This window comes from Caenorhabditis remanei, chromosome V, assembly GCF_010183535.1.
Source record: "Caenorhabditis remanei strain PX506 chromosome V, whole genome shotgun sequence".
NCBI classification, from domain to species: Eukaryota; Metazoa; Nematoda; class Chromadorea; order Rhabditida; family Rhabditidae; genus Caenorhabditis; species Caenorhabditis remanei.
Genome location: NC_071332.1, coordinates 57,219 through 304,498, shown reverse-complemented (window position 1 = coordinate 304,498; position 247,280 = coordinate 57,219). Strand labels below are relative to the sequence as shown.

At 39.4% G+C, this 247,280-nt stretch overlaps 63 protein-coding genes across 63 annotated transcripts; 34 read left to right on the top strand and 29 right to left on the bottom strand.

The window, feature by feature from the left end:
- Positions 1-10,697: 10,697 nt before the first annotated feature.
- GCK72_016435 (uncharacterized protein) lies at positions 10,698-11,804 on the bottom strand (the record flags this gene model as incomplete). Its single annotated transcript, XM_003101413.2, has 3 exons — positions 10,698-10,912; positions 11,081-11,374; positions 11,639-11,804. 3 exons carry the CDS (start codon positions 11,802-11,804, stop codon positions 10,698-10,700), a joined length of 675 nt encoding a protein of 224 aa, XP_003101461.2.
- A 10,460-nt stretch (positions 11,805-22,264) lies between these two features.
- GCK72_016434 (uncharacterized protein) lies at positions 22,265-23,300 on the bottom strand (the record flags this gene model as incomplete). Its single annotated transcript, XM_003101467.2, has 2 exons — positions 22,265-22,999; positions 23,160-23,300. 2 exons carry the CDS (start codon positions 23,298-23,300, stop codon positions 22,265-22,267), a joined length of 876 nt encoding a protein of 291 aa, XP_003101515.2.
- Positions 23,301-23,586: 286 nt separating this feature from the next.
- On the bottom strand, positions 23,587-25,796 carry GCK72_016433 (uncharacterized protein; the record flags this gene model as incomplete). The annotated part of the gene is made up of 6 exons (XM_003101418.2): positions 23,587-23,626; positions 23,714-24,008; positions 24,055-24,328; positions 24,762-25,113; positions 25,157-25,284; positions 25,671-25,796. The coding sequence occupies 6 exons, from the start codon at positions 25,794-25,796 to the stop codon at positions 23,587-23,589; spliced, it is 1,215 nt and encodes a 404-aa protein (XP_003101466.1).
- A 3,119-nt stretch (positions 25,797-28,915) lies between these two features.
- GCK72_016432 (uncharacterized protein) lies at positions 28,916-29,583 on the top strand (the record flags this gene model as incomplete). Its single annotated transcript, XM_003101470.2, has 3 exons — positions 28,916-28,981; positions 29,035-29,169; positions 29,413-29,583. The coding sequence occupies 3 exons, from the start codon at positions 28,916-28,918 to the stop codon at positions 29,581-29,583; spliced, it is 372 nt and encodes a 123-aa protein (XP_003101518.2).
- Positions 29,584-29,701: 118 nt separating this feature from the next.
- Positions 29,702-33,595, bottom strand: GCK72_016431 (uncharacterized protein; the record flags this gene model as incomplete). Its single annotated transcript, XM_003101402.2, has 14 exons — positions 29,702-29,717; positions 29,761-29,873; positions 30,316-30,376; positions 30,421-30,560; positions 30,618-30,879; positions 30,923-31,003; positions 31,062-31,189; positions 31,462-31,677; positions 31,727-31,858; positions 32,458-32,571; positions 32,624-32,684; positions 32,747-32,860; positions 33,446-33,533; positions 33,589-33,595. The coding sequence occupies 14 exons, from the start codon at positions 33,593-33,595 to the stop codon at positions 29,702-29,704; spliced, it is 1,533 nt and encodes a 510-aa protein (XP_003101450.2).
- A 2,411-nt stretch (positions 33,596-36,006) lies between these two features.
- On the top strand, positions 36,007-37,331 carry GCK72_016430 (uncharacterized protein; the record flags this gene model as incomplete). The annotated part of the gene is made up of 6 exons (XM_053731497.1): positions 36,007-36,048; positions 36,092-36,285; positions 36,331-36,574; positions 36,623-36,822; positions 36,920-37,077; positions 37,126-37,331. 6 exons carry the CDS (start codon positions 36,007-36,009, stop codon positions 37,329-37,331), a joined length of 1,044 nt encoding a protein of 347 aa, XP_053580410.1.
- Positions 37,332-37,904: 573 nt separating this feature from the next.
- Positions 37,905-38,836, top strand: GCK72_016429 (uncharacterized protein; the record flags this gene model as incomplete). The annotated part of the gene is made up of 3 exons (XM_053731496.1): positions 37,905-38,174; positions 38,224-38,412; positions 38,462-38,836. 3 exons carry the CDS (start codon positions 37,905-37,907, stop codon positions 38,834-38,836), a joined length of 834 nt encoding a protein of 277 aa, XP_053580409.1.
- A 273-nt stretch (positions 38,837-39,109) lies between these two features.
- On the bottom strand, positions 39,110-43,076 carry GCK72_016428 (uncharacterized protein; the record flags this gene model as incomplete). Its single annotated transcript, XM_053731495.1, has 13 exons — positions 39,110-39,206; positions 39,258-39,784; positions 39,831-39,922; positions 39,977-40,209; positions 40,531-40,649; positions 40,694-40,867; positions 40,915-41,001; positions 41,053-41,465; positions 41,626-41,789; positions 41,837-42,007; positions 42,054-42,224; positions 42,517-42,647; positions 43,014-43,076. 13 exons carry the CDS (start codon positions 43,074-43,076, stop codon positions 39,110-39,112), a joined length of 2,442 nt encoding a protein of 813 aa, XP_053580408.1.
- A 4,978-nt stretch (positions 43,077-48,054) lies between these two features.
- GCK72_016427 (uncharacterized protein) lies at positions 48,055-51,338 on the top strand (the record flags this gene model as incomplete). Its single annotated transcript, XM_003101463.2, has 6 exons — positions 48,055-48,208; positions 49,175-49,335; positions 49,627-49,695; positions 49,952-50,212; positions 50,264-50,692; positions 51,000-51,338. The coding sequence occupies 6 exons, from the start codon at positions 48,055-48,057 to the stop codon at positions 51,336-51,338; spliced, it is 1,413 nt and encodes a 470-aa protein (XP_003101511.2).
- Positions 51,339-51,855: 517 nt separating this feature from the next.
- Positions 51,856-54,148, top strand: GCK72_016426 (uncharacterized protein; the record flags this gene model as incomplete). The annotated part of the gene is made up of 6 exons (XM_003101478.2): positions 51,856-52,091; positions 52,135-52,370; positions 52,843-52,985; positions 53,041-53,189; positions 53,234-53,485; positions 54,010-54,148. The coding sequence occupies 6 exons, from the start codon at positions 51,856-51,858 to the stop codon at positions 54,146-54,148; spliced, it is 1,155 nt and encodes a 384-aa protein (XP_003101526.2).
- A 124-nt stretch (positions 54,149-54,272) lies between these two features.
- Positions 54,273-55,809, bottom strand: GCK72_016425 (uncharacterized protein; the record flags this gene model as incomplete). Its single annotated transcript, XM_003101479.2, has 3 exons — positions 54,273-54,543; positions 54,615-54,784; positions 55,690-55,809. 3 exons carry the CDS (start codon positions 55,807-55,809, stop codon positions 54,273-54,275), a joined length of 561 nt encoding a protein of 186 aa, XP_003101527.1.
- A 228-nt stretch (positions 55,810-56,037) lies between these two features.
- Positions 56,038-57,384, bottom strand: GCK72_016424 (uncharacterized protein; the record flags this gene model as incomplete). The annotated part of the gene is made up of 7 exons (XM_053731494.1): positions 56,038-56,341; positions 56,392-56,546; positions 56,646-56,758; positions 56,805-56,896; positions 56,942-57,052; positions 57,117-57,317; positions 57,374-57,384. 7 exons carry the CDS (start codon positions 57,382-57,384, stop codon positions 56,038-56,040), a joined length of 987 nt encoding a protein of 328 aa, XP_053580407.1.
- A 1,864-nt stretch (positions 57,385-59,248) lies between these two features.
- GCK72_016423 (uncharacterized protein) lies at positions 59,249-64,205 on the top strand (the record flags this gene model as incomplete). Its single annotated transcript, XM_003101466.2, has 7 exons — positions 59,249-59,263; positions 59,310-59,447; positions 59,870-60,709; positions 61,414-61,875; positions 62,161-63,378; positions 63,425-63,727; positions 63,879-64,205. 7 exons carry the CDS (start codon positions 59,249-59,251, stop codon positions 64,203-64,205), a joined length of 3,303 nt encoding a protein of 1,100 aa, XP_003101514.1.
- Positions 64,206-71,056: 6,851 nt separating this feature from the next.
- Positions 71,057-76,249, top strand: GCK72_016422 (uncharacterized protein; the record flags this gene model as incomplete). The annotated part of the gene is made up of 10 exons (XM_003101454.2): positions 71,057-71,110; positions 72,609-72,732; positions 73,422-73,578; positions 73,966-74,062; positions 74,107-74,256; positions 74,595-74,705; positions 74,752-75,164; positions 75,217-75,395; positions 75,967-76,076; positions 76,127-76,249. 10 exons carry the CDS (start codon positions 71,057-71,059, stop codon positions 76,247-76,249), a joined length of 1,518 nt encoding a protein of 505 aa, XP_003101502.2.
- Positions 76,250-76,432: 183 nt separating this feature from the next.
- On the bottom strand, positions 76,433-77,817 carry GCK72_016421 (uncharacterized protein; the record flags this gene model as incomplete). The annotated part of the gene is made up of 6 exons (XM_003101426.2): positions 76,433-76,587; positions 76,635-76,808; positions 77,268-77,345; positions 77,396-77,469; positions 77,519-77,652; positions 77,722-77,817. The coding sequence occupies 6 exons, from the start codon at positions 77,815-77,817 to the stop codon at positions 76,433-76,435; spliced, it is 711 nt and encodes a 236-aa protein (XP_003101474.2).
- A 494-nt stretch (positions 77,818-78,311) lies between these two features.
- On the bottom strand, positions 78,312-79,354 carry GCK72_016420 (uncharacterized protein; the record flags this gene model as incomplete). The annotated part of the gene is made up of 5 exons (XM_053731493.1): positions 78,312-78,616; positions 78,668-78,755; positions 78,801-78,960; positions 79,009-79,171; positions 79,222-79,354. 5 exons carry the CDS (start codon positions 79,352-79,354, stop codon positions 78,312-78,314), a joined length of 849 nt encoding a protein of 282 aa, XP_053580406.1.
- Positions 79,355-80,689: 1,335 nt separating this feature from the next.
- On the top strand, positions 80,690-81,502 carry GCK72_016419 (uncharacterized protein; the record flags this gene model as incomplete). Its single annotated transcript, XM_003101443.2, has 4 exons — positions 80,690-80,759; positions 80,999-81,129; positions 81,180-81,346; positions 81,394-81,502. 4 exons carry the CDS (start codon positions 80,690-80,692, stop codon positions 81,500-81,502), a joined length of 477 nt encoding a protein of 158 aa, XP_003101491.1.
- A 1,475-nt stretch (positions 81,503-82,977) lies between these two features.
- Positions 82,978-84,704, top strand: GCK72_016418 (uncharacterized protein; the record flags this gene model as incomplete). The annotated part of the gene is made up of 8 exons (XM_003101474.2): positions 82,978-83,124; positions 83,169-83,396; positions 83,468-83,809; positions 83,862-84,070; positions 84,118-84,198; positions 84,245-84,355; positions 84,400-84,553; positions 84,600-84,704. 8 exons carry the CDS (start codon positions 82,978-82,980, stop codon positions 84,702-84,704), a joined length of 1,377 nt encoding a protein of 458 aa, XP_003101522.2.
- Positions 84,705-84,894: 190 nt separating this feature from the next.
- On the bottom strand, positions 84,895-86,729 carry GCK72_016417 (uncharacterized protein; the record flags this gene model as incomplete). The annotated part of the gene is made up of 6 exons (XM_053731492.1): positions 84,895-85,168; positions 85,215-85,437; positions 85,485-85,854; positions 85,933-86,072; positions 86,123-86,233; positions 86,279-86,729. The coding sequence occupies 6 exons, from the start codon at positions 86,727-86,729 to the stop codon at positions 84,895-84,897; spliced, it is 1,569 nt and encodes a 522-aa protein (XP_053580405.1).
- A 229-nt stretch (positions 86,730-86,958) lies between these two features.
- GCK72_016416 (uncharacterized protein) lies at positions 86,959-88,823 on the bottom strand (the record flags this gene model as incomplete). Its single annotated transcript, XM_003101435.2, has 5 exons — positions 86,959-87,163; positions 87,846-87,901; positions 87,945-88,459; positions 88,592-88,733; positions 88,785-88,823. The coding sequence occupies 5 exons, from the start codon at positions 88,821-88,823 to the stop codon at positions 86,959-86,961; spliced, it is 957 nt and encodes a 318-aa protein (XP_003101483.2).
- A 2,110-nt stretch (positions 88,824-90,933) lies between these two features.
- GCK72_016415 (uncharacterized protein) lies at positions 90,934-93,694 on the top strand (the record flags this gene model as incomplete). Its single annotated transcript, XM_053731491.1, has 9 exons — positions 90,934-91,051; positions 91,611-91,771; positions 91,818-91,944; positions 91,998-92,164; positions 92,213-92,630; positions 92,685-92,884; positions 92,928-93,065; positions 93,114-93,435; positions 93,489-93,694. The coding sequence occupies 9 exons, from the start codon at positions 90,934-90,936 to the stop codon at positions 93,692-93,694; spliced, it is 1,857 nt and encodes a 618-aa protein (XP_053580404.1).
- Positions 93,695-100,604: 6,910 nt separating this feature from the next.
- GCK72_016414 (uncharacterized protein) lies at positions 100,605-102,628 on the bottom strand (the record flags this gene model as incomplete). The annotated part of the gene is made up of 4 exons (XM_003101472.2): positions 100,605-100,742; positions 100,788-101,027; positions 101,577-101,706; positions 102,573-102,628. 4 exons carry the CDS (start codon positions 102,626-102,628, stop codon positions 100,605-100,607), a joined length of 564 nt encoding a protein of 187 aa, XP_003101520.2.
- Positions 102,629-104,962: 2,334 nt separating this feature from the next.
- GCK72_016413 (uncharacterized protein) lies at positions 104,963-112,621 on the bottom strand (the record flags this gene model as incomplete). Its single annotated transcript, XM_053731490.1, has 10 exons — positions 104,963-105,150; positions 105,504-105,560; positions 105,644-106,383; positions 106,634-106,728; positions 106,780-106,863; positions 107,042-107,164; positions 110,239-110,369; positions 110,421-110,892; positions 112,173-112,304; positions 112,529-112,621. 10 exons carry the CDS (start codon positions 112,619-112,621, stop codon positions 104,963-104,965), a joined length of 2,115 nt encoding a protein of 704 aa, XP_053580403.1.
- A 4,413-nt stretch (positions 112,622-117,034) lies between these two features.
- On the bottom strand, positions 117,035-119,221 carry GCK72_016411 (uncharacterized protein; the record flags this gene model as incomplete). Its single annotated transcript, XM_003101425.1, has 4 exons — positions 117,035-117,169; positions 117,220-117,362; positions 117,418-117,562; positions 119,021-119,221. 4 exons carry the CDS (start codon positions 119,219-119,221, stop codon positions 117,035-117,037), a joined length of 624 nt encoding a protein of 207 aa, XP_003101473.1.
- Positions 118,334-119,039, top strand: GCK72_016412 (uncharacterized protein; the record flags this gene model as incomplete). The annotated part of the gene is made up of 3 exons (XM_053731489.1): positions 118,334-118,365; positions 118,420-118,556; positions 118,915-119,039. 3 exons carry the CDS (start codon positions 118,334-118,336, stop codon positions 119,037-119,039), a joined length of 294 nt encoding a protein of 97 aa, XP_053580402.1.
- A 5,439-nt stretch (positions 119,222-124,660) lies between the features above and the next one.
- Positions 124,661-127,744, top strand: GCK72_016410 (uncharacterized protein; the record flags this gene model as incomplete). The annotated part of the gene is made up of 4 exons (XM_053731488.1): positions 124,661-124,745; positions 126,594-126,684; positions 127,332-127,399; positions 127,446-127,744. 4 exons carry the CDS (start codon positions 124,661-124,663, stop codon positions 127,742-127,744), a joined length of 543 nt encoding a protein of 180 aa, XP_053580401.1.
- Positions 127,745-129,415: 1,671 nt separating this feature from the next.
- Positions 129,416-132,553, top strand: GCK72_016409 (uncharacterized protein; the record flags this gene model as incomplete). Its single annotated transcript, XM_003101423.2, has 6 exons — positions 129,416-129,635; positions 129,876-130,132; positions 130,177-130,377; positions 130,430-130,775; positions 131,194-132,372; positions 132,468-132,553. The coding sequence occupies 6 exons, from the start codon at positions 129,416-129,418 to the stop codon at positions 132,551-132,553; spliced, it is 2,289 nt and encodes a 762-aa protein (XP_003101471.2).
- A 967-nt stretch (positions 132,554-133,520) lies between these two features.
- GCK72_016408 (uncharacterized protein) lies at positions 133,521-135,753 on the top strand (the record flags this gene model as incomplete). The annotated part of the gene is made up of 5 exons (XM_053731487.1): positions 133,521-133,808; positions 134,393-134,623; positions 134,674-134,784; positions 134,886-135,524; positions 135,685-135,753. 5 exons carry the CDS (start codon positions 133,521-133,523, stop codon positions 135,751-135,753), a joined length of 1,338 nt encoding a protein of 445 aa, XP_053580400.1.
- A 1,531-nt stretch (positions 135,754-137,284) lies between these two features.
- Positions 137,285-137,599, top strand: GCK72_016407 (uncharacterized protein; the record flags this gene model as incomplete). The annotated part of the gene is made up of 1 exon (XM_053731486.1): positions 137,285-137,599. One exon carries the CDS (start codon positions 137,285-137,287, stop codon positions 137,597-137,599), a length of 315 nt encoding a protein of 104 aa, XP_053580399.1.
- Positions 137,373-140,949, bottom strand: GCK72_016406 (uncharacterized protein; the record flags this gene model as incomplete). Its single annotated transcript, XM_003101424.2, has 4 exons — positions 137,373-137,858; positions 138,373-138,698; positions 139,054-139,942; positions 140,884-140,949. 4 exons carry the CDS (start codon positions 140,947-140,949, stop codon positions 137,373-137,375), a joined length of 1,767 nt encoding a protein of 588 aa, XP_003101472.2.
- Positions 140,950-142,934: 1,985 nt separating this feature from the next.
- Positions 142,935-143,805, bottom strand: GCK72_016405 (uncharacterized protein; the record flags this gene model as incomplete). The annotated part of the gene is made up of 3 exons (XM_053731485.1): positions 142,935-142,964; positions 143,017-143,064; positions 143,665-143,805. 3 exons carry the CDS (start codon positions 143,803-143,805, stop codon positions 142,935-142,937), a joined length of 219 nt encoding a protein of 72 aa, XP_053580398.1.
- On the top strand, positions 143,184-145,735 carry GCK72_016404 (uncharacterized protein; the record flags this gene model as incomplete). Its single annotated transcript, XM_003101405.2, has 6 exons — positions 143,184-143,303; positions 143,660-144,304; positions 144,351-144,652; positions 144,700-145,027; positions 145,078-145,337; positions 145,381-145,735. 6 exons carry the CDS (start codon positions 143,184-143,186, stop codon positions 145,733-145,735), a joined length of 2,010 nt encoding a protein of 669 aa, XP_003101453.2.
- Positions 145,736-145,774: 39 nt separating this feature from the next.
- On the bottom strand, positions 145,775-147,350 carry GCK72_016403 (uncharacterized protein; the record flags this gene model as incomplete). Its single annotated transcript, XM_053731484.1, has 8 exons — positions 145,775-145,894; positions 145,942-146,155; positions 146,448-146,547; positions 146,617-146,784; positions 146,897-146,924; positions 146,972-147,061; positions 147,111-147,202; positions 147,248-147,350. 8 exons carry the CDS (start codon positions 147,348-147,350, stop codon positions 145,775-145,777), a joined length of 915 nt encoding a protein of 304 aa, XP_053580397.1.
- Positions 147,351-150,388: 3,038 nt separating this feature from the next.
- GCK72_016402 (uncharacterized protein) lies at positions 150,389-154,855 on the top strand (the record flags this gene model as incomplete). The annotated part of the gene is made up of 10 exons (XM_003101422.2): positions 150,389-150,441; positions 150,492-150,604; positions 151,243-151,332; positions 152,443-152,614; positions 152,664-152,757; positions 152,815-152,912; positions 153,767-154,011; positions 154,061-154,546; positions 154,598-154,698; positions 154,748-154,855. 10 exons carry the CDS (start codon positions 150,389-150,391, stop codon positions 154,853-154,855), a joined length of 1,560 nt encoding a protein of 519 aa, XP_003101470.2.
- A 297-nt stretch (positions 154,856-155,152) lies between these two features.
- GCK72_016401 (uncharacterized protein) lies at positions 155,153-157,227 on the top strand (the record flags this gene model as incomplete). The annotated part of the gene is made up of 8 exons (XM_003101434.2): positions 155,153-155,167; positions 155,213-155,332; positions 155,857-155,922; positions 155,974-156,319; positions 156,366-156,739; positions 156,788-156,846; positions 156,894-156,994; positions 157,046-157,227. The coding sequence occupies 8 exons, from the start codon at positions 155,153-155,155 to the stop codon at positions 157,225-157,227; spliced, it is 1,263 nt and encodes a 420-aa protein (XP_003101482.2).
- A 698-nt stretch (positions 157,228-157,925) lies between these two features.
- On the top strand, positions 157,926-159,521 carry GCK72_016400 (uncharacterized protein; the record flags this gene model as incomplete). Its single annotated transcript, XM_003101441.2, has 5 exons — positions 157,926-158,055; positions 158,135-158,297; positions 158,348-158,429; positions 158,484-158,584; positions 159,377-159,521. The coding sequence occupies 5 exons, from the start codon at positions 157,926-157,928 to the stop codon at positions 159,519-159,521; spliced, it is 621 nt and encodes a 206-aa protein (XP_003101489.1).
- Positions 159,522-159,953: 432 nt separating this feature from the next.
- On the top strand, positions 159,954-160,955 carry GCK72_016399 (uncharacterized protein; the record flags this gene model as incomplete). Its single annotated transcript, XM_053731483.1, has 2 exons — positions 159,954-160,166; positions 160,218-160,955. 2 exons carry the CDS (start codon positions 159,954-159,956, stop codon positions 160,953-160,955), a joined length of 951 nt encoding a protein of 316 aa, XP_053580396.1.
- GCK72_016398 (uncharacterized protein) lies at positions 160,316-163,057 on the bottom strand (the record flags this gene model as incomplete). Its single annotated transcript, XM_053731482.1, has 2 exons — positions 160,316-160,798; positions 162,914-163,057. The coding sequence occupies 2 exons, from the start codon at positions 163,055-163,057 to the stop codon at positions 160,316-160,318; spliced, it is 627 nt and encodes a 208-aa protein (XP_053580395.1).
- GCK72_016397 (uncharacterized protein) lies at positions 162,954-163,955 on the top strand (the record flags this gene model as incomplete). Its single annotated transcript, XM_053731481.1, has 2 exons — positions 162,954-163,166; positions 163,218-163,955. The coding sequence occupies 2 exons, from the start codon at positions 162,954-162,956 to the stop codon at positions 163,953-163,955; spliced, it is 951 nt and encodes a 316-aa protein (XP_053580394.1).
- Positions 163,956-164,404: 449 nt separating this feature from the next.
- On the top strand, positions 164,405-166,017 carry GCK72_016396 (uncharacterized protein; the record flags this gene model as incomplete). Its single annotated transcript, XM_003101398.2, has 6 exons — positions 164,405-164,508; positions 164,561-164,685; positions 164,928-165,445; positions 165,499-165,615; positions 165,660-165,803; positions 165,853-166,017. 6 exons carry the CDS (start codon positions 164,405-164,407, stop codon positions 166,015-166,017), a joined length of 1,173 nt encoding a protein of 390 aa, XP_003101446.2.
- A 547-nt stretch (positions 166,018-166,564) lies between these two features.
- Positions 166,565-171,889, bottom strand: GCK72_016393 (uncharacterized protein; the record flags this gene model as incomplete). Its single annotated transcript, XM_053731480.1, has 3 exons — positions 166,565-166,927; positions 171,614-171,723; positions 171,772-171,889. 3 exons carry the CDS (start codon positions 171,887-171,889, stop codon positions 166,565-166,567), a joined length of 591 nt encoding a protein of 196 aa, XP_053580393.1.
- On the top strand, positions 167,490-169,237 carry GCK72_016395 (uncharacterized protein; the record flags this gene model as incomplete). Its single annotated transcript, XM_003101396.2, has 6 exons — positions 167,490-167,596; positions 167,646-167,737; positions 167,780-168,020; positions 168,417-168,585; positions 168,630-168,905; positions 168,959-169,237. The coding sequence occupies 6 exons, from the start codon at positions 167,490-167,492 to the stop codon at positions 169,235-169,237; spliced, it is 1,164 nt and encodes a 387-aa protein (XP_003101444.2).
- On the top strand, positions 170,136-171,316 carry GCK72_016394 (uncharacterized protein; the record flags this gene model as incomplete). Its single annotated transcript, XM_003101442.2, has 7 exons — positions 170,136-170,239; positions 170,290-170,390; positions 170,434-170,491; positions 170,534-170,621; positions 170,666-170,926; positions 171,006-171,176; positions 171,221-171,316. The coding sequence occupies 7 exons, from the start codon at positions 170,136-170,138 to the stop codon at positions 171,314-171,316; spliced, it is 879 nt and encodes a 292-aa protein (XP_003101490.2).
- Positions 171,890-171,986: 97 nt separating the features above from the next.
- On the top strand, positions 171,987-173,277 carry GCK72_016392 (uncharacterized protein; the record flags this gene model as incomplete). The annotated part of the gene is made up of 7 exons (XM_053731479.1): positions 171,987-172,084; positions 172,133-172,218; positions 172,276-172,369; positions 172,412-172,505; positions 172,550-172,810; positions 172,854-173,024; positions 173,131-173,277. 7 exons carry the CDS (start codon positions 171,987-171,989, stop codon positions 173,275-173,277), a joined length of 951 nt encoding a protein of 316 aa, XP_053580392.1.
- A 930-nt stretch (positions 173,278-174,207) lies between these two features.
- Positions 174,208-174,939, top strand: GCK72_016391 (uncharacterized protein; the record flags this gene model as incomplete). Its single annotated transcript, XM_053731478.1, has 4 exons — positions 174,208-174,300; positions 174,351-174,620; positions 174,666-174,810; positions 174,908-174,939. 4 exons carry the CDS (start codon positions 174,208-174,210, stop codon positions 174,937-174,939), a joined length of 540 nt encoding a protein of 179 aa, XP_053580391.1.
- Positions 174,940-177,710: 2,771 nt separating this feature from the next.
- GCK72_016390 (uncharacterized protein) lies at positions 177,711-181,917 on the top strand (the record flags this gene model as incomplete). The annotated part of the gene is made up of 9 exons (XM_053731477.1): positions 177,711-177,863; positions 177,908-178,063; positions 178,266-178,724; positions 179,060-179,349; positions 179,433-179,709; positions 180,189-180,365; positions 180,449-180,723; positions 180,865-180,981; positions 181,488-181,917. The coding sequence occupies 9 exons, from the start codon at positions 177,711-177,713 to the stop codon at positions 181,915-181,917; spliced, it is 2,334 nt and encodes a 777-aa protein (XP_053580390.1).
- Positions 181,918-182,433: 516 nt separating this feature from the next.
- On the top strand, positions 182,434-184,126 carry GCK72_016389 (uncharacterized protein; the record flags this gene model as incomplete). The annotated part of the gene is made up of 5 exons (XM_003101410.2): positions 182,434-182,491; positions 182,537-182,739; positions 183,181-183,453; positions 183,535-183,801; positions 183,845-184,126. 5 exons carry the CDS (start codon positions 182,434-182,436, stop codon positions 184,124-184,126), a joined length of 1,083 nt encoding a protein of 360 aa, XP_003101458.2.
- A 1,299-nt stretch (positions 184,127-185,425) lies between these two features.
- On the top strand, positions 185,426-186,869 carry GCK72_016388 (uncharacterized protein; the record flags this gene model as incomplete). The annotated part of the gene is made up of 6 exons (XM_003101414.2): positions 185,426-185,444; positions 185,490-185,647; positions 185,709-185,972; positions 186,025-186,220; positions 186,269-186,336; positions 186,591-186,869. 6 exons carry the CDS (start codon positions 185,426-185,428, stop codon positions 186,867-186,869), a joined length of 984 nt encoding a protein of 327 aa, XP_003101462.2.
- A 49-nt stretch (positions 186,870-186,918) lies between these two features.
- GCK72_016387 (uncharacterized protein) lies at positions 186,919-189,413 on the bottom strand (the record flags this gene model as incomplete). The annotated part of the gene is made up of 11 exons (XM_003101475.2): positions 186,919-187,096; positions 187,171-187,403; positions 187,456-187,541; positions 187,588-187,727; positions 187,774-188,155; positions 188,201-188,308; positions 188,539-188,628; positions 188,826-188,868; positions 188,922-189,032; positions 189,138-189,206; positions 189,261-189,413. 11 exons carry the CDS (start codon positions 189,411-189,413, stop codon positions 186,919-186,921), a joined length of 1,593 nt encoding a protein of 530 aa, XP_003101523.2.
- Positions 189,414-189,862: 449 nt separating this feature from the next.
- GCK72_016386 (uncharacterized protein) lies at positions 189,863-192,188 on the bottom strand (the record flags this gene model as incomplete). The annotated part of the gene is made up of 9 exons (XM_053731476.1): positions 189,863-189,898; positions 190,113-190,579; positions 190,626-190,765; positions 190,905-191,286; positions 191,370-191,477; positions 191,543-191,632; positions 191,678-191,720; positions 191,771-191,884; positions 192,045-192,188. 9 exons carry the CDS (start codon positions 192,186-192,188, stop codon positions 189,863-189,865), a joined length of 1,524 nt encoding a protein of 507 aa, XP_053580389.1.
- A 642-nt stretch (positions 192,189-192,830) lies between these two features.
- On the top strand, positions 192,831-193,962 carry GCK72_016385 (uncharacterized protein; the record flags this gene model as incomplete). Its single annotated transcript, XM_053731475.1, has 4 exons — positions 192,831-192,971; positions 193,019-193,178; positions 193,224-193,732; positions 193,783-193,962. 4 exons carry the CDS (start codon positions 192,831-192,833, stop codon positions 193,960-193,962), a joined length of 990 nt encoding a protein of 329 aa, XP_053580388.1.
- Positions 193,963-194,024: 62 nt separating this feature from the next.
- GCK72_016384 (uncharacterized protein) lies at positions 194,025-194,504 on the bottom strand (the record flags this gene model as incomplete). The annotated part of the gene is made up of 2 exons (XM_003101438.2): positions 194,025-194,450; positions 194,499-194,504. 2 exons carry the CDS (start codon positions 194,502-194,504, stop codon positions 194,025-194,027), a joined length of 432 nt encoding a protein of 143 aa, XP_003101486.2.
- GCK72_016383 (uncharacterized protein) lies at positions 194,305-195,991 on the top strand (the record flags this gene model as incomplete). The annotated part of the gene is made up of 2 exons (XM_053731474.1): positions 194,305-194,418; positions 195,854-195,991. 2 exons carry the CDS (start codon positions 194,305-194,307, stop codon positions 195,989-195,991), a joined length of 252 nt encoding a protein of 83 aa, XP_053580387.1.
- A 1,040-nt stretch (positions 195,992-197,031) lies between these two features.
- On the bottom strand, positions 197,032-202,129 carry GCK72_016382 (uncharacterized protein; the record flags this gene model as incomplete). The annotated part of the gene is made up of 10 exons (XM_053731473.1): positions 197,032-197,602; positions 197,653-197,873; positions 198,055-198,723; positions 199,120-199,320; positions 199,373-199,638; positions 199,683-199,900; positions 199,958-200,644; positions 201,044-201,166; positions 201,216-201,526; positions 202,073-202,129. The coding sequence occupies 10 exons, from the start codon at positions 202,127-202,129 to the stop codon at positions 197,032-197,034; spliced, it is 3,324 nt and encodes a 1,107-aa protein (XP_053580386.1).
- A 2,397-nt stretch (positions 202,130-204,526) lies between these two features.
- Positions 204,527-206,069, bottom strand: GCK72_016381 (uncharacterized protein; the record flags this gene model as incomplete). The annotated part of the gene is made up of 4 exons (XM_003101429.2): positions 204,527-204,617; positions 204,827-205,419; positions 205,623-205,869; positions 205,942-206,069. 4 exons carry the CDS (start codon positions 206,067-206,069, stop codon positions 204,527-204,529), a joined length of 1,059 nt encoding a protein of 352 aa, XP_003101477.2.
- Positions 206,070-206,584: 515 nt separating this feature from the next.
- GCK72_016380 (uncharacterized protein) lies at positions 206,585-207,926 on the bottom strand (the record flags this gene model as incomplete). The annotated part of the gene is made up of 2 exons (XM_053731472.1): positions 206,585-207,829; positions 207,873-207,926. 2 exons carry the CDS (start codon positions 207,924-207,926, stop codon positions 206,585-206,587), a joined length of 1,299 nt encoding a protein of 432 aa, XP_053580385.1.
- Positions 207,927-208,836: 910 nt separating this feature from the next.
- On the bottom strand, positions 208,837-210,766 carry GCK72_016379 (uncharacterized protein; the record flags this gene model as incomplete). Its single annotated transcript, XM_003101420.2, has 6 exons — positions 208,837-209,429; positions 209,476-209,635; positions 209,791-209,961; positions 210,006-210,322; positions 210,374-210,487; positions 210,541-210,766. 6 exons carry the CDS (start codon positions 210,764-210,766, stop codon positions 208,837-208,839), a joined length of 1,581 nt encoding a protein of 526 aa, XP_003101468.2.
- Positions 210,767-213,495: 2,729 nt separating this feature from the next.
- On the bottom strand, positions 213,496-214,935 carry GCK72_016378 (uncharacterized protein; the record flags this gene model as incomplete). The annotated part of the gene is made up of 6 exons (XM_003101412.2): positions 213,496-213,586; positions 213,641-213,755; positions 213,802-214,114; positions 214,171-214,389; positions 214,691-214,819; positions 214,870-214,935. 6 exons carry the CDS (start codon positions 214,933-214,935, stop codon positions 213,496-213,498), a joined length of 933 nt encoding a protein of 310 aa, XP_003101460.2.
- A 3,197-nt stretch (positions 214,936-218,132) lies between these two features.
- Positions 218,133-220,929, bottom strand: GCK72_016377 (uncharacterized protein; the record flags this gene model as incomplete). The annotated part of the gene is made up of 9 exons (XM_003101477.2): positions 218,133-218,261; positions 218,304-218,851; positions 219,257-219,605; positions 219,658-220,090; positions 220,142-220,194; positions 220,248-220,426; positions 220,481-220,667; positions 220,717-220,824; positions 220,873-220,929. 9 exons carry the CDS (start codon positions 220,927-220,929, stop codon positions 218,133-218,135), a joined length of 2,043 nt encoding a protein of 680 aa, XP_003101525.2.
- A 1,013-nt stretch (positions 220,930-221,942) lies between these two features.
- Positions 221,943-223,832, bottom strand: GCK72_016376 (uncharacterized protein; the record flags this gene model as incomplete). The annotated part of the gene is made up of 8 exons (XM_053731471.1): positions 221,943-222,243; positions 222,301-222,774; positions 222,828-222,911; positions 222,969-223,064; positions 223,113-223,246; positions 223,307-223,522; positions 223,565-223,685; positions 223,729-223,832. 8 exons carry the CDS (start codon positions 223,830-223,832, stop codon positions 221,943-221,945), a joined length of 1,530 nt encoding a protein of 509 aa, XP_053580384.1.
- Positions 223,833-224,669: 837 nt separating this feature from the next.
- On the top strand, positions 224,670-226,334 carry GCK72_016375 (uncharacterized protein; the record flags this gene model as incomplete). Its single annotated transcript, XM_003101481.2, has 3 exons — positions 224,670-224,980; positions 225,532-226,132; positions 226,179-226,334. 3 exons carry the CDS (start codon positions 224,670-224,672, stop codon positions 226,332-226,334), a joined length of 1,068 nt encoding a protein of 355 aa, XP_003101529.2.
- A 3,233-nt stretch (positions 226,335-229,567) lies between these two features.
- GCK72_016374 (uncharacterized protein) lies at positions 229,568-231,862 on the top strand (the record flags this gene model as incomplete). Its single annotated transcript, XM_003101464.2, has 8 exons — positions 229,568-229,666; positions 229,897-230,011; positions 230,065-230,219; positions 230,303-230,410; positions 230,457-230,691; positions 230,892-231,224; positions 231,398-231,672; positions 231,719-231,862. 8 exons carry the CDS (start codon positions 229,568-229,570, stop codon positions 231,860-231,862), a joined length of 1,464 nt encoding a protein of 487 aa, XP_003101512.2.
- A 2,865-nt stretch (positions 231,863-234,727) lies between these two features.
- GCK72_016373 (uncharacterized protein) lies at positions 234,728-235,286 on the top strand (the record flags this gene model as incomplete). The annotated part of the gene is made up of 3 exons (XM_003101439.2): positions 234,728-234,820; positions 235,021-235,110; positions 235,200-235,286. 3 exons carry the CDS (start codon positions 234,728-234,730, stop codon positions 235,284-235,286), a joined length of 270 nt encoding a protein of 89 aa, XP_003101487.2.
- Between the last annotated feature and the right edge of the window lie 11,994 nt (positions 235,287-247,280).

Sequence of the window (247,280 nt, the reverse complement as noted above, 5' to 3'; positions counted from 1 at the left end):
CAAATATCTGTGGGAAAGACAAAGCACGTCCACTTCCGTTTGTTATAGCGGACGGACCCGCATTGAAAGATTGAGCTTCTGCATCACGAAAAACATCCTTTGTCGAATTGACCGACATGGAACGACGTGGTGACTTTGAGTTGTTTTCATCTCCGCGGTAGCTCATTTCCGTGGAGACAGACGAATGCCGCGAACGGCTGGTGACAGAAGACATTGTTAGCAAGCTCGATATCTGAAAAAATGTCATGATTAAATGTGATTAAACCTGGGGACCCGGGGAAAATTTGAGCGTAGCTATGAGGTTTGAGCCGAAGCCCTTTGAGACTAAAACTTCTCCCGGAACGAGATTGATCTTGAATTCCTTCCACGACTTGTACAAAATCGCGGTCGAAACACAAGCGCAAAGACTGATTGATCTTGATTCCACTTGTTCTCCACGGAATGATTCCTCCAGCTTGATGACGGCGTTGTTTATCGAGAAAACGCTTCCGAAGTCGTCGCAAAAGTTACCACACACTTCCTTCTCGGTTCTTGATCAGGGAAACGATGGGAGTAGAGCCAGGGATAACGAACCAGAAAATGTCTGAAAAATGTCCTAATTCTCCGAAATTTCGGACACCAGAGCCTCGTAACTCTGAGCCACTCAGCTGTGAGAGCTGACGTGTTTTCGAAATATTCAGGTACCAACTGAAAATCCCGAGGTTTTTTGTTCTCTCCATAAGTTTCCGTATCCACAACTACTATCTACAAGAACCCAGAATCGGTAATTCGAGACAGTATTTGAGTACACAGAAACATTCAACTTTCGCGGTCACCGTTGGATTGGTTACCATTTGGCTCCGCTTTTGTCAGAAAGCTGTACTTCGAGAGGTCGCACTCAACGAATACCCGTTGGACTGGTTACCATTTGGGCTCGTGGGAATAGAGCACTACGGATTGCTGTACTTTTCCTCCCGATCTGCTGATGATCGATTCATAGGAACTTTCAGCGCCCACCGGTCGGGCACTATAACTTGCATGGATTGATGAACATTACACGACTCCACACTAAGTGAAATCGAGCTCACTAATGCTCACAATCGATCGAGGTCGCAATAGATTTGAAAACGTTCCGTACCCTCTTTACGAAAAAGACTGCTAAGCTAAGCTGCTCAGCTGGTACACATTCTCACCTCAATCAGACGATTTCTTCAACACAAGAAAACGCCCTTTTCAGCTACACAAACACTCTTTCGCAACGAAATCGAAGTCGCTGCTCAGAATGTACTAGAGACGTGGTGTGAATCACAGGTCGAATACGAGGTATACGATGAAGTATGATTCAACACCAATACCTTCTCAAGAGCCTCGCGCTCATAGAAAAGATATTTCCTACACTTATTTTCTCGGAAAATCGTGGTACAATATCCCAGATTACGGAGCTAACAAGGTTCGGAAGTACTCGTTTATAACGAGATGAACACGTGGGAAATTCAGATAAGGTGACAAAGATGATAAGCAAGAGAGAAATGTTTAAGAGATACATGACTTGCGACGTTCCGATGCACTGCGAGGTATATCTCACACCATACGGGACCATGAACTACATTACCCTGTTAATCAGGTTCAGGATCTTTAGAGAGAACTCATTAGATCCGAAGCGTCTGACACAAAGAATTATGTAGTAACATCAGCACTAAATGTGCACATCAAGTCATTCTCCGACATTCCATTGCTCAACTCTTTGCCACGTTCCCGAAGCATCCTCGCGGGTCGATTGGAACTTCTATATACTCATAGTATGCGCTATTTTGTATTGTTTGCTTTTGTTTCACTGTTCTGGGTACTCGGAAAAATTTTCTTTCCTCTCGATCGAGAAGGAATCGAATCAGAATCTCGGTCTCACACTCATCAGATAAATGCGAACATTTATCGAAAAAAGAGCGAGGGCACGAGAAAAAGACTCGACGAAACGCATCCCAATGAATCAAAAAGCTGGCAACACTGAAAAATAGCAGCACGACAATGAGAAAGAGAAGTAAAAATGCCAAGATTAGTGCGACCGAAATCGCTCTAACTTTAGACTTTCTAGAGACTTCAAGATCATGACGGATCTTGCGATGAACAATAAAGAAACAATTGCACCGCGTAGTTTATGCTCTTTCTCTAAACGGAGATGCAGTAAACGAGTCGGAATTCCAGCTTCGCGGTAAATTCACGATGACTAATGCCATCTTCACAATTTCTCTCGAAATTCTCGCCACTAATGTGTATAAAATAACACAAAAGCCACGCGACGTGACGGAATAACAAGTAGAAATCGCGGTGAGAAAAACTGCGCTGATAGAAACGAATTTCTACGGAGTATCATCTCCCAAGAATTCACAAAATAAGGCGACCACGAGCTTCTGAACGTCTCGTAAGACGAGACTTCTCATAGACCCGCTATCTCCTCAACTCAAATGCTCTATTTCGTTATTAGATACTCAGAGTTCTACGTTTGTCTCAGATTATAAATTTCGTATGGAAAGTTTCGCGGTATCAAATGATAACACTGAAGTAATGTAAGACTTCGTCGGGTTTCGGCCATTCCAGTTACTGTATTGGCCCTTTGGAGCAACGGGATTCTAAAGAATGCCATTGCTCCGAGGGGCCAGAGGATGCGAGTGCATCCCCCACCCGAAAATCCTCCTTCACGAGTGAAGAAGAATCTTTCGAGCGAAGCTACTGAAATACCAAACCTCTCGGAACTCGAACCGTCTACTCCAATGCTAGAATCCTCCCTTCACGCAGTTACCTACGCTCCGGGGGGCCAGAGGATGCCTGAAAGGCGTCCTCCTCACACGATACTCTGAAACCTGTATTCAAAAAGAATAGATAAGAAGAAATACAAAAAAATTACAATCTGAAACAACGTAGCCGACTACTCCGATTAATTCGGGAATTAATCGCCAAAGGTAAGACAGCAGTAGCCATACCTCCAGGGATATTACCGGAATGTCGGAATAACCGGATAGACTCTTCCAGCTCGCGGTATAACCGCTACTGAAAATGTCCTGTCGCCCGAACGCTAGAGAAAAACTCTCCAGCTCTCGAACTGAGTCTTCTGCTCCGAAAGGTGCAACTCCAGATGGACTGCTCCCACTCGATGCTTCGTTTCTCACTTTCTCCGAGAAATACGCGATTATTTCTAATCGCGGTATCAAATACTATTTCGAAAAATCGATTAAATATTAGAATACCGGAGAAATTACCAAAATCACGAAATTTAGAGGAACTAACACCAAATGTGCTCGCGGTAAAAACTCCTCGTTCCTCCTCCTATCACGTTATGCAACGGTAAAGGAGATTGAACGATTAGCTCAGAACGCAAGGAATTTCGTAGCAAAAGACAGTGCAAAATTACAACGTGTTTTTGCGAACGCGGTGAGTTTTTGAGTTCAAGAGCTCGAAATGATCAGACAACCCCAAAAACTTCGAATTCCCAGAAACGTGTTTTCCGACTGCTCGATCGCCGAAGAATTCTAATCGCAGTGTGACTGACAAATTGCAGACTGCTTTCGAAATCAGGGCATCAGCCGGAAATCAACCTGTTCCAGAGGAAAAAAAAATTACGAAATCTTCAGAACTGTCGACCGCTAACGATCAATATTCCTCAAAAGACTCTAAAAACGCGGTAAATTCTCAATAAGCAACATTAGGAGAAATACTTCGATAGATTAGTAAATCCGCGAACATCCAGCACCGTCGTCTAACGAGGGAGCGGAATTTCAGGGATTCAGCACCTCCACCAATCATTTCCCCACACTGCGCTCGCAGAAGCGAAAAATCGATATTCGACTTTTACTAACCCCAGCATTGATCGCAAATGCTACCGGCGAGAACTTCCGCGGTAACCACTAGCGTGAAACACGAAGCCCTCAAGCATGCCTTGTAAAAATGGTAAAGTTTTGCTCTCAATCCTCAAAACAACTACCGATTGTTCTCAAGCAATTCTCAGAGAGAATCGCGAAAATCAAAAGGCGAGGAGACAGCAACAACTTCTAAAGTTTCTCACGAATACTTGCTAAAACTGTTCTGAGCACATGGTCCCAGCTATGCAGCTTGGGACGGCTTACCCCTACCTGAACAGTCAGTCTCGCGAAGATAAGACATTCCCCGTTTCCTGGCTGACCGTTAGCGCCCGAAGGTGCGGGTGGTCACAAAGGGAAACTAAGGGACTATCTCAGAGCCTCGCGAGCCCCAGCTACTCCGAAGAGCAACTACTAGCTCGTACTCGTGAGAAACACCCACAATTACGCGAAATGCGAGGCTTCACACAAATTTTTAGGAATATCCCCGCGGTATCGCAACAAAAAGTTTCGAAACGACGTGGTATTTCCACTAGAGACACTTCAGACTCGAAGCATTGCTCATTGGAAATAGTTCGCATCGATTTTTCCCGGTTCCGATCACATTGGGCATTTTCGAAAATTTTCGAAATATTTCGAAAATCCGAAAATATCCAAAAAGGGACCAAAACAAGGAAAAATGCGAGCAGAACACATCCAGAAGCAACGCTGAATCCGAATAACTACACCGCGGTTCATATTTCTCACAAAAAATTATTAAAATCTCAAAAAATTTCGAAATTTTCGAAAAAATTTCAAAATTCGAGTTTTTCCAATTTTTGCTGAAAGAATTAGCGAGTTTCTATATGAAAATCATTCTATTTCGCCGAAAACCTCCAAAAATCGGCGAGAAAATATTATGTTTTTCGTTGAAGAACGGAGAAAAAGGAGGCGCGATGTTTAAAGGCGCACGCCTTTTGCGGTCGTTAGGGTCCCGCAACGCTCACGTTCGACGGGCGTGAAATTTGAATATGAAAGTCATTCTACGTTGTTTAACGAGGTCGTTTTTGTTGTTTTACAAGATTTTTTGAGTTTTTTGTTCGAAATTCGTGTCGAAAACGGATTGTAAATTAAATTATTGCTTTTTGAGCGTGTTTTTCTTCTAATTGTTAGTTCAGGATTCGTAAATTCGTGATTATGGCGGACGTGTTGGGAGGTGTGAGCAACGAAGTCCTCGAAAAATTTGGAGAGACCATTCTTGGGAAGGTGGCAGATTTGATTCGAGACGTTGGAGTCGACAGGAAAAAGAAGGAGAAGGATGTGGAAGAGGAAAAGCCGCCGAAAGTCAACTCGAAAGGGATTCAGAAGAATCTCGATTTCAATGTCAAGCTGAGAAATATTCTGACGAAAGCGGTGGCGCTCGGAGAGTTGGATGAAGCGGTTAAGGAGGTTCTGGATCTGTTGAAGGCGAGAAATGGAGAATTGCTGTTATTGGATTCGGATCCAAGTCTGCTCCAGACCAAGGAGAAATTGGATGCGTTGAAGGCGATAACCGGAGGGACGTCGGAGGGCTTGACAAATCAGTCCGACATGACGTCGCTTCTGTTGTTGTCGAATATGGCAGGAGGTTCGAACAGGGATGGTGGTCTCCATATGGAAAGTAAGAGGAGAAGACTAGAGCCATATCCAGGACGACATCAGTGGTTTCGATCCGAGAGCGCTTACAGAGGCCATGGAAGTGCTCGTCAAAACGGAGGCCAAGGATACGGGAACTCAAGGGACGTCAAGAGAAGCGTCAAGTGCTTCAAGTGCTCACAGTTTGGACATTATGCCACAGATTGTGAGCAAAGGAGGTATGATTTTTCCAGAACGTTTGTCAGAAGCGATTGAGTTCTGGGAGAACATATGTTCCTCGGAGTGGGTGCTGAGTGTCATAGAAGACGGTTATAAAATTCAATTAGATTCCAGAATTACGTTGCCGGAGCCGCAAGGCCTAAGACCGTCCGTGTTACGGCACAAAGAGTTTTTGTTTGCAGAAATTGAGAGGCTGGAGAAGGAAGGTGTGCTCGATCGGTCGGATGGACTTCCGAGGGTAGTCTCACCCTTGCACGTAGTTGAACAAGGTAAGAAAAAGAGAATGATTCTGGACCTTAGTGAATTGAACAAGAGTCTCGTTCCTCCTCGGTTCAAGTTAGAAAATATGAAAACAGCGTGGCCGTTTTTAGAAAATGCCAATTTCGCGGCGACTTTCGACTTCAAATCGGGCTATCATCATATCAAGATTCATAGAGATTCACGAGATCTCTTGAGTTTCTCCCTTTCGAATCCTCCCGCTGCTCCATATTTTTCCTTCAAAGGTTTACCTTTTGGTTTAGCAACAGCCCCATGGCTGTTTACAAAAATTTTCAAAGTTCTGGTAAGGAAATGGAGAGCGGAGGGTATAAAAATGTTTTTGTATTTGGATGATGGCCTGATTGTGGGCGAGACGGAGTACGAAGTCGCGAGAGCCTCGAGAAGAGTGAGAGGAGATCTTGCAGAAGCCGGCGTGTGTGTTGCCGAGGAGAAGTCGTTCTGGGTGCCAGACGCGAAGTTTACATGGCTTGGCTATGAATGCGACCTGGTCGCGAGAGAAGTCCGTGGGACTGAGAAAAGAATGGCCACGTGGCAGAGTGTTCTTGATGAGCTGAGGAGGAGCGTGGCTCCGTCGGTCCTGGACCGAATGAAGTTTTTGGGATGCCTGGCATCATTTGAACTCGTTGCAGGTGACGTCGGAGTTGGCCGAGCGAGATGGTTGATGCAAACTGTTGGGGAGAGTCAAAAGAAGATGGAGTCAAAGAACACGAGAAAGGAGAAGTCTCCAGGTGAGATAAGGGAGATCGAGTTTTGGAAAGTTCACGGTGAAGAGTTACTGAAGAGAAGTTTGTTGGAAATCGACCCCTTTTTCGACTTTTTACTGTTCACCGATGCGTCGGCTCTTGGAGTTGGAGGCTTACTTAAGGATAAGAAAGGTTGCGTGCTGTGGAAAATGTCAGAAATAGGCGATAGTAACTTCGAGGAACATTCGAGTGCGTGGAGAGAGTTGACGGCGGTAGATGTAGCGTCGGCGAGGTTGATAGGACAAGTGAGAGGAAGCATACAAGTGTTGGTAGATAGTCAGGCGGCGGTCAGTGTGTTGAGAAGAGGCTCGATGAAGCCAGAGTTGCATGCTTTAGCGGAGAGAGTGTGGAAGAATTTTGAAAGCATCGGCGGGTGTTCTTTTCTGTGGATTCCAAGAGAACAGAATGTAGAAGCCGATGAAGCGAGTAGAAACTTTGATTTTGATGACTGGGGAATAGCGGATAGAGTTTTCAAACAGGCACAAAGATTGTGGGGCGAAATTAAAGTGGATTGGTTCGCAGATGCACAGAACAAGAAAACGGAACGTTTCTTTTCCAGATATCCTGAGTTTGGATCGTCCGGCGTCAACGTATTCGAGCACATTCCGAGAGCCGAAAGGATGGGACTTGCTTGGTGGGTACCCCCTCCTGTAATGATACCACAGTTGTTGAAAATCGCGAAAAGTAGAGGGTTGAAAGGCGTGTTAGTGGCACCACTGTGGAAAAGTCATCCGTCTTACCAAGCCCTCGTTGATAGCTCAGGCAGATTTGTTAGATACGTAAGGGATTATATGATTTATGAGAAAAACGACAACATCTTTATACCGGGAGAAGGGTCGAAGTACTGCGAGGCTACAGATTCCAAATTCTGTAGATCCGAGTTCATTTTGGCATTTTTAGATTTCTCACAATAGGCCCCAGGCTTTGCATTGTTTCTACCTACTTACACGACGTTAAAGCTATTTTTTGAATAAAAGCTGTAATATAAACCCCTTTTTCGAAGTGATGAAACAGAAAAACTTATTCTCTTGGAGCGTAGAGGAAAGAGAATATTATGTTTTTCGTTGAAGAACGGAGAAAAAGGAGGCGCGATGTTTAAAGGCGCACGCCTTTTGCGGTCGTTAGGGTCCCGCAACGCTCACGTTCGACGGGCGTGAAATTTGAATATGAAAGTCATTCTACGTTGTTTAACGAGTGTCCCAGCCCACCCACCCAGTGAAAGAGAGACAAAGAACGAGGAAATGATATAACTAACGTGTATTTTCAGAAGGAGTCAAGAGATCGTTCATCGAGGAGCTCCAGACGAAAGTGGGTAGCGAGTTTTTACCACACATAGAAACTCTGAAAGCTGTGCCATTCGATTCGAAAGCGATGTCGACCGCCAAAGCCTACAAGGAAGAGAACGAGAAGAGGAATCTGTGGATTGCGCAGAGGAATCTTCCAGTGGACGAGTCGTCTCTGCTGCTGTATCTTGTCGATAAAGCGAAGAGAATCGGAAGTAGTGCATTGACAAGGATTTCAGCCGCTTATCAGACAGCAAACGAGAGTTTGTCCACCATTGGATCGTCCTTCGTGTCAGATCTCATCAGGTCAAAGAGAAGAGAGGAAATCCAGTCAAGAAAGAAGACGGTCGAAGTGACGGTTGAAGACGTTTCGAAGATAGTAGAGTTGGCGATGAAAGAGGACAGTCCGGCGAAAGATCGGGACGCTCTCTTGGCGGTTTTATCCTTCAACGTGATGCTGAGGGCATCGGAAGCGGCTGAAATTAAGTGGAGCGGAGTAAAGCAGAAAGATGGAATGATGGAAGTGTTCGTCGAAAAGGCTAAAAACGATCAATTGGGGTTAGGGAGACATTCCTACTTCAATTACGAACCAGGAAGCGACACGGACATTTTGATGTGTAGATGGAGACTCCGGACGAAGGGAAAGTGTCCGTACGTTTTCTCGAATCTTGATGGATCGGTCAAACTGTCAGCTCAATCGATTTCTGCTCTCTCGACGAAGATGCTGAGAGCGATAGGGAAACCAGGAGCGACGCATCACTGCTTCAGAAGAGGAGGAGCAAATCACATGAGGGCGAGCGGGCACTCAATGGAGGAGATTCAAACTAGAGGAAGGTGGAGGTCGCTGGTCGGACTGCAGAGGTATATAAAGGATGTGCCGCGGGCACAAGGATGTTCACATCCACAAGAGATGCTCGAAGATCAAGTCGAGGACGACGAAGAATTCGAGTATAATAAATAATTGTTTAATTCTTACTTGTTTGTTTTTGTTGAGTTAGACTAACGCACCTGTATCATTTCTATCATTTTTCTACGTCTGTATCATTTCTCTCCGTTTTCTCCCCGAATTCCTCCCATATCATGTTACATTCTAGTTTTTTGTTATGTACGGGTGTACAATGCAGGTTAACAAACGACCTACTTACACGACGTTAAAGCTATTTTTTGAATAAAAGCTGTAATATAAACCCCTTTTTCGAAGTGATGAAACAGAAAAACTTATTCTCTTGGAGCGTAGAGGAAAGAGAACAAGAAATTTTCGAAAAAATTTCGAATTCTCAAACCAGAGGAATTTTTCGGTTAAATCGATTGATTTTCCGCGGTATACTCCGATAAATCGGAGATTCGCGGTCGAAAAACGCCTTTTCGTGCGGGTTCCATCGGATTTTTCGCGAAAAATCACGAAAAATCGGACGAAATCGCTCCGAAAGGTGAACAGAATGTTGTTTTTCGCCGCGCGCAATAATTCGTCGGGCCTAAAAACGGCTCGTCGTATTAGAGCGCGCTTTCTCCCCTTTAAAGGACGCTGCCAAATTGGCGCGAAATTCAAATCGGAGGAGCGACGAAAAGAACGAAACAAGAGCGGAGAACCCAATTCTCGACCAATTCACACCATTTTTTCGAGAAAAAACACGCGAATTGTACATAAAATCGAGTTAACGATTTTTTGGGCCCAAAAAATTCAAGAATTTTTCGAGAACCGATGAGCAACCGACTAGTTCGCTCGCGCCGGTGAAAAATCAATAATTTGATTTTTCGCCTTCGCAAGATTTTAAACCAGGTCTGATGCACCAAATGTGGCCGCCCCTTCTAGAGATAGAAGGCCGTCGGTTATTAGCCGACTAGGGAGGCTACACGTCTCGGTGGTTTCCTGCTTATTTAGGTGGTTCAGAGGTACGCAGGACCCAATGTACAGTTACGCGGTTTAGTCTACAATCAGTTTATTCAAGGATAAAAGCTTGACACGAGGTCGGCATTAAAAACCTTTAACTGATCGTGCCTTTACATCAAAGCAACAGAGAAAATGGGGGGAAACGAGGTAAACTGCATAGAAAGCTTCTGCGGTGGAATTCTCTATAGAGAATTCTCGCGGTTGCTTTCTAAGAGCTCTCAGCGAGTTATTACCAGCGCCTCCTAGAAGGATTCGCGGTAAAAACACACTTTCTCTCGTGGTTAAGAACAACAACTATAAAAAAGGGAAAAACTCTCTTTTTTAAAAGGGAAATTAATTATAGGCCAGCGTGGGTGTCGGTCAGCTACTGTAGCAGTCGTTTGCTGTGTGTCGCGGCGGGAGTTCCTCATGGTGGAAAAGACGTGCGCCTTTGAACTGTAGTGGAGACGCAGACATCGTTGTTGGCGGCGATTTGAATTGTAAAAGGAATTACTTCCTATTACAATGAAAGAGAAAACAGGGAAAAAAGAAGATAATTAACAGAAAGTAAAATACATAAAAGTAATTGAATAAATTATAGTAATTTATACAATCAATTAATGCATTTTAGTTTGGAGTGTGACAGAGGCCTGATCGGGGACCTGGCAACTGTCAACAGAGCTTTATAATTTATATTGTTGTTCATCCTGGTAATTTATAATTGCATGTGTACAAAAATGATTATGGTAAACATTTTTTATTTCGGAGTATGTAGAAAAAAAAGGATGCGGAAGCGGTTAGTAGTGTCACATGAAAAGTTAGTAGGGAAGCATAAGCGAAATTCAAAAAAAGTAAGAATTTATCGCTTGTTGATGAGGTTAAGGAACTCCTCGCGGGTCTTTGGATCGTCACGGAAGACGCCGAGCATGCATGAAGTGGTTGTGGATGCGTTGATCTTCTGAACTCCGCGCATCACCATACACATGTGACTGGCCTCGATGACGACGGCGACTCCGGATGGCTGGACGGCTTGCACCATGGCGGTGGCAATTTGTTTGGTTAGACGTTCTTGGACTGAAAGAATTCAAGTGACTTTTTTTTAATTGTGACTATGAAAGCGCGATGATCAGTTTCCCCCAAGCTATCTAGCCCCTTTCCTTGTAATTTGCGAAACGAAGTCGGGGGCCGAGAGGGTTCGAGATTACGCCCTTACCCTTCTTTTTGTAATTCTTTTTTGCTCACCTTGAAGTCTTCTGCTGAACATTTCGACAATTCTGGCAAGCTTGGAAAGTCCCAAGACCTTCTTATTTGGAATGTATCCGATATGGACCTTTCCCATGAATGGAACCAAATGATGCTCACAAAGTGAGAACATCTCGATATCCTTCACAATGACCATCTCATCGTGATCCTCGTCGAAAACGGCCTCGTTGAGGAGCTCATCGAGTTGCTCGTCGTATCCCTTGGTGAATGCCATCATCGCCTTCGCAGCACGCTCTGGGGTCTTGAGAAGTCCCTGGCGGTTGATGTCTTCGCCTGGAAGGATTGGGAAATTCGAGGAATTCAGAATGATTGGCTACGTGGGAATTTTCATTTCAATTGTTTTTCTCTCTTTGGTAGATCACACTTTTTTATCATAAGTTTTTTCTATGATCATTGCGTCAGAGACCAACAACGGAGGTTATCAGTTTTCTAGTAAGCGCCTAGATTGTACTGACAATTAAGCGGCTTAATTGAACAATTGTCATTGGTCGATTAATCCTTTCATGTGAATTCCTTTCGAAAAGCACGTAAACTCACCAACGTGTTGAATGATGCTCTCATAAGCGTTGCGCATGGATTTCAGATGATCCTCTTTTGGAATGACACCGTTTCTCTTCTGGGCATCAACCTTGATGTCGTCTTCGGAGCCAACGCTCGCGGCGTCAGATGACAAGAATCCACTCTCGTTCTCGATGCGCGACATGTTTTGGGAGGAAGTTGGAGGAGGAGGGAGAAAGTTTCTGGAATTATGAGAAGATGAGTTGGCGGACAAGGATGAGAAACACATAAAATTGAAGATTCTACAGATTGGTATGAGTTTTACTAGTTGGTTGACAAAACCCGAAAATTTGAGAGTTTCGAGTTGGTGTAACTTTTTTTTAGAGAGGGAGTTATAAAATGAAAGTTATATCAAATGAAAGGTCTTTAAACAACATACGATGATATAAATTAATTACGGTATAAGAATTTGAATTTTTGAAACTTAAAATTGAGAAATTCCGAAGTAAGCGCACATTTTAAGTCGTAACCTCCCACAGAAACAAAATTTCGCCTTGATTTTTATATCAAATTAAAGCTCTTGACTTTTTCTACAATTCTATCAAAATTTTGCTAAACTTTAAAATAAAATTAAAGGTGTAGGCGAACTGCAATTCTACACCTTACTGTACTCTTTTTATACTCGATTTCCTTCCTTCCGATTTACTAAATGATAACGAGACATTTAATTTTAACAAAACATTTCCTCTCCTTATCTATCACCCAACCGGAAGGTGGGGAATTTTCGCGAAAAATAAGAAAAGGTGAGGTGAGATTCTGAAGACGTGGGAACTTCGAGAAGCGTAGGCGATAGGAGACGGAGCAAAATAATTGCCGGATGAAACCGAATATGTCCTATTATAGGTGAGTAACAACATTTTTGGGGGATGGAGGAAAGGGAGAAGAATAAGAGAAAAGAGAAATGACGAGGGAGAGGCACGTCACCCGAAAAAAATAATGGAAATCAATCAGAAAATGGATAGACTTCTTCTTCATCTTTTCCCACTTATGAGAAAAAAGAAGAAAAAAGAAAAAGAGAATAGCAAAAAATGGAATGGATATCTGTCTGGAGGGGAGACGGAAGCCGTCAATCGTTTTTCTCCATGGTATCCATCCGTCTGAAGACGTTAGACGAAGGAAGGGAATAATTTATTTATGCAAACAAAAGGAACACATATAAAAAGAGAAAAAGAGACATTGATTAGGTAGAATGGATATGGATAGGCGAAAGGGACTGGTCTCTAAATGATACTAAAGGATAGAAGAGAATATTTGCTGACGACGTCGTAAATCACCACCCCGTCTCACGTGGAGGAGACTTCTGATGATGATGAAGACGTCGACTATTATATACCGTGAAAAAATAAACTAGTTGATAAAATGGGTACGTTAAGTTATATCATATGGTTAAGATTGAGTAATAATGTTTATTTTTTGTGGAATTCGTCAAAAGTTTCACTCAAAATATGGTGAGTCACTCAAAATGAGTCAAAACAAATTGGTCCCTGATTCCTCCCCTAGATAGCACCGCCCATTTTGAGTCTTTAGCTCAACTGGTAACGAATCTGGCCAGTAATCTAGCATCGAGGGTTCGAATCCATACTACAGCGATTTGTTTTTTAGTACTCTAACAGAAACAATTTTAGAACGGGAAAGTGGTTGAATTTTTGGTAGGAACTTTCCTAAGTTTAACAAAGTGACTTCTTACTGTAGCCTATAACTGTCACTACCTTTCAAACCAATAAAAATTAATAGTTTTGTGATTTTCCTGGAAAAACTTATGGTTAGAATAAAACCCTCAACCTAAACATCAAAATTTGGGTTCACCATTTTCAGCTTAAAAATGTGAATTTTTCACTATAAGTTATATCATATGGTTGAATTTTTCACTATTTTCAGCTTAAAAATGCGAATTTTTCACTATTTTCAGCTTAAAAATGTGATTTTTTCAATTTTCAGCTCAAAAATGTGATGTTTTAAGACTGGGAACATATTTGGTCAGTAATTTACTATCCTTTTAGTTTATTCATTAGTATATTAGCACGGGAACTAGGCACTTCCGACTTACTTTTGACCAAACGGAAGTTCCGTTTTACCGAATGACTTTCACTAAACGGTCATCTGTCTAACTAAGAATGGCAAAAAGAAGAAAAGAAGAAGAAAGAAGAAACCTCATCATCTGAAGTAACGCCATCCCCCTTAACTACCTTTTGTCGTTGAAACAGTAAAAGCTAGCCTAAAGATCAAGTCATCGTCTTGTGTTTTGTACACAGATGTGTTTTCGAGAACGGTTTTCCAAGAAAGGAAGAAATCAGCTGAAGTGACGAGGGGTAGAAAAAGACGTTTTCGAACTTGTGAAAGTGTTTGCCAACCACTTTTTCTAGTTCTCGTCAATCAGATAATGGGCGATGTTCGGGCTGATTGGGTACAAGTTGGAAGATGAAAGATGGGGGGGGGGGGGGGCGGAACTAGAAAACTTGAAGTTGAATGTTTGTCACTGTTATGGATTTGTTTTCAAATAAATATTTGTGAAGAATAAGAAGAAGATCGAAGATAAACGGCTAGAATCTGTGTTGATTAAAAAAAAAACTTTGACTTTTGCTATCTTATCTTTTTAGTTAAAATCTGACTTGTGACCTACCTACCTAAAAGTGTAATAGTCCAAAAACTGACTAAGTTAATGGAATGTGTTAAGGTAGTCCGGGTTGACAGATGACTTCAAAACTTTGATTTTTAGATCCGAAAAATGGTTAAACACTTTTTAGTAGCTGAATGCTTCATAGTCCGTTTGATGAAATTAACAAAGTCAAAAATGGCACCTGTACAACATTTTTGCAGTTATCCCAAAGCTTGCATTACTCCTAAAGGTCCTGACTGCATTCGGGACCTGCCCAAAATTGGACGGTTAATTTCCTGGAAATTACCTGAATACTAACTAGAATATTTTCTAGTTACAGAAAAGTTAACTATCATAAACCTCCTTAAAAACGCCAAAGAACTGATTTACAACAAGAGAATAGATAAGAGAAAAAGTGCGAGTGGCTGATGTATTTACTCGGCGGAGCCCTCTCCATTTATATGAATTGTAAAATCATCGCATGATAAATTGGTTCAGGAACTTTGAATTGTCACCCTTGATAGATAAGAAGGCGGTGCCGCCACGAAGGATTAATTAGATGACGAAGTGACGGAGGTTACATCAGAAAGCACAGAGAAGAGGAGCTACAGAGAGTACGGGTTTCCCGCGTATGATGACTTTTCGAACATCATCTTGCTGAAATAAGACGCGGCGCCTACAATGTTCACAAGCAGGCTTGATAGAGAGGCGGTGAGAGGATTATAATGTTTAGTATTCAATTTGGCGCATTGTCTTAAAAATTTAATATCGGGCAATGTCACTGTTCCTAATCATTCCGCAAAACGAAATTGTGCTGAAGAGTTGTTGGTTGTCTGCTCTAAAAATAGATTTTTAGCAACTTTTTGGCTCGAAAATCGTTTTATTTAACACATAGAAGAATCTAGACGTGTTGTTCGTTTCTGGATTGATCCACGTCATAAAAAGTTACGGGCTGTTTTCTAAAAAATAACGACGTGAAAGATGTTTTGATTTCATCGGATTCAGGAAAAATAGAGTAATCTAGGCGTACTGTTCGTTTCCGGATTGATCCACGTCATAAAAAATTATTTAATTAATCGAACGTTAAAAAATCAGGTGCAAACGTGGGCTGAAAAGTGTGTCAGAAAGGTACTACTAATATACGACTATATACTAGTGATAGGTTGGATGCAAGTAAAAACCCAACCCATCTAGTCTTGTTTTTCTTCTTGGCCACAGAATACGAGCGAGTTGGGTGAAAGACACCCAAGCCATCAAGTATTCACCCAAATTACGAGCAGGTTCCGTAGGCTCGAGAATAGTTTCTCCGCATTCTGGGAGTGGTTTTCTGGAACATTCGAATCACCATAATTTGAGTTGATGCACGGAGAAGATGTTTGATTGTCCATCTGATTCTTCCCACTTGATCTCGATGTCTTCTGGACACATCGAGCTGTGATGAGTCTTCTTCCAGCAGTGATGGCACTTCTTGTTGGAAGTGCATGGGATTTCTTCCTCGTGTGAAAGCAGGCATTTGATGCAGAGACGATCCTTCTTCAGCTTCTTCTTTCTGTCCTTGTATTCTGGGTCATTGAAGCAACAACCTATTTACTGAGAATCAATTCTAAAAGTGAACAGCCTTCGACAAGCATTCAACATGAGCTATGGTAAATCCCGAAGGATCCAACCCACCACTTTCCGCCAAATGACTCATCTTGACTGAACGTCCCTAACAAACTATATACTGAGAATCAATTCTAAAAGTGAACAGCCTTCGACAAGCATTCAGCTTGAGCTATGGTAAATCCCGAAGGATCCAACCCACCACTTTCCGCCAAATGACTCATCTTGACTGAACGTCTCTAACAAACTATTTACTGAGAATCAATTCTAAAAGTGAACAGTCTTCGACAAGCATTCAACTTGAGCTATGGTAAATCCCGAAGGATCCAACCCACCACTTTCCGCCAAATGACCCATCTTGACTGAACGTCCCTAACAAACTATATACTGAGAATCAATTCTAAAAGTGAACAGCCTTCGACAAGCATTCAACTTGAGCTATGGTAAATCCCGAAGGATCCAACCCACCACTTTCCGCCAAATGACCCATCTTGACTGAACGTCCCTAACACACTATATACTGAGAATCAATTCTAAAAGTGAACAGCCTTCGACAAGCATTCAACTTGAGCTATGGTAAATCCCGAAGGATCCAACCCACCACTTTCCGCCAAATGACCCATCTTGACTGAACGTCCCTAACACACTATATACTGAGAATCAATTCTAAAAGTGAACAGTCTTCGACAAGAATTCAGCTTGAGCTATGGTAAATCCCGAAGGATCCAACCCACCACTTTCCGCCAAATGACTCATCTTGACTGAACGTCCCTAACAAACTATATACTGAGAATCAATTCTAAAAGTGAACAGCCTTCGACAAGCAGGACCCAACCCACCTTCCTTCTTCATTGCACACCGCATCTCGCACTCGATCACTCCTCGTCCTTCATGACAGTTGATTTCCTCTCGATCTGCTTCACTTCAGCACTGAAAAAAACACTAATTTGTTAACTTAGTGAGCAATTAGGGAATATAAGTACAAGATAAATCATGGTTATGTGGATATTTCAAAGATAGCCAAAAAAGAAAAGATAGATGAGTCGGCCTATAATCCAATCGCTCTCACCTGTTCCTATGAGTATTATTTGCGGACCGCTCGCAAATCAGCTGACCGAGTCTATACGGTCACGTTTGGGGTAAGTATGATGTGGCATCTGAGATTAAATCTCAGCCCATCGTAACTTCCCACAGCACTGTCATCCTATCTTCCCTTTTCACACTTATGCGTCCGGTGTACGCACTCCCTATTGATTTTTACGTGATGTTCTCGGTGTCTCACCCCAAAAACATTCTGTGGCGACAGACCTGCAGTTAAAAGTGCATATCCTTAGATTGGTTTTTCTGGTTTTTGGCCGGGTTAACTTTGTTCTTTTTGAATGGTAGACGTCCATAGCTCCGAGATTAGATCGCCTCTCTCGACGTGCTACTGCATCTACCGTATCAGTTGCAGAGGCCGAGTGCGGAGGACTGAGGCAGGTTTTGATGCTGTTTTGAGCGGGTTGGGTGTCTCTAGTTACTTTACTATGGTCTGCTAAACCAATGCTAAAGCCGCCCGGTCACAGAGAGTATTCGACGCTACCTCTGACCTGCGTGAGACGTTGTACTTCTTGGCCAGATGTTTCACTCCCGGCGTGACGAATTCGCCGGGTTTGTAGAAGTGTAACATCTGTTGATCTTCTTCGCCGCGAAGAGGCTCAGTACAGAAGAAGTAGTAATAAAATGGTTGCAAAATTTAGTTGATTCATTTCAGAGAAATTTATAGATAGCATTAAGTTACAACTTGAACAACACGCAAATAAAATCCACCACCTTCTTTCCCAATGGGTAGTAGGTATGGCTGGGCCAAAAAAAGTGGGCGGGGCTTAAAAATGTGTCCAAAAAATTTTTTCTGCTTTGGCCAGTGTAACTTTGTTCAAACTTTATATTTTTCAATAATTTTTTTTTAGCTTTTTAGCTAATAACTTTTTCTTGCTTTTTGCCAAATTCCATATTGCTGGAGTGAAAAAGAGCAGAGTTATGCTCAAAATTCGGCGAAAAAAACGAAAAAAAATGTCTCAATTTTGTCCCCCCTTTTGAAGCATTCATAACTTTTTCGATTCTCGATGAAATTTTGATTTTATTTTTTTAATCGATAGCGCATTTTAGGCCAATTTTTTTATTAAGAACCCCCTTTTTGAGATTCTATACTTCTAAACGAGTTATAATCGATAGAATGGAGGCAACTTTTTATTTTGAGAGAATTTTCAGTTTTTTGATTTTTCGGTTTTTTTGCTTCACCTCGATTATCTCGAGTTCTACCCGATAGTATTTCATATAACTTGGTAACTAGACGTAATGTTGGGCGAGAAATCACTTTTTTACGTCAAATTCCTAATTTGAATCACCCCCCGCCCGGTACGGTCGGTGGACTGCAGAAAACCAGAAAAAAACGCCTTGCTGTAGTCGGCCTCCACCGGACTATTTTTGCTGTCCTGAAAATTTTTTGTACTAAAGTTGTTTTGATTTTTTGATATGTTGGTCAAATCGGAATTATCTAATGGAATATCAAGTCTCAGCCAAAACGGTCCAGTGGGAGCCGAGCTGTGGAGAAAACGTGTTTTTCGCTTATATCGCTTAGCTCTGGAGTGTCTTCTGTCCAGCTAATATGGTTTTTTGATATGTGTTAGCCAAGAAAATTATCTAGAGGGAGAAAAAAACAGATTTAAAAAATATTGATTTTGACCCGAGTTATAGGGTCCCAAACTTTGAAGAACATTTTTGAACGGAGATGACTGGTCGAGCGGAAACAAGCCTGCCTCTTCCCACCACTTAAACGCCATCTGGGTGACTACACACCAGCGAGTGTGTGTGATTGAGTGGTAGTGTTGTGGTGCGTCGCGAGGGAGGTTTTTGGTTCGAGTTTCTCGCTGGTCTAATTTTTTTTATTTTTTCTAACTCGGCTCAAAATTGTCGTAGAACCTTCATTTTACTACCATTCGAAAGCTAATGAAATTCTGTTTGCTTGGGTCACAGAAAATAGAAAAACGCTCATAACTTGCTTCAAAATGGTCGTAGAACAAAAATTCAAAGCTTGCTGAGCACTGCGCAAGGGGCGAAGCCCCTTCTAGCGGAGCCCGCCGGGAGGCGGGGGACGCTAGTCCACCACCTTCTTTCCCAATGGGTAGTAGGTATGGCTGGGCCAAAAAAAGTGGGCGGGGCTTAAAAATGTGTCCAAAAAATTTTTTCTGCTTTGGCCAGTGTAACTTTGTTCAAACTTTATATTTTTCAATAATTTTTTTTTAGCTTTTTAGCTAATAACTTTTTCTTGCTTTTTGCCAAATTCCATATTGCTGGAGTGAAAAAGAGCAGAGTTATGCTCAAAATTCGGCGAAAAAAACGAAAAAAAATGTCTCAATTTTGTCCCCCCTTTTGAAGCATTCATAACTTTTTCGATTCTCGATGAAATTTTGATTTTATTTTTTTAATCGATAGCGCATTTTAGGCCAATTTTTTTATTAAGAACCCCCTTTTTGAGATTCTATACTTCTAAACGAGTTATAATCGATAGAATGGAGGCAACTTTTTATTTTGAGAGAATTTTCAGTTTTTTGATTTTTCGGTTTTTTTGCTTCACCTCGATTATCTCGAGTTCTACCCGATAGTATTTCATATAACTTGGTAACTAGACGTAATGTTGGGCGAGAAATCACTTTTTTACGTCAAATTCCTAATTTGAATCACCCCCCGCCCGGTACGGTCGGTGGACTGCAGAAAACCAGAAAAAAACGCCTTGCTGTAGTCGGCCTCCACCGGACTATTTTTGCTGTCCTGAAAATTTTTTGTACTAAAGTTGTTTTGATTTTTTGATATGTTGGTCAAATCGGAATTATCTAATGGAATATCAAGTCTCAGCCAAAACGGTCCAGTGGGAGCCGAGCTGTGGAGAAAACGTGTTTTTCGCTTATATCGCTTAGCTCTGGAGTGTCTTCTGTCCAGCTAATATGGTTTTTTGATATGTGTTAGCCAAGAAAATTATCTAGAGGGAGAAAAAAACAGATTTAAAAAATATTGATTTTGACCCGAGTTATAGGGTCCCAAACTTTGAAGAACATTTTTGAACGGAGATGACTGGTCGAGCGGAAACAAGCCTGCCTCTTCCCACCACTTAAACGCCATCTGGGTGACTACACACCAGCGAGTGTGTGTGATTGAGTGGTAGTGTTGTGGTGCGTCGCGAGGGAGGTTTTTGGTTCGAGTTTCTCGCTGGTCTAATTTTTTTTATTTTTTCTAACTCGGCTCAAAATTGTCGTAGAACCTTCATTTTACTACCATTCGAAAGCTAATGAAATTCTGTTTGCTTGGGTCACAGAAAATAGAAAAACGCTCATAACTTGCTTCAAAATGGTCGTAGAACAAAAATTCAAAGCTTGCTGAGCACTGCGCAAGGGGCGAAGCCCCTTCTAGCGGAGCCCGCCGGGAGGCGGGGGACGCTAGTCGGCCCCTCTTCTTAAATCGCGTAAGTATGAGCGTGCCGATTTGGAGTGGGCGGAGTTTGTCCAAAAAAAATGTCCACAAAAACGTCCGCACTCATTTTCCTTAATAACTCTCTTTGTTCTCAACTTTTCCAAAAAATTCTTTTTTATGGTGATACAAAAACTTGGGGCGCCGGTGGCGACCGACAGGGGGTGGGTTCGGAGCATTTGCGGAAAAGTTATGAGCACAAAAGTGAGAGCAACTTTTTTCACTCAAAAAAATGGCTTGAGAAATTCACTATTTTCACCGTTTCCTGCTTCGTACGGCGCCAGTTTTGAACATTTCCGGGAGATTTTTTGGACTTAAAATTTCTGAACATCTGGCTATCGAGACATGTAAAAATTATATGGAAATCTGGAAAAATATGATTTATGGCCATAAAAGATGAGGGACAACTTTTTTTCTCGAATTTTTCACTTTCCTCTCGATATCTCGAGTTGTATTGAACCGAGAGCATTGAAATTTGGTACAGTTATGTAACTTGACATGGAGAAGAGGGCTAAAAAAACAAATTTCAAATTGGAAATGATGCATTCGAGTTATACTCAAAAAACAGTCAAAAAATGAGCAATTATCGATCGATCCCCCTTTTTCCGCCCAAAACTTTGACCGGCTGTAACTCGCTCAGTTTTGAGAAATTTCAGGATCCGAAAAAAAGGAATTGTGTAGAAAAAAAATCTCTATCGATCCATGTAAAATTCAATATACTTTTAGCTGGTAAAGCTTTCAAAAAACCGGATTTTGTGGTTTTCGGGGATTTTCGGTCATGAGGGGATTTTTTCCATTCGCTGTCCTGGGAACTGGATTCACTGAATCGCTCTGAATTTTTGACACCGATCTAAACTTTTGGAGATCTAATGGAACCAAAAAGTCCGATCAAAAAATATTGACACCGGACGATTCTGTGGAGAAACCTGAATCTCCACTGACATTTTTTTCGAATACACTGACCATTTTGTCATTGTATGTGTCATTGTACAGCTGCGAGGAGCTCCCCTCTTTTCTATTCTCTCCATGACCGCGTTTTTCTGTGCACAAGTGGCGCAGTGGAAGAGGGCGGGGGTGAGAATCGGTGTGGTGGGGGTTCGAATCCAACTGATCTATTTTTTTTTTGTATGAACTTTCGGAAGATTGTGGAAAGAAATATCTTTACTATTAACAAACGCAAACGGCTGTATGTTTGTTTGACTGTCGTCGATCCTACCGCAAATTTTGGACCAAAATATCAGAAATTTTCTCTTAATAATGCACGTCTTTTACTTTTTTCAAAATTCTCAGAATGACGTCTTTTGAGACAGAAACACTGGTAAAGCATATGGGAATCGACAGAAAAACAGGGGAGAGACGGTTGCCAAAGCGTCGTCTCTTCTTTCCTCGCCCCGGCTGCCGTATCCCTTGGGCCGCATGGATCAGGAGTACGGGCTGTTTTCTAAAAAGTGAAGACGTGAAGGATTTTTTGATATCTTCGGATTCGGAAAAAATAGAGGATTCCAAACGTGTAGTCAGTTTCTGGATTGATCCACGTCATTAAAAGTTATGAGCCGTTTTCTAAAAAGTGACGACGTGAAGGATTTTTTGATATCACCGGATTCGGAAAAAATAGAGGATTCCAAACGTGTAGTCAGTTTCTGGATTGATCCACGTCATTAAAAGTTATGAGCCGTTTTCTAAAAAGTGAAGACGTGAAGGATTTTTTGATATCATCGGATTCGGAAAAAATAGAAGATTCCAAACGTGTAGTCAGTTTCTGGATTGGTCCACGTCATAAAAAGTTATGCGCCGTTTTCTAAAAGTGTAATTTTTGAATACAAAACTTGCTAAGCGCCGCGCACGAGGCGCAGCCGAGTACTGCGGAGCCCGCCGGGAGGCGGGGGACGCTAGTCACAAATAACTTATACTCCTTCATATTTGCTTGCTGGCGGCATTGGCTCAACTCCATAAGCTCTCTCCGGACATGGGCAATATCCTGCATCAGATCCCGGGTTCCCTACTTCCCCATTTCCTCCTGGTGGACCAATTGGCCCGGTTTCTCCATCTTTTCCTGGTGCTCCTGCTTCTCCTTGAGCTCCCGGCTTCCCATCTGATCCATCTTCTCCCGGTTGTCCATCCTTTCCAGGCTCTCCAGCAGCTCCTTCTGGTCCTTGTGGGCCTGGAAGCCCAGAACCACGTTGTCCATTCTTTCCAGGGGCTCCAGCAGCTCCTTCTGGTCCTGGTTCTCCAGCTGCTCCCTGATCTCCTTGTGCTCCAGCCACTCCTGGTGCTCCTGGTTGTCCATCAGCACCATTATCTCCAGGAGTTCCATCTGCTCCAACTGGTCCAGCTTCTCCATCGGATCCAGGTGGTCCTGGAGGACCAGTTGGGCAAACTGTGCAAGATGGAGTAGAGTAGGGGTCAACTGGTGCCATGATAGAGATTCCTTGATTTCCATTCTTTCCTTCTACTCCCGGAGTTCCATCCTCTCCATTTTCTCCAGCGGATCCTGGTGGTCCAGGAGGTCCTGGTGGACAATTGTTGGGTTGAGCACCGCAGTTGCAGGTTTTTTCGGTGGAGCGGGTAAAGCGGAAGATCGGAAGAGCGTTGGTGCCAAGTTCAGAAGCCATCATAGTCCAGGCATCCGTCGAGTAGTGCTAAACTGCGATTTTCAGATATCTGATATTTCCCTGGTCTTATGATTTATGTATTTAAACCAGTCAAGTAAAATTTTTGGTTTCGTGAAAAACAAACATGCTCTACCAAACCTTGAGAGCGGTGGAGCGCATTTCCTTACCCTGCAACCCCTAAACTTACGTTAAACGCCTTCATTCCATGGTTAACTTCCACTGTGATACCATTAATCTCAGTCAGAATAAAAGTTGCACAAACGAGACTGCTGACCAGAATGAGAGCCGAGACAGTGTACACTCCAGTGAAGAAATGAGTGGAAACCATAGCTAAAGGATATATTCTGCCCAACCCTACTATTCCTTATATATACCCTGTCCAACTTTCGCTACGAGATTTAATCTTCAGGAAAGAAAGTCAAAGGTGTGAAACGGGGCGTCGGATTTATTTTATTCATTTTATTCGGATAAAAACTAGGGACAAAAAACCATATTACATTCAACAAATTATTACGAACTTTGGCGAAATAGTGATCATGTTTGGATCAGAAAAAATGGGAGAGAGAAAGATGAAGAAGATAAAATAGGCTGGAAAAAGTTTCCATCGTATGCTACTACTCATCGTCCTCGTTAATAGTGGCGTTTGTACGGCTTCTGAAAAAATGAACATGTTCTTCTGAAAAAATGAACAGAAGACAAGTGATGGCCTAGATTTTCCTAGTCCCCCTTTTAGACACCTACTTCTTCTCAATAGCTCTAACAAGTGTTCCCAATCGTTGTCTGTTCGTGACTTTCGTCTCTTCCAGAAGTCTCTCGTGCTCTTCCAAATCTTCTGGTTTAATCAACTTCATCTCAGCTTCAGATAACTTGAATCCAGCCAGATGACTCTTTGGTATCACATCTTGAATTTTGAATGAAGCGCGGGTATGTGGAACTGCTGGCACCATTGGCGCGCCGATGGATGGGAGTTGATCGGCGAGCTCGGTAGCCATCATATGTGCGATGGCCGTGTTTCTGTCCAGTACATAGTTCAGTTCTAAAAGATTTAATTAATAAATAAGACGTACTTGCCTTAGGCTTACCGAAATCATCGTCATCCTCTCCAAATGGATTCATGAGATACTGTCCGACCTTCAACCAACCAAGGTAGAAGAGCATTTGGAAAGTGGTGAAGATTGGGAATAAGATGGTAATCTCCTTCTCCATACTTCTTTGATCGAGTTTTGGTTGTCTTCCGATGAGACAAATGAAGAAATATCCGTAGGTTGCGATGGCGACGACTTGGGTATACACAAGTGGAATCTTGATCCAGTCGTATACGAAAAGCATGGCAAATCCGTCACGGTAACTGTACACCTGAAAAAAAAAGAAGAGCTCGGTATGGAGAATTTTTTTTGATTTAAGTGAATTACGCTGAAACTTGTCAATTTTGGATAAGCACTCTAGCATCTTTTCGTTTTCGAACTCTCTTATTACCCATTCGCCGGTGCTCGCTCAAATTTACTACGAGGTGTGGGTCTCGTTGCGGAATTTCGATTTACGCCGGCTCTCTACCGTACTTTACCCTTAAAAGCGTAAAAAGTACGTTAGTCGCAACTAGACCCACACCTCGTCACCGGGTGGGCAAGCGGTTAGCCACCGGCGAGTTTGTATTATTATAATTTGACATTGAAGACCCATTACTTGAGAGCTAAAAAATTATCAAAAAGTTAATCACTTCGATTCTGTGACGCTCTTCACTCAATTTGCCCTAAATCTCTTTAGAAAACTCATTATTAAAATATCTTACCTGTTTCAACAACATATCCATTTGCACCGAATCAATGACACCTTTCTTCTTCTGCAGCTTAATCAAATTCACAATCCACAAAATAGGAATAAACCATTTTCCATGAGGAGCATCCGTATTCATATACAAGTCATATTCCTCCTCAGTCATCAATCTCGACGCCACCATATGTCGTTCAGTCGGGAATCTTTTCAGCGTTTTCACTGAAACTCCGGACCACGCGATAGCTGCTTGCAGACTGCTCCAACGAGCAATTGTTTGACGGACGACAATGTTCTCGTTGCCGGGAAGACACGCGGAAACCATGATCATCATCTTGTCGGGCCATGAGATACAGTTGAATTGTTCCCACCTCAAAGATTCTTGTTTTAACAAGTTCAGAGTTCTAAGATTACCATCTAGCAACAATCAGGGAGACGAAGAAACCAAGTAAGAAAGAAAGTGGAATATACTGGGCACCAATTTCACACCACATAATCCATCCGGTGAAATATTCTTTGCCTTTTTCATCAAGCAAATACCACTGAAAAGAAATTGTACGGGTAATGGATAGTTATTGGATTTTTTTACTTGGAGTCCAATTTCCGGACAATTAAAAAAAACTAAGGAAACAATCTTCGGATGAAACCTTTATGCGATTTAATTATGTTGAAATCTGTAATTTTGCTTTAAAAACCAAAAAAGTGTTTGATTGCTAAAAGATGTTCGAATTTTTGGTACTGATCCAGACGAAAATCTCAAAATATACTTTGAAGCAATTGTACTTTACCGAAGTTTATTTAAGTCTTCGCGCAATCACAAAAGTTGTTAGTAGAGCGCAGTTACCAGAAATCCAAAACACTCGAAATCACTTGCAAAATAAAGAACAATTACGATCCTATTTTTGCCTTCCAGAAACACTTATATTACCTGAAACGCCAGAACAATATAATAAGCAATATAGAATCCAATCAAGTCCTTCAACACGGCCTTCCAAATGGATCCTCTCCATCGGAGCATCAACGAGGAGAACTCCTCGTCATAGGATATCGTCATCTCTGGCGGCTCTTACCACTTTCTTTCTGAAATATTCTTAAATTGATTGATCAGATCAATTTTATGAGACTAAATAGAGGAGAATGAGAAATTGAGCGTGAAAATGTTGGCGGGGAGAACGTCTTAATCGAATTGAATGAAAAGGAGAAGAAGAAGACGTCGAGACATTGATAAGTGAGTGATAAACAACAAATAAGAGTAGAAAGGAGAGAATCGGAAGAGAAAAAGGGTCTACATTCTTTTGGCGGTAAGGGGGGAAAGAAAATAAATATAATTGGGTGTTGAGTTGACTGGTGGGGAAATTAAAAAGACCGAGAAAGAGAAAGTTATGGAAGAAGGGGAGAACTGTTTACTCTAACGAACTAGTTCTCCTTTATAATCACTACCTTCCAGAGAAAAGACACTCCTAATTTATTCAGTTTTGCGTCTTTGCATTTTCCAAGAAAGGTAAAGATAGAAAAATTGGAGAAAGTGGTAGGTGGTGGTGTCCTAACTTTTTGATTTTGGGTTTCTGGGTCATTCTCTCTTCCTTTCATCATGACAATTCAACCTACTTTAATATTTTCAATTCACGTTATGCAATGCGGAATAAGGGGAAAAAATTGATGACCTAAAAATCCAATAGGAGAAAGTTAGGCCAGCACTGATTCAATAATCTTTTCTTTTTTTTCCGTATTTTGATTACATATGTTCCTGTTTTATACCAATAAAGTCGAGGAAAAACTCATTAATATCTCTTCAAATTTATACCAAAAAACCTGCCGCTTTTTTATGATTTCAACCGTTTTATTGAATAAAAACCGAAAATTAAGCTTCTGGGCACGTTTTTCTAATCTTGACAATTTCAGCGATCTGTGGAAGAAGAACCAATTTACAGACTATTTGTTAGACTATCATAAAGTTTTACTCAAAAACTGGCTTAAAGATTTTATGGCTTGAGGGAAGCCTAATTTTTAACTTTTTTTTAGAAAAAGTATCGGCAGGACGCGCTTGCAAAAATTCGATAGTTTATGAAAAAAACTATATTTATTACATTTTTCACACTACAACAATTCGTTCTTGAACTATTATTAGCAGAAGACACAAATACGTGGCATCCCCTCCCGTAGAAAAAGAAACATTCAGAGTTGCTGAAGAAGTTTCCGAAAGGGAGAAATGTTTTCCGAATGATTGTAGTTGATTTGGCGGGAATTTGTCTATTTCTCTCCCTTTCGAGACTTTCCTCCTGCAAAACGTCGCCTTGTTTGTTTCTCTCTTTTCCCATCCCTCCCACGTCTTCTGTCTCTCTTGAATCAATCCAATTGTGATTCAGAGTCGACCTTGGTAGTCAAAAGAAGAAAAAGAGAAGAAGAAGATCTTCTCTCTTTTATGTTTATCACTTCAGTGGGTGATAAGTGATTGTGGTGGAATTGGAGAAGAGATAAATGACCAATTTTGTTATTTGGTTTTTATCATGTAGATCAAAGAATGCTTGTTAGGGAGAGATAGATTGTTGCGGTATTTACAATTGATTAGAAGAGGGTTCAATGGGAAGTGAGATCCAGAAGTGAGTTGATTTCAGGACGCGTCAGTAAAGCTGTGAGTTATCAAAATGTTGTCCACTACAAATGTTCAGATCTGGATCTGACAAACAAAAAATAACTTAAATTTAGAATATCAATAATAATAATTGCGTCCACAATAACGTTTCAAGGCTTCTCAGACTGGAAAAAATTCCTGTGAGTACGGTAGAATAGTTTTCAATCGGGTTTTCCGTCAGAAATTTCTGAAAATCAAAAAACACACATTAACAGATTTGACCATAGTTGTTTCTGCCTTGTTGTTACCCAAGAATTTTCTCACGGTTCTAGGTATACTTAACCATTTGATCATATAGGGTCAAGGATGTTTTTCCAGATACTTGTCTCTCTCACCGTCTTCTTTCTCTTCTCCTTCGCCTTCCAATTCTTCTCATTTCCTACCAATCACAATTATCTCCCACTTACATGTTACCGCCAACAGTTGAATCAAAAGAAGACGATGAAGGGTGATGAGAAGAGCGTCGAGACAAGAGGAAAAACCAGTTTACTAGCCACAACTTAATTTCGGAAATGAATTTGACGAAATGAGTCTTGAATAAGACACCGATTTCTGATTTGTTTCTGAATTTCATGATGACGTCACAGACAGTGAGGATAGTGATTTGGAAAGGACAAATCCATTACGTAGAGGGAGGAATGGAACGGGTGTTCGTTGGAAAGGGACAAACTAACAATTGAAGAAAAACTTTAAAAGTGTTATAAATGAAAAGAAAACTAAAAATTTATAGTCACTATTTATTCGAAGCCCTGATTATTTCTAGTTTTAACCTCGTAAGGAGCCACGTAACTCTCAAGATGAGCCACGTAACGCAGAACATTTATTTTCCTGGGCGTGTAGCACTCATCGTAGACCCTGAAGTAAACTTTGTGGAAGTTTGATAACATTTTTTCAGAGCTAATTCATTTTACTCGCAAGGGAAGTCTTTGAAGACACAGCTTTCAAACAATCTATAAATGTGGTCATAGGTAGTGTAAAACCCTTTTCTTACACTATTTGCCAATTTGGAATTTAATGTGAAAAAGCTGAAAAGTATGAGAGCACATAACTTGGCTCGTAGAGACATTTAACAGGTTTTGGTTGCAGAAATGGACTCTCTATAGTCGAAAGTACCTTAGACTAAATTTATAGATTCATAAAAACAAATGTTTCATTTTCAACCTTCAAAAGGCAAGTTCGCTGAATTGATGATTCAAATACACAGCAAGTGACCAAAATAACACATCAGTGGCCTTCTTCTCGAATAGCCGATAGCTATGTGTCTTTTGTGGCCCAGAGAAGTGACCACTGCTGGAACTCTCTTCTTGAGTCAGACTCCATTCGGCCTATTTGGCCGATTCGTTACACTCTCCACGTAATTTTTATTTTGATTTTTGTTCTGTTCGGCCGATCCGAGACAATATTACACACAGACTACCTAACAGGTTGTCAAATAATGTGAAGAGGGGGAGGTCATTTTTGAATTCCATATAAAAACAAAAGAACGAAAAAACGGAGTGTCTTGTGTCTGAAAGTCACAATCAGAATCACTTATCAAAAAAATGGAGACACGGTCTGTTATCGTTTTACTCCTCCTGGTATCTCTATCATCAGCTGATTTGATTCAAGTGAGTTTTCGATATCCCTCTAATAAGTTGGTCATCTATAGAATGTGTTTCAGACCCGTGCGAAACGACAGTGGGGAGGATGGGGAGGGGGTCCAGGAGGTGGATGGCAACAACCCGGATGGCAGCAGAATAGCTGGAATAATAATAGGAATAGGAATAAGATTGCTGCTCAACAGCAACAGTATAATGTGAGTTTGTCGACTGTGAACTTTTCAATTTTGGATAATAATGTATAATAAGAGTCCAGAGCTACACTTTGGCTCAAGATGAGAAAGAGGGAGGGCACAGAGAAGTTAGAGTGTCTGCTATCTCTGCGTCTCTCTCCCCTACTTGAGCTAAATAATTTTCAAAAGCGATTATTTCGAAAGCATGAATCCCACCCGGACGCTAATGTTTCTATATGATCTCAAACTCTACAAAAAAGTTTTCAGTGCCAAACATCCGGAATTAACCTGATCGGTCTCCCGATCAGCAGTTATAACTGTCAGAATTCTGGAATGTCCGCCCGAGTAAACACACTACAGACAAGCCAACAAAACCAAGGAATGCTCCAAGGCCCACTTGCAGGATTCGGAGGATTATTGAACAATTTTATGGGATGAAAATTCGCAGATTCTATATTTATTGTTGAGTATCCTCTTGTTATTGGTCATTTCTCCTAGCGATCTCATTCCAAACGACACAACATCCCGTTTTGATGTTTTTTCTTTTCTCACTTGTTTATAGAACACATATACTGAAAATGAAATTTTAAAATTGAAAGAAAACCCTTATAGTACCTGACTATAGCAATGTTGACACCGTGGTCACGAAGGATTCTGGCATAGTCAAAGTCACGGAAGTAATTCAAGGAGGAGTCGTAGACAAAAGTCTTGGTAAGGGAAAGGTCGAGCTGAAAATATCAAAATGGGCAATAGTGGAATAGGAACTTGAAAAAGGCGCTCTAGTGGTAATCTTAGAGATTGTTGACTCAAAATACGCGATGCATTATCGATACGGTGCCGCCTAGGTGAAGTAGGGGACGCTCGACCGGAAAACACCACGGTGCGACGCTCGGTCATGCTGATAGACGGTCCGTACAAGCTAGAGCCTAAAAGAACCTGCAATAGTCTAAGCGAAAGCGAAAGAAACCCGGTTTGTGGAAACCACGATCTCTATTGTATGATCAATACAAAATATGACCCCTCTTAAGTGTTACATGTGTGCGATGCGCGGCTCGAAGCTAACGAGACGCGCTGTCAGTACGTATCAAACGAGATGGTCTGAAAATTACGCGCCATGTGGCCAGTTGAAAATTTCACAGTCAGTAAATGTAAACGGAACACCGGACCTACCTTCCCCTTCTTCCCATTCACGGATGCATCCGCCGACAGTTCCAACGCTATGATTTTTCCACTGAAAACCTTTTTCTCTTACTTCTTAACCAACCACCAACTCACTTCTTATTCTCATATTGGAAAAATTCTGTACTATTCTTCACTTCAAACGACAACACGCATTTGTATTTTTGGATCTCTTCGGCAAATTCTTTCTGTAACTTTTCTAGAAACTTCTTCTCTGGGAATTCCGGTTGTGGTACCTAAAAGACCATCACTTTTATGGTATTTTTTCAATCCCTGCAAGAATTTGAACTTACCGATTTCATGCAAAGACACATACTATCTGGAACTTCTTCTGATTGGCAAGTCCTCTCCGTTGATTTCAGTGTAAATGGGGATAAATCGGAACTTGTTTTCGGCTCAAGCAAGTTCATAATCAGATGATAGGAGTGGGAAGTAGTCAGGTATCTATAGGAGTTCAAATGCAGAAAGTACAGTTCAGTGGGTTGAGATTTCATTAAATTATTAGACAGCCTGATTGCAAATAATGGATTTTTTGTGTTCTCGTCGGTCACTTCTCTGAAATGTTATAAATATTCGAGATATTTGATAATGTACTCACTTGATAGACAAATCGTACGTTGTGAATATAAGCGTAGTTTTTTCGAAAATGTTCTTTTGGTTCAATCGGATGAGCATTTCACTAAAAATTATCACCGTGGCTATCGCGCTTTTTGGTAGAGCTCCTTTGCTATAGGTACCTGAGGTCATAGTCGATCATACTTCTTTGACTACCGTAATCATCGAGAAACATCACGGAAAAGAACTTGGAACCACTTGTAGACTCCAGGAAGGACTCCATTTTCTCGAGTTGATCGTCCAAAAGTTTCTGGAAATTTTACTTTGAGAAGATGTCACGGCGTCAAAAATTTTCTACTGTAAAAATCGATAAACTCTAGAATTTCGTTCTTGCAGCTGACAATATTTGATTAAACCGTAGATAAAGTTTTCACTTCTCCGCACTCTCTTTATCTTGCCGCTCGAGCAGTTTGAATTTTTCTAAATATCTTTTTTAGATTTCGAGATATTGCCTCTTAAATGTAAGTACCAAAATCTGGGGATTGGACCATTAGAAACCCCATGAAATCAATCATAACGAACCCTCCCATCCTCCAAACACAGATGCTCATCGATCAAATAATCCGAAATAAAATTCCTATGTCTCGTAGTATCATAATCCGCATCAATCAGATCTCGAATCTGTTGGGGTCCTGAGAAGAATGTAGTGAAATTCTGTTTCTTTGCCTTCTGGAATACACTCGTCTCACTGGAGATACCAAGTTGGAGGAGAAGGTCGAGGAACGGTTTTGGTTGCTTCTGAAAGGTATTATCAGTGAGAGGGGATCGGCTCAAGACACGTGGATACCATATTCATGGTTTGAGCAAATTTGAAATTGTTCTGCTGCATGATCAGTTTGGTTCTGCTCATTTTCTTCATGAAAAGCATGTGATGCATTGAGGGGAGGTAGATGATAGCGACGGATTCTCCAGCAGTTTCCTGAAAAAAAAACATCAGGGATTAGTAATAATAAATCTTTGGGTATCTCATCGGCCGTGAGCTGCACCAATAGTTAGCGGTGAGTCTACTGAGCGTGCGTCGCGTGTCCGTGTCGCCTCAGCAGCGCGTCGCGTATCACCTACAGTACCGCTCAAAAGGTTATCAACAGTGTATTTCGGTGTCATCTGATTGTCCGATGAATTTTATTTTGTATGAGTTAGACAGAGCAAAAATAGCAGATAATTTTTGTAGTTGACCATTTTTTGTAGGGGCACTATCTTGAAAGTTACAGGTTGTCGAAGCCATTTCTTCCTGAAGCCGACTAATTTCAGTGCATATTAGCGAAATTTTGAAGCTTTTCACTTTGACAACCTGTAACTTTCATGATAGTGTCCCTACAAAAAAAAGGTCAACTACAAACATTATCTGCTATTTTTGCTCTGTCCAAGCCATACAAAATAAAATTCGTCGAACAATCAGCTAACACCGAAATACACTATCAAACTTAGTTATTTTCCACTGAAAACAACCAAAGTTGATAAAATTTTGAGCGGTACCTGTATACATAATTCTACAGGACATCTCGTGGTCGCACTCACTTTCGGAATAACTGCAAAGTTTACAAATGGCTTCACAAACTCGACTATCCCATCTCTTTTACAAGAAAATACAAAATTGTAATAAGGCACTTGAACAGGAACATCTGGCACAATCTGGAAAAGTCCATTCAATCATTGCTTCTTCTTTCTCCATTTTCTTGTTTACCTCCTTTGAACCTACGTCAAAGTATCTTTCAGAGACTCCACTATGCTTATAATATGTGCACCTACAATAAAAATTTTATTGTTCACTTTGTCGCTTCTGAGAAAATAAATTGACCAAACAAACCTAATTGGTTTTAAAGTCTTGTTCGTTTCTTGTTTTGAACGGAAAGTCAGAACACCTTGAGTCGAGAAATTTACATATTTGTTCAGGTCGTTCGGCTCGCAATCGTCTTCTGGACTGAAAATTGTTTGAGTTTTTTGAGATTGAGTTCTTAATTTATTTTTTTTTCTCTTTGTTGCTTTTTTTTCTATTTCAACATTTGTTATTTTCTTTCCAAAATTGAAAATCCACGTTTCCAGTTCTGCTGAAAAAGTGTTTATACGACGTTTCAGAACTATCATGTTCTGGAACTATTCCATTTTGCAATTTTACGATAATTTTCTTTTTAAACCAATTTTTGGTATTTTTTACAAAATGCAGTTCTGAAACATTCCAGTTTCGCCAAGAGTCAAAGCTGCAGAAATCCCGCCGAAAAATTCGTAAAAATTACTTTAAAAGTGTGGCCTTGGTGTGGGCAAGTGTGAAGCTTTTTCTGACACCCTGCGAAGTCAAAAAAATTAATTAAAGGTCACCTTGAAAACCCAAACTTTTTGTTTTTTGTTTTTTGAGTGGTTCTTGCAATTCCAGGAAGTGTTAAAACCAATTTCCGTCATAGCATGTAAACACACACCGAAAACCGAATCGAGATCAATTGAACAATTACCTTTCTCTTGGCTTGTGACTTTTTTCTATTCATATCTTTTAAAGTTAAAAAAAACTCACTCAACATCATAAATGCCATCTTCCACATCGTAATTCGCCAAAAATATGAATGGAAACTTGCAACGATTGGCTAGAAGTTCTCGGGTGTCTGAATGAAAGTTTTCTATTTCTTTTTAACTTGTTTCTAAAACTTTTACACCAACCTTGCATAGAATAGGCATACTCAAATTTATAGCCTGACCCCACAACTTGATTGAAATTTGCCTTGTTACTTATTCCCACCGTGAATATAATAATTAGAAAAGCAATAAATACAAATATAAAACTGGGATAGAAATGTTGAAAATATCTTATGCTGAAAGCCATATTGGTCAACTGTCTTTTGCTTTATGGGTGTTGTATAAAAAGGCATCCTCTCATTTAGCCGATCGGGCTAGATGCAAACCAGTTATGGCTGAGTAACTGGCAGGGCAGATCTAGGGATTTGATAAAGAAAGAAACTTAGATAGTATGTGTAGTATGAAGGCAATTGGATTACTTATGTAAGGAAAAGAAACTTGTGTAATACTTGTAGCCATTGATTAGCCAAAAAATAGATACTGGGTTTGGAAAATGAGAAAATGAACTTGATTCCGTGTTTACTTTCATTTTTATTGAATGTTGTTGTGTAATAACTATAATAATTAACTTAGTGTGCAGTCAAGGGGAGAATTGCATTTGGTTTGTCTCAAATTATCTGTTAATTTCCCTTAAAGTGGTGTAAACTGGTGTCAAAACACAACTTCGCTTCAAAATTCGGTTTTATTAGGAATTTATGAAACATAAACATATTTTTTATTTTCTTGTAATTCTTAACTAATCTCAAGTATTATTGTGTAAAATTTTGGTTGCAATTAACAACTAAAACACTAAAATTTTGATTCAGAGAACCAGATCTCGTTATTCATTTCCCTATAATTACGCCCAAGAAATAAATATTTGCACCAATTGGTTTCTCTTTCGTTTCGAGTGCACTGAAAATAGAAAGAGCCCAAAAATTAAAAATACGTGGATTCAGGCAATTTCGAGCCGGTTGTTTTCCTAGAAAAAATACAGACACGTTATTTATTTATTTAAAATAAATTCTTAAGTGGGATCTTCTAATTTGTTTCCTACAATTATTTTTCCACTCCATCGTCATTAGTCCTATTATTCATTTAACCCAGTCATTATTCCAAATACAAGAAACTCAAACGAATCTTTGCATGTGACAACAACCGATGTCTGAAAAAGTTTTTAGAAATGAGCTCCCGTTGCAATTATCCCTCGAATTTATTGAACTACCTTTGCTGATCTTACTAAAATTATTTTTAGACTAAACTCGGCAAAAGAACTTCAATGGAGTCGAGAGATAACTGCAATGTGAGCTCATTTCTAATAACTTTTCGCAGACATCGGTTGCTGTCATATGCAAAAGGACTGATGACGGTAGAGAAGATGAATTCCAGGACCCAAATTAGAAGATTCCACTTAAGAATTTTGCTTATTTTCAGTTTTTCCAGTAACTTTCTGAATGATGTCTGAGAAAATGTATTAGAAATGAACTCCCATTGCATTTATCCCTCGATTTCATGGAACTATCCCTGCTGATCTTACTAAGATTATTTTTAGACTAAGATCAGCAAAGATTGATGACGGTCGAGTGAAATAAGAATTGGAAAACACAAATTAGAAGATTCCACTTGAGAATTTTGTTTGTATTCAATTTTCAATTTTCCCAGTAACTTTTTGAGAACTCGTCTGAATTTTCTTTCAGGGAAAAAACAACCGCCTTGAAATTGTTTGAATCCCACGTATTTTTAATTTTTGCCTCACGTCCTGGGCTCGTTTTGTTATTTAGTGCATTCGAAGCATAAGAGAAACCACTTGGGTGCAAACATTTTTATTTTACTTGAAGTTGTTAAGGCGTAATTATAGGGATATGAATGACGAGATCTGGTTGTTTGAATCAAAATTATAGTTGTTCTAGTTGTTAGTTGAAATCAAAATTTTACACTTGAGTTTAGTTTTGAAAGAATCGTGAGTTCAACCAGAGAGGGGAAATATATAACTTGAAGAGATTGGCCAATTTCAAAACTATAACCGTCGGGCTATTTTTGAATTTGCTGAGTATCGACTTCCAGCGTCGACGGCGATACGGAGGTTAACTTGATAAGAGGCGAGTATGCTCGCTAAACATCATGTCCGAGTTAGGTCGGATTCCGAAATCTTTTTAAAATTTATATCAGACATACAAATTTAGGTTCTATGTATAGTATTAAACTTGAATCGACACTTCTATGTAAATTATTGTAATTTTTACTCATATTCTGAAAATTTGACTAACTTCTTACAGTAAGCTCAAACTTTAGTCCATGCCATTCTCTTGAAAACCTGATCTACGTTTTTCAAAAGAACTGTTCCCCACTTCTTCATTAGTCTATCTCCCAAGAGTCTTCTGCTTTTCTGATTTCCACAAACAACAATTTTCATAAGTCTCCAAGGATCTCATGCTTTTCTTTGAAACCGTTCGTTTATTACTTTTTCATTGTCGTCTGAAGAATACCTCGGGTTGCTTCAATCATTATTCTTCCGTTTTCAGAATGGATAATACCAGTGTAGACGTCGTGTTAATGGAAAGAAATGTGAGTTAGACAGTAGTTAATCTTTACGTATTCCAATTTCTAGACCCTCTTCGACACTGTGATCTTTCCAATTTACTTCTGGATTTATTTCTGTGTCACTATGTTTAGTCAGATATCAGTCATGCTCCTAGTCATATTCAAGACACCTCCATTATTCAAAGATTTTCGTGTATTCCTTGTCAACTCCTCGTCTCTACAAATTCTTATGTGCTGGATTGTCGTTTTTACACAAGTCAGGTGAGGCTAAGCTTCACCGAAACCAACCCATTCTTCATTTTTCAGACCTATAACTAATTCCAACTCTACCGGCTATTTATTTAGTGGCTCTTGCCGACTAATCCATAAAAATGCTTGTTTCTTCACCCTGGACGTCTTCCAGCTGGTTTTTGACGCTTCTGCCTTCGCAATCCCAGCCACTCTCTACTACAAGTACAGCAAAGTCACCAGTCTCAATTCGAAAGATTTATCTAGAAATCGTGTCAGATTGATCTTATTCAGTTCATATTTGCTTTCTATAGTTGTGGGGGTGAGTTCAGTTCTGATCGATTCCCCTCGAGAACTTTTCTGTTTTTAGGTGATCTATGTATTAACATACAGTCCAGACGAGTCCCTAGCCGTGGAGGCAGAAACGCGGAACCTGTTTTCTCGTGAATACGATTTCACTCATTATGCGGGTATCACGGGATATGTCAACCATTTTTGGAGCTCACTGACCAATAATCTAAACATGCTGAGTGTCTACATACCGCCAATTATGAGCCTTATTTTTATCAGGTAGTAATAATCAGAGATTGGATGGAAGGGGTGAGGAGGGATCTCTGAAACTTCAAATTGCATGTGCTCAATGTAAAATTCAAAAAGTTCCTTACAGAATGATCCAGATAAGACTCCGGAGTTTTAAACATCTATTTACCGACAAAACTGCTGCCCAAGCTCGAAAATTTGACTTGGCTCTAACTATACAAACCCTTGTTCCTGCTGTTTGTGTAATCCCTGTATACACTGCTCATGTTATTCTGGAATATTACAGTGAGTTAGTACAAGAGAGAACTCTACTACATACCCGACAACTTTCAGCAGTCTCATTCATGGCTGACTTTGAAAAAGTGCTCTACATGATGCTGGCTCTCCCGACCGCCATCGATGCCTTCATAGTAATCATCACAATTACTCCGTATCGCAGATCGTTTCTTGCTTTTTTTGAAAAACTTTTTGGATGGGAGAAGCCACCTCCGCCAGCGTTTAAGCTCGTCCATAATTCGAGAGCCACTTCTTTATTTTGACATTTAATGGGTTGTTTTCGTAGAGACTTATAGATGTTGTGGGTGGGTATGTTAATAAAGATGTTTATGTTTTCTTGTTATTAAGGAGGGGAGCAAGTAGCTTTCAAAAATTAAAGAATTTCTTAAAAAAGACTGTTATGACAAAGGTATACACAGAGAATAACAAGAAACAAGATCTCTGTCATAAGAAAACTAGAAATGCAGAGCTAAAGTATTTAAAATGTGATGAAAAAAGGTCGCTTCAACTGGTTCTTAAATTAAAACACTTTATGTGTGCACGAAGGACAAGTGGTCTCAACTATAATTGTCCGAACCCGTCACAATAAACTGTGTTGGACACGAGAGAGCCACACTTCTAATAGACGCAGACGCTCGAGAAGTCACAAAACTGTTTCACTGCCTCTCCGTCTCTTCAGTGTCTTTATTGAAAGCAATATCTCTCACTTGGTCACATTCACTACACATTTTAAGGTGCACTACGGGAGAAGACTAGTATAAAAAGAAAATGTGAATCCAGATGTTTTATAGCTCAACTTGAGTATTCCACTTCTCCGATTCTCTTCTATTCTAAGAATGTCTCGCTTCTCTGGAAAAACTGTGATCATCACTGGATCTTCTAACGGAATCGGACGATCTGCCGCTCTCATCTTTGCTAAAGATGGTGCCCAAGTCACCATCACTGGAAGACACGCTGAACGTCTTGAAGAGACTAGACAACAGCTTCTGAAGGCAGGAGTCCCGGCTGGAAATATCAATGTAGTGGTGGCAGATGTGACTGAATCTTCAGGACAAGATCAAATTATCAACACCACTCTAAGCAAGTTTGGGAAAATTGATATTTTGGTGAGAGTCTACTCTTCAGACCCTCTAGAATATGTTTTTAAAAGTTTAGGTCAACAACGCCGGTGCAAACTTGGCCGATGGCACTTCCAACACAGATCAACCTGTATCGTTGTACGAAAAAACGTTCAAGGTGAACTTTCAAGCTGTCATCGAGTTGACACAGAAGACCAAGGAGCATTTGATCAAGACAAAGGGAGAGATTGTAAATGTTTCCAGTATTGTAGCAGGGCCACAAGCGGTGAGTAACCCCAGACGGGGACTGTTAGAAACAACCATTCGATGTTCAGCACCCCGGCTATCCATACTACGCTTGTGCCAAGGCTGCCCTTGACCAATACACCCGGTGCACTGCAATCGACCTCATCCAGTACGGGGTCCGTGTCAACTCTGTCAGCCCTGGAGTCGTTGCAACTGGATTCATGAACGCTATGGGACTACCTGATGCCGCATCCCAGAAACTTTATGACTTCATGGGATCGAAAAAGGAATGTGTGCCAGTTGGATACAGTGGACGCCCGGAGGAAATTGCAAATGTCATTGTGTTCTTGGCTGATAGAAACTTGTCTTCTTACATCATTGGGCAGTCGATTGTAGCTGATGGTGGATCCACTCTTGTCATGGGAATGCAGGCTCATGATTTGATGGGAATTCTTAGCCAATAATTGAGATTTGTAAAAAGTTATTTTTCAATAAATTTCGTCTATTAAAAATTGATGAAACATTTATTCGTTGAAAATAAAAAAATATAAATAAGTAGAAATCATACAAACTGCGGTTTCAAAAATATGTTGCTCTTCTTCCTTTCACAAAGAAAAACTAGAGTTTCAGCTACAGTAAGAAGTGTGGCGCCGACGTATAAACCAATTGTACCTCCGATTTCCGCTGGAATTTCTTTATTAGAAATGTTTCTGACTAGTGAAAAAATGTAAGAAAAACTAACCAAGAAGCAAGAAGAGGTTGTATGATCTCTCTTGCAGAATAGTTTCCTGTTTGAAGTGAGCAAAGTAGAATTTTATATGCAGAAGGTTGACTCTGTAACGAAAATTTGAAATGTAAATTAAAAATAATTTATATATCCCTTACACATCATACTGATGAGTTGGAGAATACGACTGTGCCATCAGGACTTGACTCCGAAGTCTTGAGAGCCATTCTCCTCTGATAAATCTACTTTTCTTCAGAATCGGAGCTTTTGTGCTCAACTCCTCCAGGCACTTGGAGAAGTTCGAAAACTTTTCACTAAACCTCTCATCAGCTGCAATTCCAGTCAACACTGCAAACTTGCGCCGACTTTCCGTTACTGCCAAAAATGTTTCGGATAATTCAGCAGCTAGTTTCGGAATATCCGTAACCATTGTCTTTCTCAACTTGAGCATATCTTCTATCTCAACATGATCTTTTGCAATTTCCCGATACAATGACTCGAATTCTTTGAGGTCAATATTGAAATCTTTCCAATCATTCATCCGAACTCTTGTCTTCATAATTTGCAGTTTACTCAACACTTTTTTCATATATTCTGCATAAGTTTTGAATGATTCTGAAGATGGATTTGTCTTAGTGTGGACGTTTGAGGCTTCCAGGAGTGGTGTGTAATGATTTTTGAATATCTATGAAATCATGATGATTATGAATTTGAAACGGTGACTGGCTTACATGTCTGCAATCCTCCGCAATCTCCTCAACTCTCTCTAAATTATCATACATCTTTGTGACACAATCTCGAACCTCTGTGATTAGTGGGTGAGCTGAAAAAAATTATTTCAAATCAACATCGTCGTTGTACTGAACCGAAAACATACCTAACTCCAGAACAACTCTCCTAGTCGTCTCATGCATCATAGTCAATCCATAATTGAAATTCGTTCTTCCTAAAGAATTCTCGATTTGACCCAGCTGAAGTAAAGCAATCGAAGCCAGTGTCATGTTGACTACCGGGCTCACAGAGTCATCAATTTCTCCTTTATCATCCAGAGTGAGTCCGAGGCAGAGAGCAGTGCTATTTAGTTCTCTCGATAAGGAATGTTGTAGGTATCTGAACACAGGTCTTTGAAGGCTTTTATTGATAATGTATACTTGCGAATCGAGCCGGCGCGTAACTTGCTTGAAAAGCAGTTTTATGAGCTGAAAAATATCGCGAAGCGTAGATCTCGGCGAGAGTTATGTATGTGACCTATTACGGTCTGGAAGGCTCATTTTTTGGCACCCGGCCCACAGTATATTAAAAAATAGCCGTAGTAAGTCATAGAACTCGAGGAGATCTACATTTTTGTATAATTTTCAGCTCAAAAAACTCAGTTTGAAGCAAGTTACGCGCCGGCCCGGTTTGCAAGTATGATAAAAATTATCAGCTTACGTTGTGATCCGTTCCCATGTTGGCTCATATGCGTAAAACTGATTGATAAAGCTTTCATAGCTACGACCGTCCAGGGAGAGACATTTGACATCATTGAACTTGTCGGATATTCCGAAAATCTGAAAAGCAAACGAATTGTTGCCAGTTTCTCCCAGAAGCCTACCTCAGAAGCCTCCGCTACAAACAACTGCAACTCATCTGCTAGTTGTTGTACATTCCTCACAACTGGAATCATCTTGTTCGGTATTACTTCTAGTGCTTTCTGATAAGCAGCCACTCGCTTCTCTTTCGTATCTTCCCAATCACTTGGTAGCATTGAAACTATTTCGGAAGCGCTCTGAAATTCTTTTTTCTGAAATTTTGCCTTTTTTGCCAACAACTCACCAATTTTCCTCCAAAAACAATAGAAGAAAACGAAATATCCTCACAATCATCTGGGCAGATAGTATCATCAATATGTGGGCGGATGTTCTGAAAAGTGTTTCTTTTTTCAAGAATTGTCAATTCTGACCAATTGCTCACCAACTTCTCTTGAACACATTCAATCTCCTGTCTTAATGTGCATCTCGGAATCTTTCTCTTCTTCCATTTCTTATATTTCTTCTTCGGTATCTCGGTGGTATTGTCAACTTGATCATTCTTATTATCGAATACACCTCGATAGATTGGATTCCTAATCGGTATGCATCCACATTCCTTCTCAATCTGTTTCACACTGACCGACCATTCGCACGCCGCTTTTGAGTACTCTTTCTCCGAGAATGATTCCATTTTCGTTGAACCGCAACTGCTTTCATGGAGGCGGAGCTTACGAACTTCGTTAACTGGGATCGTCACAACTTTGCCGGCTTCCAGGTGTATGCCTTCGGAATAGTGGGAGAGGGAGCTCGCTCCGTCGTAGATGGATAAGACTACGCCGGGTTCGACGACGGTTCCTGAAGGAGTTAGATACATTTTTAGAGGAAATTGGAAATTGGCCAACAAAGGCGCTCCGAAAAAAGGCTTTCAATTTCGTGCAAGTTACAAGTTCGGTGGAGCGCATTTGGTAAATCTAGGCACCTTCCCTACATTCTCAACTTTCTAGACGCCTATTACCTGGTATGATCTCATGAACTTCCAAGTTCAACACTAATGACAGTGTCGTCTCGGGTCCAGGTCTCAAAATCGTCTTGTTCGGGGATACAGAATAACAATGGCCATAAGGAGTGTACATCGGGCGGATCTCATCTTGACATGAACCACTTTTTCCGAATTCGCAACTGAAATCTAACTACTAGAAATTTCTCGATTTTGAGGGGTGACATACCTGACAAAAAGATCATCGGCCGATTGAATAGAGTTCCTGTACAAATCTAGAATATCCACGTCATCAAACTTATCCAATTCATCGAATCGAGTTGTGTTCGAAGTGTTCTCATCTAGAACACTAACCATACCACGGAGTAGATCTGGATTTTTGAAGGCGACGGATGAGGCTCTGAGTTTCAGAAACTTTTCAAACTGATCAGAAAATTGTGTCTTACTTCAATTGCATCTTATTACAAACTCCAATCGTCGGAAAATACATATTCGGAAGTGTCTCATAGCTCCTTCGTGTCGTCAATGGATTCTTGATAAAATAATAAGTGACCCGCTCGAAAACTTGATAAAATGTCAGTCCGATGAAAAAAACGACTACGAATCCCCAGAGAACTCTGAAAAGAAAAGAGACTTCGTGCTTTGGATACATGTGTTTTATGACGCGGTTATGAAATTTAAGACTCTTTCAATGTATAGGAGGATGTGGTTTGACAAGAGGGTGGCGGAGGAGACATTTTGAAATAGCACGTGAAGAAAATGTGATCTAACAGAATGGCAGGTTCGCTCTAATTATAGTAAGGAAAACACGAGGAGAGAGAGCAGAGAAGCTAGAGAGTTTGATTTCTCTGCGTCCTGCTTCTATATAATCTTTAAAAAATTAATGGCTCTTCTAGTCAGCGAACTCACCGAAACCATGTCTTGTATCTCGTGTGCAAGTATCTGAATCCAAGCATCGAGGTGTCTTCAGCGAATCTATCAAGTGCAGGAATATACATATCCATGCTGGCAGTTTCTTCAATGAACTGCTCGACTTTAATCTGGAAAAATAAATAGATTAGCTCAAGTCGGCTACGCTCACAAGGGAACCTCAGGGGTCGCAAGTTTGGAATCCTTTCAAATTGCTATCAGACAATAAGGACAACTTGATAAGTAATATCCTAAATTTTTGTTTTGTGCTCGTCACTTGCCGTTGAGAAAAAAAGGTCTTTACCCCTGGTTTTGGAAGCCGTTTTCGGGCTTTTACAGTGTTTAACAACTTTGAGACGGTTTTTCTCAGAGACAGTTGACGAGCACAAAGCATGAGATCTCCCTAATCAAGCTGTTTTTAATGCCTGGTAACAACTTGCAACGATTCAAAACTTGCGACCTCCTGAGGTCGCCTTGTCAGTGAAAAACTCTCATACCTTGATCGGTGAAGTAGCAATAACCATAGCGTCGACGTCTTCAGACCGCCGTTTTCGTGGCATTCCTCAGAAGAAGAAAAAGAAGCACTTTAGAAGCCGTCGTTGAAAAAAGAATGGCAACGCTCGTCTTCCGTGACCAAATGGTTTTCTTTGTAATCGAGATGCTGTCGACGGAAGTATTTCGGTTACACCGATTTTTCATCACACAGCTCTTTCCACTCACTCTCCTTCGCTTTTTGTCGTCGTCGTCGTTTTCAATCTGTGGTGTAGTCCAGAAAGGGGAGATTGTCTTTCAAAAATGAACAAAAAAGAAGAAGAAGGCAACATATTTCTTGCAGTCAAGACTCTGCAGACTGATTCAAATTTTTAAAATAGTAGCCGGAGAATAGAAAATATATATGTAAGATCACATTTCTTTAAGTGTATAGAGAATTATGGGTTCAAGGTACACGGGTCACGGATCAGGAAGTTCTGGAATTCGCATCTTGATTCCAAAAACTACAAGTTTTTTGAAGATTTTCTCAAATCTATGGGTTCAAAGTTTCAGTATTCAGGATGCTCAATGTACGGGAGATTCTGGAATTCCGGTTTTTGGAGGAGTCCATTTTTCTCAAGTTCAGAATGTCGCAGAATCTCATTTTCTTGTCTTTTTCGATTTGCCGAACTTTGTCATCCCGTAGGGCTCAAAGATTCCAGATTTTCAGTATTATCACATCAGTGCGACACAACGGTTGGCACAGGATTTTGACATTTATTTGTCGTATCTTTAAATGTAAAAGGTGACGCACACGCAACGCGAATCTGAAAAGAATCTATTTGTTGCGGACCTTGAGTTTCAGTGTCAGGTTGAAATCAATAATTTTCCAAGGGCATCATGAATCGAAACCCGAAACCCAGGGTTCCAAAAATCCCTTTTCGGTATCTCTTCCCTACATTCGGAGCAAACTCTAAAATTTTCGAAATCTTCCGAAACAAAATTTATATTTTCGACTACTACTTTATTCACAAATCTCATAAAATGAGCTAATTTCTAAAGCTATTCCATTTCCTCTCTGCGTCTCTCACTAATAGCACACTCTCTCTCTCTTTTTTGTAATGACGTGGCATTTAGCCAACAAGGGAATCGAAATTTGTTCTTTTTTTGTTCTCATTTTCTCTCTCTCTCTTTTTTCCATATCGAATGAGTTATTATCAGTGAATTCAACGCGTCGAAAAGTGTGCTAATCCGTTCAATGTGTACATGCGCTTTCTTCTTCCCGAGAAGAGGACTGTAAGCATTATTTGGACAAGGAGCGGCACTCTGTGTTATGACTGCTTATTCGGACCGATTTCCACAACTCCATCATATATATTTGAATGCGTCTCGTCTGTGTGTTCTGACACATAGACAAAGTTGGATGGAGGTGGAGATTGTACTTCCCCACCGCCTTGTATGCTGGAACATGACGCATCAAACAATGACAAATGTTTCTTCCTTTCCTCCCGACGTTTCATTTCTATTTCTACTTTACTCTTATGGAATGGTAAGTGATATATAGCCGACGGAACGAGTAAATCTCATCCTAATCTGGTTGACACAACACAAGGAAGTGCTACCGATTTGGCTTGGGATTGACTTGTGGAATTGGCTTTTTAATGGGGAGATTAGTTCTGAGAATGGTTGAAAAGTGCAAATGCAGATTAGGAGATTTGCTTTAAAAAAAACTGAAAAGAAAACTGCTATTCTATTTGGATCGGAGTTGAAATATACGTATTTTTTGTTGTCAGGAATTTCAGACTTTTTTAGGTCGGAAAATTCTTTTGAGGAATTTGGGTCGGTAAAAATGCTTACACCGAGTTTTAGGTCGCAAATAGTTGTTTCTATGGTCGCCTAGGTTGAAAATTTTTTTCCCGAAATTGTACATTTTTCAATAATGTATAAGTAGAAAAACTGGTGACTTACATCAATTCGGAAATTATTTTCAAAGTAACCAAAAATTTGAAATGCCTACGGCTTGCCCTGAGAATTTACGAGCCTAAACTTTCAAAGTTTTTACTTTTCAGCTTAAGGTTTCTGTATTGAGAATCGAGATCTTTCTCCTATTTTTCAAAAATATATCTTATTTTTCAACTATCATCGTTACATTCCCATTCAGAAGCAGTTTTGACTTTTTGAACAGATTTTTTTCACATTCACAGTTTTCGATTTCAGCATGTTTCATTCTGATTATGCAATTTTTAGCTATGAAAATCTTGTTTCAGGAACGGTTTCATCTTTTTTATTCAGGTTTCTCGAACTTTTAGTGTTAAGAAATTCCATTTTTTCACTATTTAAATGAAACATGAGGTTATGAAAATATTTTTAATAGCAGACTTTTGTTTTACAATTTTCGTTTGTGAAAGGCGTTTGTGAAAATTTCGGAGTTTTCGCACATTTTTTGCTTGAAGATTACCTTTTTTCTTTTTTCATCTAAAATAAATGAGATTTCTTTCTGATTTTTACCGATTTTCTGTCATTTTTTATTCGGAAAATCCGTTAAAAATTCATCTACCGTACCCATCTTCGTGGTGGGATGTCTTTCACATTTGATAACAATGCGCCTTTAAAAAACCGCGCGTAAACAATTTTTTAATTTTTTAATTTTTCAGATTTTTTTTATTTCTCGCATGATTTCTCTGTAAATTCCAATTTTCTTTGCTTTTTAAAGTTAAACGTGAGTTCCTCCATACTTGTCAAGACCCGGCTTCAAAAATTAAACAATTTTTTCAACGTTTTTTTTCAATTAAAAAAAATTTTTCATCGAAAATGCGAACATTTCTGATGATTTTTCAGAATTGTTTCTATTTCTGAATGATAGTCGAAATTTTGACTTTTAAGTAATAGTATAAATTCAACCGGCGTCGGGCAAGCGTCCATCTACTGACCCGCTTCTCTCTCCTCGGCGCATTTCGATATTTTTCTCTTAACTGCTGCACTCGTTCGCTTCTCCGAGTGTTGTGTGTGTATGTGCGTGTGTGCCCTCGATTCGACCGCATCTTTCGATTGTTTTCCTCTTCTCTCTCCATCTCTCTCTCTTCATTTCGTTTTTCCTCTTTGGACGTCCCAACGTTGAAGTAGAAGACATAGAAGGACGGGGGGAATAAAAGGAGCCGTCACTCTCGAAACACTCTTTCTCTCTCTTCCTTATAGAGAAGAGACAGACGGCGAGAAGACACCACAAATCTGATTTCGTCATACCTCTCCTTTTTCGGCCCATCCTTTTCAACTTTTCCCCTCTTTTCGAATATGTTTTCTTCCGCCGGCGGTCTCTCTTTTTCTCTTATTTTCTCTCATTTCTCTCGATTCCTACAAGTAATTATTATTATTACGGGAATAATGACGTAGATACAATTTGGGAACGAAGACAGAAATTTGAAAAAAAAAGTCCGAAAAATTCAGCGTTTTTGGTACTAGCTAAGGAAACACAGGGTCTCAGGATGAGTAGTGAAAATAAACGCGCTCCGCTGAAATCAGCTGAAATTTTAGCGCGAAATTCAAAATAATTTTTATATTTAAAAATTTTATCTATTTTTTCAATAGAATTGATCTCGAAAAGACGCGCGACGGTCGAAAAACTGACTGAAAATGCGGGAAAACAGACATAAATCGGCTCAAACAGTGGTCGATTAAGCTGCGTATCAAAGTGCCACAGTGAAACAGCGAATTAAAAAAATTAAAATTTGAATTTACCGCCAATGTCTAGCGGAGCGCATACGATTTCACTACTCACACCTAGACCCTGTGAGGAAAGCCATGGTGCCAGTTTGGAGTGACCGATATCATCAGAAAGCTTAAAAAACGCTGGTTCCAAATATATATTCAGTTTCTGCAGGCTTGGAATTCGAGAAAAACGAAGTTAAGTTCTGAAAAAATGACGATTTTTTTACCTTTCTGACACGCGAAACGCATTTTTTGCAATTTTCGCGTGTTAAAAAGGTAATAATCTGTCTTTTTCAGATTTTTTACCTCATTTTTCTCGAATACCAGGTCTCGAGGGCAAAAACTGAATACATATTTGGAATCAGCGTTTTCTCAGCTTTCCAATGATATGGGTTATGTCCCATAACTCCAAACTGACTGCATGACATTCCCTGGTAAGCTGATCGAAATTTAAAACAAAATCAGTCCCTAACGAGTCTCAAATTGACTAAAATGCCCTTCCGCAGTGCGGAAAATGAAGGAAAACTCGCTTTAAACTGCATTTTAGGTTTGGCTCTACGACAATTTTCCATTTTTCCCTAATTCTGAATCCCCTGGTGTTAAAAATATGCATTTTTGACATACCAGAGACCAATGACATCAAAAAGAACAGAAGTTCATTGCAACAGAAATCGTGGCACAAAACGTGACGCTATTCTCTCTGATTGTTAAAAATTGATAAGGTAAATGGGTATTTATCATTCCGAAATGTCAGCGCTCTCTTCACCTCTAAACCCTCACTTTTTGTTCTTAAAATAAACTGAAAATTCTCTTCGAGAATGTCCACGTGACTGACCACATCTCTGTCCCGCGACCCCAAATATCTTTTTCATGATCTTCTCAACTTCTTCCTCGACCCTAAGATAATTTCTGTACGTGAGAGAACTGATGTATCTCACATGTCTCTCCCTCTCTCTCTCTCTCTATTCTGCTGTCTCTCTTCAATTAGTGCACTCTTTCCCCTCTCTCTCCCTCTCAAAAGCACTGGTTTCATGGTCTTTTTTTCGAAAATAGTTAGTTATCACCTCTCCTCTCCGACGTGTATCTTTGTAAATGATTTGCTGCTGCTGCTGCTACCCTCTGCTGTCCACGAAGACCAGAATTTGAGAGTTGTGTTGACACACATTCAAAAGTCGCAAGACGTTAAAATCGAACTCTGTAAAAACCAATTCCCACATCGATTTATTGTTCCGCCCCCTTTACGCCCCTCGTGAGGCTGGGTCGGCAGAGAACAGTAGTTGAGAGTATTTGAATATATATATATATATAAATATCGTCATCTTCTTCGTGTTTTTCCCCCCACTGAACTATAATTCCGACGAGATGATGGTTTCACATGCAGATCTACCCACTGCGTCTTCAACGGAAACGAAGACTCACGGACGTCGTCTCAAGTCAGAATCATTTGCTCCGGAGATTCGGGAGAACGCGGCCACGATTACTTCTCTATCTATTTTCGGAACCCCCTCGGACCAAGGTAAAATCTCTATTTTTCGTCTGTTAGTTGTCGTGCACACAGAATTGTGGAATATACATGGTCGCATGTTGATTTTTGTTTTAAAATTTGAATCGGGCCGGGGTTCTGGCCATTCTAGCCCAACCTTCGTTGCAATGGCTTCGGGACATTTCGCCACCGGATGTTTCACAACCGGACATTTCGCCACCAAATTTGTGGCGAAACGTCTGGTGGCGAAATGTCCGGTGGCGAAATGTCTCGGATCTGGTGCAATAATGAACACGAAACCCATCCGTACTATATCACAAACACAGAACTCATAAAATTATGAAATTTTACACTTACCATTCCATTTTTCGACCGAGTTACTAGTCGGGCACCGACCACCAATCTGGTTGTTAGTGTTTCATGGATCAGGCATGTAATTTGTTTTGGACTTTGAATTTGGTGGTTAGTGTTTTGAGTGTGTGTGCCAGTGTGTTACTGAAACATTTTTTGTTTGCCATCGATTGTATTAAAAAGAAAAGTGATGTCACCACTCATGCCTTTCCCCATAGGTAAGTCGCGACTCAGAAAAAGGAAAATTTCGATGGTTTTTCATTTTTCACGTGTGTTCTGACAGCGATAATTGCTAGTTTCTCTGCTTTTCTCGCCACTCTTCTCTCTCTCTCTCCGAGTTAGTTTCTCAATCATAAACACTATTTCTTCATTTCTTTTCTGCTGGCCTTTCCCCTACCCATGTATATTCTTTCAATTCCACATAATTCGTCACGAGTAATCAATGCATGAGTTGGTTTGTTTTTTGAAGCGAAAAGAGAGTCCTCGTTTCGTTGCAGCCGCTGCCGCCTCTTTTCTGTTTCCGCGTTGATGTCGTCGTTAACCTGTGTCCACGTGTCTCAGCGCTCTTTTCATTCAATTCAAGCCCCCCCCCACGTCTTCTAAAAATCCGTTGATTCACCAACACTCATCGTCTCCCACCATTTTCAGAGTGCCAGCCCATTCCGGTGGTGCCTCGAAGTAGTAGCAGCGACGAGCTTCGTGTTTGGCGAGTCACCAGTGCGGGTTTAGTAGAAGTCGACGCGAAGACAATGGGAGCATTCCTCGATAAACCGAAAACCGACAAAACCAATGTCCATGGAGAGGGAAATGTGAGTTTTACTCAGTTTTTTTCTGAAAATTGAGCCGGAAAATCTATTTGCGCTCATTTTATAGTGCGAATCGATCTTTTCGCTAGATGAAACATTCAAAAGTGAACTTTACTGCTTCAGGAAGCCATACTCCTTGTTACACGGCTTCCTTTGCAGTATTTTGACTTTTCTAGCACGTAGGCAGTCTGAAGAGTTTTGATTTGCGATATATAAAACTAATGGCGAAAAATCGATACATTTTGGCTTCAAATCAAGCAAATTTTTTAATAATTCAATATTTTTCATTTCCAGGGCATCAGGTATGGAATGTCTTCAATGCAAGGATGGCGGATATGTATGGAGGATTCACACATTGCAGAGGTACCCGCTTTTCCCCCATTTTCAGCTATTTCACGTTTTCAGCTATTTTTTGCTGATTTTCAACCATTTTCTGATGGGAATTGACATTTTGGGACCCTCAAACCCCCAGTTTCCATTTTTTTCCGCTAAAAATGAAATCGAAAAAACGGCTCCATATGGTGCGCCATTATCCGTTTTTCATCGAAATCTCATTTTCAACCATTTTCAGCGGATTTTCCACTAGTTTCAGACGAAAAATCACGTTTTTCTATTTCAGGCAATAATGTCTCAATCGTCTCCATACAAGGATTGGTCATTCTTCGCCGTCTTCGATGGTCACGCTGGTCACCACATTGCCAACCGGGCTTCGTCGCAGCTCCTCGAGCACCTCATCACGAGTGAGGAGTTCCGTGATATGACGAAGGCGCTGGAGGAGAACAATGGAGTGCTCACAGAGAGCACGCTGAAATTGCTCGAGACTGGAATCAAGAAGGGATTCGTGAGCTTCGATGAGATCAGTAAGACGAGTAACGAGATTGTAAGTGATAGGATGTGTTCCTATTGGTACATAATTATAGCCAATTTTCAGAATAAAAGTGGGTGTACCGCGGTGTGCGCCATCGTCACTCCGACTCACATCATAATCGGAAATCTCGGAGACTCGCGCGCAGTCGTCGCCGGAAAAAAACAGATCTTTGGAACGGAAGATCACAAGCCTTACTTGGAGAAGGAGAGGAAACGAATCGAAGACGCCGGTGGCTCCGTCATGATTCAACGAATCAATGGAAGTCTAGCAGTGAGCAGAGCGTTTGGAGACTACGAGTACAAGGACGATCCACGTCTCCCGGCAGATCAACAGTTGGTCTCACCCGAACCAGATGTCTACATTCGAGAGAGAAATGTGGAGAACGATCAGTTCATGGTGGTCGCTTGCGATGGAATATACGATGTGATGACGAACGAGGAGCTCGCCGAGTTTGTCAGCGATCGTCTAGTGGTTCACGATGATTTGAGAGAGGTAATTTTTGAAATAGGTGCTGATTTTTGTAGATTTTGGTATAAAAAACCTCCAAATGACTTACCGTAAAACCTGTAATAGAGGCGCATCCGATTGCAAGAGTTCGGAGCATTCTATCTCGGCTATTTTTAAAGATATAAACATTTTTTCAACTGAAGAAATGTTATATGAATATTAAAGTTTTATGATATTTCCCTTAATTTTTATTGCAAAAACTGCAAAAAAACGCAAATTGCTTCAGGAAATCAATAAATTTCTGCTCTAACCGTCGCCAGCCTAATCATTTCTCTAACTTCCCTAATTACAGGTGTGCGACGACGTGCTCGACGAGTGTCTTGTAAAAGGAAGCCGTGACAACATGACGATGGTCGTCGTGTGTTTCCCAGCAGCTCCACCAGTAAACGTCCATCGGAAAGAGGCCGAGGAGGCGTGGGTGGCTCGAGTAAAGGCAGTCATCAACCAGTTCCTCGACGAAGCCGTCGCCGCTGAAGACTTCAAGAAGGATGAAGATATGGTCTCACTGAAGAGTATTCTCGATCAAGTCACAGCAAACGGACTGCTGCCAACCGATTTGCGTGTTCCAGCTCACACAGTCACCACGTTGGCACAGAAGATTCTCACACAACGTGACATCAAACACGTGTAGTTGATTCATCTACTTCTAAATATTCGTTTTTTTTCTTTGATTTTTATTTCTAAAGTACAGTTTCCCTCTCACTTTTTATCCCGTTGCTTTTATCATCTCTACTTCTCTCCTCTGATCCAATAAGGAAAAAACGGCTGTGCCCCACCCAAATGTTCCAATATCAATTTTATCCACCACCCCCCAGCATTGTTTCAATTCAAAATCGAAATCTGTGCCAATCAACCCTTTCCCACTTTTTGTTAAATGTATCCCCCTCTTTCACCAGTCACCAAAGTTTCACTATTCTCTTGATTCCCGTCTAATCTAACCCCCGCTCGCCTGTTATTGTGAAAATCGAACCAAATATTCTATTTACGGATTCATCATTTCCATCATTTGTATAATTTTTTTTAGATAACTGGATAGAATGAAAAGAAAAATGATGTGTCAAATACAGCCACCCCCTTCTTATTCTTATTCTTTTTCCCCTTATTTCCATTATTTTCCATCTTTCTCATTTCCCCCTTTCATTTCTGCAATGCGCTTAGCTCTCGTGCTCGCGCTCGTTTCTTCCCTTCAAATATTCCAACAATCTAGTGTTGACCCCGATCAATTCGATACGATCTGGAAGGTTTCTCTAGTTACAGCAGCTTTTCCAATTGGAAAGTTTATTGCAACATGCTTCCTGTCATTTCATCATGTGAAGTTACATGATGAACTGGATAGATGTGCAAGGCTTCTGCTCCTCGGAGCAATCATTTCAGCTCTTCCATTGTTAGTTTTATTAAGGGGATCGATATAAGACACTTTTTTCCAGTTTCCGAGCGATTTTCTCATTTTCCGGTCGTTTTATAATGGGATATTCGGCTGGAAGTGGATTCGTTTGTGCACCAGCTGTGCTCCGTTTGGCGGTACCTGAAAGCATGAGACCTGCCAATTTCTTGTTTTTGGCCGCCGCCTTTTCGATGGGAACGTTTTTGGCGAATTCGATGTTTTTGATTTCTGATATCATTCCAGCTTCATGGTTTTCTGCTGGACTCACTGCGGCGGCAGGTTTGTGCGCTCCGATGAGAAAAGTGTTGGAAATGGAGCGCGCTTGCATTGCATCTAAACATTAGAATGTTAGCAAGCTTCCGATGGAGCGTGATGGCAGAAATTTGAATGTATTATCAATAGAGCGCACTTGCAAACATCTCGATTTTTGAAAATTCGATAGTTGCACAGCAGTTCGAGGCGTAAAGTCCGCAACGAAAACATTTGCGTTTTTTCGAGTCGCGTTGCGCGCGCGTCGCGGTTTATATTGATAGATACGGCAAATGAATGTGAAAATCCTTGGCACTCAGCCAAGTCTTTTTTCGGCACCGTGCCAACCGATGTGCGACGGAGCGCGTTTCCGCGACCTTAGAAATTTAAGTGTATTATCAATAGTGCGCACTTGCAAGCATAACGGAATTTAAAAATTCGATATTATCTCAGTTGTAAGAAGTTGTCGCTGGGGCGCACTTGGTTATATCGAAAATTTCAGGAATATTCTATTTGCTCCTCCGTCCTGATGAATATCCAGTTGAGGAGATGACTGAAACAGTCTCCATCGACGGAGACACTCCAGAACCCACAAAAAGTTCGCATCCAGTTCTTTTTGTGTTCATTTTGATGGTTATTAATGTGGTAAGTGCGTTAGAGCGCAGGTGCACAAATGAACTTTTTAAAATTTAAATTCCAGTCAATCGGTGTCCCATTAATGCAAACCTACAGTACTCTAATCTTCAAGTATTACGGAATGGCTGCAACGTCTGCTACACTATTTTCAGTGCTCTATCCTATCCTTCAGTTTATTCCAGTCATAATTTCAACGAGAATTAACGTGTCGAGGTAAGAGCGCTCTAATGAGAAGAGAACAGATCAAAACATTCCAGAAAAACTCTGGTGCTCGGAGGCTACTTCCTTGCAATCAAAATCCAATTCTTCCTCCTTCTCACCGCCGCCTATCCGTATCTTCCGGAGAAACACAAAATGGTAGCGATGGCTGTTCTTCTCATAGCTCTCTCGATCTCCTTCATCATCCCATGCAATACTGCTCTCTGCATTTTATTCGAGCAATTCGATGGAGCGAATGTTAAAACTGCGAGCCAGTCGAGATGTGTTATGTGGTTTTTGGCTTCTGTAAGGTAAGAAGGGGGGAACTGTTATGAGAGTGTGTCATGGTAATACTGATTGTCCTATCAAGTAGATTTTTAATGAATTATACAGTTCTAAAGTAGATCTTCATTTTTGTAGTTGACAACTTTTTTGTACGGACACTCCCTAGAGAGTTACGTATCGACGAAGTGATTTCTTCCTCAAATAGACCATTTTTAGTGTAAAATATTGAAATTTTTGAGCTGTCATTTTAAAATGGCCATAACTCTCTAGGGAGTGTCCGTACAAAAAAGTTGACAACTACAAAAATGCAGATCTACTTTCGATCTGAATAATTCATTAAAAATCTACTCGATGGGAAAGTCAGTATTACCATGAAACACTCTTAAAGTTGAACGATTTCAACAAAGTTCACAACCTTTTAACCGGTTCCTTACGCCACGAGTGTCAAATTAAATTTTGACGTTGCTGGCTCAAGTCGTAACGCTGTTGACCCATAAAAAACAGATCGGTCCCTGACCCCCTTCAAATTCTTTTCGCATTCTTTTTCCAGCACTCTAACCTTCTCAAAAACCTTGGATTCCTATGGTTTCACCATCGCCTTCTTCCCATACTTCCTGATCTCTGTGGTATCATACGCCGTGATGCTTCACATTTTCCCTTCGAAAACACCATTCTCGATTCAGTTATAATGTATTTATTCTATTTCTAACAAACCCGTAATAATGACAATTTTTGAAAGACTTGATGAAAGAATATCCGTAATTGAGGCGAAATATGGCAAGAATTTGAAAAGTGCTAAAATAGAAGAAAAATCTAGACAGCTACACCACGGGCGGAAGACAAATTGGCAAGACGGGCGGCGCGTTGAGTTCTTGGAAGAACAGAGTGGCATCCTACAGTAATCATTTCGGTAGAGCGTACATAATTCCATAGACCAGTTGTCTTGTCACAGGAAATTCGACGGAGAATTGGAACATTCCGGACGATTGGCATACAGAATGCTCCAGTGGATCCTCGACTTTTACGGCAGAGGCACACGGATTCAGCGATTAGTTTTGGCTCACGGCTCTCTTGGTAGTTCACTCTGTAAATTATCGAAAATAGGAAATCTTGGATTTCTGAATCAGGAAACTATCCAGAACTACAGTAACCCACCTACTCTCCCACGGGCACAACGCTCTCTCCATTATCGTTGAACTGCCTTCAGCTCTCGGTGACTTTTCACAAATCTCCGGCTCCTTCCCATTGGAACTCCATTCTTCGAGTGCAGTATCATCAAACTGGCCACCTATTGATATCTGCATCCACGTGGCAAGCTCTTCTCTCTGCAAAAAATTATGATGGATATTCGTCAAAAGACTCGGAAGAGCCCTCCGAGAAACAGTTGCGGGGTTCGACTCAATGATAACTTTTTTGAAAATGATTATTGATGCCGATCCCGTTTCTTTTTCCTATTTCTTATCAATTCTCATATCTGACCTATGAAATGAACACAAAAAAGGGGAAAAGGGAAGAGAAAAGTGCGATAGAAAAGGATAGAAAGCGACACTGCGGTGTCAAGCACGGTACTTGTCGATTTATCTTGAGAGAGAGAGAGAGAGATTCATGTAACTGTTGCGGGATGAGAAAAAAGAAGAGAAGAAGTACTTCTTCTTCGGAGATTGAAAGGAGAACACGGTTCGAAAAGGGCATCGCACTTTCTAGTTCGGAGACACTTTTCTGTTGGGGAGGTCAATGTCTGGTTGACTTCGTCTTGAGACTCAAGTAAGTTACACTATTTTAAAAGGGCAAATGCCAAAAGTAAACTCTTGAAACTGAGACCATTTTCAAGACAAGAGAAGCTTCTCATCTTCAGTAACATCTTTGACAATATTTAAAAAACTGCCATATTGATTTTACATCGTTATTTTGGTCGGAAACTTATCATTTTTGTAATTGCCAACTTTTTTGTATGAGCCCACTCTGAAGGGATAAGAAAAAAAAAGCCTACAAAAAGTTCTTCAACTGCAAGTTTGAGGATATGGATGGGAAAACTTGAAAAAAAAAACACTTTCAGCAATTTGTGGCACCGTGGCACAGACCTGAAGTTGCCCATTTCGCCGTTTTTCAAATGAAAACAGGAAAATAGGCAAACATTTTGAAGCTCCACCCCTATGCCACCTTCACAAAGTACAGTAACCAACCTGCGTCTATGTTTTCCCTATCAAAACATTTTCAAACAAAAATTTACCAAATTCGGCGGTTCCTCACAACTTCTATCACTTTTGATATGCCTTCTCATATTGTGCCGTTTCGTCGTGCCTATCACCACACCGAGAATCAAAATGAAAACTGTGCGGAAGCAAATCATGGCGTAATCGACGACGATAGAAGAGGAGAAGATAGGCAACAGTAAATGACCCCTTCCTTATTCCCGATGATGACCTAGTGACATCCAACAGAATCAGGGAGGGGCGGGGGAAGGAAGATGTCCGTGGAAAGTTTATTAGGGTGAAAGTAAAAGTGTATGTGCAAAATTTATGTACATGCGTAGACGGGAGATACGAAGAGAGAGAAGAAAAAACAAATAGATTGATTATCAATTGATACTGAGATCGATTAGATTTTTGGAGTTGAGATTCTCGATAGACTTGGCGATTAGCAGAGCGTTGTCCTTCTGGTAGCCACCACTTGTTAGCATACATATCGGGATTCCTTTCGATTTTGCCAACTTGAACACAATCTCATCTCGAGCGATTATACACTGTGGACTCAAGTTCATGGCGCCCAACGGATCACCAAACAGACAATCCGTTCCCGCATTGAACATGATGAAATCGAAACCAGGCGGATGAAGCGTCTCTCGATCTTCGATACATTGAGTCAGCTGTTTGCGTAATTCGCTTAATTTATGTCGGTCAGTGAAAGGAGAAGTAGCTTTCGATTGACTTACGAGATATAGGAGGTATCAGTCGTGTGACCGTCGACATGAACCGCTTTGTTAATGAATTGACGAGCTTCTCGATCATGAGGGTAGACGTTTGGATTGAATACATCGAACACGAAGACATCTTTGTTGTCGGCAAAGTCACGGGCGTGACCGTTACCCTGGAAATCACCATTACAGTTTAATTTTGCAGTTAGGGCGCTTTATTTTTTAGGAATTTTTGCTCTCACACTATCCTATCCCTTCCACCTCCTTCGTACCTGATGAGCATCCAAATCAACAACAATCGCTTGAGAGATCGCTTTCTTATCAAACAAATCGCATATCGCCATAGTGATATCCGCATAAAAACAGAATCCTCCGCCATCGGAGTCTGAAAATATCTAAAATAATAGCAAGCAACCATAACAAAAACATACGAGAAGCATGATGGAAGCCACCGCCCACGTTTATCGCCCAACCGTATTTTAACGCCAAATTCGCGGCGAGCACCGATCCTCCGGCTTGTAATCTAGAATTTACAGCAAATAATTAAAAAATTACGAATAACGGGTACCGGAGGGGATGGAGAAGTTTGTTCTCGATAATACATGGTGGCAGACACCCGACAAGAGGGATCTCCACGATTTGAGCGGCTTTTAGCGGGTTTCGTACACTTTTGAGATATCTGAAGAGTGAAATAAGTTACAATAAATCGCGACTCTTACTTTCTATCATGTACACGCACCAACTCTTCAAAAGTTGGCAGATTCGGCTCGACAAGAGTAGAATCCGTGATTAGATTCATCTCCTTTAGATAGCAAATAACGCGACGCCATTTCGATGTATCGAATGGGTGCAAATGCTCTATTCCGAATGCTGATACATTGTATTCTGAGTGATAAACGATTGGACGTTGATGACGTTCTAAACTATAGTCTTCTTCTTCATAGCTGAAATGTTAATAATTCTTTTAATGGTTTCTTTTTTATTAGCAATGAAAACTTACTGCTCTGTCATTCAAATCTTACTTGAATGAGTTAGACGAGCGTCAGATCAAAATTTCAATTTTTATGAGAAGGAACAGAAGTCAGAAGAATGCGCACTGCACGAGAAATGCGCCTCTCTTTTCTCACGTGGTCTGTGTCTCCTATTAGAGTCTCTCTCTTTTTTTATGGTTGGAAGAAAATTGGAGGATGAAGGAAATGAGATAGGACATTTCGGCTTGCTTTAAATAAAAAAGATGTTTTATTTTTAAAAAAATTGGATTCCTTCTCAAAAATTCTCAAAAATAGGCGGAGCTACCAAAAAAACAACGGTCAACTAGAAAAATGTAGCCCAAGACTTTTTTATAAGAATTTATAGTTTTCATAAATGCTACCACCTCATCACACGCTCCATCTCCGGTGTTCTTCTCGCCAGAACCGCAGTTATTAGAATTCTTCAATCGGCGGCGACAACTAAAATACCTGAAATCCAACACGCCAGATACTTTTCTTTTTTGGTCTGTAATTTTGTACTTGTTGAGCTGGGGCGGCTCACTTGCAAAACAGACAGTTCCTATAGATGAATTGGACGGCAATAAGATACAGTAGGATATCGATGTACATGTCTGGGATTGGAACATGTGGGAGAGCATTCATGAGGATCAGAACCGGTTTCAATCAATGCGACTAAAAGTTGGTTAAACGTTATATTAAAGCCGTTAAACCTAGATTTGACAGTTATGATTTGTACCAGTTTTAGAAATTCTGAGTAAGAGCAGAACCGATTTTCCATTGTCTCATTCTTGTCAACCTCAATAATGTGTTTTAAGCGAGTTAAGCGCCGGCCCGTTTCGGCCCGGTTGACAAGTATGCATCATCTTAAATGAGCATATAGTTATGATGACAACAATTCGTCATTCTTTGGTTTTTCACTCGAACGATGAGAACGGGGTGATGATTGATCATAGAAAATATGGTATGCATGGGGACCTAAAAAATCGTCAGTTTCTTCTCCAAAGTTTAATTTTACTGTAGTGGATTACTGTAGAAGTTTCAGAATTCTCTGAAACCCATTTAGCTTAACCGAAATTTATTGTATAATAAAAATCAAACTCAGATTTTAGTTTTTTATCAAAAACTACTACAAAATTTCATTTTCAGGCTGTAATTCGTTGGTATATATATATATATATAGAGTCCCTACCGTTTACGGAGAAAGCAGAAAACGGTGGCTACCATAACGGGAGACGATAAAAATGTTAAAAAGAAATCCCCGTCTTTTATCGTTCTATTACGTTTTTTTAGCAATGCATACATCTGCATATTAGCACGGCACGGTTCTTACAACTTGTAAATCTGTAAAAAATGTGAAAATTTGCATTTTTCATAGGTTTTTCTAAACATATCTCGCTTAACAGTTGAAAATGCTATAAAAATCGGGCCAAAAGCCAAATTTTCCAATGAAGTCCGTCAGAAATTATAAATTTTGAATTAATTTAATATTTGTTCTCGGATTTTTCTGAATTCGAATTTTTCTCAATACCCGCCGAAAAAAGGACTACGGTGAACAGCGCGGTGTTTGCGTATACCCACGGTTTTACGCAAAAACGCATGCACCGAGTTGGGTTTTCTAGTCCGTCGGCCGTGTACTCCTCGTAGATAAGTTTGTTTCGTTTCGGAAACAAGAACATCATCATGTCTAACTGTCTTATCGAACGTTTTTTCTTGGCGGGAATGCAGTTTTCTGTGTGCCGCCCGTCATAAAAACAGTTCTTTTCTTTGTTTTTCTCGAATTTCTCTTTAATTTTGTCTGAAATCGTTCTGAAATTGTTCTGTAATTCAAATTTTAGGGGAAAAAATCGAAAAATCATCAGGAGGCGTTTCCGACACTTTTCAAAATGGACGAACTACCGGTAGGCATTAATTAACAATTTATTAATTAAAAAAAGTGATTTTCAGGTACTAAACAGTCTCTGCAAAGACCTTTATGAAAGTGTCGATCCGCAAGTTCGACACCGGGCGGAGATGAATCTGGCGGAGCTTTCAGAGTCTCCGGAGTGTCTTCAGCGATGCATGTTGTTGTTGGCTAGGGGAGATGTAAGCTACAGCTAATTTCCCGATTTATTTGTAGAAAATTGAAAACAAAACCTTGAAACCAAACTTGCAAACCGAGCCGGCGCGTAACTCGCTCAAACCCCAATATTATGAACTGGAAAATATACCAAAATGTAAATCGAGTAAGTCTGTGATCTACTACGGGCCGGATGGCGGATCGTTTATGTGTCGAGAGCCGGGAAAAGTGCTAAAAACGCGACATTGCCAAAAAAGCAACTCAAGCCGGCCCGCGGCACATTAACGATCCGCCATCCGACCTGTAATAAGTCATGGACGTAGAACTCGCCGAGATCTACATTTTGGTATATTTTTCAGCCAATAACATTGAGTTTTGAGCGAGTTACGTGTCGGCCCGTTTTGCAGGTATGGTTTCTCGATTTATTTATAAAAGTTTCAAATTTTAGTACCCATATGGACCGATGGTGGCTAGCACGACGCTTATGAAGCTTCTCGGCGGAAAGACGAGTATCACGTCGACTCAGAAACTGGAATTGGCGAAATACCTGCTGGAGATGCTCGGACAAGGTGCTCCTCAATTCCCACCATATCTTGTCACCTCACTCTGTCAACTCTTCGCCCGACTCACAAAACAAGAGTGGACTTATCAGAATCCGAACAACGAAAACCAACAAAGCCAGGGAGACGATGTGAAAATCGATTATCCATTCCGTGACCCTGTGGATAGTCTTGTCAAAACCATCAACATGGATAATCTTGAAGAAAGTATGCTCGCTGTACAACTCCTTACAATGCTTGTCTCCGATATGAACTCTGCCGCCGGAATGGAATCCGTTAATAAGCATCGCAAGAATCTTTCCCAGTTTAGAGACGATTTTCTATATGAAATTTTCTCGGTGTCTTTGAATTTTTTGAGCGATAATGTCGATCGAAATCTCAATGAGCGACAGATCGCCCTTCTTCACACAGTTTTGAACTTAAATCTTCAATGCTTGCTGTTCGATTACATAGGGAGTCTTACTGATGAAACAAGTGAAGACAATTGCAATGTGCAAATCCCTACTGCGTGGAGAGCCAGTTTCACCGACGGGAAGATTGTTCAGTTGATGTTTAAGCTTCTCGACAAGTTGCCACAGGAATCCAGTGAGAAAGTGATGACTATTATAGCACAGCTTGCCAGTATCAGAAGAACTCTTTTCAATGGAACAGAGCGGCAAGCGTATGTGCAAAAACTTGTTGAAGGTGTTGTGGCGGTGATCATGAATCCAGAAAAGCTCAGTGATCAGGTAAAATACGGCAAAATGCCCTCACGTAACTCCTTTGAAACTCAATATTCTGAGCTGAAAAATATACCAAAATGTAGATCCCAGCGAGTTCTATGTCACTGACATACTACCGACCGAATGGCTATTCGTTAATGTGCCGCGGGCCGGGAAAAAGTATTAAAAACGCGAAAATCGCCATTCTATCCCGGCCCCCGGTAATGGGGTTATTCAGGTCGTGTAAAAATGTATTTTAATACATATTTTACCTTATTCACGGACGGTGAAAAATGTTTTTTTAAACATGTTTTTCTCCCATGTTTCCCTTTTTCCACACTTTTTTAAACCGTTTTTCTACAGTTTTCCATCTTCATTTCGGCAGTGAACACCAAAAAGCTTCAAGGCGAATTGAATTATTGAATTAGGATATCTCGATGCGGGCGGCATCCTTTTGATGTTCACTGTCGAATTGATGACGCTGAAAAAAGTGTGGAAAAAGGGAAAAATGGGAGAAAACTTGTAAAAAAATGCATTTTTCTCGGTTCGTGAATAAGGTAAACTATGTATTGAAATACATTTTTTACATGACCTGAATAACCCCATAACGATCCGCCATACGACCCGTACTACATTTTTATATATTTTTCAGCTCAGAATATTGAGTTTGACGCGAGTTACGACCCGGTTTGCAAGTATGAAAACTACTAGGAAATGTTTTTTTCTTTCAGGCTGCATTCCACGAGTTCTGTCGCCTTATCGCCCGTCTCAAGACCAACTACCAGCTCTGTGAGCTCATCGCCGTCCCTTGCTACAGTCACATGCTGCGACTTCTCGCCGAATTCACAGTACAAAGCTTAAGAATGATGGAGTTTTCAGCGAACAGCACCTATTTCTTAATGACATTCTGGCAGCGAATGGTGACATCCGTCCCATATGTTCGTAACAACGATGAGCATCTTCTCAACGTGTACTGCCCGGAAATTATGACAGCTTTCATTGAGAGCAGACTGCAACATGTTGAGAATGTTGTGAGAGAGGGCGCTGAAAATCCGTTGGATGATCAAGGATCGACGCTGCAAATTTTGGAGCATCTCGCTATAATTTGTAGATGTGAATATGAGAAGACGTGCAAACTTTTGACTCAACATTTCGATCAGAATGCGAATATTTGGATGAATGGACCGGAAAATGTTAGTTTTGAAGGGAGGGAGCGGAAATTGGGTGTTAACAAATAGCATACTTGGAAACCAGACCGGCGCATATATAAGACCTGTAGTAGGTCACGGACTTAGAACTCGCCGAGATCTACATTTTGGTATAGTTTTCAGCTCATAACACTACATTTTAAGCGAGCTACGCGTCGATCAGTTTCGGCCTGTTTGGCCCGCTTTGCAAGTATGATAAATAGTTTTTGATCAAAAATCATAGATTTTTCTCTCTAAACTTCCCTTATTGACCTCTTTTTTTATATTCAGGACGTGAACACCGCTATCGCCGAGGGTCGTCTCGTCTGGTTGATCACTCTGATTGGAACTGCCGTGTTTGGAAAAACGACGTCTACCAGCAGCGATACACACGACAAAATGGACGGAGAGTTGATAGCTCGTTGTATAACAGTGATGAAGTTCAACGACAATCGCCTTCAACTATCTAACACTACTATCCCTCTGAAAGGAAATCTCCGTTTGGAAGTCTCGTTCATTCACATGTTGGAACAGTTCCGTCGAGCATACATTATGGATCAAATAACTCGAGCCAGTGCGGTTTATGACACCCTTGAAGCCGAGTTGCGTATCTCTGAAGAGTCGGATATGCTGGGAGTGATTGTTCAGAAGATTCTCACAAATCTCAAATTCTGGCCATCGAATTCCGATCTTCTTGATTTGTCGCTCTCATTGCTCAAAGATTTATCATTGGGATATTCTGCAGTCAGAAAACTTTTCCGTCTCCCAGAAGTTCAACTTCTTCTGAATAATCACACAGCAGATCACTTCATTTTCCTCGGACCCACCATAGATTATCAGACAATGAAGCAGAGAACAACATTCTATGAGGCTCTCACACGACTTCTCACTACGGATTATGCTGACGATGAGGAAATGCTTCAGAGATTCTTGCGACCATTGACTGACACTGTTGAGGGAATATGCACTGTGATACAGAATAATTGTCAGGGAATTGAAGAGGAGCAGCTCAAGAAAATCATCTGCGGACTGTGCAGAGATCTTCGTGGTGTTGCTATCGCTTCAACAACGAAAGCGATATTCCAGCTCTTGTTTGAGTGGATGTACCCAGAAGTGTTCAACATCATGCAGTTCTCCGTCGAGAAATGGCCGGGATGCGCCGACGTCGTCACTCCAATTCTCCGTTTGCTCTCAGAAATGGTACAAAACCGGCAGCAACGCCTGAAATTCGAAATGAGCTCCTGCTCGGCCGTGCTTTTGTTCAAGGAGACTTCCAAGATTGTGTCGATTTACGGTGACCGACTCCTCCAACTGCCGGATGTGTCCAAGGATCGTGTTTACAAGGAGAGATACAAGAACATCGGAGTGATCTTCTTGATTCTCAAAAATGCGCTTATAGGGGCATATGTGCCATTCGGAGTATTCAGACTCTATGGAGATTCTTGTCTTCAAGATGCGCTGACCACCTTTGTTAAACTGTTTATGAGTATCCCTCCGGATGATTTCCATGTGAGCCACTCTAATAGTTGCCTCTTCAACGAAAAACTATTTTCAGAGCTACACGAAAATCGCTCAAAACCACTACAACTTGCTGGAGCACGTCGTCCAGGACAACATGCCATTCGTCACGAATCTTTCCGTCGACGTCTTCTGCTCACTTCTCCGATCGATTCACTCGGGGCTTAGCTCGGTTGACGCGATTGTGATAACGTCTGCATGCTCATCTCTTGACACTATTCTCAATTATTTGTATCGCCGATTGACAAGATCGACACCGCCATCGAATAAAGTTGGTATGGATCCAGAGGGAGATAATATTCTGATTGCTATCAAGCAGCATCCAGATATTCTTGCTAAGGTAAGAATCTCGACGAGTCTATTAGCTCATCACTGTTCGTACAACTGCGCTCCACCAAAATGTCCACAATTATCTTCGGTTTCGGTAGAGCGCGGTTGTAAAAATCGTGCCGTGCTAATAACCAATTATATATACTCATATTGTCTTTCAGATGCTCCAAGCAGTGATCACTCTGATGATGTTCGGAGAAGTCAAGTGCCAATGGAGTCTGTCCCGCCCACTTCTTGGCCTAATTCTCATACAAGAAGACGTCTATTCGAACATGAAGCGAGAGCTTACCTCCCAACAAACCTACGATCGTCAGTCTGATTTCGATATGCTCTTCACTCAACTAATGTCGAATGTGGAGATGAATTTGACGGTGAAGAACAAGGACACCTTCACACAGAACTTGACTCGATTCCGACGTGACATTGCGATGGTCCTCAAGGGACAAGCGCTTCCAGCCACTTCATCTGTCAGTCAAGAGATGCAATAGATATAAATTATATATATTATCGTTATTAGCTCCCCTCCATTATCATTTCCTTTCCATTCAATACCCTCATTTTCACTCTCTATCCCTGTTTCATACTTCCTCTCTCTTCAATTCAGCACACGTGCCGATCTCTTCCTCCCACTACTGTAACCCATTTTCCTTGTTTCTCCGGTTTTTGTCCCCCCCCTCAAGCTCCCACCCAATTATTGATTCATCTTGTCAGTAGTTTTATCCTATTCCTTGAAGACGCGTTCCCCTCCTACTTGTGATTTTTTGCTGAAAATCATAGAATCTGAAACCATCTCCACCACTTCCACGTGTTTTCTGCCCCCTATTCTCTGAACTCGTGTAACTGTGAGCACCACCCCCCAACTTACAAGTTTTTAATGTCATTTGAACAACGCGTTTTTCTGTCTATATATACTCCCTTATATGTGTTTTATTGCAGTGATCCTCCGAACTTTTCTGGTGCCCAGAACTCGTGTCTATTCTGACAAGTTGATGAATTCAGAATGGAATAGCACATAGTCTCGTAACACTTGTTGCCCATATCACATTTCAAGGAGGAGGAGGAGGAGTAGTTCTTCGTCGTTTCGCCAATCGTCTTGTCAAACTCTTTTCATTCTAAACATGAGAGAATATCCAACAAAACCGATTGTTTTTTCTTCTTTCTGATTGACAAGGAAGCCGTTCTTCTTTCTTCTTTTTTGTCATCTCAACTATGACATTGTCTCTATCTCTCCCCTCCCTGCGTCGACATTTTCAATTGAAGTCTCCTTTTTTAGAAGAAAAGAGAAAGAAGATGCTCTCCTAAGAATTCTCTGGAGATTTGAACGTCTCAAAATTCTAATTGGGGCGAGGAGATTCCGAAACGAACGGAGACTTGGTTCCCATTTTTTGCAAAACCTCATTGCGGAATCGAACCACGGTAGACAAGCGCGACGCGCCAAAAAGCAACCCACTGCGCCACGCGTACTTTTCCCTGAGATGTCCACAGGGTGGTGATAAGGAGGTGTCGGTGGTGATCTCGTTGCAAGCAATTTTTTTTTCGCTGAAACAAAAAAGTTTCAGCGAAAAAATGTGAAATAAAAATAAATCAACACTCATTTCTTCAATCCCCCCATTTTTATCTCTCTCTTCAAAAGTACATAAGAGAGTTTCATCTCTTCTCTTTTCTCACACTTGACTCTCGTAAAAATACTTCTTTTCCCTTCAGAACTCTTTTTTCGCGGCATTTTCAAATCGAACTGTGAATGAGGAAAATTCAATTTTGGGCACTTTGTTTCAATGTCAAAGTGAATTGGATTCAATCAGAAGAGGTCAGAATTCTCTGTGGCTTGTAGTCGAATAGGTTGCAACTGCGCTCTACCGGAATCTGAAAGTTTTGTTAGTCAGATTTTATGTCTGTCTCTCTTCATATAACACACAGCAGTGCGAGGCGTAAGGTCGCAAAAAACGCGCTCAGTTGCAAAACGGTTGGCACGGTGCCAAATTCAAATTTGGCGCAGTTCCAAGGTTTTTAACGTTTTTTTCCCGTATCTTTCAGTATAATTCGCGACGCACACGCAACGCGCCTCGGAAACAAAAAAATCAAATATTTTTTCGTTGCGGACCTTATGCCTCACACACTCTCCCATTGTTGTGGTTCTCGTCAGAGCGTAGGTCAAATAGCTACGTTTTTATATTTCATAGCTTCACAAGGTTTCCAGAAATTCTCCTTCGAAGATAAGCTACAGATAGAGAGCGCAGAGAAGCGAGAGTGTATGCCTCTCTGCGTCTCTCTCTTTCTCTCTCTTTCTCTCTCTCTCTCTCTCTCTCTCTCTCTCTCTCTCTCTCTCTCTCTCTCTCTCTCTCAGGTACGAAAAAGTAATGAACTTAAAAAACTAACTATATGTTCGAAACTTGAAAAATCTATCTGTGTAGAAATTTACTAAAAACCATTAACGGCTATCCAGCCTTTAAGATTCATCAATTTCAAAGGTAGTACTGTAACTGCTCCTTAAGCTGAAAACAATCTCATTCACGTCATATTCCCCATAGCCCGAATATGACTCGTGGCATCCTTTGCCCCACGCAATTGTCAACGTCTTCTTCTTCCTCTAATTTATGTGTTTTTATCTCTTCCCGGAACACCAAAAACCTCTTCTTCAGATTTCCCAAGCCCTCCCGCCTTCTTCTCATAGAGATAGAATCAGTGATTCCTCTCCTCCTAGTCCTCGAGGATTCAGAATTGTGTTAAAGAGGAGGCACACACGTCGTCGATAAAATGTCGTCGTCGTCGTCGAGAAATGACCCCGAGGCACTTTTTTGTCTTTTCGCTTCTTCTTTTTGGGCCTTCTGAATCCTCCACCTCTTCGAGCTAATCAGCTTTTTCACTTCTTCTTTCCTTTATTCGTCATCGACATCAAAAACGGGTACAAAGACTAGAAGAAGGGGACCTTGTGAGATTCACAACTTTTTTTTTTCGTTTTTTTTGTTACTGTCGAAAAAATAAAGTTTCGACAAAGATTTTCAAAAAAAATTTCGCGCGCTGAAACGCGCAAGCGCATAAAGTTCTGGGCGGAGCTTAAACTGCAAGCGGCGCGGTTCTTAATTTGGAAAAAACAACTGGAATTAGAACCGCGCCGCTTAATTAAGCTTGCAGTTTAAGCTCCGCCCAGAACTTTATGCGCTTGCGCGTTTCAGCGCGCGAAATTTTTTTTGAAAATCCTTGTCGAAACTTTATTTTTTCGACAGTACTGATTGCTCTAACGTTCTACTCCGGAGCGTTACTGATTCTTGAAAAAATTCAAATTTTACGTTTATGTGTCGAATATTCAGAACATCTGATTTCTGAAAAAAAAAACGTTGCTCTTTTGAATTCACATTATAGTTTGACCACCCACATATTCTCGATATCTTAAAATCACCTGTTGTTGACTTTTTCCCCCTTTCACTGAAGAATCCGACTTGAAAATTCCAGAATCCGATCTTTCGAACCTCACGTCACCCTACTCCGGCTCAAAGTTCTCTAGAGGGAATACCCCATGTGTGCGATTTAAAACAATTCCGTTTCAAATGAATTTTCGGAATTTTCTGAATTTTCTGCCGATGATGGTTTTGAGTTCTCTCCCTTTCTCTTTCTCACTGAGATTCGGGAGTTTCCGTTTCCAAAAGAAGTCAATCAAGTCAAAAAGAGAGAAGAGGACCTCTTTGCTCTCTCCCATCCACCAAAACAAGCCCTTCTTCTTCTTCTTTTCTTTTTCTTACTACTATCCCCTCTACATGTTTTGACATTTTTCGACTCATCTGAATATTCACTTTTCACATCAAAAAGGTGTGACCCTCTTTCTAGATCTCTTTCCGACTCATTTCGAGTCTTGTCCACCCACTTTCTTGTCTGAAATGCTGTTTGGTTCTTATGTGTGATGTCTAGAGATCTAGAGAGGGAAATGTCGTCAAGGCAGGTCACTTTTTAGGAAAATGTAATTAAAACCCACAAGAACCTTGTTTCTTTTGGTGCAACTCCAAAAATTTGAGATCTTTGACAAAACGTTTGTGGTTTTTTAAGTTAGTGAGCTTTTGGTTCGAGCATAAAATGGTGTTAAAAATTCGCCAGCTTGTCACGGTTTCAAATTTAGACCGATATTTTTGAATTGCATGTACAATTGCGTTGTACAAGTTAAGAGCATCATTTTTTTGGTTAAAAACTTTTTGACAATACTTCTAGGTTTTGACATATTATGGTTTAGAACTGGTAACTTTTTAGAATGATTCTAAAATGAGGCAACTTTAGTAGTCCATAGCTTTTTAAGTTTTGATTTCACATTTTTTAATTAATAATGATGGTATGTATCCAATCCAGAGCTACATTTTTGTAGTGGCCACTTTTTGATAGCTGTCATAGCTTTTGAGATATGCGATTTCAAAGACTGCATACTTGAACGGCCTGAGAGGCGAGGCTTAAAAGTTGCATACCTGGAAAGCTCAAAAAAGGCTACAAAAAGAAAGTTGGACAAAGTATGACACACAATTAAGGCCCCATTCTCTCTTCAGTTTATAATTTTCGCGAAATGCGGAAGACATTTTATTTATGGCTTGTAATATAAACTAACACATTTTTTATTGAATCATGCTCATCACGGAACACAATTTTCTGTTTTTCCTTTGCGGATTTGCTAGCGGTGCATCTCTGTTCATTTTGAAAATGAATAAAATTGAAAATTAGATTCACAATCTGCATCATTCCAGATTTCCAACCACATGCATGACTTGAATTTGCCTGTAGAAAATTTCCTGATATCATAGTTCATTTTTTATATATTTTTTTGTGTATTCTTAAATCTTGAAATCTCACTAATATTCCTGCTTACGTAATGTTATGCAGATATATATTTATTTATGTAATATCCACAGAATAGATATAAATGAACAATAGATGAGATGTCACCTAGACTGGAAATGATATTCAATTGTTGGAAATGAGGTGTTCCGTATTTTTTTTTGAGAGTATGATGATTTTTGAGTTTCAGAGCTTGAATAATTTGCTGGTACAGACAAACGTTTGCCAAAATTGATATGATTGGGAAACTGACATAAGGATTCTGAATCTGTTATTAATCAAAATGAACCGAGATAAGTTGAGTATAGTCAGGTGCTGTGCTCTGGATCTTCCAAAAAAATTTAGCGAATTCCGCGACCCGCGTATATATATGAATTGCGAAACGGAAATATATTCTAGCCCTTCAGGACCGGGTATCCTCGATCTGTACCAGAAATCTCAGTCCATTCATTCTGAAGCTACTAACATATAAAAAAGCATATTTAGTACTCTCACAACATCTGCTAAACAGATATTCATAAATTCTGGTGACAAAAAATAAGCCCCTGACTCTCAATCAAACCATAGAATAAAGTTCCTCCCAAAAAAGCGCAATTCATGTACGTATATCCCATTACCCAGTAATCCGTAAACATTCATCCAACTCAAACATCTCTCATGCCTTCAGATCTACGTAATCTCTGATCTCCGGAGTGATCTCACATCGTTCAACTTGTCAACTTTTCTCTTTTAATATACCTTTCAGAGATTATTATTATTATTCCTTTCGTGTTCTTGTTTCTCTCGTTTCTTATTGAATCAGATAGCACTGAGGACCTCCCGCATAAAAACAAAGTGTGTCATCGTCATCACAAAAGAAAAAGTCAATTCAATTTTCCGCCAATTTATTCATTCTCGTTTTCTGACGCACTTTTTCAGAAAGCACTTCCAGCAGATTCCAAAAATAAGCGAACGCTGTTCTTGTGCGAAAAACAAACAAATATGAAATCTCACCTCGGGCTAAAATAACTTCTTATTCCCTTCTTAGAAAGTAATCGGACCCATAAAATATCACTCTCGTATTTCCGAGTAATCGCCTCCTATTCCTTTTCTCCTCTCGCCCAGTACGTCATCTCTCACCACCCCGTCTAACAAAACCTAAAAACTCGACTCATATTTATGGGCATTTAGATCTGTCCATTATTCAAAGTGCTCCATTGGCATCATATACAGCTGCATACATTTTTTTTGGAGGATGTGTTCCGGCTCTTTTTCAATTTTATGAAAAGGGGAACTATTGTGTGTTGGGGTGGTAGACAACAAATCATCGAATGATCGTTTTTTGCATTTTTCCCCTAAAATATGTAAATACACACAAGATGTTCAGTAAGTCATCGTTATGGGCGGATACCTTTTTCTTTATTTTGCTAGCCTCTAAGTTCGAGAGGGTAAGTCAAACTTTTTGCAAATAAACATATAAATTAGGGAAGCTAAAAGTATGGGACTTCTGAATCTCTTTTAGCCTCAAAATTAGCGGAGATACAACACCGTGCTTGAGTAGGTGAGCTGAAATTAAAAACTTTGTTCCTTTGCGCGTTTTGAAACTAGAAAAATTTAAAAAGAGATTCCAAATCCTTACAACTTCAGCTTTTATTTTTTATATATATTTCTTGACAATTTAAAATTTCTCTCTGCTTCCAGTACCAGTACAACCGAGCGCGGATGCCAAATAACTTCATTCTGTTCAGTTAGTAGTCACATTCTTTTAACTGGCCTAATTCTACGCATTAGAGAGTTATAAAAGTTTGATAACAGAAGCATTGTCCTTATAAGTTCGGCTTCTCAGAAAATTCAATTTATTACCACCTTTTTCAAGTAAATAACTCTTTTTGAGCCTAATTGTGATCTTGGACTGATCTCAACGAACGTCGAACACTAGGCATTTTTGATTTGTGTCAAAACGTAGTGTATCTCTGTTCATTTTGATCCTAGGGAGGGTTATACAGCACTTCTTGATATCAAACAACCCTTACATCCAGATTGAAAAAATTGTCTCACTTTTTTCCTTTTCTTTTCTAGCCTCTTCCAGACATTCCATTTCTGAAACTGACACTATTGTGTGACCACCCATTTGACCTCATTTCCCTCCCTCTCACAACTTTTTGTTCATTCATCAAACCTCATCACAATGATAGACTTAATGGAATCAACAAATCAAAGTTCCCGCTCTCTCCTCCACCAATTCATTTCCCTCATTCCATCATCTACCACCCCCATTTTCTTCTTTTTCTCATCAAAGTTGTCTGGTCCCCCTCTCCTCATGGATCACCGGACATTGATACTCTTCTCTACGAAGATAGATCAATCAGTAGTGTTTACCTATCATCATCTCATTCTCATAGCATGTGTTCCCTCTTCTACTCATTCCTCTCGTCTCTAGGCTCCGCCTCATTTCATAATTATGGGTCCATCATTAGGGAAGCGAGATCTCTTATTATCCTTTAAGCTTTTCTCCCCCTTCTTTCGACATTATAATGAGAGAGACCTGACGATGACAAGTCTCTGTTCCCTCCCCTATCCATTTCCAAAAGAGACAACACAAGCGGTTCGTAGCTCATTTACGTAAACTTTCGTGGATTTGGGACCGGACCGGACCTCAGATGGGAGGGGGGACACTTCGGTTTAGCTCATTTCCCAACAACGGCTGCTCACTTTCATCAAAATGCTCTCTTAAGGGATGGGGAGGAGGGAAACACTCAACGTCAGACACCGTCTTTTTCTATGTTTTTTTTTGAAAATTTCATTTCAATTTTGCCTTTTTTCTTTTTGACTCATTTGCTTCCTTTGCAATCTGATTGTAAGGGAAGATAAAGCGAAATAAAAAGCTAAAGATCAAAAGTCTCGGAGTTTCAGTAATCGCAGAATTTTCGTGGAGGCTTTTGTTAAGATTTAATTAATACAAATGAATTCTGCAGTATAGCCCTTCATTTTTGTAGTTGACAACTTTTTGGTATCTTTTTAGGATTTGAAATTTGCACTTTAAAGATCAGGAAGGACAAAGAAGTCAGGCACTCTTAATTCTTTGTGCTCTCTCTCTTCTCTCAAAAGTCAAAGGTTTTTAAAGACAACTCACCTGACTGAAAGATTAGAAGACTATAATTTAGAAACCGTAATATCTTGAAACATGAAACAGAGTTGCCAACTTCAAAAATAAGATTGGTACATACAAAATAGTGGTTTGAATATTCAAATTATTAGTAAAGTAGCATTCTGTTTGTTAAGAAAAGATCCTGGTGTACAGTAGAGCGTATTGTAGCAGTACGTATTTTTTTCGCGGTATTGCAAGCCTCATACAAAATCTCATAAAAATGTTTCATGTCTAACCGCATTTAAACTCTAGAATAATTCATTGACACGCTTGTCTGCAGGAAACATCCAGATTTTTTTTACTCTCTCATGAATCTTTCATTTTCTTTCTGAGAACTCAACCTCGAGAACTGCTATAAGTGTTCCGCGAAAACTAGATTAAAGTTTGAGTGCTGTGAGGGAGAGATGATATTTATTTTTTTCACAAAAATAGGTTAGTCATTCCACAATTTCTCTCCATATGACGTTCTATCTTTTTTCTAAAATCAACCCAATCAGTATCCACTTTTTTCACTCCTCCTCCTCATTCATTTCTCCAAAAATCAAGCCACTTATCAACACCCTCATTCATTTTATTTTTCATCTTACTCATCGTTTCTCGCTTCTTCGTCATTTTGTTCTTTTTTTCGTCTTAGATTTTTTTTTTGAAAATTAAAAAAAAACTTGTTTCAGAAGGAACAGGCGTGGAGAGTGAAATGACATCTAAAGCACAAAGTGGAACACAATAAACACATTCACTCGTTTTTCATTACTCCAAAGGAGATATATCTCCTTTAAACTAGAACTCATGGTAAGTCCCCTTTTCGTTAATTATCTTAGTCTGTTCAATATAAAATGCTCAATTATCGCAATATGAATGCAATTTATTAGTTCGAAGTGGATCTAGCAAGAGTGCTCTACCTAACTTCCAATTTCAAATATTTAGAACCTTCCAAACTACTGAATTTTAATTCCAGATGGGCTGTGACATGGGTTCCGTTAATTTCACGGGTGCCGAATGGCTTGAGACGGCAGTGACAAATATCAACACAGCCTATGCTCATATTCATCCCTATGTCTCGGTGGTTCTCTGTCTTGCAGGTTGGTTTATTAGGCGGAAGTGACATTTATTTTTTTAGACGGTTTTTTCTCTTTTCTCTGAAAAAAACATAGAATATTTGTTATTGTTGTCAAGAGAGAAAAGAACAAAGTCAGAAAGAAAGAGTAGGAAATGAGATCTGATTGTAAAGTGCGCATCAGTGAACAGACAAAGAAGGAGAAAAATATCTGAGTTGTTTGGCACAGAATGAAATGGATTGTCACAATAAGTTGTTTTGACATGAGATATATATCTGGTGAGGAGGAGGTCAAATAGTTTGAGCCGTGGAACAGGCAGAGAAGTCTCGGCAAGGAGTCACTCAAGGAAAATATCTGAAAATGGGTTGACTGAGGTCAATGTTTCTAGATCATTGGATAGATAAAATATAAACCTACATTTTTGTAGTTGACAACTTTTTCATAACTCTTCAAGGTTTCTAGATAAGGATTGTTAAAGAAGGTAACGGCGGAAACGAAAATTGATGTATTGGAAAAAGTGAATTTTAACACAAAGTGCTCCCGTAACATTGTTGTTACAGTAGCTACTACCTGAGAGTCGATACTCAGTTAATTAAAAATATATACAACTTTCAAATATGTGACACAGGAATTAAAACTTTAGGATCATGGCTCATGTTAGCTCATGGGAAAACTCATGCTCATCAGAAAAAGCCTAAGAAAAAAAATTTCAGGTACTGCAATGAACATAGTCACAGTGATCGTCCTAACTCGTTCCTCAATGCGATCCGCCGTCAACTCTCTGCTCTGTGCAATCGCTCTCTGTGATATCCTTGTGATGACAAGTGTTCTTGTCTTTGTCACTCATTTCCTTCTCTTTGCCGGGTACAGGTTTGTCAGTTTTGCATGCACGAGTTTCCTCTCCTTTTTTGATTGATTTCATACGTGACTCCTAATATTGATTTTCTGTGTTTTCTCTCCTAGTCTCCAGGAGAAGGAGAGAAAGTAAATTAACATGATGGCAGCTTCGAGTTCAACAGTCATGGGTATTTTTAATCCAATATTGTTCCTTCTAGAGGAATTTCTCATTTTTTTTCGTAGAAATGTGTTTTTCCTGATTTCTGCATTTCACTCTTTCACGACTTCCTTGATTTTTGGTGTGATTGTCACCTAGTTGCCATTGGACATGAGAATGAATTGAGTATGAATACACGCATCCAGTTAGACTTTATATATATATTGATCTACAACACGCCAATCTAAACTTTTGATTTTCAGATGCGACCCATCAGACTACAATATTTATTGGGCCTATTTTTTGTACTATCACTCGCAAGCGACAGTAATATTCCATGCAACAAGTATATGGTTGACAGTAAGTTACCGAAATTTCAAATCGGATAGCAACATTGTTTCTAGGTACTTCTCGCCCAAATCCGAGTGTTCTCCATCCGACGTGCCACGTCAGTTGCCGGAGAGTCTGTAACCAATAAAAAGACGTGCGTGATTGCGGTGTCTACTTTCATCGTCGTTTGTCTTCTGAATATTCCAAATATGATGACGTTTGAGGTGAGTATCAGGAGAACATGGTGGGAATTGGTGGGAGGAGGACATTACAATATCGTTTTTCGATCGGTTAGCGTAACGTTAAGTTTGTTTTTTTCTAACGTTCTATACGGGTCGGTTGGCAGAATTTCATGAAAACTTTATTTTTGGAATCGCTGCAATGTGACATTTAGAATCGCACTCTAATAGAGCTCGAGCTCACAAAATATATATATAAACTATAGTTTACTGTTGGTACGGAGTTACGACGTCAGTCGACACCAAGAACTATTTTCATCACAAGACTGACCACCCTCCAACGACCAGTTACCTCCCAAAACACCCACGAATTCCATTTCCAGATAATCGAAACACCAGCCTCAAATTGGCTGCAATGCAAAGCAAACGAGACAGCGGACGATGAAATGCTTGTTTATCTTGTCGCACCATCCGATCATTGTGGACTTTTAAATGTAAGCTTAGCCTCAGTTGGAGTCCTCATATCCCTTCAAATTTTAGATTGCCTTTTGGACAAATGGGGTGTTATTCAAAGTGGTGCCTTGTCTTCTCCTAACATTTTCTATCGTCGCACTTGTCAGTATAATTCGAGATGTTGGAAAACGAAGGAAGCAGCTGGCTCAAGTGATGAACAAGAAGCGAATGCCACGAGACCATACCACTCCAATGCTTGTAGCCGTGCTTTCCATCTTCCTCTTCGCTGAGCTTCCACAAGGTGTCCTTCATGTTTTCAACGCGATCTTTACGAAAGAAACATTCTACGACAAGATATACATTCATCTTGGAGACGTGATGGATGTCCTCTCGTTACTCAATTCCGCCGTCAATTTCATCATTTACTGTGCAATGAGCCGGAAGTTCCGAGCAGTATTTATCCAGATTTTCTTGACTTGCTTGCCGCAGAAGATTATACGGTTAGTGAATAAAAACAGGGACTGAAAACCTTCTAAATTCGAATTTTTCCAGAAAATACGCGATGGAAGCATTCTTGGACGGAGAAGTCTCTCGAATGAGGCCTACGGCGGATATGACGAAGAGCGAGCAGCTGGCTTTGACGTCTCACAGAGTTTCAGCGTCGTCTGTGCTGCTACCAGTTTCCAGACCGGATCCGCCAAGGATGTATTCCGGGAATTTGTTAACGGCAGGTAAGTATCGAACGTTTTTAATAGCGGTTTAGTCGGAAGTTTGGCAAGTGTGCTTGATTGAGAAGTCTACAGAGCTTGTCTTCAAACGGATGACGGAGTTTTGGAGTTCAGAAGCGACTTACATCGTTGAAACCTGAATTTATTGAAAAAAAATATTCTGAATCCTTGCCAGTCGGAAAACTCCTCTAGGGCATTCCCTAACAGACAGTTCCTTCAATGCAAGCCTGCTTTCTAAACTTCCAGCAGACTGAAAATTTCAACTAACTGAAAACTCAAAACAAATTTGTAATCAAAACTCTAAACAACAAATTTCAGAAGACTCAACATAAGTTGACCTAAGTAAACAAGGTGAAAATTCTTGCTTGTCTTCTCTTTCTCTCCTGATTCTCTAAACCACTTCACCTATTCCTTCTAACGTTGTTTTGACCTCCCAACTTTTCTAAAACTGACATGACATGAAACCGTCTTTCTGCACACAAACCTAACTCTTTCACTCGTGACTTCTCTCAGACTCTTTCCACTTGTTTGTTTGTTGTTTCTATTAGAGAAAAAACACGAGAAAAGTTTCCAGACATCAACGGTGGCTACTCTCACTCTCCACGGGTTTCATTTGACATCGTTCGCAAAGAATCGCAGATCAGTAGTGTTGTCGACTTTCAACTTGTTGTTCCAAGTATTCAGGTAATGAGCAAACCCTTTTGATGTCTAATGATGATGTCTGTTTTTTCCAGCAAGAATCACCTACTCTTGTTCAAAAAATTCTCCGATTCTTCCGATCGACAGATGAGTTGTCAGATAGCCCGCATAGACGGATAAAGTTAATGCAATGTGAAACGAGTACAGCTCTTTATTGATTATCTTTTTTCTTTTATTTTAAAATTGTTAGTTGTGCTATGTAATTGTGCTCTATCGAACGCACCCTTCTAAAATCTCATGAGTTTTTGCCATCTCATATTCCGATCTTTTACTGGTTTTCCATTTCTATACATATCTTGAGTTTTAACTTAAAAATAAATCTTTGAAAACTTGAAATTTTACTAAAAATCCATATAATCTAAATTTGTAAAAATTGGAACGCGATTCGAAATAAGTTCAGGTTTTAAAACGGTGAAATTTGAGCACGGAGCAAGTGAAGCTCTCCCGATTTCCTCGTGGAAGTCGCCTGATGGATTGCCATTGTACAAAACGATTTCTGAACTTCACTTATTGCTACATGTAGATCAAAACAAATGCACATACCCTTTATAAAATCTCCGGTGTTCAATTTGAAATCTCCTGTACGATTGGACATGATTTGGAGGAGATCCTCGTGTTTTCGATCATCGAGTTCCACAATATCCATTCGGGGGTGGAAGATTTCGTGCTCGTCGATAGATGGAATTTCAGTGCCATTCAGAAGGGAGTAGATTTTTTCTTTAAAAACGGTGATAATGTTTTGAAGGGTCTTTAGCTTTCGGATTTTGGAAATTTTGGAAACTATGATCGGAAGACTTGTGACAAAGGTCAAAAGAACAAGATAGTTTAAAATAATTGAAACTGGTCTTGGAAACAATTGGGCAAAGTTTGGGCAAGAAGTGAGCAACAAGTTTGTATGAGCTGTATTCAGACACTTGTAGATAATCTCATTGCCGCCAAATATAAAGAGCAAGATAACTTATATTAAACTATGAGCCATGTTACTGTAGTTCTAATTAAGATTTATATATTTAGTTGTGATATATACTTTCAGATGCCATGTCTGAACAACATAACAACGTCTCTACATTTCCTCTTCACGTGATTTCATCATGGGTCCTCTCTATATATTTTTTGATCAATCATTGGAGTCTTCTCGACAAAAAACCCTTTTCAATTAAAAAACAGAAAACTCACGATGAACTGATGAAATCACCGTGCTTGACATCGCGTTCAGTTTTCCATGCAGTGTTGTGTTAGCCTTCACTGCTGTTCCTGAATAACTTGAATAGTGCAAAAATAAAATTTCAGGATAAAAACCTCACCCTCAAACAAAGCTGGAATTGAATAAGAAACATTGCACATTGCTTTGGGGAGATCTTTTAGGAATTTTTGAATTCTAAACCATTTCTTTCAGTTTCGGAATTTCCTTTTCATTTTCTACTCACATTTCCAGTCGAGTATCATTTAATTCGATAGTGTTGAGTCGGACATGAAGATGAGATGTATTATGTACAAATTTGATGAATTGAGCATTGGTTTGTGTGAGATTTGTTTCGATTTGGTTGACTTGTTGTACTACCTGAAATTCTTTTTGTGGAAAATTCGAATTGGTGTAAATCCAGAATTTCAAAAAAGTTAGATTTCTTACCGTTGGATTTGTAACCATCAACGCAAAAAACGCATTATAACTCGTAGAAATGGTCACAACGAAAAGTTGGCAAAATATGAAAGTTTTCAGTAGCATATTGTGTTGAAGTGATTGAAAGATCGAAAAGAAACAAGCAGACATGCAATGAAATAAAACTGAACCAGCTGTTGTTGGGGCGGGTGGTGGTGATAAATTACATCAGCCTCATTCCTCATGATGCAAGGGGAGATTGATGAGGAAGAAGGGTTAGAGGACACGACAAAGAGAGGTCACAAAATGAACAAACAGAACACATTTTAGAAGTATATTGTCTGGGTTGGGCGGAGATTTTTCCTTGAATTGAAAATTGATAGCTTACTTTTCTTCAAAAAAATTTAGGATTTTAAAGGTAGAGCAAAAATGTTAGAACTTTTAAAGGATTTTCCAGAATGTTTTTAGGAACAATTTTTTGAAAATTGAAATTTTATTCTCTTCAATTAGATTCTTTACAATTCAATAAATACTTAAATTAAAACTTGAGAGATTTTGAGAAGTTTGAGAAAACAAAAAAGTTCATACATAAACGAATAAAACAAAGCAAATGTGAATTTTTACAAGAAATAACTATCCGGATAACACAAATCTCCAACTCCACAAGTGTAACCAGGTTGTGGGCACAATCCATTCAGACATGTTTGGAGTTCAGTTCCAGGTTTGAGTTGAGATGGACAGCAATATCCAGTGGACATGCATTCGTATCCAGCAGCACAGTCACTTTTCACATTGCAGTTCCCAGCGGAGGAACCAACGGGGCATCTGCAGCAGACATTTCCAGCGACACAGCTGTGACCTGATGGGCAGACACCGTTGTTACGGCACACTCCTCCAGATGGTTCGGTGGCTCCGCAGAAGAATTCTGGAAGAGATAATTTGTTTAGCTGGGATGGGACGAGTCTGGTTCACTAACGTCCATTCTGATAAGTTCCTGTGAACTGTTGGGATCCGTATGGCAAGTATTGGTTCACATTGGTGTTAATTCCAGTGTTGGTGTTTGTCTGAAAACCAAAAAAGTTCAAAATTCCATCTGTCAAAACTCTTACTGGAAGATTTCCATTGATAGGCAATGAGTTGTATGGGTTGTAGTTTCCATTGTTGTTATTAATGCTCATGTATGGATTATAGTTGTTGTTGTTATTTGAACAACATGAGCTTGCACATGGTGAGTACACATTCGAGCCCATGCTATACGCAACGTATTGTCTGGAACAGAAAATATATTATTTGAACCCAAAAAGCTCTGTGGGTTACCCGTTGAGCCATGATCCAGAGTACTGGTTGCAATTGAAATTGTTGCAATTCGAGTTGCAATTCATTCCTGGATTGTAGAAAGAGTTGGGGAGGATCACTTGGTTTCCGTAGTTGTTGAAGTTGCAGTTGTTATAATTGTTGCAGTTGTTGTTAGAGTTGCAGGCTGGAAAATTTTAACAAAAAATGTCAAATCACCCGATACAGAAAACTTACGATACTGTGAAACACCACCATTGCACATATAATACACTTGGAGTTGTCTCTTTGACCTTTTCAGATCTTTAGCGGATCCAAGTGACACAGAAATTAATAAGACTGCCAGTGTGTAGAATACTTTTGCCATCATTCTAAAGTATTAGAAAAGTGAAAGAAGTGAGAAATGTGTTGACAATGGCTCATCGCCTTCCTTTTATATGATCCAAGGAGTGCTCCGAAGACGGCGAGAAATGACGTAATTGTCTGTCCGTGGCATGGGTGTGTGCATGAGGACTTGGAGAGAGGAAAAGAACCATACTTCTGAAGGGGTACTTCTGACCAGATCAGCGTGGGAACTATTCGGAGACGAATGTTGCGTTATTTTGCGGAAGGAGGGAAACGGAAGTGTTTGTATTGCAAGTGATTGGAAGGAGTGATTTTTGGAAAATTGGATCATGTCGGAATAGTTTTCATTGTTTTTGTAAGATCGCAATTTCAAGAACGATGTAACCGGCGCCTTATGATTAGAACACTGAATACCAGGTCATTCTGTTGACAGATTTGTTGTAGTGAACCCGATTACGGTAGGTATGATGTCTCCTGCGCTGCCAATTTTTGAAAAAAATGGTTGATTTTTACCAGGTTGGTGTTTTAAATTTTTCACTGTGATTTTTCAGTCTTGTATTTTGGAATACAGAACACAACAGGTTTCCGCTGAGATAGAAACGTTTCTGAAAGTTTGAAAAGCACAGCAACCTGTTGGGTGTCTGTTACTCTTACAGTACCGTTGAGAAACTTCATACAATCTTTGTTATACCAGATAATAACACCAACTGATAAAATGCGCTTGACTGAACAAGTTGTAATTCTACATTCTGAAATTATCTATGTAAATCTTTTTTCCCATCTTGTTGATGGTTTATCGGTGTCTCAACGGGCCGGTGAATTTCTAATCAAAAAAGTCTAATCCCAGACAGATTTCTCTCTTTTTGTTTTACAATTCCTGTAAAACACACTTGAAAAATTCAACCAAACTGTATGTAATCTATGCATCATGCCACCTTCCCACTGAGACACAACGTGTCAAACTTTCCTCGAACCCTCAACAAACATTCGATCAAACATTTTTCGAAGCTGTGTGAAAAAATTGTAAGTACATACATAGATGCGGATAATCAGTTGAGTGAGTGTTTGCTTTTTTGACTCACCCGGCAGACATCGATCAAACATAAACAATCGGCCATCAGTATGCACACGTATTTCCGGTCTTCTGACCATAACCGGCTCTCCAAACATCTCTTCTCCCTTCTTCTTCTTTTCTCAAAACATTCAATCGCCCGAATTCGGATAAATCGGCCTTTGACGCTTTCACTTGTTGTTATAACAACTTCGAAAGCGTGTCCCATATAGATCCGAGAATAAGATAATATGCAAATGAGATATAAATTCGGATCTCATAACTTGGTGTGTCTTTCTTTTCACAATTATGGTTGTAGGACGGTTGCTGTTGGCGTCGATTCTTGTGACTGCAGTTGCTACGGAATCTGTTCATTGGCGTGAGTTATAGATTTCGGTTAAAAAAACGGAAGTGAACAGCTTTGAATAGGTTTTTAAAAACCCCTTTCAAACTGATAAACCTTGAACTTGTGTCAGAGAAAATTCAAAAATAGATAGTAAAGTCTGGTAGGAGTGTCTGATTCTCCTCGCCTCATATTTTAAGATTATCAACAAACCTTATGATAACAAGTCCACAAAATTAATCTCAAAACAAAACTAATATCCACTTTTTTTTCAGAATGGCGTGAAATCCGTTGTAAAGAGAACGAAACCAACGAACAAGGACAGGCTTCTGCTTGTGAGCTCCAACTAAAGGAGCATGAGAATGACGAGAATCCACGTGTCGTTCCATTCAACACCTGTACCGATGTATGCCGCTTTTCACCTCATTGGTTTCAATTTTATTCCCTTTTTTCTAGGAAACCGTCAACGGAGAACTAAAAACCTACTGTGACATTCTCTGCCCAGGAGCTGACACCGCTTACAGAATCACGAGATGGCCACAACAACATAAGACATGCTTCAGTCATACCACTTATCGATTGGAGAGAAGAGAAGATAACTTCTATCTTTGGAGATCTGGAGAGTAAGTTTCCATGTGGTACGGCATCTGTATTTCTTGAACTTTTTCAGCTGTCGTACCTCGACAATTGGTTTCACAATCCGTTGCGAGTTCAAATCCCCACGCGACGACTTCCTTTCTGATCAAGAACTTTTCCGTGTTGCCAGAAGACTAACATAATAACTTTCAATATTGAGGGTATTTAAGACTTTTTTTATATGGTTGTTTTTATAAAAAGCATTTTATTTAAAATGTTCAATTTTGCAGCAATAATGAAAAAAAACTTTTGAAATCTCTGTTTGTAACAAAAAAAAGCAGTGAAACAAAACACGCGTACAAATCCAATGCACAACCCACGTCAGAGTGACAAGAAATTGTCGCAACAAAATCAAACACAATCTGATCTTTTCAGTTTCAGTTGAAGATATCAGAAACTTTACTTCAAACGAATCAAAACAGAAATACTCAAAAATTTTTCAATGTAAACTGGATCAACATTTGTAAATATGCATTCCCTAAATAAACGAACATCCTCTTTCCTCTTTTATCATCTCCCTTTCCTTTTTTATAAACCGTTCAATGATTTATCTTTCCTTGTTAAGAAGATAATGATGACAATCATTACATCAGTCTTAATCAAAGAATAATTTGAAAAGAACAAGATTTTTGGTTCGTTTTACAACTTGATCATGGTCTTTTGGTTTGCAAACCCTCTTTCTCTCTAGGAAAGTTCATCTAAAGGTCAATATTTGTGTTTCGTTCACCCTGTTACAGTAGAAATAATAGATAAATAGGTATAGATAATAGATTTCAAAAAGAAACCTATCACGCCCTCGTGTCAACTATAATCATGGCGTAAATCCGTTTTTAGTCCAAAAAAAGGGTAACGCAAACAACACTTCAAAGAACAACACCCACATATAAATCTACTGTACCGCGATCAAGAATTTAATTTTTTTGTTGCAGTTTATGAACAGTAAACATGTTTTATACTATGATTTGTACTGTGATTTTGAACTTTTAAGGTTATTAATTTGGACATTTCACTGTTTTATTGAAAGCTCTCATAGTTTTGCGATATGATTTTACACTTGTTGAGTCGCGCTTCTTTAGGTAAAAGTTTTCCTTACAGAAGACCTTATAAGCTATAATTCTCCTACAAAGTTATTGTCACCTACAAAAATGAAGATATGGGTTTAGAGATATCAGACGACACTGCTTTATAACTATCAGATACTCCTTGACACGGCGATAAATTTTTAAAGTACAAACCTCCCCCACTGTAGTTTGCAAGAAGATCAACAATATTGGTCAATTCTATAAATGCCTCTGAGAACATTGTTCCTTGATACTTAAATCATATGGTTTTTGAAGAATAATCAAGAATCATTATAATTATATTTTAACTATTACTATAAAAAAATCAAAGAACCATGCCGTCCACTTGTCACATTTTCTTATCCGCACTGTTCTGGTGACTTTCGAGAAACTTCAATGATCACATATCTGATATAAGATTTCATTTATTTTTGGTGTGACCATGTATTTTCCATCTTTTTGTTTAATTTGACTATAGCGCGGTTATTATAACTTTACTTCACTGTACATTCTAGTTTTCCCTTTTCTCCGAACTCCGTATTTTTTTCAGCCTGAAAATGCCATACTTCGGTAATTCCTATCGCTACCTCATCCTCTTCGTTGCTTTTTTCTGTCTTGTCTCAGTATGCTCAAACTATATTATCATCAACTTCACATTTATCTGCATGAGTGAAGACACTTCTGAAACAGTACTGGTCAATGATGTAAGTGAAAATGCTCTGGGATCCATAGCCACCGTTATTCTCAGACACTGAAAAGCATTTACGACTACGATCCAGAGCAAAAAAAGTATATAATGTGGGCAGTTGGTACTGGAACAGTGATCGGCACAATTCCAACTAATTGGCTTGTCGTCAACTATGGAGCAAAGTGGCCTTTTCTGATTGCCGGATTAGTCTCAGCGGGGTCAACGGTTATGATCCCCTTTGCAGCGAAGAACAGTTACTTTCTATTGCTGTTTCTAAGATTTTTGCAAGTAAGTTTCTAGTTTTGTCAAATGTGCTCCACCGACAGTTTTATCAACACAGCGCACTTTTACATTTTCAGGGTCTCGCTTACTCCACTGACTTCGCAGCTATAGGAATCATCACCGTACGATGGGCTCCACTCCGAGAAGTTGCCTTCTTCATAGCCCTTCTCACTTGCTTTACTGGAGTCTCCTCGATGATCACTAACTCCGCGACTGGTCTGATCTGTCAGAGCTCCTTTGGATGGCAATATTCATATTACATTCATGGATTTGTCGGAATCATTTTGTTCGCTTTCTGGGCTGGGATATATGTGGATGACCCACAGGAATCAACAAGAATATCCAAGAGAGAGCTGTCAAGAATAAATAAGAATAAATCGGCAGCTCATTTGGAAAGTAAAGCAGAGATCCCTTATTTGGTAAGAAAAGTATAATAGACGGTCGTATAAGTTTATTAATCAATACTTCAAGAAAATTTTCACAAGTCCTGTCATCTTAATTGTCTGGGTCAATGCATTCTTCGAAATGACAGCCGTCATCTTCTTCGCTACGTACATGCCTATATATCTCCATGAAGTTCTGAAATTCCCCATTCAAACAACTGGTTTCTACGTAGCTGTTATCCTTGGAATGAATATCCCATTGAGACTTGTGGCTGCTGCGTTCAGTGATCGTATTACGTGAGTCAATGACCGAGACCGGTTATAATAGTTTTTGTTTCTTGCAGGTGTATATCCGAAAAACTCAAAATTCGAGTTTTCAACACATTGTCCGTCGGAATTTCTGGGTTAGCATTGACGGGTATTGGGTAAAAAATCCATTTCCAGAAAACCCACTGAAATAAAAAGTTTCAGATTCATCCCAGCCGAAGAAAACTTGCTAAGCTTTGCCTGCATCACTACGGTTATGATGTTTGTAGCTCTTAATGTTGGAGGTTTTTATAAATGCGCGGCTCTTCATGCAAGGTGAGGAGTTTACCAATATTCATTTCAATTTATTTAAATTTCAGACAGTTCGCTCACATAGTGATTGCTGCAATCCAATTCACAAAATGTTTGGCTTTATTCAGTGCGCCTGGTCTAGTTGCTTTCTTTGTGAAGACAGAAACAAGTCGAGAGGAGTGGATTCCAGTTTTTCTCTCATTAGGACTAGCCATGTTTGTTGTGAGTCTGTCCAGTCTCCCAACTATTGTCAATGATGAAATTTCAGGCCAACTTAGGATCATTGTATTATTTCACTGACAAACCTGCCGAGTGGACTGGTTATAAGAAGGAAACCTACACCGAGGTGCCAGTAGATGAAGCCAAGTGTTGACGAAGGGAAGCGAATGGACTGATTACTTTGAATTTGAATTTTGTCTTATAGACAAATGGTGAACAATTGATATTATTTTGCTAATAAAATTAATTTTTCCGGTCTACGTTTGTGGCAGAGAAATACCTCACAAGAAGTTAACTCACAATCACCCGTTTATTAAAAAAATAAAAATAAAAATAGTTCCGTTTCATTGTACTTTCTGCTTTGGTCTCACACAGAAACTAAACGTCCATCGCGTTATCAATACAACACCGAGTACAACCGACCCGATAATAACACCAAAAAACAAAATAATATCGATCATATAAAACGAAATAAATGACATCTGACGAGAACATGGATCAAGATTCGGTAGTTCTCCATATTTTGCTGCAAATTCTGCGTGTCTTACTAGCAAATCTTGAGGAGAAACTGGTTGGTCTTGAAGCTGTTGGGAGAGACGCTCTGTGTTAATTTTGAAACTGAAAACAGTTTGATTATTGGAGGATTTCCTCTAATAAGTTATACCTCTCCTCGTTCAAAATAGTGTCAATAGCATTCCTCAACTTGTCAAAATCACTCAAGTCGTATTTACTCAATGTGATGGATCCGTTGTGTCTCGCCAAAGTTTTAGAATTTCTCAGTTGGTCAGCAAAAATAGGAATAAGGACTGCAGGTTTACCCATGTAACTCAACTCGGTTACGCTTCCCAATCCTGCATGAGTGACAAATGCAGAAATACGAGAATCGGCTGTAAAATTATTTTAGTAACTTTGGTTTTTATAATCAGTGACTGACCTAGCAGTGCAGTCTGCGGGACCCATTTTGAAAAGTGAAGGTTCGGAAGATTCTTAGCAAAACTGACGTCTTCTTCCTCATATTTCCAGATAAAAGTGACATCTTGACGTGACTCAATAACCCTCACGATTGTATCCTTGTATTCTTGTGGCATATCTTTTGAAAAAATCATCGAGCCAAAAGAAATCAGTACATTTTTCTTATTCTTGCTCAGAATTTGATTGTAATTTTCCGAGAGTTTTTCTTGCTTCATTTGGGTGACATTAACCGAAATCCCTCCGATGAGAACCGATTTTGTGAGAAGTGGGCGGGGATAGTCAAGGTACGGGTTTCCGTTCATGAACATGAAGGGCGCACGGGCGGTCATATCCTGAAAAAAAACATTTAAAAATTTTTAGCCAAATGCGCATAGGCTCTATATTGCTTCGAAACTAATCCAAAAAATTACCTCAACATCAATCAATTTCTCCGGATTTTTAAACGAAGTCATCGGTGGGAAGTGGACGAAAAGTGTGAAGAATATATCCCCAATTGTATTTTGCAGACGTTCCGAGAATGTCATATCATCCCCAAATGAGGAAATCATGCCTGAAAACTTTCATAGTACTAATTTAACACTTTTATCGTTTGAGGCTTACTCGGAAGGACACTAGGAGATGAGGGTTCTCCAATCAGTCGGCTCATGAGAGGATGGTGAGTCATTGATAAGGATGGGAGCACGGCTTTAATGTCCAGGTATTCTGCTATGGCTGAAACAAGCAATTTGAGATTTGAATTTTTAAATGTTAACTCACGTAAAGCTGTAGGGCACAGAAATTCAAAAACGAGTGCGTCAAACTTGCGGTTTTTAAGTTCATCCAACACCGTTAAATCTTCTTTCAAGTCCTCATACAACTGCTCAAACATTTTTGTGAATGCCCTGATTGCTGGAACAAATTGGATAGCAGTGGCGTCTTGGTTCCAGAACTTTGAGTAATCTGATGTGACACCAAGAGATTCCAGCTTCTTACTCGGTTGAATATAGACAATGTCTTTTGTTGAATCCAGATATTTCACATTTTCATATTTTCTAATGATGATTGGAGCAAGAAAAGTGACATTGTGACCTGCATCCGATAGAGTATCCGCGATTTTAGCAAGGAATTTGTGATGACTGTGAGCGTAGAGCGGGCAGAATACAAGATAGTTGAAAGGGGAAACTAAACCAACACAGAGAAGAAAAACGAAAGAAATTGTATTTTTCATTTTTGAGTGCTTCGGTCTCTTTGTCTTATCATGTGCATTATATAGAAGAGCACGTAATTTCTGACTTGATAAGTTGATAAGTCAAAAAATCATTACAACCAGTAGAGTTGGACAGACACAATGTAGTTCACAGTGTAGTTGATGTGTAGTTTGATAAGAAAAAGGCCAGAAAGAAGACAAGAAGAACTTCATGACAGAACTGTGACTGATAAACAGGCATACAAATAAGTTAAGGAATCAGGCGATCATCTTGTGAAAGGAGAAGCTTGTAGCCAATGACAGCAATTGTGGATCCAAGGAATGGTCCAGCCCAATAAATGTAGTGGTACGTCCAGAATTTGGCAGGGAGAGAGGAAGAGGAGAGCACAATTTCTGCGACGACGTTCGGGGACAGAGCACGGACGGGGTTCATTGCGGTACCGGTTATGGAGGCTCTGGAATTTAGATGGCTGCGATTTTTACAAGAATATTTTTTGCGGATAGGAGATTTCTAAGCTCTCAGAAAGCTGCTCCAAATTAGAACTTATAGAAGCGCCCGGAATAGAAGAGGTTACACATTGTAAAAAATAAAACCACTTCGTTCCCCAAAAAGTAACCAAACTGGTACGACGTGTTGGTTCCCGCTGTAAATCTTGCGCAGTTGTTAGCAATCGTTGTGTGAAGTAATCGATCAAATCGGTTATGATGTTAAATAAACTGGAGATACAAATTATTCATGTAAATCAGGTTCCGGTTTTGGCTCAGTACCAAGTTCACTTTTTTGCCTGTGGTAATTCTAGACCTCACGGTGTGCCAAATCTGTGTACAACATAAATCTTCACCTTCACAACCTTGAGACAAAAACAACGTTGAACTCAATGAACTTACATCCTAAACTCAAACTCAACTTCTGATACTTAAACAGTGCCCATGCTAGTCTTTTTGTGACTTGATTGGTTATAGCCTACACGTAAGTTTGCAACTTTGTGGGGAAATGTGAATAGTAAACTGAATTTGTAGAAATTATAGCTTTCAGATATTGATATTCTCTAGACCGAAAATTGAGAGAGGTGTACCTAGTCAAAATCCTACTCAAGCCTTGACATTCCAAACTTCGATTTACGAAAAAAAACTCACGTCGCAAAAATGTTCACAATCACCATCATTCCAATTATCAGCGGAGTTGCTTCTCTCTGAAACTAATCCGGTTTATGTTTCATATCGATCGCAACTCACCGGTTCCTTTGTATCCACTACCATCATCAAAATAACAGTGACAAAGAAATAAGTTGTAATAGTCTCGCTCATCAATCCTTCCCACCACACATGATTCGCTCCCAAATGAGTGATTCCAGATGATGTTGCTGCTAGTTGAGTTGTCATCAGAATCGTCTTCTGGTATGTTGTGTTATGAACTTTATCATACCCATACTCGAGCGCGTCTTGTGGAAGAGCGTAACCAATGTTTGAGTAGTTTTCCCAATTCAGGAAATCTCGTTTTCTTTGTAAGCAAGCGGATAGAAGGTTTCCACAGAACCCTCCGAAGAATTGAGCAGCCATATAGAATGGGAGAGCTAGTGGGGGAAGTCTCCGACAGAGAACCATTGCCCAGGACACAACTGGATTGAAGTGTCCGCCACTGATTTTTCCAAACACTGCAATCACGACAATGGTAGCTAAGCCGTGGGTTAATGCTGCATGGGTAAGTCCAACAGGTTGACTGATGTCGTACACGTTGGCTTGCATAGTTCCTGAAAAATGAGAAATTTTGCGAGGAGGTACCAGACACTCGTTTTGAAAAAAAAGGGTAATTTTTCAAAATGTTTAATTCTAGACTGAGCTGTGAATAGATAAATTAAGTCGTTTTACACGTAGAAACTTACCACTGAAAATGAAAATAAAAGTTCCAAGAAACTCTGCATAACATCTGCTAATCAATGTGTACGGCTTAACTATCAGCTCTGCTTTCTGATTGTTGTTACTCATGGCTCCCTGGATAGACGAGATGAAACTCTTCCTTCGATGCTGAAAATCCAAAATGCTCCAAGCTTTTCAATTTCTTAAACTATAACTTACACCAATAGGAACATCATTATTTTGTGGTGGGAGAGGCATTTTTGAAAATATTAAAAAAAAGAAAGAGTAAAATGAAAAGTACTTGCTTCCTACTTTTTGGTTTGATGATGAGTGTTGAGTTACCACCGGACGAGAGGAGGGCAACAAGAAAAAGAAGCAAAAAGGGGGTTCCTGTAACATGAGAATTGTAAGTTTGTGTCCCAGTTTGTGATGACTTTTTCATCTGCAATTGAAAAATTATGTAAAGTAATACTTGGGAGAAGGTTCAAAAACCGGAAACGGCATGACCGAACATGATACCGTGGAAGTGGGACAAAAAAGAGAACATGTAATAAGGAATGAAGAAAAAAGGAAAAAAGAAGGGAAGGTGGGGGATAGAGGATTTATGAGAGATCAGAAGATCAAAAAGGGTACGGAGGTTCTGTAGGTTTAGTTCTGATAGAAATTATGGGTTGAGATGATTTAAATGACATGGATATGTCCGGTTAGGGTTTGGCATTTCATTAAAAAAAAGATAAATGGTTAGAAACGGTTCCGGGTCTGTTAAGAATTACTATAACTGGACTCGATTTTTACCAAATATTTACTTCGAAATATCCCAAAATGAGTTATCCTAAAACATCAACTCAGCAAGTCGTTTTGCGACGTTGTCTGTGTGAGTATATGTTAGTCTCTCAATTTTTGAAAATTGAAGAAGATTCGTTCCGGAAGTGGCATGAAAAAGTGGAAATAGGGGAGCATAGGGGAGCGTAGGAGAGAGGAGCGTTGGATATTGGAACGTTTTTCTTTTTTGATAAGGAGGCACGACACTTGCCTAGTTGCAGACTCTCCCATTTTGAAATTTCCTCTTTTAAAAAAAAGATTTTTTGGTCGCTGAAGCCGTAAAGATTCTATATCTTTTTCTCCCATTTTATAGAAACAACTTACTGTATTCATTTTTATAAACCGCTATTTGGCCTGACTGATAAATAATTTTGTACTACCACCACGTGAATTACATCATATATCTTTTAAGGACTTCAACTCACAAGTAGATCATCCTCCGAAGTCAGACTGCACTTTGCCACAGAAGTTTTTGTTGACTACCCTCTATTTTTCCCAATTTTTAATAAAAGCCCATTCAACAGCATTACTTCCCTCTCCCTGCATTAAATTTTCATTTTTCAAAACCACCCAAAAATCGTGTTTTCTCGTCTCACACGTTTCCCATCAAATTCCACTCCGATTTCCAAAGTGTGTCTTCTTGAAGAAGGAGAGAGTCATCCCAAAAAAAAGATATCAGTTGAGAAGAGACGAGAAGTCATCCGGTCTCCTCACCAAGACATGCTCCAACATCCTGTGCCGTGGCCATTTCCATATGCAATATTCATATCATATCAATCGTGTCTCCCCTCCCCCTTACTTCTTCTTCTTCTTCTTTTTCTCCATCTCCTTCTTCTTCTTCCTTTTCCTTAACTTCCATCAATATTCCACATAAGTTTGACACTCTCTCTATATTTCACCACCATCACACCTTGGTCCCAAAAATTATCTACTTGTGTCTGGAGCACTTTTATTTATTTTTCTTCTCCAACTTTCTTTCGAAGCGGTTGTCACGTTATTCATCTTCTTCGCACTTTTTGTCTTCCCCGTCAATTTTCATTCTCGATATGTTTAGCTCCTCTTCTTTCATCCATCAATCAAAAATCAATAAATCCTTCTGGCAACTCATGACTACTCGTGAATTATTGTTTCCCATCCTTCTTCTTCGTTTTCCTTCTAACCCAAAATCTTCTTTCTAACCCAACAAACCACGCCTCAGGACCGCCGGTTCCTCTACAATCCGGAATGTGAGTTGAGCATTTCCAAACAATGCATAGCTTTTATCGTCGGCCGTTGCTCTCCCCGGCGGATCGAAGGTTACGGACTCAGATAGGTGTTTTGCTACTGTCAGGGGCTCTCTTCTTCCTTATCGTTCTACTTCCTCTTGTCAAAAAAGGTGAGCTCTTTCATTATTATTTTCATCAGTCAAACACCGGTGGCTAATTCAAATGTAACCCCTCTATGGAAGTCGTGTTAAATAAATGTGCCCAATCACGTACCGGAAGGAAATCAGTTTAATGGCTCACATGACTCGTCGTCTTTAATCTTGCCTCTTTTTCAAAATTAAATGTGTGTTCCAGATACACGAAATGATGCTGTTACATCGGTTGAAGATGAAATAACACGGAGGAGTCGACGATCGGTTGAGTATGAATTTGATGATTGTCGACCAAGGATTCAGCCAAGTAAGTTGAGATAGAAATGAGGAAGAGTGCGTTAAAGGAGTCTTAATTTATAGATAGGTATCATTGTTCGCTTTGAATTAATTAAGGCTGATAGGTCTTCCCAGAACTGTCAATTTTAAAATCGCTATCTGCTGATCTCTTTCATTCTCAGAAAATGTTTCCATTTACTAGTTAGGGAATGATACTGAAATTAGACAATCATCTTGAAAAGTAACATTGGAAAGATGGCGAATTTCCTTTGATTTCAGGCAAGGTCTAGCGACTTAGTTTCTTGTTAGAAGATACAGAGACATAATTTACCATACAAACTGTTACTAACTTTTAACGGGGTTGGCTGACATAAAGTCAATTTTTTTTAAACAAAACTAACTGAAACTGGGTACACAAGGGTTTATTATATACAAAACTGTCTATTAAAATAACCCATCTAATAGATTCCAAATTCCTGCTATAAAGTGCATGTGAGTTTTCTCGAAAACCATTAAAGATTCACGACGTGCAGTTTTTCCCTTTGAAAGCTTCCTACCTTGAGCAGCCACGTCATTTTTCATATTTCCAGCTTCAAATGGATCTCAATTCCCCGCTGATTTCTTTTCTCTCGAAACCCGTCGTCGTGGAGGCGTCATTATTCACATCCTCCTTTTGATCTACATGTTCGTAGCCCTGGCAATCGTTTGTGATGAATTTTTCGTTCCCTCGCTGTCGGTTATCACAGAAGCAGTGAGTTGATACAATGATTTTTTGTTTAATGTAAGAAGTTTTCCAGCTCGCAATATCAGATGACGTGGCAGGGGCGACATTTATGGCAGCTGGTGGGTCGGCTCCAGAATTTTTCACTTCTCTCTTTGGAGTTTTTGTCGCACAGGATAATGTGGGTGTTGGTACAATAGTAGGTGAGTGGAGTGGGATGAGGAAGTGTGGATCTGAAATTTCTGAAACGTTTCAGGCTCTGCCACCTTCAACATTCTGTGTGTCCTCGCATTCTGCACTCTATTCTCTCGCCAAGTCTTACATTTGACCTGGTGGCCATTATTCCGTGACATGTCCTTCTACACTTTGTCACTTTTTCTACTTCTCATATTTTTCGGAGATGAAGTCATTGAGTGGCATGAGGTAAGTTTTCAGCTGTGAAAGCATACATGCTCTAATGATAGTATTCAGGCGGCGATAATGTTTTCAATCTACATCGCCTATGGCTTCTTTATGAAATATAATGGATTTTTGGAGTTGAAAACTAAGCAGTTTTTGTTTCGAAAAGTTGGAATCGGCAGCGAAGTTGTCCCTACACCTACTGTAGTAACTGCAGCAGGGTGCACTCCAAGGAGCCCACACTCGCTTGGTGCGCAGGGTCCTCGAAGGAGTTTTCCGATGATTCATGGTGGACAAGAAGTCAGAAAAAGTATTGCACAGTTGGTAATTGGAGATGAGGATGACACAACTTCGTCTTCATCGTCTTCTGAATCCGAGAGATCTATAAAATTGAAGACAGTGGCCAATGGAGTGCCGGAGATCCGACAGAATGGGAGGACTATCATGGTGAAGCCAGCAAATGATCCGGATTCTGCGTTCAATAATCAGAGTAAGTACCGAGTCTAGGAAATCAATTATTTAAGTCTTACACTTGGATTTTCAGACAGCATAACTACAAGCATAACTCCAATCGACTTCGGGGAGAATCACACAATTGTTATCAACAATAATAACACAAAACGAAAAAATGGCAACAATGGAACCCACCTGACCCCAGTGGAGACTATCAATCCGTCTTCTAATGGCCATCTGGAAGTAGCTCAACCTAATGGGAACCCAGTGCCCCCGATTGCTTTGGATAATGTAAGTCTTACATTTAATCTCTGCCGCCAAGTATTTATTTTAGCTCTCCGTTGCCTCATCTACCGCCGAAAAGCCGCTCGATCTCTCCTGGCCAGAAGCCAACCACAAAAGGATCATCTACCTGTTCTTGGCTCCAATCACATTCCCGCTAGCCTATACTCTCCCAGATGTGAGAAAACCAGTAAGCCTTCCCTCAACTTACGGTAGTCTCAACTCATGTTTCATTTAGAGCCTCCGAAAATTCTTTGCCATCACATTCATCGGAGCCATACTCTGGATTGCTGCGTACTCTTATCTCATGGTTTGGTGGGCGAATACCATTGGAGAGACATTTGGAATCCCCACTGAAATTATGGGATTAACTATTCTGGCAGCAGGAACAAGTATTCCTGACTTGATCACTAGTGTGATTGTAGCACGGAAGGGTCTTGGTGATATGGCAGTCTCCTCTTCCATCGGCTCCAATCTCTTCGATGTCTGTGTCGGGCTCCCGATCCCTTGGCTCATCCATTTTTTCATTGGACTCTTCAAATCGCAACCCGTGCAAAATAGTAATAACTCTAAATAAACGGTGAATTTGTTTCCTTAAACCTTAAATTTGCAGTCTCCGTCACATCGAACGGACTTGTGTGCTCTCTCGGTCTTCTCTTCGCAATGTTGCTTGTTCTACTAGCTTGTGTCGCCATTTCGAGATGGAAAATGGACAAATTCTTTGGTCTTTTAATGATTTTCTCGTACTGTGGTTTTTGTATGCTTTGTATTTTATTGGAAACTGGACACTTGAAGTGTCCTTTGAGGAATAGTTGCTAACTTGTGGTAGAAATTTTGGGAAGGGGTTGTGCGACCTAGTTTTCCAGGTTGGGTTTTCTATTCCAAGGCTGGAAATGGTGAATGGTGAGAAGTTAACAAACACGCTCTACTGATGTTCTTCAATTATCATTAGAGCGCGTTTGACTGCATTTTAACGCATTCAGTCGTGGACTAGAAAAATCAAAAGGTTCAAAAACTAGGTCATTATTTCCATCTTCCTGAACTGGTCATCGTCTCCTTTCTTCTTGATTTATATGTATACCCGATCTCCACATTTTGCTTACCCGGTTCTTTTTATTTATTACTCTAAATATTATTTTCAGCATGTAATTCAATACTTCCTCGTTTTTTCTCCTTTTCCTAGTTTCTTTTCTGTTCTCCCGTCAAACTGCATTGCCTAAAGGATTTTCCCGATCGTATTGCTGTAAATTTTTATTTATTTTGTTCCTCAAAAATTCCAAAATTTGAAATAGTAACTTTTGCCAAAACATGTGTGTCTCTGTTTTAATTCTACACCTCCATCGCAATCGCTGAATAAATATTATGATACAATTCGATTTTCAGTCTCTTCCTGGTGTCACCAAAGTAATGGAACAACAGGAGCTCATTATTTATGGCGGAGACGGGCATGATGCCCGTGTCTTGTCTTTTCTGGTTAAACTGTCGTATGGCCAGGAAACGGGTACCTCCATCATCACATTTGCAATTTTCTTGCCAGAAGTTGGACAAGAGTTAAGCAATGCATCTCTCGAGTAGAAAATAGTCAAGAGTAAGTTTTCCAGTTTCGCGCTAAATTGATCCAAGAGCAAGTTGGGCACATCTTCGACTAGCTTCAATCAATCTTGGGACAAACTCAGAACAAGCTATGGGCAGTTTGTTCAAATCATGCTCAAATCACCATTTCCCGAGTGTGACCACCTTTGATCGGGTTCAAAAAAATGCCATCTTCTGCAAATAGGCCTGACTTAATGCGTGGGAGAAAATCATCTTATTTGTTTTTTCCCTCTCAGTTCCCGGCACCGGTCACAACTCGTGTCCATCTATTCTTATTGTAATTTGAACTCTTCTCTCCTCTCACTGACGCTGATGTCTATTACCTTATACCACCTGCTTATTTGTTATACTAGAGTATGTTGTGTGTGAATGTGTGTACGAGATTCTTATCAGCTTGACACCACCAACCATTTTGTGACACCATTCATATTCTTCTAATGGAACTTGATAGAGCGTGTTCCCGTTGTTCTCTTCCATTTCCGGTGGATGCTTAACAGTTTTATTTAGATTTGTTTTTCCTGTTTATGGCACATAATTTCTTAACTCAACCATCATATTGTCTCTAACCATCTCAGTCTCTCCGCACTCGTTATCGTTATCAACTTATCGTATTGCCAAAGACAAAAGCAACTGTGCTCTCTCCATATACTTGGGGTGGTATACACAAAAATGTTTATGGCCACACATTTTTATGATGGCCTCTTGTTGGAAACGTAGAATTATTGACAAATCAAGAATAGTAGTAAGTCACGAATCATAGTTTTGTGGGAAATAGAATCTTAGCTGTCTATAAGTTATGTAACTAATATTTCAGGGATTTGAGTTTGGGCCTAAAAATTAAATGTTACAAAGAAAATGTGTATGAAAAACTAACACTTTTTGTCTAAATATAGAAAAATATTTTATTCAAAAAAAGTTTTTTTAAATTTAAATGTGATTCGCTAAGAAGCTTTACTATCCAAATCTAAATGGCATAATCAAGTTGGATAGTGCGCCACGGGGCAAAAACTTTATGCATTTCCTAGTTTCTGAATCAAAAGACCTTATTTGTAAAAACAATTAACTTGAATATCTGTATCTACGTCAAATTTATTTCTCTGAGTCTCAGAGGTGATTAGAAGGACAGATTTCGAGATTTTTGAAATAAGATGTTTTATTGTATAGATTAGAATACAATCTTTATTTTTGGAATTGGTAGCTCTGATAGCTTTCGAGATACTTCCTTTTGATGATTTTTCTCTAGAACGGAGAAATGAAGGGAGCGCAGAGAAGTTAGAGCGGCTGGCTTCTCTGCGGCTCATTTTGTTTCTCAGTTAATTCGTAGTCTTGCTACCTGAAGCTGAAATTTGCATCATTTGATCGATTGTTGTGTCTATTCTCTCCACAAGACATCCCATTCCAAACCCGATTTAATCGCTTTTTGTTATTATGCATTTTTCAAACCATTGATAAAAAGTTTCACTTATTTTTCATGGTTTATGTTCACCCCTCGTTATCTGAAGGATGGTTTCAAATTTCCCATTTTTCTGAAAAACTAGAGTGTTAGAAGGTGACAAACGTATTTGTTTCATTGAGATTGTAATTCAACGCGACAAGTAATTAATAGTAGCATAATCTCTCGCTTTTCCAGTTTTTCACAGAACATCTTTCCCCATTTGTTTGCCTTCGACTCTATTGTTTTTCTTCTTTTCTCTTTACTTCCGATTTGTTATACCCTCCTCCGAAAAGTTAGTACAAGTCGGAACATGTATCCCATCTCTCTCTCTTTAATATTTACTCATTGTCTGCATACCTTTCACTTACTATTTCAGTTTCATTGAACTCGTCGAAACGGCCCTCCAGAAGCCGGAGAAGAAGATTCTGGATTCAGAATGATATCTAAAATAACATGGTTTTTCATCGTGTTTGGTACGGTTTATTTTCTGGAATCGATCGGAGGATTTTATATGACAAGGTTAGTTTCAGTAGAGCGCGTTTACTAAATTTTTTTCTATTTATCATATTAGCATCACTGCGCTCCATTAAAAAATAATACAGCCCACTTGTCACAAGTTACTGTGAAAAAATAAAGTTTGGCCAAGGATTTTCAAAAAAAAATTTAGCGGGCAAAACACTTTAGTGCATTTGTGAAATAAAGTGTTTTACCCGCAAAAATTATTTTTGAAAATTGTTGGCCAAACTTTATTTTTTTCACAGTATTATGTGTTCATATTTTTTTAATGCATTCCAACGACACATACGTCAATCAAGGTCTTTTGAACCCGTCAAACTTTTATAGTGTCTTATCAAAGAAGGCGATTTTTGTTGGAACGAGACACAATAATAATAATAGGCTCTCAACTAGCGATTATGATTTTCCCATCAGATTTTCATCGTGTGACAGACAAAATTGTGATGATAACGGACACAAAGCATGTTGGTGTTTTGTGACCAATTTGAATTTACGCGGTAATGCAAGAAAACGTTGATGAGACTCGGAAGTGATGTTTGTAGTTTGGAAAAAGCATAGTTGGAAAAAAGTTGGCTCAGAGATTGTAAGCTCGTCTCTGTGCATAGCAAAACGTTCGAAGGTTGTATGGTTCTATTTCTTGGATGATGACTCGCTCAAATTGATGCTTAAGTTTTTAGTTCATAATTTCTATGAGCTCGTTCATACTTGAAGATCTCGAAGGGTTAGTTTTAGCACAAACATTTTGGCTTCTCTAAAAGCGTATTCAAGTACGGGGTGTAGCAAAAATGTTCCAAAATAAAAAATACAACAAGATGTTTACAGTGCCGTTGTGTTCATCGAAAAACAATTCCAAATTCCATCCCGACTTAGTGGTACAATGGTATCTGCTGGTGACTTTGCATACATCCCCGTCGTCATTTTTACAAGTTATTTTGGCGGGAAAGGAAATCGTGCTCGATGGATCGGAGCCGGATGCATCTTGATCTCAATCGCTAATTTTATGATTGCCAGTAGTAACTTCTTGTTCCCAGTTGAACAGGCGAATGTGACAACTCACATTTCAAGTTCATTAGCTCATCAAATTGATAGGAATCTGGTGAATGGAGATTTCAATTTCACGGAACATCAGTGGTTGGAAGAACTTCATCCACTAATTGACCCGAAAAATGAAGTTGTGATGAATTATGTAAGACAACTTTACTAATAATTGTTTGTTGACCTAAGCTCTCGTTTCCAGGAAGGAGACGAAAAAACTGACCTGCTTCAAAAATACGTGGAATACTGCTACTATAACAACGGATCCAGTATTTGCGAGAGACTCGAGAAACACATCTCAGAAAAATTCCCAATCACCGAGGCGAAAATGTCAAATGTCAGAGCAATGGTTGCTCTCCCTTACGGATTCTGTCACTCTATGCTTAACTTGGTACGTCAGGAACATTACGCTTGCAAGAGTGGACACTCTACGATGGGACCATTTATGATGATTTTCGGAGGTCTTTTGGTTCTCGGAGTAGGAAGAACTATGCCGTTTTCATTGGGATTGCCGCTGATGGATGATAATGTGAAGAAACAGAATTTGCCGCTGTACTTCTGTGAGTGTTTTGATAGGGTTACTGAAAATGATAAAGTGGTTTTCAGCATTCATGTTTTTTGTCAAAATTCTTGGTCCAGTCATCGGATTGCTGGTTGGAGGGCAATTGAACAAGTTGTATGTAGACTTTAATCGTAAGTTTTTTTTTGAAATCAGTTGTCTCAAAAGTACTAAAGAAGGAAAAAGTTGAACCCAAGGGGAGGATGAATTACAACTGATTCTAGTTAGAACCGCCAAAAATATTTAACTTTATAGAACTGTTATGAACCATAATCAGCCAATTCGGGCCGATCTCTAAAATAACGAGTTCAGTGAGGGTGTTTGACTCGTATTCATGTCCCGGTCAGTTCTGGTGCACCGTATATATATCGTTTCTATATCCAATTGACAATAACTGTATCTAAATCATTCCCAATCATTTCAGCTCCACAAGGACTCACTCCCCTTGATCCCATGTGGATTGGATGCTGGTGGCTTGGATTCCTCATCTTTGGAACCCTCCTCTTCGGTCCCTCTTTGGTTCTCTATTGTTTCCCCTCAGACGATCTTGATATTAATGCGCCGGATGAGACAGATGAAGAGTAAGTACTCATCAACGCATTTTACTTATATAGACCATGATTTAAGTGGTAAAGTGATACCAAAGAAACGTCTGAATCTCGTGGATCGTCACATCAAAAAAGATGAACAGGGAAAAGCACTGATGCCAGAAACAGTCATGGATAAAGTGAATGATTTCAAGGCAACTATCACGACTTTGCTGAAAAATAAAATCTTTATCGGAGCAATGTTCGGAAGAATCATCGATGTGCTCGCTTTCAAGGGATACTTTGTGTTCCAGGCAAAATATTTGGAACTTCAGTTTGGAGTCCCTCAGTACAGGATTCAAAGATACATTGCTACTACCGGCATTGTGGGATTTGCTTGTGGAGTTATGTTGGGAAGTGTCTCGATGAAATTCTTCAAGTTGCAAGGAAGAAAAGCAGCCGCTTGGGTCGCAGGTAACTAAAATTATTTTCAGAATTATCTTGATTTCCGAAAAATTTTCAGTATGTAGTTTGATAGCCGCTTTAGTTTCATTTGCAAACGGAACAGTCGGATGTAAGTCTGTCATCGGTCAAATTGGTGACCAAATCAAAGTGAATGGTCCGGTATTTGATGGATGTAGAGATGATTGCATGTGTGATAACACTCCGTTGTACCCTGTTTGTGACGTGGAGTGAGTGTATCCTTGCTATGTTTTTGATAAAGCTCCTTGTGAACTTTCAGTGGAAACGCACACTACTCTCCGTGCCACGCCGGCTGTGCGATGGGTTGGAAGAACTACAGTATCTTTGATATGACGAAAGCAAGTGTGGACACTTTGATTTTTGAAAACTGTGCATGTGTGGAGAATAGAGTCAAGGAAGTTAGCAGGTCGTATTGTAAAACTGGTGAGTAGAAGGCTTTATCTCCATACTCTTTGAAACCCTGGATCACGGCATTCAGAATATCGATTAACCAGCACATTAATATTTTCTGATACCTATTTTTTTGCAACTTTACCACCCTTGTTTCAGAAGTGTGTGAGGAGCGATTTGGTCGATTCTTCATGCATCAAGCGTTTGGTGCAGTATTCGGTGGACTCGGTGTTGTACCTGGAATGCTCATCGTCCTCAGAGCAGTCCCACCGGAGCATCGAAGTGTTTCTCTCGGATTCAACGGATTCCTTGTCAGTCTTCTGGCTACACTTCCCTCTCCGATTATCTGGGGAAAAATTATTGATATGTCGTGTCTACTTTGGCAGAAATCTTGTGATTCATCAGGTTCTTGTCAGGTTTATGATACTGATGAATTAAGAGTCAGGTATAGAATCCAAGAATAATAGTTTCTTCAAAAAATAATAGAAATTCAGGCTCCACGTCATCTACGGATGCCTTCGAATCTTCTCCCTCATCTCAGATGTCTGGGTTTGGTTCTGGGCGAGTGGGCTGAAATTGATAGAAGAAGTGACTCCAGAAGATGAAGAAAAGAAGGAAGAAGAGGAAAAACTAAAACCGAAACGAAAGGAAAGTGTAAAAGAAGCGGCTGAAAAAGTTGAAAAGACTGCATATGAACTGGATCAACTGATCGATCAAAGAGGATCTTAATTTATTTTTTGATGATCTTTTCAAATGCATATCCACTTTTATTTGATTTCTAGATATCTCAAATTGTGCCTTGTTATGTGTGATCCCATTCCAAAATGTTCATCTCTTCCTCATAGTTTTGTTTATTCGTTGTCATTAGCGGGTGTTCTAGTTTTTTGAGCAACGACTTTAAATAAATAAATTGAATTCTGAAAGAAGTTAGAAAGTCATGATAATCAGATTTTTGTTATTCATGATTTGAAATAGCACATTCATTTATTTCATTTGACATTGCGTCGATTGAACGTCAATTGATATGATCACAAATAATGAAGAACATAGAGAAAAAGTAAAGCTGAGAGTTCAGTTTGGTGGGAAGGAATTCAAGAAACAAAATTGAAAACGGAATCGATTTGGACTAGGAAATGAGTGAGCGATGTACAAGTAAATAAGTAGAATACTAATAGCAAGAAACGAACGATCTCAAAGTATTATACAACACGGATTCGGCTGTTCCTCTTCGAATTTCACACCTACTGCCGCCAGAAAACTTTCATCAAAGGCACGTTTCAGTCCTTTGTGTGTCAGTGCTGAGCAGGAGAAAAACTTGTGACAACCAATCTGAAATTCATTTCTGTTTGAAAAGTCTGTTATTCCCCAATTAACCTCATGAGCAACTTTCTTTGCATAGTCCTCTGTCACAACATTATGTAAATCTGCATTGTCCACTAGATCGTTTTTCGTTCCGACTAGCATAATTGGAACGTTATCACCGGCATATTTTCTGATTTCTGGTATCCAGAGTGTTCTACATGACTCTAAAGTTTTCTTATCGGTCATTGAGAAACAGACAAGGAATACGTTGGCATGCGGGTAACTGAGGCATCTGATTTTTTCGTAGCTTCCCTGAAATAATTAAAGTGAAATTATCGTTTTGATAATGATGTATTAAGACTTTTGAATGAATTCAACTGGGATTCGTTGATCATAAGAGAATTGGGCCGGGAACTAAACTTTTAAAGCGTGTGATAATCGTATTGTAACTCCGTTCCCATCTAAATTCTATTCCCGAGTCATTTAACTTTTTTCCCCCTTAACGCTACCACTGACTCCTTAATCGTTTTTCCTAGCGCTCGAAATGGGACGAGTTGGGACGTCCCGCGTCCCCGTCCTACGGTAGTCGAGTAGCTGACCGGATAAAAGCGGGACGCCCCATTTCGAGCGCTAGTTTTTCCTGTTTTCTGATGTTTGAATGACCCAATTCAGGTTAAAAAACACGAGAAGGTTAATTGAAAACAAACAATTCTCAGCTTTCACAAAAACTCGTGCCTACCCATTCTCCACACGAATTGTTTAAAAGAATCTATTTGCTCATCAAATTAGAGAGAATGTGTTCGTTTTAATCCGATAAATTTATCGGTCAATGCATAATCCAAATTCGCAAAAAGGGCATACCTGACCAGCAGTGTCAAATAGGCTGACCGCATAATTTTTGTGATCGATAAGCACCGAGACGGCCCAATTATCAAATACGGTAGTCGAGTAGTTATCGAGGAATTGTTTCTTCGTGTAGGCGACAAGAAGGCTGCAACAAATAACTGGTTTTACAAAAAAGAGAGAAAGATGAATGGGTAATTGAATGGAATCGGGTGTGAGGGAGGGATAAGTGTCGTTGCGCTTGATGTGACTTTAATCAAATTACTTAACGGATTTAGGCAATTTCCTTTGATTTAGAGAAACGGAAGTCATTTTTTTGTTATTGATAAATGGAGATATTAATGGGGTTTTAGGAAAAATTATTATGATTGATAAGATGGTTGTCAATCAACAGTTTATGGCTCATAAACTTGGAAGGAGAAAGATAGAAGTTTGAAAGTGCGGGTGCTGGGGCTAACTAGGGAAAAAGTTATTTTGATTTTGATGTCAACGCCGAAGAATTGGAAAATTTCATAAAATGGTTTTCTCCTGATAAAATTGATAATTTATGAAACAGACTTATGAAGTCGCAAAAAGTATTTTTTATACCTTAACTTTAGTATCTTATAGAGTTAAATGTTTTATAGTTAAAAATGTTCTTTCGCCGTCAAAGACAAAACACTAAAACTGAGAGAGGGAGAGAGCGCAGAGCAGTCAGACGCTCTTGCTGCTCTGCGTTCTCTCAGTCTTATCTTTGAAAGTGCATTACTCAAAGTGATGTAAATTAAGTAATCTGGTAGCTATACAGTTTTAAAATTCAGTAAAACAAAAAGACTGAAACAGATCTTTTCGAGAAATTAAAAATCAAACTACTCTTTGGTGAGTTCAAATAAAGCTACAAAATACGAATTCAAGAGAACCCGGTATCTTAAAATTGGTAATTTTCAATTGAATTTTCATTTTTTTGTCAAAGTACAGAACAAAACCAACTAGAAATAATTTCAATTCAATCAATTCAAAACAAAAAAATCTCACCTCGTTTTACCAGTAAACGTATCTCCCACCACGACCAACTTCAATTTGTTCTCCATTTGATACTTTCCGAATGAACAAATCTTTTGCGCCCTCCTCCTCCTCTTTCTCCTTCTTTCAGAGGCGTTGTCTTCTTCGTGGTTTGTTGCACAAAAAATGGATGAAAGATGGTGGTTTGTATGTTGTTATCGGCGCCCCGTGTCTCTGTCGGGGCGCATATTATCATTGGAAGGTGACTGAACTGGGGAGTAGAGAATCCGAGAGAGAAACTGAATATGGAAATTTTCAGAGAATTATGGATTCAAAGGGGGAAAGGGGGAGAGAGATGGCGCTTGTTTTGATTTTATTGTCCTTCTGAAGAACGGGCGGGATAATTTGCCCGGAAGAAGAACGGAAAAATGCGGGAAAAAGAAGCAGAACGTAGGCTATTGGGGGGACAGACGCATAGGCGTTTCAAAAGCATACTGCTATGTGATGGTGGTGGTGGTGCTACGCGCGCAAATATTTATTTGTACAATAGCCAAGAAACACGCGCGTGGTGAGACCTGATGGGAGGCATAGAGACGCCCAAAAACATTGGGAAACCGTTCAAGAGACGCAGAAATAGACGGAAAAGGTGCAGCGTCTCCAGCTGATATGAAGGGACGGGAGAATGTTGAAGGAGAGGAAAAGTTTTGAAGTGTTCTTTCAGTAATTAGATGGGGGAGGAGGAGGAAGAACATAGTGGTTTACGAGCGGAACAACTGGACAAAATTACAAAACGGACAGAACAAAGTTGAATAAAGAAGAAGAGGAGGAGGTGAGAAGTTTTGATATTTAAACATTTGGTCGACTCGTCGCATCGTTTTTGGTTTTGTTTCAGAACGTTCGGAATGAAAATCGTATAGTTTATTCTGCTATACAAGGATGTGTCATTCATGAAAATTTTGTAAACTTGAAAAAAAGTGTGTCGAGAGTTACTGTAGGAAGTGAGCCTCGCTATTCATTGGGGGAGGGATCTTGTTCACAATAAAATCGGAGATGTTCTAGTCAGGTTTCTGAATAATGCGTTTTCAAGTTCAAACTGGAAACCAAGCACTTTGGGTATAAAGTTCGAGAATTCTCTATGCCACAACAATTTCTAAAATTTCTCTCCACCCTTTCAGATCAATATACTCTAGTCACTTCAACACCTTTCTCGAGTCACTTCAAGAGATTTATATTTCAAAACTAGATTTCTAGTCAAATAATTTTCTTAACGTTGTCCTATGTGATGTTACGATTTTTCCGATAACGATGGTTTAGTCTTTAGAGGAATAGTAATTGAAACCCGCTTCAAGTAAGTCAAGGGAGCCAATTATTTTCTGGAATTTGGTATTAGAAGATCAGGCTTTAAATTTTGATAAAAGAGATTATAGCTTATTCTTGTTCACGAAACTTCAAAAATCTCAAAACTGTAGTTAGGACAATTTGTTCTAAAATTGTTGTTTTTAATTTATAATTACAAATGTTCCTACATTTAAATTTAAAAATAGAGTTTTCTGGTAGCATTCAGTACCTAGAACACAAAAATTATGATTTTAAAATGTAAAAACCCAAGCCATACCGCCTATCAAACAGAAAATTTCCAACTTCCTGGGAAAAATCTTTACCACATCTTTAAAGTTCTTGGGATTCTAATCTTGCGAAATTTTATGACTCGTGTGACATAACACGCCATGACGGAACAAAAAACGTTTGAGATAAGAAATTGGGGATAATTTTCATCTAGCTAGCTGACTGAAAACTTACAGAAAGTGTTCGGTGATTAACAGTAAAGAAAACAATAACAAGGTCACATCAATTCTAAAAATACCATAGTGATGACTCATCTGAAAACGAAATATAACGCCATGACACCCAGAATAAAAGAAAAGTGTATCTGAGTTGTTGTCGGGGGGGGGGGGGGGGGGTTATAAAGGAGTGAAGAGTTTGTGTCGTTTTCCACCCAACAAATCCACTTGACAAACAATTTTCCGACGGTCTCCCTCTCTCTAACCCAAAAAAGTCATGTAGTGTATATTCTGTATGTAATTGAGAACACATTGAAACATTGATTCTTTTATTGGACATGTATAGGCGCAGAGGAGACCAAAATACAGAAAAAAGGTAGGATATAGTTCTATTGGCTGCACTTTTTATCACAGATTTTTTTTGGAATTTTTTTGGAGTGAAAAATTTGAAAAACACGTTAGCTCGTCGAGAAATCGTACCCAGAAAGTGGAAGTTCGGGATTTTATAAAACATTCGGGATAGAGTTCTTTTAAATTTACATACACAATTCAAGTCAGGAGGAATTTTTTGTAAGGATTACCCGTTATTTTGGGGAAAGGGGGGGGGGGGGGGTGAGGTATATATAGACAACGCATAGAGATTCAGATGATGTATTCTGGATTATTCTGCGGTGGCGGTGGTAATCCATCATCCAGATCTTGGTCACTGCTACCTGAGCTACGACGTTCATTTGATCGTTCTGAACGGAAGTGGTCTGAGATCGATTGGAGACTACTGGTACGTTCCAGATGGTGGTTGTGAGGTTCGTGGAAGGTGGAGAGGGAGACACCTGGAATATTAGAGAGTCGGAAAAAGGGATTATCAGTCTTTGCGAAACCAATTTAATCTACAACTGTCATTCCTTTTTTGGCAAACATTTGAAAAATGCCTACGAAAACTAGATGACCGAGCTTTCATACTTCTAGGCTACCATTGTACTGACTAACTACGAAGTATCTCATCGTGCCAATGACCGAGAAAATGCAATAGTACGAAAGTTCGGCCACCACTTGTTTAGATGCCTACAGAATTTGATGTCAGTATTGATTTGCAACATTTAAAAACTCAAAAATAATATACTCATTACATTAGCCATGCTTATCTATATTATTCTCTAAGCATCCACAAAATAATCTATCTTACCAGAGTCTGTCGATTCTGGATGAGCCAAAGAAGACGTCGATTGGAATTCATTGTCAACTGAAAGCACTACAATCAATTCAGAAACACACAACAAGCGAACGTGCTCATAACATTGACAAAAATTCTAAAGTAATGCTCACCTCTATCATCAGACGCCGCTGACACCAATGTTGGATCTGAGGATGTTGATGGGAATAGTCGAAGATCAAGTTTCGACAAATCATGGCTACTTGGATTCTTTCTAGGCCTTGCAGGAGTTCCAAGTTGAGAGTTTGGAGGAGAAGGATCATTCTCTTTCTTTGCTGCACACGCGGCATCTGCCTCTTTTCCTCGAGCTAAGGCACGATCCCTCTCGGATTTATCCATATACCAAATAGTTATAGCAAATCTATGTCTGAAGACTGGCATAACCTCATGTGGATTCCTCCGATCTGACCAAAAGAATACAAGTCGATCTGCCCTCGGATCGATATCCATTGGAGTCATGGAGGTCTCTGGGTACAATCGAAGAGTTCCTCCATCAGTAGACATATTCCAGTTCTCATTACAGTAATAGATGGTAGTAATACACCTTCCATCCTTTACGGGATTGTCCACATGTTTCACATATCGAGTCCCATTGCCAGGGTAAATCGCAAGCATTGCACGAGACCGTCCTCCAATATCATGATCGATTCGTTTTTTGAAATGTTGAATTACAGAATCAATCATTGAGACGAGGAGTCTGACGGTCGCTGCATCCTTAGCCCGTCCATCACATCCATCGTACCAATAAATGTGATCAGATCGAATATCCTTGATATGATTCTCGTCCTTATTCTTCCCCTCCATAAGTTGTCCGGGACTGAACAATCCTCTTTCATACAGTCTCTCGATCTCTCTGAAAGAAGGATTATATTCATGAAATAGATACTGTACAATAGAACAAAACACAAACGTTTGTGTTTTCGATCGTCCCCGATTCTATAGATTCCATTTCTCCCCTTTTCGGATTCACACAGACGACCGCCGCCGCCGACGATCAGCTGTGATGATGCACCATGAGAATCAGGAGTTTACGTGAGAATACAACACATCTGCTTGTGTTTACCAACCATCTTCCTACCCTCCCCGACTGAATCACCACTCACTTGGCTGTGTATTTGTAGTGATCCGAACCCAGAAAATTGTCAACAACGGCCCATCCGAATTCGTTGAGACTTCGAATCACATGCTCAGCGATATACTGTAATAAGACTTCATTAGGATACAGTAATGGGTTACTGTAGTCACGTACTCTCAGTCGGAGAACCATTGCTTGATGAATATTCAACGCCAGGCCTCGGTTTTGGAGATGCTTTTGGTGTTCTTGTAGTGTCGTCTGCAATAAACCTTCAATTAAATTCAGTTTTATAACTGCCTTCCAATGCATTCTGCGCCCGTGGCCGTGTGGCCTAATGGATAAGGCGCCGGTCTCCTAAACCGGAGACTGCAGGTTCGAGTCCTGCCTCGGTCGTTACTTTTTTCTTTTTTTTTAACTTTTTTCCAAAGTAACTTACTGAATAAACAACATTCTTATTGTGATCCTTATAATTGATTTTAGGATCAGCAGAGTTCGATGGCGTCGGTCTTTTTCGAGTCCTCGCCATATTCGCCTTTGTGGATCCTTCTGTTTCAATGATCTGAAAGTGCAAATTTTGAATTTAGTGTCGGGTGTAAAAAAGGTAGACTTTTTGCTCTTTTTGCAAAGATCACCACAACGCACACAATTCTCCCCCCGCCTCCCAATTGCAACACCTGTTCTCTTGCGAAACGTGCAATCCGGCTAAACGGATGTTTGGATTTCAAATTGAACATTTTGATCTAGAACTACTGTACCGTTTTATTGGTGTACGGTTGCCAGCGATTCTGTGTTGAAGACATTGGGGTGTGACTACAGTATGACGGTGGTGTTGCGAGCGTTCGCAATGGCATATCTGGAGAGACAGAATTGGAAATGGGATCAAGAGGGAAATGAAGTAGAAGAATAACAAATTGACATACTTATACAATTGACTAAAACAGTAGGAGAAGCGGTAGTTGATTGGGCAAAACTGAAGGAAAAAGGAAAAGAAGAAGATGGTGGTGGCAGGGCGGTCGTCGGGGGAAAGGAAAGGGAGTGACACAACGAAACTGACGACGTGCGCACGATTCATCGCGTTTTGCACGTTTGGTGGAGAGGGACCGTACGGTTTTGCAGAAACCAAGGATTAGAATAAGAATATCGATGGAGTGGAGGATTGGCACGTAGAGAGGAAGTTTTTGTAAAAACGATGGACTTAGAGAAAGAATCGTTCGAGTCGAAATGATAGAATTGTCAAGATTTTTATGGAAATAAATAACAGAAAGTTGAGAGCTCTAAGTTTAGAGCTCTAAATTCAAGAAAAGTGCCTTTAATTCAAATATTTTAAAATTTGAGGTCACATTGACTTCCCTACTTTCTCCATCCATAACTTTTCCAGACAGTATCGAACAAAAAACACTATTACACACTAGAAAAATGAATATCCAGATTAAAAAAAATCTAATCATCTAAAATTAGACCGGGGTCATATGACGTACTCTTAAAAGTACCGTACAGCAATATAATACAGACGTTCTATACTTTCTTGGCTCATAACTTTTTAGAATCAGGTCTTACAACAAAAGTAGTCAATTATGAAAACAAAGCTCAGTCTATTTCATCCACAACTAATAATAAGTTAGGACACCGTGCTACGCTTTCATAATAGACATTACCCTAAGCCTTGTAGACCGAAATCTAAAATCGCAGTGAGAATATCCCACGGATATGCGAAAATAACCAAAAATCTTTTGAATTCACAGAAAGAAAATGTGAGAGTGGCTGACTAGATTCGTTTTCAAGGAAAATGAACCGCACCACAATATTTGTTTTTCTGTTTTCCCTATTTGCCCTTTCCCTTCTTTTTTTCTGATTATCCAAGTTCTTGGCCCGATAGTTGAACTGATATACCAGGATAATTTTAATTGGTTAAATAACAGAAAATAAGAGAATCCGAGGAAAAAGGGAAACGTTTAGTTTATAAAATGTGTGTGGTGCGTGTGTGTGCGTGATGAAGCTAATTCAGCAAAACGTGCCGAAATGGAAATGAATGTTGCACAAGTTGGGGGCGGAGACAAGAAAGACACGGTATAAACTGATAACAATAAATTCAATGAGGGAGAGAGAAGCATATAGTGATGATCTGCACGTCTACAGTATGCAATCTTTTATTTTCAGAGTAGACCTCACCAATGTGAGAGTGTATCTTCTTTTCTGTTTTTCAGCCAAGTCGCATGTGTGTGTGGATATTTCTTTTCTATGCTTCATGTTGATGTGGAATTTCCTGCTTCTCGCTCTTCTACAGCCTACGTGACATTTCCTCTTCTATTTTGTCTATCAACATTTCTATTCCGAGACGACGCCGCCGTTCCTCGTCTACTCTTGGTATAGAGGCGAATTCATTCCGAAGGACAAAAACGAGGGAGGACGATCAAAAAGTTATTGGAAAGAGATAGAGAGAAGAGGAAGAGAGGCTACGTGAACTTTGACACATTTTGGTTGAGGACAAAGTGAATGAAAATGAGAAGAAGGAGGGGGGAAGCGATGGAGTCTAAACAAAATAATGAATGAGAGCATCGTGTTGGTGTGGAGGGGAAAGATTCTGAGGAACAATGAACTGGTGGGAGAAGAAGAAAAAATTAATGGATGACATGAGATTGATCATGATGAGCAAAGATCGATACTACGGTATTTTTATTGGAAACCGGAAAAGAGATATAACGAGGCCACGTCTAAGTGTCCAAGTTTCTAAGCTCCAGGAAAATACGTTTTCCTTTGAAACAATACGGTAGAATGTTGAGAGCTTCGAAAAAGTGAATCCCCCGCTTCTAGCTCCACAACCAACTTAAGTTTTGTTCAAATTTACTGCGTAGCGACGCACGAGCTCTCAATGTCATCAAAAACTATACTGTTACAAACGCACTCTACAGGAACCAGCTACTGTACCGATATTCAAAAATAGGCGTTTATCAGTGGCGTGTACCCGAAACTCCACCGGAATCGAAACAAAGTGAACCCATGTGGCGTCAAAATTACCATAGAGCACACTTGCTCTCAGCATTCTCAGCCGATGCTCTATACTCAATTGATTCGTTTCATAACGCTATCACACGAAATATGAGTTGTTTACGCTATGCTAGACATATCCAACAAAAAGGGTTCCGGTAATCATCCTCTTATTGAAACATATTCACTATCCCCAATGATTTTCAAAAAAAAAACATTTGAACAGCACTTCAAAAATAGAACGTCATTCTCTTCTCCTTCTCAGTCCGCTCGCTGTTCTTTTCATGCAATAAAAAGGTTTATTTTCATATGTCACCTGACTCATTGTCTACCTTTTCGATCTCTTTAAACCTTTGTGATATCCAAAAGAACATCACCAAGAGTTCTTCTCCGGGAATTTTTTATAATTACAGAGCTATGCTCACAACGGAAACGACAATTTTATTTCGGTGTTGTGTATGTGAGTCCGAAAAACTGGCATTTTGTGCATTCGCGGGGCCCCCGGCTTCTCTTTTCACAAATCACGTAAAATTCGGGAGGGCTCGGCACAAACGGAATCTGCACGTTGGCAAGATTGTCGGGGGAGAAATTGTGCAATTTTGTCAGATCTGCCCAAATCAGAAAATACATCAGAAAACAAAAACCAACCTGAATATCTGGATCATCCGTCTCGATTATCTTCTCTTTTCCTACAACTATTGGCTCTGGATTGTCTGCAGTTGGTGATGGTTTGGTTACTGTAGCATTAGAGGAGTCGCCAGCTAGACTAAGGACTTGCGCTAAAACTTTTGAAATTGATAAAAGAAGTACGGTAGATCACAAAAGCTTACCTAATTTACTAATATCATTTGATGCTGTACTGGTAGTTGGGAATACCGTCAGCGATGCAGATGACATATGTTCTAGAGATGCTTCATGAGATGTGCACATAGAAGAGACGGATTCAGAAGACAAAGAATTGAAGACGTGCGTACTTCGGTATGGCTTGAAAGCACTGCCTTCACTATTAAACGGCACTGAACTATTTGTTATCCTTGGTGGATTTGGAAATAATTGGGATTCCGGTTCAGACTTGGTAACTATTGAAAACGTTGGCTGGAAATTTGAAACCGTCTGATTAAGGATAGGATTATGCTGAAGTGACAGAAGAAGTGATGTCGTCAGTGCCGGATCATTAAATTTAACAGTCGGCGGTAGCGGTGCAAGGGCGGCAGGTGTCGAGTGAGGCATCAGATTACTCGGCACCGTTCCGCTAGTTTGCTTCTCCTTGCACATCATTTTGTGGGTGTCCCAATCGAGTTGCTGAAATCATGAAAAGGAATTTTTCAAATAGGTGTAAAATGTCTCCTGATAGAGGCAGAAAATACAATATATAGCAAGCATGTTCACTTCCTCGCTTTCTTTTCAGCGCATTTTGTTTTTTTTTCGAACATTTTTATTTATTCTAGATCTCCCAAAATCTCAAAACAAAAAGGATACATTTAGAAAAAAAGTTCCCTTCTCCAAATAAACAACAACCTCTCTAACACTTCCCTTTTCTCAACATCCGATTGCCTACGTGACTCTAGTGGTGTTTTACTTCTGCGACCACCGGTAAGTGCAAAGGCGTGGCCTGATATTGCATAAATTGGTGAGGAAGATTAGCAGAAATCGAAATATTCAAATAGATTTTTGTCGGATTCAAGATTGGAGAAAGAAAAAGAAAAAGTGAGACATTTTGGGAACGGATGACCGCCAAGTCAACAAAATGATTCAGAGTTGGTGTTTGATAGACAATATCTGCTAGATGAAGAAAACTACATACATTTGAACAATTTTTATTTACCTTATCAGAAATTCATCATATTTGCAAGTTTGTTCTACCATAATCATTTTGAGAAAAAATTATATACATATACTCCGGTGGAGCGCGTTTCTGAACATTTTAACTAAAGTTGCAATGACGCTCTGCTGAAACTCTCACAAAAATTCATTGTAGAAAGAAGAGATTCAGATAAACGAGGATTTTAGTCCCATTGGACATAGATAGACTAGAACCAGAAAACACTGTGATAATTAGGAGCCAATATTCATCTCAGCCACAGTACTGGAAATGAACCGATCATACCACTATCTTATTGCTGTTCCCAACACCTTAATATGCTCAAAGTGCCCTTCTATTAGATGTTTTACTATTTCCACATGCACAACTTTTCAGATTCTCTTAGACCGTCCCTTGTAACTTGTTGCTCTTTGTTCTCCCTCATGCTATTGACATAAACAAGAGCCACTACTAGGGGGAGGCTTTTTGTATGTCTTTTTCTCTCGTTTCCCTACTTAAAAGCTCTTTGGGCACCCAGAGGGAGAGCCAAAAATGTTCGAATCGACACGTTCTCACGCAATATGCAGGTTTTTGTTATTTTCAGAATGATTCACTTCTTCTGTTGGTCAAAAATCTGCGACGACAATTAGTGTAGACAACGAAAGGGGTTATAAATAAGTGCCAGCTATAGTTCCAGCTATAGTTTTCATGAGAGCCAATAGATTACGTGCCCGGAAACACTTGTTGTCTCTAATCAACACAATACAAATTGATCACTCACCTGATGCTCCTTGGAGCAATACGCGACTGATCCACAGAAAAAACATTTTTGTAATTGGTTCCCTACAATGCCACACACTGCGCACTGTAGGATGATTGTGCTGGATGATGATGATGGCTGCTGACCAAGCATCTGCAGAAAAAGTGAGAAATGTTTGTCATATGGGGGACTGGGAGGATTATGGTAATTTGGAAGTTTGGAATTCAGAAATTCTGCAAACACGCTTGTCGGAACTCAAAAATGTTGGATTTTGAGATTCCAGTAGAGCGTGGTTTCATAGTTGCATAACTTTGCCCGAAAACTAAGCAAAAAAACATTTCAATCTACGTGGATCAAATCTCTGCCACAAAACCCACCAGATTCGTGAAAAGTGATGAAGTCGAGGGACCAGCGGCCGCCTCATTGATTCTAGTTGTTCCTCCCGTATCATCAAGTGTGGCAATGTTCATGTCATGTGCTGAAACACTACGAAGTGGAAAAAATAACATAACGAGTAATGGAGGAGGAGGGTGAACGTGACAAAATGAACGACGTGGCAATCAGTAAAAGAGAGATTGTTTGCATGTCTTTGTGTGCTCATCTCTCTCTCTCTCTCACTCCCTCTCTTATTCTGTATCACTCGATTTTTTCTTTCTTATCATCAAAATTATCTCCATCTTAGAGAGTGATCGATTTGCACGTCGCCCGTTTTTTCGACAAGAGAAAACGAAGGGTATAAAGTTACTGTAACGATTTATGTCAACAACAAGAATCGAAGATTGTTACAAGAATTGGAGGTGGAATGATGAGATAGAAGGAAAATGGCGATGATGACAAAAATGGGAATGCGTAGATCATGAAAACAATGTGGAAATTTGTAAAGTTAGTGCGCTCTACTGGAGTTTGGAAAAATAAAAAAAGGAAAAAAGAAATAGTATAAGAGATGAAGACACGCATAGAACTTTTGATGGGGTGATTAAGTAATGGAATTGAGTTCACAGTTGCGCTCTACTGAAATTTTAAAAACAATGAAAAATAGTGTAGGCGGTGAAGATACCCAGAGAAATTTTGGCGGAGCGATAAAGCTTGCGCTCGATCGCAATAGCTCAACACTTAAGTTGTTTAATTCTAACAGAGCGCGTTGCCTCGCTAAAAACAACGCATATTTTCATAAACAACAATAAATATTTAAAAACCACGAGGGATTACCAGTGTCTACTCAAACCATCTGTCGATCGCAAAAAATAAAAATAAGAGGATAGTGAAAAATCGAATAGGTATTGTCAATGACCTATCTTAAAGACGTAAAAAATAGATAAGGTTTTGGTGGGAGCAAGGATCAATCCAAATCATGCGATAGAAGGAAAAATGAAATTTCTTATAGTCCGCCCGGAAACACTCTACTTTTCAAGTACCCTCTGGCGGAGGAGACCATAAGTGGACAGTGTTCTAGAAGAGGTTATCATAGGTTTAGTACTTCCTGTGATCTTTTTAGTGTCACCTTCAAAAAAAAACAGGAAAAACAGAGAAAACAACAAAACAAAACAAAATCATATGATACTGAACACCATTGCTAATCAAGTTTGATTGAAGTAAACTAACGAATTCACATTTTACATCACATGGTCAAAAAATTGTCATCTTTTTTATTTCTCTTCAAAAAAGTTTTAGGGTGTCAAAACATATCAGGAACGTGAGTGTAAGAGTTACGTCATATTATCTATCCGTCCGCTTTCTTTTACACTAAGGAAGGAGGACAAAGGAGATGGGTGCACTCTTTTCTGCATCCGAGACATGTTTCGTTTTGACTATGACAAAGATCAGTCTTCCATTCGAAATGAATGAGAAGACTACAATAAGTACATTCGTGAATATGCTAAATAGCGTAAAGAACTTAAAAATAGCGTAAAGGACCCGAAATTTTTTTTTAAGATTTCAAATTTAAAGATTTTTAATTACAACAATTAAGTGAGCAATTTGGCCTTATTTCAAAAAAAAATGGTGTGGTGCGCAAGAGAGAAATGACGAAAAGGAAATCTTTCCCTTCTTCATTCTCTCTTTTTCCTTCTTCTTCTTCTTCTTCTCACACGCACATACATACACACACATATAGGAGAAAATAGAAGAGATAGACCGAGAGACACCGCCGAAACTGTCTACGTGCGCAAATGAAAAATGAACAAGATAGTTGGAGACTGGGGCGACGAGAGAATACAGAAGAGTGCGGAGACGCAGACGGTGGGAGAAACGTGAAAAGCGCACGCTCACATGCCTGCGCACTCTACGTCTCTTGAAGCCGATGTACTATTTCGGATTTGGAAGGTGTGAGAGGAGGAGATTCAGGGAAGTTGGTCTTTGAGTTCTCTCTCTCTCTCTCTCTCTCTCTCTTTCCGGATGATGCAAATTTTTTATTTTTCATGATAGGAATGATGAATCAAAATTGTTTCAAGTCCTTAAATCATGGTCTTAGAAACAAAAACAAGCTAATCGAGGGAACAGACGTTCGCAAAAAACAGGATCCACGAATCAAGTATGGAGAAGATGACGTAGAAACAAAAAAGAAAAGGTGAACACGAAATAGACAAGAATCAAATTAGTTGGGGAGAGGAGACGTCCCACGACGTACCAGTTTTGGTACTTTTTGGAATAAAGTGTTTTTTCTTTGTTACAATGTGTAATTTGAGAATCTTAACTCTTGGAAGGATTTTGCAACTTTTGGTCTGGCGGACTGTAGTATTTGTGACACGTAGTGGGGCTAAGATGACAAGGGATCAAATAGTTCAAGGCTAAAATTGTAGAGGTCTCAAAGACTAATTTAAACTAGCGGAATTGAATTCTGCTTTCAAATTTCAATGTAAAGCAGCATGCAAGATGGTTTCAGTCTCTTATCAGAACCTCGAATAAAACGCCATATCAGATCAGAACTCGCCGAGCTAGAACTGTTACGAATCAGTTCTGATTTGCGCAGTTCTTATAAGGGACACCACTGTTGTAATTATCTAAAGCCAGAATTGGCCACGTCATAAATCATTTTCTGATTACAGCATACTAATATACCCTATGGAAGAGAACATAAACCAGGCCTCTCATATAAACAAGGAAGATCTAAAACACAAAAAATAATGTGTGTCTGATTCGAAACAGCCCCGGCGGGCAAAAACTGATCACCACTTTAAAAAATTTTCGAGAACCCATTCACATAAAAATATCCAAAACATTCGAAATTAGCATCTCAAAAAGCTCGTTTTAACATGAAAACCCTTCTTAGAATTCTGAAAACTTTTTTCTGACTTTATACAAAACTAGGGAGTAATCAGAAATGAGTAGTGCCTTCATAAATGCTCTTTCCGGAACAAAACGTGATCTGAAGGTACAATGCAAAAAAATTAATTAAGATGAAAGCGTACGTGACGTTGGATGTCAGAGAGGGTCTTTTAACTACATGCTCTTTCGAAAAATGAGAGAGAAACAAAGATTGAATTCCCCCCTTCCAAAATGTCATGAAATCCTTTAAGTGACTCAATTTGTGCGCTTTCGAATGACTAAGATTTCGACAATGAATCATGCAGAGAAAATTGAAGAGCAAAAATCTTGGAACCCACTCTTTCAAAAAAATAATAAACAAATTTGCACATGTTCAGTGCTAACAAATTCAGAATTCAGAAAAAGGCGCTCTCCCACGTGTTTCTTGGAATTGGGCAGACGTCATGTTTCACACGCGTTTTTGTTTCAAAAGGGAGTCAACGTGAGGTTTCGAAAAGAGGGAAACGTTCTGAGCAAAGAAAGATTGGATTTGAAATAGAAAATGTTTATGTGGAAGGGTCGGGAAGACATTTAGCGGAGAACAGACTACATAGAGTTTTATTTATTTATTATGGAACTGTGAGATGATTTTTTAGATGAATAGGTTAGTATGGGTATAAATATGTATGAAGTTCTAGTATTTTTTCAAAATAGACTTTATTGCGAAAAGATAAATAGTGGAACTAATTTGACAGTCTGCCATTATCCATTTCTTTAAAAATATCAAATTTTGAGACGGTTTCTCAAAATTTAGAAATCATGGTATTTCCTCTAATTTTCAGAACAGTTTGGTTCCTGCCTTAGTCCTGTCCAATCAAATTTAAACTAGTTATTCCGCAAAAACCTAAATCTTCATTTTCGTAGTTATCAACTTATCCATGCAACATCTGACTGTTATAAGTTTTTGAAACAATTTTAAGCTAACTTTATAGACGCTTGACTCCGCCCTCTATGATTTTCTTAGGAGCTGCTAAGTGAATCAGATTTAAACTGCGAAATTCAAAGTTCAAGTAACAAATTTTTTGTGTCTGACAATCTCTGGCATCTTCAAAAGTATAAGTCAGATTCTCATCTTCCACCTGCATCACAACAACTTCCTGATTTTTTGAACTGGTCAGTTGAACTGAAAGACTTTTTGGTGCGCTACATTATACCTTTTTAAAATGTTAGTCATCAACAACCAGAAAAAAACTAAAAGAAAAATTAGTGGACGCATAAAAAATGAGAGAAGAAAAAGGAATGAAGGCATAGCGTGATACTTTTCTTTGGTTTTTTGACTTGTTCTTCTTCTCCAGAAAACGGAAAGAAGGAAGTATCTGAATGTTTTGAGAAAAAAATTTTCAATCAAGAAATGCTGTTTGATCGTTCTCTTTTTCGGCTAGCCACTTTTCTGCAAATGTTGCTTTGCAATAAAAAATTTTGTCTAGACAATCGCACGGAGCAAGGAGTTTTATTCGATGTTTAATAATGCAAAAAGTGAAAATATTCGATTCGAACGGAGAAAAAAGAGAGGGATGGAGAAGACCCGTGGCGGACAGACAGAAGCTATCAATACAACAAACGTTTTCAAAAAAATAGAATCAGATAAGATTACGAGTACGAGTGATAAATTTAGCAACACGCTCTTTTATTTTCGAAGATTTCGTGTAGAAAGTCGATTTCTTTTCTCTGCTTTTCTTCCCCTCGAGCCCGGCCAAGATGGCGGCGTCAAACATCTGGAAGCAATTCATTTGATGTGGGCTAAAAGTAATTATCTCAGACGAACCTGCTTCAAATTATGTTGAGTTAGAGCTGAGCACTCAAAGAACTCTGCTCCAATCCTATCTGCCAACGTCTTGCCACGCAGCTGAGTTACAGTATCCCCACGTACTTGCCACCTCTGATCAGCTTGAGTTCCTACGAGAATCACTGAAATTTATCAGAAATCATTTCCTTCTAGTTCTCATTCAAAAGGAATGTATACATTTAGTTCCAGGATTCCTTTTGGTGACTTCCGGATACCAGTGATGTGACACATCTTCAAACGATTGTAAATCGACGACTGAATAAACAATGACGAAGACGTCAGCGTCGGTGTAGCACAGCGGGCGAAGAGTGTCGAACGAGGACTGCAGAAAAAATGGGGAAATTGAGGAATTTTGAATGGGAGAGTTTGGTGGGGAGGGGGGGGGGGGAAGTTTGACGGATAGAGATGTTCCAGCAACTCATACTGAATAAGAACCGTACGTTTCAGAATTGGAACGACTTAGAACTGATAAAACCATCATTTCTGAATATATAGTTGAGATATAAGTATGTTACAAGTCGTATATTGTTGGGAAGCTGGCATCGTGAGGATTCTGAATCTATTTTCGAAATTCTACTATCATCAAAACAAACCGAGTTACAGAAGTTTGTAATGGTTCTGAGCCTGTTTTCAAAATTCGGCTGACACCAAAAGGAACCGAGTTAGAGGAGGTGCACTTTTCTTGGAGACTTCTTTGCGACTATCCTGTATAGTAGTGTAAAATGTTCAGACTAAAAAGGCAGACTCTGAGCATACTATACTCATGCCCATATACATAAAAAACAGCTATACCTCCCTTATTCTATTCGAAATGCCAAAATCTTATTGTTTCCGGGTGAGCCGGTTCGCAAACTCATCCGGTATCCTCCAAAAACCCGGCGGCGCGCGCCATTGTGCACTTCTCACTCTCTATTTTCGATTTGACATCCGACCCCTTCCTCCTGTCATCTCTAGGGTGGACATTGTTTGTTTTTGAATTTCTTGTCTACCATAAAACGATCCGTATATCCGAATGAACATCTCATTTTGAATAGCTCACTTCCCCGCGCTTTTTTAAATGTATTCCCTGTCCAGTTTTTTGGTAGTTTTAGTGATGGCTCAAGTAGGGTTCGCTAGTTTTCAGAGGTGAGTAACTTCGGAAATATATTTGAACGGCATATGAAATTTTGACTTTTGTAGGTATCCCGTTCGACGTTTCAACCAACCAAATGTTCGTCGTCTACCTCCACATATTCAAAGAATCAAAGCTACATCAAGCAGTGTGCCAGTACGGACAACTACTGTACAATCACTTCCTTATAATTTTAAGAATCTTGGTGAGTCTTAAAAAAATGTTTCTACAAAATAATTCATTTTTCTAGCGAAAATAGGAAAACTTTGACACAATTTTTCGGTATTAGATATTAGTTTACTTTTTGACACTTTAATTGCAATGAATAGAAAATGTCGAGAGCTTCATTTTTGTAGTTAACAATGTTACGCTAGGTCTTCTAGTTTTTGAGATATGGGTCTCTGCAAAATTATCAGAAAGAGAGACGCAGAGTCAGAAACTCTAGCTTCTCTGTACTCTCACATCTCAGAAATTCAAATATCCCTAATAGAATTTGGCGTAGTTGCCCACATTTTAAGTTTTATATATAATTTCATTTTCATAAAAAAGCTCATAATTTCCAGAAAACATCACATCAATCCGTCAACTACTCATGGAAACCGCAACTTCGCCGATGAAATCAGTGGGACCAGTCGCTAGAATAACACAAAATATCAGTGAGTCACAAACCTGTCCAGCAGTATCATGAAGTTGTAGACGTATCGGTTTTTTATCAACCAGAACCACAACCGAAAAGTTGTCAAAAGCAGTTGGCACGTAGTTGTGTGGATAGGCGTTAGTTGTGTAGCTCACTATCATTGAGGTCTTTCCGACGGCCGCGTTGCCAACGAATATGCACTTGAGACACTTTTCATCCTCTTCTTTTGCCATCTGGAAGTTTGATTCGTAGGATAAAGTATATATATAAGAAAGAGATAGAGAGAATGAAGTGAGATAAAAGACTGTAAATGAGGCATAATTACGAGAAAAACTGGATAAGAAACGGGGTGAAACTATCCATTACCAAAGAATGATTCACAACTTTACAAAGAAATAAAATCATTTCGTTTTAGGTTTTCTTTTCCATTTTCCAAGTGTAGATTTACGGGGTCAGGCAGTGGGATACAGGGGATACGGTCATTATTCTTTTTCCAAGTCAAGTTTTATGAGTTTTCTCGGAACGCGGAAAACGACCATTTTGATATTAGTACTAGTAATAACAATAAATAGTTTTGACTAGAGGAAAGAAGGGAAATAGTAAAATGAACTGGTCTTTAAAAGGGAGGTTACAACACTAACTGTCGTGGAAATAATACTCCATCATTATTTCCACAACTGGTATCGTCTAACTCGTAGACTTTATTACGTTATTATTAAAATATACAACGGTGAACTTATTGTTACCCTCAAAGGTTAAACCCACTAACCGAGTGACACGTGCGACATACCCACATCTGGATGACCTTTGCTACGTGTCACTGTCGATGTAAGCTATTGATTTGCAATCAATTAGTATCGGAAGTTAGCCATCCACCGATCGACCGTCAGAAGTTACTCGCATACCGGAAGTTCTACACCATCAAGAGGACGTGCTCCCAACAACTGCAACAATGGCACCGGATCCAAGAACTCTCTAACCAAGGTGCTCGACCTTTGGGAGTACGATAATAAACCGTTTGTATTAAATGTTGTCTTGTTTCCTAAGTCACTGTCTCTCTCACTCATTGAGGTGGTTTGGGTCCACCAGCCCTATAAACCTCCTCAACATGGTGCATCGACCGGGAATTAGTCGAACTTTGGTGGGGTGAGAGAATGCAGGGCTCGGAACCAATTCAACTAAAGCCGCGTTATTCGAACGTGAGCACGGTATATTCAAATCAAACTTCTGATCGCCTTACTCGAAGGATACATCACTCTTATTCGAAGAAAGCTATCGTATAGCAAAATTGTTGCTCAACACGTGGCTGTATGGGTTCGGGTAGGATCCGAACGAGTGGCAACATGCGGTTCACTGGTAGGGCGTCATATCGTAGACGTTGTCCTAGCGAGACGAGAGAAGTTTCTGATCGTGAAACAGACCTTCAAAATGAACCACCACAACTAAATCTGTATGGTCATTCTCTCTGAAGAAAAAGTCTCGTACCTACCCATCATGAATAACTATAATCTATTCATTATATCAATGATCGCATTGAATTAGCCTGAATCGTGGCACAACACCCATCGCACCTAATCGAAGGTAGCTTCTGTACATCATCTACAATATGCAATCTGGACTACGACAACATCTTGGATGTCTTCCAACTTGAAAATCTCGACAGTCATTCACTGGTGAATTTGGCCAAAAGCGAAACGTGGAATTTCCGCGACAACGACGACACAGCAAGCATCCGATCTACGCAGCTGTAAGACTTGCATGGTCGATCATCAAAGTTGTCATCGGCTTACGGACGAGGCAACAACAAAAAAAGAACTGTGCACCTTTCCAGTTCAAACCAATTGTGGTTCTATCAAACCGGAACACAACGTTGTTCAACAATTATACCCACTCAACTACGCAAAGCGCCTAAATTCAATCAGTACTCATCGGATTATACCTTACTGGAATGAAAACACCAAACAAAGGAAATCGTCCTGATTCGTAGAAACGATGAATGTCAACTTGGAAATAACCGAGCCTAGCTACGAAAAACAAATGCTCGATGTCACGATTTGGTCTATCCGACTTTAAAATAGCCCATCGAGGTCATACTGAAGCTTAACAACGTTTAATTCGTGAACATGAACTGGATGCAATATTATTGTTCCACAGCAAGAGAAGAGCACAATGACACTTGGTCAAAACACTAAGATATCATAAATTGTATGATAAACAAACAATACACAATCGGTGATAATCACGGTGCGATGATACTCAAAACAGTCAGAACTCGGGCAGCGAAGATCCAGGGGATGTATCGTATAGCTCACATCATGGCACCTGGAAAACTCCACCGAAACATCGCACTGATGACATTCTGAGGATGGTTTCGAAAGTCAATCCGATTTGTTGTCTCATGAAAGGGCCCAAAGTAGTGGAACAGCAAAGAAGAAAGATAGACGGACCAGGAGCACTTTGCACCTGACAAGGAAGGCTACAGATCAACTTCCGCAAGTGTTCTCCGATAAAGGGACCTCCCAAAATCAGTAAAAGGCTCGGATATTGCAGTCATCAATAGCCGAAAACCTACTATCAACTACGGAGTATACAAGTATCTGATCAACTCGTGATCTTGTGCATAATATCAAGAAAAAGGCCAACTCAAATGGAAGAAAGAAAAGCAAATCAAATCCAGTCACAATCGATTCTATCGATTACTTCGACAATTCCATCTTGATACCAGCCTAACCCTCGTCTTGTCGAGAAAAACTCTATTATTGAGAGAAAATGGGACGAACTTCCATTACGCTACCACTATGGAAGTTCTATTCCCTCCCCCCAGTGTCGTGGAAATAATACTCCATCATTATTTCCACAACTGGTATCGTCTAACTCGTAGACTTTATTACGTTATTATTAAAATATACAACGGTGAACTTATTGTTACCCTCAAAGGTTAAACCCACTAACCGAGTGACACGTGCGACATACCCACATCTGGATGACCTTTGCTACGTGTCACTGTCGATGTAAGCTATTGATTTGCAATCAATTAGTATCGGAAGTTAGCCATCCACCGATCGACCGTCAGAAGTTACTCGCATACCGGAAGTTCTACACCATCAAGAGGACGTGCTCCCAACAACTGCAACAATGGCACCGGATCCAAGAACTCTCTAACCAAGGTGCTCGACCTTTGGGAGTACGATAATAAACCGTTTGTATTAAATGTTGTCTTGTTTCCTAAGTCACTGTCTCTCTCACTCATTGAGGTGGTTTGGGTCCACCAGCCCTATAAACCTCCTCAACATGTCGTAAATGCCATACGTACGCTTGTTTGCTTCTCGAGGATGCTTGTTTGCTTCTCGAGGATGCACTTTAGCCGAATTGAAAGTCAACAAACTATGGCACCATGGACCATCCTTCCTCGAGCGACCTGAAGAAGATTGGCCTCAGACTCTGGAAACAACGCCTCCAGATGCCCGAATGTTTCACCTATTCGTGGTGAATGACGGAGAAAAAGTTCTATCTCGAGAACTAAACAAGCTTCCAAACCAAGATTCACCAGAAACTGCAGTTGTCAACAGCATGGAGGAGAAAGAATTATGTAAATATGAGTCAATCGTGCCATATTCCAGAACTAATGACATGCGGAAGTTGACAACTACGTGCAATTATGTGCTTCGGTTTGTCCACAGCTGTATAAAAAGTCGGAACAATCGGTTCCCGTCTTGTCAGTACTCATACCAATCAATGACACTGCAAAGATATGATGACGCCGATAAAGAAAAGGACGAAGTGACCAAACGGAGGATCACAAGAACCTTTATCATTGCGGAACATTATCGGGATTCAAAGTTGCGAATGGGGCAGGAACCGCCTGCTCATCTTAAGCCAGTGCTCTCTCCAGACGGCTTATATCGACACAACAGGCCATATGTCAATTCGAGACATCCCAGACACTCCGATGAGATGAAGAGACCAATTATTATCATCCACACACACCAGCTCGCCCGCCTTCTGGTTATCGAATCACATACCAGCTTGCTACATCAGGGAGTGAAAGATGTCATATCGGACATCCAACGAAAATACTGGATACGGAAAATTGGAATACTCGTCAGAGCGGTGCGGAGGCAATGTGTCACATGTCAAAGGATGCACGCTCTTCCTTTCGAATACCCGTATGCAGAAACCTTGCCGTCTATAAGAAGCCAACTCGTGGCTCCGTTCGCCTTCGTGGGCCTCGACTATCTCGGCCCTCTAAGATACAAATCGAAGGATGAATACGGAAAGATTTGGGTACTACTAGTCACATGTATTGTCACTCGGGCAATACACTTGGAAATCGTCCAAGACAACACCACTCACAGTTTTATCATGGCTTTAAAACGATATTTCGGTCGTAGGGGAGTTCCTCAGTCTATCCTATCGGACAACTCTCCGACATTCAAACTCGGATATTCAATGATGAACACTGATATCAAGACAATCATCAACAAAAGTCTAACGTTGACTTCATTCTTGGCGGATAAAGAAATAGACATTCGGTTTATTACACCCTTCTCACCATGGAAAGGAGGAATTTACGAACGACTGGTGGCTTTGGTAAAGAACATGATATATAAATGCCTGAAGAAAATAACAGTTTCGCTGTTAGAGCTCGAAAGTCTCTTAATTGAGACTGAGTGTATCATCAACTGCAGGCCTATAACCGCCAACAAAGTCCACACAGCCGATGCCGAACCAGTCCGACCCATCGACTATTTGATCCCACAATCGTCGATGGTACTACCAGAATCGGCAAAAACAATATCGGAAGTACTAGAGTCAGGAAAAACAGAAAAACTAACAAGAAGATTAATCGAATCTACAGCAGCTGTCAGGGATAACCTCTGGAACGTATTCAGCGATGAATATTACGTGTTACTCCGAGAATCCATGCCTCGGTCAACAGCGCACAACAAGAGCCCACCTACACCAGGTACAACAGTGTTAATCGTCACTGAGAAAGTAGCTCGATACATGTGGCCTATCGGGGTCATTCAGAAGTTAATCTCATCCAAAGATGGGAAGGTGAGAGCCGTTGAAGTCAAAATCGGACAGAAGGTCTTTCAAAAGTCAGTGAACCACCTAATACCGCTAGAGATTCCCGCGGAAGAACGTCAAGACCAAGACGCGCCAGCGGCCGGAACTCCTTCGGATCTACACAAACAGATAACTCCAGCGAAGGCTCCACCTCAACGAACCCGCCCGTACCTCCCAAGACGGGCTAAAGAAAATAAAGTGACAATCGGTCATGATCAACAACCCGGATCGCCGAGTAACCAACCTCGGGCTTCTGCTTAGGCAGAGGCAAACCACGAACTTCCCTAACGCTACCACTAGGGAAGTTCTTTTTCGCTCCCCCCCAGTGTCGCGACATTAATAGCCTCAGCTATATTGTCGCAACTGGTACAATCTAGATCGTAGATTATGCTCTTATTATCAATTATACAACGATGAATTCATATGGACGTGAAGAGAATACGGTATCCTTATTATCACTTTGAACAACGTGCTCCACAAACTCCTTATCTTGATGACCTTACTACGTGTCAATGTCGATGTAGGAACAAGAAAATAGAAGAATCAGTATCTACCCACGAGAGAGGAACTTCTCAACCAGCCGAAGCCGTTGCCTACTTCCGATGCAAAAGCCACCTTCGCCATCACCTTCTTCCAAGGTTCCTCAACTGACGTCCATCGATGCCGAGCCAAAAGGAGCTAGTAGAGGTATCTTATTTAATTTGCGTCTCTTATCGAATAAATCGTTGTTATTTAAATCTGTGTTGGCTCTTCTTTCTAAGTCCAAGTCCTCTCAGTCCTCGCGGTCGGTTCGGGCTCACCACCCCACAAACCGTCGCGACACTAACTGTTTTCATAGCGAATGTGTGAACATCTTTTTTCAAAAAGGGAAAGAGAGAGAAAGAAGAAATGACCAAATCCGTCTCTATCGCCCAGATCAATAATTGCGTCGATTAATGGATGTAGATAATGTTTGATAATTGGTGACGGGAAGAAGAAGGGAGAAGAAAAGAAACCTGATCCAGGAATAGGTCCTAGTTAGCATAGAGGGAGGAGAAGCCTTAAGTTTAAAGCGATTTGTTTTGGGTTGGGTGGTGTTCTGGTAGTTGATGTCTGGAGATGTGGTGAATGACTTCCGGAGGACAATTGATAGTAAATTTGATATGAGAGAGAGCGGCAGAAAAACATCACAATTGTTAGACAGGCAAATCAGACATAGAAACAGAAACTGACGAACAGATAGTACAGATGAAATAGAAATATAGTACAAGTATGTTCGTGTGCGTCACGGACATCCGGACAAACCTACATTTGAATAGAAAGACATCAAAACTTACAGACAGACAAATAGACATCGAGTACAGATAGTTACAGGCTGACTTGACTTTTTTTTGGCTAGTTTCATAGACATGCACCAGGCCAGGCATCATCTAGATAAACCAATACGGAGTTATTCATTTATAGGAACATCTGGACACTCAGACCTACAGACTTGGAACCCTCTTGAACATCTAACACATTAAAGTCTCGATCTTCATTTTTGTAGCTGACAATCTTTTTATATCTCCTCAAGTTATTGAAGATATGCAGCATCAAAGTTAGGAAACAAATACTGAGAGGGCGCAGAGTAGCTACAGTGTCTGGCTTCTCTACGCCCTCTCACTTTCTCTATCTTACTTTCTATTCACCTCACGTCACTTGAATCAAGTTGGCAGCTTTAATACGGCAGGCCGCAAAAAAATGAAATTAGAAGACAGTCGTATTAGACTTTAAGTAACATAACCAACGCTGTACATACCCCAGGATACGTGCAAAAATGAGGCGTGCCACACTAAAGAAAGACGTCAGAAGGTCAAGATTCCTCCACATCCAAAGTTCTCTAATTAGTTCTCCATAGATACAAAGAAAAAAACAATCATAGGATCTATGATCAGCAGTGAGAAGTCTTTCATACAGTATAAAGAAAAAAGTAAAGATACATCTCTTCAATAGAAGATATCACCACCCCATTCCATGTATATATGTATCCATCCGCGACGGAGACGACGGCCAAAAACTATGAAAGATATTCGACCTTGTCAGAATAAACAAAATCGAGGAGTGAGATGGGGGAGGAAATCAAAAAGATATATAGCCAAAATGAAAGGAATGGTGGGAGGAAAAAGAAGAAGAAGAATCCGTTGATAACGAAGAGGGGGAATCATCGTCGAGAATTTCTGAGAACCGGTCTTCTTGTCTTTTCTGGTTCAATAATCTAGCCAATCGAAAATGAAAAAAGGAAAAATTTACGAGGTGTTGATATATGTAGGTGTGGAGGGATATTGGAAGGCTTGGATCGAGAATAGTGTATAAATAAGAGAATAGTAAAAACAGTACAAAACTAGGAATGTGTATGAATAAATAATTTGTGAGAGAATACGCGCGTTATGACTAATGTATTGGAATGTCAACTGACCAAAAACATAGAAATACATTCAACCAAGGAAGTTCCATCTCTCCCTCTCTATTTTTCTCATTTTCAAATTTAATTAAAACTTGCTGACATTTGATTTTCAGACACCGCCCAACTCCCGTGTTGTCGTGATAGATTTGGAGAGCAGGCGTGCCAATCGCTGAGAAAAGCACAGCCAGCTCTTTTTGAGAAAAGGTTAGTTATTTCCTTGAAAATGCAACAGCGATTTGGCAATAAAAATGAGAGGGGGATCCAGTCGTTTTTTCGCGTTGTCTCGATATCTGCCAGATCTTTGCTCAAGTGCGCGCAGATATTTGTCTTCTCCTCTTTTATTTGTGGGGTGCGAACAGATTCGATTGACTGACGTTCTTTTCTCTTTCTATCACATAAAATGACAGGTTGATAAGAAGTTTAAAAGTTCAAAGTATACTAACTTATTTTGGATAGTATAAGGCGAAAGTTACTTGAGACGGGTCCCGGAAGGAAAATGCGCTCCATTGCACAGCCAATGTTTTTAATTTCAAGCATCTGCAACGACGATGTAAGCACTTCGGTTTTTTCTTGATATCTGAAAAAAATAGTTGATAAAACAGCGTGAAAAACGAAGAGACGTCGAGAAAACATGGAAATTTTCAAGACGACTTCTGTAGAGAATTGTTGAAATCGTTTATCTTTAACTGTGAGTTTTAATGCAACCTGAAATTTTTGCCACAGTGAAGACCACAAACGTTTGATATATGATCAAAAAAATCCAGTGGAGCGAGTTTGGGTCACGACAACGTTATTCCTTAGATTACCTACCTTTCCCAATCTTTAAGGCACATTAACTCCATTTCTTTCAGATGCCTCTCCGATCATGACTTCAGCGCCCTCGACTGCTGTGGAGAATGCAGAAAATACATTGAGAGAAGTACCTATCAGCCCACTCTTCCCAACCCCATTCACTTTTTTTCCAGACAAGATCAGTTCCGAAAACTCTCGGTCCCTCCAAAAGGCTCCAACAATGTGTAAAGACAAACATTCCATCGGATTCTGTCGGAGATTTAAAGCAGCTGGAATGGGAAAATACAGTTGTTCTGACGCGGAGTTTGCAGTCCGAGTATGCCGTCATTCGTGTGGATACTGTAACGATGAGTTGTACTCAATGAAGAATGCTCCGTCAATGTGCTCCGATGCCAACAAGTCAATTCCAATCGTGAATGGAACTCATTTATATTGGGCGTTTGGACGGGAGGATAAGAAGAAAACTGTTTGATTCAATTTTGGAGTGTTTGTTATTTGTTGCACCTAGTCAAGGTATATCCAAGTGGATAAGATTTCTAATAAATGATTATAGCATACCCTTTGAAAATAGCTGAACTTTCTGGTGATGTTTCATTCGGAAACATTCTTCCTCCAACACATTTCAAACTTCAATTCCATCAATCACTCCAGCAGAGCCTGGCACAAAAAAACAAGAGGTCGGCCACATGTTCGCACATTTTCAATTCGAATTTAGAATGTGAAAGGTCATCTTTCTTCTTCTCGACACTGATGGATTGATGGCAACAGAACACAGTGATTAGAAAGAGAAATGAGAAAGAGATATCATTTTTTGTAACTGGTGGACACATTCTTGAATGTCAAGGAGAGTGAGTCAAGCATGTAACTTATATGTTGCAAAGTGGAATGTTGGTGAAATTGACCATCGAACATTCTTTTGAGTATTGAGTTTCTATGAGAGAAAAAAACGGCTAGTCGTTTGCTTTTTGCAGGGGGCTATGTAATGTCCTTTGAAATGTTGGGACAGGGTTTCGGGACATTCAACAAAACTAATCCAGTCTCTCTGAAATGGTGTCAAGAATCTACATAGTTGACTATTTTTAACAGCCTGTCCTAGATATTTTGGTTAAACAACAGTATGACACCGCGGTATAATAAATTTCGAGGTTTTAGCAGTCAGAAAGTAGGTCTTTGTTGCTCAGCTAGTTTGACACTTCATCAGTCTTTTACAGTGTCCCCAATAGCTACACTATTTGAAACCTACTACAGTTGTGTAGATCTGGGCTAGCTCTATTTTTTTATAGTTGATAACTTTCTTGAGCTTTTTGAGATATAAGGTGTCGAACATAAGTTGCAAAATCTGAAAACCTTTTTCTGAAACTTGGTATCTACGCGATTTAAGAAAAGGGACCGAATTTCAATTCCAAAGCATTGTTTCGTTACTATTTTTTCAGACCATTTTGTACCGTTTCCGTTTTTGGTTACATTAATTGAATTTCTATATAACGCCACAAACTATTTAAACTGGGATCCCACTCTGATAAACTACACTACCCAAACCTTAAAGAGCCAAGTTTTAAATAAAAACTGAAACTCTTGAATCCAAACAATCCCACCTAACTGCAATCAGATAAAAACGTGGCGATGATGATAGTGACGAAAACAGAAATTGGCTTCTGGGATGCCAACTCATTTATCTCTATCAGTTGACACTTGTCCCCCACCTTTCTCGCTTTCTCTATTTTTTCCATCCCCATCGTTTTCTCTTTCTCCTCATCTCGATCCGCCTCTTCTCTTCTTCATCAATGTCCTAGGAAAAAACGAGCTCTGAGGAGGAGCAAGGACACCTCCTCTGTCATCTTTCTTTCATCTTCTTTTAACCTTTCCCCCTTATTTTTCCACATATTTTTTCAAGTCTAGCGAGAGAGTTTATTCTCTAAATGAGTCACGAATTTTGAGTGGGTAGGGTAGGGGGTACATTCAATCGGAGTCTCATAATTTTAAATTGACCAATAAAAAAAGCGAATCTCATGAAATGACTTTAGCTTTCCGCCCGCCGATTTCTTTTTTCGTATCTATCTTTTCCAAAGATTCTTTTCAAAATCTCCACTCACTAAACGAAATATATATATCGAAATTCATTTCAGGTAGAAACTGAGCAATCATGCTCCCCCTCTCTCTACTACTTATTTTACTCTTTGGTTGTACTGCGGTCACCTCACAGCAACTGTTATCCAATCCACGATGCAATCACTGGCCAGATCGTGGCACGTGTGAGCTCGCGTTTCACGTAAAATGGTATTATGATCGGTATGATCATCGGTGTCGACGATTCTTCTATGGTGGATGCGAGGGAAATGAGAATCGATTCGACACGTTAGAAGGTGAGGTGTTGTGGGTATCGGGAAAAAATACACTGAATATTGACCTGGCACAGTGCCAAGAACGTGTACGTTACGGTCTATTTCTAAAACGAGGCTGAGAAATCGCAACTGGTTGAGACGGCGGCGGTATTTTAAGTTTTTAGAAATTCTGGACAATATTTTAATATTTGTTGTTTAATTGCTTAGTTAAAATTGGCCACTTTAATGAAAATGTCATACTCAGGATCGTAATAATTCCAGAATGTTCCTCCCAATGCCACTACCAAGAACCCACCAACCGTGACCGATGCTTCCAACCCCACGACCCAGGACATTGTCATGCTGACATCGAACGTTGGTTCTTCGACCAGGACAAGAAACAATGCGTGTGCTCGTGGTGGTCTGGGTGTGGTGGCAACTCCAATATATACTATTCTTACAATCATTGTAAGCTAATCTGCGGGGAATATGCGGAGCACGGACCGGGTATTGATGAGAAGTATTGGGGACGCCAGATGGTAAGATTTTCAAGGAGAGCATGTGGTGAAGAATATTGTTTTAGAACAGTTCAATGTCGGCGGAGTCCCGTCTCATCTTTAACAACCCAACAGCATACTACAATCATCACTCGGAAGAACCGTATCCAGTGCAAGTTCCAATTGACAACTCATTCTATGACAATCATCCAAGACACCTTCCATATTCGGATGACTGGAATAATAATCTGCTGACAATTAATATTAGTCACAGTGATGATGGACCGGTAGGTTTTTAGGTTTTTACAACTGTTACAAGAGCAAACTTTCGAATTCCAGAGCTACTTTCACGCAGCTCCTGTAGTCACTGTTCCACTTCTTAGCCGTGCTGCACAGTCATTCAAAACTCAAGCTGACGGTCTGACAATCCACCGTTACGACTCGGAACCACGCCCAATGCAAGTGATAGATCAAAATACAAACTGGCAGATTCAAGAACAACAGCCAGTTCAGCAAAATGGATATATCAAGAGGAAGTTTAAAATGATGAAGAAGAAGATTCCACCGAGAATGATTCATTTGGGAACTCGACCATCTAGTCCATCGAATGCATATCGGATTCAGCTGGATGGGGACTCCACGGATAGTAATCGACCAGTCACTTATCAAGTGGTTAGAGAGCAAGGTGAGAGCCAAACTGATATTTTGAAAAAGTGAAAAGTTTAAATGAGTAGTTCAAAATAATGTTTTTTTTAATTTAAAGTTTAAAACTCTTGTTGGACTATAGAAAATATGTCTTGAGATTTTAAAAAAATGTCTTGAGACTATAGAAAATATGTCTATTCTAGTTTTTGAGGTAAACACCTCTAAAGTAAAGCAGCCTTATCTCAAAAAACTAGAAAACCTAAAGTTTTAAAATTCTGAGAATATGAGCTGCTTCTGGAGACGTGACATGCTCTCCAAGTTTATCGATTTTAACAGAAAAGGAAAACCTGATTGGATGTTGCAGTAGGGCCAAATCTAAACTGAAATTTTCATTCTGAAACTCCGCCCTTCCCCTCTGCTACCCACCAAACTACATGGCTGAGTGTTCTTTCTTCCAGACGCACACGTTCAACAACACAATCAAATCTCTCAATCGCTGCAAGACGAAGCCGAAGAGACGCAGAGGCGAATCCAGGAAACACTGCGTCGCAATTACTATGAGCAGGCAAGATATCAAAGGCCGCCGGTTCAGATGCCTCCTCCACCACCACCACCCACGCATCAAGCGAACAATGAGAACTATCATCCGGAGCTAGTCAATCAATTCCGCTCGCACCTGGAAGAGCATGAGAAGGCGTTGCGGAGGAAGTTGGAGGCTCAGTTCCCGGATCATATTATCACTTTGATACCTCATATTGAGACAGTAAGACATGCAGATGGAAAGAATATTGTGAGACAGAGAATCCAATGGACCGCCCATCCAAAAGGAGCAAGGGTTCCAGAACTTGCTCCGATACCTCCAGTTGCTCAGTTGCCCCCAGTTTTCCAACCAACTTCACCAGTCTTCTATCAGCCAACTTCTCAACCGCCAACCTTTGCTCCAGTTCCAGAAGAAACAGAAGAGCCAACAATGTCTCCACACGAACTGGCCCGTTTGAAACATGAAGAAATGCAGAGAAAATACAAGGAGGAGATAGAAAAACGACAGGAAGAACAGAAGAGACAACAGGAGGAACACAAGAAGAAGATTCAAGAACTCAAAGCACTTCAACAGAAAGAAAGAGAGAGAATTATGGCTGAAAGGGAGAAAGCTGAAAACGAGAGAAGACTCCAATATGAGAATGAAATGAGACAAAGAGCTGAGGAATACAAGGCAAAAATGCGGATGACGACTACACCGACTCCCACGACTACTATTGAGACAACTACGGAATACCTTCCATACCCAACAGTCCCTATCAGAGAAGTCGTCTATGATGCAGATGTCAGAAGACCTATCCCTACTAGCAAGTCTCTGGCGGAGCCCATAGAGCATGTCCGACCGATAATTGAGAATGTGACACCAGCCTCGTTGAGCTTGGAGGATATCATTGCAATGGACAACCAACGATCAGACTATGAAGATGAGTATGATGTCCCTATGGACTTCCCGGATACAGAGGCTCCTCCATTGACTACGAGAGCTCCGGTGCTCCGATACACTCCTGCTCCACCACCTCCTCCACCACAAGTCCCTCAACCAAGGGCGCCGGTTAATGGAGGAATGTCACCGATTGTGTTGCCACCGACTAGTGGAAGTAAGTTTTGAAGCAAGAGCGCTCTAATGGTGATCGTATCTCATCTTATCAATAGAGCGTTCTTATCAAAATCGAACAAAATCAATCATTTCCAGAAAAATCGAAACTGTTCGCGCCTCCATCCAGTGAGGAATACACTCAAGAAGTCGACTTTGATCCATACGTAGATTTTGTCAAATGAAGAGCTGGAAATTGTTTATAATTCCTATTTTCTTTTCCTTGATACGTGTACTTGTACGTTGTCTAGATTTGCAGCTTTTTAAAATTTATGATAGAAAAAAAATTGTCACGTTTGAAAGAGTGTGAGCCAGAAAAAATTCTAGAGTTGATATTTCAATTGGAGAATATAGAAGAAGTCTTGAGCGATATTTTTTTGAGATATAAACGTTCAAAGTAGGGACACAAGAAGGGAGAGACGCAGAGAGTCAGCCGCCCTGCTTCTCTGCGCTCTCTGCGCTTTCTCGCTTCTACTAAGTTCACTTTAAAGGCTCGTATCTCAAAAGCGTAAAGAAATTTCAAAAAGTAGGTAACTACAAAAATAGACATTTTCTACAAACTCCAATAAGGATTTCATTGTTGTGAAAATATTTAGCTAAGTTACACGCTTTCAAAGTTGACCCATTTTTCTAAACAAAAACCCTTCTTGAAACACACACCTAATCTTCATTTCCATCTACTCTACCTACAGATTTTGAAAATCTGACCCAATTTTATTTGTCCTTGACTCTTTCTCCTACCCTTCTTCAACCATTACCTTCCCCTCAAATGTTATTTTTCTGCAAATCCTGGATTTAAAACAATTATCTGTTATCCCATGGTGCCAGTGGCACGTTAATATTTTTCTTCTTTCTGCTGAAGTGATGATTTTCAATAAAAACGACTTTCTTTTTATGATCTCCGCTTCCATCATTCCTTCCATCATGCATTCTGCTTCCATCATTGATAACACTTTCAGTTGTCACCATGTCCTGCTCGCCTCTTCTTTGCCCTCTCTCCACCGACCAAAACTTTACATCTTTCTGATTTATTGGCTCTTTTCTGTGGCTTTTCTGAACCAGAGTTGTCTCGCTGGTCACAAGACTAGAACATTTCTTCTAGATTCTTCTTTCCACCTTTCTCGCTTTTCAGATTCCTCTCTCATTTTTCAGATGAACTTGTTGTTGATTCTCTCACTGGTCGGTTTCGCTGCGGCTGGTGACAGCAACTCGGTTAATACGTGGGGAGGTGTCATCCAGTATGATGAAGACTGGGGATACGTGGATATTCGAACGAATGCTCACACCTTCTGGTGGCTTTATCAAGCGAAGCCAGCCAACTCGCAGCGTCCACTTTTCGTTTGGCTTCAAGGAGGACCTGGAAGTTCTAGCTCTGGATTTGGTAACTTTGAGGAGACCGGACCAAAGACGTTGAGTGGAACAGATAATAAGGGAACATGGGTAAGAGTTTTTCTGTGAAAAATTACAAGAGTATTTGCAAGTTTCGAAAGCCTGTAACTTTTTTTGTAAAACGTCGGTTCAAATTTCTGTTGAAGCATATTTATCAATTGTTTGGTTTTTTTGTTGTTAATAACTTTTTGTTAAATTTTTTAAGTCTTGAGATATACTCCTTCAAAGATTAAGCACATAAGATACTCGAAAAAGCGTAACATTTGTAAAACTTTGAAAGCTTGTAACTTTCTGTTAGCTTGATGAAAACTCAAAAATTCAATTTGTGTTACATTTTTAATTCTAGAACTCTACTTATGTAGTTGATAACTTCTTCATAGCTATTCTACTTTTCGAGATATACACCTTTAAAAGTCGGTTCAATAACATGAAGGGAGATAGAGAGCGCAGAGAAGCTAGAGTGTCTGGTTCCCATCTTTAAATGCGCATATCTCAAAATTAAGAAGAGCTATGAAAAAGTTGTCAACTACAAAACTATAAATCTAGACTTGCTCTATCTGATATTGCAAGAATTTTTGAACCCCGACATTTTCTAATCTTGCTATACACTTTTAAACTTCACCCAATTTCTTCAGCTTCAAGTCGCCGACATGGTCTACGTCGATAATCCAGTCGGTTCCGGATTTTCGTACGTCGACGACAAGTCCGCCTACACTACAGACATCACTCAGATCGGACAAGATTTGCTGACTTGGCTCAGACGGTTCTTGGCTCTTCACTCGGAGTACCGTACCCGTCCATTCTATATTTTCTGCGAGAGTTACGGAGGAAAGATGAGCGCTCAGTTCGCTAAAGTCATTACAGATGTGAGTTGGAGCGCGTTTGCAACAATTTTGCAGTCCTTGTAAGCTTTTAGGCCGTGAAAGCGGGAAGTCTTCAACTGAACTTCCGTGCCGTCGCTCTCGGAGACTCGTGGATTTCGGCCATGGACTATGTGAACACTTGGGGACCGTATCTTTACGCTAACGTGAGTTCTTTTTGCATGTTTTTAGATAGTGCTGACCGTCACAAAAGATGATTTTCCATCATGCTTATAATCCGCTTATAACGTACGTAATTCACTTTCAGTCTTTCCTCGATGACCACCAACTGACTCTCGTCAACGCCGAGGCAGCAAAATGTCAGGCTCTCGCAGATCAACAAAAATGGTTGAAAGCGACGAATTGCTGGGGGAATATGGAGAATTTGATTGAGTTGGAGACAAATGGAGTGTCCTGGTACAATATTTTGAAGAAGGGAGACACTGACGACTGGAGTTCCTCTGCCATGCGATCGAATCGAGTTATAACATCAACGAGAAGACTTTACAATAGATTTGTGGCCCCACAGAATTCTGATACTCTTTCGAATTATATGGATACTGTAGTCCGAAAGAAGTTGGGCATCATTCCGGATAAGGTGAAGTTCGGTGGACAATCGGGTGACGTGTTCAGCTATCAAGAGGGAGATTTCATGACTCCAGTTGTCGATGTGGTGGATCAACTGCTCAAGGATGGATATAATGTTGTTGTGTACAATGGAAACGAAGATTTGATCTGTAATACGATGGGAACTGCCGCGTGGGTTAACCGACTCACTTGGAGTGGAGCCCAGACTTTCAACTCCACCACCCGTCACTCATTCAAAACAGATTCCTACCCGTTGGCTGGATACTATAAGACCTATAAGAATCTTCAGTTCTGGTGGATTCTCAGAGCTGGACACATGGTAAGAAAGAATGAAAAAAACGTTTGCAAACAAGGGGAGTCGAACCCTGGTTGCTTGCGCGTGGGGCAAAATAGCAACTCACTGCGCTAACCTGACGCAATTTAGAACGACCCGAGGGTGGTGATAAACCGCGCAATTTTTCAAAATTTTCAACTTTCAGGTTGCCTACGACACTCCAGAATCCGCGATTTACATGTTGAAGGCTGTCGTCAAGCAGTATAACCAATGAATAATTAATTGTATAACTAATAAACCAATTTTTCTGACGTCTTCTCTTTTTATTAGCCAATTAGAACCGAATAATAGTAAACAAATGGAGAGAAAGAGATGATTAAAATTAAATGAAAAGGTAAGTTTTGGTGTGGAAGGGGAGGGAGAAGACATCAGGGATGGGACGGTGTGATGGAACAAAATATTGATTCGAAGCGGATAATGCAACGAAATCAAAAAAAAATAAAGAAAATTGTGGTAAAAATGAGAAAAATAGAGTGGAATGGAGATGGAGAGAACTTCAAAAATTCCTCCGATATTTTTTCGTGTGGAAATTTTTTTTGCCGGTTTTTGATTTTGAGCTTTTTTCATCTTTTTCTATACAAAAAGCTGAGATTATATGGAGAGACAGAGAGAGAGGCGGGGAGGACTGTAAATACAAGTAAATGGTCTGAAATAAGCAGAAACGAAAGGAGATAACGGTGGTGCCAATTTGGCTCATATAAATAGACGAAATCATTCGTCGCCGCAAGAATTGAAACGAGTGAGAGAGAAAAAACAAAAACTAGGATAAAAAGTAACATAAGAGAACGAGGAGAAGTTGACGAAGACAAAAAAAAGAGGGCGGAGTCAAGATAATGTAAATGAAAATACAAAAATAGAGAGATAGGAAAATGCGTATTTTTGTGTGGATTTTTTTATTTCAGGGGTGTTTAGATAAATGAATGTGTTATGCAAATAATAGTCTTCTTTCGAATAATAATTATTGATCGGTGACCTAATTATTATCATTTCTATAATACAAAGGTGCCTTTGATGGGAGGGATTCAAGGAGGAAGAACGAGGACATGTGCGGTGAGGATACTGGGAGATTGAGAGGACCTGTAGACTTTTTGGTGGCAAATTGAATGGATTGAGCGCGGAGGAGGGATTATCTGAAAATGAAGATGGTTATTTTCAGCTAAAAACACAGCTACTGAGCGGAAGTACTAGTTTTTCATGGCTAAAAATGTACAAGATGCCTGAAAAGAGAACTCTGTGATGTCATTCAACTAGCTATTCCTGATTTGGAAAGCGGAATGGAAAAAGTGCCAAAGAACGGAAGGCGGAATAAAAAGCCATTTTTAGAAGACGATTTTGGTCTTACTTTGTTGTAGAAAGACCCTAAAAATGGTAAAATTCGTGTGAAATTTCGTTTTTTGCAGCAAAAAAACCTCAAACGTAAATTCGTAGGTGATTTTTAGTCTGGAAATTCAGAAATTTTAAGCTCGATTTAAAAAAAAAAGTTTTTCAACGAAGTTCCAGACTTTTGAATCATGTGTGGTGGAAAAATAGGTGGAAAAAATCTTAGAATGGCGAAAGGGGGGAAGCGGAATAAAAAAAATTTCGACGGAATTCCGCAATGAGAAAATTGTCGTGAGAACTTGAAAAAAGACTGAAAATCCCATCAAAAGATCTCAAAAGGGGCTAGAATACTTCCGAAAGTTCTCAAAGCGATTTTCCTTTTCTCACAGAAAAAACCACTGAATTTCCTCGAATTTCCTGAATAAATGCGAATTATTTTAAAATGTTGGTTCCCATTTTTCAGACTTTCAGCCAAACTCAAATACTCACCCTGTGCTCTTTCTCTCTCTCTCCTCAAACACTTTGTGGCTCCGCCTGCACCTTCTGCTCGCTGTGCTCGAAATCGTTGGTGGTGCTCACCATCTCCTGCACAACGCTTTGCTCAACAACTTGCACAAACATCTCAACAACCGACGACTCCTCCAACGACGACTCTCTTATCTGTTTCTCCGGTGGAACTCCGTCGGATGACGTCATCACTTCTGTCGTCGTGCTTTCTTGAATTACACGCTTACGACTGACTGGTGTACCATTGATAGTGGTGGTGGTGGTCGATTCGAGTTCACTAGTCGAAGCAGAGAGCGCTATGCTCGGAGGATTGAGAGTTGTCGGTGTCGTCGGCACTGAGCTTGTGCTGCTCGTTCGTGTAATATTCGATTTGCCGAGTTGATTGAGTGGAATCGGTGGAACCAAAGGCTTCTTCCAGTGACGTCCACGAATCAGATCAGCGTTACTTATTATTTGGAATAGCTTGTTTCGTTTCACGTAGAACATATCGATCTGAAATAAATTTGTAGTTTATGGTAGTGGGGAAGGAAAAAATTCTCAATTTTTCATTAAAAATGCTCTATTTTCCATTAAATATGGTCAATTTTTCATCAAAAATGCAAAATTTTTTATCAAAAACTCTCAATTTTCTATCGAAATTTCTCAATCTTTCATCAAAAACTCTCAATTTTCTATCAAAAACTCTCAATTTTCTATCAAAAACTCTCTATTTGCTATCAAAACTTCTCAATGTTTCATTAAAATGGTCAATTTTTCATTAAAAATGATCACTTTTCCATCAAAAATGCTCAATTTTTGATCAGAAATGCTCAATTTTTATTCGAAATTCTCAATTTTTCATCAAAAATGTTATCAAGTCTTCGAAATGGAAAAATTCAAATTATGCACTGAAAATCTGTTTCGACTGAAATTTTCAAACCGAACCCGGTTAGATCGATACTGAATTCCACCCAGATTCCGAATCTGACAAAGTCAGAATCAGAATCCTCTCCAAAAAAATACCCACCTCAACCGTGCAATTCGGTCCGATACCCTTGACACCACTGGCTTGCAACTCGACATTCGTCTTGAATCGATGAATTTCCGACGTCAAATCGAGACTCTTTGTGTGCTCCACGAATTCGAGACCAATGAACCAGAGAGTGATTCTCTTGTTCTCCGGACTCACATCAAACTTCGCGTTCGGCGATGGTTTATGCTTGTTTGGGTCGTTGTGAGCAATCACAATATCTTGATTCCTTTCGAGACTTTGAACGAGTAGACGGATTCGAGACTCGAGGAATCCACCGTAGTTCAGCTCCTCTTCTTCGTTTGGAGCCGCCATTAGCAGTGCTGAAATATCGATTTATATCTGACTTGCAAATAGTCAAAAAGCCTCTATACTCTTGACTTTTTATCGATATTTAAAAACAAGTCGTTTTTGCAAAAATATTCAAATTTTCAAAATTTTGTACTTATACCAAGACAGGGCCGGGCCGATTTGAAAATTTTCACCAGCCCGGCCCCATAAGTACAAAAGTTTGAAAATTTGATTTTTTTTTGTTGAAAAAACGGCATGTTTTAAATATCGATAAAAACTCAAGAGTACACAGGATTTTTGCCTATTTTTGATTAAAAAAATTTCAAAAAAAGTGTTGCAAGTCTTTATAAATCATTTTACTTCTAATTTTCAGCCAAAAAATCATACCAATATAGTGCTTATAACGGCTGAAAAAGTTGACCTCCTTGAACAACGCATCCCATCCACACTTTCCTTCAGAGATATCTCTACAGATTTCCAGTCCCTCACAAATCTCGGTTCTGATAACCTGCATAGTGGAACGAGTCACGTTATGTGTGGAATTCTGTTGTGGGAACGCCGGTGTGATGATCGGCATCAAATGGAATCGATCCGTACTCTTTCGTCGTGGATCCCAAACCAGATCGATGAGCGCTCCGACGTCGGTTCTCTCACTGTTTAACTCATTGAGCAAAACTGGGTGTGGCCATGTCCACGTGGCGAAAATGAAGAACATTCTGTGCACCAATCGAGACGGACTGGCATTCGGATAGAGTTGACAGGCACGTGCGATGAGAATGGCCCATGAGATTCCTCCGAAGAAACCCATCGAGTTGGAATAAATTCCGTGATTTTTAGCCCATAACTTGATGGCTCGAAGAGCGACACAGTAGTTATTCTGGCGGGGAACGAGTTTCAACAACTGCTCAGCCACACGGCATCCGTTCAACGATCTGACACTTTCCTGATCCAAATTCTTGAGAAGCGAGTCATCGGAGAGTTCTTGTGTATCGGGAACCTCTTTCAACGCGAGTCGAGCGAACAATATATCGAGTTCGACTCCAGAATATTTCAGCTTCATAACCGGAACGAACGCCTCTTCGACTGCATGCAGCTCGGTGACATTTGGATCCTGATTGAGCATCTCTTTGAACGACGTAAAAAAGTCAGTTCGATCGATATGACGTGGCACCACAGCGAGTGTATCGATATCTGCACCGGAGCTGTGGACGCCGAGTCGATAGGAACCGAATGTGAAGAGCTTGCCACCAGCGTTCGCTCCTTCGCCACTTGGTATCTGGAAATTGGGAGAATTGCGTTAAGGAATCTGGGGTCGCTTCACGATTATACGCAGGACCGGACTTGCTTCAAAATCAAAGTTAGGAGCTGAAAAACATACCAGAACGTAGCTCTTTGCAAGCTTACTGTGGGCTGGAATTCTTTTTTTTAAATAATTTTTACCATTTTTGGTGTTCTAGCCAGGCCGACACGGGCCGGCGCGTAACTCGCTTTTAAATTAGTTTTATGAGCTGAAAAATGTACCAAAATGTGGATCGCAGCGAGATCTATATCTATGATGTGCTACGGGCCAGATGACTATGCGTTAATGTGTCGCGGTCCGGGCTAAAATGGTGTTTTTGGTCATTTTAGTGTTTTTTGCACTTTTTCTTGCACACAGCACAATACCGATCCGTCATCCGGTAGGTATGGGATATAGAACTCGCCGAGATCTACATTTTGGTATATTTTTCAGCGCATAATAATGAGTTTGAAGCGAGTTACGCGCCGGCCCGTTTCGGCCCGGTTTGCAAGTGTGACAATCAAAGTTCTCAGCGGAAAAACTTAGCAAAATGTAGCTCTGTGGTAACGCAAACTGGCTGGGGATACTTTATTGTGGGCTAGAGTGCTATTTTTGGCAATTTTTACCATTTTAGGTGTTCTAGCCCGGTTTGCAGTACAATAATAAACTCTTAGCGGACAGATTTAGTATCAGAAACATGAAATCTACATATTGATATGTTTTTCGGAGAAAACTTTCGATTTTGAAGCTAGTTACAGCCGTGATCGAATTGTATTCGATTAAATAATGAATCTGTGCCGTAAAATAGACTTTACGAGAGTTCCGCGTCAATTTGCACGATTTTACACAAAATTTAAAGATTTCCAGTTTCATTTATAGCTTGGAAACCTATTTTTCACAGTATTTTCTAAATTTTTTCTCTAAAAATCAATACGCACCTTGATGGCTGTGACATTCTTCACCCACTCCTTCACAAGTCGATTCAAACTACGCAAAACCTCCATTCGCTTCTCGGTTTCAGCCTTCGGCTCATAACTATTACATTTTTTGAGCGTTTCGACAAGTTGTTCCGTCAAAAGGATATCTTTCGCGTCTGGATGAGCTAATGAGATGGGCTGCGAGACGCCCAGAAGCGGCGTCTTATCTTGTGCCGACATTTTGTTGCTGATTATTATCCTGAATTTTGTAATTGGTTTAGTAATATATTTGAGGGAACAAACTCACTAAGACATGCAATTACCCAATAATCTGACTCCCCCTTTCCTTCAGATTGAACACGATGAAATCGCGCTGAAAATAAAGTTTTTCGTTCAAGAGGAAACAATTTCGAAAATCAGAAAATTCCAAGAAAGACCACAATTTCGTTAAAGAGTTTTATCACGTATCAAAAAAAATTGGTTACAAAGAAATGGGTCCAATAGAGACCACACGAGGTATGAAATGGGATGCAAAAAGAGAACGAGAAACAGACAAACGCCCTGTCGACCGAGTGAGTACGTCTTTCGGAGAGACGCAGAGAGACGAGAGAAGGGTCTCTCTTCGATCGATGCAGCTGGCCGCGACCATTCTCTCATGACAGAAGATGGCGCCGACGACAGCGAGAAGCCTTTTTTTGGGGGAGAGAAGACTTTTTTCGAAAAAGAGAAGAGAAAGCGAACAAAGAGAGAACGTTCTTCTTTTCGAAAATTGATTGCATCACGTGGTTTAGTTTAATGTGAGGAAAAAGAACATGAGAGTTAATTAGATAATTTAGACTAGGTAATTAGGGGAAAACAAGTGTATTTTAGGTATTTCGAAAAAATGCGAAAACATTTGTGTGACTGCGGTGCAGCAATGACTGACCGGCAGTCCCACAGAGACCATCTGATAGATAAATTTATCGATTCCGACCACAGCATTGTACCATGGGAAATAGTTTTGTTTTGTTATCTATGACTCATGAAACTGGAAAATGGGGGAGCTCTCGGGCAACAATTTCAGGCCCATTTTAGGTGAATTATAGGTAATTTTAAGTGATTTTAGGCGATTTTAAACCATTTTGATGCAAATTTGAAGCGATTTGAGGCAATTTTATGCGATTTAGGCGAAAATATAAATAATTTCGTCTGAAACCGGCCGGGTGATGAATAAGCATTTTTTGAACTTCAAGCGATTTTTAACGATTTTCAGCGATTTTCAGAGCGAATATCAGCGATTATCAGCTATCTCCGGGAAGTTTTTCGGTGAGAATTTTTGGAAAATTCAAGAAAAAGTGATATATTTTGAGTTTTTTGGAGTTTTGAATTTTGAAAACTACGAAATTATCTGAAATTTTGGCTTGAAGATTCTGGATTTGAGACAAAATTGAGATTGCGCATTACTTTGAAAACTTTAAAACTGCAATTTTACATTAAATTTCGCAAAAAAAACCGATTATTGCTAATTTTTCAAGTAAAAAGTAAAGTTTTCGAAAAGAAAAGTGAATTTTCCAGAAATTTCTCGTTTTCGAAGAAATACTGTTACGTTTGCATCATTTTCATCAACTAGTTATTTAATCTAGAATTTGAAATTAAAGGATTTTGAAACTCCATTTGGCTTTCCTATACACTGAAAATTCGAAAATTTCAGAGTTTTTCAAGTAAAACTTCACTCAAATTTGGCCAAAAACACGATATCCTCATCAAAAAAGAGTTCTCCATAGCGACGAAACGAAACGCCGAAAAATTCATAAAATAAGTCTACGCGCCTACGGAAAAGAAAAAAGAGAGGGCGCCAGCAGACATCAAGAGGGCATAGGAAATGACATAAGAGAAAAAGAAAGAATGCGAATTATTGAGACGATAAATCTCCGCTAGTAACGGGAAAAATTGAAAGCAGAGAACTTTGTGTTTCTCAGCAAGAAGATAAGAACACAATTCATTGGCATTTCGAGATCGGTATGTAATTGATTAATAACAATTGAAACAGAACAGAAACGAGTAATAAATGGAGAGAATGACGTGATGTGTGGCTAGGCAGAAGAGGAAGTGGATGGCTCGTTCTGGAAATTAGAATTATTGCTGAATTGAATCAGGAAGAATAGAATTGATTACCTTGGAGGCCACTGCAATGCACTTTCTGATGGTGGCTTGGCGTTCTTTCTGAAATAATAATTTACGTGTTTTTTCCTTAAACTTTTGTAAAATTGAGGGTAATGATGACATTTTCCACCGATGGCGATTTTAGTTTTTGAAATTTTTAACGAATGATAAAGTAAAAAATGTCGTCGTCTTTGAGTCAAAGTAAGGAAACTAGAACGAAATCCGACGAAGTAAAACGATCAAACTCGAGAAGCGATGACACCAAAAGCACGTCGACAGAGGAGATAATTCCGATCAAGGTGATAGGTGATAAATGTCTCACTAGGAAAGATCATGGAGTCCGTTTGGAGTTATGGCACATAATCTATTTCATTGGAAAGTTGAGAAAACGCTGATTTTAATTATGCATTCAGTTTTTGCCCTCGATGCCTGGTATAGAGCTACTTGAGAAAAAGAAAGCCAACGTTTTTAAAGACGTGTGAAAAATGAAAACTTTGACCTTGTTTTTCTCGATTACCAGGCGTCGAGAGCAAAAACTGTTTATATATTTGGAATCAGCGCTTTCTCAGCTTTCCAATGATATAGGTCATGTTCAATAACTCCACGGTCATCTGGAGGCCTTCCAGAGCAAAAACGAGTAAAATTTTGCTTCCAGAAAACCTCAAATGCCACCACCATCTCCAACATCGGATTCAGAAGTATGACAAACTTAGCGTTAGAGAATATGGGATTGGATACTAGAATGGAGGGACCGACGTGGACATCGAAATGGGAGGCAATTACAGCGACTCTCGCATTCATCACTTGCTCTGGGAATTTCTGGTTTTTCCCTTTCTTATGCGGATATTACGGAGGATGGTTTCCATATCAATTCACATTTTGTTTCGTTTTCATAGCTGTTCCTCTTCTCTATATGGAAACAGCTCTCGGACAATATGCCTCCGCTTCTCCACTCTCTGTTTTCTCAAGAATGGCTCCGGCGATGGCGGGACTTTCAGCAGGAATGTGTTTTATAATGGTGTTCCGAACGATAAGTCTATCTGTATGGGCTATATATGACTTGACTATAACCGCACATGCTACACGATCCATTTGGGAAGAACCCGTATGGATGAGTTGTCCGATGACAGAGTCCGCCGGTGACTATTGTGTTGATTATCGGTTGGCGAATGAATGCACTTGGGTGAAGCCTGGATTTTCAGTGAAATGTGATAGATATCAGGAAGTTTTGATAGCTACAAGAGGGTTTCAGCAGAGAAAATCGCCTTTTATGAGTTTCGTTCATGGGCTAATGTTCAAGGTAACTCAGGAACTAAAGAACTCAATCTGAAATCTCTCTTTTTCAGAGAAGTATAACTGTAAACGACTGGGCTCCACCTAGCAACACTTCCATTATATCTGCCGTTGTTTTATGGATTATAGTGGGCGTAATTTCTATTGGTGGCTCCAAAGTGTTGGGTAGAACTGGTATCATTGCTCTCACGCTACTATCGGTTGGAAGCTTAATGCTGTTAGGTCTTGGAATGTCCCTAGGTGAATCGAGAGACGTATTCGTTGCATTTTTCTATCAGAAGGACAGTTATGAAGATAAGTGGATGTGGGTATGGTCATGGGCTGATGCGGCAGCTCACGCACTACGTGCACTAAAGTAAGAATTCATTAGGCAACTAGGGGAATCTATTGATTGGATTTCAGCGTCGGCTGTGGAGGAATTCAGAAGTTCGCTTCTTTGAACAACTTCCACAACAAAATCCAACGAGATGTTCTTATTATCAGCGGAATTTCTTACATTTTTTACATGTGCACCGGACTATTCTCATTCATGTACATGGCTGCTGTTGGAAGATTCTACTATCCAGATCTAGAAGCCAGTGAACGAATCCAGCTGTATGCAACACCAGTGATGATTGAGAGTGTAATATCGGAGATGCTAACGAATTGTCATTTCGGAAAGTTTTGGGTGTTCTTTTTCTGGCTGACACTTGCCGCGTGCTCAATTCAAGGCATTTCCAGCTACATCTGGGTTAGACTTTCCTTTTCTCCCGCTGAAACTAATCTCATAGTGCTGTTTAGGTGATAAGCTCAATGCTGATAGAGAGAATGAATGGAAGTCGAAGAAAGTACGGAAAACCACTGGCAAGCTGGCACAAACGAGCTATAATTCTGGCGATTATGTGCTTGACGGGTCTGGTTTCTAGTCTACCGTATTTGGGGAATGGTGGTATCAATTTGATGAGTAGTATCACTACATTCGCTTCATATGGTACTATATTTATTGCGTTCGTAGAGATTATCACAGTGTCTTATTTATATGGATTCAAGCGGTTCTCTGTGTCAGTTTCACAGTGAAAGCGTATCAAATCTCATCCTTTTTAGAAACATACGAGCAATGATTGGGGGTCGTGGCCCTCCAAACATGTTCTGGTGGCTCAATTGGCTTGTGATCAGCCCGATATTGCTAATCATCACTTTTGGATGTATTGTGGCAACATTCGGACAGAAAAAGGCGTTCAATGAGATCTCAATCGTCACCGACCCAATCGGATACACTCTTCTAATCATGCCATTCATTTTCGTGGTCTTTTACTTTCTCAGAGATGAGTGTGACCGACGGAGAAAGATGGAGCCATTTGTGGTGATGATAAGAGCCACTGGAGACTGGGGACCGATGAATCTAGAAGACCGACGGATGGCGGTAAAGTATGAAAGACAGCTTCGTGTTCGTTATTGATGATTAGTAATACACATTTCGTATTATTATTATCAAAAGTTAAATAAATAAAGATCTTTGGCTCACTTCATGCAGACAGAGATCGTTTGGATCATAAGGATGAGCGCATTTAATAATTTTGTGCGACATGTTCGAATCGTAGTCGTGGGCGATGGTTAGCTGAAAGTTTGCGAGTTTTTCAGTCTAAAATTAGTAAAGTTATGAACCTCTTCATGAGCCTGAATATTACTCTGCGCCGTAATGAAAACCTCCATTCGTTGATGAAGGATAACGTATCGAACAGCGCAATTCGGCAAACAATTTCTTCGTATCGCTTTCATTTCGTCCGACGAATTGGTCACATCGATGCAAATATCATACTTGTCGTATGCAGTCTTTGTCTGATTCTCCTCGTCATCTGAGCAGTATTTTTGTTGCGGTCTGGAGAGAAAATTGATGAAAATCAGCAGGGATGTGCGGAACGGAAGTTCCGAAATTTCAAATATTTTCGTGGCGAAAAAATTTTTTTGCGGAATCAAAAGAAATTGCTGCAAAACCAACAAGAACGGTGTCAAAACGTCACACATGTGTCAAAATTTACAGAATTTTTAGTGTTTACTGCATATTTATTGACATTGAGTATTTATGAAAAATTTGAAAAACCAAATTTCCGAAAAGTTCCATTTTTCAAAATTTTTAGTTCCGCACATCCCATAATGGGATGATGTCTTACTCTGGAAGATCCGATCCATATTTCGCCTCTAATGCGCGGATCTTTCGTCTGTACATGAATGATTCGGTATTTCTCTTTCTCTTACGGCTCTCTGGAGGTGCTGGAAAAATGTAACGCAAATTTAGGAATTTTATGTAAGAAAATATACGAAATTTCAAAAATTTCGTACCAATAATCTCATATTGCTGAAAATCGCTGTGAAGTCCGCCATAAAGAATAATATTCGGCAGCGATACTCCCATTACATCGCGCCCACATTCTTCTGGCGATGCCAGTAGTACTGGAACCGGAGCGAGTACAAACTCGCCTTCGCGAATAGCACGAGTAGCGAAGAGACCTAAATTATGAAATATATTAGAGAAAATTAACGACCAAACCTTGCTTAAAAGTGTTCGGAAAGCTGGCCGAGAATTTTGGGAGAGGCAAAATTTGTGTGCATGGATTCTCACGGCACTTTTGATTCGCAAGAAAGATAATCTGGAAGTTTAAAATTATCTTAACGAAAAATTCGGAAATTGTGCAACCTCTTCAGCTCCGGCGGTATTTCCAAAATGGCGGAGCAATCGGCGAATCCGATGAGAGACACGGGTGACGCACAGTGTTTTTAGAATATCCTGGAAATATTTGAATATTGGAAACTTTGAAAAAATAACATTTATTCACATTATCAACTGCAATATTCTTCAAAACTTGCTCGGTGAAATCGTCTTTAGTGAGTAGATGGGTGCCATACATATTTGTGATATCAGATGGGCCTGAAACATATAAAATAACGATTATTCTACTAATTATTCGCTCACTTTCAGTCACCGAATGATTGAATCGATCATTTTTTCCGCCCTCTTGATCATCGGAGTCGCCGTTGTCATAGCTTGGTGTGGGTAGGTATCGTTTTCGGGCCATCTGAAGAAAATGTTATTAAAAAAGGAAATATAGATATAAAGAAAACAAAAAAGAATATTCGGTGAATCTGCACCGCCCATATTGTTGTTTTCGCCAGTTTTTCGCCAGTCATTCAACGTAAAAAGAAGCGAACAACGTGGTATCATCAGTTTTCGGTTTTTCAGTTATTAAAAACATATTTTGTGACCCGGAAAAGATTTATTATGCGGTTTTCAAATATCTGAAAATAACTGAAACAAGAATTTCGCTTCAATCCCTTCGAAAACTTACGAATGTTGCTGATAAAAATCTCTAAATAAAAAATATTTCCGCTTTTCCGCAAACACCGCCGCGCACAAATGCACAGGAAACACCTACAGTAACCTAAATGAAAAAATATGAAATGAAATGTTTTTTTTAAAGGGGGACTGCGGAATTCTAAAAATTGAGATTTTTGATATGGATCGACTCAGAATTTTGTAGAAAAGAGAAAAGTCTCTTGGAGACAGATCCGAAAATTAGTCTAAAACGAGTTATTAGGCTTCAAAGTGTCAAAAAATTGCCTCTTGCCGTGAAGATTTGCCTTATATTTCAAAATTTTTTCATTTTCACGGCGAGAGAATTTTACTTTGAAAATAAAGCAAATCTTCACGGCGAGAGGCCCTTTTTTGACACTTTGAGACCTCATGACTCGTTTCAGCCGGATTTTCGGACCTAGCTCCAAGAGACTTTTCACTCTTCTACAAAATTCTGAGTCGATTCATATCAAAAAATCTCGATTTTTGGAATACCGCAGTCCCCCTTTAAGTATTTAGCGAAAACAGCTGAAAAATCATTTAGTTACCGGTGTTTGGCTCCCATCGACAAGTGGAAGAACGTTGGTTACATTGAATCAACTCCTGGAATTTCACTACGAAAACGAAATGTCTTCAATAGAGAAAAAAACGAGTAACTAAGAAATTATCTACAAAAATAACAAAAAATAAAGTGATTCATGAGATAATAAAAGGATAACAATCAATTAAAAGAACATCCTGATTCGGTTGACATCACACGACCCACTGCCCTTTTAAAATCGTTTCTTTTTCCGACAGTCTAGACAAGCGTACTTTTCGAATTGAAATACAACAGACAATGATTTTTTTTGTATTCAGTTTCATTATATAAATAACCAGTTTTATTACAAAGGTACTTTCTTTTCAGTTTTTATATCACTATGATAATGAAAATGACTGCGAGTAATGAGTAAAAAGATTGTGGTTTTCAGTTCAAAATAACATATAACCATCAACACTAAAAACGGTTATCTCTACGTCGAAAAAACCGTTTTTTCTCACATCAAAGATCATGTTTTTATAAATGTTTTCGTATAGTCATTTTCCCACACCCTCACGTCATCATACAGTTTGGCCAACTTGTTCAATAGACTATATCTCCTTTTATACATTTTTTCAGCCTCGAAAACTCTCTCACTTCATCCATCATTTCTCTCCGATTTTTGTCCCAGGAGACCAGCACGCAACAAGCATCATATTTCTATATCATTTTCTTCCTTTTTTCCCTTTTTTCGAAATTGTCATCTTTCATATATCAAAGTTCTTCCACAAATTCGAGTATTATTACATTTGTAATCACTTTAGTCCTAATTGATGACATTTCAAAACAGAAGTTTTCTGTTACACCTATAAATTTGGGGTTGGTGACGTTGTATGGAGTCTCGTCTGCTGATCACGGTGTGACGTGGAAGTTGTAGGGGGAGGAATAGAAACTAGAAAGTTAGGAATATTCAACATATTAAGTTTTGAAACTTGTATCACTGTAACTACAGTACCTGTCAAAAGGTTGTAAACTTTCACCATTTTGAGTTGAAATTGTTCAACTTTGAGAGTGTGTCATGGTAATACTGATCGTTCCATCAAATAGATTTTTTATGAATTATACAGATGAAAAGTAGAGCTTCATTTTTGTAGTTGACAACTTTTTTGTACGAATACTTTCTAGCAAGTAACTTATCGACAAAGTAATTTCTCCCTCAAATCGACCAAAGCAGTGCAATTTTTGAGCTGTCCCCTTAAAATGACCATAACTCTCTAGGATGTGCCCGTACAAAAAAGTGGTCAACTACAAAAATGGAGCTCTACTTTTGATCTGTATGATCGTTTAAAAATCTACCTGGTGCGACAATCAGTATTACCATGAAACACTCTCAAAGTTGAATAATTTAAACTGGAAAGTCCATATAGTTTTGACCGGTACTGTAGGTCTCTGTAACTCTCAACTTTCGAGGTTACTGTAGCTGCAGTCAGTTCATTCCATAAACCCACCCCATCTAATGTCGAACTACGATTTTTCCATTTTCTTCCTGTATCTTCACACCAAGTATTCACGTGCATCGTCCATTGTTCTAGACGCCTCGAGACGGCGCCATCTGTTTTCAAAAAATTAAAGATAACTTTGATTGATGACTCATTTCCGAAACAACACCATCAATGTAAACATACTAGGGATTACGGTAGCCCTTACCATAAAAGAAGAATGGCGTCAAGGCGAGTGTCTTTTTGATCCTCCTCCTCCTCATTTCAAGTACCCTTTTCCCGTGAACCTCTTCCAAAAAAATCCACATTTTCTTGCTCTTTTTCCTTCATTTCTTCTCATTCCTTCTCATTTCCCATCGAATTTCCTTCATGCACCCATTTTTCCAACTCTGCGTCGTTTTTCGGTAAGAGGCGAAAGGAATTTCGTGGCCAGCCAGCAAAAAGAGAAACTGATAAGAGGGAATCGGAATAAAAAGCCTGATTGACGAACCACTTTTTATCATTTTTATGTCATTTTTCGGTTGCAAAATGTCGAAAAAATTTCTCTCTTGCGAAGTCAGTGAGCCCTTTCTTTTTATTCTTTTTTCGAATGATACCAATATTCCAACACATTTATTTTCATATTTTCACACCCTCGGATTGAGGCCAGAGCTTACTTCTCATAACAAGAACCTGCTTTTTTGTTACATAAAAAACTTTTCTACTCCCGAAAAATTCCGAAACTTCAGGCTAATTTAACCAAAGATGTCGTTCACACTGTCCAGAGACAACTACGCTTTCGATGATCCTTGTCGGAAGTAAGTGTGGTTTTCTAGTTTTCAAATTTCCGCTTAATCTTTAATTTCAGAAATACTCAAAACTCGTCATGCTCTTGCGAAGAGGCTTCCTCATGTGAACATAAAGAGAGGAATTCCTCACATAGTGATGTGGATATGTCGAAACCGTTCTTCAATCCTGCAGGTGGGTTACGGTATAAAAAATTCGCCTAAAATTTGGGGAACTAAGAAGTTAAAACTCAAGTGTTCAGAAACTCAGGTTTTTAGGTTTCCTGGAAATTCAGAAAGTCGGGATTCTGAATTCCAGAATCCTAGTTTTTCCGTAACCAGTTTTTGAAGTCTTGTTATTTTGGAAATTTCAAAATTTCAGGTATTTGGGATTTCAGAATTCCTAAATTTAAAGACACGTGGTTCCAGAAAACGTCAAAATTAGAAATTTCAAGATTTTAGAATTTCAAAATTTTCAGATGCAGAGGTTTAGAATATCTGGGACTTGCCTATTTGCTGAATTTAAGAAAAATGGAATCCTATGATTCCAGAATCCAAGTATTCCAGGTTCTTATACTCCCGAATTTTGAAAATCAGAAATTCCTAGATTCAGGAATTCTTGATCCGGGCTTTCTAGATTTCCATTGATCTAAAGGATTTCAGCACTGCAATATTTAGGCTTTCCAGTCTTTGATGTGAATTTGAGATCTTGAACCCGGAGTTCAGAATCCAGAATCTAGGATCTGAAAAGAAGAATCCCAAATTAGAAATTTCCTGAATCCTGGATTACTGTACTCTCTTTCTCTTTCTCATCTCCAAATGTCCCATTTCCAGGTCTCAACTGGTTCGTCACTGGTCTTTTCGTAGTCGGAGATCTTGCCGGAGGAGGTATTGTCGCTTTGCCCACAGCCATCATTCAAGCCGGTAAGTCCCTGTCCATCACTCTCTTCTCCTATTATCTAAAACAAACACAAACACAATGTAATCTAGTCCAAATAAAAACTTAAAACAAACGATGTAATCCCCCCCCCCTCACTCTCCTTTTTGATAGAAAAAATGCGCCATCATCACCATTAAGTGATAATGAAAACGATCGGTTCCGGCTCCTTCTTTGAAATCTCTGATCACACGCTTCATGAGTTTCTTATCTTTCATTTATTAAGAAAAAGGGGAAAGAGAACAGAAGAAAGGACAGAGAAACTTCTTTTTGAGAGTCTCTCAACGAATACGTGATAAGAGGGACGAGGAGGGGAACGAGTTTTGTGCTCTAAACGTCAGGGGCAAAGTGTATTCAAATGTTCGAGTCGAAAGGAGAGTCGTAAAGAATGATTTGGTGAAGAGTTATAGTGGATATGGCAAATAATGGGGTTGAGCATGCATGTGCTCCATTGAAAAATAACACTGGGATAGCGAAAAGCAAAAAAATAGGTTAGAAAGGGTACCAGAGAGACAAATACAGGCTCGTGGAGCGCCATGGCCGAATTTAGAAGTTTTCGAGGAGTCAAATATGACTGAAAAGCTGCATTTTCGGAGGATTCTGAAACTGATTTTTTCTCAAAATTTTTTGGAAATTTTCTGGACACCCGAAATTCATTTGTGACAAGCTGTTGAAACGGTACATCGACCATCACTTTCGCGCCTTGAGTTATTTAGGGAAGGTCATGAAGGCCGTGTGGAGAAACAGGTCCTGACTTATATCATTGGAAATCTGAGAAAACGCTGATTTCAAATCTATTTTCAGTTTTTGCCCTTGATGCATGGTATTCGAGAAAAACGAGGTCAACGTTTTTTTTTTCAAGATGTGCGTAAAATGACAAACTTCGATCTCGTTGTTTTCGAATACCAGACATTGCGGGCAAAAACTGAATATATATTTGGAATCAGCGTTTTCTCAGCTTTCCAATGATGTTGGTCACGATACATATCTCCATGACGTTTCCTAGATCATGGCGTCAAATAATTCAAATTAAGATCCAAATAATTTTTTATCATTTGAAAAACCGGGTGCCCCATACGCTTCTTTTGTATTTTCAGAATTCTGGACCGGACTCATAGTATGTATAATTCTCATCGCCGTCGTCACCTACACTGCCTACGTTCTCGGACTCAGTTGGAATATTCTCTTGAGCACTTGGCCAGAATACCGTCACCACTGTCGTAAACCGTATCCAGAAATTGGTGGACGAGCGATGGGACCACTTTGCAAGTATGTTTTTGTGTCTTGTGAAGTTTCTGATTTTTATTTTAAATTTCAGACTTTTGGTATCTATATGTATCGATGTGACACAATTCGGAATTTCTGTTGTGTACCTGCTTCTTGCCTCGAAAAACATCCAGAATATGATTATTGTGAGTTTGATTGGGTAATTAACCCGTACTAATTGTTTACCTTTCTTATTAACACAGGCATTCTCCGGTGGAAATCTCTCATTCTGTATTCTGGTTCTCATCGTCGCCGCGTGTCTTTTGCCGCTCTGTTTCCTCAAATCGCCACAGGATTTCTGGTGAATTTGTCTTCTTTTTTTTTACAAAAATTTGTTCTATAGGAAAAAAACCCTTTATGAATCTAAGCGGATTACTTTCTTTAATTCTTTTCCAAAAGTTTCATCATATGGTCTCGTCACTTTTACACCCTAATTTTTAAAAGATTTTTTTTAAAGTTTCTATAAAAAATTTTAAGAGGTTTAGAGATAAATCAAGTTGGAATGTGTAGTAGGGAAACCACGTTTCTTTTCAATTTTAATGATGGGTCATAAAATAATTGCAAAGAGAGACAGTGAGCACTGCTGTGCTTGGTTAATTTGTGGTGTGACGTAAAACTACTGACCACTGAAAACTGTTTCGAGGAGAAAGAACGGGGTGAACTAGGGTGAGATAAGACGACTAGAACATGGCACACAAAAAACAACTTTTTAAAAAGTTATTATGAAAATGTGGAGTTATTATGAAAATGTGGTTGGTTATAGTAACCACTACGAGAAACATCATCAAAAGTAAAATTGAGGGCTCTTGCCACAAAATTGTCAATTGCCCAGGTGTTTTGTATGTTTGAATAGAAAAAGTCGTGGTTATGAGCTAACAAAGGGTGGCAGCTCAGATTCTCAAAACTCAAATGTTTTTAAAAAGTTTTCCATTGAAAATAGAGTCTTCCCAAAGACAGTTATGTCCCAAAGAAACATTGCTGCTAAAAACCATAAAATGTAAAATTTTTATTTTTGATTCGAGATCTCCGTAGCTAGTCAAATGTAAGCTCCTCCAAGTAACGTGATATTAATCTCCTTCACTGAAAATGTTGACTGTCTCTGTTCAAAACGATGTAAGGATCGAAATCCTATAAAACCCCAATTCTTGTTTCCAGGTGGGCCGTCGTCATCGCCATGATGACCACCTCCGCCGCCGTCATCCTCATCATTGTCGGATCGCTCATTGACTACGACGCGTGTCATTCAATCTCCAAACTCCCAAAATTCAAAGTCACCAACCTCTTCCTCTCCATGGGAACACTGCTCTTCTCAGTCGGTGGTCATTCAGCGTTCCCAACAATTCAACACGATATGAAGCAGCCAAGAGAGTTCACCAAATCCGTCATCCTCGCTTTTACCAGTAAGAGTTTTCATTCAATATTTTCTGGAATTAATTTTTAAATTTTCAGTCATGGCATTCATGTACATTCCCGTGTGTATTATGGGCTACTTGGTGTATGGAGACTCACTCCGTGACTCCATCATCCCATCAATTCAAACCGTGTGGATCCAACAGGCCATCAACATTCTTATCACAATCCATTGTATTCTCACTCTCACAATTGTGTTTAATCCATTGATGCAAGAGGTTGAAGACGTCTTCCACGTCCCACAGAAGTTTGGAATCAAACGTGTCTTCGTTCGTACCGGAATCATGATTGCTGTCGTGTTCGTCGCCGAGTCTGTCCCAACATTTGGCCCTCTTTTGGATCTGGTCGGTGGATCCACGTTGACTCTCACCTCTGTCATCCTTCCATGCCTTTTCTACATCTATTTGAATGCGTACAAGAGAAAAGAAGAGATTACTGGAAAGCCGGGAACCGAGCCAGCTAGTTGGAGAGATGTTTTAATGTACAATGAGAAGCCAACACTCTATATTTGCATTGCTATCATTAGTAAGTTTTGATGTAACTTCGCTCCACTGACAACATTTTTTCAAATTTCAGTCATCGGAATAATTGGAGGAGGATGTGCTACATTCTCTGCTATAGTGGAGCTAACTACAACAGAATTCAACCTTCCTTGCTACGTGTCTGTCTTCAAAACGGTGAGATTTTGTATAATATGACAATAATCATATAATCATATTTTTCCAGAGACCACCACTTGAAGAGGCTCAAACCAATTGTTGTGGACCACTCCAGAATGTGACCCATATCATGAACGGTACATGCAGTAGTCCGGATCTTGGGTTCTATAGTTAAATGTCATCCCCCACACGGCTTTAATTTTCTCTGATCTTCGATTTTGGATTATTACTTTCTTTATTATATTATTGTTATTATGTCTAACTGATTTCTCTGTACAAATTTCGAATCAATCCGTTTCTCTTTATTTTTTCCCAAATTTTACATGTATAGTTTTAAAAAACACATTTCTAGTCGGTCGCCCCCTCTCTCCTGTGAAATAAAAAACGGAGCATTTGATTGTTTTTTATTGAAAAAATAAATAAAAACTATTTCTGATTCACGCTGTTTTTCAAAATTCATTTTTAGAAAATTATGGCGACGGAGATGGTGAGTAAGCTTTGTCTCAAAAGATGTAGCACATTCCTCTTGCAGAGTAATACAAACAAAGAATCAAAATTAACTGAAGAAAGTGATCAGAAAGTGGAAACTCAAAAGAAAAAGGAAGATGATAGCAGAATAGTTGGATGCGAGGTTTGCAGTGAGAAGGAGGAGGTGAGCGATAGTAACCTACAGTAACCTAGGAGCGTGAAGGGTCGGCTCCGGGATATTTCGCCACCAATTATAGGAGCATTTCTAAAGCTTTATAGAGAAAAAATAATACCACCAGTACGCGTTTATTATGCTAATTAAGGGGACATGTGTTTTTTTCCTATAAAGCTTTGGAACGTTTTCTATAATTGGTGGCGAAATGTCCCGGAGCCGAAGGGTCAAGGGTTCGATTTTTTCAAGCACAAAATACTTTTTTTTTGTTCAAGTCATCTTTTTCGTTAAGATCAGATCATTTTGATCCGGTCAAACTTCATACGCGCTTGCCTAAAATGATGTCTGTCTCTGGTGTTTACACGCGATGACATAAATTCATAATTTTTTGATGACCAAAATGATAAAGCATTGATAACCACACAAAGGAGTGGAGCACGTGTTAAACCGCATAACAGTTTCATTGTTTGAAAAGGAGGGAAACTGCAATTTTATAAGGAGTTGAGGGAAGAAAATTAGTATTTTTCAAACTTCAGGTCCGAATAATTCTTCGACAATGTGGCCATGTGGTTTGCTTGCCCTGCATTTTGGAATACGTTAAGGTAACCGAAATGCTCTACAAGTAGAAAAATCCCACTGTTGAAAATTTCCAGAATAGAATAATTGTGGATGGCCATCCCCGATTCAAATGTCCAGTTGTCACGTGTAATGAAGTGATCCATGACAATGATATCAATGCAGTGCTTGATGAGAAAGAGCCTGCACTGGAGAGATACATGTCGATCACCCATCGAAGATATTTACAGCACAAGCAATACAAACACTCAGTTATTGCTGCTCTACCATCTTCTGATATCAAGCGATGCCCACTGTGCCGAGCTGTGTACATGCACGAACCGGGATGCAACTATGTGATTTGTGCGAATTCTGTGTGCAATACGGCGTTTTGTTGGCATTGTGAGAAGTCGATCGGTAGACCGTGCTCTCATTTTACCACAGGTTTTAATTAACCTAATTTTCTTATCGATAACTGACACATTTTCAGCTTCACATTGCCGCTTGGGCTATCTTGACTACGAGCGAATCTTCAGATCGATTCAGTTGGCTCTCGACGTAAACTTCATAATACTCTGGATCCTTCTCCCATTCGTCTACTTAATCGCGTTTCTCTACATTCCAATATTCATACTTTTCCTTGTACCAGCCAGTCTAGCTTATGATGCATATAGAAAAGAGAAGGATAGTCACGACTTTCTGGTTCCGATTGATGTGATCACTATAATATTTCGTATTGTTATTGGTATTGTCGTTGGGATAGTTGTGAGCATCCCATTTGCAGTGGGATCGATTGTTTCGGGATTTGTGATTGTGTTTTTCTACATGGGATTTTTGATTATTCGTACTATTCCTTGTGGATTGGTGAGTAGAGCGATCAGATACGTTGGAAAGTGGTATATTTATTTTTAGTCTGGGGATCGAGTTGGCACATTTTTGTGTTTTATGAGATGGGCTGGTAGACTTTTTAAGTGAGTCGTAGATTGTTTGATGTCGAATAAATGAGAAAATATTTCAGAATTGGTCCCTATGGTAAATTGTTAGACGAAGCAAGACGAGAACGAAGAGATGCATTGATAAAACTGGAAGAGAATCAAGATGACTACGAAAATGCGTTAGGTTTGTTCTCAAAATCAGAATAAATTTTGAAAACTCACTGAAAACTTTCAGGCAGCTCTAGTACTACGTCCGGAACCGGAAGAACTGCTGCGAAAACATCAACAACCACTCAAGAAACTGCCACAACGTTACTATCAACTACGGAAAATGCGGAAAATCTGGGAACAGCTGGGAGAACGAGTATGACAATGAGTAAAAGCACTGAAAAATTGACTTCGACGAGTAAAGCTTAATTTTTGAATTGTTTTTAAATGAATTTTGTTTGACTTTTCAATGTTTTTTGAACGGAAATCTGCATACTTGTCAAAACCCGGGTATAAAGTTCGAGTTTCAAATTTTTCGAAATACTTTAATTTTTCCGACCAAAATTTCAACAAATTTCAAAAAAATTGAATTATTCTTTCATTTTTTTAAGCCGGGCCTTGACAAGTATGATCTCAAATTGCGATTTGAGTTCCTCGTTTTGTGAAATTATGAGCTAGCGCCGGTTATTTGAAATAAAATAACTTATTTCTCACCATCATTAGGTAGAACACACGTTTTCGAGGTTATTCGTGGTTTTTGAGCAGAAAATCAGTACTTTATTTGAATTCAGATTTAAGATTCAAATATTGATATTTTTTATGAAAAAGTTGTGAATTTCTGAACAAAATCCAAGTAAATCGCTCGAAAAACGTTAAAAAATGCAATCCGATGCGCCACGTGGCAGATACAGTAATTTCTGTGCATTACTCCGTGAGGTGTGTTGCACTGACGGAATGCTACAGACCATCCGTGTACTCCACACGGACAACTGGTGAGCTCTTCTCAACTCAACAAAACTATATTAAAAGCTATTTAATAATCATTGTTGGAATCTGCGGAAAGTGAGTAAAATATTTTTAAAATATGAATTAAAAAAATTTAGTTTTCAGTGCTCGCTGAGCTGAACATGCCAAGATTGCAGTTCGTCGACGTGGAAAGCACATCGTCTCGCGGATGGGTTACAGCATTTGAGGAGCCGAATCTTTATGAAGATATAACGAATAGAGCTAATTTCGCATTGTCTAGTGTTGCTCACTGTAGGTTTTCCGAGTTTTTCCAATAAAATAATTTAATATAATTCAAATTTATAAATTCAAATATTTATTGATTTCCCAGGCGGCGGTGTTGACCAATTACTGCACGACAGCTCGGAATTGGCATGGAGAACAAACATGAGCCCTCCTCACCAGGCAGTTCTCACTTTTCAAGGCAAAACCGACGTTTCTTATATAATGCTTTATCTGGATTTTGTGAAAGATGAATCGTATTGTCCGCAAGAGTTTGTGAAGTGAAAATATGTGAAAAGTAAAGGAAAAATAAGTATTTTAGAGTCCGAATAGACCTCGGTTGGGGTACAAACGATTGGTGGCATCAAACGAATCGTCGAGTGAATCAGCCGCAAGGTTGGGTGGTTAGTTTCGAACACAATTTGAACAAAAATATTATTTTTTTTTAATCTGTTTAGAAAATCCGATTGCTCGACAAGAGAGACTTGCCACGACGTGTAATGGCACTACGAATGACTGTTGTGAAAAATCACGAGAAGGGAAGGGATTGTGTTATTCGGTGAGTGAAAAATCGAAAAATAAAGTTTTTTTTCTTCTGAATAATGTGTAAATGCTTGATTTTCCAATATCATAAGTGTGAATTGTGCAGAATGTACGAAAAATAGCTTGTCTGAATCGAATTTTCATAATAAATGAAGGATTTCTTTTTTTTTGCTCTCAAAAATCGCTGAAAACAACAAATTCCTTACTTCCCCCACTTTACTACTAATTTTAACTAGTTTTCAAGGAAAACACCTTACAATTACTCCTTTTTATTCGTTTTCTGTGTGAATATGCCCGAATCATTTGTAAAAAAACGAACATCCCGAACAATATTTGGTAAAATTTGGAGGAAAATTGAGGTTTTTAATGAATTTTTGCTTGGAAAATCTGGATTTTTAGCTGAAAAATAGCCAAAATTCAAATGTTTTTGTGAATTTTCAGCTCCAAACGTGATTTTCTGATCGAAAAATGTCCAATTTTTCATTTTTCGTGTAGAAATGTGGGTTTTTGTGTTGAAAAATGTCTGAAAATACCGAGTTTTTAGCTGCAAAATGGGGTTTTTGAGACTTTTCACCCGCAAAAACGCTTTTTCTTGCTGAATAAATGAAAAATACTTCGAAAACACTTTTTTTTCTTCAGAAATCGGATTTTTCGATCGAAAAGTGTCAAAAATCTTTTTCATCACCGAAAAAATTGAAAAATTAGTCGTATTTATTAAAAATTCCGGTATTTTAGCCAAAACGGAAACAAAGAAAACCGCTTTTTGCAATTTTATTGCCAAATTCTATGAAAATCGGTAAAATTTCAGACATTTCCGAGTGATCGGTCCGAAATTCCACCACCACGACGCGATGAATCGGCTAATGCTCGGAAACACGACAATGCTCGGCGCAGTGCCAGCGGAAGAGAAGGATAGAAGCAGAGTTCTGAACAATCATCTCACAATTCGCTGAAAAGATTTTTGATCACCGTTTTGTCTCATAAAGAAAAAAACCTAAAATGAAATAAAGAACCAATTTGTTTGAAAGACCTTCTCGTTTACACATGAAATACGCTGTAATTGTTCCTGATTAGTTCACTCAAAACCTTTCTCTTCATTCATTTTTTCACCTACTGCTTATCTCCTTCTTCTCTCTCTCTCCTCACTCTTTTTGTTTTGTGTCTCTGCGCGCAAGAGACGGCCACCGGTGTAATATTTAGTCAGTTTTTCGAGGAGAATAGTAATAAAGAAGGAGAGACGAGGGAGGGAATGACAAAATGACACTTGGTATAAAAGAGGAAGTCGTGGGCTTCAAAATCACTTGGCTTCTGAAGTCCAGTGACAGGTAAGGTGTCATTTTAAGACGGTTTTGAAACAAAATACGATTTTTTTCTTTTAGAAAAAAATGTCGGAGGATCCAAAGCAGATCGCACAAGAGACAGAGTCTCTCCGAAAGGTTGCATTCTTCGGAATCGCCGTTTCGACGATTGCCACATTGACAGCTATCATCGCTGTTCCAATGCTCTACAACTACATGCAACACGTGCAATCTTCTCTTCAATCTGAAGTCGAATTCTGCCAACATAGATCAAATGGACTTTGGGATGAGTACAAAAGAGTGAGTATCTCCATTCTACACAACCCATCTCATAACCATTTCATTTTTCAGTTCCAAGGAGTTTCCGGAGTTGAGGGACGTATTAAGAGAGATGCCTACCACCGTAGCCTTGGAGTTTCTGGAGCTTCCCGCAAGGCTCGTCGTCAATCCTACGGAAACGACGCCGCTGTCGGAGGATTCGGAGGATCTGCCGGAGGATCATGCTGCTCTTGCGGAGTTGGAGCTGCTGGACCAGCTGGAGCACCAGGACAAGACGGAGCCCCAGGAAACGATGGAGCACCAGGAGCCCCAGGAAACCCAGGACAAGACGCTTCAGAAGACGCCGTCGCTGGACCAGACAGCTTCTGCTTCGACTGCCCAGCCGGACCACCAGGACCAGCCGGAGCTCCAGGACAAAAGGGACCATCAGGAGCTCCAGGAGCCCCAGGACAATCCGGAGGAGCCGCTCTTCCAGGACCACCAGGACCAGCCGGACCACCAGGACCAGCCGGACAACCAGGATCCAACGGAAACGCCGGAGCTCCAGGAGCCCCAGGACAAGTCGTCGATGTTCCTGGCACCCCAGGACCAGCTGGACCACCAGGACCACCAGGACCAGCCGGAGCACCAGGACAACCAGGACAAGCCGGAAGCTCCCAACCAGGAGGACCAGGACCACAAGGAGATGCCGGAGCACCAGGAGCCCCAGGAGCCCCAGGACAAGCCGGAGCACCAGGACAAGACGGAGAGAGCGGATCCGAGGGAGCTTGCGATCACTGCCCACCACCACGTACCGCTCCAGGATATTAAGTTCAGCCATAACAATGACATCATCTCTGTCTTTCTCGTTTTTCTCCCTGCTTTATCTCTTTTTTTGTTTTCAAACGACAAAACTGTAGTGTATTGAATTGAAAGAACATAGAATTAATGAAATAAATGGTTTTCATTATAAAGTCAAATCTTAAATGAATGTGAATGAAAGTACATGATTAGCTTTTTGTAAAAGAGAAAGAACAACACAAGGTCGCATCGGTAATTGGAAATTCGGAAGAAGAGGGAATTTACAAAAACGGAAAACGTAAAACACATAAAATTGGGTGACGAGAAGGGGAGAAGACACAAAAACGGTTTCGTTTCCAGTTACCGGTATAATTTGGGAGAATTCTTTCTGAAATGTTTTTGCCCCTTTCATTCATTCAGTAAGTATCAAAGGAAACTGATCGTAATGCGGAAGAAGAGGCACATTCAAAGAAGTGATGTTAATGTTACAGCACCTTTGTAGTAAAGGGGAAGTAGGTAAATAGGTGGTGAATAAGAGGGACCGAACAAAGAGATCCCGATGAAGGTCACAGGTCAGTTTTTGTGAGATTTCAGATTGTTTAGCCTTGATGAGTGGCCTTTAATTGGGAGAACAATGGAAGAAAGAGAGAAAACGGAAGTTGAGACGGGGAACGGTCGGAAGGGGACGACAGAAAGGAACTGGTTTCAGATCGGTTCTTTTTTTGTACCGATTGGGTTAAGCTTGAAATCAGATAACTTACACTGAGGTGTCAGATCAGATGCATTAGTAGATCAAGTGTGAATCAGAAGGGGAGAGGGAAGTCATGTTTTATCCACCGGGAACAACGAAGATATGAGAATCTTAGATGAAGACATTGTTGGTTTTTAGGGATTGCAAAGACTAGATAAAGGACAAAGCCAAAATAGCCGATAGGAGCTCCAGGGACAACAGGAAAATCTGGAGGAGCCAGACAATCGGGATCCAATGGATGCACCGGAGCTTCAGGAGTTCCAGACACCTCAACATCAGCCGAACTACCAGGAAGACCTGGCCAACATGTAGAAGCTTATGAAGCTTTCTTTGATACATCAAAGGCTTCAAATTCCAAATAACCTAGACTTTGAGTAAAAGGGACAAGAGGAAAAGCAAGGCTCCATCCATATATTTCCAGTTATACAATAGTTCTTAACAGAGTTTTATAAAATGTTCATTCACAGTATTTAGGTTTATGTATGATTTTGTGTTTCATCAAACATGTATCATAAAATTTTGGGATATTTTGGGACGAGAACGTTGTTTAAAGTGAGACTATCAGATGCACACAAAATCGCGACAGATGCTTTCTATACCAGCAAAATGTGATCAAGTACACCGAGCAAAAATGAAGAGATTCATGAGGGTTTTACTACTCGGAGGTCAGAAACAGATTACTTATTTGGTCGAGCCGGTCAGGTCACTTTGGCTTGTTTCGACTCAGCTCATTATGAAGGTGCTATGGAGCAAATGACTTTATTTAGACGATCATGACAGTCTCTAACTCTGAAGTCTGTGATAATAGCTCAGAAGTCTCCTGAAATGCTATGCTTCAATACCAAGAATCCTAATCTTGAATATTTTTCTGAACAACTTACTATACTGATACTTTGATCATTACCTATTTCTTCTTATTACTACCCACCTTTCACCCCATAATCACTTCTTTGTTTAACATACAGTACTCACTCCTCTCCCCCCCCCCCCCCTTCCTATTTTATTTCCTTGTCACTATCACAACATCATCACAACTATCACTACGGATAAGTGTTCTCACAATTGTAAACCCACACAAGGTTTATATCGCTTCTTCTCTATCTCCGCCTCCCACCTACCTTCTGCCATTGTAATATTGACGGTGTCGTTGCAGACGTCGCGCGTTGACGGTATAAAAGGAGAAGAACGGCAGCAGATAAGCACTCAATTTTCTTTTCATACTTCCCCTTTTCATTACATTTTGAACACTATTCTTCATTAATGTTTTCTCCTTAAGGATGTCGGAGGATCCAAAGCAGATCGCACAGGAGACAGAGTCTCTCCGAAAGGTTGCATTCTTCGGAATCGCCGTTTCGACGATTGCCACGTTGACAGCTATCATTGCTGTTCCAATGCTCTACAACTACATGCAACACGTGCAATCTTCTCTTCAATCTGAGGTCGAATTCTGCCAACATAGATCAAATGGACTTTGGGATGAGTACAAAAGAGTGAGTCTCTCCATTCTACACCGCCCATCTCATAACCATTTCATTTTTCAGTTCCAAGGAGTTTCCGGAGTTGAGGGACGTATTAAGAGAGATGCCTACCACCGTAGCCTTGGAGTTTCTGGAGCTTCCCGCAAGGCTCGTCGTCAATCCTACGGAAACGACGCCGCTGTCGGAGGATTCGGAGGATCTGCCGGAGGATCATGCTGCTCTTGCGGAGTTGGAGCTGCTGGACCAGCTGGAGCACCAGGACAAGACGGAGCCCCAGGAAACGATGGAGCACCAGGAGCCCCAGGAAACCCAGGGCAAGATGCTTCAGAAGACGCCGTCGCTGGACCAGACAGCTTCTGCTTCGACTGCCCAGCCGGACCACCAGGACCAGCCGGTGCTCCAGGACAAAAGGGACCATCAGGAGCTCCAGGAGCCCCAGGACAATCCGGAGGAGCCGCTCTTCCAGGACCACCAGGACCAGCCGGACCACCAGGACCAGCCGGACAACCAGGATCCAACGGAAACGCCGGAGCTCCAGGAGCCCCAGGACAAGTCGTCGATGTTCCAGGCACCCCAGGACCAGCTGGACCACCAGGACCACCAGGACCAGCCGGAGCACCAGGACAACCAGGACAAGCCGGAAGCTCCCAACCAGGAGGACCAGGACCACAAGGAGATGCCGGAGCACCAGGAGCCCCAGGAGCCCCAGGACAAGCCGGAGCACCAGGACAAGACGGAGAGAGCGGATCCGAGGGAGCTTGCGATCACTGCCCACCACCACGTACCGCTCCAGGATATTAATTCTAACTATCTCTTCCATTGTCTTTCTTTCGGTTTGCTTTACCATGTCAGGTCAGACACTGACATTTTGTAGAAATCAGTACATAAAATCATTCCAAGCATTTCCTCTAAGTTCACTATCGTTTCTTTTTCCTCAACTTCTTCCTGATAAGGAAACCCAGTTCACAGATTGCAAATGAGTTTGTAAACAGGTCATTTTTCTCAGTGAAGTGACCTTTTCACTATGTCTGCCATGAAATTCCTCATACTAAAATTTGTGGTTTTCTCAGTCTTGAGAAAGGCGTTCTTCCTCATTTTTGTTTGAGACCTCTCTCTCTCTCCTCTTATTGCTCTTATCTCTCTCACTGCCACTACTCGTCATAACGAAGGAAAAATAACTGGTGCTCCAAAAGAACCAGTATATATACATGTTGTTGAGTGAGCGTTCAACAGTTCTACAACTAATTACAATGACTTTCATCGCTCTCTTCGCTGCACTTCCTATTCTAATCAGTGCGCTCCACAACCATCCTTTGCCAGAGGAACGGCGAGCCTGCACCACCCAGGAAATTACGTAAGTGGTTTTTTTATTCGTTATCATCAGAGATTACAAGTAAAAGTTTCAGATACATTCCCGATGAGTACGACGTGTACGAGAAACAAATTGAGCTCTCTTTGGATTCCGGAATGAGTTTGAACCGTCATCCTGTGACAAGAATTTTGGCGGAAGAGTGTGGACTCAGAGATAAAGGTTTGTAGTTTTTTATTGGCAGAGGCCTACTTTTCCGAAATAGCAGTTTTGTTAGAATCGGGCAGTAGTAAAGGGGATTAACTTAAAGACCTATACTACAAGAAATTGCTAAGGATAACTAGCTTTTTTATAAAACCCTACTCAAACTCTTCTAACTCTCTTGATTTAAATTAAAAATAGAATCATAATCTAGATTTACTATGCTCCCTAGCTAATCAACATTCTAATCGTGAAATTTCCAGTCTTTCCGACCCTCAGCCGACGCGACAAACGCTCTCCGATTGCTCGTGGAATCTTCCGTCTCTCAAAGTATTTCCTCCACTTTTTCCAAAAAAGCAAACTATTCCTCAAGCCAGAACTTTTGAAAGGTATTGCCAAAGTAGTGGAAAAATTGAATCACGTCAAGACTTCGATTGGGAAAGTCAAATACGCTGGAATCGGAAATTTCTTCATGAAAATGTGGGAGGACGTTGAAGAGCTCAGAGCAGAGGAGAAGGATGCTCATATGGATGTTATTCTGGAACAAACTCTGCGAACTAGCCTTCAGTTACTGATTAATCATGGAATCATCTCCGACATGCTTCTCCATCACCCAATTATTCTAGAGGAAATCAAGGGACTGCTTCTAGTGGACAATGAGAAACTCCTTTCTGAAGTAACTGCTACAAACGTGATGTGTCATCAGTCTCATCGAGATTCGCAAGTTGTTATTTACTTAAAGTTGAAGATTCCGAAGGTTGCAAGAATCACAATTGAAAAGGTATAAAAATTTCCTCAGTTCCTCATTTTTCTTATGCTCTCTTATTGTTTCAGTGTGACGACATTGGAAAAATGGTCGACGGAACTTATCAGTACTACACGCTGCCAAAGGCAACATTCAAGAAAAATGGTCATATTTTCAAGGTAGACATCGAGTGGTGCTTCTTTGAGGTTTGTGAACGCGCTCTAATAACACCACCTTTTTTGAATTTCAGCATTTCACCTACTGCCCAACCCAAGCTATCCGTCCGACTGATTGCTCCAAAGAAAAATTGCAACGTTGTGAGCTGAGAATGGAGCAGAAGTCTGATTTTGATAGAGAGCTCCAGAATGGATTCGCAGTCTACGGAGATTTTACGGTAAGTCAAGAGACCGAGAAAACTAATCACCTCATCTACTTTTTTTCAGCAAATTCTAACCGAAAAAGACAGTCTCCAATCCCGGTACCTTGTGAAACCTCGTGTACTCTACCACATCGTCCCGAAATTCGATGAGACTCTCTTCATTGGAGGGAAGGAATTAAAACAGATGACTCAATCGAAAGAAACTATCATCCGTCCAATCAAGCCCTGATTAAGACACCTCATTTGTTATAGTACAGTGACTTACATTCCCAACAAAAACAGCCAGTTCAAACATTGCTTTATCTTTATATTTTCTGTATTTGCCTATGTTTGCTCATCATTAGTTTTTTCTCCTTTCCGTCCCATCTCGCTCGTCCTCTCATTTTGCTTTACTTCAAACTAGTCGTCATCTCTGTCATATTTATTGCTCAGTGTTAAAAAACATGCACTACATCTTCGGCTTTATTCTATTGCTCATCTCTATTTCGTATGTCTGCTCGGATGGTAAAGCCTTAAAGTTTATAAATAATTAAACACAAACGTTTAGCTGTTTTATTACAAACAAATCTGACAAGAGAGGAAATGAAGAAATACTTGATTGATGAGACCAATATCAAATTGGTTACGATTGGAGCGGTGTCGCAGTTCAATGGGGTGCTTGGACTGTTGAGTGTTGTCATTGGACTTAATTTTTTGTATTTGTAAAGTTATTATGTTTTGTGTGTATTAAATAAAGAACTGTTTTATTCTGAAAAACGTTAAAAAAAAAGAAAAAACTACGGGGAGAGGAACTTCGAAATCGGCACTCTGAATAACCTCTGAATGGCAGGCACATGTCGTGTCTGAACTTCGGCAAATTTGTAAAACCCTGGTGATTTAGCTGGTCCTGGAGTGCCTAGAACATCGACGACTTGTCCTGGGGCTTCTGGAGCTCCGGAGTTTCTGTTGAATCCTGGTTGTCCGGCTGGTCCTAGTGGTTCTGGAAGAGCGGCTCCTCCGAATTGTCCTAGGGCTCCTGGAGCAGCTGATGGACTTTTTTCGTTCTGGAGCTGCGGTAGGTCCTGGTGATCCTGCTGGGCATTTGAAGCAGAAGCTGATGGTTCAGCATCAGCATATTTAATGATAATTCTTTTGTGCAGCTTCAGGGAATCGTAGGCTATTCTGTTTGGGTTTTGCGCTGTTTCCAACCATTCCTTTATAAAAATAGCAAATGACAAACTTGTTGGCTACATTTTTGCACGGGAGATTATGTTTTTTTCGCTTTATGTTGACAGTATTCCATGATGTCACAGTTTGTCTTATTATTAAGAAACTTCATGACGAATGAAACTTGAATTCAACTTAACTTAACTTGAGATGAATAAGAAATTCTCTGTTTATTGAGATGGTTTTGTTTCATGAGTCAGCAGCACTTACAACTCATATACTGAACATTTTGATCCGTTATCTATGTTTGCCGTTCTATTTTTTATTCGCCATGAGCTGTCTTGTTTAAACGGAACCTTCATTGCTCATTTAGCAATCGACAACAAAGAAAACCGAAAGATAAAATACTTTTTAACTCGTGATTGCATGTTTTTCTGACTCAATTCATTGTTCTGCAAAATCTGTAGTTCAATTTTAATCAGTACGTTGTTTGTCCGACTTAGACAGTTTACTATAAAGAGGGATGGCAACTAGCACTGATAACTTTAGACAGTTATGTACTGCCAAGTTACTCCTCTCCTCCTCCTATCAGTTTTCGTGTACTATACGAAAAGTGACCAGTTGGACGATGCAAGGCAATCATGCAAAACTCAGAAAATTCAGTGAGTTTTGTTTAGAAAAGTAAGTAATATATATGCTGCGAAAATACAGGATTCCATCTGGAAGAACAGTTTCAAGCGAGGTGATCGCTTTGCAGTATCGGGACTTGACCCTTTCGAATATTATTCATGACGAGTGTGAAGGTGAGTACTGCAATGAGAACAAAAAAAGAATACCGTTTTTAGAAAGAGAAGAACCGGAATATGTAAGAACTAAACGAGGAGCCCGTTGGGCGTTGAAGTCGTTCTCGGAAATCGGGAAAAAAGTTTATAAGGGTGCAAAGTCTGCATATAAGGCTACACAGCCTTATATGAAGACGTTCAAAAAAACAGGAAAGTATGGGGCCAAGGCGCTGCGGAATGGTGCGAAACTTGCCACTTCTGATTTTGCATTGGATGCTTTGGATATGGCCCTGGACTCAAAATGGTATGATTTCAGTTTTGAGAATTCTGAGTAATTATCTATTTGATATGAGTTATACAATCGTTTTCAATTACTGATCGAATACTGGAAATAGCTCCTATCAGAAATTTGAAATCAGGCTTACAATAAGACACACACAATCTGACTTTACAACTTTTGTGAGAGTTCTAGAAACCTGGTACGAATTCTTCTAATACGGAACATGATACGAATTCTTCTAATACGGAACATGATACGAATTCTTCTAATACGGAACAACAGAGCTGTGCGGAATTCCGATTTTCGACTTCCGACTTCTGTTTTACGAAATATCACTTTCTCACAGCTCTGCGGAACATTACCCAATAACGATGTTCTAATTTGCTCTTTTTCTCTCATTTTTAAAATCCTTCATTTCAGGGATCTGAAAAAAGCAGTCGAGTCCAGCGAGGAATATGAGCAAGACGAAGAAGACCGCCCTTCCAGAAGAATTGAGAAACAATTGGATGAATTCCGTGGAGATCTTTTAGTTCTTCTTGATGAAAACATAATTCAAGGACATATCAGACAGACTGCATCGGTTAAAAAGGTTGCTCTCAGTTTTAGAATTTCGGTTTTCATATCAATATTCAGATTGTCAAAGAAACCACGAGTTTAGAACTGAAAGCTTCCGATGCCCACTGTTATAAAGATGGTTTTACCGGAAGATACTCTATCCGGTTACGAGTTGAAACTGATGAAAAAATGACAGCTGTTGCAAAACATTGTGAAGATATCGGAGAAGTTTTGAAAGATAAGAATGGCAAAGATGTCTATGAGTTTTATGAAATAACGAATGAGTTTCTGGTTGAGAGAGACGAAATTTCGTATATTGTGAATAGTACTGGATGTCGTCAAAATAATCGCGAAGTTAGTTGATGATAAGATAAATAACAAAAGTTTTTCAAAACTTCCAATTTTAGAAAGTGCTGAAATTCTGTCCAGAGACACTTTTAAGAAGAGAAGATTGTTCAGTGATGTCTGTGGAGCACTGCAAGAAAAGTTTGAAGGATTTGAGTGAGGATAAAAAGATCAGCAGAATTCTTCCGACCGGACTTGTCTATTATGGGCCAGCAGAGCTTCTGACCCTTGAGAGAAAGGGACAATCGTTGAAGGTTTTGATGAATCCGTATCATTTGGAGTATATTCGAATCTTCGACAGAGATAGACTGATCATTGGAAATGATGTTGTTTATGGGTGAAAGAGGGTTTTGAGTTGGAATGTACATAGTTCTTCCGAATTTATTTTCATGTTGTAAATAAATTTCTTCGTGCAGTATGATGATAGGCTGATTAGAAAAGTTTTAAAAGTATTCAATTGGAATATTGGTGACATTACAAACAGAAATAAGCTGTCGCAATCAAGGAGTTTTCAGATAAACTTTTTATAAAAGAAAAAATGAAAAATTGAAAGCTTTTTTAGAGCTTTTCTGTAAAACAACATGCGGATGATATCTCTGGATAAGTATGCCAACAAGATCCATGTAAACTGAAAGTTACAAGAATTTCTGATTTAATTTGCTCCAGAGGATCCAAGCTCGATTAAATTTTATTAGTATAACTATAATAGTCTTTGCTACTTTTCCGGTTGATCTACCAAGCAAATGAAATATTAACTAACGTGATTGAATTTTGCGATATTAAAACTGTTTTTCAAGTTACCCAGTTATCCGGTGTGTTTACTAAACTGATGCGTCATGGAGTATTGATTTATAACATTGATACTCTGTTCTTATGTTCTCTATCTTAAAACATCTTCAATATATTTGTCAAGCATAAGCACTGTATTAATTCATTTTTTTCAACCCAGTGCCTACTCCAGTTTTATTAATTCTACTAAATAACTCAATTTCCAAACCCCTTCTGAAATAATTTCTAAATCCTTTGTTTGTTCTGTTTTTCAAAAATTGAGTATAACATGTTTTCTTAATTTAGTTATGAGCAATTCTGCATATTTTCAACTGACCATCCAACAGTTCACTTCTTGTTTGCCGACTAAATTTGATTTTCGTCACTCTTCTGATAACGAAATTCGTTCTTCAAAACCATTGTGATAAAATTTTGCTTCGAGCTGTATTTGTTTACGAGTTTAACGTAAAAATGGAAGACAGCAAATACATTATTTTTATTCTATTAATTTCTGTTTTGAATGGAGAAAGACTAGAACATGATCGGCTATCTTGTAGTACTCCGAACACTGTATAGTAAGTTAATTTTTTTTGATTTTCGGCTTAGATCAGAAAACTAGTTTCAGTATCGAAACTGGAGTGTATTGGTGGACGACGTCAAGGATCATGCTGAATATATTTTCCTTTCATGAAGACTACTGGGATGCCTTGACTGATTTTGAATGTCGTAAGAAAACAATGAAAGTTGTTTTGATTAAATAAATGTTTAGAACACAAGAGAACAGCTCGTATTATGACAGGTAGCACAAAGGGTCTGAACAGAACAAAGTAAGTGTTTTCAAAATTAAATATTAATAATTTTTTGTTTAGTCTTGCTGATCCTTTGATAGAAGATCTTGAAAATCGGTGGAGGCAGGATGAGAACTTCAGAATGTTCTTTGTCGAAAAAGAGGCTAAGGTTATTACTGAATTATTGGAATCTCAAACAACTAAAACTTCTAGGTGATGAATGGTACAATACCCTTAGAAGTGACAAAAATGTTGATGAAGTCGGAAGAATCCCCGTTTTCAATAGGGTGCAAAGACAATAAGATAAATGTAAACATTAAAATGATGTCCTTGGAAGCAGTGAATGTAATTAAATGTGAAGACGTTGGAGAGGAGGTTCAGCAGGATTTTTATGAATACTTCGACATTTCTACGCCGTGGATGTGGGAGTCCAAAAATCTGACCTATTACATTCAAGAAGAAAAGTGTACGGCGGTGAGTAACTGAATTGGTTGAAGTTATCTCACTAATCTGCGTTCTATAGAAAGCAGTAAACTCATAACTGATTTTTGAGATCTCTGGCACTCTCCTTTGCCCCAAAACCGCCATCAAACAAGACCCCATCTGTTCTGTCTATAACATTGAACTATGCAAAAAAACTCCAGTACACCGAGATCCCGAGTCCCCAACCACTTCGTATGTGAGACAACTTCCTGGTGGTGTCTCTGTTTTTGGAACGTTCAAGGTACCTTGATTCCAGTCAGTCTTTCACTACTATTCCAGTTTCAGCAGCAAACTCAGCACAACGAAGGTGCGGAGAACCGGACCCGTACGGAGCTTGATTGGGGATTATATTATTTTAATTACACTGAAGATGCTAGTTGAAAATGAATCATTTTGTCCTGATAAGATTATCTGATTAGTGTTGAAGTACAATTATTTTTGTAACAAACAAATAAAGAAAGAAAAAAGTGAATCAGAATCAAAAATGAAATTAAAATGTGATATGAAGAGTAAAATGAGTCAAAGAACCAATAGAAAACATAGTGACAGAGCAATGAGCAATCAGAACTGTTTCAGTGCATCATCGTAAGCAAGACACGTGAGAAGTGATTCTCTAGCAGGGGATGTACAAGTCGGTGAACAGTGGCTTAGCTGAAACTTAAATGTTTTATAACTTACAACTGAATCTTTGGAATCAGGAGCTGTTTCTTCAGAATCGACATGTTTTTTTTGTTTCCCAGATCTGAACAACTTCAAGTTATTTTCAGAATTGCTAAAGACTTGATCTACTGTAAAAAAGATAGTACTATTTTACTTGAAAACCCTATTTTCCATACCAAATGTGATTCCTTTTTTTCCCAGATTTGAACTTCGACATTTTCTTTTTTTCCTACCCCACTTGATTCCATTCTCCATTTCCATAACAGCTTCATCCGTTTGTTCCTTTTCTCTCATCATTCCGCTCCTCTTCTTACTGATAAAGCAGTGTACAACCAACTGATAACCCCCTCTTTCAGTTTGAAATTTCAATCACAAGTCTATTGAAATTACGATGACCTTCTTACTACTATACCTATTCGCATGTTTCTCGATATTTCTCTCCGTAAAACTACCGGAGGATCGAAGGTCGTGTAAATATAAGAAAATATTGTATGTCAAAGAGGTTGTTTATGTCACTTTCACTGCTTGATTTTTTAGAATCGAATCTCAAAACTTCAGATGGAAAGAGTACAAGTGGATACTTCCGGAGAGTAGATCAAAGATTATTGAGGAGGAGTGCCGGTGTAAGTTTTGATCATGCCCTAGCAGCTCAGGATTTTTTATAAAGTATATCTTTTGAGATGTGATGCCATCACGTAGACCTCCCAGATCTGTGAGAACCAAATTACCAGCTGACATAGTTTTTCGTAATTTCTCTGAAGAAGACAGTTCCGAGTAAGCTTCTGAAGGATTCACTCTGGAATATCTTAATTTTAGAACACTGGATCACCCTGAAGATTTCAGAAGAGCGTTCCGTTCAATGATGCATAACGTTTCGATTCATCCAATCATTATGAAAGAGCTGCAACAGGTGGGATATAGATTTTGTAGGTTCTCTCACGAAATAACTTACAGGGATTGGCAAATTATCTAAATAATCATCTGAAACCTTATCTTCGTATTGGTCGGTATATCAGAGCCCCCAGATGCATTGGCAACCGAACAGTTGAACTGTTTGTACAAGTTTTGGATCTTGATGAACTTATAATTTGGAAATGTGAAGACATTGGAGTTATCAAGAATAACAATTATGAGTATTATAAACTGACTCCAGTTTGGATGGTGGAGGATGAGGATAACAATACGTTCAAAATTAATTTGAATGAATGCAAAACGGTAAGAATCGAACAATGATAGTGAAAACGTGTTTTTTTTTCAGAACCACCACAATCACATTTTCTGCCAGCCAGATGTGAAGGTGTATTTTAATTCAACCTGCTCAATCAACAAAATTGACACATGCGGAATAAGTGTTGGGATACCTAGAGAAAAGCGGTATTCAGTTTCACGAATTCTTCCGGATGGGGTTTCAGTTTACGGATCGATTCAAGTATGTTTTTCTTGTTAGTGGAATTATAGCTTGCTGTAACATTACTAATCTTATCAGTAGAACTAACTTGTGCATGCTGTGTTAAACAAGTTTCATTTTCTTGCAGCAAATATCAAAGATTAGACGGAAGAAGAGAACAACAGCGAGGACGAAGTCAGAAATGAAACCATTAAATTATGATACTCCAGGACTCTTTTATTTCAATTTCAATACCACTAAAAATTCTTTGTCTTTGAGTGTTTCATTACCTTAACTGATTACTAAGAATTGATTTGAGTACACATGCTTTGTGAAATGTTGCCAATGTTTTTACTTTTCTTATAATTTTCTATGTTTGTACAATAAAGTTCTTCTTATAAGAGTTTGTCTAGACTGGTTTGGATTCAGTGGTTTCAGGTGGCGTTCTGTATTACATATATTCAATTTCAGCGCGGATGCGAGGTACCATTTATTTTAGAGCGACTTCCGTGGCTGTGGGACGTTTTGAAATTAGACATTTGTCAACCTTGACATTCTGACACAACAAATTTTTATGATTTTAAAAGTCCGGTTTTCAAATATCCAGCGTCAAATTCGAAGGTTATGCAGTCTTTCAGTTTTCAATTTTTAGGTTTTAAAACGTCCTGGAGCCGTTTCCACTGATGTCAACTTTTGAAAATAATCATCCTGCAAACGCTCTGCTCCTCTCCACTGATAAAAATAACAACCAATGATAACATTTTTTTACAATTCAAAATAGTAGTGAAATTACTCTTCTCCCAATGCTTCGATTACTATTTTTCTTAGTTTCTTGTTTTTCAATATACTCCTTCGAAAAACTTCCAGATTTTCGGAAATCGTGTAAGCAGCAACTAATATTGTATGGTGATTTTTGGTTTTGTATTTTTAAAATGCAATTTTCAGAATTGAATCTTCAAACTACAAATATATAAGATTCGTATGGACATTCCCGACAGATAAGGAAAGTATACTCCACGAGGAATGCGAAAGTAAGTTTTTTTTAACTAGAGAAATCAAACGGTGTGATATCATTTAAAGCCGCCGTCAAATACCGTCCAAAAAGATCACCTATGAGGAGAAAGTTATCAAGCACCCCCATTTTTCGAGGATTCTCTATAAATAATGAAACTGAAAAGTAAGAATTTAATGGGTTGGAATATGAATAATTTAGTTTCAAAACAGGATGATGGACAACCCTGAACGGTTCAGAGCGGTGATTCGTGTTCTGTTGAGACAACAACTAGCTGATGTATCTATTCTCAACGAATTGAATAAAGTGGGTTACATTTTTCTGTTTCATATTTTGTGATTAAATTTATTTTACAGAAATTATCAAAAATGATAATGAACCACCCTGAGCCAAATCTTCGGCTGGGGTCAATGTTTCATCGAGCACAATGTGTAAAAGAATTCAAGCGTTCAAAAATTCAAGTGACTTTTCCATTGCTGTTGCCGGAAGAACTACTGATCTGGAAGTGTGAAGATATTGGGATAATCCGAAACGGCACATACGAATTCTATAAGTTGAACCCGTCTTGGATGGTAGAAGACGAGGGAGAAAAAACTTTCAAAATCAATATAAATGAGTGTGTTAAAGTAAGGATCTATGATACATACTTATTGAATTCCAAAACGTTTCAGAACCAATTCAATCAAACTTTTTGTCAAACTGGAGCCAAAGTGTTCTACGATGCGAAATGCTCAATAAATAATGTAGAAACATGCAGCAGAACTTATGTGAAACCGAAGGAGAAACATGGCTCCTACTCTCGAACCTTGCCAAATGGTATTTCTGTTTATGGAACGATTCATGTGAGTTTTTCTTTCCAGAATGAAATTCTTAAGGCAAAGACAGATGAAAAATAAATAAATCTAAGTTTCAGCAAATATCAAAGATCAGACGGAAAAGTGCTGAAGAAAAGAAGAAAAAGTCAACAATGAGACCATTGACTTACGACAGTCCGGGACTTTTTTATTTCAGTTTCAATACTACAAAAATTCCTGTGTAATTTATAAATATTTAGATTTCAGTTCTGGAATGCTTATGATATTTATTGACGAACAAACACTATAAGAAGTTCCTATTTATTTTCAGTATCCTTGTTTTCTACTTTCTCCGTGCTCGACGGCTATGCACGGGGCAGAGTGGTGTGTCCGGATCGTGTAGAGAGAGGTTCCCGGCCGATGCACCATGTGCTAAACTGGCTGTGGGAATAATATTTATTGAAGATAAAATATAGGCGCTCGCCTCGGCTTTTATACTGACCAGAGGCGGAGCTTCAACATAAATGTGTGGGTGGAGGAATTTAATATTAAAAATAAAAAAGATAGAATGATTCAAGGCTCAATCTTATGAATCATCTGATTGGGGGAGCGGGAAAGAGAAAGAGGAAAAGTGGGAGAGTGTAAAGTACAATCGAGCACAACGGCTTTGGCACCATCTTTGAAGCTTCTTTCTGTGGTTCTTCTGACTCTTCCTTCTTTTTCTCTTTGTTTACGTCCTTGAACAAAACAAGAAACTTATGCTTCATTGTTGCCCTACTTCTCCTAATAGTTGCAGGGCTAGCATTTGCTGGGACAGCGCAAATGACCACAGAATATCTAAATTTTTTAAAAGTTTAATGAAAATTAAGAACATTACAATTACCTTTGAAAAAAAGCTTGCTACCTTTTTCAACCTCTTCCTTTGTGGCTCCTTCGAAGATTACTTGAATAACAGCTTTTCTTGGACATTGTGTAAAACCAGTGATGTTTTTGGACGTGAGCATCACACAAGATGTAGAATTGTTGGTGATCTCCACATTGCACTATTGCTTCTTCGGGAGAAGGTAGAAAGTCAACGATTCTGATGGATTGAATTGCACTTTTGACAAATCTGGCACAGCTGGGTTCTTGCTCATTTTGAAATATTTTTGGATGGGTGCTTAGTTGACAAATAAATAGTCTTGTATTTTTTAATCATATTGGGGCAGGCCAAGTATTTTTTCCAAAGTTCGGGCATAATTTAATCTGACAAATTAGTTCAAAAATAAATAGCAATTAGTGTCTGTGAAAACTTTACAGGATTGTCATGGCATCAAGAACTGTTTTACAATTTTAGAAATATAAACATTATTAAAAAACGCAAAGATGATTCACAGACTCAACTTTCAGGCCTCTCGTCATTCTTCCTGTTTTGAAAAACTTCTTCTGTCAAAACAATTTATTAACCTTCGTGCAGGTCAATTGTCTTACTCTGTTGTTATCAGAAAATCTCATCATCTCGGAGATGAAAACAATGATATGTAGATTGCAAGAGAATATACTTTTCTGACTGAACAAAAAGGTACGCTACATATCTTTTTTCGTATTGATTGTTGTATTTTTCATTTTCCAAACATTTGGAGACTCTCAGTGTTGGCGATTGCGAGATCATTATTAGAATTCATAACGTCCTGTTGCGTTTGTGAACGAGTCTTCAGAAATTCCAAACTTGATTAACTACAATTATTTGATTCCTCAGCGACAGAAATTATATGTACATACATAAATTCAAAACAATCTAAAAATAACTAAAACTAAAATGCTAGAACTGACATAATCTCGGAGATGAAATAGAATGTACTGACAATTAGTGATATTCACTCTCAAAGTGGAAATTTCTCCACTGAAAACATCCGTTCATACTTTTATGCCCAGCTTTAGCAACTCCCTTAATGACTACTTAACTTCTGCAATACATCATACTATAAACGACTAAAAATATACCCAAAACATCATTCTGAAAAGGTCGTATCCAACCAACATCTTCTCCCTCTCCTCTTCTCTTCCACTCCTTTTCCATGCCCATAGAGTTTGTGTCGTCCTCCGTTCCGTGTCCGTGCTCTCAGCTCCGTGCACTGTTCACAGAAACAAACCATAAACTTTTTATGAATGATCAAAATAAGGTGTGCCCTTTTCCTCCTCTTGTTGACTACAGTCTTTCCGTTTTCAAAGAACAAATGCAACCTTTTTTCTGCTCATTTTCTTCTGAAGGAGTCACCTGCTCTTCTGAATTTATAACACTTTCTTCTTTCTATTCTATTGTTTTTTAGTTGAGAGTGACATCTCCAGAGATTGCTTGCTTTTCTCTCCGTTTCTGTCCTCAATCTATTTCGTTTCGTCTCTTCGCATTGCCAAGGTAACCAAGAGCAGCATTTTGAACATTTGAACCTTTTTTGTTTCGCGGCCGTTTCAGTCGTCAACCTTTTGCAGCTGCAAGCTTGAATATTTTTCGAACTCTTATATGGATACATTACCTCATAATGTTTTTCTCACGAAACATTTCTACAGCGTGTTCCTCTGTTTCTTTTTCTATTTGTGTCTTCAAGCGCTCGAGGCGCGCCAGACTGTTTCGGCTATAAAAAGTACTTTGTCTCTTCATTAGCCGGGATCGTGTTCACGATTTTCATGGACAGTGTTGGCCCGGGCGAACTAAACCTTTTCTGCTACCCTGACCTCCTCCAAACCATCCCAAGCCTGTATTAAAAAACCATGTGTATTCAGTTTTTTTTTAAATTCCAACCAACATTTTTAATTGCTCTCATTTTTTCAACTAATTGACCTTACCCTGAAACCCTTTTTCAGTTAAATCGGAGCGACCAAAACGTGGAATTCCGTCATCTCGGCAGTGCCGCCGTGCATTCAAATATTTATCAATTAATCGAAATGATACGGTCCAGAATACTCTATAACTATTCACATTACATCTCCTATTATTCGAAGATCTTGTCAATTTGTGTCATCTGCTTTCTGACGTATTACGGGTTTTTGCGCTCGGAGACAGACTTTTCGAAGCATCCACATTTTATTTATTTGCAGGTAAGTGGAAGAAGATTTGATTCGAAAAAAATTATATATTTCAGAAACTTCAAGAAAACCAGCAAAACTCTGAGTGTGTGATTCCAGAAGTAAATCCATGGGATCCATCTATTCTCTCATATTTTTCAAAACCGTCCCCTCTTGTTTGCTCACCAGTACAAGAGAAAGTTGTCAAAAGTTTCAAAAATGGAGTTATTACGGTCAGTATGATATATTTCGGGTATCAAAGAACCCTTTGCAATAATATACTTTGCAATTATGACGTCTTTTTGAATCTAAAATAATATTTAAAAAATTTTAAAAGTACATTCCATCACTTACTCACTCACGAACTTACTGACGTAACCCCCAAAACACTGTTTAAAAAAAAGTGTGTTTCTAAATCTAATACTCCATTTCCAGTTCGACGCTGACATCATTAAAAACGCGAAATGCTATAAAGTAGTAGTTAGTCACGATGAAAACGTCACTGACTTGGATGTCAAATATGGCCCCGAGATTCCTATAGACCTTTCCAAACCCTTCTCCATCGAAATCCCCGAAGAGTTCTTCCAAATCTCATGTGAATCTGAAAACATGTTACACACAGAAATATTCAAGTACAATTACGCCCAAGTAATCCCCAAGAAAACCAATCTGAAAAACAAAACGATCGAAAACTCGAGTCTCGATTTTCCGTCTGTTATTATGATTGGATTGGATTCAATGTCGAGAAGTAATTTCATTCGTCAGATGCCAAAAACGTACAAATATATGCAGGATTCCGGGTTTATTGATATGAAAGGACATATGAAGATTCATGATAACACTTATGGAAATATTCTGGCAATTCTTACTGGAAAGAGGGGTGTCAGTGTTCAGGTGAGGAACGGGGGATAGAGGGTTGTGGATAAAATGTAAACTACAAAAATAATTGGAAAATGAAAATGTCTAGTGTGCCTCTGGCGCTAAAATTAGTTACACTGTTTTTTTAACACTTTGCTAGATTTTGATGAAATGGTAGCTGAAAAAGTGGTGTGTCAGCCGCAGGGATTGTTCTTTGAAAGCGAGTATCTCTGAGCATATAATAACTATCAAAAAATTTACCCACCAACAAAAGTGAAGCTCTTGACTGATCTATCTGAATACATAAATGTTTTTAAACTGCAAAGATAGCTTTTCAATTTTCGAAGAAACCTTTGATAAAACAATTTCAGGAATTCCCCGCTGAAATGAATGAAAGTTGGCACATTGCCTTCGATGATTTCGATTTCGTCTGGAAAACATTTAGCGAGAATGGTTATGCCACTCTATTTGCTGAAGATCGTCCTGATATCGGCACGTTTACTTACAAGAATCTTCTCAATGGCTTCCTCCAAAAACCCACCGATCACTACCTTCGCCCATTCTGGATCTCCGCATTCTGGTCACTCATTTCCAGGCGTTCTGCTCCTTCGTGCTACGATAACCAACCGCAACATAAAATACAATTGGAGTATCTTGAAAAGTGTGTTTTCCTTCTTATCATTTTGTGTGCTTTGTACAGACATCCAGAACGAAACGTGTGGTCTATACTGTGCTATTTGACAGGTTCCTGGAGAAATACGACAAGAAACGGAAATTTGCATTCTGGTGGTCACAAGACATGAGCCATGGATTTTTGAATTTAATCGGGAGGACTGACGATGACTTCGAGGGATTTTTTAAGAAAAACGAGAAACGACTGGATGATTCGATTGTCATCGTTTTTTCGGATCACGGACATCGATACGATAAGATCAGAGAAACTGTAATCGGGAGGATTGAATCAAGAATGCCGTTTCATTCGATCAAAATACCAGATGGAGTGAGGAAAAAGTATCCACATGTAAGTCTTAGCAGGTTGAACAAAAGGAGAGAAGGGTGCAGAGAAGCTAGAGTGTATGACTTCTCTGTGTCCTTCGATTCTCTTGATCAGTGCGCTAGAAGTTGGTCTCACTAAAACCGTTTCATCTCAAAATCTAGAGGAGTTAAATGTGGTCAGCAAAAAAATAAATTTCGGGATTTTATCTATTTAAAAATGTAACTTTAAAACGCAAACCAGAGAGTATCGGCGATAGACGCAGAGTATTTTTTTTGTGCTGATTCATATTTTTACCGTTTTCGACCCGTTATCGCTGATTTTCACATTTTTTGTAAATTATTATGGAAAATAGGGATCATAGGTTAAAATCGGTGAAAATACGCGTCGGCGCGAAAAATCACTCTGCGCCTCCTCTTGCCGATACTCTCTCGGTTGCAGTGGGGCGCAGTTGTAAGACGAGGTGGGCTGCTAATAGTCTTCCCCACAAAAATTCTAATTTACAGATTGTAGAAAACCTTCTTGCCAACTCCAAACTAATGACAACTCAATTCGATGTCAACGACTCTCTTCGGAAGGTTGCAATTGGTAAAATTGGTGAACAATTATCTCAAACGAATCAGAAACGCAGTTATTCATACTTCGATCCCTTCCCAAAACGAACAGGTTGCTTCGAAGCAGGCGTTAGTTTTCTCTTCTTTTTTTTCAAATGTTTATTTATTTTTATCGAAAAAGTGACGCTCATCCTTTCCTCTCTTCTTTCCAGATCCCATCAGATTTCTGCCCCTGCTTTTCGGAGATAGAAATCCCGAAAACTGAAGCTAAAGAAGCGGCGGACGAGTTGATGCAAATCGTGAATGACCTACTAGAGAATACGGAACAAACAGAAGAATACGAAATGGATTCGAAAGAACTGAAAGAGTACATGTGCACTCCGATGGAAATCGATAATATCGAGTATTCGTCGGTGAGGTTGCCAATGTTGAGTGTTGTCAAGGATGTAAAGTCGGAGGACGCTCCGTTGCAATCGTTCTCGTTACAGTGAGTAAGAAAGTGTTTTCGTGTTGTTAGAAATGATATCAGACGATTTTTCCTCTCGCTGAGTCGCTATGTAGCAAAAATTGCGATCTCCACAGAGATAACTTTTTCCACAGAGATAACTTTTTGATTTTTGTTTTTTAGGTACCATATTGTCGTCCGTGCAAAGCCCCCAAGCTACGCACTACTCGAATCTACACTGGAACACAATTTGAAAACGGATACGTGGTCTTCATTGGGTGAAATTGAAAGGAATAATAAGTCAGTCTCACGTTTAACAAAATAACAATGGCTGAAATTTACTCTATACATTTTCAGATACGGTAACACCTCCTTCTGCGTAAACGATCGAATTCTTAAAAAGATCTGTCATTGCATCTCACGGAAAACAGACCCAGTCACTGCCATTTTATGAGTACAAGCCAGTTGATCTTTTTATTTTTCAACTCGACGGGTTCATTATTTTTTCTTTATTCAAGCGTTTTATATGAAATGAAGTCTTATCTTTTTTTCTTTGGAAAGTTTTCTAGATAAAAATCTAGGAAGATTTCAGCTGACCTGCTGGGAAAGAGAGAGTGGCAGGAAAAATGGATATGAAGTGCGTTCGGAGATCAAATGACGTTTCGAATTTGTTCTTTTCTCTGCTATTGCATATTTCTAGTTATTCTTCTATTGGCCGTGCTCCTGGTTTTTTTCCGGAATAGAGAACTTGGCGTCACGGGCTTATACACCGCCCATCATGATTGTACATCTTCAATTCGGTCCAGATTTGAGGAAAAATCGATGGAACTTTTCGAGAATTTTCCACTGATAATCGGAAAATGTGAAGACTCGATCAGAAATATTAAAGTCACTGAATACGCAACTGCGAACAATGTTTACTGGGCCATCCCACCAATCCGTCAATCTGAGAATTCTTCGAATGCCTTAGTCATGTTAGGAATTCGAGATGGCAATTCTGAAGCAATTTCTAATATCAAAATAACATTTCCCAGCCTGAAATCTTATGGAACGAGTGCATACGGCTCTGAAAATAAAGAGTTCGACACATTCTTCAACTATGCTATTGGAGTGAATGACACTGGTCTGCAGACTATATATGACTTCAGTGGGAATATTGTAGAGCTGAAGGAACTCAGTGGTTTCACATTTTTCAAAGATGTAATTGGAGAGAGGGTAAGTTTTATCATGCTCTAATAAAAATATGGAAAAATAAAAAATTATCTGTGGAGCGCACTTGTCAAACTCGCATATGACTGATTCCTTCTTCCAGATTATTGACCTTCTTTGGATCAACCTTGCCGGTGGTGAATTTCAGTATTGGACTTATTTTTTGAATGGACAATTTTCCCAACTTTCCATTAAAGTTTGTCAAGTAAATCTTGAAATCGATAGAAATGATTTTGCTCATTTTTCCATTTTTACTTCTAACATTTTCACCTCTAAAAACTACGTTTTCTTAAGAGCCCGCTTTTCTAAAACCCGAAAATCCATGTATATGTTTTTTGTGAACACCAAAGATGTGTATTGTATACGAAAGTATCTATTTTCTAAAAAGACATGAATAAAACATATCCAATTTATTTGGACTTCTCGTTTCTTGTCATGGGGGAAAAGTGGAAAATTACACGAGAGATATAAATCTCCGCGGCAACATGGCCATGGATTCATTTATCCAAAAATTGAAGAGAAGCCGTTTTCCAACACGGAATAATGGTCAGCTACCAATTGCTAAACAACGATTTTTCTACGAATACAGAGAAGTTTAAAGGTGAGTTAAAGCATTGACCTTATTTCTAATTAATGAATGCTTCAGAATTCTACAGGTACCGGAAGAGTGTGTTCTATTACTCTGCTATCATCATCGTTCTTATTTTCCTATCAATTAATTTTTTGAGTTATAATCCAGAGGATGAAGAATTATCAAGTTCCAGCGAACATAATTATGGAGAGCACCCAAGAAATATTATAGCAGAACAGGAGTCTGGACAGAAGTTACCATTTACTACAACGCCTTCGGTGAGTTCTTAATGAGCTAGTGCATGCCGGTGTGAAATTTTAAAATATGTTTACATAAAAATGGGTCAGATAACTTTTTCTTCTATTTAATTATTTTCAAATATGTTCTAAAGAATTTTAGTAGGCTCTTTTTTTTAGCTGACCCAAATATGCAAATGCCAGTGGTTGCGAAACGTCGTGGTTGCGAAACTTCGTAGTTGCGAACCGTCGCAGTTGCGAAATGACTAGTTGCGAAATGTCGCAGTTGCGAAGTGTCGTAGTTGCGAATTGTCGCGGAGCCTAAATATTAACCAAAATGCATCATACTTTGTTTGGTTTTTGTTTGCTAGATAAATTTTGAACAAAATTAAGAATCCATATGACTGTTGGTTCTACACCAATTTCCTTCATAATCATTATTCCCACAATTCACACAGTTTTCTGAATATTCTCTGTTTCCAGCCCCCACTCATTCCCTACAAATACGACGAACTTCCTCCATGTGATCTTACCACAGACTCACCGAAACCCCTTCATAACGCCGAATCAATTGTCAACGAGTTCTTCAAATGTGCTTCAATGATTCTATTGAGATTCTCTATGAATCCACAAGGAATGCTCTTCAACTGGCCATACACCATTTATGTTTGTGACGAGGAAGATTTGACTTCTGGAATCCCGCTGAGATCATTTGACAACGGGCAAAAGCAGTATTGGGCAGTGCTTCCTAATTGTGTGAGTTGGATATTGTTTTTGGCGTTGATAAGAGCCCACTACCGACCGAGTCTTGTGAACATGAGTTTTGACTATTTTCAGCAAGAAAAAACTACACTGGTCACCCTTGGCGCCAACGAAAATACAAAATCCGAAGAAGAGTTGAAAGACCTACTGAAAGACTTCGGAACAATCGGAACTGACCCATTCCATGAAAGAATCAATGCTTATGAGAAGTTCAACCAAGTGGCTCTCTCGACCGATAACAACAAACTTTTGATGACTGATTCCAATGATAAGTATGCTGATAAAAACTACGTGGCGACAATAAATCAACACACCTTTTTCAATGAGACTGTGGGAGTCAAGGTAAACCCCAGTGTTATCACCTATTCTAATCAAGTACTTCTAGAAAATCGATATGCTCTGGATTAACCCCAATGCTGGTAATTTCGAGTACGAAAAATACTTGAATAAAGACGGAGAGTTTGAGAAAATGGGAGTCAAAGTGTGCCAAGTAAACATCGAAATCACGAAAAATGATGCTGAGAAATGGTCAAAACTGATAACTCCATTGGTTCAAGAAAAACGATTTATATTTATGAGACCGATGGCGACGGAAGGAGGAGAGCTGACGAGAACTTATCTTCTGAATGTGGCGGACCCAGAATGTGTCAGGAAATATTTGCAGTAGGGGTGGTATTAGTGTCGTTTTTTTTTGAGTTATGTGTACATACCAGTGAAATGATCTGAATAAAGTGTTTCGATTGCACACTGGGTTTGTAAACTTTAAAATGGATACGGAGTACCGTTCCGGTTGGGAAAGTCTCATTGCGTCTTTTTTTAGCGTCCTTCTTACAAGGGGAGTCTTTGGAGACACCACTTTCAAACGATCTACAATTTTTGTTATAGGTATTTTCGACCGCGGGGAGTCCATTTCTGCAGTCAAAACCTGCTAAATATCTCTACGAGCCGAGTTATGAGCTCTCAAACTTTTTATGTGCATAAGCATTTTCATGTGAAATTCCAAATTGACATGAATTATACGCAAGATACTCTCATTTTTGCAATGTACGAGCACAGGTAAACCGCTGGAAAACGAAAACGGAACCGCGCGGTGGTGTATATACCACTGATTTGGAATTCCATGTGAACAGGCTTAACCATATGAAAAGTTTGAGAGCTCATAACTCGGCTCGTAGAGATATTTAGCAGGTTTTGACTGCAGAAATGGACTCCCCGTAGTCGAAAGTACCTATGACCAAATTTATAGGTCGTTTGAAAGTGGTGTCTCCAAAGACTTCCCTTGTTAGCCATTTCTGCTCTGTTCGTTTTTTTGACAATACCGCTCAAACTGAGTGTGTTGTAGTTTTCAGATAATTTTTAAAGTTTAATTTGCTATTATTTTTCCGGCTTTTATTCTCGCTCTAACGGTATTCACGAATCTAGCTGAATTTAGTTTTACTCATAGTGTGAGCTAGATCGGAAAAACGTTCGAAACTTGTACAAAAATCTCAAAAAACGGAACTGACTTTGGATAAGACCTAGCAGAATCAAATCCCAAACCCCTAGTAATCCCTAGTAAATACGTTTTCCATCTTTGTATTGTTGTAATGTTTGACTGAAAATCTGCCAGATGTGCGGATGTGATATCATAAGACCTTCTGAAAGTTAATCCCCAAGTGTAACAACTTTCTCACAGACTCATCTCAAAAAATCACTAAAGAAAAATTTCCAGCCTCCCATCAACTTATGCTATATTCTGTTCCTTCCGTAATCTCAAACATCTTCTCTTTTTTTACAAAAAAAAATCCAGCGTCATCAAATCCACATCACCACTTCTCTACAGCAGCAGACAACACTTTCATCCGTTTTACACTATCCGATCGGAGCGACCTTTTTTACAAAGAACACTTTCAAAAACCTAATGAAAAGATCTCATCTTCCACCAAGAAAGGATTTCCCCATTTGATGCTGCATCTAGACTAACGGAATGGATCGAAGTTACCTGAGTGAGTATAGTAGTTGCTATTTATCTTCAACTGTCAAAATTTCAGAATCAAGTAATCTACTATGCCTCTCTGTATTTTATGTGATCTCTCTGTTTGCTATAACATTTATGATGATTCATTTTATTCAATACAACTCTGAAAAGACGGCGCCAAAAATGAATGATGTTGTGGTGGTTGCTGTACAGGATGAGGACCCAGTGAAGGTTTGTTGATCCAGTAGAGCGGATAGACTGTTGTCTCAGAAATACTCATAAAAGTTTCCAGAACCCTCACCCACCCTATGACTACAACTCTCTTTTACCATGCAATTTAACCAAGGAGATTAAAAATGCAAAACTAAATTTGAAAACAGTTCAAAGAAGTTTCTCAAAATGTGTATTCCCACTGATTACTCGATTTTTTGGAAACCCAGTGGGTCTTCTGTTCAATTTCAGCACAGTTCTATCAGTATGTGATGACGAGGAAGCAATAAGAGATATTGAAGTGAGAGAGTTTGCTTTGAACAGCTGGATTGTTCTTCCAAAATGCGTGAGTCTTCTTAAAAGTGTTGAAGCAATTCGGAAGTCTTCACGAATTTCAGAAAGAAAACAACACATTACTAACCCTCGGTGTAGCAAAAGACACAAATGGCGATGAATGGGTGAAGAAAAGTATTCCAAATCTGAAAATGTACGGAGCAAGTGGTTTAATAGAAAATAGTACGGTTTATGAAAACTTTCAAAACTTTGCATTGGGTCCAGGTGGGGATAGCATGGAGTTGGAAGTGATAGAAGATGGTGAGTCTGTTTGAGAAAAATCTGAAGTTAGAAAGGATGTTGTTTCAGGAGTCTTACAAAATAAGACAATGCCTCTGAAAAGTTTTGAAGAATACATGACTGAGCTAAAGTTAACGGTGAGTATTTATGAGGAAATCAGGGCGGCCGTGGGGTTTGCCATTCTTGCATGCTGAGGATGTTCACTACCTTGGGACAAATTTGACATTTGAGTCTCTCAGATGAGAGTGTGTGCGGGCTTTGCTGAGCTGTTCTCATCTTGATTAGACTGTGTCTGTTTTGAAACTAAAATTAAATCATAATTTCCATGGTCTTAAATTTCAATATCTCTATTTTTTGGTACGTTCTATTTCATATCTTATTTTTTTAACAGAAAATTGACGCCCTCTGGATAAATCCATATTATGGAAAGTTCTCCTTCTGGGACTATATCGAGCGAGACGGATGGCTTGCCAAACACAACATTACCATTTGTCAAATGACAATAGAAGTACCGAAAGGACATGGAAATCAATGGATTGAAATGATCAAGTCAATGGAGACCAACTCAGATTTTGTGTTTATGAGACCAACAACTACGAAAACTGGCGGAGCAAGAGCATTCTTTATCAACTACAGAGATCCGCAGTGTACAAGAAAGTATCTTGAGTGAAGCAAGTGGTTAATATCATGGTTACATACTTTTTTCTAATATAATAAAATCAATCAGTTTTTGATTTCGATCTACAAAGTCGTCTGTAGATAAACTTAGCACCTAGATGAATGAGATATAGGAAAACAAAAAGACAAAAAATTAAAATTGTGTATGCATCCAGCATGTAGTATTTGATGAAGTTGTAGTGGACATTGTAGGGTTCCAAAGCGTGGACTCTACCAAATCTGGAAACGAGGAACTTATAATGCGTAGCAACTCAAGTTGATACTGGCACGGTGTCATCTATTTGCTATCTTACCTTGCTGCAAACTCCGCATGCTTCAACAAATTCTCTTTAGGCTCAATAGGTTGGTTGTGCAAAATATCCGCCAGAAGCAACGCGTTCTCGTTATATTTGGGATTTGATATAACTTCTTGAACTGTCTTCGTAAGCTTCTCCGAGTCACCCAACTCGTATTTATCGTAGGATACTGCTCCTCCGTGACGGCTCAACATTTTGGCATTGAGCATTTGGTCTCCGAATATTGGGATCTGAAAAAAACCTTTTTTTTTCATTTTGAAAGTTTCAGTATTAGGCATGTACCATAACAGATGGCTTCCCAGCGTATGCAACTTCCAGAGTACTTCCCAATCCACCATGAGTAATGAACACCTTCAGACGTGGGTCGGCTGAAAATAACAAGTTTAATATGTGAGCTGTTTGAGATTCTGTTACCTAGAAGAGCTGGTTGTGGCACCCATTTTTTGAGAATCACATTTTCAGAGAGTCGTTTCGAAAACGCTTCATCTTCAACCTCATACTTGAAAATAAATGTGGTTTCAGGTAAGTTTGTAAACATTTTAACAAGACCATCCCTATAAAAATAACTTGTTGTCATTTAAAATTTCCCAGACCCCTTACTTGAATCTATCCGGCATATCCGCTGACTGTACTACCGTTCCAAATGAAATCAGCACCGTCGATTTTCTAAGATTCAGAATCTTATCAAAATCTTCATCCAGTTTCACATTCTTTGGGGGATCAATAGTGAACCCTCCGATTTCTACAGACTTCGGGAGTGTTGGCATTGGAAATCCAATGTAAGGATTATTATTGTAGAAGAAGAATGTGGCAGTCTGAAGAATTTCTCTCCATGGTCTGACGTCTCCATCAAGAAGTGAATAGGCTAGGTTGTACTGTCGTTCGTAGAGATTTGAGAATGCATAATGGAAGGAAGTGAATGCAGTGATATCTTGGATACGATCAAAAACGGTTTGCTCTGGGCCATAGTTTGTGTGAAGAGCTGAAAATTAGAACTAGGAGCGGACCGAGGAAAAAAGAAACTTACAAGGCGAGTAGTTGAGAAGAGATGGTTCCCCGATTGCATGAGATCCCGGCACATTCTTGATAGTGGAGAACATTGGGAGAAGGTTTAGTTTCAGATGGTCACCAAGAACTGCAAATAAGAAAGAGTTTTTGCTTGCTGCATACGACACAGCTTCTAAAAGCAACAGTCTAGACTCAGGAATTTTAATGATTGGGGCACCGTTGTTTACGCCAAGGTGACTTCTCTGGCTTGGAGACTTGCGGTGAAGTTTTCTTGGCTTTTCCAAGTTCTGAACTTTCTTCCCAGAGCGATTTGTTTTGTTTTCCAAATCCACCTTTGTTTGAATGAAAAAGACTTACACAGTGAACAGAAATCAAATGCCTCCGCCACATATCCATCGAATTTTTTTGAAAGAATCCACTTGTGAAGTTCTTTATCCGTAAGGATCTCTGGAAAAACTCTTTTAGTGTCTCTTTTCATTTTTTCTAAAGACTAGACTCTTGTATTTTTGTTACTGTTCGATGATGCAAAGTGTCTGACTTTTGTTCAATTACTTACGCCATTCACATTTCGCAACTAGTTTACATCATGATAGAAATTCATCACTATACTATTTTTTTCTTATCAAATTTCCAAAGAAACTCACTATCACACATTGGTTTGAATTCGTTGTAGAGTATGAACATTGGCTGGAAAATGAAAAATAAAAAAACCTGGCTCACGAATGCTGGATCAGACTTACCGCGATGGCTCCTGTAATTGGGTTATTTACAACTTCACTATCCCAAAAAAATGCAAACACACTGGCGGATTGTTCATGGTTTGGAGCGTCTTTGTTGTGGTAGTCCACTATCTGAAAACAGGTTTTTCAGAAAACCAAAAAAGTATGTCGATTTGTAACGCGTAAAAATTAGATTAGTTGTTTTAAAACGAAATGATTTTGACTAGCGTAACTTACCTCAATATTCTTATTCTTTGCCAACCTAATCGTTCCCCAATGTTCATATGTATAAGGTTGCAATAGTGTCTGAAATTAAAGTCTCCAATTAATTCATTAGCTTTCTCCTTCTCTTCTCCGTACCACATTATGTCCTGCGTCGGCGAGCGTATCAGCCACTTTGTTCATAAACTTGATATGACTGTACCCAAAAACTGGGGATACCACGAGATAATTATGTGCCAAGACATTCAAATAGAGAGCAAAAAGGGTAGAGAAAAACAGGAATAGACGCATTGAGAATATCTACGGCAAACAGTTTGTTGGTCGGCTGGTTAAATAGAAAATGAGTGTTAGGTTCTTTGAACTTGATAGATGAGAAACTGGAGAAATAGAAGAGAATTGAGAGAAAAAGAGGCAGAAAGCACGGCAGAAAACACAAATAGTAGGAGGGAGGAAACGGTTTGTACTACTCGAGAGTAGATTGAAATAGACAGCGACGAAATAAAATAGTTTTTGAATAAATGTTGCCGGGAGGTTAGTCAGTTGTCTGTCCGTTATTCAGGATGCTGACCATTATGTAGTTTCTTGAGTAGAGTCTAGTCAATGGTCATGGAAACTGATGTCTGCAGATAAGTTTGGTGTTTTCATTGTAGACGACGAAAGCTAGTTTGAAAATTGGAAAAAAGGAATTTTTCTGACGAAAATTTTTAAAGCTTTAAAGCTATATACTTCTCATAAAGTTTCTAGGTTCCGATCCATGTTCCAACTTTGGCTAACATCTTAAGTATAATATTTGAACTTCTCATATTGAAAATTTTTATAAGCAAGCGTTAAGCTCTATGTGTCATCATTCACAATCGATGAATTTACCAAGAAAAGTGAGGCTGCTGCAAACGTTCAATGATTGTTTTTTGCTGAGTTTAAAGAAATGGTTTACGGTTGCCTGATCACTTTATTCAACATCTAATCTTTCTTTGACTTGGATCTAAATACCTGTCCATAAATAAACCTAACCATAAATTGCACAAAATATACAATAACTAGAACAATCAGAACAAGAACTGCATAAGCATCCAACATGTAGTACTGTATGAAATTATAATGGACGTTATACGGTTCTAGAGCGCTGATCCTCCCGAACTTCGCACTGAACTCCACGTGTCTCAGAAGATTTGCCTTCGGATCAATTGGTTGATTCTTGAGAAGATCCGCAATGAGGTTAGAGTTCTTGTTGAAATCATCATTTTCTATAAATTCTCGAACAGCTTCAGTCAACTTCTCTCCATCAGCCAAATCATATTTATCATAGACCTGAGCTCCACCATGTCGGCTAAGCATCTTTGCATTCAGCAGCTGATCACCAAAGACAGGAATCATGAGAGCCGGTTTTCCAGAGTACGCAACTTCCAAAGTGCTTCCAAGTCCGCCATGAGTGATGAAGAGTTTTAACCGTTGGTCAGCTGAAAAATAGGCAAATGGGACAGAGTCGGAAAAATAATGATTTACCAAGAAGCGCTGGTTGTGGAACCCATTTTCTCAGAATCGCATTCTTGGAGAGTCGTTTGCTGAGGCTCTCATCATCTACCTCATACTTCCAGATGAAAGTAATATCTGGTAGGTTGTGGAACATTTTAATGATTCCATCTCTGAAATCTCAATTCATTCTGTTCATTATCAAAATTTGAAAACATATTCAGAATCTCCATGATTTCAGCGAATAAGCCATAAAAATTTCTTTTTCTAATTATGTGGATTCTCTACAACCAACCCTAACAGTTCACTCACTTGAAGCTATCCGGCATATCAGCTGACTGAATAACTGTTCCAAAAGAAATCAGCACCGTTGACTTCCGAAGCCCGAGAATTTTTTCATAATCATCATCAAGCTTTAAATTTTTTGGCGGGTCAATTGTAAATCCTCCAATTCGAATATGTTTCGGAACGAACGGAGTAGGGAAAGATATATAGTCATTTCCATTTGAAAAGTAAAACGTGGCGGTTTGCAGAATCTCCTTCCAGTGCCTAACGTCTCCTTTGAGTAGATTTGTTGCCTGGTTGTACTGCTTGTCGAAAAGTTTTGAGAATGCCATTTCGAGACATGGTAGGGCAATGATGTCTCCAACACGATCGGTAACTGTTTGCTCCTTTCCAAACTTTGTTCTCATGGCTGGAACGTGATGATAAGACAACGAGCATGTGTTGTTTATTTTTCTGATGGAAATGATCAAAATCTAGTTAATCAAAACTCACATGGCATGAAATTGAGAAGAGAAGGTTCTCCAATTGCGTAAAACGATGGAATACTGATTGTTGATGAATGCATAGGAATGATGTTCAATTTTAGATGATCACCAAGGACTGGAAAACAAGGAAAGATAGGTAAGACTGATTCATGTTCCACGCATAATCTTTTAAGTACTTACATAGACCACAAAAGTCAAAAGTTTCAGAGATAATCCCATCGAAATTCTTTGACAAAATCCATTTGTGTAGTTCTTTATCCAAGAGGACTTCTGAAAAAAAAAATTCCACATTTTTGCTTTTCTTGGTCCACTCACTCTCACACATATCCTTCATCTCATTGAACAAAACTGATGATGTCTGAAAAAACTACAATTTTAATAATTTCTCTACAGATAAATAAAATTTACAGCCAATGCTCCTGTGATTGGATTATTAATTATTTCCGTGTCCCACATGAACTTGAAAGCACTCGCCGAGTTCTCGTTAATCTCTGCATTCCTTTCGTCGTGATAGTCAACAAGCTAAAATTATTTTTTGTTTCTGAAAACACTGGACAAGTTACTTCAATATTCTTGTTCTTTGTCATCCGAATTTTACCGAAATGTTCATAGTTGTAGATTTGAAGGATTGTCTGGAATAAACCATGACGTAAAAATCGCCATGTCTAGACAAAACACTTACCACATTATGACCCGCATTAGCTAACGTGTCTCCCACTTTACTCATAAATTTCAAATGACTGTATCCAAATACTGGAGACACCAATAAGAAGTTATGAGCATCTGTTAACTCGAACAGTACGAGAGATAGAAATAAAACACGCATTGATCTTTGTAAAAAAAGCAATCTGCTCATTTTCTGTCTCCTATCTTTCCTTTATATAGGTCTTACCCAATCATTTCGTCAACTAGCGATAAGAAAATAAAGAGTGTACTGTTGTTGAGAGAAGTTAGAGAAATTGGAAGGAAGACAGTTGTTTTGTGTTCATGTCAAATTTAGAGTTTGTGGCGTTGCATCATTGTAGATAGTTTTTGAGTAAGATACTATAATTTACTGTTGTGTAGTTTGTAATAAGAATGAGGTTTGAGAAATTCAGACGTGCCTGCAACACTGTTTTTTTTTTCTACTTAAATAGTCCATTGACGAAACGTTTTGGAATTGCTATTAATAGGAGACATCGACATATTTTGATTGCTCATAACTATTAAAAGGCGTTAAATATATTGCATACTCGGTACGTTTTTCTCTTGTATACCGACCAGAAATGTTCTCAATATCTACTTATGAGTTTTTCACAACAAACGATGAAATAAAATTGGAAGGAAAACCATTCTGTCCCCTCTGTTCCCATCAATCTTTATTCCACTTTCGCTTTTCCCCATCTTTTTTGTCTTCATTTTTCTCTAATTACCATTGTCATCGATTCATATAAAAATCAAAGCAAGTGTTCTGAAAATATCAAAAACAATGAAGCACAGAAACATTCTTCTCTCCGCAATTGTGCTAATTTTTATCTTCATTCTAGCTATTCTCATCTCTGCCGTATTGCTATTTGATGAAATTTGTGATTTCGAGCATATCGCTTATAGAGATTTGCAAACGTTTCAGGTTTTAACTTGTCCTATTTATCTGAAACCTTATTCTTTTGTTTGTAGAAATACTCCGAAGACGCATGGAATCTGATTACCTCCCCGACAAGAGACAAACGCGCAGTGTATCGGATAAAGCTACCGTCTCGCAATAGTTACGGACAACCACGATATGTGACGATACCTCCGATGAATAGTTATGCTGTTCCAGAAGGTGGTGGGTCAAGTGAGTTATTGATTGAAAACATAAAATTCTGTTCAAAACTTTCAGTGCCAGTTACCTGTCCTTCAGGACCTCCAGGTCGTCCAGGACATTCAGGACACCCAGGTGAAGATGGATCATCTGGTCACCCTGGAAGCCCTGGAGGAGTTGGTATTTCTCTTTCCATGAAACTACCATATAATGGGTGTATTCAATGTCCAATGGGTGCGCAAGGAGAACCGGGGAGACCTGGGCCAATGGGACATCCTGGAGACATTGGAGGAACTGGGATAGATGGAATACCTGGTGGAAGAGGTCCTCCAGGATACCCAGGAATGCCGGGAGATAATGGATTGGATGGGGCGAGAGGTCATGATGGAGCTAGTGGTCAACCTGGAAGACCTGGAACAAGATCTTTTGGGTCACCTGGACCCGCAGGGTCGCCAGGAAAACCTGGAAAAGTTGGACCTCCTGGGCCAGATGGAGGATATCCAATATCTGGAGAGCCAGGATCTCCAGGACCTCAAGGAAGAGCAGGGCAACCAGGGGGCCCCGGAGTAGACGGACATCCTGGGAGAGTAAGTGGATATTGATTGATTGATACATTACTGAAAATAACTGTTTATAGCTTGGCGGTACTGGTGGTCCTGGACCGGATTCTGGATATTGTAAATGTCCGGGAAGAGGAAAAAATGACGAGTTCTCGAATTACAGTACGAAAACTACTGCGAAATCCCAGATTAAACCAGTAGAAAGTGGAACAACAACTGAGTGGAGGAGATCAAGAAAAATACGAGTGTCTGCTTGATTTTCTTGGGAATAAATTTGATTTTGGACATAATAATTTATTGAAGTATCAAAAAATTCAGTTTACAATCCAAGTTTTGGGCAATGAACTTGCAAGATGCAGGCCTTCTCGTGACGAACGAATCCCTTCTTGCACTGACATACATTTTCCTTACACATCATTATACATGCTGGGTTTGGTTCCTTGCAGGTTGGCTCACAGTGAGTTCCACACTCTTTGAATTCCTCGTTCTCCTCACATTTTGGTGTTGGTTCACTGCATTGACTATATTTAACACATGCTCCGGAGGAGTTTCTTACGAATCCAGGGGCACATTGGCATACATTTGAAATACAGACTTCTATGCATGGTCCAGAGGATGCATTAGGGTTTTCACAGGTTGATTCACAGGCGGTTCCACAAGTTTTGAAGACTTCGTTGGCCGGACACTCATGTTCTCCATCGGTGGCGATGCAGGTGGCAATGAGGCAGAAGGCAATGAATATTTTCTGAAAAACACAAGGAGTTTAATTAAAAGTTTGATTTTTTTAACTTACCATCATTAGAGATTGAGAAGAAAACTGATACAGAAAGGATTGGACAAGATCCTTTTATACTATCGGAACCACAAGACTTCTTGCTCGTTCCAATCCTAAAAACCTGTATTTTTGAAACATTACCTTTGAGACACGTGTTGATCATTTGATTCGTTAAGTTCTAAAGATCGAGAATCATTCGTGATTCATGTACTTCTTCTTGCTCATTCTTACATATATTCAGAGAAACTTACCGCCAAACCGAAGATATCTAATTTTGAGAAAATCAGTGCTAGAGAAAGAAACTGGTTTCTAAATAACGACTCATGTGACTTCTTACTGAGAACACAAAAATATTCTTGTAGATCAAATGATTATTTCTTGCGCCGGTGAAAATGTATCTTGAAATCAAAGAAAAATAGAGGAATGAATTCCAGTATAAAAATATAGGACTCATTCGTGTCATAGGCTTTTTTTGTTCTTAATTTTCCTTTTTTAAGGTTTCATTAGATTTTCTGATCTCTCCAAAACTTGTGGTCAATGAACGAGTAGGTATTTTTAATATTGCAATATTTGATTTCAGCAATATTGCTGAACTTCATTTCTTCTCAGGTGTCAAAAAAAATAAATATCCCCTAACGAACAGCAAAACCAAACTAAATATCCCTTAACGAACAGCTGTTCGCACCTCTATTGACTCGTGTTTTCTTGTTTCTTTTCATTTGACTCGTTAGGTCAGGTGTACGGTATTTTCTCATTATCTTTTATTGTCCACCAGCATGTCTGCCCTACTATGGACGGTTCTTCCGACTGATCTCTGAAAATGATTATTCGAAAGATTCACTCGATTTTCATTTCAAATTCAATCAATTTCATCCACCAGAACGGGAAAAAACCATTTTCCATAATGCAAAAAAAAAGAAAAACTTGCAAGGAATCGAAGCCACCCAAAACAGTTTTTTTGACGGGAGCTTACCCGACTGCGCCAATCACACACTTTTCGGCGCTGTTCTGAGGGCGGTAATGATTAAGGGGAACGCGTCCGCTTTTGAAACTTGCATCAAAATAATATTACCGCCAACATTGTTTTCACTTTCGAGAAGATAGATCAAAAATTTGAAGACTGTTATTTAGATTATTTTTGATCTGTTTTGAACCGAACATAATTTTCGCGGCAACATTATCGTGCTTTGAGAATTGCGAAACTTCTGAAGTGCGCCTTCGAAAGATCAAATTTCTAACTGATTTTTTTGTTGAAAATATCGATTTTTGGCGAATTTTGTTTTTCTTTTTGACCAGCCGCACTGGCGTGACTTCGGCACAATCTTCTTAGTTACAGAATAATACGTTTTATTGAGGAAATGTTCCTTTTTCAGGTGCAAAAGTCGAAACGAATTGGCGAACGTGGAAACAGAAAGGAGGTCGGAAATGTGATGGAAGTTGACAATCGAAGCGATGTGGATGGATGGCGAGGCGTGGAGTGGAGTGGAATAGATGCGAATCAATCATATTGAGAGGTAAGCCCCGAGACTTGTTTCTGGGTAGGATTCGGTCTTCGGCCCATACTCCAAGGGTACAACTAAATTGGGTACAACGAGGAAAAAGATACTCTTAGGGTACCATACCTCAAAGGTTACTATACTATACTTTTAGGGTACAACAAGTAATAGGGTATACAGATTGTTGACTCCAAGGGTACAACGAAATATCGACGTCCACCATTTGGTAAAAATGTGAAAATCTGGAATATAAGCGCTATATTTTAACCGTAAAGTCTATTGTTTTGCTACTGCTCACAGAAGAAAGCTAGAGCACTAGGATCACAAATGAGAAAGTTCCAAAAATTTATCGACTTCTGGAAGAAGGTGGATGGTAAGAGTCTTATTATGATCCCAATAAGTTTTTAAACATTTTCAAGCTTATTTCAAGTTTTTGTAACAAGATACACAAAAAACTTACTGCTATTTTTGAGAAATTAATTTTAAAGGGTACTAAAGTTTTTCAGCTTATTAGATAAACTACGTTCTTTTACAAAACGTTTGTAATGTTCCAAACATTATATTTCTTCTAAAATTTGAAACAGTCTATAGCTGAAAAAAATAGACAAATAATATGATTTTTGTTTAAAAAACCTATCTGAACCATAATAAGACCCATCTGCTTCCTGAAAAAAGTACTATGGGACGTCTCTTTCTTCATTCCACTTTTTTCTATTACTCGAGTTTACGTGGAAACTTTTTTCAATGAAATTTATATTTTGGAAATGAAAATAAAATGCCGACATCCAGACAGAGTAAAGACGTTGCCCATATGTTTTATAAATATAAGAATGATAGGATTTTAAGAAAAAATAAATAAATAAATAAATGTATTATAAATAAACGACATATTTAAGATTTGCAAACATTTTATTGAACAGTGTTTTATAAAAATATATAAAAAGAAAAAACACAAAAAAAAATTTTAACGCTGACCGGTTTCACATTAATAAATAAAAGCGATTATCTCTCTACTTTGGGTATTCGTTGTAGTTGTCATTCAATTGTCATCTCACTCATTCCTGCTCCTCACTGTTATCAGCCTCTTCATCTTTAGCTGGTCCCTTCATCTTTCCATCCAAATAGTCATTCAACTCTGCAATTTTCTGTTTTCTCCAGTAGATATCCGTAGTAGCTTCTTCGATCTTCTGGTCTAAACTCTCGATTCCATTCGTACTCTTATGGTGATGCTCCATGAACGTCTCCACCATGCTTTTCTCTCTTTCATTATCTAAAACAATTCCAGCATCTGCGATTTGGTTCAATGTTTCTGGGTCATTCTTGAACTTCTTTTTCAGTACTGTCGACCAATTATCGATAATCCAGTTTGTCGCAATTTCTCGTCCCACCGGACGGCTATTCATTTTTCTCAAAAGTTGAGTAACATCAGATGTACTATTCAAATTCTCCAGAATCAATCGACGAAGTGTGCGCGGATCTCTGAAGCATGCGAGAGAATTATGAAGAAGCTCTTTCTCGGCTCCATCGACTTCTTTCTCAGCCAACTCCTTCACTGTTTCGAATACAGTATCGTTTCCGAATTCCACCCCGTTACAGTAAACTTTCTCACGAAGTTCTCCGGGTACCCTGAAGAAGAAAAAATGAAATGAATTAATTTATAACAAAAAAAAACATACTCTGAACAATCACTGCTAAAGTTTCCAGAATCTTGGCAGGGAGCCAAAAATCCTTCGACAAACAACTCATTGAGTTTTTCATTCGATTTCTCTGGTTTCACAATAGCCATCAAGTCGATGAGGTTAGAATAAAGGAGACTCTTGAGGTAGTTTGAGTTCGATTCAGATGGGGATGAGCTGACTTCTTCGAACTTTTTGTGAATTTTTTGGTAGATGAAGTTCTGAAAATTCGGGAGTGAAAAATATTATTTTTTAAACTCCAACACCTGTAAATTATTAAAAGTTAGGACTGAGAGACGGAGAAAAGCTAGATCTAGGTTTGCTATTATTTCCAAAATTTGAAAAATCACAAATACTCGGAACACAATGATACCATTTCAAAGTTCCACTCTTCAAACTTACATTCAATTTATCCTGAATTGGCGCGCCCTCCAATCTATCAGTCAATTTCTTAAAAATCCTCGTTGCAATCAACCATGGAACAGTTCCAGTCTCCATTGGAAGATATGAAGTGACATTGAGAGCCGTCTCGAATGGAAGTGCTCCACTATTGGCCAATGCAAATACATCAGAAATTAGACGAGCTCTCGTTCTCTCTGACAATTTTCCATGGGATTTCTCCAAATGTTTGGCAATATCATTCCACCGGTTTTCTTCATAATTCACGCGATACACTCCATTAGAGTCAGTGTTTAAGTAGATTGAATTGGAAGTGTTCAGTGGAATTCTGAATGCTTCATGAAGCCACGACACGTTTCCAACTGCTCCAGACCCCTTGAGGAATAGTGGGACTTCCCAGTTGAACCAATACTTTGCGTTGCGGAATTTGAATTGTTCCTTTGTCTTGTGATCGTTTTTGAATCTCTCTTGAGACAACTCTACATTTTCATCGTCCAATTTATCGACAGAAACCAGTGGAAAACCGATCTGATCTACCCACGTATTCACGAACTTCGCAACATCCAATGACTCGTTATTCCATCCTTTCAATTTTCCTCCCAATGCTTTTTGGAATGATTTCCAGAGCCCATCGTCATATGGGTAGGCGGAACGGTATGAGGAAACAAAGCTCTGAAAATCGAACTTCGGTTAAAGAGAGTGTTATGTTAAAAAGACAAAAATGCATATCTCTTTAAGTCTGTAAGCAAAACACTCATAACACGCCAACAACATGGTCAACACATAAGCGGGCGGCGCTGACGCGAAAAACCGGAACTGCGTTTTGTCATCTGGTGGAGCAAAGAATATTGAGTTTCTGGCCCTGGCAACTATGTAGAAGGCGTTGATACTCTTTTTTGTCGTTTATTGACTTTTTCTTGTATTATTTTGCACAGTTGTGCACTTTTTGTCTTGATACGTGTCTTGCTTTGATTGTGTATTTGTTGTTATTTTAGCTAATACTGTTTGCAAATTCACTCTGAACCTGTAGAACTTGCTACTAGAGGTCCTGGAATGGGCGGAGCTTACTCTGATAGCTTTGTTGAAAACACTTTCTCCAACAGCTTTCTGAATCATTCGGAGCACTGCAGCTCCCTTCTTCCCAATGAATTCATGATCGATTGCAGCAATGTCAGCAGCAGAGAACACGTTCTTCACCCTCAATGGTTGAGATGTGGCAGTTGCATCGCGTTCGAGAATCTTCTCAAGCTCATATGTCCACAAGTCATCCTAGAATATAATTTTGATGCGGCAAGTCATAACAAACTTTAAGCCAACTTACAGATTTCACATTTAGAATCCTCTCCAACGCTTCCACTTCCAAAAACTTTGGCAGCGCATCATTTAACCAGAATGTTCCGAATTCCTCTGGATTCGTTATCCCTCCGAACCACTGTGCTGCGACTCGATTGGAAATTGTTCTAGCTAGACGAGTCTTCTGGTTGATGTCGTTGGAGTTCTCATTATAAAGTACATCTTTTTCAGGGAGCACAATGAATGATGGTGACACTCGGTTGCCGTGCTGGAATCCAGGAACGGCGACGATATCTGGAATACGAGAATTAGGTAGGTAAGCAGCATCAGCTCCTAACCTAAACTTTTAGATTCCAATCTTGACTGAAGAATATGTTCCATCGCATCAATAGCCTGATTGGTATAGTCCAATGACAGCTCTGTGGAATGTTGAACTTCAGGCCTTGTCCAAATTCTCACAGTTATGCCGCTAGTTGTGTTAACCTCGCTTGGTACGAGGTCTCCAATAACAAAGTCAGGATCCAGCACTTTTTTGAGAGTGGAGGTTTGGGCATCTCTGAAAAAAGAGGACGATGATTCAGGCTGGCTTCGAGAATCAGTTAAATTTACTTACCCATCATCTTGTGTCTTGACTTCTGTATTAGCCACCACCACGGATCCCTTTGAATGCATCAAAGTCAATGCAGCTGGAGCTTTGAATGCTTCTTGATCGAAACTTGGGAAGATATGACGCATATAAGCATAACTTGGTTGAGTGGTGAACATACTCTTCTCCTTTCCATCTGCTGTCTTGTACTTGTATTCTTTCAGTCCATTATCATTTGTCACTTTCGAGGTGAACGGGATTTTCAGCACCACGTCACTTCCTTTTTTGAGCTCTTGGTCTAGCGTCAAAGTGACTTTTTCCAAGTCTTCATCGAATTCAATATTGGTGATTTTGATTCCGGTGTCAACTAGATTTGAGAGGGGGGTAACTTCGGTGGTAGTGGTGGTCAGAACAACATTTTGTCCAGACCCCTCCTCAGCACTCATACCAGATCCTTCTGCCATTTCGACGGTAGCGTTCAAAGCGTTGGCGGATACAACGGCGGGAGTAGTCGCTTCAACATCATCAGCCGCTGACTTTTTAGCTCTCTTCGGAGCTTCTCTAGACAGCTGGATCTTCTCCAGGTTTTTGGTAAATTCTATTCCTTTCGCGTTGAGCACAATCTTGTTAGTAGGCTCCGAAATGTTGAGTTTAACTACGGCGAGACCCATAGTTCCGTTGCCGCCAACTTTTGGAGATAGACTTACGTCGTACCTGGAAATTAAAGAAATGGAAGATTCAAAAAATTCTTGATTTTCTTTTTTAGAGAAAACGTGGAGTCAGCTTTCACAGCCCTCTTTTTGTCTCTTACTTTTGGTACCTTAGTTTAGAATTCTCGTATCTCAAAATCTAGAAAAGCTATCAAAAAGTTATCAACTGCAAATATTACTTACTAAATTCTTTCTATATTTTTCTGCCAAACACATATTCAAAAAACTCTCCTTTTATTTAAGATAATCGTCTTTAAAATGAACCAGCTGGAAATGAGATCCTCCGCGGTCTTCTGTCATCCAATGCTTTTATATCAAGAAATAGAAATGTTATCAAAAAGTGTTCAAAAATTTTTTTAATTTGAACCAAAATACTGTCATTTGTAGTTTTACTGTATCTTACCAAATCGGTTGAACATGTTTTGGTAGAGCCAACTCTTCTTTCGTTGGCTGTTTGATGGCGTCATTCTCATCCAAATCTTCTTCATTTACAATTGGTCGATGCTTATTCTTGTGTGGTCTTGTACTGAAACAAATTCTATCATTTCCAAGACCCCATTTACTTTGAAACTCACTAGTTCTTGCAGACGACTTGTGACTCGTTGGAACTCTTAAACTGCATCATTTCATATTTTTGTTTTGTGAGATAATGACCGAGGAAAGCTGCAAAAATGATGGCAGCAACTGCAAGTAAGAAAAGACAAATTGCTGATCCTGGAGCACATGCAATCTTCTTTTTTGGTTTTGGAGCTGGTTTTTGCTTCTGTGGCTTTGGTGGAGGAGTTGATTGATTTTGAGTTTGGAGGGGTTGTTTGACTGCTTTCTCGGAAAGTGAAATGTTTGATTCATTTTTGTGATTCAAGTTCGATGCAGACCCATTTCCATTCTGAAAGTTACCACGTCATGGATTGAATGTGTGACGATGAAAGTTTGGAGATTAGATGCCGTCACTCATCCTTGAACCTTAGTTCCTAGTCTGTGACGGTGTGGGACGACGACCTCCATTTCAATAAAGTGATAGAAACGATACATCAAGAGAAAAATAGTGATATCAACACCTATTATTAAAAAAAAACACACTTTTTGGGTGCAAGTATAGTGTAGTTTTGGTTTCGAAACACAAATAAAAAATGGTCAGAAATCTAATTTTGTGTTATCCAAAAATGATATATAAAATATAAACTTTTTTTGTAATGTACATGCCAAGTTCTTCATTTGTCCTGTGATGATGGCTTTTATAGGTTCGAGACATAAACTTCTGCAGCTCATAACTCCAAAGCTAGCAGAACTATCAAAAAGGTTGTCAACAAAAAAAATTAACTATGTCATCTATAACATTTGAACTGGAAAATTTATCAAATACTGAGCGCCACTGCACCGCTTTCAATTTGAAAATATAATATTTTGAAAATTGAAGTAATCCAAAACTCACTGCATACACGAAGTCGATGAGCTGCGTTCGGTCCTTGCCCAAGTCGACGTCCTCCATAATTGACGTCTTCTGGAAGAACAAAACAGAAATTCAGAAAACTCTCCTCAAAATAGGTAAGAAAAGAAATGGAAACGAAATCTATGTTTTCTTCTTCTTTCCTAGTCGAAAGAACCAACGGTCAATCGACGGCCTCTGTTCGGTTTTTGATAAAAACCGCCTTCAGCATCAGCAGTAGAGCGCGAAAATAAACCCCTTGGTATCCCCCTTACACGTCTTCATCTTTCTTCTTTTTTTCCGATTTCTGCCTGTGGGTGGGCGCGAAAAATTTGGAATAGAGTAAAGCAGAAAAGTGAGAGAAACAGAGATATGTATCCTTCATCAAATCACTTAAAAATCAACAAATCAGATATCAAACCTATGTGTTTTACTCATGTTCAACAACTTATTGTGATGAATTGATATAGGTCATAGAATTGATTGATATTGAAGCGAAGAAAAAAGTTTCTAATGGATTGAGAAATGTGTTCAATTTTATTTGAAAATTGAATATGTTCGGCAACCGAAAATTGCTGAAGTAATAAACACGACAAGTGATTGATCGCTCCACAAATAGGAACTGATTCTTTTAAGAAGTAATAGTTCCAACTGTAGGATTCCAACATGTCTAATTGGATAAACATGTACTTTTTTAATTACAAAAATTATGCTGAAATAATAGCGAAATTTCCAAAAGTACGTATTTATTTAGAAAAAATCTAGGGCTATATTTTTATAGTTGACCAGCTTAGTCTGGCGCGCCTTCGGACGTGAAAGCTTTTTTGATGATAATTTGTATTTTCGGAAATGAAAATAAAATGTCTACATTGTGACAGAGATTCGGACCAACCCCATATATACGAATGGTATGATAACTTCTTAATAGTTCTTCCAGTTTTGTGATAGCGTTGTCCAAAATGACAAATTACTGAGAAAGTTTGTTGGAGAGTTTTCAAAATTAATATATTTATATTAAAAGTTATTTTATAGAACTTTCCAAATCTTTGAATTTCCATTTTCCCTTATAATTAATGTGATTAAAACTCGATCATCATCAACTTCTAAAACACCATAATCCAATCAACTGATCAACTGGACTTCCAAGTAAGTCATTTTTGTTTTTGTTTTCTACTATTGCAGATACTCAGGTACATGTGACTTTCAAGACTGATTATTTGTGATTGACCTTCTAAAAAATATTGCTTTTAGACCACACAAGGAGGTTTTTTTTCAGGTGAAAATGAATCCCAAAATATGTCTGATAACTGACCTACACATGAAAACCACATTCACTTCCTCTCTCTTCTTTTTTATCTCGTCTCTCTTATGAATCACCACCGATCAATCAGTATCAGTGACCTTACCGGACAGGTTTCGATTCAATTCTCACAAAAGAAAAAAGTAGAAAAAAAAATAAAGTTGGGAGATCAGAAACTAGTGGAAGGTGAGGTCAATCCCCTTATGAAAACCAACAAAACCAAAGAAGTCAATTTTTTAGATCTGACTAGAGTTCAGTTTCAGAAACCGACTTTTATAACTAAAAAGCAGGAATACAGGTATTCTGAATATGTATTCACAGTTTGTCTATTGTCAGAGAATAATGAAATGGGCGTCTTGTATTTGAGCGGTGTATTTTTAGAAACTGCGCTCACAAATAATAGAGCAAATAAAATGAGTTTCGGTAAATCTCAATTAAACAAGAAGTACTGCTATGTTAGGTTCCTTTTTTGCTTGAGCACATCAAGACGTCTAGACAAAAAAAACGTTGTATCTGGCTTTTCTTTGAGAATAGATGAGTTCTAAAAACAGATTCAAAGTACTCAGATTTCTGAGCATATAATTTGTTATCAAGATTTTTTTAATCCGCTTATAAAATTTTGAAGTGAAAAAATTCAAAGTGACTCGGTTGAATCAAATTACATAAGGCACTATTGAAATTCTCACCCCATCGCTCCATTTTGAATGTGTTTTTTTTGTCTAACATTGAGAAATAATTGAAAAAAAAAGAATTGTAAACGAGTGATAAAATGACAAGAATCCACCTTCCACAACTGGTAAAATCTCTCTTCTATGTGGGTGTGGTCTGTTATTTTGGAGAGGAAAAAGAAAAACGAATTTTCAGGTTTTTGGACAGTTCGCGAAACGAAATTGCCAAGAATGTTTATGTTTCTGTTTTTGGGAATTTTGAATTAGAGGTTTTGGAGGACACTTGGTATAAATGTGACGTGGCAATTGGAAAAGAGAATCAAACAGTGAAAAAAGGATAGTGTTTTGTTTAGTTTTGTGTCCTTTGCTTCAGAGATTCACTTCCTCGATAAATTTTGATTCAAATTATTCTAGGGGTAATCAAGCGTAATTGTGAGACAAAAAACACAAATCATTGAAAAAAAAAGTTTATATCGGAAAAGTGAAATGAGATCAGCTAATAGAAGATTCACAACTCGGTGCTGTACTCGATTGTTCCTCCTCCACTCGTACAAATCTATTCCGTTGTTGAGTATTGACATATCTGGAAATCTTTTGATCTACACGTATCAGAGTTGAAACTGATCAACGGTATTATGGTAAAGATTGTTCCACAGCGTCCACTTATGTAGGGTATGAAAATCAAAATTAGCATGTCATGTTTGTAGTGTACAACTTTTTTGTACAAGCTCTCGCTAGAAAGTTACAAAAATATTATCGCACTTTTCCCGGCCGTTCCCCCATAACGCTCACCTTATATCAAAATGTAAACCATCTTGCTCATTAGATTCGATTGGCCACATCCATAATCCCCATCCAAAAACTGAGCGAAAGTTATTCCATTTTCCCATATTATAATCCGCAGCATTATCGAATCTCAGTACCGCTGGCTTCGTCTGCTCGACAGTAGTCTCATTCAATGCAATCAATTGATAATGAAATATCAGCAACTCTCCGAGTGGATAATATCCGAAAACTCCGCCAGCAACAAAACTGAATAAATAATACAATATTTTCCACAAGTCTTCCTTCCATTTTTGAATAATGAAGTATCGAACAGCGCCTTCGAGTGAAGTGAGCAAATACCAATAAACGAGGAGACTTGTGTAGATCACATAGAGCAAGAAGTACTTGTAATTGGCATGTGTAACACACATGTTGATCCACGGACAGTGATGATCATACTTAATGCTACACTTGCCACATGAGCTGCAGTGACGAGTACGATCCGGTTTGAGGTGGCCACACTCGTAACAATACTTGAGACGTCCCACTTGATCACACTCGGCGACGACTACTTTACAGAACGTGCACATCTCCTCCAGTATTATGTTTTGTTGTTTTAGCTGAAAATTCAGATGGTCATATTCATTTTTTTGAGAAAGTTGGGAAAAGTGTAACTATGCAATGAGTAGCTCAATTTTGACAATTTTTTTCTTTGTCAAATTTTACAAGTCTAGTTTTACATTTTTTTTAGTTGACAACTTTTTGACAGCTTTTCTAGTTTTTGAGATACGCGCTTTTAAAGTCAATCTTTTCAAAAACCAACCTGCTCGGCAGTCGACTTCTCCACAACATATCGGTTATTTTCGAATGGAGTGACTGCTTTCAGACGATCTTCCAATTCTTTACTAGGCCTATACCTCTCTGGAACTCTTCCAACTCTTGTGAATAATGTCTTTGCAAGGCTCCACATTGACATAACGAAAAGGAACGAGCATATGATTAGATAGATTGTGGCCTGGACGGGGGATTGCACATAATACCCAACGGTTACTTTTATGTAGAAATAAAGTCTGAAAATAGAGATTTTAGAGGTAAAAGGCAATTGCACTCTACTGCTAATGCGTAGAGAGCCCTTCACTTACGTCATCCATAAAAAGAATAGTTGTGTTAAGAGAAGAATATTCAGGCATCTTGTCAAAATCCATCCACCATTTCGATTTTTTGCTCGATACTCCCTCACTGCTACGTAGATCTTCGAATACCATGACATTTGGTTTACACTATTGAAGTTTTTCTTGTCTGAAACGGGTTCTGTGAGGATGTGGAAAAAATTGAAGACTTACCAAACCCTAATGAAATTCAGAAATGGCGAGATGAGTCTTGTTGGCATTTTTGAATGGAAAAACGTAGAAAAATGGCGTGACCTTTGTTTTAACTAATCGATTTCAGAGAGTTCAGAAGAAAGTCTAGAAATCACACGTGAAATTTCCGAATTTTTTTTAAAGCAATGGCGAAAATGGTGTCTGCACCACATTCAAATTAAACTGAAGCCTCCCGCTCCAGCTCACATTTTTAGCGCAGTCGGGTAAGGCCCAGAGTCTTAAGATGATCATCGGGTGATCGATTCCCGGCCCGACTAAATTTTTTTTGTTTGATGAATGCACTCGCTTTTTAAAATTATTATTTATTGAGAAGTAAAAAAAATAACTAATTACATTAGAGCACAATTAAGAAATCATAGCTAGTGTCATATATACAGAAAGTTGGTTCAAATTTTTAGAGTATTCACTTTCTCTTGCAGCACTGTCCGTTTCCGCATGGAGAGTAGTTTTGCTGGCAACTGCAGGAGTTGACGGTTTGAGTCTGGCATGGCATTTGAGCTGGTTGAGCAGCTGCGCAGGATTGGGAGCAGGATTGAGTGCAGGCTGGAGCACATTGTTGAACTGGTTGTTGTTGCTGAACGCATTGTTGTTGGCAGGATTGCTGACATTGTGGTTCACATTGAGCTGATTGGGAGACTGATGCCTCGAGGATGATGGTGACAACTTGTGGAGCAGAGGTGGTGGTCATCACTGGAGCCTGGCAGGCGGATTGACATTGCTGGCATTGAGGAGCTGCTGGCTGTTGGCATTGTGGTTGGCACTGTTGCTGACATTGCTGGGTCTGTTGGCAAGAGGATTGACATTGCTGGCAGACTGGAGCTGCTGGTTGTTGGCATTGTGGTTGGCACTGTTGCTGACATTGTTGCTGGACAACTGGAGCGGATTGTTGGCAAGTGGACTGGCACTGCTGGCACTGTGGAGCTGCTGGTTGCTGACATTGTGGAGCACATTGTTGTTGGCATTGTGGAACGGCTTGTTGGCAGGTGGTTTGACACTGTTGAGTACATTGTTGGTTGCATTGCTGAGCTGGGACCTGTTGCTGAACACATTGTTGTTGGCAGGATTGCTGGCATTGTGGTACGCATTGAGCGCTGATTTCCAAGTTGATCTTGATGATTTGTGGAGCGACAGTTGTGGTTGGCATATCACATTGTTGAACACATTGTTGTTGACATTGTGGCTGGCATTGTTGGATTGGTTGGGTCTGGACACATTGTTGTTGGCACTGTTGTTGGCATTGTGGCATGCATTGGACTGGAGCTGAGGTCTGAGCAACGCATTGTGGCTCACAAGCTGGCATGCATGATGGTTGGCAGTATGCTTGAGTGGTGGTGATCACTGGAGCAGAGCAGGAAGATGTCTGGCAGGAGGATTGGCATGAGGATTGGCACTGGCTAACAGCTGGAGCGGCTTGACATTGCTGTTGGCAAGACTGTTGACAAGCTGGAGCGCATTGAGAAGTTTGCACTTGGTAGGTTTGTTGTTTGACCGGCTGAGCGCATGAGCACGACTTTTGAATTGGAGCACTGTTCTGACAGGAGCAGCTGAACTGTTGGGGTTGGGTGTAGGTTGTGCGTTGGCAGGAGCAAGATGGTTGTACTCGTGGAGCACACCCGCAGGATTGACGCTTGTCGCGGATTGCGGTTCCCTAAAAAGGTATGATATCAAACTGTATACATTTGTATTGTTACCTCTACAAGAAGAAGGCTGGATGCAAGAAGAGCGGCAATAGCGATGAAGCGCATGTTGTATGAAGAGCTGCTTGATGGCAACTGATGCCCTTTCCAACATCTTTTCAATCTTATATACTACTCCCTCCATCCTCCCACCTCACTAACCATCGAACACATACCGGATAGTTGCTTCCCACTTATCAGAACCTCAATCCATCTCCCCCCAACCGGCTCCATGACGAGTGCAAACATAGCACAGGTGGCATTTGCCAATGGGCAAATGATCCCGAAGAACACGTGTGTCGTCTCCCAGTATAATATGTTATTTCTTCGTTGCAAAAAAGGTTGCGCTCTCTCTTTCCCTTTTTTCCTTTCGGAATGTGCTGATACGGTGTTTGTATGTTCGAAACGAGTTCCCCCTATTCCCCTCTAACTATACGTACAGAATGTTGCCGTTCGCGCGTTTCGGAGTATTTGCACAGGCTATCATATCGATAGAGTCTAGGTGAAGGCGAAAAAAGTTCAATAGTTCAGCGAGAGATCAAAATGTTCCGCATTCTCTCTCCGTAACGGAACTGACTCATTGTGGATTTTTGATAAGTCTCTAGTATATTTTCCTGATAGAATCTAGTCAACGTTGAGGTGTGTCACAGAGTTAAGTCTAGTTGAATTGTTAGGAACTTCTAGTCATGCATTACGATTATTGCACCTTTCCTAAAATTCAACTAAGTCGTCAATTTTTAAGAGTCTGTCCCCTGAAAAGGACTCACGGCTTCAAAATTTTTGGGATACGCTCTTTCAATTTTGAATTTGTAAAGAAATGGTTTAATAAATTATTGTCTTCAATCTGCAATCAATAACTTTTCGAAAGAGTGCTAGAGTGGCTGACTTACCTGCTCCCTATCTCTGTCATCTTTCTAATATCCGTTCAATCATATACCTTTATTATCATTATTAAATCCATTACATGCAAAACATTGTTTTAATTATTCTTCTTGGAAGTTTTCACGCTCTTCCTTTGAGATCTATTCCGACAACACAAAAACTTGAAGGTATAAATAAAAACGTGAAGGATAGCAACAAAAACGAAAATCAAGAAAGCAAACACATCTAAATTATAATAAACCAATGTATTAAGTCTAGATCCCTCAACATGAAGCTCTTCCAAAACTCCATGATCAATTGCAAATGAAGTCCATTTGGTGAGTCTTTCCTCTGGACTGAACGGCTTGTCTCTCATCATTTTCGCAATTCGAATCGCATTTTGTTTGTAACTCGGAGTATTCAAAACAGTTGAAACTGCCTCTTTGAAGCTGTCATATCCAATTTCCAGTTTCAGAAGAACCTTTCCAATTCCTCTCTTTTCAACCATTCGTCCGTTTCTAAACTGATCAGCAAAGATTGGAACAATGACTGTTGGAACTGCTCGGAGTGCGGTTTCAACCAATCCATTAATTCCTCCATGCATAACAAATAGTTTGAGACGTGGATGAGCAAGAAGGTCAACTTGAGGGAGCCACTCAACCAAGTCAACATTCTTCATTCCCTTTACAAGAGTTTGCGTGTTTTCATCATCTGAAAATCGCAGATTAGAGGAGATCAAAGCTTGAAGAAAATTTACTCTTGGCAATCTTGATCAAAAAATGATAGTTGCTCATCTCACTCATTGCTTTCAGTGCTCCTTGTTTCGAGGCGAGTGGTAGATCGCCAAATGGAACAATAGATCCCAACGAGACGACTACAACACCATCTTTTCCCTTCGACATTATTTTGGAGAATTTCTGGAATGATTGGGTTATGAAAAATTAGTGTGGTTAATATTGCTGGAGTCATGAGGATTCAAAATCTGTTTTCTTTTGAAGCCACCTAACTTTGTTCACAGAATTTCAGCTTATAGTTTATATAAGTTTTTTTTCCAAGCTTTCAGAATACTCACCTCATCCAACGGTTTGCTTTCTTTTGGCACTCCCAATCCTCCAATATAAATTGTCTTCGTAATTGTTGGTCTTGGTAGATCAAGAACTTCATCTGAATTCACAAAGCACAAGGAGGAATTTGCAGCAATGTCACGAACATTTGGAAAGTCTGGATCATACTTTCGGAAGACCTGAAACAACGAAATAATTATGAAAGTCAATCCTATTAAAATACCTCTGTGGTCCCATCAGTACCATATCGATGAACTGCGATTGACCCGATTTTCATGTAAAGATTGAAAGTTCTCTGCCAGAAGTCCATCTTGTCCCCATTGTCATTTTCCTCAATCGTTGGAACATACGAAGCAGGTGCCGGGACTCCCAAGTTATAGCTAATGGCATCCATGATTGGAGTCGTAGAAATCCAGAGATGGTTCTGAATCCCAAGATATCTGATGACTCCAACACCACATAAATCAATTTGTTCACTGAATGCCACGTCGAATTTGTAGTCTCGGAGGGGTTCGAGTTCCTTTCGGTTCAGCATGAGATCTGAAACAAATATTTGAATAATTAATTGATTAAATAATTAATGCTAATTACCATCACACATGGCAGTGATTGATTTTTCGAACATGGCTCTCTCCCAGAATCCCAATCTATTAGTCTCAAACATAGTGACTCCTAACCCTTCCATTTCATCCGCATATTTTGTACCTGCAAAATATAATAATTACTATACTAATTACCCAGTTATTATTAAGACTCACTAAATCCCTTCATAGTCATGACTTTTGCCTTTTTGGTTCCCGTGAACTCTGTCAATAGTTCATATTCTGGTATAAACATGACCACATCATGTCCTGCGTCTACGAGTGCATCAGCGATCCGCCCATTTGATATCAAATGACTCCGACTTATAGACGGACTGTACACAAGAACTTTCCCAGCATCTACTGCTAGGAGAGGGAGTAAGAGAAACCAGAGCGAGGTCATTACCAAGAAGTTGGCTGGAATATAAGATTTATGAATGTTTAGAGATGTCATAATGAAAGTGAAAGAAAGAAAGAGATGCAGAGAAGTGAGATTGTATAGCTTCTTTGCGCGCTCTCACTTTTCAAGCCTTAAAAAAGTTCATCGAACAAAATAGTGGAGCTTTGAAAAAGTTATCAACTACAAAAATAATGATGTAGACTTCATGAATAAGAGCCCCTAGTGAGTGAACGTGCAGAGAAGTCAGGCACTCTACCTTCTCTGGGCCCTCTCCACTATCGTATCTTATCTCAAATACACAAGGGCTTTTTCAAACAGTTGTCAACTACAAAATTAAGCTTTAGACTTGGGCTTTACTCGTACAAAATTAAAAGACATTGAAAAAGTTTAAACACCATGGCGAGTTCTCAAGTTGACCACAACTCGAGATCAATAAAACATTTTTCGTTAATAGTAAGTAAAACCGGCGGAAACTGAACTAAACAAGGTGTATTCCTCTCCTTCTCTACCCATCCACTCGAATTCTTATCGAAACCCTTATCAATTAATGGAAATTGAAATTGGTTAGAAGGTCAGTCAAGATCAAAGTGCTACGAAAAGAGACATGACTTTCCCCAAAAACTGAATTGGTCAATAAAGAAAAGCGGGGTAAAAAAGTTATAATGGAACGAGATGAAAAGGAAAAATGAATGAAAAGTGTGGGGGAGAGAGAACCGGTCGACAGTAGCCAGGTAGCCATGATTTTTTTCCCTATGAATCAGAATTTAATTTGTCGGGACGGAAAGGGGGAACTGAAAATTAAAAGAGGAAACATAACGGAACGTTGTAAAAAGAGAAAATTGTAGACAGTGTCCTGTTCTTATGTTTTCAGAATAAGGTACATCTCGGAACTGTAACCTTTTAAAACAGAATAGGTAGTAACCTTTTAAAAGTTTCTCTAATCAATATCACGACTAATTGCGTAAAGAACGAAAAGTGTTTCGGTTTTTTCTATTTACCCTCGCGTTCCCGTGTTTTGTACATAGATCTCTATATTTTGTAGTATAGAAAAAAGAGAATTAGATAGTGATACAGAGAGAGAGAAAACATTGAGTGATTCAATTTTTTTGGGCAAACAGAGAGTGGTGACAAGAATGGGAAATGACACGGGAACATGATTGTTTGATAGGGTAACAGTAGAAATAGTGAGCGGAGAAGTGGAGACGCAGACAGGGAAACTGTTGGGATGATACATGTGACATGAAGAAAATTGGAAAGTTTTGGGAATGGTTTTCGATGGGAATGGGAGATTGAAATAAGGAGACCAGGCTCACCAACTCCTGCTGGAAAAAAGAGAGAATGAATAGGTATGGTTTGACCACTTTAACTACGTACAATCTGATGTTCTTGAGTGAAAAGAAATAGATAAGATGACCCGTCTTGAGACAAAAGAGAGATAAGAGAACTGCTCTTGCATAATGTACACTTTGTCCTTTTCTACGACAGCCTCATTTGTTGTCTTATCTTCATTTTCTATTATTTTATCCATATCCATAAATGGTATTTTTAAACAGAAGAAAACTTTTGTGGGGGGGGGGGGGGGGGGGGGGGACTATAAAATAGTGCCGCCTTCAACAACAAGCAGAAGTGAAATTTGGCAACTTCGAAGCGCCGGCACAATGTTTTACTCTATTATTTTTGTAGAACTAGCCTAAATCTTCATTTTTGTAGTTGACAACTTTTTGATATCCCTTCTAGTTTTTTTGACAAGCGCTTTCAAATATGAGCGGTCGTAACAGAAGAGACTATTTGGTTAACTGTTTTTAAACACGTATTTCTCAACAAAAATAAAAGTAAACATTTTCAAAAAAAAAACGTGGTGCTTTTCTCATTCCACAATTAAACCCGTACAAATCCGGGACCTTTCTATTTGTTGTATTTCTTGTATCATGAATTTTACCTGTTCAATCTTCACATTTCGATTATACGCACTATTTTTCCTGTCCTTGTTTCATTGAACCCCAGTACATGGCATGATTATGTCTGCACTTCGTTCATCCGGATCAGTGACTTTAATTCAAGACATCGTTTTTTTCTCTTTGTAGTTTCATTTTTTTTTCGGCCAACATAAGTAATCCCGTTCGATCACAAAACGTGTACCTGAAGGATGAAAGATTAAGTTCTTGAAATAACAAATTTCGAAAAAAAAAAACAACTTGAAATAATCCTATTATTCTGAAAATCCAGTTTTACTATATTATGAAGAATTGGCTTTTTAGTGCTATTGAACTTGATAGTTACTATATTCCTTCGAAGTGTGTGTTTTTGTCTCTGAAATCGTATGAGAATAACTGGAAGAGGGGAGATAAGATGATGTTGATGAGGGGAAAATTTTTTGAACGGAAGTTTTGGATTACAATTTTTTTCCCTTTTTTGTCATCATGAAAAGTAAAGTTAGGTCATGCAAAGAGTAATCGAGCATTGACTGAAACTTTGATGGTCAGAAGTCTTCATTTTGTTAGTCAGAGATAAAATTGAAGAGGGGAGAATAGACGCAGAGAAACTGGAAATTCCAGCATGTAGGTCAAATCTAGATCTTCTACTCAAAAATAACACTCCCTCGAGGTAAACTGATTTTCAGAGGAAAATCCAAAATTTTGGATTTGTTTTTGCTATGAATCTAATTTTCCATCAAGAATAATTATTTATTTACAATGAGCAATAATATTTGCAATGAATAAACTGCGAGATCTTTATGAGGTAACAGTTATAGCGAAGCTTCTTTCTGCATTCATCCTTGTATGCATTTCCGACGATCTGTGTACTGTCGAGAAGTGGAATGACCTGGAAGATAAAGAAATTATTTTTCTTTTAAATTAGAAAACAAAAGAAACTAACCTGTTCTGTTTCCAGAGCATCACAAAATTTCGATACGGTGGATAAGTGATAATCATGACGATGGCATTGGCACTGGAGTGAAGAGTAAGGGCTACGATAGTCCAGTGAGTGGCTACTGTAAATTGATAGATGATAGCAACTGCGCTCTTATGAATTTCTACCTTGACTATGCTCATATCTAATAACTACCAAGAACGAGAATATCGAAGCAGGCCCAACAATCAGAAAACATGTCGCAAACTGTGCCAGAAGACTTCTCAACGTAGCACGATGCTTCGCATAATTCGAAGTACTAATATGCTTTCGGTTATCCTCCAAAATGTTAAACATTTGATATGTAGTCGTCACGATTAGGATCAAAGTGTACGTACACCCGAAAAAGATGAAAGCGAAGAACACAATAGCCCAGAAATTGGAGTCGAAGACCACGTAGTTTGGAAGATGAGCAAAGTTTTCAACAAGATTTGGGTAGACCTGAAAGGGATACATTTTTGATTGTACGTGATTTGTTCCCGAAAATAGTAGAGTACCTCTTTCACCAGAATCACTTGATTCTCCTTTGTTAGCATACTCAAATAGAGCAGTGTTGCAGCGACAACTGGATAGAAATTGAGAAGAAAAATGACGATGATGTAGGGGATGTCATTCAGTAGGTATTTCGAGCTTATTTTAGATATTGCTTGATGTTTTCTGACGAAGCAACTATTCAGGGCACTGGCGACGAGACAGATTGTGAAGGCGGTGTATGTCTGGAATGAGATAAAAACAATTAGTCAGGTTATTTGGACGGATATTAGGAAATTATAATTGATTAAAGAGTTAGGGTGAGTAACGTGGCAGGAAGCCACCCACGTACGTGGTGGCCTTGTGATAGCCAAATTGAATCTCTTTCCAAAAGTTGTTACCATTAGTTGTGTTTTTTTCTGGGAAAGCGCCAAGGGTGCTCCATCCATCACCAGACGATACAAGCTGATATAAACTCAAAAATCTATCTTGGATTTCCACCAGAAATAAAAATCAAAAAATTGTGTTTTGCAAAACACTACCCACCGTTTGAAAGGAATCATCGATCCCAAAAATCTGTGTCAAAACTCCGGTACAGTAGCCACCGAAGACTGGAAACAGCGGGATGAACTGCATCAGAGTCGACAAATGAAGGTCCATCATCCAGCCGGCGAACTGAAAAATGAGATTTTAAGATATTTCTGAAAATCTTTAAGAGGTCCCACCTGCATATAGAATAAGTAATACCGATAGCCATCCATTTTTCCACTTTGAAACAAAATGACATACATTGAGAAGGATGAAATGATAGTGGAGACGACCGAAATGACATGATAGTAGAGCTTGAACCAATCGGGAACACCAAAATCAACTATATATGTGAAGCTCATGAGTTGCTCTTCTGTGAACATAATCATATCATATAGTCAGATATTTCAAAGGGAGGAGGAGCAAATGAGAGGGAGAAAGGAGGCGGTGATTTCTATAAGGAGAAGGGGGCGTGGCTTGGAGTGCACTTTTACATAATCCAAGGAATGTTACAATTGATGAAAAAAGGGGAGGAGTGCAGAAATAAGTGAAAGAAGACAAAAAATAATTAAGTGAGTTCAAGCATACCAAAAATTAAATTTTCAAAAATTCTCTTTTTTTTTTTTAGCTGTTTATATTTCAGTATGTTATAAACCAATTTGTGTCCCACAATTTTGCAGTTGACGACGTTTCTATAGCATTTCTGGTTTTTGAGATACGAATTCTTAAGCAACAGGAACCCGGCAGAGGCAGAGAAGCTAGAGTGTCTGACTTCTCTGCGTCTCTCTTTTTCTAAGTTTCTATAATTAAAATACTTCCGTTTTTTTCCCAATCAAATAACAGTTTATTCGTAATACTAGTATTAATACTCCTTGAAAATGGAAAGACCTTCTGGAAGAAGTGATGCATTCCTAATTTACCATAAATCACTTTCAGCTATGTCTATCTGTCTCGGTACAGTTGTACCAAAAAAAATTTCCACTACAAAAAAGGTCCTCTAGATTTACAAGAATGCCAGAAGTTAAAGAAAATTAGAAATAAAAATCGGTGGCTAGCAAGTAATGTCTAAAAAATCTGCTTCCAAAGAAGACAGACTCAAGAACGAGTTATTGACGAGAGAGAGAGAAATACAATTTCAGTTTCTTTTCACCGATACGATCATTTCTCAATAATTGGAGTAAAAGCACTCGTCATTCTGACGTTTGTACCTTTTTGAATCGGTCTTTTTTCTTCGGATTTTCTTTTTTCTACATCACAGAGTTAAAGTACCAGATTTTCAAAAAAAAGTGTCATGTTAATACGTCAAAAGTTTTACTTCTTCCAGTTCCTTATCCCTATATTTCAGCATGACTGATTTCCTGGCTCCGCAGACATTTATGTTTATTTAATACCCTAAGAAAGAGTAAGACAAAGAACAAATCGAAGAGTTCATTGAGACATGTGTTGAATCATAGGGTGGGAATCGGCGGGTTTCCCACTTTACTTCCTTCTTATTTGGGGGATTGAGGTAAATTGAAGCGTGTAGATCTCGGAGGAGATACTTTTGTTTCATTTTTTTAATAGGTCATTCTGGAAGGTTTACAAGGGAAGTCCTCGAAGTGTCCTCTTTCAAATGACTCAAAAGTTTGGCTCGTGATAGATTCCAGTCCGTAGATTCTGAATCCGAAATAAAATTCTGCTGAATCCTTCTGTGAACGGAGTTATGAGCCGTCAAACTTTTCTTATGGTTAAGCTTTTTTGCGCGACATACGGTCTGCCGGAATGTCTACCAAAGCAGGCCAAATTTTTGAGTCATATGAAAGGGGACACTTCGAGGACTTTCCCTGTTAGGCAAGCCTTTTTTAAGCAGACCACTACGTTGAATCTCACGACCCATGTGAAGTTCTGACGTGCGTTTCATTTGAATGATTTCTGGTTATTAACAATAATTATTACTGATTTTCAGCAATGCACTTATCGAAAATTAGCAAAAACATGTACCGAGTCGCTAGTTACAGAAAATTGCGCAAGGGATTCGAATAAACGAATAAATATCTTTTTCCTGAATTGTTTTGCTAAGAAACCCTTCGTTTTTAAGTTATATTTTCTTATGTCAATCGCAACACTGTAATTTGCACTGCACTAACAACTACACTACCTTAACAGCGAAATTTATAGAATTATTTGCGAAAAAACAGAAATTTTCTCAAAACCACAGTTTTTTGACCGATCGTTTTGAAAGAGAATCAGAAAATTATCCTCGCTTATTCACCAATCGAGTCAAAAAATCAAATCTGTTTATAACTGAACGTTTAGTCATCTCACCTTTTATTCTCTTTTTTCTTTCTTTTTAAGGAATAATACTTTATCTTTTTTCTTCGCCTTGCTTGCCTAATCCGTGTCAACCGCCTAACCTCGACTGACGTCGGAGGCGGGTCCAATATTTTTCTTCGTGAAGTTCGCACTTTGTTGCAAAAAATAAGCCCAAGTTCTAGAAAATTCAAGTCATAATCTATATGTCTAATCCGACCGCCAACGCAGTCCGGCTGAATGATCAGTACTCTTCAAAACATCTGAAAATAGGTTGAGACAAATATAATTCGAGGAACATGAAAAGTGGAAAATCTCGGAATTTTATGATACAGTCCACGAATTGAACAATTGTCAGTCAGCCGAGATTGGAAAAAGGGAAGAGATAAGAATGAAAAAGAGTCAAATGGAAAAGGGATGAAGTAGGCGAGCATGAGAACTTACGGTCTGAATTCTGATTTTGAGGGTTATCATCGATTAAAACTAGGAATTGGAGGGAAGTGTGGTGGGGAGGCAGATGTAGCCGAGAGAACAAAACATGGCGCAGAAAAATTGGGAAAAAATGGTGTGGGCTATAGAGGAAATGGGAACACGTGGCTGTGCAGAACAACAGTGAGCACATCAACTTCCGACGTTGTGTTTTTGTACCGGCTGCTACTAATTTCCTTATAACAGCAGTCTGATCACAAGGAAATAGAATACTGCCAGTTTTCCAATTCTTCTGGCTATAAATTTTCGAGAATAACAAGAAACTACAACTGGTTGAAGAATTTGGCACATTACACTTCAAACGCAGAGATGCCTGCTAACTTGGGACTATTTACATGACTCGGACAACGTTTTAAAGCTTCCAAGCGGTTTTAGTTGACCCGTGTTCCTCATTCCCATCAGGTATACGGGAAATTAATTCAGCAGAAGAGGGGAGCGAATGGATAGATAAATTACGTTTTGAGGGGATAGAACGGGAGTATATTGGTTATCTACAATAAAAGTAATGAAGGCCGAATGAAAATAATGAAGAAAACGTGGGCGGCGGCTTTTGGGCACACATAAAAGAGAGAAAAAAATGAAATGAAAACTGACGAATTCCTATTATACTTTCAGCAAGAAAAATCGGTAGTAAATAAAAATGAACTGGGAGACAATAAAATAAAACGACAAGGTTCCTCTCCTAATTGTTTCCGGACACGTAGACCTTGGCGAGAGAATCGGCTCCAGCAGATCCGATGAGAGATCTGGATGGATGGAAAGCTACTGATGTCACTGCTGCGTCGTTCTTTTTCCGATGAGCAGATATTTCCTGCAATCAAAATGAAAATGCAGGCGGCTTTAAGTTGCTTACCTGAAGACAAGTCTTCTTCTCTATATTCCACATTCTTATACTTCCATCGTGACTTCCGGAAAGAAGATAAAGACCGTTTGGATCGATTGCCAATGAGGAAACTCCTTCAACATGCGCCACCGACTCATGCGTTATCTTTCCAGTCGTATTGTCAAAGTATCGAATCGTCCGATCTTCTCCTCCAATAATTGTATGCGGCATCGTCGGATGACTCACAATCTTATTCATTGTCGGTGAGCCAGCGACCTCTCCGAAATCGAACACCATTACCGTACTTCCAGTGTCGATATCGATGATTTGGGCATAGCAATGCGTGTAGGCAGCAAGTAAATGTGATGTTTCAGTAGAGACAAAGTCGACAGATGTTGGAATGACTCCGGTACGTGGGGCTCCGATGGTTCTGATGAGTGGCTCTCCATTTCCTGGTTCCCACAGACGGATAGTCGAATCAGAACTGGCAGAGACAAGCCGACTGTTTGATGAGTGATAAGCGACTGACCAGATTGCATCGGTATGACCGGAAAGAGTTTCACTAAGTACTCGAGGATCTGAAAACGGATATTTTGAGAAACAGAGATAACTGAAATCATACTTCTAAACCGGGCCGACACGGACCGGCTCGTAGCTCGCTTAAACCGAAATTTTATGGGGTGAAAATATACCAAAATGTAGATCTCGGCGAGTTCTACGTCTGTGGCCCATTACGGTGCGGATGGTGGATCGAGAATGTGCTGCGGGCATGGAAAAAAATGCGAAAATGGCCAATAAAGCCATTCTAGCCCGTCCTGCGGCCCATTACCGATCCGCCATCCGGCTCGTATTAGGTCACAGAGATAGAACTCGCCAAGATCTACATTTAGGTATTCTTTTCTGCCCATATCACCGCGTTTTAAGCGAGCTAAGCGCCGGCCCATTTCGGCCCGCTTAGCAAGTATGACTGAAATAAGAATTACCATAAGAATCAAATGGATCTCCATTCGATGAAGGAACATTGAAACAACAGATGTTTCCGTCTTGTCCACCGGTATAGAGGTGATCTCCGGTCGGAGACAAAACCAAGCATAGCACTGGTCCTTTATGACCACGGAATGTGTAAACTGGCTCGAGTTCTGTTCCACCGCCACTGTTATGCTTATCCTCTTTCTTCTGATCCAGATTCCACAATTTGATCAAACCGTCTTCTGATGCGGTGAAAAGTACAGGTTCAACTGGATGGAATTGCATTGCGTGAATGGAGTCGAGGTGTGACCGGAGAGTTACTTTGATGTTCCATTTCACGGGTTGTACATTTGGATCATCATCCTGAAAAAAAGACTCAAAACTGCTTCAACAAATTCAAATTCACTCTACTTACATCGTCCTTAAACTCATCCTTGATATCCATATTCTCATTTTCCTGCATTCCGAGTGCAAGATCCAACTCATTTCCATTTCCATAAGCGTAGTTTGCACTGCGTCTTCCCTGCCTTCTGACAGGTAAATCTTCTTTTGCGGACGCTTCAATCGCCGAACGAATTCCTGGCGGTACATCAGTTTCTAGATTCTTGTGAACATCACTGTTCAATTTTTCATCAGATTCTTCAGTAGACGTCCGCGAGCGCCGTTTCACTTTTGGGTCCTCTTTGTATTGTTTTATCAGTTTTTCGAAAGACGCTCCTTTTCCCGCCCAGTCATCACCATCATTTCCTTTTTCTTTCGCTTCCACACTGTTCAAAAAGTCGAATTCCTCGAACGCCTTTGAGGCATCTGCGTCAAGTGCTGCGTCGTCATGACCGTCGTCAGAATCACTGGAATTACTATGAACAGGTGAAAAAAGTCAAGATGGAAATCGAATTTACCTGTCACTTTTCTCTTTTCTTCCGTTTAAACGCTCACTAGATGGAAGATCAGTCTGAAAGTTCGAAACATATTGGTTTTGGTTGTAATTATTTATTTGTTAGTTACCTGGGGTAATAAGCCGAGAAGATTCTTGACTCGGAAAGAACGGACGTCCATAATGTGCTCGCTGTACCCAATTTCCTCGAGATATCGTTTCAAAAGTAGTCGCCCCTGCCGGAAACTGCCACCAGCTTCTCCTGCATCGTTAATGTAGGCATCAAGGTCCGCTGATAAATGAGTGTTATCTGTAAAAATTTTAATTTCACAAAAATCGATAAATTTCGGTATTTCTCTCTAACCATTAGGAGCAGAATTTTCATTCGGCGACTCTTCCAGCGACGGTGGTTCTTCACCATTATGGGTTAGTCGATAATTTTTGGCTCGTTCTTGTTTCAGACAGAATTCGAGCATTTTGATACGACGAACGAGATCTTGCTTCAGATTTTCTTGACCTTTCCGCTCGCCTTGAAGGAATGCGATTCGAGCCTGTAAAAGTGATGATTAAAGCCTGCCATAAGCGATTTAATGGAATTACCTGCATTTCCGCTCGTTCCGCTTCCCATCGTGTCCGATCTAATTCGTTTTTTGTCCACTCATGTTGTATAAAGTGCAATATACCCGACATTGTGTATTGAGGACGAGTCTATAAAGAATTTTCATTATTTTCAATGCTTTTATATTTTAAACTCACAGTTTCCTCCTCTGTTTTGTCATTTTGTGTGTTTGGCAGTTGACTTGCGTCCTCCATTTCTAAATTACTCGAATCTGATCTTATTTCGAGTAATTTTGACGAATGAAGCGAGTGCAAAAGCTGAAAAAATTCAATTTGATTTCTGAGACAAGAGTTCGCATGTTGCGAAACGGATAAATTAGCGAAAAATGCGAAATATTCAAAAAATCGCCGTTTCACGTGAAGTTTCGCTATAAAACTGTGAATGCTCTCTCGAGTAGTGATCAATAAGGAAGAGTTGATAAAAAGAAATAGCGTCGCTTCGTGGGAGACTCACAAAAAATGATTCGATTAGGTCGACGCTGCCGCCGGCACGAGGCGAAAAAAGAGAAAAAGCGAGCGGATCGAGTGTGTTCCGGCGCGTCGCGTGCTCTGCGTACGCGTGTCTTTCCTTGACACGGAGGAGCGCGATTTCCGTTGAGATTCTGAAGCGGATTTAGGAATTGCGCGATTTTTGTGGAGAAAATTCGCGCGAAATTTCAATAAGATATGCGTAAAAGTGTAAAATTTATTTTATTAAAAAGCTCGGAATGTTAAAAAAACCATTTTGGAACGGGAGGAGACGTTTGAACAGGTATTTTTTAAATTGGTTTCAGAAAAACCATACTTGCAAACTGGGCCGGCGCGTAACTCGCCTAAAACTGAGTTTTATGAGCTGAAAAATATACCAAAATGTAGATCTCAGCGCCTATTACGGGCCGGATGGCGAATCGGTAATGTGCCGCGGGCCGAAAACGCAAAAAAGCCTTTCTAGCCCGGCCCGCGGCACATTACCGATCCGCTATTCGGCCCGTAGTATGTCACAGAGATAGAACTCGCCGAGATCAGCATTTTGGTATATTTTTCAGCTCATAAAACTCAGTTTGAAGCGAAGGCCCCGTGCCCGTTTCGGCCCGATTTGCAAATATGGTAAAAAGAAACATTTTTGAACGGGGGAAACGTTTCAACAGGTATTTCTATATCAGTTTCAGAAAAATCACTCGTATCAAGCTATTGAGTAGTTATATATTCGTTTTCAAAAAATAGCTGAATTAACACCAAGTATGATCCAGCTGGCACTTTGTCCGCAACCAAAGTGCTAGCAGATGGTCTTCTTTCGTCAGCGGTTGATGATTTTCATAATCGAATTCTATCCGTCTCATCTGTCGGCGATTCGTATGTTCTATGTAAGTATGCTCTAATATTTTTCTCGTTTCCTTGCTCATACAGTGGCCGCAAAGCTGACATTCCGGTGCCTCGTCACATGATTCACATTTGTTTTCCACACAGAATTTCAGGGGAAGATTGACATCACGCGAGTTGACAAGAGGATTTTGATCGGGTATGCGGGAACTGAAACGGACAAATTTTTTAAATGTTTTTTTTTTAATTTGGCTAAAAGAAACTCACCTAAACTGATTCTCGGCTTCAGTTGTAAATTGCTTTGAAATTCCAATCAATGAGAAAATATTCATTAGAACTTTCTCGTATAAAATTTGGTTCTGTTTGAAATGTCCGGAAGAGAGATTTGGCGACATATTAGCTTCCATCAAGAAAACTTTCAATTCCTCATCCACCACGAAATCAAATCGACTCAACTCGAAATATTTCGGTTTCAACTTCAAACTTTCCAAATTCAGCAACATTTTTGTCTGCTGCGTTCGGAAAACTTCTCCGATAATATTCCTGATCTGCTGCCAAATAACACTCGGATCCTTCCCCTGCACTCCAACAAACGAATCAATAGTACTTCTGAAGCTCATCATCTGCGTGTTGAAGTATTTCTCCAATGATTTAATCTCCCAAATCGGAGTGTAGTCATCGCCAACCACATATTTATCCACATTCTCTATATCGAATGGGTGATAATCTTCCGGGCAAAATCTGGAAATTTGTGATAGAAAAACAAACATTGTTTTTCCGATTTTCAGAGATACCTAATCAGGACGTCACCGTCATAAATATAAACACGAAGAGGGAGAAGCGAAGTGACTACTGTATAGATTCCAATGTCGAATTTTCTGAAATTGTTTGGATAATCCAACTTGGATTACAAAAAAAAAGCCTTCTAGACTTACCGGTTATCAATAAGAAGCGGGTTATCTACAAATTTCTGCACGAATGAGTTGTTCTTGCCTAGATCCATGCCGCCGATTGTTCGGATTTTGATATTTCTGTACAAAAAGAATCGTGAAGAAGGACTAAATTCAAAAAAGGCTCACCTATGAGTATTATCCTTCTGAACCCATAAAACATCTGGATTCTTCTCTGCATACTCCAGAAGTTGCTCTTTTTCTTGTGGTAGCTGGAAAGCTTTCGGAACTCCAATAGCAAGATTCGAGGTAGCCAGTTGGACCTGAAAGTTTCAGGCTGAAACGGTAGTGCACGAGTACCATGGAGCGAATTTTCTACTCACTTTACTCGTATAATACCCAGATCCGGGAACATGATTTACTATCTGATTAGGAGAAGCATTTTTTATCAGTGTCTTGAACGGCTCCTGAGTGAAACTATACTCATGATGCCACATCACATCCCATTTCGTGTCGAGACTCAATTCATTTTTAGTCACAATTCGATATCCGGTATGCTCGAACATCTCTCTGATATGAGTCATATGACCAGTGTGAGCCTGGAAATGAAGTTTTCTAAAGAGCGCTTCTTTGAATCTTACATTATCATAACTGCCGGTGACAATGGCCACTGGTCTCGTGTCTTCTGATGTTGATTTTTGAATATTTTCCTCATCTTTTACAATAAATGGACTGGATTTGGTGAAATGTGAAGTGCGGAATCTGGAAAAATGATTTTGGGGAAAAACACGTTTTTTAATCCTACCTAAAATCAAAAAATGATCCAATCCTGCCTTCAAAGTTGAAATCAATCGTCAGAACAGCAATAACCAGTACTCCAATCCATATTTTCGAATCCCAGGGACCCATTGAACACCCCTATGAAGAAATAAATGAGAACAGTGGAAAACTATTAGCAAAAGCATTAGCAGAAGCCGAAGTCCATTTCAAAACAAAACAAGCTTTTTGCGGAAATCTAAATAGGTCGACTGTCTCTCCGCTTAGAGACCTCATAAGCGATTTGCGTCTCGGGAAAAAAAACGAAAAATAACAAAAGTTTTCTCTTCTTCTTCAAAAAGAAGAAGAGGCAACAAATGAAGATCGTTGTGTCATGAGAACAAAAAGAGATAGTGTAATGGGTTCAGCTAATTTGTGTCTTTCTGTCTGTGTGTGTGATAACTGATTCGTCAGAAGATACCTGAAGACGTCATGGATTCAGATTTCTTTTCAAACTGTGTAACAGTACATTTTCATTCATGAGCATTTCGAGGACATGCTGATTGAGCACTCGAAGCACCGGGCTCCGCCCCTCACTATATAAGCTGGACACAGTTCTTACAACTGCGCTCCACCGAAATGCCCTAGAAAAATGTCTCATTTTTGCGGAGTCTCTCAATTTCGCACAACATTTTCTTCGGTTTCTGTAGAGCGCGGTTGTAAGGCACGTGCCGTGCTAATACTTTTCAAGCAAACTGACTCCGCCCACTTGAAACTTCACTCCGGAATCAAGACGAAATTGATGGGTTCAGATTCTTATTTCTAGCATTTCTAGCTTATTTCCATTGTTTTCCATACCAAGCTGAAATGTCACTCGTTTTTAACTACATTGGAGTCTCTCTCTCTCTCTGACCTCCCACGTCTCTTTCTATCTCACACTACTGATAACCCCTCTGTCTTCTTTATTTATCAGTTTTTTTTTATTTCTTAATGGGTGTTTTTCGTGATCTACTCACTGTTGTGTATGTAACATGGAGACAATACCTATATACTAGTGGAGCTCTACTCACCTTGACATGGAAATGGATGACGAAAGGAAAGGATTATTTCGTGGAATACGTGTATCCAGAACCGGAATGTTTGAAGAATTGGAATCACAAGTATGTTCAGTTGAAAGATATTCGAATGCACTATGTTGAGGAAGGACCAGTGGATGGAGAGGTTCTTCTGATGGTTCATGGATTTCCAGAGTTTTGGTATTCATGGAGATTTCAGTTGGAGTATTTTAAACGAACGCATAGGTATGTTTTTAGTGATTTTTCTCACAAAAGGTATCAAAACTAGATGTTTCTTGGATCTTGGACAGATGGTTGTAAACTTTTTAGCCGTTTTAGGTGAATCTGTCCAACTTTGAGGGTGTGCCATGGTAATTCTGATTGTCCCATCAAGTAGGTTTATAATGTATTATAAAAAACAATAGGTATAGCTTCATTTTTGTAGTTGACAACTTTTTTGTTCCGGCACTCCCAAGAGAGTTATGGTCATTTTTAGACGATCGCACTACTTTTGACTGAAGTTGGTCGATTTGAGGGAGAAATTACTTTGTCGATATGTAACTCTTTTAGAAGCGTCCGTACAAAAAAGTTGTCAACTACAAAAATGGAGCTCTACTTATGATCTGTATGATCCATTAAAAACATTTTCTGTGGGACAATCAGTAATACCATGACACGCTCTCAAAGTTGGACAATTTCAACTGAAAACGGTCAAAGTTCACAACCTTTTGACCGGTACTGTACATGCTTAACAAAAGTTTGTTACAAACCCCATCAATTTTGAAAAAAATTTTCAGATGCATCGCTATCGACATGCGTGGATACAACACCACAGACCGCCCATCTGGAATCTCCAACTACAACATGAGCCTTCTTATCGATGACATTCGCCAATTCATCGAAACTCTTGGACTCAAAAAAGTCACTCTCGCAGCTCATGATTGGGGTGCTATGATCTGTTGGAGAGTAGCGATGCTCCATGAAAACCTCATCGATCGTCTGATTATCTGTAATGTTCCACATCCGATTGCCTTCTATGAAGCATACAAAATAAGTAAGGAGCAGAGAGAGAAGAGTTGGTATATCTACTTGTTCCAATCTCAATATATCCCTGAAATCGCAATGAGATCCAATAAAATGAGAATGTTGGAGGCGATGTTCAGAGGGAAGAAGGCGGGAATTCGAAACTCTCAAAACTTCACAGACGAGGATATGTTGGCGTGGAAACATGTATTCAGTCAACCAGGAGGCACAACTGGACCACTAAATTACTATCGTGACCTATTCAATGCTCCTTCGATACCACGAAAACTAGTGGTAGTTCAACCGAAAGTATTGATTTTATGGGGAGATGAAGACGAGTTTTTGGATAAAAGAGGAGCAGAATTGTCTGTTAAAGTAATTTCCAAAAATTAGATTTTTATAAAAGTTTGAAAATATTCAGTTCTGCCGAAACGGCCGCGTTCAAATGATCCGTGGAGCATCTCACTGGGTTCAACAAGATCAACCAGAGCTCGTCAATGCCTACATGGAGCAGTTCATGAAGGAAGACAATTATAGAGTTTCTGAGAATTTGAACGAGTTTAAATCTCATCTGTAAATAAATAAATAAATTTGTATTATTATTGATTTTTTTTGTTTTCCACGACACAAATATGGTCTGATCTCTTACATTTTTATCAATATTTCTTGGCTCCCTCGTTGAATTTCTTCTTTATTTCACTAAAAAAGAAATAAATTGACTCTTAAATGTTGGCATTCAAGAAGGTACTGAATTTTAGAAGCTGGGCGCAATTTGTGAAGGACGCTAGTAATAAAAATATTGAAAATTTGAATTAGTTTTAATCTAAAACATTAATTTAAATAAATGTAATGGTAAAGTCTCTAATTTCTAGTATTTTGATGAAAATACGAAAAATTATATTAATTCTTTTTGAACAACCGCGCATTTTTTCACCATGCGGCCGACATTTCGCCCTCGGCCACCACTCCGTGTACTCCTCTCGGATAAAGTATTTACGAAACGATACCACTCGCTTTGTCTCTTCGATTTACATATTTTGTGTTTGTAAAGGAGTTTTTTGAGTTTTTTTTGTGAAATTAATAAAGTTTGATACCTTGAGATATTATTATGCGTATTTTATTTCACAACTGTCTTATCTGATTCATTGAATTCGTTATGTTTTCTTTTCAGCCCTTTACATTTCTAATTTCTAAAATTTTTGAGTTTCAGACACCGAAATGGCGTCTTACAAACAAAATCTGCCGCCGTCGGCACTGCATCGACAACAGGGATCTCTGGCAGATAAGAAGTCGAAAGCAGAAGTTCAACGAGACCGTCAGTTAGAAGTGAGACTATTCAAAGAAACGAACAAAGTGTAAACTATTAATTTTAGGAAGATCGAAAAGCCGGTACAGCTCCAGCCATGGTTGATGTTCAAACAGGACGTGATATCAACCCTCATATCCCAATGTTCATTTCTCAAAACCCGTGGTATGTTCCCAGTGAGGGGCCCACTTTGAAACATCAGAGACCACACGAAGAACGGCAGAAAAAGATGACACAGATTCACGAATGGTATCAGAAAGGAACGACTGGAAAGTCTGCGACGAAGTTTCGAAAAGGTGCTTGCGAGAATTGTGGAGCCATGGGTCATCAGAAGAGAGATTGTTTCGATAGACCGAGAAAATCGAACGCAAAGTGAGTTCAAAGGGAAATATCTCGCAAATCGATATATTTCAGAGAAACGAATGATAATATTGCGGAAGACGACTACGTTCAGCCCAAATTGGCACTAGACTTTGATGCGAAGCGTGATCGTTGGAATGGTTATGATCCGGCAACTCATAAGCAAGTAATCGAAGATTATGAGCACTTGGAAGAGGCGAGGAAGATTGTGAAGGAGCATGAGATGAAAGAGGGAGAAGTGGAACCAACTGTTGAAGAGGGAGCACCAAAAGACGAGGATATGTACGCAGAAGATGCAGATATGGCTGGAGTATCTGTTGATATGGACTCTCGGACTAGAATTACTGTTAGAAATTTGAGAATTCGAGAAGACACTGCGAAATATCTGTACAATCTTGCTGAAAATTCGCCGTACTACGACCCGAAATCTCGTTCTATGCGTGAAAATCCGTTTGCCGGTGTGGCTGGAAAAGAGCTGGAGGCTGCGCGTTTCTCCGGTGACAATTTCGTTCGTTACTCTGGAGAAGTGACAGCTGCGAATGAGGCACAAGTGTTCGCTTGGCAAGCTACTCGTGGTGGAGTTTATGCTCATTCTATTGCTGAACCGACGAAATTGGAGGCGTTGAAAAAGGAGTACGAGAAGGGAAAATCCACGTTGAAAAGTGAAACACAGAAGGAGTTGCTCGACAAGTACGGGGGTGGTGAGCACATGGAACGTCCTGCCGATGAGCTTCTTCTCGCTCAAACCGAATCATACATCGAGTATAATAGAAAGGGAAAAGTGATCAAGGGCAAGGAACGAGCGGCAATCAGCTCTCGCTTCAAAGAAGATATCTACCCGCAAAACCACACGTCCGTATTTGGAAGTTTCTGGAGAGAGGGCAACTGGGGATACGCGTGTTGTCATCAGTTTGTGAGAAACTCGTATTGCACAGGAAAACAAGGAATAGAAGCGGAATCCAGTGCTGCGAAGGGAACAACGACGTCAAATGAAGAGGTGTTCAAGGTGCCGAAAATGGTGGAAAGTGAGGTGGTTAAGGAAGAAGAAGAAGTTGTGAAAGAGGAAATTAAGGAAGAGAAAAGCGATGATGAAGAAGAGAAAGAAGAAGATGAGGAGACGGAGAAGAGATCACCTACACCATCCAGTGACGACGAAGAAAAGCAAAAGGAAAGAGAAAAGGAACGACAGTTGGAGAAAGAGCGAAGAGAGCGGGAGCAACGACGTCGTGACAAGAATCGTGAGAAGCGCGGAAGAAAGAAGGCAAAGTTGGGAAAAAGAAAGAGACGTCATCGTGGTGATTCGGATGATGACAGTAACTCCTCTTCTGGCAGCAGCGACTCGGATTCCGATTCCGATGAGGAGATGCGCAAAGCGCTGAAAAAGGCGAAACGAGAGAAGGCGGAAGGGTTGAAAGCTGCTAAAGAGGTAACTATTCTGCAAATATTGTCTTTTCACTAAACTGTCTGTTTTCAGGGTGACCGCGGACGAAAGTATAACACTGACTACTCCAATACTGCGCCCACTGAAAAGGAGATGGAAGCGTACCGAATGACGAGTGTACATTCGGCTGATCCGATGGCTGCTTACATGAATTCCAAGTTCGAGAAGAAACATACTAAATAAATATCTGTATATTTTCTGGTTTCCCTCTTTTTGCTTCTTTTTGCTTCTTTTTAACCCTTTTTGCATTGTGATCACTATAAATTCCCTAAATCTCAATAAATCATTTACAAAATTACTTTTTTAAATTGTCTTTCACAAGTTTGAATCGATTCCATACTTCTACCCGTCGATAAGACCCGTAACGCTGTTTGCCTCCGTTCATCGGTGTCCGAGAGGAGTACACCGCTTGTCCGAGAGGAGTACACAATGTTTAAAGGCACACGCATTTATGCGCGTAGGTCTCGACACGACAATGGTTTGTGCGACTCCCGCCAATTCCACGATTGGTGTTGTTTCTTTTTTTCTCGGCCTATTTTCTTGTTTTTATTGATTTTTTTCTGTAGAATGGGGTCTAATTTCAGAAGGTTTGATAGAAAATGGTTTTTTCTTTGGACAGATTTTATCTAGAGCGCTGTCTTTTGCTTTTTTCATCTATTTTTTAGGATAAACTCGCAAATTTCCTTTTTTAGGTTGTTACACCATGTCGGAAGTGCCACACTTCGTGCTCTACGAGCATGCGGCTGGCTATGCTCTCATGAAGGTTAAGGAGTTTGAAGATGCTGGTCTCATCGTCCAAGAGGTAAATATTTCGGGTTTCACGTCTTGCAGTCCTAAGAATTTCCTCACTTATAAGCCGGGGGACTAGTCTTTGCTAAGTTCACTAGTAAAACGTGAGGAAAATCATAGAGACAACCAGACACCGGGGATGTTTTGATGTTTTCGGTCACTATGTGTGTCCCACATTAATAAAAATCACCTATTCTAGGTTTACTTCTAAGAATGGTAATCAACTCTCTTGTTCTTTTACAGGTCGATGCCGCTCATGCTGACGGATACAAGTTCTCGCAGATTATCGAGCTCGCTTCATTCGATCCATTCAAGAACACTGAAGCTGCATTGGAGAACTGCAACTCAATCTCTGAAGGTAACCGGTGACCAGTAAGGTGTGATGTGGCAATCTAAATTTTAGTTTCTTAGGTCTCGCTCATTCTGATCTCACTAACTTTCTTCAAAAGTCTTTGCCAAAAAAGAAAAAACACGTTGTGCTTGGAATCAATGACTCGAAACTTGCGGGTTCGCTTACCGAAGCGTTCCCAGACCTGAAGCTTGTCTTCGGTGGTGTGATTACCGAGGTAAATTTTGGATTCGAATTGAACTCACTGGAGTTCATGAGAATCTCTTACCGATGACGATATCCTCCTATTATTGAGTTCAGATTCTTCGTGGTACTCGTGTCCATTTTGAACGCTTGGCTAAAAATCTCCCACATCACTCCTTATCGAAAGCTCAGCTTTCTCTTGGTCATAGTTACTCTCGCTCGAAGGTGCGTACTTCGTTTGCGCTCTTTCCCTTAATAGACGTATTGCCAGGTTAAATTCGATGTTCACCGTGTCGACAACATGGTCATTCAATCGATCGCCCTCCTCGATCAACTTGACAAGGATATCAACTTGTTCGGAATGAGAATCCGTGAATGGTACTCATACCATTATCCAGAGCTCTTCCGCTTGGCTCCAGACCAGTACAAGTACGCACGTCTTGCCGTCGCCATCCTCGATAGAAACAAGATGTCTGAGAATGAGAACCTCGAAAACGAGATTCTTGGTGAGTAGTTGCTAGAATCATTGAGCGTATTACTTTCACCTCACTTATAAGCCGGGGGACTAGCTGTTTGTTATGTTCACTAGTAAAACGTGAGGTAAAGAAAAGAGACAACCAGACACCGGGAATGTTTTGATGTTTTCGGTCACTATGTGTGTCCCACACTCAATCCGTATTATGAAAGCATAGTGTTCATTTTTCAGAGATCCTTGACAACGACACCGAGAAGACTGCCCAGATTATCGAGGCTGCCAGAACATCCATGGGAATGGACATTTCTGACCTTGATCTTGAGAACATCAAGAGATTCGCCGCTCGTGTCTCTTCCCTCATGGAGTACAGAGGACAACTTCATGAGTACATCAAGGATCGTATGGATCACTGCGCTCCATCGCTTAGCGCTTTGATTGGAGAACAAGTCGGAGCTCGTCTCATCTCTCACGCCGGATCCCTCACCAACTTGGCCAAATATCCAGCATCCACTGTTCAGATTCTTGGAGCCGAGAAGGCTTTGTTCCGTGCTTTGAAGACTAGATGTAAGTCACGCTGAATGAAAGATTTTACTAGGTTTAGGCATGTATTTAATGCGGGTGAATGACGTTAATTTGGCCGTTTAGCTTGCATGCGAAATAATTCTCCACTGAAGAATACATTCGCTGGATTCTGGTTCTAAGAATTCATGATTTTTCTGAAAGGGTCACATTTTCAGCTAACACACCAAAGTACGGACTTCTTTTCCACTCCAGCTTCATTGGAAAGGCCGGAACCAAGAACAAGGGACGCGTTTCGAGATATCTCGCTAACAAATGCTCAATCGCTGCTCGTGTCGATTGCTTCTCGGATACTCCAGTTTCCACATACGGAGAGTTCCTTCGTCAACAAGTTGAAGACAGACTCGAGTACTTCACTTCTGGAACAGTGCCAAAGAAGAATATCGACGTGATGAAGGAGGCAGAGGAAGCCGCAGTTGAAGTCAAAGAGAAGGTTCTTTGTTTTCGTATTAGACATGCTTTACAATTTTTAATTCTAGGTCGTCAAGAAGAAGAAGAAGGCTGCCAAGAAGGCCAAGCGTCTTGCAGAGGAAGCTGCTGGTGCAACTGGTGCTGAAGCTGAAGTTGACGAGGATGCTCCAAAGCCGAAAAAGAAGAAGAAGAGCAAGGCTGGAGACGAATAATCTCCATGAATACATCACCGAAATGATCTTTTTGTTTTATGAATGTAACTCTCACATGTTGAACTATCTTGTTGTTGTTGACTGTTGGACCCTTTTGTTTTTGTTATCCCCCATTTTCTTTTGAACATAAAATTTTATCATCCAACATTTCTGAAAACGGGGTGTTTATTAGTTGGTCGAGCATTCAAAACGACTTCGTAGTCTACGATTGTAGGCTAAAGCCACTTTCGGACAAGAAGTAGGCGGCGTCGAAATGCTGTGGGCGGAGCCAAGAGAGCACGACGGAGAATGCACACACACGGACACCACAACGTCAGTTGAGATCTCGGCTGAGCCTGAATGCAGCCAGGTCGTAGATTTGTTATTTCTTTTCGTATTCTTTCTAGGTTCCAATATTTTTGATTTCTAAATAATTTCAGATTTTTCTCTCTTCGGTCTCAAAATGAATTGCCGACTTTTCGTGTTTCTCTTCGCTCTTCTCGCCGTCGTTCTTGCTCAGGTACAGTAACCCAATTCGTGCTTTTCTTGAGTTTTATTAGTGAGCAGGCGGGAACCCTCTTCCACACAAAACAAAAATGAATTTTTCATTGTTTTCGGTGGGCCACAAAAATTCGAATTAATTCGTCATTTGTGAAAAATTATTTCGAAAAATTTATTGTGTTGAAATATTGAAAAAAATTATTGAAATTACTTTACAAGAATTGGGAGCATGAGGTAGAGCATGTTTGCATCATTAAAAATTTAAAAAATTCTATCGAAAATCATAGTTTGTGCTCTCATGAGGTGTTATTGATCTATTCGTGAAGTACAATTATCCTCCAATTCACTGAGAATCCAATTATGCGAAGACATCAAAAAACCCTTTCGAGAAACATCATTCATAATTCAAAAAGGTGTCCAGAATTGAAAATCAGTTTATTTTTTGCTATATTCTTTCTTATTCCATCTGAAATTCCATTCTGTTCTTTGTTGTTACGGCCACTGACACACCAATCTAAAATTCAAATGAATCAAACGAATTACGCATAGAATCCATCTGCCACTCCTCGAATTTCCAGTGGAGGCAGGTGAATTTACGAAATTTCCACTTGAGCTGCAAGTCAACGGGGGAGGAGGATTATAGTGAATTCTCGAAAATGTGTGAATTTTTAAAAGTTCGAGGATAATCCCCCATATTGGGTTGATTAGGTGGGTATTATCAAGATGAAAGAGCACAAATCTATTTTTGAAGTAGCTCAATCAATGCTGCTACTACTGTAGCCTACGCTCTGAAAATGCCTTAATGGCCATAATACCAAAAACTTTGATACTTTTCAGTTGAAAATGTCCAACTTTGAGAGGGTGTCTTGGTATAACTGGTGGTCCCACCAAGTAAATTTTTAATGTATCATTCTGATCGAACCTGAAGCTCCATTTTTGTAGTTGACAACTTTTTTGTACGGACACTCCGTAAAGAGTTATGGTCATTTTAAGACGACAGCTTTCTGCACTTAAAAAACCGATTTCAGTGAAAAATTGCACAAATGACCATACCCTCTAGGGAGTGTCCGTACGAAAAATTGTCAACTACAAAAATGAAGCTCTTCTTTTGATCTTCATGGTGGTGTTTTCAAGTGAAAACGTCTTACTGTAAGATCTGCTGCTTATCCCACCACCAATTCTTCGAATCCTAAAAAAGCGATAACTTCAGCTTATCCCATATTTCCTTAAAACCTCCCAGTTTTTGATGTGTGGATATATTTTTTGGAACTAGAGTGGATCCACGTCATTTACTAAGTCTTACTTCCTGACTAAAAAAAAATAAAAATGTGACAGCTGGAAAATTTTGGATCTTACACAAATCACATGATTTTGTTTCTCTGAAATCAGGTGCTTCATTTCTATTTAGGTCCCCACAGATCCTAAGTGTGTTGAGTCCCCCCGGATGTTTGCATCTTCTCGGAGAAGAAAACTTTTTGAAATATAAATCTCAATTATTTTTAATGACTCGCCAGTCAAAACTTCCGCTTCGACTGACACCCACGGGTTTCAGACATTTCTGGAACTTCGAGACAAAAGATCTTTGGCGTGAGATCTGTGGGAAACTGGCAAACTAAAAAAATATTGTGAAACCCTACGTGTTTGCTCTTGTTCTCACGGAAAAAGGAAAAGAAAACGAATTTCAAACATACATTTGAGAAATGGGAGCGGCTTCTTTTAGTAAAGTTTTAGTAAGGAAGCCCCATTCCAAACATGACTAATTGGTCTACATATTTCTTGGAAACATGCCACTTCGGAAACCTACAAAGGTATACTTATAGACTGGAAATTAGATGACGTGGAAGGAGACAAAAGCGTGGGATGTCGAGACTCTCTATAACCTTAAAATAATAAACAGTTATTAGTTGTGAAAAAACTGACGTGAAAAGAAGCGTAGTTTATAGTCAAATTCCAGGGACAATGCTTTTCCTGTAAGATGAGTGAGATCTTTGAGGTTTTAGTGGTGATCCCTAGCTTTATTTAATAATGTAAGTCCTCCTAATCAAAACAAAATAAAAACACAAAATACTATTCTGATTTTTGATATTTTCTAGCCGGTGATCTGACTTTAACTGGCTCAGACTCAAATCAAATTTTTATATCTTATCGGAGTTCCAGAACACAAACACAATATGATGTATAGAAAAAAAATCTTCCGTCATCTAATTCTAATTTGTATGAACTGAACTTTTTCGAAAGAAGAAACGTTTATTTTGAGAGAGATAAAAAAAAAGGTTTTTTGCAAAAAAAAACAGGGATGTACCAAAAAGGAAATGAAAAATGCTAAAGTTAGAGAGACCGTCACCGAGATAGGGAGAATCTAATATTTGAAAAATTAGAATGGGCATGAAGAACATGTCTCTTTCTTCATTCTTGCAGTTGACAACATTTTTCTACGAGTTTTTCCGAGAAGTTATAGCTCTGAGAAGACAGTTGATTGTAAGCACACTCTGAAAATTCCGATATCATTCTTCTATCCATGATACCACTAACGTCACCAACGCACCACAAATTTCCGGAGCCCTAACCCTCAATTATTTCAAAACTCAGGCATTGCTTTAACAACACAAAAAGCACTTACTATTAGATGGAAGTGAAAAATATAGGCTTTTTTGTTTATATTCCGAGATTTTTTACAGAACCAATATTGGGAGGAAGACGCCGAAGTGGCGGCTGCCCCATTACAGATGCATGATCAACGATTCTTCGTTCCAATTCTCTCCGATAAGGTAGGTAAAGCAAACGTGTTTTACGGAAACAGTTTTCGGCCGAGTGTGTTTCCAGAATTCCATGCCTCTTGCTAATGTCATTTTTTCAGAGATCGATAGACCAGAAGATTCGTAGCCTGAAGGAACGCACTGCAAACGGTCAATTCAAGGGAATCTTGTTCGGAAGAAAGAAGTAGACGTCTGTGAATACACACTCACGACGCCTCCTTTGAATGCTATTCATTCGTACCCAAAATATTGTGATTCTCTTCTCTCCCTATTTTCCTGTCGAATAAAGTGACTACTTGTTTGCGTTTGAAAAATAACTGGAAATATGACGTCGAAGAGTTTTCACACGCTGCACCAAAACATAACGAATTCAATTTGCTACAAAAAAATTTGGAGGTAGTTGTATATAGCAGAAAGAAGTTTTTTAATGAATATTCTGTTATGCGGCTGGAGGATAAGATACCATTTCATGGAAGATAAAACATATGCTCTCCTCTAGGCTATTATATCGGGATCATGCCAGGTAACGCTTCCATATCATGACAACATGAACGAAGTGGTGGTAGCGTTTTCAGTCATCTATCATGAACGTCAAGATCCTGGCTCTCAAAATTTGCGTACTTTCCAGATTTTCTTTAAAAAGTGTTCATAAAAACCGACACGGAATAAATAGATTTCGGATCAAGACGGGTTACGTTCTCTTGTCATGATAGCATTAGGAAACGTGTGGGATTAGCGTTTTCAGTCATCTATCATTAACGTCAAGATCCTGGCTCTCAAAATTTGCGTACTTTCCAGATTTTCTTTAAAAAGTGTTCATAAAAACCGACACGGAATAAATAGATTTCGGATCAAGACGGGTTACGTTCTCTTGTCATGATAGCATTAGGAAACGTGTGGGATTAGCGTTTTCAGTCATCTATCATTAACGTCGAGAAGCTCTTATTTTCAAAACTCTCACTCGGACGGTTCTCATTCTGGCATTTTCGATTTGGTTCAAATCTTGTGCTGACAGAATTCAGATATGAACAAGCAGAATTAGCATTTTATAGCCTTTTCACCCCTCGTTCCCAAGGCTGTAAAAAAGGCCGTGGGGCGATTTTATATCTCAGTTCCCAGTCATGGAAAATTTTCGTATTTCTTTTTGGCCGTACGACAGCCTTGTTCGCTCCCGTTATACACGCAATTTCTCTAAAATAAATTGTTTTTCGAAAACTTTCCTAGATGTGTTAACTCAATATCTAATACAAAAATAAAGAAACAAGTTATTCAAGTCACAAGTACTCACGGTTGGATATGCATGGTAATTTTTCACAGTTTTTGAGTTTAATGTTAATGGGGCTGAAACATAAAGTACAACAAAACACGCTGATTCTGATGCACTTTACCGTTTGTTGATACTTCTTTTAGAAAAAAAGTTAGCTTGATTTTACACATTTCACTCTTTTTCACACTATTGCACACTATTGGTCGAATTGCCGTTAGTCAGTGAATTTAATGTTAATGGGGCTGAAATGTGGCACAAAGGTAAGTGGAATTTTCTGTTAAAACGTTTCAGAACTCAGTCAGTTTTGGACGGATCGGAAAGACTTTTATACCATTCGAAAGCTCTCGTTTTTCTCTATAAAAATGATCTAATTTAAAAAAATTTTGTTCAAAAATAAAGTTGTAGGGACATTTCCGTCAATTTTTGAGATTTGGTCCAAGTGGACTTTTCTGCCAATACATTTTTTATCAGAACTCAGTCAGTTTTGGACGGATCGGGAAGATTTTAACACCATTCGAAAGCTCTCGTTTTTCTCTATAAAAATGATCTAATTTAAAAAAATTTTGTTCAAAAATAAAGTTGTAGGGACATTTCCGTCAATTTTTGAGATTTGGTCCAAGTGGACTTTTCTGCCAATACATTTTTTATCAGAATACTAAACAAAACACGCTTGTTCAGATGCAAGTTAGAGTTTGTTGATAGCTCTTCTAGAAAAAAAGTTATGGGAAATGCCCAGTTTTGGCCTCTACCAATTAGTCTGAAACTTCAATCACTGCGATCAGAGAGATTCCTGGGTCAAATGACTTGAAACTTCGCACAAATACTAAACAAAACACGCTTGTTCAGATGCAAGTTAGCGTTTGTCGATAGCTCTTCTAGAAAAAAGGTATGGGAAATTTTTAGTTTTGGCCTCTATAGTCACGCTAACTCAGAAACTTCAATCACGGCGATCAGAGAGATTCCTGGGTCAAATGACTTGAAATTTTGCACAAATACTAAACAAAACACGCTTGTTCAGATGCAAGTTAGCGTTTGTCGATAGCTCTTCTAGCAAAAAAGTTATGGGGAATGCCCAGTTTTGGCCTCTACCAACTAAACTGAAACTTCAATCACTGCGATCAGAGAGATTCCTGGGTCAAATGACTTGAAACTTCGCACAAATACTAAACAAAACACGCTTGTTCAGATGCAACGTAGCGTTTGTCGATAGCTCTTCTAGAAAAAAAGTTATGGGAAATTTTTAGTTTTGGCCTCTATAGTCACGCTAACTCAGAAACTTCAATCACTGCGATCAGAGAGATTCTTGGGTCAAATGACTTGACACTTAGCAAAAATACTAAACAAAACACGCTTGTTCAGATGCAAGTTAGCGTTTGTCGATAGCTCTTCTAGAAAAAAGGTATGGGAAATTTTTAGTTTTGGCCTCTATAGTCACGCTAACTCAGAAACTTCAATCACTGCGATCAGAGAGATTCCTGGGTCAAATGACTTGAAACTTCGCACAAATACTAAACAAAACACGCTTGTTCAGATGCAAGTTAGCGTTTGTCGATAGCTCTTCTAGAAAAAAGGTATGGGAAATTTTTAGTTTTGGCCTCTATAGTCACGCTAGCTCAGAAACTTCAATCACTGCGATCAGAGAGATTCCTGGGTCAAATGACTTGAAATTTTGCACAAATACTAAACAAAACACGCTTCTTCAGATGCAAGTTAGCGTTTGTCGATAGCTCTTCTAGAAAAAAAGTTCTGGGAAATGCCCAGTTTTGGCCTCTATAGTCACGCTAACTCAGAAACTTCAATCACTGCGATCAGAGAGATTCCTGGGTCAAATGACTTGAAACTTCGCACAAATACTAAACAAAACACGCTTGTTCAGATGCAAGTTAGCGTTTGTCGATAGCTCTTCTAGAAAAAAAGTTCTGGGAAATGCCCAGTTTTGGCCACTTCCAATTAGTCTGAAACTTCAATCACTGCGATCAGAGAGATTTCTGGGTCAAATGACTTGAAACTTCGCACAAATACTAAACAAAACACGCTTGTTCAGATGCTAGTTAGCGTTTGTCAATATCTCTTCTAGAAAAAAAGTTATGGGAAATTTTTAGTTTTGGCCTCTATAGTCACGCTAACTCAGAAACTTCAATCACTGCGATCAGAGAGATTCTTGGGTCAAATGACTTGACACTTAGCAAAAATACTAAACAAAACACGCTTGTTCAGATGCAAGTTAGCGTTTGTCGATAGCTCTTCTAGAAAAAAGGTATGGGAAATTTTTAGTTTTGGCCTCTATAGTCACGCTAACTCAGAAACTTCAATCACTGCGATCAGAGAGATTCCTGGGTCAAATGACTTGAAACTTCGCACAAATACTAAACAAAACACGCTTGTTCAGATGCAAGTTAGCGTTTGTCGATAGCTCTTCTAGAAAAAAGGTATGGGAAATTTTTAGTTTTGGCCTCTATAGTCACGCTAGCTCAGAAACTTCAATCACTGCGATCAGAGAGATTCCTGGGTCAAATGACTTGAAATTTTGCACAAATACTAAACAAAACACGCTTCTTCAGATGCAAGTTAGCGTTTGTCGATAGCTCTTCTAGAAAAAAAGTTCTGGGAAATGCCCAGTTTTGGCCTCTATAGTCACGCTAACTCAGAAACTTCAATCACTGCGATCAGAGAGATTCCTGGGTCAAATGACTTGAAACTTCGCACAAATACTAAACAAAACACGCTTGTTCAGATGCAAGTTAGCGTTTGTCGATAGCTCTTCTAGAAAAAAAGTTCTGGGAAATGCCCAGTTTTGGCCTCTACCAATTAGTCTGAAACTTCAATCACTGCGATCAGAGAGATTCCTGGGTCAAATGACTTGAAACTTCGCACAAATACTAAACAAAACACGCTTGTTCAGATGCAAGTTAGCGTTTGTCGATAGCTCTTCTAGAAAAAAGGTATGGGAAATTTTTAGTTTTGGCCTCTATAGTCACGCTAACTCAGAAACTTCAATCACTGCGATCAGAGAGATTCCTGGGTCAAATGACTTGAAATTTTGCACAAATACTAAACAAAACACGCTTCTTCAGATGCAAGTTAGCGTTTGTCGATAGTTCTTCTAAAAAAAAAGTTCTGGGAAATGCCCAGTTTTGGCCTCTATAGTCACGCTAACTCAGAAACTTCAATCACTGCGATCAGAGAGATTCTTGGGTCAAATGACTTGACACTTAGCAAAAATACTAAACAAAACACGCTTGTTCAGATGCAAGTTAGCGTTTGTCGATAGCTCTTCTAGAAAAAAGGTATGGGAAACTTTTAGTTTTGGCCTCTATAGTCACGCTAACTCAGAAACTTCAATCACTGCGATCAGAGAGATTCCTGGGTCAAATGACTTGAAACTTCGCACAAATACTAAACAAAACACGCTTGTTCAGATGCAAGTTAGCGTTTGTCGATAGCTCTTCTAGAAAAAAGGTATGGGAAATTTTTAGTTTTGGCCTCTATAGTCACGCTAACTCAGAAACTTCAATCACTGCGATCAGAGAGATTCCTGGGTCAAATGACTTGAAATTTTGCACAAATACTAAACAAAACACGCTTCTTCAGATGCAAGTTAGCGTTTGTCGATAGTTCTTCTAAAAAAAAAGTTCTGGGAAATGCCCAGTTTTGGCCTCTATAGTCACGCTAACTCAGAAACTTCAATCACTGCGATCAGAGAGATTCTTGGGTCAAATGACTTGACACTTAGCAAAAATACTAAACAAAACACGCTTGTTCAGATGCAAGTTAGCGTTTGTCGATAGCTCTTCTAGAAAAAAGGTATGGGAAATTTTTAGTTTTGGCCTCTATAGTCACGCTAACTCAGAAACTTCAATCACTGCGATCAGAGAGATTCTTGGGTCAAATGACTTGACACTTAGCAAAAATACTAAACAAAACACGCTTGTTCAGATGCAAGTTAGCGTTTGTCGATAGCTCTTCTAGAAAAAAAGTTCTGGGAAATGCCCAGTTTTGGCCTCTATAGTCACGCTAACTCAGAAACTTCAATCACTGCGATCAGAGAGATTCCTGGGTCAAATGACTTGAAACTTCGCACAAATACTAAACAAAACACGCTTGTTCAGATGCAAGTTAGCGTTTGTCGATAGCTCTTCTAGAAAAAAAGTTCTGGGAAATGCCCAGTTTTGGCCTCTATAGTCACGCTAACTCAGAAACTTCAATCACTGCGATCAGAGAGATTCCTGGGTCAAATGACTTGAAATTTTGCACAAATACTAAACAAAACACGCTTCTTCAGATGCAAGTTAGCGTTTGTCGATAGCTCTTCTAGAAAAAAGGTATGGGAAATTTTTAGTTTTGGCCTCTATAGTCACGCTAACTCAGAAACTTCAATCACTGCGATCAGAGAGATTCCTGGGTCAAATGACTTGAAATTTTGCACAAATACTAAACAAAACACGCTTCTTCAGATGCAAGTTAGCGTTTGTCGATAGCTCTTCTAGAAAAAAGGTATGGGAAATTTTTAGTTTTGGCCTCTATAGTCACGCTAACTCAGAAACTTCAATCACGGCGATCAGAGAGATTCCTGGGTCAAATGACTTGAAATTTTGCACAAATACTAAACAAAACACGCTTGTTCAGATGCAAGTTAGCGTTTGTCGATAGCTCTTCTAGCAAAAAAGTTATGGGGAATGCCCAGTTTTGGCCTCTACCAACTAAACTGAAACTTCAATCACTGCGATCAGAGAGATTCCTGGGTCAAATGACTTGAAACTTCGCACAAATACTAAACAAAACACGCTTGTTCAGATGCAACGTAGCGTTTGTCGATAGCTCTCCTAGAAAAAAAGTTATGGGAAATTTTTAGTTTTGGCCTCTATAGTCACGCTAACTCAGAAACTTCAATCACTGCGATCAGAGAGATTCTTGGGTCAAATGACTTGACACTTAGCAAAAATACTAAACAAAACACGCTTGTTCAGATGCAAGTTAGCGTTTGTCGATAGCTCTTCTAGAAAAAAGGTATGGGAAATTTTTAGTTTTGGCCTCTATAGTCACGCTAACTCAGAAACTTCAATCACTGCGATCAGAGAGATTCCTGGGTCAAATGACTTGAAACTTCGCACAAATACTAAACAAAACACGCTTGTTCAGATGCAAGTTAGCGTTTGTCGATAGCTCTTCTAGAAAAAAGGTATGGGAAATTTTTAGTTTTGGCCTCTATAGTCACGCTAGCTCAGAAACTTCAATCACTGCGATCAGAGAGATTCCTGGGTCAAATGACTTGAAATTTTGCACAAATACTAAACAAAACACGCTTCTTCAGATGCAAGTTAGCGTTTGTCGATAGCTCTTCTAGAAAAAAAGTTCTGGGAAATGCCCAGTTTTGGCCTCTATAGTCACGCTAACTCAGAAACTTCAATCACTGCGATCAGAGAGATTCCTGGGTCAAATGACTTGAAACTTCGCACAAATACTAAACAAAACACGCTTGTTCAGATGCAAGTTAGCGTTTGTCGATAGCTCTTCTAGAAAAAAGGTATGGGAAATTTTTAGTTTTGGCCTCTATAGTCACGCTAACTCAGAAACTTCAATCACTGCGATCAGAGAGATTCCTGGGTCAAATGACTTGAAATTTTGCACAAATACTAAAAAAAACACGCTTGTTCAGATGCAAGTCAGCGTTTGTCGATAGCTCTTCTAGAAAAAAAGTTCTGGGAAATGCCCAGTTTTGGCCTCTACCAATTAGTCTGAAACTTCAATCACTGCGATCAGAGAGATTTCTGGGTCAAATGACTTGAAACTTCGCACAAATACTAAACAAAACACGCTTGTTCAGATGCAACGTAGCGTTTGTCGATAGCTCTTCTAGAAAAAAGGTATGGGAAATTTTTAGTTTTGGCCTCTATAGTCACGCTAACTCAGAAACTTCAATCACTGCGATCAGAGAGATTCCTGGGTCAAATGACTTGAAATTTTGCACAAATACTAAAAAAAACACGCTTGTTCAGATGCAAGTTAGCGTTTGTCGATAGCTCTTCTAGAAAAAAGGTATGGGAAATTTTTAGTTTTGGCCTCTATAGTCACGCTAACTCAGAAACTTCAATCACTGCGATCAGAGAGATTCCTGGGTCAAATGACTTGAAATTTTGCACAAATACTAAACAAAACACGCTTCTTCAGATGCAAGTTAGCGTTTGTCGATAGCTCTTCTAGAAAAAAAGTTCTGGGAAATGCCCAGTTTTGGCCTCTACCAATTAGTCTGAAACTTCAATCACTGCGATCAGAGAGATTTCTGGGTCAAATGACTTGAAACTTCGCACAAATACTAAACAAAACACGCTTGTTCAGATGCAACGTAGCGTTTGTCGATAGCTCTTCTAGAAAAAAGGTATGGGAAATTTTTAGTTTTGGCCTCTATAGTCACGCTAACTCAGAAACTTCAATCACTGCGATCAGAGAGATTCCTGGGTCAAATGACTTGAAATTTTGCACAAATACTAAAAAAAACACGCTTGTTCAGATGCAAGTTAGCGTTTGTCGATAGCTCTTCTAGAAAAAAGGTATGGGAAATTTTTAGTTTTGGCCTCTATAGTCACGCTAACTCAGAAACTTCAATCACTGCGATCAGAGAGATTCCTGGGTCAAATGACTTGAAACTTCGCACAAATACTAAACAAAACACGCTTGTTCAGATGCAAGTTAGCGTTTGTCGATAGCTCTTCTAGAAAAAAGGTATGGGAAATTTTTAGTTTTGGCCTCTATAGTCACGCTAACTCAGAAACTTCAATCACTGCGATCAGAGAGATTCCTGGGTCAAATGACTTGAAATTTTGCACAAATACTAAACAAAACACGCTTCTTCAGATGCAAGTTAGCGTTTGTCGATAGCTCTTCTAGAAAAAAAGTTCTGGGAAATGCCCAGTTTTGGCCTCTATAGTCACGCTAACTCAGAAACTTCAATCACTGCGATCAGAGAGATTCCTGGGTCAAATGACTTGAAATTTTGCACAAATACTAAAAAAAACACGCTTGTTCAGATGCAAGTTAGCGTTTGTCGATAGCTCTTCTAGAAAAAAGGTATGGGAAATTTTTAGTTTTGGCCTCTATAGTCACGCTAACTCAGAAACTTCAATCACTGCGATCAGAGAGATTCCTGGGTCAAATGACTTGAAATTTTGCACAAATACTAAACAAAACACGCTTCTTCAGATGCAAGTTAGCGTTTGTCGATAGCTCTTCTAGAAAAAAAGTTCTGGGAAATGCCCAGTTTTGGCCTCTACCAATTAGTCTGAAACTTCAATCACTGCGATCAGAGAGATTTCTGGGTCAAATGACTTGAAACTTCGCACAAATACTAAACAAAACACGCTTGTTCAGATGCAACGTAGCGTTTGTCGATAGCTCTTCTAGAAAAAAGGTATGGGAAATTTTTAGTTTTGGCCTCTATAGTCACGCTAACTCAGAAACTTCAATCACTGCGATCAGAGAGATTCCTGGGTCAAATGACTTGAAATTTTGCACAAATACTAAAAAAAACACGCTTGTTCAGATGCAAGTTAGCGTTTGTCGATAGCTCTTCTAGAAAAAAGGTATGGGAAATTTTTAGTTTTGGCCTCTATAGTCACGCTAACTCAGAAACTTCAATCACTGCGATCAGAGAGATTCCTGGGTCAAATGACTTGAAACTTCGCACAAATACTAAACAAAACACGCTTGTTCAGATGCAAGTTAGCGTTTGTCGATAGCTCTTCTAGAAAAAAGGTATGGGAAATTTTTAGTTTTGGCCTCTATAGTCACGCTAACTCAGAAACTTCAATCACTGCGATCAGAGAGATTCCTGGGTCAAATGACTTGAAATTTTGCACAAATACTAAACAAAACACGCTTCTTCAGATGCAAGTTAGCGTTTGTCGATAGCTCTTCTAGAAAAAAAGTTCTGGGAAATGCCCAGTTTTGGCCTCTATAGTCACGCTAACTCAGAAACTTCAATCACTGCGATCAGAGAGATTCCTGGGTCAAATGACTTGAAATTTTGCACAAATACTAAAAAAAACACGCTTGTTCAGATGCAAGTTAGCGTTTGTCGATAGCTCTTCTAGAAAAAAGGTATGGGAAATTTTTAGTTTTGGCCTCTATAGTCACGCTAACTCAGAAACTTCAATCACTGCGATCAGAGAGATTCCTGGGTCAAATGACTTGAAACTTCGCACAAATTCTAAACAAAACACGCTTGTTCAGACGCAAGTTAGCGTTTGTCGATAGCTCTTCTAGAAAAAAGTTCTGGGAAATGCCCAGTTTTGGCCTCTATAGTCACGCTAACTCAGAAACTTCAATCACTGCGATCAGAGAGATTCCTGGGTCAAATGACTTGAAATTTTGCACAAATACTACAAAAAACACGCTTGTTCAGATGCAAGTTAGCGTTTGTCGATAGCTCTTCTAGAAAAAAGGTATGGGAAATTTTAGTTTTGGCCTCTATAGTCACGCTAACTCAGAAACTTCAATCACTGCGATCAGAGAGATTACTGGGTCAAATGACTTGAAACTTTGCACAAATACTAAACAAAAAACGCTTGTTCAGATGCAAGTTAGCGTTTGTCAATATCTCTTCTAGAAAAAAAGTTATGGGAAATGCCCAGTTTTGGCCACTTCCAATTAGTATGGCCAGAAACTTCAATCACTGCGATCAGAGAGATTCCTGGGTCAAATGACTTGAAACTTTGCACAAATTTAAACAAAACACGCTTGTTCAGATGCAAGTTAGCGTTTGTCAATATTTCTTCTAGAAAAAAAAGTTCTGGGAAATGCCCAGTTTTGGCCACTTCCAATTAGTATGGCCAGAAACTTCAATCACTGCGATCAGAGAGATTCCAGGGTCAAATGACTTGAAACTTTGCACAAATACTAAACAAAAAACGCTTGTTCAGATGCAAGTTAGCGTTTGTCAATATTTCTTCTAGAAAAAAAGTTCTGGGAAATGCCCAGTTTTGGCCACTTCCAATTAGTATGGCCAGAAACTTCAATCACTGCGATCAGAGAGATTCCTGGGTCAAATGACTTGAAACTTTGCACAAATACTAAACAAAACACGCTTGTTCAGATGCAAGTTAGCGTTTGTCAATATCTCTTCTAAAAAAAAGTTATGGGAAATGCCCAGTTTTGGCCACTTCCAATTAGTATGGCCAGAAACTTCAATCACTGCGATCAGAGAGATTCCTGGGTCAAATGACTTGAAACTTTGCACAAATTTAAACAAAACACGCTTGTTCAGATGCAAGTTAGCGTTTGTCAATATTTCTTCTAGAAAAAAAGTTCTGGGAAATGCCCAGTTTTGGCCACTTCCAATTAGTATGGCCAGAAACTTCAATCACTGCGATCAGAGAGATTCCAGGGTCAAATGACTTGAAACTTTACACAAATACTAAACAAAAAACGCTTGTTCAGATGCAAGTTAGCGTTTGTCAATATTTCTTCTAGAAAAAAAGTTCTGGGAAATGCCCAGTTTTGGCCACTTCCAATTAGTATGGCCAGAAACTTCAATCACTGCGATCAGAGAGATTCCTGGGTCAAATGACTTGAAACTTTGCACAAATACTAAACAAAACACGCTTGTTCAGATGCAAGTTAGCGTTTGTCAATATTTCTTCTAGAAAAAAAGTTCTGGGAAATGCCCAGTTTTGGCCACTTCCAATTAGTATGGCCAGAAACTTCAATCACTGCGATCAGAGAGATTCCTGGGTCAAATGACTTGAAACTTTGCACAAATACTAAACAAAACACGCTTGTTCAGATGCAAGTTAGCGTTTGTCAATATCTCTTCTAGAAAAAAAGTTATGGGAAATGCCCAGTTTTGGCCACTTCCAATTAGTATGGCCAGAAACTTCAATCACTGCGATCAGAGAGATTCCTGGGTCAAATGACTTGAAACTTTGCACAAATTTTAAACAAAACACGCTTGTTCAGATGCAAGTTAGCGTTTGTCAATATTTCTTCTAGAAAAAAAGTTCTGGGAAATGCCCAGTTTTGGCCACTTCCAATTAGTATGGCCAGAAACTTCAATCACTGCGATCAGAGAGATTCCAGGGTCAAATGACTTGAAACTTTGCACAAATACTAAACAAAAAACGCTTGTTCAGATGCAAGTTAGCGTTTGTCAATATTTCTTCTAGAAAAAAAGTTCTGGGAAATGCCCAGTTTTGGCCACTTCCAATTAGTATGGCCAGAAACTTCAATCACTGCGATCAGAGAGATTCCTGGGTCAAATGACTTGAAACTTTGCACAAATACTAAACAAAACACGCTTGTTCAGATGCAAGTTAGCGTTTGTCAATATCTCTTCTAAAAAAAGTTATGGGAAATGCCCAGTTTTGGCCACTTCCAATTAGTATGGCCAGAAACTTCAATCACTGCGATCAGAGAGATTCCTGGGTCAAATGACTTGAAACTTTGCACAAATTTAAACAAAACACGCTTGTTCAGATGCAAGTTAGCGTTTGTCAATATTTCTTCTAGAAAAAAAGTTTCTGGGAAATGCCCAGTTTTGGCCACTTCCAATTAGTATGGCCAGAAACTTCAATCACTGCGATCAGAGAGATTCCAGGGTCAAATGACTTGAAACTTTACACAAATACTAAACAAAAAACGCTTGTTCAGATGCAAGTTAGCGTTTGTCAATATTTCTTCTAGAAAAAAAGTTCTGGGAAATGCCCAGTTTTGGCCACTTCCAATTAGTATGGCCAGAAACTTCAATCACTGCGATCAGAGAGATTCCTGGGTCAAATGACTTGAAACTTTGCACAAATACTAAACAAAACACGCTTGTTCAGATGCAAGTTAGCGTTTGTCAATATCTCTTCTAGAAAAAAAGTTCTGGGAAATGCCCAGTTTTGGCCACTTCCAATTAGTATGGCCAGAAATTTCAATCACT